At 61.2% G+C, this 258,659-nt stretch overlaps 31 protein-coding genes and 1 long non-coding RNA gene across 56 annotated transcripts in view; 10 read left to right on the top strand and 22 right to left on the bottom strand.

Annotated features, from left to right (window-relative positions):
* LOC128808887 (uncharacterized) overlaps positions 1-1,383 on the bottom strand; it is a 3,237-nt gene extending 1,854 nt beyond the window's left edge. Inside the window, exons 1-2 of one of the 2 annotated variants that reach the window (XR_008437557.1) lie at positions 1,261-1,383; positions 705-891 (exon numbers count right to left, since the gene is read on the bottom strand). This is a non-coding gene — a long non-coding RNA (uncharacterized LOC128808887). Of the gene's footprint in view, positions 1-704 lie in introns of both variants that reach the window. The other variant, XR_008437556.1, reaches the window with a different exon arrangement.
* Positions 1,384-3,343: 1,960 nt separating this feature from the next.
* GATD1 (glutamine amidotransferase class 1 domain containing 1) lies at positions 3,344-10,248 on the bottom strand. Of its 2 annotated transcripts, none has more exons than XM_053980533.1 (8): positions 10,121-10,248; positions 9,263-9,339; positions 8,753-8,858; positions 8,112-8,219; positions 7,249-7,343; positions 6,021-6,114; positions 5,154-5,265; positions 3,344-4,628 (listed from the first exon to the last, which is right to left on the bottom strand). In XM_053980533.1, exons 1-8 carry the CDS (start codon positions 10,176-10,178, stop codon positions 4,619-4,621), a joined length of 660 nt encoding a protein of 219 aa, XP_053836508.1. In that variant the 5' UTR covers positions 10,179-10,248; the 3' UTR covers positions 3,344-4,618. The 2 variants fall into 2 exon arrangements, with proteins under 2 accessions (XP_053836508.1, XP_053836509.1); XM_053980534.1 differs by having other exon boundaries at positions 3,344-4,625.
* Positions 10,249-11,985: 1,737 nt separating this feature from the next.
* CEND1 (cell cycle exit and neuronal differentiation 1) lies at positions 11,986-36,387 on the bottom strand. Of its 4 annotated transcripts, none has more exons than XM_053981236.1 (2): positions 36,316-36,387; positions 11,986-20,133 (listed from the first exon to the last, which is right to left on the bottom strand). In XM_053981236.1, exon 2 carries the CDS (start codon positions 19,964-19,966, stop codon positions 19,574-19,576), a length of 393 nt encoding a protein of 130 aa, XP_053837211.1. In that variant the 5' UTR covers positions 19,967-20,133; positions 36,316-36,387; the 3' UTR covers positions 11,986-19,573. The 4 variants fall into 4 exon arrangements, 3 of the variants coding, with proteins under 3 accessions (XP_053837211.1, XP_053837210.1, XP_053837212.1); XM_053981235.1 differs by lacking the exon at positions 36,316-36,387 and adding an exon at positions 32,114-32,153; XM_053981237.1 differs by lacking the exon at positions 36,316-36,387 and adding an exon at positions 28,965-29,046.
* On the top strand, positions 28,537-36,550 carry LOC128809339 (NACHT, LRR and PYD domains-containing protein 12-like). The gene is made up of 8 exons (XM_053981229.1): positions 28,537-28,678; positions 31,853-32,016; positions 32,722-34,411; positions 34,939-35,067; positions 35,317-35,487; positions 35,700-35,873; positions 35,997-36,167; positions 36,349-36,550. Exons 2-8 carry the CDS (start codon positions 31,971-31,973, stop codon positions 36,548-36,550), a joined length of 2,583 nt encoding a protein of 860 aa, XP_053837204.1. The 5' UTR covers positions 28,537-28,678; positions 31,853-31,970.
* A 360-nt stretch (positions 36,551-36,910) lies between these two features.
* Positions 36,911-49,656, bottom strand: LOC128809052 (antigen WC1.1-like). The gene is made up of 26 exons (XM_053980746.1): positions 49,510-49,656; positions 49,093-49,465; positions 48,684-49,004; positions 48,318-48,620; positions 47,930-48,244; positions 47,446-47,814; positions 46,603-47,370; positions 46,378-46,521; positions 46,129-46,224; positions 45,812-45,895; positions 45,437-45,577; positions 45,140-45,252; positions 44,405-44,539; positions 44,111-44,192; positions 41,876-42,196; positions 41,467-41,787; positions 41,102-41,404; positions 40,714-41,028; positions 40,231-40,599; positions 39,847-40,155; positions 39,388-39,759; positions 39,163-39,306; positions 38,914-39,009; positions 38,617-38,700; positions 37,395-37,535; positions 36,911-37,234 (listed from the first exon to the last, which is right to left on the bottom strand). The coding sequence occupies exons 1-26, from the start codon at positions 49,654-49,656 to the stop codon at positions 37,095-37,097; spliced, it is 6,306 nt and encodes a 2,101-aa protein (XP_053836721.1). The 3' UTR covers positions 36,911-37,094.
* Positions 49,657-53,246: 3,590 nt separating this feature from the next.
* LOC128809051 (deleted in malignant brain tumors 1 protein-like) lies at positions 53,247-73,020 on the bottom strand. Its single transcript, XM_053980745.1, has 33 exons — positions 72,930-73,020; positions 70,694-71,014; positions 70,285-70,605; positions 69,919-70,221; positions 69,531-69,845; positions 69,048-69,416; positions 67,980-68,972; positions 67,731-67,826; positions 67,434-67,517; positions 67,059-67,199; positions 66,770-66,874; positions 65,981-66,256; positions 63,495-63,818; positions 62,720-63,406; positions 62,332-62,646; positions 61,848-62,216; positions 61,464-61,772; positions 61,005-61,376; positions 60,780-60,944; positions 60,535-60,630; positions 60,218-60,301; positions 59,659-59,983; positions 58,520-58,677; positions 57,137-57,665; positions 56,699-56,927; positions 56,282-56,654; positions 55,873-56,193; positions 55,507-55,809; positions 55,119-55,433; positions 54,635-55,003; positions 53,792-54,559; positions 53,567-53,710; positions 53,247-53,413 (listed from the first exon to the last, which is right to left on the bottom strand). Exons 1-33 carry the CDS (start codon positions 72,997-72,999, stop codon positions 53,247-53,249), a joined length of 10,116 nt encoding a protein of 3,371 aa, XP_053836720.1. The 5' UTR covers positions 73,000-73,020.
* A 735-nt stretch (positions 73,021-73,755) lies between these two features.
* Positions 73,756-94,710, bottom strand: LOC128809050 (deleted in malignant brain tumors 1 protein-like). The gene is made up of 33 exons (XM_053980744.1): positions 94,509-94,710; positions 92,262-92,585; positions 91,853-92,173; positions 91,487-91,789; positions 91,099-91,413; positions 90,231-90,983; positions 89,547-90,143; positions 89,298-89,393; positions 89,001-89,084; positions 88,626-88,766; positions 88,359-88,441; positions 87,308-87,728; positions 85,080-85,400; positions 84,305-84,991; positions 83,917-84,231; positions 83,049-83,801; positions 82,590-82,961; positions 82,365-82,508; positions 82,120-82,215; positions 81,803-81,886; positions 81,428-81,568; positions 81,129-81,243; positions 80,119-80,276; positions 77,891-78,211; positions 77,116-77,802; positions 76,728-77,042; positions 75,860-76,612; positions 75,401-75,772; positions 75,176-75,319; positions 74,931-75,026; positions 74,614-74,697; positions 74,239-74,379; positions 73,756-74,054 (listed from the first exon to the last, which is right to left on the bottom strand). The coding sequence occupies exons 1-33, from the start codon at positions 94,693-94,695 to the stop codon at positions 73,939-73,941; spliced, it is 9,840 nt and encodes a 3,279-aa protein (XP_053836719.1). The 5' UTR covers positions 94,696-94,710; the 3' UTR covers positions 73,756-73,938.
* An 854-nt stretch (positions 94,711-95,564) lies between these two features.
* LOC128809049 (antigen WC1.1-like) lies at positions 95,565-101,759 on the bottom strand. The gene is made up of 11 exons (XM_053980743.1): positions 101,690-101,759; positions 99,450-99,770; positions 99,041-99,361; positions 98,675-98,977; positions 98,287-98,601; positions 97,420-98,172; positions 96,961-97,332; positions 96,736-96,879; positions 96,487-96,582; positions 96,190-96,273; positions 95,565-95,968 (listed from the first exon to the last, which is right to left on the bottom strand). Exons 1-11 carry the CDS (start codon positions 101,757-101,759, stop codon positions 95,565-95,567), a joined length of 3,183 nt encoding a protein of 1,060 aa, XP_053836718.1.
* A 773-nt stretch (positions 101,760-102,532) lies between these two features.
* LOC128809048 (uncharacterized) lies at positions 102,533-117,041 on the bottom strand. The gene is made up of 26 exons (XM_053980742.1): positions 116,951-117,041; positions 114,708-115,031; positions 114,299-114,619; positions 113,933-114,235; positions 113,545-113,859; positions 113,061-113,429; positions 112,677-112,985; positions 112,218-112,589; positions 111,993-112,136; positions 111,738-111,833; positions 111,441-111,524; positions 110,207-110,467; positions 109,910-110,022; positions 109,176-109,310; positions 108,890-109,121; positions 106,653-106,973; positions 105,878-106,180; positions 105,490-105,804; positions 105,006-105,374; positions 104,622-104,930; positions 104,163-104,534; positions 103,938-104,081; positions 103,689-103,784; positions 103,392-103,475; positions 103,017-103,157; positions 102,533-102,832 (listed from the first exon to the last, which is right to left on the bottom strand). Exons 1-26 carry the CDS (start codon positions 117,018-117,020, stop codon positions 102,717-102,719), a joined length of 6,018 nt encoding a protein of 2,005 aa, XP_053836717.1. The 5' UTR covers positions 117,021-117,041; the 3' UTR covers positions 102,533-102,716.
* Positions 117,042-117,796: 755 nt separating this feature from the next.
* LOC128809341 (antigen WC1.1-like) lies at positions 117,797-122,001 on the bottom strand. Its single transcript, XM_053981230.1, has 11 exons — positions 121,508-122,001; positions 121,142-121,444; positions 120,754-121,068; positions 120,270-120,638; positions 119,886-120,194; positions 119,427-119,798; positions 119,202-119,345; positions 118,953-119,048; positions 118,656-118,739; positions 118,281-118,421; positions 117,797-118,096 (listed from the first exon to the last, which is right to left on the bottom strand). Exons 1-11 carry the CDS (start codon positions 121,770-121,772, stop codon positions 117,981-117,983), a joined length of 2,514 nt encoding a protein of 837 aa, XP_053837205.1. The 5' UTR covers positions 121,773-122,001; the 3' UTR covers positions 117,797-117,980.
* Positions 122,002-123,454: 1,453 nt separating this feature from the next.
* Positions 123,455-126,051, top strand: AIP (aryl hydrocarbon receptor interacting protein). 2 transcript variants are annotated; one of them, XM_053981232.1, is made up of 6 exons: positions 123,455-123,996; positions 124,134-124,313; positions 124,500-124,688; positions 124,867-125,043; positions 125,130-125,263; positions 125,357-125,429. In XM_053981232.1, the coding sequence occupies exons 1-6, from the start codon at positions 123,634-123,636 to the stop codon at positions 125,427-125,429; spliced, it is 1,116 nt and encodes a 371-aa protein (XP_053837207.1). In that variant the 5' UTR covers positions 123,455-123,633. The 2 variants fall into 2 exon arrangements, with proteins under 2 accessions (XP_053837207.1, XP_053837206.1); XM_053981231.1 differs by having other exon boundaries at positions 123,468-123,996; positions 125,130-125,271; positions 125,357-126,051.
* Positions 126,052-126,306: 255 nt separating this feature from the next.
* On the bottom strand, positions 126,307-137,697 carry PITPNM1 (phosphatidylinositol transfer protein membrane associated 1). 5 transcript variants are annotated; one of them, XM_053981225.1, is made up of 24 exons: positions 137,436-137,697; positions 136,762-136,879; positions 135,897-136,111; positions 135,702-135,823; positions 133,206-133,430; positions 132,806-133,120; positions 132,396-132,491; positions 132,181-132,288; positions 132,011-132,072; positions 131,696-131,940; positions 131,005-131,194; positions 130,794-130,901; positions 130,558-130,700; positions 130,151-130,329; positions 129,646-129,816; positions 129,312-129,461; positions 129,064-129,224; positions 128,880-128,990; positions 128,630-128,746; positions 128,273-128,421; positions 128,023-128,172; positions 127,509-127,692; positions 127,133-127,261; positions 126,307-127,027 (listed from the first exon to the last, which is right to left on the bottom strand). In XM_053981225.1, the coding sequence occupies exons 2-24, from the start codon at positions 136,837-136,839 to the stop codon at positions 126,761-126,763; spliced, it is 3,675 nt and encodes a 1,224-aa protein (XP_053837200.1). In that variant the 5' UTR covers positions 136,840-136,879; positions 137,436-137,697; the 3' UTR covers positions 126,307-126,760. The 5 variants fall into 5 exon arrangements, with proteins under 5 accessions (XP_053837200.1, XP_053837202.1, XP_053837199.1 ...); XM_053981227.1 differs by having other exon boundaries at positions 129,064-129,212; positions 137,436-137,578; XM_053981224.1 differs by lacking the exon at positions 137,436-137,697 and having other exon boundaries at positions 136,762-137,398.
* Positions 137,698-137,788: 91 nt separating this feature from the next.
* On the bottom strand, positions 137,789-138,962 carry CDK2AP2 (cyclin dependent kinase 2 associated protein 2). Its single transcript, XM_053981239.1, has 4 exons — positions 138,593-138,962; positions 138,339-138,439; positions 138,114-138,246; positions 137,789-138,000 (listed from the first exon to the last, which is right to left on the bottom strand). The coding sequence occupies exons 1-4, from the start codon at positions 138,681-138,683 to the stop codon at positions 137,933-137,935; spliced, it is 393 nt and encodes a 130-aa protein (XP_053837214.1). The 5' UTR covers positions 138,684-138,962; the 3' UTR covers positions 137,789-137,932.
* A 360-nt stretch (positions 138,963-139,322) lies between these two features.
* On the bottom strand, positions 139,323-142,183 carry CABP2 (calcium binding protein 2). Of its 2 annotated transcripts, XM_053981234.1 has the most exons (8): positions 141,635-141,716; positions 141,292-141,403; positions 141,027-141,188; positions 140,877-140,907; positions 140,671-140,805; positions 140,490-140,599; positions 140,264-140,411; positions 139,323-140,189 (listed from the first exon to the last, which is right to left on the bottom strand). In XM_053981234.1, the coding sequence occupies exons 2-8, from the start codon at positions 141,331-141,333 to the stop codon at positions 140,164-140,166; spliced, it is 654 nt and encodes a 217-aa protein (XP_053837209.1). In that variant the 5' UTR covers positions 141,334-141,403; positions 141,635-141,716; the 3' UTR covers positions 139,323-140,163. The 2 variants fall into 2 exon arrangements, with proteins under 2 accessions (XP_053837209.1, XP_053837208.1); XM_053981233.1 differs by lacking the exon at positions 141,292-141,403 and having other exon boundaries at positions 141,635-142,183.
* A 121-nt stretch (positions 142,184-142,304) lies between these two features.
* Positions 142,305-144,823, top strand: NDUFV1 (NADH:ubiquinone oxidoreductase core subunit V1). 2 transcript variants are annotated; one of them, XM_053981530.1, is made up of 10 exons: positions 142,307-142,441; positions 142,526-142,608; positions 142,701-142,871; positions 142,951-143,134; positions 143,217-143,406; positions 143,737-143,949; positions 144,024-144,190; positions 144,266-144,347; positions 144,423-144,568; positions 144,643-144,823. In XM_053981530.1, exons 1-10 carry the CDS (start codon positions 142,388-142,390, stop codon positions 144,724-144,726), a joined length of 1,374 nt encoding a protein of 457 aa, XP_053837505.1. In that variant the 5' UTR covers positions 142,307-142,387; the 3' UTR covers positions 144,727-144,823. The 2 variants fall into 2 exon arrangements, with proteins under 2 accessions (XP_053837504.1, XP_053837505.1); XM_053981529.1 differs by having other exon boundaries at positions 142,305-142,441; positions 144,266-144,568.
* Positions 144,824-145,144: 321 nt separating this feature from the next.
* NUDT8 (nudix hydrolase 8) lies at positions 145,145-147,776 on the bottom strand. The gene is made up of 6 exons (XM_053980741.1): positions 147,744-147,776; positions 147,424-147,676; positions 146,622-146,991; positions 146,425-146,557; positions 145,580-145,657; positions 145,145-145,506 (listed from the first exon to the last, which is right to left on the bottom strand). Exons 1-6 carry the CDS (start codon positions 147,774-147,776, stop codon positions 145,276-145,278), a joined length of 1,098 nt encoding a protein of 365 aa, XP_053836716.1. The 3' UTR covers positions 145,145-145,275.
* Positions 147,693-150,931, bottom strand: MTCH2 (mitochondrial carrier 2). The gene is made up of 13 exons (XM_053981531.1): positions 150,772-150,931; positions 150,600-150,684; positions 150,406-150,512; positions 150,242-150,268; positions 149,639-149,692; positions 149,512-149,569; positions 149,342-149,393; positions 149,195-149,254; positions 148,842-148,935; positions 148,678-148,725; positions 148,350-148,417; positions 148,025-148,100; positions 147,693-147,894 (listed from the first exon to the last, which is right to left on the bottom strand). Exons 1-13 carry the CDS (start codon positions 150,856-150,858, stop codon positions 147,808-147,810), a joined length of 903 nt encoding a protein of 300 aa, XP_053837506.1. The 5' UTR covers positions 150,859-150,931; the 3' UTR covers positions 147,693-147,807.
* On the bottom strand, positions 150,924-155,899 carry AGBL2 (AGBL carboxypeptidase 2). Its single transcript, XM_053981532.1, has 13 exons — positions 154,916-155,899; positions 154,710-154,835; positions 154,402-154,554; positions 154,206-154,313; positions 153,978-154,128; positions 153,141-153,902; positions 152,901-153,063; positions 152,662-152,788; positions 152,473-152,570; positions 152,286-152,395; positions 152,145-152,211; positions 151,949-152,035; positions 150,924-151,830 (listed from the first exon to the last, which is right to left on the bottom strand). The coding sequence occupies exons 1-13, from the start codon at positions 155,043-155,045 to the stop codon at positions 151,390-151,392; spliced, it is 2,523 nt and encodes an 840-aa protein (XP_053837507.1). The 5' UTR covers positions 155,046-155,899; the 3' UTR covers positions 150,924-151,389.
* Positions 155,900-155,994: 95 nt separating this feature from the next.
* On the bottom strand, positions 155,995-166,372 carry FNBP4 (formin binding protein 4). 4 transcript variants are annotated; one of them, XM_053981528.1, is made up of 17 exons: positions 166,228-166,372; positions 165,989-166,069; positions 164,999-165,135; positions 164,655-164,856; positions 164,417-164,567; positions 164,220-164,337; positions 163,715-164,053; positions 163,416-163,626; positions 162,785-162,802; positions 161,370-161,488; positions 159,195-159,299; positions 158,778-158,911; positions 157,639-157,820; positions 157,183-157,496; positions 156,548-157,078; positions 156,299-156,456; positions 155,995-156,192 (listed from the first exon to the last, which is right to left on the bottom strand). In XM_053981528.1, the coding sequence occupies exons 1-17, from the start codon at positions 166,349-166,351 to the stop codon at positions 156,102-156,104; spliced, it is 3,015 nt and encodes a 1,004-aa protein (XP_053837503.1). In that variant the 5' UTR covers positions 166,352-166,372; the 3' UTR covers positions 155,995-156,101. The 4 variants fall into 4 exon arrangements, with proteins under 4 accessions (XP_053837503.1, XP_053837500.1, XP_053837502.1 ...); XM_053981525.1 differs by lacking the exon at positions 162,785-162,802 and having other exon boundaries at positions 156,539-157,078; positions 164,220-164,340; XM_053981527.1 differs by lacking the exon at positions 162,785-162,802 and having other exon boundaries at positions 164,220-164,340.
* A 502-nt stretch (positions 166,373-166,874) lies between these two features.
* On the bottom strand, positions 166,875-191,139 carry NUP160 (nucleoporin 160). Its single transcript, XM_053980659.1, has 35 exons — positions 190,923-191,139; positions 190,539-190,749; positions 189,390-189,612; positions 189,229-189,307; positions 187,899-188,013; positions 186,720-186,878; positions 185,771-185,848; positions 185,127-185,224; positions 184,445-184,529; positions 184,146-184,214; positions 183,438-183,521; positions 182,822-182,992; positions 182,638-182,737; positions 181,341-181,506; positions 180,690-180,805; positions 180,424-180,584; positions 179,187-179,320; positions 178,845-178,915; positions 177,208-177,367; positions 176,683-176,752; positions 173,882-173,980; positions 173,539-173,658; positions 172,783-172,878; positions 172,594-172,688; positions 171,863-171,959; positions 171,668-171,773; positions 171,390-171,550; positions 170,805-170,865; positions 169,588-169,698; positions 168,488-168,611; positions 168,179-168,280; positions 167,810-167,951; positions 167,497-167,622; positions 167,318-167,422; positions 166,875-167,236 (listed from the first exon to the last, which is right to left on the bottom strand). The coding sequence occupies exons 1-35, from the start codon at positions 191,123-191,125 to the stop codon at positions 167,150-167,152; spliced, it is 4,185 nt and encodes a 1,394-aa protein (XP_053836634.1). The 5' UTR covers positions 191,126-191,139; the 3' UTR covers positions 166,875-167,149.
* A 1,429-nt stretch (positions 191,140-192,568) lies between these two features.
* On the top strand, positions 192,569-200,682 carry PLEKHG3 (pleckstrin homology and RhoGEF domain containing G3). The gene is given in 16 exon segments (XM_053979948.1): positions 192,569-192,603; positions 195,137-195,450; positions 195,539-195,639; positions 195,738-195,807; positions 195,891-195,937; positions 196,030-196,180; positions 196,391-196,525; positions 196,640-196,822; positions 197,055-197,147; positions 197,231-197,317; positions 197,430-197,463; positions 197,549-197,656; positions 197,818-198,021; positions 198,140-198,417; positions 198,664-199,632; positions 199,634-200,682. Coding segments are annotated over 15 exon segments (3,330 nt in total). The 5' UTR covers positions 192,569-192,603; positions 195,137-195,174; the 3' UTR covers positions 200,228-200,682.
* Positions 200,683-200,992: 310 nt separating this feature from the next.
* Positions 200,993-219,311, bottom strand: SPTB (spectrin beta, erythrocytic). Its single transcript, XM_053979942.1, has 36 exons — positions 219,243-219,311; positions 215,707-215,904; positions 215,481-215,632; positions 215,131-215,304; positions 214,930-215,021; positions 214,772-214,852; positions 214,564-214,679; positions 214,257-214,369; positions 213,993-214,180; positions 213,794-213,911; positions 213,282-213,440; positions 212,898-213,200; positions 212,597-212,747; positions 211,638-212,505; positions 211,418-211,555; positions 210,578-211,337; positions 210,283-210,485; positions 210,109-210,199; positions 209,888-210,034; positions 209,109-209,372; positions 208,761-208,976; positions 208,584-208,673; positions 208,211-208,486; positions 207,744-207,874; positions 207,281-207,485; positions 206,825-207,199; positions 206,447-206,691; positions 206,228-206,366; positions 206,070-206,154; positions 205,779-205,975; positions 205,584-205,693; positions 205,228-205,309; positions 202,398-202,567; positions 202,146-202,319; positions 202,032-202,074; positions 200,993-201,552 (listed from the first exon to the last, which is right to left on the bottom strand). Exons 2-36 carry the CDS (start codon positions 215,852-215,854, stop codon positions 201,382-201,384), a joined length of 6,975 nt encoding a protein of 2,324 aa, XP_053835917.1. The 5' UTR covers positions 215,855-215,904; positions 219,243-219,311; the 3' UTR covers positions 200,993-201,381.
* LOC128808639 (translation initiation factor IF-2-like) lies at positions 216,411-219,081 on the top strand. The gene is made up of 2 exons (XM_053979981.1): positions 216,411-217,065; positions 217,262-219,081. The coding sequence occupies exon 2, from the start codon at positions 217,308-217,310 to the stop codon at positions 218,271-218,273; it is 966 nt and encodes a 321-aa protein (XP_053835956.1). The 5' UTR covers positions 216,411-217,065; positions 217,262-217,307; the 3' UTR covers positions 218,274-219,081.
* A 1,173-nt stretch (positions 219,312-220,484) lies between the features above and the next one.
* Positions 220,485-222,512, top strand: CHURC1 (churchill domain containing 1). Of its 2 annotated transcripts, none has more exons than XM_053980001.1 (4): positions 220,485-220,589; positions 220,670-220,805; positions 221,591-221,661; positions 222,070-222,512. In XM_053980001.1, the coding sequence occupies exons 1-4, from the start codon at positions 220,551-220,553 to the stop codon at positions 222,169-222,171; spliced, it is 348 nt and encodes a 115-aa protein (XP_053835976.1). In that variant the 5' UTR covers positions 220,485-220,550; the 3' UTR covers positions 222,172-222,512. The 2 variants fall into 2 exon arrangements, with proteins under 2 accessions (XP_053835976.1, XP_053835977.1); XM_053980002.1 differs by having other exon boundaries at positions 220,486-220,589; positions 222,093-222,512.
* Positions 222,513-223,078: 566 nt separating this feature from the next.
* Positions 223,079-224,753, bottom strand: GPX2 (glutathione peroxidase 2). 2 transcript variants are annotated; one of them, XM_053979982.1, is made up of 3 exons: positions 223,984-224,753; positions 223,691-223,861; positions 223,079-223,612 (listed from the first exon to the last, which is right to left on the bottom strand). In XM_053979982.1, the coding sequence occupies exons 1-3, from the start codon at positions 224,350-224,352 to the stop codon at positions 223,262-223,264; spliced, it is 891 nt and encodes a 296-aa protein (XP_053835957.1). In that variant the 5' UTR covers positions 224,353-224,753; the 3' UTR covers positions 223,079-223,261. The 2 variants fall into 2 exon arrangements, with proteins under 2 accessions (XP_053835957.1, XP_053835958.1); XM_053979983.1 differs by having other exon boundaries at positions 223,691-224,054.
* A 78-nt stretch (positions 224,754-224,831) lies between these two features.
* Positions 224,832-228,433, bottom strand: RAB15 (RAB15, member RAS oncogene family). Of its 3 annotated transcripts, none has more exons than XM_053979990.1 (7): positions 228,244-228,433; positions 226,932-226,992; positions 226,730-226,790; positions 226,562-226,639; positions 226,396-226,485; positions 225,385-225,450; positions 224,832-225,259 (listed from the first exon to the last, which is right to left on the bottom strand). In XM_053979990.1, the coding sequence occupies exons 1-7, from the start codon at positions 228,365-228,367 to the stop codon at positions 225,104-225,106; spliced, it is 636 nt and encodes a 211-aa protein (XP_053835965.1). In that variant the 5' UTR covers positions 228,368-228,433; the 3' UTR covers positions 224,832-225,103. The 3 variants fall into 3 exon arrangements, with proteins under 3 accessions (XP_053835965.1, XP_053835967.1, XP_053835966.1); XM_053979992.1 differs by lacking the exon at positions 228,244-228,433 and adding an exon at positions 227,891-228,181; XM_053979991.1 differs by lacking the exon at positions 228,244-228,433 and adding an exon at positions 227,574-227,875.
* A 1,436-nt stretch (positions 228,434-229,869) lies between these two features.
* On the top strand, positions 229,870-234,498 carry FNTB (farnesyltransferase, CAAX box, beta). The gene is made up of 12 exons (XM_053979971.1): positions 229,870-229,969; positions 230,835-230,899; positions 231,056-231,128; positions 231,350-231,441; positions 231,727-231,873; positions 231,948-232,031; positions 232,640-232,726; positions 232,802-232,931; positions 233,014-233,146; positions 233,239-233,350; positions 233,436-233,550; positions 234,039-234,498. The coding sequence occupies exons 1-12, from the start codon at positions 229,889-229,891 to the stop codon at positions 234,147-234,149; spliced, it is 1,230 nt and encodes a 409-aa protein (XP_053835946.1). The 5' UTR covers positions 229,870-229,888; the 3' UTR covers positions 234,150-234,498.
* Positions 234,485-238,083, bottom strand: MAX (MYC associated factor X). Its single transcript, XM_053979974.1, has 5 exons — positions 237,316-238,083; positions 237,111-237,137; positions 235,973-236,080; positions 235,643-235,766; positions 234,485-235,295 (listed from the first exon to the last, which is right to left on the bottom strand). The coding sequence occupies exons 1-5, from the start codon at positions 237,979-237,981 to the stop codon at positions 235,111-235,113; spliced, it is 1,110 nt and encodes a 369-aa protein (XP_053835949.1). The 5' UTR covers positions 237,982-238,083; the 3' UTR covers positions 234,485-235,110.
* Positions 238,084-238,231: 148 nt separating this feature from the next.
* Positions 238,232-241,509, bottom strand: UNC93B1 (unc-93 homolog B1, TLR signaling regulator). Of its 5 annotated transcripts, none has more exons than XM_053979964.1 (11): positions 241,012-241,509; positions 240,788-240,929; positions 240,558-240,711; positions 240,321-240,482; positions 240,125-240,254; positions 239,952-240,045; positions 239,747-239,871; positions 239,492-239,674; positions 239,149-239,422; positions 238,784-238,902; positions 238,232-238,689 (listed from the first exon to the last, which is right to left on the bottom strand). In XM_053979964.1, exons 1-11 carry the CDS (start codon positions 241,315-241,317, stop codon positions 238,423-238,425), a joined length of 1,956 nt encoding a protein of 651 aa, XP_053835939.1. In that variant the 5' UTR covers positions 241,318-241,509; the 3' UTR covers positions 238,232-238,422. The 5 variants fall into 5 exon arrangements, with proteins under 5 accessions (XP_053835939.1, XP_053835941.1, XP_053835940.1 ...); XM_053979966.1 differs by having other exon boundaries at positions 239,492-239,871; positions 241,012-241,113; positions 241,471-241,493; XM_053979965.1 differs by having other exon boundaries at positions 239,492-239,871; positions 241,012-241,113; positions 241,451-241,488.
* A 236-nt stretch (positions 241,510-241,745) lies between these two features.
* On the top strand, positions 241,746-249,604 carry LOC128808630 (aldehyde dehydrogenase family 3 member B1-like). 2 transcript variants are annotated; one of them, XM_053979968.1, is made up of 11 exons: positions 241,746-242,734; positions 243,180-243,389; positions 243,740-243,902; positions 245,981-246,091; positions 246,182-246,302; positions 246,423-246,508; positions 246,702-246,783; positions 246,943-247,329; positions 247,510-247,676; positions 247,851-247,950; positions 249,036-249,604. In XM_053979968.1, the coding sequence occupies exons 2-11, from the start codon at positions 243,196-243,198 to the stop codon at positions 249,227-249,229; spliced, it is 1,605 nt and encodes a 534-aa protein (XP_053835943.1). In that variant the 5' UTR covers positions 241,746-242,734; positions 243,180-243,195; the 3' UTR covers positions 249,230-249,604. The 2 variants fall into 2 exon arrangements, with proteins under 2 accessions (XP_053835943.1, XP_053835944.1); XM_053979969.1 differs by lacking the exon at positions 241,746-242,734 and adding an exon at positions 242,767-243,095.
* A 230-nt stretch (positions 249,605-249,834) lies between these two features.
* Positions 249,835-254,391, top strand: LOC128809046 (aldehyde dehydrogenase family 3 member B2-like; the record flags this gene model as incomplete). The annotated part of the gene is given in 12 exon segments (XM_053980739.1): positions 249,835-249,913; positions 250,064-250,157; positions 250,159-250,216; positions 250,935-251,039; positions 251,118-251,229; positions 251,360-251,445; positions 251,636-251,712; positions 251,968-252,359; positions 252,556-252,722; positions 252,901-253,000; positions 254,197-254,309; positions 254,311-254,391. Coding segments are annotated over 12 exon segments (1,464 nt in total), but the record flags the coding sequence as incomplete, so codon positions are not given.
* A 953-nt stretch (positions 254,392-255,344) lies between these two features.
* Positions 255,345-257,275, top strand: NDUFS8 (NADH:ubiquinone oxidoreductase core subunit S8). Its single transcript, XM_053979989.1, has 7 exons — positions 255,345-255,432; positions 256,143-256,190; positions 256,274-256,336; positions 256,422-256,511; positions 256,595-256,767; positions 256,848-256,976; positions 257,062-257,275. The coding sequence occupies exons 1-7, from the start codon at positions 255,375-255,377 to the stop codon at positions 257,191-257,193; spliced, it is 693 nt and encodes a 230-aa protein (XP_053835964.1). The 5' UTR covers positions 255,345-255,374; the 3' UTR covers positions 257,194-257,275.
* The last annotated feature ends 1,384 nt before the right edge of the window (positions 257,276-258,659 follow it).

Raw genomic sequence — 258,659 nt, 5'->3', positions numbered from 1 at the left:
GACAGCCAGCTACAATCAGACACAGATAGCTGGTGCTGCCCTCCCAGCCTGCCCTGGGAACAACGCCAGTCTGCCAGAGGGAGGTGAAGTCCCCAGGGGACTCATCCAGACCCTCTGTCCTACAGCTGTTGGCCAAGGGGGAAGCAGACCAGGCAGGCTGCCCAAAGGGAGATGACCTTTCTTCCTGTCAAAGTCAAGCCAGCACTAAAATCTTGAGCCTGCCCCTTCCCACAGCCATTGGACCCTCCACTGCACATCCCTTCTCAATTTAACCTATTTTGTATTTTTCACTTACCAAACTAAGAATTCCAACAGAGATTCCTAGAATGGTTTGGGTTGGAAGGGGACCTTAAAGACCATCTCATTCCACCTGCCATGAGGGGGTTGCTCTAACACCATACACTGCACCCACCAGGGCAGGGTAGAGATTCAGGCACACAGAAATTGGGGACTTGGTGCTATCAACCTGGCTGGTCAGAGGCTTGGAGCCTCTGGAATAAATGCCCCTTTTTCCCCCTGAGTGAGGAAAGAACCTTCACATGCATGGAATTTGTCCCTCACATAGCTGAAACACAATTGGGTCAGTAACACCGTGGAGCTGAAATGAAACTGAAGCATTGCAGAAGGTGCTCAAGAGAGAATGAAATACTGCAGTGAAAGGGGATAAAGAGGCAGGAAAAGGTGCCTGAGTAACAGTTACTTACTCCACTTACAGACAGGTGTCTCTCAAGAGCTGAGGGGACAAGAGGGGTCACGCGGTCAGTCACGGGATCCCTTCCTTCCTGTGGTGGCAGCTGGTGTTTCCTCCTCAGCACTGGAGTCGTTTCTCTGCAGCACAGATGTTGTGAGGTGCCTGACATCCGTGGCTAAGCCACAAAGTCCACATCCTTTCTGAAATGGTGAAAAAAAAAAAACCCCAAGCACCACATAAACCTTCAGCTTGTACAGCTCTTTAGTCAGTCACACAAAGTGTGTTCACGCCTTAACTCTTCCTCAACTTCCCCTTTGTTCAGCAGATGGAGGGATCTCTCCCAGGGCCCTGTCTGTGCCCTGCTTACAAACTTATTCTGGGATTTCCCAGATCTCCATACCTCCTCAGACTAAGAAATCAGATGTCTCTTGTCTCCTAGGAAGGTCTGTGGCTCTCACAGTCACAATGACAGGACTCAGGCATTAGGGGCAGACACAACGTGTATGTTTGGAGAAATCCCAAAGAATCAATAGATAAACTTTAAAGCATTGATTTTAAAAAGACAGCACCTTTCTCAACCTTTCCTTGTGTTGGCTGCTCTCTTAATTCCAACATCCAGCTCTGTGCAAACACACAAAGCTTGGAGGGGGGTTGGAAAAGCTTTTCCTTCCTCCTCCAGCCATGCCTTGCATCCCATCTTTTCTGGCCCTTATTTGAATGCACACAAGATGAATAAAGCAGCAGGTTCCATTAAAAAAAAATAAATTACAAGATTATATGTGGAAGCTCCAAGTAATTAAATATGTAAATACACAAATTGAATGCTGGTATGACCAACAACCACCAGCTGTAGACAGGGTCAGAGCTCAAATATCTTGTCAGGATCCTCAAGAACATGAAAACTGAGATCATACCCACAGGCAGGTCTTGGGGCTCTGCTTCCCAACTGCTGCACCAGCACCCCTCTTCCCAGCTCAGGTGTAAACCTGCCAGGAAAGGCTCCCATACCTTAGGGATGGTGAGCTGTCCTCTTTTTGGTGAAGAAATCCTTTGTGGGGTGCAGGATGGCAGTGCTCCTTTACAGCTGTGAGGCAACATCCAAGAAAACTCCTCATCCCTTTGGATTCATGGTGCTCCACGTGGTACAGGGGCCTCTGATGCTTCCAGCAGGTACCTCCATATCTGCCTGTAAAAACATCAGAGGAAAACAGAGGATGTGGTCCCAGCTATTAAACCCAGAGAAGAGGTAACACTGTGAGTCAGTAAATCAGTAAAACCCTAGAAAAGAAAACTAAACTCCCACCCAAATAAATAAAACAATAAAACCCACCAACTGGCTGTTATCAGGAATAGATTTCCAAGGAAACAAGCCTGCCTGGTAACATTCCTAGGACCAAAGCAGCAAGCACTGCACAGCACAATGCTGAAACAATAAAGGTTTGTGTGGGACGAAAAACTCCCAAATTTGAAGGTTCTCAATTCTTTGGGAAACAAAGAGACAAAAACCCCTCAGTATAAACACCACTGCTTGGATGCCTGGGATGGGATTGTTCACAGGGCTCCTCAGCTGGACAAGGCACAAGGCACAGAAGATACAAACTGAGGTACTTAAATTCTTCCCACAGGAAGTTTAAAATGCAAGAATTACACAAAAATCCTTGCTCTTTGTGTAAGCCACTTCATGATTTTAGTTGATGTAAATACCTTTTAGGTAAAAGAAAAGGAAATACCAAATAAACTACCAAGTTTTATGTTTGTAGAACAAAGTTAACATGGAAAAGGAACAGAATAAAACTTTCCTGAACATACCTGGATGACATTCAACAACTTTGTGTTTCCTACGTTCATTTGATCTTCTTTTCCCACAGTTTTTTGAACAATTTTTTTCCAATCCCTTGCTAAAATTCATCATACTGTACAAGAACTTAAGAGCTATCATCACTAATGACCTCAAGTTGTGCCAGGGGAAATTTAGGTTGGATATTAGGGAAAATTTCTTCATGGAAAGGGACATCAAGCACTGGAAAAGGCTGCCCAGAGTAGTGGTGGAGTCACCACCCCTGGAAGGGCTCAGAAGTCACATGGATGTGATACCTGAGGTTGAGTGGTGAACATGGTGGTGGTGCTGCACTGATGCTTGGACTTAACCTTAAAAGCTCCTTTCCCACCTAAATTCCATGATTCTACGACTCAGGTGGCTTCCAGTTTGTCAGCATGACTTGTGAAGGTGAAACAATCCAGCCCACCACATCCAGAGCCACCTCACACAGCTGCTGGCCCACACCTGCACACATCACCCTCCAGCCACTTGCTGCTCCACCACACCTTTCTCCCCCAGTTTTCCCAAGAGCAACTTCATGGTGTGATGGGAAAGAGTGAAAATACACACAGGAATTCATCTTTTTTCTACTCTCCTATGGGAGGAAAAAGAAAGCACCATCAAGTCCCCAGACAGTGTGCTTTGTCCAACTTCCTGACAGAGGCACAAGCAGAGCAATTCCAGCAGGTCCTGGATGCCACAAAAATAAGGAAAAATTGTACAACAGGGAACTGAACAAAGCCTGTAGTGGTCTGAATGCTGCTTGCTCACCTGGCAGCAGATGAATGAGCCTGGGCAGAACCTCATTCAAGGAATGAAAACAGGACACAGGGTAGACACCAATGTTCTATTTTTACAGGTAAGCAGTGAACAGATGTAGTGATTTTGGCAAAATTCCATGGAAATACAGTCTCCCATTTCACAAACAAGATGTAGCTTTCCAGACTGAAAGTATTCCTTGATGGTGTCAACATCAAATCCCCAAGATGACTTGACAGGAATGAAGATTTAAATTATCAAAGCAAATTGATAATTTAATATCTATCAAAGCCCAATTTTCATTTCAAATTCTGGTTTTCATTTCCATCAATGCCAAAGATCTGTAAGGTGGGCTCCAGAATGCAACAGCAGAAGACCCAGCAAAACCCACAGCAATCTGTCTTCTAAAATCACACTGAATTCTTGAGACAGAGCTAAAAAAATGCATTTCCACAGAAAAACAAAATTTCCCTACTTGATGACTTGTTATAACCAAAGTATTGTAATATCCTGGTAAGAAAACAAAAATGCATCCCAGGGCACTGGAGAAATGCTGCCCACAATTCAGAGAGGGAAGGAAAATCAATTATCTGAAAGTTAATTTATCTGCTTTCCAATAATTTTGTACATTTGAGCCTGCAACAATTAAAAATAAATCTCAGTCTGGTTATTCCTTTCCACGCACAGCTTCAAGCCACACCTGCAGCTCAGAAGGAAGGAGGAGTCCAGACTCCACTCTACAGCTGGTTCCTCAGATGGGACCCACATTAGCCACCTGCATTTTTCAATACCCTAGTCCACAAAATTCCAGCAAGAGACAGCACCAGTGTACTCCCAGAGAGGAGTATTTCCAAGAGAACAAAACCCACAACATAAGCAGCACAAAGGAGAACAAATAAACAATTGTAGGACCATGTTAAAAAAAAAAAAAAAAAAAAGCTGAGCAAACTTTTTAAACACAATTCCAGCGATGTGAACAGGAAGAAAACAAGGGCACACTGTGCACCAGCACAGTGCCAACCCAGAGCAAGGGCTTCAGCTTCAGCAATTTGTATTCACAGCACCAACTTTTGGGGGGTTTTGAGAAGACAGTTCCCCACATCTGTAAACTGAGGGCCTAGAGAAGCAGTAAGAAAGTGGAGCAGCAAAAATATAAGGGGGTGTCCCAGCTGCTTCTGACAACCTTCATCTATTCCATCCACACAGAACCTGACACTGCCACTTCACTGCCACAGTCACTTCAGGGTCCAGGACAGAGGTTCAGAGGGATGTTTTATACAGGTCACAGCCATGGAAATCCTCAGCCTGCTGGCTCTTCATCCATCCTCTTTGCAAACAGACCTTCTCCTTCATTTCCTGCTGAAGGAAACACACCCAGACACAACAGGACGTGTTAGTGCACACAGGACAGGACTGGCACCACACACTCACTTGAACAAAGTAAGGGGTTTGTGGTTATTCATATGGGCTCTTCTATCTGACAAGATGACACTCAAACAAGCCAAGCCATTTCCAAAGAAATTAAATGCATTCATTCCCAGAATACATACCAGAGCTGACTCAAAGCCAGCCTGCCAAAGCTCAAGAAACAAGAGATGTTTCCCCGAACAGAAATGTTTAGTGAAGCCTTATTCAGCATTTTACTTTGCTAGTTCCACTACAGCTGTGAATTTCCCCACAATTTTTCATCTTTTTCTTTTAAATAATCAAATGCTCTTTGCCAAAAGACACAACTGCCTGGCTGGCTGATCAAACAGAAGTGACACACACTTCAGCAGAAAGCCAAGAGGAAAAACCTCTTCTGAGAGACAGTATTCTTGAAACAAACAAAAAAAAAAGCTCACCACTCGCTGTTCCCAGTTCTTAAGCCCCATCTTGCCTCACCTGACATTGCAAAGAATCAGAAGGTTCTGGACAGCAGGGAGAGTGGAATTCTCATTCTGTCCTGTCACCAGGTGCCTGTCCAGCACCACATGGACAGCATCTGGGCTGCTGGCTGAACACAGGAGGAGAAACACAGGGATAGTGTCAGAGCACACGAGTTCAGTGCCAGGATCACACCACTGATAAACCCAACACAACACATAACTCTTCTGGGCAGACAGATTTGCTGGGTGCTGATCTATTACCCCAGCAGAGAGGGGCAGGCTCAAGCCCCTCATCCTGAAACAATTTCCCTAGGAAATCCTTTTCTGAAAGGACAGGACTGGGTCCTTGATTCAGTTAAGAGCAGGTGCATAATGTACACATATCAGGAGATATTAATAATAAAAAAACTCAAAGTATGTATTTGAAAGTTACAATTACCTCACAATACAACACAAACTCATCTTATGCCAGACATGAGCTGTGATTACCATGCTACAAAAATTAAATACTCATTTTCTGGCCAATTACAACACCCCAGTGTGCTCAGATCTACCAGCAACTGCTCAGCACCCCAAAGAGAATTTTTAAGTTTCCTCATTCCAGACAGACTCACAGACTGGTTTGGGGTGGAAGAGATCCTAAAGCTCATCCAGTCCCATCCCCCTGCCACAGGCAGGGACACCTTCCACTATCCAGTGCTGCTCCAAGCCCTGTCCAACCTGGCCTTGCAAATGCCCAGTGATGTCCTGGTAAATGAGGGAATGGGAATGCCACATGAGACATCCTGCCAGCGTCCTGCTCAGCTGGATACAAGTAGCACACAAACACTCAGTTCCCAAAGGAGACACAAAGTGTCCATCCCAGACACCAGGCATGACCCACCACTGAATGTGGCTCCAGAATCCTTCACAAAGTCCTCCACAATGATGGACAAACTGGCAAAATTCGGCTGCCTCACCAGCTCGTACACAGAGGGCTGAAATAGATCAAAAGGAAATTAGTTTGGCTGGCTTTTTTACAGAAAAAGCCAAGCAAAACCAGCACATGTTTCCCTGAAATTTGTGTTTCTGTTCCCTCTACTATTTTCCCAACCAAATGACCACAAGCAGCTTTGATGGATTTTGTGTAGGGAGCAAACTGGAAACTTTTAAGTGAGTTAAGTGAAGAGGAAATAACACCACCAAACAATTTCTGTAAGTGTGATTAACTTCAGGAAGGCACAGACCTGTCTGTCCGTGGCACACAAATATTTGGACACAGATGCTGTCCACCTGCAGAGTCCACAAACAGTAATCCATGTTGGAATGAATGTGGGAAACAGCTTACAGAGAGAAAATTTAGGAGCACTTAGAATTTTTATATGCAAAAGGAACGAATTTAATTTTATGGTTTCCACAGCAACCATGGCTAGGCCACAACACAATTTAAACTATTTCATCATGGACTATAAAAGCCATAAATAATCCTTAACTCAAACAAAAGCACATGGGAACACTAATAGCATTTGTGAGTCACGAAATCTTCATTTCTTAACTTTCCATGTAAATTTTCCACACTGGAAAGCTGTACTAGGGCAATTTGCATCACTCTGACACTATAAAATGGGCTGTGAGGCCAGAGCACACAAAATAAAGTATCAGCAGTAACTGGCTGCTTTAATTGCCAGCCAGTTCGCACAAACAGCCTTTTTTTCCTAAAACTTCTTCTAACTTTTTTTCCTAAGACTCCCTCTACCTTTTAAAAAGAAACAGTACCTTGAGAAATATAACTTATCCCCAGCATTCATCAAACAAAGAAAAAATTTTTGTAAGTCCTCAACAACAAATGCAAAGAGCTGCAGCAGGAATTTCCAGTAATTTCCATTTTTTTTTTTTGCTTCAGTTTAAAGCATTCCCCACATACCACTTAAGTGGGACAAACCCTTCATGCACTCAGTGCTGGGCCCCTTGTCAAAGACAACTCTGCACATCTTGCACAAGCCAAGGGTACCAAACTGGGAATTTATATTTATAGGAAGTTTCTGGGTAAGATCAAAACCACCAGAAATCACATAGGAAAAAAAAAAAAAAAGCCCCCAAACAGCAAAAAATCAGGTAAAAGCTTGACTTACCCCTGTCAGGCTGTATCCCTGGAAAACCCAGGATTTATCCTCATTGGTGGCACAACACAAAGCTGCCACTCCCTGTCCCACAGCACAGATAGGCTCTAGAAAAGAATTAAAGCATGTTTGTAAGCACCTCCAAATACTTAAAACACAGGTGAGTGTGGTGAGCCTCATGCTGGCCTCCTGCAGTGAAGCTATATTGCACTGATAATGCTCCTTTAGGTTATAGGGCCTTTCCTGCACACTGCAGTAGCAATTATAATCATAACAATTACTACAATTATTTTATTGTTATTACAGTAAGAGGAAGAACAAGAATTACAGCTTTTAACTCCAAGTCCAGAGACAGCTCCACAAACGCTCAAATGTGGAGCACACGCCAAGTCTTGATTAACTGCAGCCTTAATGATGATCCTTTGACACTCCACACTTGCCTCTGAGCCTTGAATGCTGCTGATTTGGACAGAACTTTTTCTGTACCACTGTAAGGCAGCAAATCCTTCTTCTGAGACAAGCTCTGAAAAGCTACTGGCATTGCTCCTTAAGATACTTTAAGATCTCTTTTTTTAAAGCTCCCTTTTTCCTATTTAAGTCACATTAGCACAGTTTGTTTTTTTTCCTTTTAGGACTCCCTTTTTCCTTTTTAAGACATTTTTGGACACTTTTTTTTTCCTTCCAAGTCTCCCTTTCCTTTTTTAAAGGCCCATTAAGACATTTGTTTCCCCGCTTGACATCTCCTTTTTCTTTCCCAGTTTGGAATGCTCTTTAGCCACGCAAACACTCTGAAGTGTCTGGAAGGCCCAAGGCTCCTGCAGAGGCAGCACAGGAGCCCTGTTTCATTCACCCAAGCCCCGAGGATGTTCACCTACTGCTCTCAGTGCTGAAGTGCTGCAGGATCTTGGCCAGGTACCCGCTGTTGGCCAGGTCAGTCACGGCCCCGGGGCAGTTTGGGATCAGCAGGGCGTGGTACCGAGCCCCTGGTTGGGAGGAAAGCAGGAACTGATTGTAGGACAGGTAAAAAACCCAAAAAGCCTGACCATAAATCCACTGCACATTTGGAAAAAAAAGGACACACCCACACAAATCAGTTAAAAACGACCTAAATAAACTAACAGAGCTACACAGAAGAGAGAAAAAGGTCCTTCTTAGGACAAGGAACATACATTTTTAATGACCCATTATGACCCAGGCAAAACTTACAACTGTTCTGTCTGCTTGTTCCTACTCCAGCAAAATATTTACTTTTAACAAGTAACAATGTAATGTGTGCTTATAGACAACGCAGACATTATTTGTATACATTGCATACATATTAAAAGAGAATTTCTATTCCAAAATAAATAACAAAATTGCAAAGCAGTTGCTTGGACTTCCTCTTAAATAAAAAGCAAACCAACACCTGCAGCTCTTGAAACACAACTTTCCTGCCTTTTCTGTGTCATCCTTCCCTAAAATCCTGGCCCTAAGCAGGCCCTGCTTCCCAGACAGTGGCCCATGGTGACACCCTTACCATCAATGGACTCCAGCTTGGCGGGGTTGGCGTAGGATTTCATGCGGAAGTCCTGGATCCAGCGTGTGTTGCCCTCATTAACATCCACAAAATCAATGGGCTTCCCCTGGGGATAAAACATGGTTCACACACTGTGGTCAGGATCACTGCACAAGCATCCATGGCACTTCCTGAAGGATGGCCACGTGGGATTTTGAGATGCTTTCAGCTCTCAAAAATCTGAAGTTTTCCATTTTTCCTACTGAATTAGTGTTAATAGCTTTCTCTCCACTCTTTGTGGAAACACAGAAGTCCAAATCCATGCTATAGAAAGGCTACAGTCACTTGGGTATTAAAAAAACAGAATTAAACAGGTCCCTTGATGTCTACAGCCAATATATTTATAGTACAGTTATATCTAAATATATTTCAAATATATTTCAAATATATTTATAGTACAATTATCTCATGCCAACTTAGATATCAATTAGTTTCAGACTGAAATCACAGTATTTGTCCATTCTCACTCACCCCAGGAGTTGCCACTTGCAGGTTAAAGGCAGAGCTGGCCAGAGTAAAGCAGTGAAGGAATGACTGGGCTGAAACACCTGGAAAACAGATTCCAACACCTTAGGGAAACAACAGTGATAGTTTAATGCAGACCACACTTTACCCAGCAAAGTACACAAGCTTGGGCGTTTGCTCATCTTGAAAGCTCTAAGATAATTGCAGAGGATTATTTTGTTATGATTTCATGATTTTAAGACATCAGAAATGTACAGCCTTCATTACAGGTGAGCTGTGTGCTGAGGAATAGAATCCTGGAATGATTTGGGTTGGGAGGGACCTTAAAGCCCACCTGGTACCAACCACCGCCATGGGCGGGGACACCTTCCACTGCCTCGGGTTGCTCCAAGCCCTGTCCAAACTGGCCACCAACACTTCCAGGGATGAGGCAGCCACAGATTTCCCGGGCAATCTGCACCAGGGCCTCAGCACCCTCACAGGTAAAGACTGTTTCCCCTAACACTCAATCAATCCTTCCCCTCAAAGCCACTAAAGCCGCACGCAGAGGAGCCAACCAGCACAGCTGCACACGGAGGCCGCACCTGCAGCGCGGATGCGCACCTACGGAAAACCAGCACAGCTGCGCAGGGAGGGCACGCGTGGGGCCGCACAGCCCGGCTGCGGTGCGACACCCACGCGGGACACGCACACGGCGAGGGCTGTGGGGCGGGCACACGCCGCGACTGCCACAGCGGGGACAGCCCCGCGCGGCACCGCCCCGCCCCGCCCCGCCCGCCGCGGCGCTGGGAAGGGACGGGGAGCGCGGGAGGCCGGAGCGCCGGCTCTCCCCGAACCGCCGGGGCTCCCCCGAGAGCGTCTCACCCGCGGTGGCGGCGCTGGCGACGATGAGGCAGGAGGGCTTGGCCAGCCGGTCCGACATGGCGGGGCCGGGCCGCGCCGCGCCGGGGCCTGAGGGCAGCGGCGGAGCCTCGTGCGGCCGCGCGTGCGCAGTGCGGGGAGCGCTGAGGGGCGGAGAAAGCGCGGGAAGCGCTGAGGGGGGCGGAAAAGCGCGGGAAGCGCTGAGGGGGCGCTGCCGCCGCCGCCGCGTGCTTTGAAAGCCCTCGGGTGTCCCGAGAATCCCCTAGTGCCACGTCCCATCGGCAGCTGTCATCGTTTCCTTATTTCCCCGCTTTTGTAAACCTCAGTGTTGTATTTCTGGATTTGCATCTGTCATCCCTGTGTGAATTTTAATAGGTTTATCCCTTGCTGGTGATGCCATTATAAAATGAAAGGTGTAAAATAAAGACAGCACAATTCTGCTGTTGGCTTTATTTGTTTATTTGAAAGGGCTTAATTTCTAGCCTGGTTTCCTAAAGGAAATGTAGCTTATGGCACCTTGTCCGTCTCTTCAATCATCTGTCTCCATTTCTCTCCAGAACTGTGTTCTGAATCTGTAGGCTGGTGAATCTGGATGTTCCTCACTGCTCCAGCTCAGATACCAGAAAATTATTTTTAAAAAGGGGAAAAAAGCATCTCATTCACTATTCAGTTTCACTGTTGTGTGGGGTACTTCGGGATTTAGTGCCACTCCAGCAGCCTCAGCCTTTATATCACAGAGCATCACATTTATGGTCCTTATTCTCTGCTTGTGACTCTGGTGCTTTTTAAACAAACACAAAGGACAGTGCTGTCCAACCCCAGCTCCATCAGCTCTTCCCATCCTCCCTACACTGCCTGCACTGCATGTGCAATTCCACACACCCTGACTGGGGCCAGTGGGAGGGTCAGGCCCCCACCCATCCCAGCCTCTCAGCTCCAGCATTCCCACTCAGAAAATAGGAACTTATTTGATCTCCTGCTCCTGTCAAGACAAACTAAAACTCGAGTCCCCAGCTGTGTTTCTGCAGCAAAACCCTCAGATGATTACACTTTTGCAGCTGAAGGATGCCCTTTTTCCTGACCCTGTGGAATTTACAGGGTTTTTCTGCCCAGTTCTTAAGAAATTAATTTCCAAAAGCCTGCAGGCTTCTGTTGGGACCCTGATTGGAGCTGGTGTAATACGACATCAACCCTGTGCAGTGACACGTGCTGCCAAAACCCTCCTCCCCTCTGAGAGCCTGGAGGGAATCTGTGCACAGGGACCCCACAGACATCACCCAGTGCTCAGGGAATGGTTTTTTTGGGAGGTGTTCCCAGGCCATCTTAGAAAAAAACCAAAAAATCAGCAGGAGAAATTTGGCAGGAGAAAGGTCACAGCACAGCTGGAGACCAGCCTGCAGGATAGGAAATCTCTTGGATCACAAATGTTTCCCCTGTGCCTCTGGGTAAATCTACAATTCAATTTAGTTCCTATCTAGGAATAACAATAATCATCCTCTGCCTGCTTTCCCTGGGCAGGCTGGAGTTTATTTGGGGCAGGAACTGCGTTTTCTCACACTTCTCAGTGGGATCACCTAGAAAACATCGAGCCTTCGGGAAACACAGACATAGAATCTGGGAATCATAGAATGGTTTGGGTTGGAAGGGGACTTAAAGCTCACCTTGTTCCACCCCCTGCCATGGGCAGGGACACCTTCCACTATCCCAGGTTGCTCCAAGCCCTGTCCACCCTGGCCTTGGACGTGACCAGGGATCCAGGGGCAGCCACAGCTTTCTCCAGACAACCTCGAGAAGGGGCACAGCAGGTTCCACTCACACCCCCAGGTACACGAAGATGCTCACGGGAGGAATTATACAATCTCTCTATGTGTGTATATATATATCTATATATAGTTTATTTCTCACAATCCTGGTAAGAGTTACAGGTGTATTTGGGAATCATTTACAGTTTCACAGCATATGGAGTGGCCATACAGCTTGTGATGTGAGTAACATACAGTGTGTAGAGAGCACACGATTCCGACCCATCCACCCACCACTCACACAATGGGTTTCCAAAGCTAATACTAGATTCAGCTACGGAGAAAGCCTGGAAAATGTCAGGGTACAGCGTTGGGTGTCATACAACACTGTCAGTCACAATGGGACAAGCTAAACTACTTTAAATTTTCAATCTAGTATTTCTAGTCTACCTGCATTATTGCATTTATACGCTTTTTTTGTTTTCAAAGTCAAAGTAAATAGAATACTATATGGGAAAGGAAAAAATTCTTGACTATTTTAGGATTTGAGCTGCAGCCCATACAAAGTGTCCATAGAAGCATAGACAAGATTATAAATTCAACAAGGTATAAATTAGCTGGATAGCTTTGTGTGTAGGTAGGTGTCCATTTCCCTCCAGGAAATGTGTCTAGCAGCATATTGTTTCTGAGAGGAAAAAAAAAAAAAAAAAACCCCAAACCTGTATGTTGAACACAGGCGTGTAATGACAAGCAGGTCTGGTTGTCCAGGGAAGAAATCAAGGTGTCACTTGGAAAATTCCTATTGTTTGGAAAACACACGCAGGAGCTGACTCAAAACCCACTAACATCGTTGGAAAGGTGCCTGAGGCTTCCAAAGGAACAGCAGGCATTTCAGTCTGACTTCTAAGGGCTTTGGATCAGTCCCTGGGGAAGTAACAGAATCCAAACAAACCAAAAACAAAATAAAAATCCCCTGTAATCTGACCTTCGAATTCCCTTCCTAAAGTTTTAGTTCCTCCACAAACTGATAGCCAACCTGCACCTACCACTGGAAGAGAGTTGGTTTCCTGGGGAGGTGAAACTGCAACTTTTAAAGGCTTCAGTTGAAACAGTCCTGGGAAAAGGCACCAGGGTTATGAAGGGCTGCTCAAAACTCAGTAAAGCCAAATTATTACCATGTTGGTTGGTTGGTTGGTTTTTAACCAAACAAAATTGTGTGGCACCCTTGTTCTTATCAGCTTGCCCCAGAAGCTTGGCTGCTTGAAGCAGCCGTGGCAGAACCAGGGATATGGTGCAGGACCTGACTGGTGGAAGGTGATTAAAGATTCCTCTTGTCCTGGTGGGAGCTTTGGTGCTGCAGCATCATCACACAGACAGAAAGAGCCTGTACATTCATGCTCAGGATGCTGCACTGAGGCTGAGAAATGGAAAAGTGACGGAACTGTTTGAGAATTGCAAGCTGGGAACAACCAGAAGAGAAATGGGAACAGCCAGTCCAAAGCCTGTTTAACTCAAGTTATGCTTTTCAGCAGAAAAACATCTATTTAATTTGAAGAGCATCAAAGAGGGCACGAGTCCCAGAGTACTGCATATCTGAGCACACACTGTCCACAGGAGTGAGCAGAGCTGTGGCACAAGGTAGATCCAAACTCATGAATTTGGAAAGCCAAAGGCTTTGATCTCTCACAGGATTTTGAGGCCTATTATGGTCAATTGAATGAAATGTGAATTTTAGAGGCCCAGACATCCCACAGTTCCCTATCACCCTGTGACACCTGATCAGCTCATTGAAATGAGACAATCCTTGCACTTCCTGTACCCTCACCCCTGACACAACAGCTGATCCTTCCAGGCCAGCAGAAGTACACGTCCACGACTTCAAAACTTCTCTTTTCCCTCAGTTTTTGGTGCTCCAGAGGGCTGAGGGAGCTCTGTCTGCAGCCCAGTGCGGTGCGTGCTCACACCATGTCAGCCCCTCTCAAGCAGCCAGAACACCTCACACCTGACTGACAGGGAAGGACAAGAAGGGACCTTCCTGGGGCTTTGTCATCCATTAGAAATCCTGTGGCAGATGAGCACTCAGCCTCTTGCAGACTTAGACCCTCAAAGGTGAGGGCAGATCAAAGCTCCACACATTCTCTGCTGTGACAACAGTCTGGGGGCCCAACACTGCCTGTATTTTTGGGGGACCCACCTAAAACCTGTCTTAGACACCCCAAAATCTGCCCCAGCCTTGGGCTGTGGAGAGGCCACATCTGCAGAGCTTCCCAGGAAGAAAGCAGGGAAAAAAAAGGGAATGCAGTGCAGTGGCCAAAGAAGGAGGGAAGAACAAGCAATGATCAGATCAGAAACCAGTAGTTTGTAGCAGCTGAAGATCTGGTGTGAACAGACATCCCAGGAATTAGGGAATTTAAAAGGAAAGCAGGTTATAGGGCTGGACTGATGGTCTCAAAAAGAAGAGGAAGAAGTCATCATAAATCCACCTTATTCTGTGGATTAAACCCCCTGAGGGTTGCTGGATGGGGGCACAGGTTACCAGGCTTTTTAGGGCTGTCAGCCAAGTGTCACTCATAAGACCCAAAATGTGCCAACAAGTCCTCAGCATCAGCAGATTTCTACCCAAAAGAGTAAAGGATCAAATACCTCCAGTGTAAATAGCAGGAAATATTCCCAATTCCAATGTCCCGTAGGGAGAATTTACTGGAATACAGAGCCATTATGCTCCAGATCAAAGCCAATTCCTCTTCATGGTGGGAAGTGCCCAACCTGTGCAGCAGAACTGCAGCCAGCTCATGAATGGGATGTGATGCTGCAAGGCCTGGGAAGGGAATCAGCATTCCTGCTCCAGCATGGAGGGTAGATCAGGAGGATGGAACTGCGAGCAGGCTGCATTTGCAGTCCTTGTCATAACGTGAAAAGAGAACACAGCCCCCCCGATGTCCTGCCAATTCTCCTGAATCATGCAAAGTTGGTTACAGAAGACTTCAGGTATTTTTCTAACCCTTTAACATTGCACAGAGCCAGCAGGAATTCATCTGGAAAAGGCAATTAGCAGAGGTTAATTTGCATGGCACCAGAGCTCATAATTTTTTGCCTTTTTCTGAGGAAAAAAAAGGGGGAAGAGGATATAAAAGTTAGTATGTCCTTACCAAAGTTATTAATATAATTAAATAGTGCTTTTTCTCTCCACTTCTCTGCTCTGTTCCTTGCACCCTCTCAGAATCTTCACCGATATGAAGCTTTCCATGGAGCTGATTGAAATTCCAAGAATTTCACCTTTCAAACATATTTTTTCATTGCCCTCCTTTTTTGGTTTATTTCTTGAAGAATCATTTTCCTCTCCAATCTTCAGCACTGTTATTTTCAACCAATTCTAAGAATAGTTAGAAGGCCACTGAATTCTATACCCCAGTAGCGTTTCCAGGAAAAGTAGGGAATATTTTAAGGCATAAATCATCTCTCACCAGCTCCAGGAGTTTTTGGTTGCACTGCTGTTGTTAATACACAAATCCTGATGCCAGCATAAGCAAGGCTGCCTCAGAGAACAGACTTCCCTTACGCTCAGCCTAAGGAACATTTGTATCAATTGAAAAATAAGTGTGTAATTGAGATCATTTCATGATGACCTGTGATCATATCCCTGGTGCCAACAAGAACTCAAAGGCCAGAGCATGGTAAAGCCAATGGAAAAATTCCCCTTGTTTTCAGTATTCTATGGCTCAACCTTCAAAGTCTAGTCCATCAGAGACACAAATGGATGTTTAGTTTATCACCCAGCCCCCTAAGAAATGCTTCAGGGCAAGTAACTGTTGAGAGCTTTAAGTAAGCCCCAGGCAAACAGGAATGCATTCTTACCCTCCCAAAAATGCTGCTACATAATCCCCTGGCTGCCAGATTTGTTTTCATCCTGCTGCAGTACTGTTAGGAATAACAGGACTTATCTACAGGGTATTAAATCAGTAGGAAGAGGAAGCAGAAGCATAATCCATTCCATCTCTCTTAAAATAGAAGCAGCAAAAGCCTTCTACTGAGTTGTCCAAGACAGCAAAATGACATCTTTATATTCAACAAAAATTTATGATTCTCTAAAAAGAGATTGAGATTGGGTGCAGTGATTCAATCGAGAGTTTTGGTGATAAGCTGAAAGGTTTGCAACCAGTTTTGCCAATATTTAATTTATCAACTTGATCAAGAGAGTAAACTAGCAATCTAGATCTCTTCAAACCCCAAGCACAGACTCTGATTAGTTTTAAGTGTTAATTCACTGTCCCCATGGAGATGACACTAGAAGGACTTCATACCACAAAAACCACACAAAGAAGGACATCAAGCAAAAAACGGCGTGTGCTCAGTACGAGAAAAGACAACTATTTATTTAGCACAGCGAGGTCACTCATTAAAGCCTTCTGCTTCGACAGATTTGGGGCTGAGAGAGGGGGATTTGCTCCCTCAGCCTGGTGCTCGCTGGACATTTTTGGCTCAGAAGGAAAGCACTGCACAGCCTGGCACAGTAAGGCAGGACAGGAGCTGTTTGCAAGTCAGGGCTGCGACGCGCTGTGGCATCTACGCTGGATCTGCCCGGCTCAACACTAGACCCACACTTGGAAAAGCACTACAGCACAGTCCAGGATAGTCTAAAAGTGCCTCATTTTAAAGCAAAGAGCCCACATGACTGGGGAGCAGGGGCTCAGGGCTCTGAGCACACCACACACTCAGCACTTCACCAGCCAGACATTCTTTGCACTGAGGAGAAACCAGGACCAGAAAGGAATTGAGGAGCTGCATGGCATAGTGGGAATGGCACAGAAAAGACATCATGGACACTTGGTGTGAATGCAGGGAAGGAAGGAAGGGGCATCTCCAGCTTGGATTCTCTCCCCGTCCCAGACTGCAGCAATGCAACACGAAGGTTTGTACACACAAACACTCAGGATGTGCTTCAAGGCACACAGACACACAGACACAGACAGGTGTTTTCCAAACCAAACTGCCAAAGAGGTGGGTTCCAGGTGCTGAACCTCGACAGCAAACTGTTAAGTGATCACAGGAAGTGGAAAATCCCTTGGGAGCAGGACAGACCATGCTCAAAAACCCCTTACAAACAGAACATGCCGAGCATTACAAACAGAGGTTTGCCGAGCAGGGAGCGCTCTAATGAGCAACAAGCCCCAGTGAGGAGCTGCAGCCCCATCACCACCCCTGTGGTGCTTCTGGATGAAATTGGTGGCCTTGCATCCGAGTGCTCTAAGGGCAGGCAGGGCTTGGAGATGGAGAAAAGGTTAAGGCCATTAGCTGAGAACTGTTTTTCCCCCTCTTCTGTTGCCAAAGGTGAAGACAAGGAAATAAGAACATTTTAGAAAGTAAAACTGGAGACTCGAGTGGAGCAGGTTCTTCACTTTCCTTGCCCAATCTATCTATGCTGGTCAGGGCAGAATAGATAGATGCTCTGCCTAATGTCACACACTGCTAAAAACAATCCTAGGCTAGAGCTGAGAGGGAAAGAGGGGGCAGGAAAGGTAGAAACAGCTCTTGAAAACCAAAGTCACTGTCTGAAAATCATTACCCTATTTGGCAAAAGATGAACCAGAGCAGGAGGGGGTGATTTCCCTTCCCTCTGAGCAATGTAAGCAAAAATCCCTGTGAAAATTCCCCTGCAAAGTTGTTCTTCTGAGGGGAAAGGAGGACCCATCTGCTTCTAACCCTTCCCCAGGCTGTAAGTGACACACTGCTGCTGGGAACACATCCACAGCTCATGCCAAGAGCGTTTTAGGCTACCAGGATCTCACCTGGAGCTGTAGCCCTGCTTCCCGAAACTCCTGTGAGCCCAACACGCCTGCTCCTGTCTCTGTGCTAGCAAAGGTGGAGGCATCAACTTCCAGCTGCATCAGGACACAGTGTCTGGTATTCCCAGAGGCCATAGACCTTTGGGAATATTTTCTGAGCTCACCATAGGAGTAGCTATGCATTCCAAGACCATGTGCATTCAGCAGGTCAGATTTGGAGGTAAATAAGGCAGACACGAGCCAAGAGAAGAATTGCCAGGTCAGGTTATACCCCCTCACCGGCCCGTCCAGGGACTGTGCCAGAGGCAAAAACTGCATAGGCAGCACCTGAGGAATGCACAGCTCCCTCTATCCCTGCAGCCCCTGAATTCATCCATCCATCCATCCATCCATCTCAGGTAAAGGTGCACAATGGGCTCTGTAACAGAACTCACCCCACTGTGTCACAGCCCCTGTGGCCGCTGCCGAGCTCCCATTGGATTTCACCTAACCTCTGACCCAACTTAAACCCAAAATGTAAGGGGTTTTTATAACTTGGCTGTTTTGCAGCAGCCAAGAGAAGCCTAATGGAAGCTTTCAGAGGCAGAACTCCTCACCTCTCGCTGTTTAGTGCTGAGCATCGGCCAAAGCACTAAACACCCTCACTCCTCCCCCTCACAAGATCTGATTTTAGAGCCAAGGTACTCACCCATGAAATCAGGCTGCTCCCGAGGGCTGGGAATTGTTTCCATTTCCAAAGTGTGGACGTTACAAATCCCTGCTACTACTGTCAAGAGGGAGGTAAGAAATCCACCCAGGACAGACTCCAGTGCCCTTGAAAGGGATTTCTCTGGTATAAAGCAGGTAGGTCAGTGTTACTCTCATGGGGTCCCAGGTCCTCTCTGCCCTAACACCAGCTCATGTCTCCCCCTTTTCCTGTCTTCCCATGTGCTGAGAGACAACAGCCTTCAGTGGGGAAAAAAATCCAATGAAAAGCCTTATCCAAATCCCAAAAAAATGAACACAAATAGTCCAGCCAACCTCGAGGGAGCTTGGACTGAGCCCACAGCACCCTGCAAAGCCCAACCTAACTTTAGGAAATACTAGATCCAAAACAAAGTCTCTCTATTCCAAGTGCTGCCCACGTGACCCTGGCGAGCCCTGGGATGATGAAGGCTGCAATGGGACTTCTCTGGGCCACAGCACAGCCCCTCTGGTCACTGCCCCGCTGGCAGCTCAGCCAGAAGAGTGACCTGATGTGACATCCCAGGCTCACACTCGGCTCAGCCACGCTGCAGCCGCCCTGGTTCCTCCGGAGCACTTCCCAGGCGGGTGTTCCAAGGTGGGATGAGGAGGGGCAGATACACAGACACCAATTAGGGATGGCTGTTGGGTCAGGGAGCTGCCTCTTCCCGCCACTGCCCCTGCGCTTCCCTTGTCCCAGGGCGAGCTGAGAAAACACCCCCAGCCCAGCGTGACAGGAGAGCCGGGCCTTAGCACTCCCCTTCCATCTTCTTTACCACAGCCCAAGTTAAAACAGAACCAAACAGAAACCAAAACACAAACTGGGACTCCAAATGGGATGTAGAACACTTTGGACTTGAAAACGGGACTGCAAGGGGCAGGGAGGGTGTCTCCCAGGGAGGACAGCAGGGGAGGGGAGGGGACACCGTCATTTACACCGATCAGGAGAAGCTGTAATCTATACACAGCGGTATAAGCCAAGATATATTACATGAAAGAACACACTGAGTGCATGGAGTTACCCACAGCGGGTCAGACTTGCACAGTTGTCTTGAACAAGACCCTGGAGTTGCAGTTGGTGTTTGTTGTTGACCTATCTAGCTCGCTCTCTATATATATAGCTATGTATAGAATTTCTCTGCATGCATTTGTCTCAAAAGGAGCTGTACAGCTGGGCTGGGTTTCTCATCCCCACCCCGTCTCGGTCTTCATTTTTTCCGGGCTAGGAATGCCACTCCCACAATCACAGCCAGCGCGGCCACCGCCACTCCTCCGACGATGATCAAGGGCTTCATGTTGTCGAAGAAGCTGCCCGGTGACTCCTCGGAGCTGTTTCCCTTGTGGTCAGAGTCAGGGGACTGGCCGCTGGCCTCCTGCGTCTCCGTGGCGGCGGGGCTGGGTTTCAGGTTGCTGTGGTTGTTGGCGATGGCGGCGTCACCGCCTGCCTTCTTGGTGGCCGTGGCAGGAGCAGGCTGCTCTTTGGGGGCCTCCTTCTTGTCTGCATTCGTGGCAGGCCCAGGGTTGGGTTTTTCCGGCTTCCCAGAGCTGGCGGCCTTGGCGTCGGGTTTGTTTCCGCTTCGGACGTTGCCTTTGGAATCCATCCTAGGGGTGCTGTGGGCAGCGACTGGATACGCGGGGCTATCCCAGCTCTTCTCCCTTGCCCGGCTGCTGCAGGAAGCAGAGGAGCCACCCGAGCTCAAGGCCTGGGAGCAGTTGTCTTGGGATGCTTGTGACACTGGCAGTGTCCTACCTGGACATGGTACAGCACCTGGAGGGGGAAGCAGAACAAGGAGAGGTGAGTGACAGGGTAGAGCAAGCCAGTGCTACTCTATCTGGAGGTGATGGAGGAGGACAGAAAGGAAGACTGGAAAACTGTTGGCTTCTTCTTTCAGAATTGTGAACTTCATTCAAAGCATTTGCTACAGGCTCTGTGCCTGTAACAATCACAGAAACAGAGAATGGCCTAGGTTGGAAGGGACCTTAAAACTCACCTTGATCATGCCACGGGCAGGGACACCTTCCTCTGGATCAGAGGGCTCCAAGCCCTGTACAGCCTGGCCTTGGACATTTCCAGGGATGGGGCAGCCACAGCTTCTCTGGTCAATGTGTGCCAGGGCCTCAGCACCCTCACAGGGAAGGATTTTTTTCCTAATATCAAACAGGAACATCAAACAAGTTGGACTGTCACCTATGACTGCCACTTTTGGGCGTCCGTAGTCCAAGTCCATCCTGGCTGTGGGTGTGAGGCCATTTGTCAGCAATGACAAAATCACATCCAACCAAATAAACCTTACTTTGCCTTTGCTCACCCTTTCAATTCCTTCTGGGTAATGAGAGAACACTTTGTTCCACGGGAAAGCAGATGGATAGATCCTCCCTGCCTGTCTCACCCTCCACCCTTCCTTTTGCAGCACTATCCCGAGATCCATTTATAATCCATATGTGATCCTGTGTGATGCTCTCCCTCCAGATGGGTACTGCAGGAAAACCAGGATTATTTCCTCACTTCTCACAGGTATCAGGGATAAAAGGATTATTTCTACCAGCATTTTGGTAGAGCAACAGCAAAACAGAGTGCCAGATCCTCAGCTGGTGCAAAACAGAGAATTGACTGCTCAGATTTACTGCAGAGCTGGATCTCTTGGTGATAAGAGATGTCTCAGTCCTGTCATCTCCTTTCAGGGTTGCTGGACTTGTCCATGGAGCCAAACAGGATGCTGGTGATCAGCTGGGGCTATCTTCCCCAGGGAACTGGTGGAAGTGGTGAACAGCACAGCTGCACCACAGGAATTCAGCAAAGGGACAAAGTGGGCTCTGAGAGGACGTAAAACTACCACAACAACCTCACCCCACAAACCTGGCAGGGCAGGGTGAGCTGAGGATGGAGCTCCTGTGGCTCCACTTCCATGTAATGGGAGGAGAGGACAATGCACTGGGCATTTTGCCAGCAGGCTCTGGCAGTTCAGCACCACATCAGCTCCGAGCTTGGGAAATAAAGAGTAACCAGGAGGCAGCATCGGATCTGAGCCGCCGGCATTGCTGGCTCCCTGCTGACCTTCAGGGCTGCCAGGAGCCTGCCGGGAGCTTTCTGCCTGCTAAGTGAAATCAGAGCTCATTGTCTGGATTGAGAGCTGAAGAGGCTCCTCAAAAACCTCAGCCAGCAAAGGTTCCTTCCACAGCAGCTCAGAGGGCAGATCACTCCTCTAATGACAGGAACAAAGTCCCAGGACTGCAGCAATGATCTGTGCTGCTGACTCTTCTGGGAAAGAGGCTGACAAACATGGGGTTTTCATCTCCATTTAGGTAGGAATGGAGGAAATCTCACAGAAATGACACATCTGGGACTAGAGCAAAGCTGAGCAACACCTTATGGCTCCTAAGTATAAGATGGAAACACCTCCCTCCCATGCTCTCCCTTGCCAGCCATTGCTTGGCTGCTTGGACACCAGCTGCTCCAGTGCCAGTCAGCTGGAGCAGACTGAGGGAACTGCAGTACCAAAATCATGGAATTCCACTACTCTCACAGAATATCCTAAGTTGGAAGGGACCCACAAGGACTTCCAGCCCAGCTCCTCATGCTGCACTTGGCTGGGTGACCATAAAATCCCGTATTTCTCATTGACTGCAGCTGGACAGTGCCTAGTTTGGGATACTAAACTCTTTTGGAAAGCCCAAACTGTGCCTCTCTCATGGCTTGCTGAGCATGTATCAGATACTTGGGCATCCTGTACCACACAAACACCACCCCGGATGCTCACCCAGCTTTGGGCCTCACTGTGGCTTGGGGCGTGGGAGGGAAACAAGGGCCTGGCCAGGTGCAAGAATATTTTCCTCTCAGTGCTCATTCTGTAATATTTCTGTAGATATCACCTGCCTTATCTTTTCCAGAGAGCATCCATACTGCTCTGTTAGCACAAGTCCTACATAAATCTAGAGCTGAGGCTGTACACAGTCACTCCCAGGACTCTGCTCCTCTGGTTTGGGACCAGTTTATCCTTTTATTTCTTTTCAGTCTGGTACAATGAGACACAAAGAAATAGTAAGTGGAGCCCACAACTGAAGTGGGCTCGGAGGTTAAAGCAGGGAGAGTCAGATTAATCATGGCATAAATATTAATTTACCTTCTTTGTCGCTTTGATATCAATTAACTGGGCCACTCACACACTCTGACATTCGTGTGGTTACAGCACATGGACCAAGCACTAAACTTGTGCTCTTTCCCTAGGAAAATCATGTGCAGCCTATGGAGATCATGAGGTAAATCAGAGAGGGCAAACTCACCTTTTGCTGAGAAATGGGGACCCTGCACAGCCCAGGCACCTCAAAGTTTATCCACCTCACTGATCCAGGTTCCTGGGGGCACAAAAGCTGGTTTTGCTTGGAGCCATGGAGCCAGGAGCTTTGTCCTGCCACCATGCCCTGCATTGCCACAAACAGAATTTCCTGATTCTAAGTGTATTTCCACTAAAAGCAACACAAACCCATCATGCAGCTTAGAAAAAGATGTAGAAACCAAACTAAGCCAAAAATCAATATTGGCAGTTCTTAAGTGCCCGCACAAAAGGGCTTTTGTCTCTGGTTTTCCATCACTGCAAGTAGCCACAGGATCACCTAGCACCTCTCCAGACCCTCTGGCCTGGCTCCTCCTCTGGCTCCTGGGTACCCTTAGCAGCACATTCTTTTCCATCCCAGTACTTAACCCACTTCTGTGTGCTCTTAGCTCCCTACCTTGGGAATCATCTCTCCTCTCCATCCTGTACTTCCAAGGCCATGACCATGGACTCATCTTTAAGCACTTCTGTCTCCCTCAGACTGAAGAAAGAGGTGCTTTCCTCACTCCAAAAAACTAAGCCTGCATATGGGGCTCCCCCCATTCCTTTGTCTCCTCCTCTTCCCTCATTCCATCACACCAGGTTTTTCTCTAATGACACATTTTCCTACTTTCTTCTTTATATCTCCTCACATCTTTTTATTCCTCCCTTTTCTCTTGTCAGCTGCTGTCTCTGCCTGTCTACCCATTCCTCCCCCTTCCAGCTCCCTCTCTGCCTCCTACACAGGCAGCAGCACTTGGGAATAAGATTTTGTGGGAGACAGGCTTCATTCCCTCCCTTTTCCCTGCTCCATGCTATTTCTGTTTAACAATCAGTGCCCTTTCTGGAAGGTTCTCATTGCCAGCAGCTAACCAGCTCTTCCCCAGGCTGGGAAGAGGGAGCTGGCATAATAAAACCAGGGATGATAAAGGAGAAAAAGGAAAAGGAAAGCCTTCCAAATTGCTGCTGCTGCTGCAAAGATTGGCACACAAACGCCACAGCTCCCCTGGGATGCTCTCAAGGTCAGTGCAGTCGGACTCACCCGGCGCAACAAGCTGCCCTCCGCCAGAGCAACAGGCCAGCAGAGGAACAGCTTCCCCTGGCTCCCTGAAGGGCACTTTTCCTGCCTCAAACCCCAGCAAATCACCAAACACATCTATTCATCTGTCTCCTGCGTGCACAGATGAAAGCTGCATCAATCCTGCACCGAGTGCAGCGGATGAGTCATTGCTAAGCTGTGCCACAGCACAGCTCCATCAGGATGGCCCCTTCCCTCTGCAGGGACCAGCCCCATCCCATCTCCAAATCCTCTCATCCTCCCCTACTGCTTCCATTTCGAAGGAAAAGTCAGTCACTTTGCAAGACCGAGGAGCTGCTCCGAGGTGTGGGTCTGGGAGCAGTGTGTGCAGTGGGAAGCTCATCCACAGGCCTTTTCCCTCTGTCATGAAAAGCAACACGTTTCCATCAGGTCCTTGACTGCCACACTGAGACTGGCAGCAAGGAAGGATTTAACAACACAGTGGGGTTATGTATCAGGATTTATCCTGCAACAAAGGTCCATCCCTACACTCCCAGTGTCCTCCAGTTGGAAACAACTGAGCAGCATTCCCAGTGCTTCAACTCTCCATTCCCAATGGGGAAAACCAGCATTTGTCCCTTTTTCTGAGCTGCTGGGGGAATAAATGCATTAAAGACAGGTAGATGCCAAGCAAGCACCCAGGAGAAGGTTGGCAGAGTAGTGACTAAGCCTTTCCCCATGCCCAAGAAGGGCAGTGAACATGGATGAGGTAATGCACCGCCTCTGATATTACCATAAATATTAAAGCAGCTTTACATAAGGAGCTTGTGTTCTTTCAGCTGCCATGAGCAGCTCCCCAAGGAGGATTTTTAGCTCCCTTCCAGGCTATTTCAGCCCCCAGCTCCTGACGCAACGCACGGCAAACATGACACAACGCAACGCAAACCCCACGCCAGCAGAGTCACTTGTCACAGACACTTCTGAATGGCCTCAGTGCTGCACAGCCAGGGACAGACTGTACAGAAACCTGCTGTGCTTCCCAGCCCTCCCAAATCCAACCCTCAGAGACAGCAGCACCAAGTCACAGCAAACACTGGTGACCCACTTCACTCTGATGAGATATTTATGAATCCTTTTCCCAATCTGTTGTTTGTTACTCCCCACATCCCTCCCCCCATCCCTGGATTAAACACTTCCCTCTCAAACAAGCCCTTTGAATCTTGTTATGGAGAGTGTCAGATGCTGGAAGTAGTTTAGCAATGGCAGCAGCCTCAAATCGCTGCCATGGGGGGAGATCTGCCAGCCAAGCCTCTGCTCCACGGCTGCAGCAATTCCTGCAGCTGCTCTGAGCCCCAGCATGCTCCTCTCTCATCCAGCTGGTGCTGGCAATGACCAAAAACCTGCCCCCACCATCCCCACAGCCCCCAGAGCATGGCCAGGACCCCCCTTCTCACTCCCAGTGCCACCAAGCCACGTCCCCTCTCTCCAGGCTGGGCAAGGCATCCACACTCAGAGACTGGGTTGTACCTGGCACCAAGGTGAGGTGTGGGAACAGGACGGGTTCCTGTAGCCCAGCAAAGGCAGCTTTGCCCTCCATTTGCAAAGGGAAGGGCTCTGGGATGCAGACCCTGGGCCACCAGCTGCACAGAGGTGTGACACCATTGCCAGTGTTCTCTCTGGAGGCTGCCCAGCCATGCTGCCCACACAGGTGACACAGCACTTCAGTCTCCCCACCAGAAAGAGCTCAGGAACGGGGCATATATGGTCTTTTTCTACACCACAACCTCTGCAGATGACAAGCTCTGAGCTGATTGTCACCTCTGCAAGCCACACACATCCTGTCCCCAAAGAGCTCCTGGGATGAACGTGGCAGACATTTTATTCTCTGAGAGATGGAGGCAGCATTGCAGACACACCACACTCCTGCCAGGGGCTCAACCTGTGTTCTTTTGGAGGGGTTTAACCCCAAACACAGCTCCAACCTACCCTGGTAAGACACTCTGTCTGTACACAGCCACGTGCACAGCAAAAACCAGGCACTGCCAAGCAGCCCTGGGAGAGAGAAGATTTTATCTCCAGCCACGTGCTCCGACTCACTCCCTAGAGGTGGGCACTGAGTCACAGCTGGCACAGCCCTGGCCTGCTGTCAGCAAGAGAAGTCACAACTGGCAAGGCCCCTCAAGTGCCACCAGCCCCCCACCCCCCATACAGCTTGCACTCCCAGACACATCTTACAGCAAAATCATTTATAGAATTCAACAGAATTTGGAAATACGTTGCTGAGGCTGGGTTGGAAATGCCCTGCTGCAAAGCCTGGCTCCTCAGGGTCCCAACAAAGTCCCAAAGCCCCTAAAACAGAGTTCAGAGCACCTCAATTTGCTGTGCTAATCTCACTTTAATCTTGGGTTTGAACCCCCCTCAGACACAAAATCAAATTCTCTTTTCCCCTGAATAGTTACTTTTTTTTTTTTTTTTTTTTTTTTTTTTTTTTTTTTTTTTTTGTAGCAGAGAAAAACTGTAGCTTTTACCCTTCAAAAACCACGAGGTGTTAGATCTTGAGCCTCTCCCTGGCAGGGCTGGGCATCCCTCACTCCAAGACAGAAATTCAGGGCACAAAGGAAAGGCTTCTCAGCCAGGATGACTTTTTCTTTCCATGGCAGCTATTTGTCAGGACACTGGATCAAAGCACTGGAGCAATAATGGGGAACACTTTTGGAGACACCGCAGCAACAGGAATCCTGGAGCCTTAACCCATGAGTGTGGCACCTCACAGGGATCTGGGTATACCCTGAATCCTACCCTGGGCAACTCCTCGTGTTTTGGCTTTTGCAAACACACTCAGTTAATGTCTTTATAATGTTTCTCCAGCCCTCCCAGAGTCAAAAATTCAATTCCAGCAACACCCTGGCTGGGGCCATGGGGCTTGTATTGGTTCTCTGCTCAGCTCTGGATCTGTTATGCCAGCTCAGGGATAATGTGGCAAGGTCAGCAAATTCCCTGCCTCTTGAAAAATGGTGAACACTCATTCCTTCCTACCACAAAGCTCTGCTCCTTACTCCAGGCCTGCCAGCACTTGGGAAAAGCCTTTGGGAAGAGGGCAGATGCTTCCAAAATAGGGTGCTGCTCCCCAAGCAACCACGAGCCAGTCCCCAGCTTCAGAAGGCTGATTGCCTTTCTGACAGATTTTGCTATTAAGGTGTCTTCCTCCCAGCCCTGTATCACAAATTCAATATCCACAAGCAAAAATAGATGAGGAATATATGTGACACACTGAAATAGCCCCAACCACTGCAGGAAGCATCAGCAAATTCAACATCCCTCCCCAGTTTATGGGCATCCTAAATCTATCCCTTCTGCCTGATGCGGCATCACTCCCTTTGTAGCTCAGCTGGGGCCAGCAGAAAGATTCTGGAAGCAATTCCACACATGCAGGGCTGGGTCTGGAACCTGGCAGCCCCTGGATCTGCAGGCATCAGCCTGAAAACTGTTGCTCTGCAGCTGAAATCTAAGAAGCCACTGCAGGCAGACAAGGGGCCAATTCCACATGAGGCAGTGCCCTTCCAGGGAGGCTCCCACACTCTCTGGGGTAAAACTCATCCCTTACCTTGTGCAGCTACACCAGGGCACTCTCCTTCCCAGCAGGAAGCTGGAAAGCATCTGGGGAAGGATGGCCAAAGCCCCTCGAGCATGGAAATCCCTGCTCAGGGAGCCTCATCCCTCCCTCCACCCTGTCTGTCAGCCCCGACACCTGATCCAGGATGGGGATGATGTGCCAGGGTGTTCTCCAGCCCCACATCCCAGCACCCTGCCAGGGGAGGGGACGGATGCAGCGGGATGAAAATGCACTTTTAGGGGAGAATTGGGATTTCTTCCCCCAACCCACCACAGTATCACAGGGTTAGATGTTGGTGTTGGGCACTGTGGCTGAGAAAGGACAGATGGAAAACACTGAAGGTCAAACCTGTGAAGGTCAGACTTTTGGAGGTCAGTCCTGAGATGAAGCAGGGAGCTTAATCCGGCATAGTCCATCCTCCCTCTCCTGACGGCATCCTGCCCAAGCCCCACCCAGGAAAACGGGGCTGCGGCGGGGAGGTTTCCTCCTCTTGTCCCAATGCCCAAGTTCTGCCAGCCTGACCTCATTTCAATATTTAAAATCCTCTTCTTTCCCCCTTTGGACCTCCCCAGAAGCCATCAGAGGGACAGAGAAGTAAACAGGAGCAAATCAACAGGTCCCTGCCAGCACACATCACATGGATGCGCAGAGAGCAGGGATATCAGACTGAAGAGCCTGAGACATTCCCAAAGCTTTACCTCCCTGGAAGCACCCACCGTGACTCAGGAGACCTGGTCTGGTATCCACCCCTCTCCCACTCCTTCGGTGCAATATTCTCCCTTAAAACAGGCACTATTGCCTCTGACATCTTTCTCCCTGCTGGGTTTCTTTGGGGGCAGATTTCCCTTTGTGAGCTCCTCTCCAGCACAAGCCCAGGGTCAAATCGAAGGGTACACCCCCTAATTGATGTCAAATTCTCCCTGTCCAACAAAACAAGCCCCTTTCCTGGGAAAAGGTGAAGGCTGAACCAAGCTGCTGGCTGTTCCTGCTTCCCTCCTGCCTCAGGACCGACAGAATTAAACAGAGTCATTAAATCCATCCAGGCAGAGCAAAAGGCAAAGAAATCCCACTGTCCACACAGATGGGAGGGGGAAAGCATCTGGAAAACCGCTCAAAACCTTCCAGGGAGGTGCAGCAGCTCTCCTGCCACGGCTGGAGGAGCTTAGCCCGGGATGCTGCTTCCCCTCCTCCCTCCCAGCAGCCCTGTTTCCGGCACATGGCCGGCTCCGCTTCCCCGTGCCCGGCGCCCTCCTGCCTCCGGAGCGCTGCTGCGGCATCCAGGTCCTCTCCTTGCCCCGGCCCGGCTCGGATCAGGCGGAAAGGCTCCGCTCGGGCTGGGCGGCACAGCCCGCAAAGGCGGCGGAGGCTGCAGGTACGTGCAGGCTGCAGGAAGCTGCGGGCAGGAAGCGGGCAGGAGGCACCCGTGCATTAGCAGAAACACCTTCTGTAGCTGCCTGACCTTCAGGGAGCAAAACATGGGAGCTGGGACGGGAAGGGAGCCTCTCGGGGCCGGCCATCCTCACCGTGCTCCTTGTCTGGGGTCAAAAAGGCACTTTTTGCCTCTGACGGGGAAAGCTGTGGAGTGCCGGCTCCAGAGGCAGCCGGCATGGCAGCCCCGGGCCTCCATCCCGGGCGGCTGCGAGGAGGTGCACACTCACCTTGGACAGGTCGTTCCGCGTCTCCATTTCTCTTTGTCACCCTGCGCAGGGCATCCACACGTCCCGGAGCCGGGAGCCCCGGCCCTTCCACCCCGCGCCCCCCATCCCAGCGGCATCCCTTACCTCTGTCCTCCGGCCGGACGAGTCACACCTTGGGAGCTGGCTCTTGCGCAGAGAAGAGGGAGGGAGGCAGGCGGGGGGGGGGGGGGGGGGGGAACTTGGGAGTTTCCCACAATGCACCTCTGCAGACTGCATAAAGATGGAGAGCAGGGAGGGGGGGAGAGGACGCTCCAATCCAGAGGGAAGGGCTGGGATCTGGAGGGGCAGGATGCCAAGGGGGGGCCGCAGGGTGGTAAAGGCAGCCCAGCTGCATCTCCACATCCTCTGTCATTTGGGGCTGAGCTGGCTCAGCAGTTCAGGGCTGTCTCTGCAGCACTGACCCCTCTGCTGCTCCATTTGTTTCTCCTCCAAATCCTGCCTGGATTTGCAGCAATTACTTGAAACACAGCAACGAAGTGGGGAGGACACACTGGGAAAAATACCTGGGAGCAGGTCAGCCTGATAAATCGGGATGCCTCTGTGTAGACCACAGGCAATAGGAGTATGAGTCTCCCCCCACCAAGATAAGGTATTTCCAACTGAGATGATCCCTGGCAGTGAGTTAAGGAATATAAAACTGACTTGCCAAGGAGAAGCTCTGCACAGTGCAGGGAGGTCACTGAAATACTGCACCTTGGGGTAGTTCTGTGCCAGCTTTGCTTCCCTTCTCCCCAGACTGCTCCTTGTTTGACACCCCTTCCCAAATCAGAGCCGGGCACGCAGCCCAGTCACACTGCAGAGTGCTGTCAGCCAGCCAGGCACTGCCAGACACAGCCACCTCCTCCTCATCCTCTTCCTCCTCCTCATCCTCACCAGCAAAGAGCCCTCACAAGCAAAGAGCCCTCTCTGTTACAGCCTCACCCCTCCAACTAGGTACAGGGCTCAAATTCCCATCCCTGTGTCACTTCCTGTTTGTATCCCAAACCTCAGCAGGTTCTGGGATTATCTGGAGCTCTTTTAGCCCTTATTTCAGAGCAAATCGGGCAGTGTGCTACTTGCCCATCTGCCTCCATCAGCTACTCAGGACCCACCGACCACCCACCAGTGCCCAGCCAGGTGCATGTCATGTCTAAAAAATACTCAGGTTGCTTAAATCCCACTGTAAAGAAAAATCTTGCCTGTGTTTGAAGAGAGCTGCAGAATGAGGGGCTGGATGCAAGAACGCAAATCACCCAGGACATGCTGTGCTTCTAGGGGCTGCAGCTACCCACACCCCATCGGGGCAGGGATGAGCAAGGTTATTCCTATTCCTTCTGTAGTCCTTGGCTCCAGGAGCCAGCTCGGCTCAGACAGGCTGGCACGGACAGGATTAGCTGTGGCTGATGCTGATGTTCCCTCTGTTCCCTGTCTGGTCCCAGCAGTGCCAGCACTCCCTGCTCTTTCAGAGACTTGTGCCAGGCACAGCCAGGACCATTCCATGGCTCCAAACAGCTGCTTCCCCTTCCTAACACCTCCCAGATCTGCTGATCTAATGACAGCAGCAGAGGGGCTGAATTCCTGCAAAGCTGGTGGAAATCCACAGTTTAATGCAGGTGACACCCCCAAACCGCCGCTTCCCTAGCAAAATCTCTTTGCTACTTCTGTATCAGGCAGGAATATCCTCAAGGTGGCAGGAGGAGGGAGGGAGCCTCCTGCAAGTGGGAACCTCAGGGTCTTGTCCCCAGAGCCTGGATGAGGGGTTCTGGCAGCGGTTTCCTTATGTTCACACACTCTGCCTCTGCCTTAGGAGATAAACAGCCCCACGTGATGCTCTCACACGCCTCGGACCGGGATTCACGTTGTATTTAAATTCTGAATGTAAACCTTTTTTATTTTTTTTTTTAACTGAGGTAGGAAAAAGGGAAGCAAAGGAAAAGCTGTAAAAACAATACACTTCCCCCATCTCCCCATGGCAGAGTCACATCCCCCCTAACACAGTGCAGGCACAGCAAGCAGCAACCCTGGCTGAGACACAGCAAGGTGAAAATGGCTTTTTCAAGGTCAGAAGGAGTGGGAAACCTTTAGAAACGGTGCTGCTGGATTTGCCCCCTCCCCCTCAGCTCACAGCACCTCCCAGGAGGAGTTAGCAGGGATAAGGACAGCCCTGGCTCCTGGGGAGCTCCCGCCTGCAAAACCCACAGGGGAATGTTGGTGGCAGCAGCATCCATGGGAAGGAATGGAATTGTTCGAGTCCTCAGAAGTTATCAGGACCAAACATTCCCCGGTACTGCCCAAGGCCATCACTATCCCATGTCCCCAAGTGCCACATCCACACTGCTTTTAAATCCCTCCAGGGATGGGGACTCCACCACTGCCCTGGGGCAGCTGTGCCAGGACTGGACAACCCTTTCAGTGAAGAAATTTTCCCCAATATTCAGTCTAAATCTCCCCTGACACACTTGAGACCATTTTCTTTAGAGAGAAACAGTTGTGCCCAGAATTATTTGACATTCTGCAAGCAGGAGGGACAGTGTGATGTCTGGCTCTGAGCAGGGAAATAAGGAGTCCATAAGGAATCCTTAAACTCCCAATGTGCCTTAAGACATCCTTTCCCCCTTTCCCAGTATCCCTCACAGGCTGCTTTACTAAACACATCATCGTGAAGCTTTTTTTTTTTTCCATCATGGAAAGAAAATCATCATTCACAGAAAATAAAGTCATCAAGAGGGTTACCCCCTCGTAATCCAGACATAGGTGCCCTGTTCATAAACTGGAGCAGGCAAACTGGGAGAGCAGGTCACAGCACAGGCTCACACCCCTTTCATCCCTGAGCATCCAAAGATCCTAAAGGAGCCTCTCTCCCTTCCTAGAGCCCCATTTACAACCCACCCACGGCTGGAGAGGGGGGAAAAGGCCACGCAGCAGCAAAACCCTGTGACTGTTTGGGCAGCACCGTTTGTCCGTACCTCAGACTCCCAGGACAGCAGGATGAAGGACGTTTCTCACAGTGGAATGACTTGCTGCAGCAGCCAAGGTGGGTTTCTCTTGCAGCAGGAAGTCCTTGCAGTGAAAATCCAAGCCCTGCTCCCCTTGGGGTATTATTAATAGCCTGGAATGCTGAGCAGCCTCACCTGGAGCCTCCCCACCAGCTGGCATGAGCCCGAGTTCAGTCCTGGGCACTCCTTGTTGAAGCTGTTCTGGGGACAGGGTCACCAGCTCTGTCCAGGCAGCTCATTCCTGCAGTGAATTACATGGGCCTGTAATTCCTCAATAAATGCATTGTTTAAAATCACAGAATGGTTTGGGTTGGAAGTGACCTTAAAGCTCACCCAGTGCTCTGGCAGCCAGCTGGGCAGATTCTTTCCTCCTGAGATGGGGATTAAGGATATCTCTGTGGAGATCTGTACTCAGGAGCCCGGGGACAGTGCCTTTGTTCCCTGGAAGCTGACAGCCCCTTTGTCCCCTGAGTCAGAGGCTGCAGGCAGCCCCAGGCAGTTACATTTGCTCCCAGGTGGATGAGCATGGTAAAACAAAGGTTGATAGATCAGGATCAGGACCTGGAAGAAGAACGCCCAACCTACCAGAGTCTCCAAATCCTCACAAATTGTGTCTCTAGTGCCCCAGCCAGACTTAGGAAAGAACTGAGCATTGAAATAAGCGGCTGCTGGTGTGCTGGGAGCACAGGTGGGCTGGTGGGGAATGTCTGGGCTGGAGACTGACCCTGCTCCTCTTGGCACAGAGCACAGGTGGGACAGCAGAGAGCACATGGGCCAGGAGTCCCGCCAGGGCAGGGAGCTGGGTGCCTGTCCCAGGGAGAGCTCGTCCTTCCACAGCCGCTTCACCACCCTGACCATCACCAGGGAGCCTCGGAGCAAGCACGGAGCCAAGGATGGAGCCATGGGAACCGGCCAGGGATGTGCCAGTGCCAGCAGCGGAGCAGCTGCTGCCACCACCACCCTGTTTGAACCCGGCAGAGACGGGCAAACCCCGCAGGTCGTGGTGCTGGTGGGAGCCCCGGGGATGGGGAAGACAACGATGGTCAGGAAGGTGATGGTGGAGTGGGGAGAAGGGACGCTCCACACGCAGTTTGACTTTGTCTTCTGCATTGACTGCAAAGCCATCGCCCTTCCCATGGAAGCCAGCGTGGCAGACCTGGTTTCACAGTGCTGTCCTGATCTGCAAGTGCCGGCTGGGAAGATCCTGGATGACCAGAAGAAGATCCTGTTCATTTTTGATGGCTTTGAGGCCCTGGGGTTTTCCTTGGTTCAGCCCGAAGCTGAGCTGAGCTCTGATCCCAAGGAGGTGAAGCCACTGGAGCTCACCCTCATGAGCTTGTTGAAGAAGACTGTGCTCCCCAAAGCCTCTTTGCTCATCACCATGAGGCCAACGGCTCTTGGAAGTCTGAGGCAATGCCTGAAGGGTGAGTATTACATGGAGATACTGGGATTTTCAGCAGCCAGGAGGGAGGAGTATTTCCACCGGTATTTTGAGAACCCCAACAAAGCAGATGTGGCCTTCAGGTTTGTCAGAGGCAACAAGATCCTCTATAGCTTGTGTGTCATCCCTATCATGAGCTGGACCATCTGCACCATCCTTGAACAAGAGCTTTGTGGGAAGAAAAACCTCCTTGAGTGCTCCAAAGCCACCACAGGGATGACTATGTTCTACCTCTCCCAATTACTGAAGCACAGGGACAGGGGCAACCCACAGGTCCTCCAGCAGTTCCTACTCCAGCTTTGCTCCTTGGCTGCCGAGGGTATCTGGAAGCACAAAGTACTCTTTGAGGAGAAGGAAATCAAGGACTATGGCTTGGACCAGCCAGGTCTTCTCCCCTACTTCCTCAATGAAAGGATCCCAAGAAAAGGAGAAGACAATGGGAGTGTCTATGCCTTCACCCACCTGCACCTCCAGGAGTTTTTTGCAGCACTGTTTTATGTTCTGGAGGATGATGGGGAAATGGTCAGCAGCTTGGGGAGGCTTGAGAAGGATGTAAATAAATTGTTAGAAAGCTACAAGTCCAGAAAGGATTTGAATGTAACAGTGCGATTCCTCTTTGGTCTGGTCAGCCAGAAATCCATAGAGTACATGGACAAAACCATCGGGTGCAGAATTTCACCACGAGCCAGGGAAGAGCTGCTGGAGTGGCTTCAGGGGAGGCACAGAGGCCTCTCCCACCCTAGCCAAGCACTGAAGATTTCAGAGATGGACACTTTCCACTTCTTGTTTGAGATGAACGAGAAGAGCTTTGCACAAAGTGCCTTGGGTCATTTCACTGACCTGGACTTGCACAACACCAAGCTGACCCTGTACGACCAGATGGCTCTTTCCTTCTGCATCCAGCACTGGGCTGGGCTGGGCTCCATCACCCTCCAGGGATGCTCCTTCCACTGGCAGGATCCTGAGGCAGAGCTGGATGCATCAGTGCCTTGGTAAGTCCTGCTCCTTCTTGCTTTAATGACCCAAAGCTGCAAAGATTTCTCTTTCTCTGCCCCATAGGATGATTCAGCTCCTCCCCCCGGAACACCAGCTCGGCCTTTCCCTGGGTGTTTGGTTCCTCAGCAGAGGATTTACTTATTCTTGGGGAGAATAAAGAACACATGGGCTCCTCCATCCACTGCCCACTGCGGGATTGATGGTGATGGAGTTCTTGGCTCGACCTGGCCAGGCCTGCCTGTGCCCAGCTGTCACTCTGGCTTCCTGTGTCACCCTTCTCCCTCACAAAGGGAGACATTCCCTGTTGCTGGAATGTTAAATGCACCCTGTGACTTACCTTACATCTCCCCCGGTGGCTCCAGCAGCAATGCTCGAGGTCCTTCCCACCTCCAAAGCCACAAAGGTCCCTCCGGAGGAGCTGGAGGCTCTGCTCGGGGTGAGGGGGTTGTGTGCTGGTGTCAGAACCGGGAGCTACCAGCACGGCTGAGGGCTGCGCGTGCCCCACGGCTCTGTTTCCCTGCAGCTCTGGAGTCTCGGGAGCCGGAGAACATCCTGGTGCCCTCGTCGTGCGGCGGTGGGAGGAGCTGCCCTGCCCCATCCACCTGTTCTGCCGGGCTCTGCGGCACCGGGACAGTGCCCTGCAGGTGCTCCGGTGAGAGACGCACGTGGAGCCCAAACCGGGGCTGGGATCCGGGCTGCGGGTGGGGGCACCCGAACCACAGAGCAGTGGGTGAGTGGGTTGGTGCTGCCCCGCTGCTCCCTGGGGACAATGGCAAGCAGCCAGGGGGAGGCCAGGCCCTCTTCACCTGAGGGTGGGTGTTGTCCCTCGGGTTTGGTGGGCACGTGAGCAGCCAGGACAGGTGAGGTGTGCCAAGCCCCTGTTCTCCGTGCACTCCCACAGGCTGCAGTGGTGCCGGCTGTCCGAGAGCTGCTGTGCGGAGCTGGCAGCGCTGCTGGCGGAGCACCCGGGCCTGGCCCATCTGGAGCTGGCTGACAGCTCGCTGGGTGACAGTGGCGTGCGTCTCCTCTGTGAGGGGCTGCGGACTCCAGGCAGCCGCTTGCGCATCCTGCGGTGAGCACCTCCAGAATCTCTCGGGCATCTCAGACCTGAGAGCTCAGGAGGCACCCCAGAGGGTCTCCCTGGGGCGGCATCGTGCCTCTGTCGCACACTTCCAGGGCAAGGAGCACCAAGGTTGTGGCACCAGGGTGGAGACTGCCAGCATGGTGGGATGGTGGTGAAGGCACTCAGGAGACTCTGAGGGTTTTCCCGGGGGTTCCCATCAGGCTGCGGTACTCCCGCATCACCAGTGCCAGTTGCGAGGACCTCGCTGCGGTGCTGGGCACCAACACCTGCCTGGAGGAGCTGGATTTGTCCTTCAGTGAGGGCCTGGGCGATACCGGCGTGGAGCTGCTGTGTGAGGGGCTCCAGCATTGTGCCTGCCCGCTACAGACACTGCGGTAAAGGGGCTGCAGAATGGGCCAGTGCTCCCTCCTACCTATCCAGACCTCTCTCTTCCCACCTGGAGCAGCTGAGCGAGCAGAGGCCAAAGCCCTCCTTCCCTGTTTCCCTCGCTCCCACAGGCTGGGCAGCTGCCGCCTGTCGGGCGCCTCCTGCCCAGCCCTGGCTGCGCGGCTGCTGCAGGGGCCCCGTCTCACCTGCCTGGACCTGAGTGACAACGAGCTGGGAGCCCACGGTGTCCTGCAGCTCTGCCAGCAGCTCCGGCATCCCGCCTGCCCGCTGCGGAGCCTCGGGTGAGTGAGGGCCCTGCCACGGCCCCTCCCATGCCCGGCATTCCCGAGCCGGGCAGCGGAGCCTGCGGGACAGGCAGGGCCGCACCGGCATCGCGGCTGCGGCTGCACCTCCCTCCCTCCCTCCCTCCCTCCCCACAAGCTCCAGCACCTTCTCCTCTTCTCCTGCCTCCTGCACGCCCAGGCTGAGCACGGACGGCTTCAGCCAGGCCCTGCTGCAGGATCTGGACGCCCTCCGGGCTCTGCAGCCCGCCCTGAAGATCGGGAACCTCCTGGAGCACGACGTGCCGCAGGCAGGGGCCATGGCCCGGCTGCCCTGCCACCGCGGGGTGCTGCAGGGGGGCAGGAAGGCGCTCCCCTCCTTCAGGAGACCTCCCCTCCTTTAGGACAAGTCCTTCCAACAACCAGAGCCATTCCCAGCCCAGCCCTCAGTGCTGAGAGTGGGGCTGAGCCTGCCCCACCCACGGGGCACAGGGAGGAGATCCTGCTGCATCTGCGGGCTGGGCTCCGCCTCCTGCCCTCTCCCTTTTCCCCTCGCTCTTGCTGGCAACAGTTCTGTGCATTTGCCACTGATAAATAAAGGCCCTGCAGACAATCCCAGCAATCCTCCTGTGCTCTTCCCCTTCAGCCCACCATGCCCAAGGATGTGTCTGTTGTTCCACTTCCTGCCCCCTTGTTCCCAAGGAATGTCTGATGGACCCGGGACAGAAGGGCAAGCCCCAGAAATGAGGTCCCAGGACTGGGAGTGAGTCTCTGACCAGTTTGGATTTTAATAGGAAAAAAGGGGAAATTCACACTGAAATCAAAGAAAATCCCTACACAGGAGCTGCTTTCCTGCAGTGCTGGACAGCGAGGGCTGACTTCCATGGGCAGGGCCCCACCACACTGCCACACACGTGTCCCCAGGGCTGTGGCATGGCCAGGACATCCTCATGGCAGTGTCCCTAGGGCGCTGCAGCCCACATCATCATAGTCCATGTGCCCAGGGGGCTGATCCGTGGGGTCCTTGGTGGCTCCTAGGGAACTTGGAGGGGACGAGATCCCACCTTGGGGACAGCACGGAAAGGTGCCTGAGGGGGCAGGCAGCTCCGTGTCCCCCCTGACAGACCCCGCCTGGGATCTGACCACAGCACCCATGGATCTGCTGCTGGGGCCCTGCCCGCCCCCAGAGCCAAACCCTGCCATGGAGTGGCTCTGCAGAGGGGACAGGACAGCTGTGAGCCCTCTTACCTGTGGGGAGGACACAGATCCACTTCTGCCGTGCCACTCCCTCAGAGATGTCCCCCGTGCTGGGAGCATGGGGCTCCTGTGGCACATCCAGGGCATCATCGTAGCCATCCGGGCTTCCTTGCTCGGGCTGGGCAGGGGGATCTGGGAAAAGCAGTGACCCGGGTCCCTTGCCGGTGTAAGAGGCCATCTGAAGCCCCCTCGTTCTCCATTCTGCCTTCCGATTGCCACGAGAAAGAATCCCTTCCCCCACTGCAGTTCTGGCTTAGAACAGGACACAGCGCAGGTGCAAGCACTGAACCATCATGCTGGCTGTTCCGAACAGGGCCTGAGAAGAACTTGGCAAGGACTTGCAAGGACATGGCAAAGACCTGACACGGACCCCGCACGGGACCGCCTGACGCACGGCCTGCTTCTAGTCTCCCTTCTTAAGCCGAATGAACTTTTGGGGTGACTCCCGTGGTCCTTCGTTGAAGACCCCTCTTGTTACCACCGTGACAAACAAAGAATGAGAACCCTCCTCCCAAGGACTGAGACTGAGACCCCTGCTATAGGCAGGAGGGGAAATTGGTGGCCTGACCACTAATGACATGACCTGTTTCCCTTCAGTAATTGCAATGGACTTATTCTTCATTGTATTCGTCTTGCTTTGGTGGTTTCTGTGGACTCACCTGTTCCCTCGTGGCGATTACAATGGACTTGCATTGTTACACTTGTTCCCCCCTCTTTCCTCTGTGGACTATAACTGGACCCCTGAGTTGACCAGAACTTTGAAGACTTCCCCGACACGACAGACGGATGCCCGTCGTCCGGACCACTGAGGATCTCGCCTGTGTTGGTAGCTATTCCCATCCCCCTGCTCTCTCTCTCTCTCTCTCTATCCTTTTATCTCCTTTCTGATCCCCCACTATCGCTTTTACTGTTTTGGCCCCTAATAAAGGTGCATTTGTTGTGATTAACTGATAGTCCCTTCTTGTTTGCCTTTTTGCACTTTTGGGATCGGTGAAAAGAACCATCACAACACCCCGCAACAAGCGGATCATGACAGCCGGGCTCTGGCTGTACCATCCCCTCCAGCCTTTCCACTGGGCACCTGCTGGAGGCCCTGTGGTCCCACAGGGAAAGGCGATGTTTCGCTGCACTAACAAGGGGGCTATTGTCCCCTCAGACCCCACCCCTGCCCGGGGTGGGCTTTCCCTGCTGGCTTCGGGCCCTGTGGCCCTACCTGGCGCTGCCTCAGAGTCACTCCCCTCCACGCTGTCCCTGGTGTAATACGGCAGCTTCTTCACCCATCCCTCCGACAGGGAACCTGCAGGGGACAAACAGGGACTTGGGGCTGGCCTCAAGTGGCACCGCAGGTGACAGAACCTCACCCTACAGAGCGGGGCTGTTGTGGCACCGAGGGACACCCACAGCCCATGGCCAGGAGCTGCAGCAGGGCCACCAGGACCTCAGGCTGCCGTAGGGCTGTCAGGCAGAGCCTTCACTCTGGACACAGCTGGGGCACAAGGGTGGCACACACCTGGGGGAGTGGGCACCTCCTGGGACTCTGGCATGGCTTTGTAATCCAGCTCCTCGTAAATAGCATCGAAGGTGGCATCTGCAGCTTTGCCAGGGCCTGGAATGAGATGCAGCACTTACCTGGGGCCCTGGGCCCTGTGGGTGGCACCGGGATCACCCCTGGCCAACTTCTGAGCTGTTCCACAGGACAGGAGCCCCTGGACCCCCAAAGCGGATCTGTCCCCACCCACCGGCACCCACCGGCACCCACCTCGGCGTCGGGCACGGGCACGGCACAGCAGCAGGGCCAGGGCACCCAGGGACAGGCACAGCAGCGTCCCCAGCACCACGCACAGCACAGTGGGCACAGGCACAGTCCCCAGGGCCACTGCTGAGGGCGTTCTGCTGGGGACACCTGTGGGGACACAGGCAGGCAGTGAGGGGAGGGGGATCCCAGCCAGCCCGCTGTGGGGGATGCAGGCACGGGCAGAGCTACCTGTGCTGGTGGCACCCTCTGGATATGGGGCGCTGTGTCCATCAGAGGTGCCGTCACTGTCCTCCTCACACTCCACTTGTGCGTACCCATCGGTGCCACAGCTCTGCAGGTGCCAGGGGGCCGAGGGGCAGCCCCAGAGCGAGCGGGCCCCGTCCTCACAGCCCACCCAGGCCAGCCACGCAAGGGATGGCTGCTGGGAGGGGACAGGCGAGAGCGAGCCCCGGTCCCCACAGCCCAGCTGGCGGCAGACGGCGGCGGCGGTGCCGCTGCTGGTGCCGCTGGCGCACACGCGGCCCCAGGTGCCGTTGTAGGACACCTCCAGGTAGCCCCGGCAGCGCCCGTGGCCTCCTGCCAGCCGCACGGAGAGCTGCTCTGCAAGGGATGCAGGGGGGTCACGGCACGGCCAGGAACCCCCCGGGGCCTCTGCTGGGCCCTGATCTGGGGGTGCCCGGCACTGACCTGAGCAGACGGCCCCTGCCCCGCCGCCGCGCCCGCACTGGCGCCGTTCCGTGCGCCTGCATTCCCAGAGAGACTCCTCGGACCCGGAGCAGTCGGGGATGTACGGCCACAGCGGCCCCGGGACGGCGCCCGAGCGCGCCGAGCTCGGCGCATCCAGTGCCCTGCCACAGCCCAGCTGCCGGCAGACAACGGCGGCGTCCTGCAGGTCCCAGCCTTCCTGGCACACGGAGCTCCAGCTGCCACCGGAATAGACCTCCACGCGCCCGGCACAGCGCCCAGAGCTCCCCACCAGCCTCACCTGCCGGCTGCCTGTGGCCACGCAAGGCATGGGCTGGGGTGGCTGCCTGGGGCACCGCCACCTCCAGCCCCTCTCACAACACCCACCTGAGCACACAGTGTAGTTCCCATGAGGGATGTCAGCTGCTGCAGTCGTGACAAACTCCCTTTCATTCCCAAAATTATCATCGCTAATTGTCCCAGTGGTTGCATTGGGGGTCGTGTCCATGATGGCTGGAATCACCCGTTCTGTCATGGGCCTCTCCGTCGTGTTGACATCCGACAGGTAGATCTGACCATGGACAGCATCAGTCCTGTCCAGTCCTCCACAGCCCAGCTCCCAGCACACTTTGCTGAAATTCCGTACGGGCGAAACCTCTCCTGGTACACGGTGCCACGCCCCGGTGCTTACGGCCATCTCCAGAAACCCATCGCACCGGCTCTCACCTTCCACCAGCCGCAGGGACTCGGCACTGCCTATGAAATGGTCGGACTCAGCCCTTCATCCCAAAGTATCCCGACACCCTCTGCTCCGGGTTTATGGAAGGGCCCAGCAGCCCTTCAGGCTCCTCACAGAGCCGCCTCGCACACCTGAGCAGTTGACGGCGGCGGCGTTTCCCGGCGCACAGGGCGGCTTCCCCAGCACGGCCACGGGGCACTCGCCCGGGTGCCGCTCGCTCCCGCTGCAGCCGAAGGCGTCCGGCCGCAGCGGCCCCTCCCCGCTGCCGAAGGAGCCTCCCGGGGGCACGCTGAAGGCGCGGCCGCAGCCCAGCTGGCGGCACAGGACGTGCGCGTCGGCCAGGTCCCACTCGCTGGCGCAGACGGATCCCCACGTGCCCCGCACCGCCACCTCCACTCGCCCGGAGCATCCCGAGCTGCTGTTGCCCAGCCGGAAGCCCGTGTAGGCTGTGGCAGGAAGGGCGTTGAGGGGGGCCATGGCGCAGGCACCCCAACAGCCCCCGGTCTCCCCAGCACTTACACGAGCAGGTGACGCTGGCAGGGCCGGTGCAGCCCTGCCTGTGGGCCGGACGCCGGGCACAGGCACTGAGGAGGGGCTCGCTGCCATTGCACTGGAAGCCCCTGTCCAAGAATGATCCTGATCCTCTCCCAAATCCAGCACGGCCAGGGATGGCGAGCGCCTCACCGCAGCCCAGCTCCCTGCACACCACCTGGGCCGCCTTCATGTCCACCTGATCCTCACAGACACCGACCCAGGCCCGGCCCTGACGCACCTCCAGACGCCCGGCACAGGCTCCATCACCTCCGACTAGCCGGGAGAACCCTGCAGGAGCAGTGTCAAGAGATGTGCAGGAAGTGCCCCTTCCCCCCCAGTGCAGCTCCTACCTTGGCAGACAACGGCAGTGTCAAACTCATGAATGCTGCTGTTATAGGGTCCCCAGCCACGGATTTTGCAGTCCAAGAGGGTGGCCTCCTTCCCACTGCAGTCCACCAGGGACAGGCTGATGAGCCCAACACCTAAACCGAAGGTGTCAAGGGCGTAGTAGGCACCGGAAGCCGAGCCACAGCCCACATGCTGGCAAACCACCTCGGCGTCCTCCATGTCCCAGTTGTCGTCTGCCACCGAGCCCCACTGTCCCTGCAGCTTCACCTCCACCCTCCCAGCACAGGGACTGCTGCCGCCCGACAGCCTCAGCTCCACGGCATCTGCACAGGGACACCGCCTCAGCTCAGACCTGCCCACGGTGCACCAGCACAAGGTGGCTGGCCCAGCACAGCCAGCGTGTCCCCTCACCTGTGCAGGTCACTCCCACGTCCCGCTCGTGGCCACAAAAGTGCCGTCCCCATCCCAAGTGTAGACACTGCTCCAGCGTATCCTCGGTTCCCAAGCAGTAGAAGGGCTGCAGCCAGATCCGCCCACTGCCCTGCCCGAACGAGGCGTACGGGGACACCCTGGCCACCCGGCCACAGCCCAGCTGCCGGCACACCACCACGGCCCAGAGCGCTGCCCCATCGTAGTCGAAGACGCACACGGAGCCCCACTCACCGCCGTGCTTCACCTCCACGCGCCCGGCACAGCGCCCGCCGCCGCCCACCAGACGCAGCTCCCCGGAGCCTGCGGCACGGAGGCTGCTGAGCCGGGCCCGCCACCGCCGCGGGCCCCGCTCCCGCCCGCCCGCCACTCACCCGCACACAGCCGCACGCACACCAGCAGCCCCAGCGCCGCCACCGGCCCCATGGCCACCGGCCCCATGGCCACCGGCCCCGACCCAGCGCAGCCGGGGCAGCTCTCGCACACCTGCGCCCGAGCCAATGCAGGCAGCAGCACCAGGGCAGCCTTTATCAGGCCCCTCATCTCCCGGCTGCGGGGCCGCGGCCTCCAATAACCTGCTCCGTGCCCAAATATGAGCCTCGCCTGCGCTTCTGGCGTCACACACCTCGCCACAGTGGGCTGCCACCCGGATGTCTCCGGGGGGAGACAGCCCCCCCACAGCACCTGCCCTGCGGGGGCCCTTCTATCCCCCTTCCATCCCCCGTGCCTCCAACGCTGCTGCTGGAGCCCGACAAGAGCCATCGTGATGGCGGTGACAGCCTGCAGCCCACATCCTTGCAAGAGCTACCTCGGGACCACATCTAGCTCGGGCACCTGCAAAGCTCAAAGCCCCCGCCCTCGGGGCGCTCCCCTCCCGGCGGCTCGGAGCCCCCGCGGGGGGTGCCAGCAGCCCCCGGCTCCGCGCGGGGCTGCCAGGTGCCAGCTCCCCGGTCCCTCGCGGCGGCGCTGGCACATGGCGCTGCCGCCGCAGCTGCGGCCCCGCGCTCGCCTCGCCGCCAGCGCAGGAAGGAGGCGGTTACCCCCCGGCGGCTCCCGGCGTCGCCGGCGACCGCACGCGCCTCCCGACACCTGCGCCGCCGCCGATAACGCCGCGGCTCCGCCGCCCCTGCCCCGCCGCTCCGTCCCCCTGCAGCTCGGCAGCCGCGCTCCGCAGCAAACTGCCCGCTCTCTCCCTCCACCGCACTCTCTGGCACCACATTCCCAACGCACGCATCCACTTGCACTGCTGACACCGACGCCCCTTCCAGCTCCGCCTCTCCTTGGACTCCCGCTGGCCCCGGAGCTTCCCGGAACACCCGCTCCGACATCCAGACCTCACCTTTCCTCACCCCTTTCAGCCCAGCTTTCCCAAGGCACAGTCGCATTTCTCTCCCCCCGGAAATCCTCGTGCTGCTACCGCAGCAATACAGAAACAACCCCAACTGGTTCCTCCCAGGACTGTCCCAGGAAATGGAAAAGGGCTTTGAGCCCCACACTTTGCAAGCACACAAAACTCCAAACTAAAGTCTCTCTTCCTCCTGATCCCCGTATCCCGCAGTCACTCTCAGCGTCCCTCACCTGGCCGGGATCACGCTTTCCCCGGCCCTTCCTTAGGCAAACGATGGCCACTTCCCGGACTCCCGTCCCGCGCTCCCCCGCACAGCAGACGCAGCAGCTGGAACTGCAGCTGCTCCCCAGCCAGCGGCACCGCAGCAATTCCCCGCGGGCAGAACGTCCCGGTCCCTCGCTGTGCGGCGGCGGGAGGAGCTGCCCTGCCCCATCCCCCCGCGCTGCCGGGCACTGCGGCACCGGGCACTGTCCGGGGCTGCTCCGCTCACACACGCACGCACCGCACGGAGCCCACAGCGGGCCAGGTCGGTGGGGGTCACAACAGGAGGGCAGCGGGTGCCTGCCTGGCTGCATGCCTGCCAGCTGCCCCGGCCACAGGGGACAGGAGCTCTCCGAGTCCACGGATACCTCTGGGGGACCTCTTTCCCGAGGCCTCTCTTTGGGCTGCGCTATTGCCGCCGCACCAGCCCCTGCTGCTGCGAGGACCTCAGCCACTGCTCCGCCCTTCCCACCTGGAGCAGCTGAGCGAGCAGAGGCCAAAGCCCTCCTTCCCTGTTTCCCTCGCTCCCACAGGCTGGGCAGCTGCCGCCTGTCGGGCGCCTCCTGCCCAGCCCTGGCTGCTCGGATGCTGCAGGGGCCCCGTCTCACCTGCCTGGGCCTGAGTGACACCCAGCTGGGAGCCCACGGCCTCCTGCAGCTCCGCCAGCAGCTCCGCCATCCCGCCTGCCCGCTGCGGAGCCTCGGGTGAGTGAGGGCCCTGCCACGGCCCCTCCCATGCCCGGCATTCCCGAGCCGGGCAGCGGAGCCTGCGGGACAGGCAGGGCCGCACCGGCATCGCGGCTGCGGCTGCACCTCCCTCCCTCCCTCCCTCCCTCCCTCCCCACAAGCTCCAGCACCTTCTCCTCTTCTCCTGCCTCCTGCACGTCCAGGCTGAGCACGGACGGCTTCAGCCAGGCCCTGCTGCAGGATCTGGACGCCCTCCGGGCTCTGCAGGTCGCCCCGAAGATCGGGAACCTCCTGGAGCACGACGTGCCGCAGGCAGGGGCCATGGCCCGGCTGCCCTGCCACCGCGGGGTGCTGCAGGGGGGCAGGAAGGCGCTCCCCTCCTTCAGGAGACCTCCCCTCCTTTAGGACAAGTCCTTCCAACAACCAGAGCCATTCCCAGCCCAGCCCTCAGTGCTGAGAGTGGGGCTGAGCCTGCCCCACCCGCGGGGCACAGGGAGGAGATCCTGCTGCATCTGCGGGCTGGGCTCCGCCTCCTGCCCTCTCCCTTTTCCCCTCGCTCTTGCTGGCAACAGTTCTGTGCATTTGCCACTGATAAATAAAGGCCCTGCAGACAATCCCAGCAATCCTCCTGTGCTCTTCCCCCTCAGCCCACCATTCTCAGGGATGTGTCTGTTGTTCCACTTCCTGCCCCCTTGTTCCCAAGGAATGTCTGATGGACCCAGGACAGAAGGGCAAGGCCCAGAAATGAGGTCCCAGGCCTGGGAGTGAGTCTCTGACCAGTTTGGATTTTAATAGGAAAAAAGGGAAATGCACACTGAAATCAAAGAAAATCCCTACACAGGAGCTGCTTTCCTGCAGTGCTGGACAGCGAGGGCTGACTTCCATGGGCAGGGCCCCACCACACTGCCACACACGTGTCCCCAGGGCTGTGGCATGGCCAGGACATCCTCATGGCAGTGTCCCTAGGGCGCTGCAGCCCACATCATCATAGTCCATGTGCCCAGGGGGCTGATCCGTGGGGTCCTTGGTGGCTCCTGGGGAACTTGGAGGGGACGAGATCCCACCTTGGGGACAGCACGGAAAGGTGCCTGAGGGGGCAGGCAGCTCCGTGTCCCCCCTGACAGACCCCGCCTGGGATCTGACCACAGCACCCATGGATCTGCTGCTGGGGCCCTGCCCGCCCCCAGAGCCAAACCCTGCCATGGAGTGGCTCTGCAGAGGGGACAGGGCAGCTGTGAGCCCTCTTACCTGTGGGGAGGACACAGATCCACTTCTGCCGTGCCACTCCCTCAGAGATGTCCCCCGTGCTGGGAGCAGGGGCCTCCTGTGGCATATCCAGGGCATCGTCGTAGCCATCCGGGCTTCCTTGCTCGGGCTGGGCAGGGGGATCTGGGAAAATCAGAGGGGGCCATGGCAGTGACCAGTGTCCCTGGCCGGGCTCTGGCTGTGCCATCTCCTCCAGCCTTTCCACTGGGCACCTGCTGGAGGCCCTGTGGTCCCACAGGGAAAGGCGATGTTTCGCTGCACTAACAAGGGGGCAATTGTCCCCTCTGCCCCCCACCCAGCCCGGGTGTGTCCCCTCTCCCCAGCTCTCCCTGCTGGCTTCGGGCCCTGTGGCCCTACCTGGCGCTGCCTCGGTGTCACTCCCCTCCACGCTGTCCCCGGTGTAATACGGCAGCTTCTTCACCCATCCCTCCGACAGGGAACCTGCAGGGGACAAACAGGGACTTGGGGCTGGCCTCAAGTGGCACCGCAGGTGACAGAACCTCACCCTACAGAGCGGGGCTGTTGTGGCACCGAGGGACACCCACAGCCCATGGCCAGGAGCTGCAGCAGGGCCACCAGGACCTCAAGCTGCCGTGGGGCTGTCAGGCAGAGCCTTCACTCTGGACACAGCTGGGGCACAAAAGGGGCACCCATCTGGGGGAGTGGGCACAAACCTGGGGGAGTGGGCACCTCCTGGGACTCTGGCATGGCTTTGTAATCCAGCTCCTCGTAAATAGCATTGGAGGTGGCATCTGCAGCTTTGCCAGGGCCTGGAATGAGATGCAGCACTTACCTGGGGCCCTGGGCCCTGTGGGTGGCACCGGGATCACCCCTGGCCAACTTCTGAGCTGTTCCACAGGACAGGAGCCCCTGGAATCCCAAAGCGGATCTGTCCCCACCCACCGGCACCCAGCGGCACCCACCTCGGCGTCGGGCACGGGCACGGCACAGCAGCAGGGCCAGGGCACCCAGAGACAGGCACAGCAGCGTCCCCAGCACCACGCACAGCACAGTGGGCACAGGCACAGTCCCCAGGGCCACTGCTGAGGGCGTTCTGCTGGGGACACCTGTGGGGACATGGGCAGGCAGTGAGGGGAGGGGGATCCCAGCCAGCCTGCTGTGGGGGATGCAGGCACGGGCAGAGCTACCTGTGCTGGTGGCACCCTCTGGATATGGGGCGCTGTGTCCATCAGAGGTGCCGTCACTGTCCTCCTCACACTCCACTTGTGCGTACCCGTCGGTGCCACAGCTCTGCAGGTGCCAGGGGGCCGAGGGGCAGCCCCAGAGCGAGCGGGCCCCGTCCTCACAGCCCACCCAGGCCAGCCACGCAAGGGGTGGCTGCTGGGAGGGGACAGGTGAGAGCGAGCCCTGGTCCCCACAGCCCAGCTGGCGGCAGACGGCGGCGGCGGTGCCGCTGCTGGTGCCGCTGGCGCACACGCGGCCCCAGGTGCCGTTGTAGGACACCTCCAGGTAGCCCCGGCAGCGCCCGTGGCCTCCTGCCAGCTGCACGAGGAGCTGCTCTGCAAGGGGTGCAGGGGGGTCACGGCACGGCCAGGAACCCCCCGGGGCCTCTGCTGGGCCCTGATCTGGGGGTGCCCGGCACTGACCTGAGCAGACGGCCCCTGCCCCGCCGCCGCGCCCGCACTGGCGCCGTTCCGTGCGCCCGCATTCCCAGAGAGACTCCTCGGACCCGGAGCAGTCGGGGATGTACGGCCACAGCGGCCCCGGGACGGCGCCCGAGCGCGCCGAGCTCGGCGCCTCCAGTGCCCTGCCACAGCCCAGCTGCCGGCAGACAACGGCGGCGTCCTGCAGGTCCCAGCCTTCCTGGCACACGGAGCTCCAGCTGCCACCGGAATAGACCTCCACGCGCCCGGCACAGCGCCCAGAGCTCCCCACCAGCCTCACCTGCCGGCTGCCTGTGGCCACGCAAGGCATGGGCTGGGGTGGCTGCCTGGGGCACCGCCACCTCCAGCCCCTCTCGCAACACCCACCTGAGCACACAGTGTAGCTCCCATGAGGGATGTCAGCTGGTGCAGTCGTGACAAACTCCCTTTCATTCCCAAAATTATCATCGCTAATTGTCCCAGTGGTCGCATTGGGGGTCGTGTCCATGATGGTTGGAATCACGCTTTCTGTCATGGGCCTCTCCGTCGTGTTGACATCCGACAGGTAGATCTGACCATGGACAGCATCAGTCCTGTCCAGTCCTCCACAGCCCAGCTCCCAGCACACTTTGCTGAAATTCCGTACGGGCGAAACCTCTCCTGGTACACGGTGCCACGCCCCGGTGCTTACGGCCATCTCCAGAAACCCATCGCACCGGGTCTCACCTTCCACCAGCCGCAGGGACTCGACACTGCCTATGAAATGGTCGGAGTCAGCCCTTCATCCCCAAATATGCCGACACCCTCTGCTCCCAGGTTTAGGGAGGGGCCCAGCAGCCCTTCAGGCTCCTCACAGAGCCGCCTCGCACACCTGAGCAGTTGACGGCGGCGGCGTTTCCCGGCGCACAGGGCGGCTTCCCCAGCACGGCCACGGGGCACTCGCCCGGGTGCCGCTCGCTCCCGCTGCAGCCGAAGGCGTCCGGCCGCAGCGGCCCCTCCCCGCTGCCGAAGGAGCCTCCCGGGGGCACGCTGAAGGCGCGGCCGCAGCCCAGCTGGCGGCACAGGACGTGCGCGTCGGCCAGGTCCCACTCGCTGGCACAGACGGATCCCCACGTGCCCCGCACCGCCACCTCCACTCGCCCGGAGCATCCCGAGCTGCTGTTGCCCAGCCGGAAGCCCGTGTAGGCTGTGGCAGGAAGGGCGTTGAGGGGGGCCATGGCGCAGGCACCCCAACAGCCCCCGGTCTCCCCAGCACTTACACGAGCAGGTGACGCTGGCAGGGCCGGTGCAGCCCTGCCTGTGGGCCGGACGCCGGGCACAGGCACTGAGGAGGGGCTCGCTGCCATTGCACTGGAAGCCCCTGTCCAAGAATGATCCTGATCCTCTCCCAAATCCAGCACGGCCAGGGATGGCGAGCGCCTCACCGCAGCCCAGCTCCCTGCACACCACCTGGGCCGCCTTCATGTCCACCTGATCCTCACAGACACCGACCCAGGCCCGGCCCTGACGCACCTCCAGACGCCCGGCACAGGCTCCATCACCTCCGACTAGCCGGGAGAACCCTGCAGGAGCAGTGTCAAGAGATGTGCAGGAAGTGCCCCGTCCCCCCCAAGCCCAGCTCCTACCTTGGCAGACAACGGCAGCGTCCCAATAATGGACGCTGCTGTTATAGAGTCCCCAGCTACGGATCTTGCAGTCCCAAAGTGTGGCCTCGTTCCCACTGCAGTCCACCTGGACCAGGCTGACGAGCCAGCCCTCTAAACCGAAGGTGTCACGGGCGTAGTAGGCACCGGAAGCCGAGCCACAGCCCAGCTGCTGGCAAACCACCTCGGCGTCCTCCATGTCCCAGTCGTTGTCGCCCACCGAGCCCCACTGTCCCTGCAGCTTCACCTCCACCCTCCCGGCACAGGCACTGCTGCCGCCCGCCAGCCTCAGCTCCACGGCATCTGCACAGGGACACCGCCTCAGCTCAGACCTGCCCACGGTGCACCAGCACAAGGTGGCTGGCCCAGCACAGCCAGCGTGTCCCCTCACCTGTGCAGGTCACTCCCACGTCCCGCTCGTGGCCGCAGAAGTGCCGTCCCCATCCGAAGTGCCGACACTCCTCCAGCGTATCCTCGGCGCCTCGGCAGAAGAAGGGCTGCAGCCAGATCCGCCCACTGCCCTGCCCGAACGGGGCGTACGGGGACGAGCTGGCCACCCGGCCACAGCCCAGCTGCCGGCACACCACCACGGCCCAGAGAGCTTCCACGTCGTAGTCGAAGACGCACACGGAGCCCCACTCACCGCCGTGCTTCACCTCCACGCGCCCGGCACAGCGCCCGCCGCCGCCGCCCACCAGACGCAGCTCCCCGGAGCCTGCGGCACGGAGGCTGCTGAGCCGGGCCCGCCACCGCCGCGGGCCCCGCTCCCGCCCGCCCGCCACTCACCCGCACACAGCCGCACGCACACCAGCAGCCCCAGCGCCGCCACCGGCCCCATGGCCACCGGCCCCATGGCCACCGGCCCCGACCCAGCGCAGCCGGGGCAGCTCTCGCACACCAGCGCCCGAGCTAATGCAGGCAGCAGCACCAGGGCAGCCTTTATCAGGCCCCTCATCTCCCGGCTGCGGGGCCGCGGCCTCCAATAACCTGCTCCGTGCCCAAATATGAGCCTCGCCTGCGCTTCTGGCGTCACACACCTCGCCACAGTGGGCTGCCACCCGGATGTCTCCGGGGGGAGACAGCCCCCCCACAGCACCTGCCCTGCGGGGGCCCTTCTATCCCCCTTCCTCTATCCCCCGTGCCTCCAACGCTGCTGCTGGAGCCCGACAAGAGCCATCCTGATGGCGATGACAGCCTGCAGCCCACATCCTTGCAAGAGCGTCCACGGGACCACATCTAGCTCGGGCACCTGCAAAGCTCAAAGCCCCCATCCTCGGGGCGCTCCCCTCCCGGCGGCTCGGAGCCCCCGCGGGGGGTGCCAGCAGCCCCCGGCTCCGCGCGGGGCTGCCAGGTGCCAGCTCCCCGGTCCCTCGCGGCGGCGCTGGCACATGGCGCTGCCGCCGCAGCTGCGGCCCCGCGCTCGCCTCGCCGCCAGCGCAGGAAGGAGGCGGTTACCCCCCGGCGGCTCCCGGCGTCGCCGGCGACCGCACGCGCCTCCCGACACCTGCGCCGCCGCCGATAACGCCGCGGCTCCGCCGCCCCTGCCCCGCCGCTCCGTCCCCCTGCAGCTCGGCAGCCGCGCTCCGCAGCAAACTGCCCGCTCTCTCCCTCCACCGCACTCTCTTGGGTTGGCACCACATTCCCAACGCACGCATCCACTTGCACTGCTGACACCGACGCCCCTTCCAGCTCCGCCTCTCCTTGGACTCCCGCTGGCCCCGGAGCTTCCCGGAACACCCGCTCCGACATCCAGACCTCACCTTTCCTCACCCCTTTCAGCCCAGCTTTCCCAAGGCACAGTCGCATTTCTCTCCCCCCGGAAATCCTCGTGCTGCTACCGCAGCAATACAGAAACAACCCCAACTGGTTCCTCCCAGGACTGTCCCAGGAAATGGAAAAGGGCTTTGAGCCCCACACATTGCACACACACAAAAATTCAAACACAAGTCTCTCTTCCCCCTGATCCCCGCATCCCGCAGTCACTCTCAGCGTCCCTCACCTGGCCGGGATCACGCTTTCCCCGGCCCTTCCTTAGGCAAACGATGGCCACTTCCCGGACTCCCGTCCCGCGCTCCCCCGCACAGCAGACGCAGCAGCTGGAACTGCAGCTGCTCCCCAGCCAGCGGCACCGCAGCAATTCCCCGCGGGCAGAACGTCCCGGTCCCTCGCTGTGCGGCGGCGGGAGGAGCTGCCCTGCCCCATCCCCCCGCGCTGCCGGGCACTGCGGCACCGGGCACTGTCCGGGGCTGCTCCGCTCACACACGCACGCACCGCACGGAGCCCACAGCGGGCCAGGTCGGTGGGGGTCACAACAGGAGGGCAGCGGGTGCCTGCCTGGCTGCATGCCTGCCAGCTGCCCCGGCCACAGGGGACAGGAGCTCTCCGAGTCCACGGATACCTCTGGGGGACCTCTTTCCCGAGGCCTCTCTTTGGGCTGCGCTATTGCCGCCGCACCAGCCCCTGCTGCTGCGAGGACCTCAGCCACTGCTCCGCCCTTCCCACCTGGAGCAGCTGAGCGAGCAGAGGCCAAAGCCCTCCTTCCCTGTTTCCCTCGCTCCCACAGGCTGGGCAGCTGCCGCCTGTCGGGCGCCTCCTGCCCAGCCCTGGCTGCGCGGCTGCTGCAGGGGCCCCGTCTCACCTGCCTGGGCCTGAGTGACACCCAGCTGGGAGCCCACGGCCTCCTGCAGCTCCGCCAGCAGCTCCGCCATCCCGCCTGCCCGCTGCGGAGCCTCGGGTGAGTGAGGGCCCTGCCACGGCCCCTCCCGTGCCCGGCATTCCCGAGCCGGGCAGCGGAGCCTGCGGGACAGGCAGGGCCGCACCGGCATCGCGGCTGCGGCTGCACCTCCCTCCCTCCCTCCCTCCCCACAAGCTCCAGCACCTTCTCCTCTTCTCTTGCCTCCTGCACGCCCAGGCTGAGCACGGACGGCTTCAGCCAGGCCCTGCTGCAGGATCTGGACGCCCTCCGGGCTCTGCAGCCCGCCCTGAAGATCGGGAACCTCCTGGAGCACGACGTGCCGCAGGCAGGGGCCATGGCCCGGCTGCCCTGCCACCGCGGGGTGCTGCAGGGGGGCAGGAAGGCGCTCCCCTCCTTCAGGAGACCTCCCCTCCTTTAGGACAAGTCCTTCCAACAACCAGAGCCATTCCCAGCCCAGCCCTCAGTGCTGAGAGTGGGGCTGAGCCTGCCCCACCCGCGGGGCACAGGGAGGAGATCCTGCTGCATCTGCGGGCTGGGCTCCGCCTCCTGCCCTCTCCCTTTTCCCCTCGCTCTTGCTGGCAACAGTTCTGTGCATTTGCCACTGATAAATAAAGGCCCTGCAGACAATCCCAGCAATCCTCCTGTGCTCTTCCCCCTCAGCCCACCATTCTCAGGGATGTGTCTGTTGTTCCACTTCCTGCCCCCTTGTTCCCAAGGAATGTCTGATGGACCCAGGACAGAAGGGCAGGCCCCAGAAATGAGGTCCCAGGACTGGGAGTGAGTCTCTGACCAGTTTGGATTTTAATAGGAAAAAAGGGGAAATTCACACTGAAATCAAAGAAAATCCCTACACAGGAGCTGCTTTCCTGCAGTGCTGGACAGCGAGGGCTGACTTCCATGGGCAGGGCCCCACCACACTGCCACACACGTGTCCCCAGGGCTGTGGCATGGCCAGGACATCCTCATGGCAGTGTTCCCAGGGCGCTGCAGCCCACATCATCATAGTCCATGTGCCCAGGGGGCTGATCCGTGGGGTTCTTGGTGGCTCCTGGGGAACTTGGAGGGGACGAGATCCCACCTTGGGGACAGCACAGAAAGGTGCCTGAGGGGGCAGGCAGCTCCGTGTCCCCCCTGACAGACCCCGCCTGGGATCTGACCACAGCACCCATGGATCTGCTGCTGGGGCCCTGCCCGCCCCCAGAGCCAAACCCTGCCATGGAGTGGCTCTGCAGAGGGGACAGGGCAGCTGTGAGCCCTCTTACCTGTGGGGAGGACACAGATCCACTTCTGCCGTGCCACTCCCTCAGAGATGTCCCCCGTGCTGGGAGCAGGGGGCTCCTGTGGCACATCCAGGGCATCGTCGTAGCCATCCGGGCTTCCTTGCTCGGGCTGGGCAGGGGGATCTGGGAAAAGCAGAGGGGGCCATGGCAGTGACCAGTGTCCCTGGCCGGGCTCTGGCTGTGCCATCTCCTCCAGCCTTTCCACTGGGCACCTGCTGGAGGCCCTGTGGTCCCACAGGGAAAGGCGATGTTTCGCTGCACTAACAAGGGGGCTATTGTCCCCTCAGACCCCACCCCTGCCCGGGGTGGGCTTTCCCTGCTGGCTTCGGGCCCTGTGGCCCTACCTGGCGCTGCCTCGGTGTCACTCCCCTCCACGCTGTCCCTGGTGTAATACGGCAGCTTCTTCACCCATCCCCCCGACAGGGAACCTGCAGGGGACAAACAGGGACTTGGGGCTGGCCTCAAGTGGCACCGCAGGTGACAGAACCTCACCCTACAGAGCGGGGCTGTTGTGGCACCGAGGGACACCCACAGCCCATGGCCAGGAGCCGCAGCAGGGCCACCAGGACCTCAAGCTGCCGTGGGGCTGTCAGGCAGAGCCTTCACTCTGGACACAGCTGGGGCACAAGGGCGGCGCCCACCTGGGGGAGTGGGCACCTCCTGGGACTCTGGCATGGCTTTGTAATCCAGCTCCTCGTAAATAGCATTGGAGGTGGCATCTGCAGCTTTGCCAGGGCCTGGAATGAGATGCAGCACTTACCTGGGGCCCTGGGCCCTGTGGGTGGCACCGGGATCACCCCTGGCCAACTTCTGAGCTGTTCCACAGGACAGGAGCCCCTGGACCCCCAAAGCGGATCTGTCCCCACCCACCGGCACCCAGCGGCACCCACCTCGGCGTCGGGCACGGGCACGGCACAGCAGCAGGGCCAGGGCACCCAGAGACAGGCACAGCAGCGTCCCCAGCACCACGCACAGCACAGTGGGCACAGGCACAGTCCCCAGGGCCACTGCTGAGGGCGTTCTGCTGGGGACACCTGTGGGGACACAGGCAGGCAGTGAGGGGAGGGGGATCCCAGCCAGCCCGCTGTGGGGGATGCAGGCACGGGCAGAGCTACCTGTGCTGGTGGCACCCTCTGGATATGGGGCGCTGTGTCCATCAGAGGTGCCATCACTGTCCTCCTCACACTCCACTTGTGCGTACCCGTCGGTGCCACAGCTCTGCAGGTGCCAGGGGGCCGAGGGGCAGCCCCAGAGCGAGCGGGCCCCGTCCTCACAGCCCACCCAGGCCAGCCACGCAAGGGGTGGCTGCTGGGAGGGGACAGGTGAGAGCGAGCCCTGGTCCCCACAGCCCAGCTGGCGGCAGACGGCAGCGGCAGTGCCGCTGCTGGTGCCGCTGGCGCACACGCGGCCCCAGGTGCCGTTGTAGGACACCTCCAGGTAGCCCCGGCAGCGCCCGTGGCCTCCTGCCAGCCGCACGGAGAGCTGCTCTGCAAGGGGTGCAGGGGGGTCACGGCACGGCCAGGAACCCCCCGGGGCCTCTGCTGGGCCCTGATCTGGGGGTGCCCGGCACTGACCTGAGCAGACGGCCCCTGCCCCGCCGCCGCGCCCGCACTGGCGCCGTTCCGTGCGCCCGCATTCCCAGAGAGACTCCTCGGACCCGGAGCAGTCGGGGATGTACGGCCACAGCGGCCCCGGGACGGCACCTGAGCGCGCCGAGCTTGGCACCTCCAGTGCCCTGCCACAGCCCAGCTGCCGGCAGACAACGGCGGCGTCCTGCAGGTCCCAGCCTTCCTGGCACACGGAGCTCCAGCTGCCACCGGAATAGACCTCCACGCGCCCGGCACAGCGCCCAGAGCTCCCCACCAGCCTCACCTGCCGGCTGCCTGTGGCCACGCAAGGCATGGGCTGGGGTGGCTGCCTGGGGCACCGCCACCTCCGGCCCCTCTCACAACACCCACCTGAGCACACAGTGTAGCTCCCATGAGGGATGTCAGCTGGTGCAGTCGTGACAAACTCCCTTTCATTCCCAAAATTATCATCGCTAATTGTCCCAGTGGTCGCATTGGGGGTCGTGTCCATGATGGTTGGAATCACCCGTTCTGTCATGGGCCTCTCCGTCGTGTTGACATCCGACAGGTAGATCTGACCATGGACAGCATCAGTCCTGTCCAGTCCTCCACAGCCCAGCTCCCAGCACACTTTGCTGAAATTCCGTACGGGCGAAACCTCTCCTGGTACACGGTGCCACGCCCCGGTGCTTACGGCCATCTCCAGAAACCCATCGCACCGGCTCTCACCTTCCACCAGCCGCAGGGACTCGGCACTGCCTATGAAATGGTCGGACTCAGCCCTTCATCCCAAAGTATCCCGACACCCTCTGCTCCCGGGTTTAGGGAGGGGCCCAGCAGCCCTTCAGGCTCCTCACAGAGCCGCCTCGCACACCTGAGCAGTTGACGGCGGCGGCGTTTCCCGGCGCACAGGGCGGCTTCCCCAGCACGGCCACGGGGCACTCGCCCGGGTGCCGCTCGCTCCCGCTGCAGCCGAAGGCGTCCGGCCGCAGCGGCCCCTCCCCGCTGCCGAAGGAGCCTCCCGGGGGCACGCTGAAGGCGCGGCCGCAGCCCAGCTGGCGGCACAGGACGTGCGCGTCGGCCAGGTCCCACTCGCTGGCGCAGACGGATCCCCACGTGCCCCGCACCGCCACCTCCACTCGCCCGGAGCATCCCGAGCTGCTGTTGCCCAGCCGGAAGCCCGTGTAGGCTGTGGCAGGAAGGGCGTTGAGGGGGGCCATGGCGCAGGCACCCCAACAGCCCCCGGTCTCCCCAGCACTTACACGAGCAGGTGACGCTGGCAGGGCCGGTGCAGCCCTGCCTGTGGGCCGGACGCCGGGCACAGGCACTGAGGAGGGGCTCGCTGCCATTGCACTGGAAGCCCCTGTCCAAGAATGATCCTGATCCTCTCCCAAATCCAGCACGGCCAGGGATGGCGAGCGCCTCACCGCAGCCCAGCTCCCTGCACACCACCTGGGCCGCCTTCATGTCCACCTGATCCTCACAGACACCGACCCAGGCCCGGCCCTGACGCACCTCCAGACGCCCAGCACAGGCTCCATCACCTCCGACTAGCCGGGAGAACCCTGCAGGAGCAGTGTCAAGGGATGTGCAGGAAGTGCCCCTTCCCCTCCAAGCCCAGCTCCTACCTTGGCAGACAACGGCAGTGTCCCAATAATGGAAGCTGCTGTTATAGTGTCCCCAGCCACGGATGGTGCAGTCCCAGAGTGTGGCCTCGTTCCCACTGCAGTCCACCAGGGCCAGGCTGACGAGCCAGCCCTCTAAACCGAAGGTGTCACGGGCGTAGTAGGCACCGGAAGCCGAGCCACAGCCCAGATGCTGGCAAACCACTTCGGCGTCCTCCATGTCCCAGCTGTCGTCTGCCACCGAGCCCCACTGTCCCTGCAGCTTCACCTCCACCCTCCCAGCACAGGCACTGCTGCCGCCCGCCAGCCTCAGCTCCACGGCATCTGCACAGGGACACCGCCTCAGCTCAGACCTGCCCACGGTGCACCAGCACAAGGTGGCTGGCCCAGCACAGCCAGCGTGTCCCCTCACCTGTGCAGGTCACTCCCACGTCCCGCTCGTGGCCGCAGAAGTGCCGTCCCCATCCGAAGTGCCGACACTCCTCCAGCGTATTCTCGGCGCCTCGGCAGAAGAAGGGCTGCAGCCAGATCCGCCCACTGCCCTGCCCGAACGGGGCGTACGGGGACGCCCTGGCCACTCGGCCACAGCCCAGCTGCCGGCACACCACCACGGCCCAGAGAGCTTCCACGTCGTAGTCGTAGACGCACACGGAGCCCCACTCACCGCCGTGCTTCACCTCCACGCGCCCGGCACAGCGCCCGCCGCCGCCGCCCACCAGACGCAGCTCCCCGGAGCCTGCGGCACGGAGGCTGCTGAGCCGGGCCCGCCACCGCCGCGGGCCCCGCTCCCGCCCGCACGCCACTCACCCGCACACAGCCGCACGCACACCAGCAGCCCCAGCGCCGCCACCGGCCCCATGGCCACCGGCCCCATGGCCACCGGCCCCGACCCAGCGCAGCCGGGGCAGCTCTCGCACACCTGCGCCCGAGCCAATGCAGGCAGCAGCACCAGGGCAGCCTTTATCAGGCCCCTCATCTCCCGGCTGCGGGGCCGCGGCCTCCAATAACCTGCTCCGTGCCCAAATATGAGCCTCGCCTGCGCTTCTGGCGTCACACACCTCGCCACAGTGGGCTGCCACCCGGATGTCTCCGGGGGGAGACAGCCCCCCCACAGCACCTGCCCTGCGGGGGCCCTTCTATCCCCCTTCCATCCCCCGGGCCTCCAACGCTGCTGCTGGAGCCCGACAAGAGCCATCGTGATGGCGGTGACAGCCTGCAGCCCACATCCTTGCAAGAGCTACCTCGGGACCACATCTAGCTCGGGCACCTGCAAAGCTCAAAGCCCCCGCCCTCGGGGCGCTCCCCTCCCGGCGGCTCGGAGCCCCCGCGGGGGGTGCCAGCAGCCCCCGGCTCCGCGCGGGGCTGCCAGGTGCCAGCTCCCCGGTCCCTCGCGGCGGCGCTGGCACATGGCGCTGCCGCCGCAGCTGCGGCCCCGCGCTCGCCTCGCCGCCAGCGCAGGAAGGAGGCGGTTACCCCCCGGCGGCTCCCGGCGTCGCCGGCGACCGCACGCGCCTCCCGACACCTGCGCCGCCGCCGATAACGCCGCGGCTCCGCCGCCCCTGCCCCGCCGCTCCGTCCCCCTGCAGCTCGGCAGCCGCGCTCCGCAGCAAACTGCCCGCTCTCTCCCTCCACCGCACTCTCTGGCACCACATTCCCAACGCACGCATCCACTTGCACTGCTGACACCGACGCCCCTTCCAGCTCCGCCTCTCCTTGGACTCCCGCTGGCCCCGGAGCTTCCCGGAACACCCGCTCCGACATCCAGACCTCACCTTTCCTCACCCCTTTCAGCCCAGCTTTCCCAAGGCACAGTCGCATTTCTCTCCCCCCGGAAATCCTCGTGCTGCTACCGCAGCAATACAGAAACAACCCCAACTGGTTCCTCCCAGGACTGTCCCAGGAAATGGAAAAGGGCTTTGAGCCCCACACTTTGCAAGCACACAAAACTCCAAACTCAAGTCTCTCTTCCCCCTGATCCCCGTATCCCGCAGTCACTCTCAGCGTCCCTCACCTGGCCGGGATCACGCTTTCCCCGGCCCTTCCTTAGGCAAACGATGGCCACTTCCCGGACTCCCGTCCCGCGCTCCCCCGCACAGCAGACGCAGCAGCTGGAACTGCAGCTGCTCCCCAGCCAGCGGCACCGCAGCAATTCCCCGCGGGCAGAACGTCCCGGTCCCTCGCTGTGCGGCGGCGGGAGGAGCTGCCCTGCCCCATCCCCCCGCGCTGCCGGGCACTGCGGCACCGGGCACTGTCCGGGGCTGCTCCGCTCACACACGCACGCACCGCACGGAGCCCACAGCGGGCCAGGTCGGTGGGGGTCACAACAGGAGGGCAGCGGGTGCCTGCCTGGCTGCATGCCTGCCAGCTGCCCCGGCCACAGGGGACAGGAGCTCTCCGAGTCCACGGATACCTCTGGGGGACCTCTTTCCCGAGGGCTCTCTTTGGGCTGCGCTATTGCCGCCGCACCAGCCCCTGCTGCTGCGAGGACCTCAGCCACTGCTCCGCCCTTCCCACCTGGAGCAGCTGAGCGAGCAGAGGCCAAAGCCCTCCTTCCCTGTTTCCCTCGCTCCCACAGGCTGGGCAGCTGCCGCCTGTCGGGCGCCTCCTGCCCAGCCCTGGCTGCGCGGCTGCTGCAGGGGCCCCGTCTCACCTGCCTGGGCCTGAGTGACACCCAGCTGGGAGCCCACGGCCTCCTGCAGCTCCGCCAGCAGCTCCGCCATCCCGCCTGCCCGCTGCGGAGCCTCGGGTGAGTGAGGGCCCTGCCACGGCCCCTCCCGTGCCCGGCATTCCCGAGCCGGGCAGCGGAGCCTGCGGGACAGGCAGGGCCGCACCGGCATCGCGGCTGCGGCTGCACCTCCCTCCCTCCCTCCCTCCCTCCCCACAAGCTCCAGCACCTTCTCCTCTTCTCTTGCCTCCTGCACGCCCAGGCTGAGCACGGACGGCTTCAGCCAGGCCCTGCTGCAGGATCTGGACGCCCTCCGGGCTCTGCAGCCCGCCCTGAAGATCGGGAACCTCCTGGAGCACGACGTGCCGCAGGCAGGGGCCATGGCCCGGCTGCCCTGCCACCGCGGGGTGCTGCAGGGGGGCAGGAAGGCGCTCCCCTCCTTCAGGAGACCTCCCCTCCTTTAGGACAAGTCCTTCCAACAACCAGAGCCATTCCCAGCCCAGCCCTCAGTGCTGAGAGTGGGGCTGAGCCTGCCCCACCCGCGGGGCACAGGGAGGAGATCCTGCTGCATCTGCGGGCTGGGCTCCGCCTCCTGCCCTCTCCCTTTTCCCCTCGCTCTTGCTGGCAACAGTTCTGTGCATTTGCCACTGATAAATAAAGGCCCTGCAGACAATCCCAGCAATCCTCCTGTGCTCTTCCCCCTCAGCCCACCATTCTCAGGGATGTGTCTGTTGTTCCACTTCCTGCCCCCTTGTTCCCAAGGAATGTCTGATGGACCCAGGACAGAAGGGCAGGCCCCAGAAATGAGGTCCCAGGACTGGGAGTGAGTCTCTGACCAGTTTGGATTTTAATAGGAAAAAAGGGGAAATTCACACTGAAATCAAAGAAAATCCCTACACAGGAGCTGCTTTCCTGCAGTGCTGGACAGCGAGGGCTGACTTCCATGGGCAGGGCCCCACCACACTGCCACACACGTGTCCCCAGGGCTGTGGCATGGCCAGGACATCCTCATGGCAGTGTTCCCAGGGCGCTGCAGCCCACATCATCATAGTCCATGTGCCCAGGGGGCTGATCCGTGGGGTTCTTGGTGGCTCCTGGGGAACTTGGAGGGGATGAGATCCCACCTTGGGGACAGCACAGAAAGGTGTCTGAGGGTGCAGGCAGCTCCGTGTCCCCCCTGACAGACCCCGCCTGGGATCTGACCACAGCACCCATGGATCTGCTGCTGGGGCCCTGCCCGCCCCCAGAGCCAAACCCTGCCATGGAGTGGCTCTGCAGAGGGGACAGGGCAGCTGTGAGCCCTCTTACCTGTGGGGAGGACACAGATCCACTTCTGCCGTGCCACTCCCTCAGAGATGTCCCCCGTGCTGGGAGCAGGGGGCTCCTGTGGCACATCCAGGGCATCGTCGTAGCCATCCGGGCTTCCTTGCTCGGGCTGGGCAGGGGGATCTGGGAAAAGCAGAGGGGGCCATGGCAGTGACCAGTGTCCCTGGCCGGGCTCTGGCTGTGCCATCTCCTCCAGCCTTTCCACTGGGCACCTGCTGGAGGCCCTGTGGTCCCACAGGGAAAGGCGATGTTTCGCTGCACTAACAAGGGGGCAATTATCCCCTCTGCCCCCCACCCAGCCCGGGTGTGTCCCCTCTCCCCAGCTCTCCCTGCTGGCTTCGGGCCCTGTGGCCCTACCTGGCGCTGCCTCGGTGTCACTCCCCTCCACGCTGTCCCCGGTGTAATACGGCAGCTTCTTCACCCATCCCTCCGACAGGGAACCTGCAGGGGACAAACAGGGACTTGGGGCTGGCCTCAAGTGGCACCGCAGGTGACAGAACCTCACCCTACAGAGCGGGGCTGTTGTGGCACCGAGGGACACCCACAGCCCATGGCCAGGAGCTGCAGCAGGGCCACCAGGACCTCAAGCTGCCGTGGGGCTGTCAGGCAGAGCCTTCACTCTGGACACAGCCGGGACACAAAAGGGGCACCCATCTGGGGGAGTGGGCACAAACCTGGGGGAGTGGGCACCTCCTGGGACTCTGGCATGGCTTTGTAATCCAGCTCCTCGTAAATAGCATCGAAGGTGGCATCTGCAGCTTTGCCAGTGCCTGGAATGAGATGCAGCACTTACCTGGGGCCCTGGGCCCTGTGGGTGGCACCGGGATCACCCCTGGCCAACTTCTGAGCTGTTCCACAGGACAGGAGCCCCTGGACCCCCAAAGCAGATCTGTCCCCACCCCCACCCACCGGCACCCACCTCGGCGTCGGGCACGGGCACGGCACAGCAGCGGGGCCAGGGCACCCAGGGACAGGCACAGCAGCATCCCCAGCACCACGCACAGCACAGTGGGCACAGGCACAGTCCCCAGGGCCACTGCTGAGGGCGTTCTGCTGGGAACACCTGTGGGGACATGGGCAGGCACTGAGGGGAGGGGGATCCCAGCCAGCCTGCTGTGGGGGATGCAGGCACGGGCAGAGCTACCTGTGCTGGTGGCACCCTCTGGATATGGGGCGCTGTGTCCATCAGAGGTGCCATCACTGTCCTCCTCACACTCCACTTGTGCGTACCCGTCGGTGCCACAGCTCTGCAGGTGCCAGGGGGCCGAGGGGCAGCCCCAGAGCGAGCGGGCCCCGTCCTCACAGCCCACCCAGGCCAGCCACGCAAGGGGTGGCTGCTGGGAGGGGACAGGCGAGAGCGAGCCCCGGTCCCCACAGCCCAGCTGGCGGCAGACGGCAGCGGCGGTGCCGCTGCTGGTGCCGCTGGCGCACACGCGGCCCCAGGTGCCGTTGTAGGACACCTCCAGGTAGCCCCGGCAGCGCCCGTGGCCTCCTGCCAGCCGCACGGAGAGCTGCTCTGCAAGGGATGCAGGGGGGTCACGGCACGGCCAGGAACCCCCCGGGGCCTCTGCTGGGCCCTGATCTGGGGGTGCCCGGCACTGACCTGAGCAGACGGCCCCTGCCCCGCCGCCGCGCCCGCACTGGCGCCGTTCCGTGCGCCCGCATTCCCAGAGAGACTCCTCGGACCCGGAGCAGTCGGGGATGTACGGCCACAGCGGCCCCGGGATGGCGCCCGAGCGCGCCGAGCTCGGCGCCTCCAGTGCCCTGCCACAGCCCAGCTGCCGGCAGACAACGGCGGCGTCCTGCAGGTCCCAGCCTTCCTGGCACACGGAGCTCCAGCTGCCACCGGAATAGACCTCCACGCGCCCGGCACAGCGCCCAGAGCTCCCCACCAGCCTCACCTGCCGGCTGCCTGTGGCCACGCAAGGCATGGGCTGGGGTGGCTGCCTGGGGCACCGCCACCTCCAGCCCCTCTCACAACACCCACCTGAGCACACAGTGTAGCTCCCATGAGGGATGTCAGCTGCTGCAGTCGTGACAAACTCCCTTTCATTCCCAAAATTATCATCACTAATTGTCCCAGTGGTCGCATTGGGGGTCGTGTCCATGATGGTTGGAATCACCCGTTCTGTCATGGGCCTCTCCGTCGTGTTGACATCCGACAGGTAGATCTGACCATGGACAGCATCAGTCCTGTCCAGTCCTCCACAGCCCAGCTCCCAGCACACTTTGCTGAAATTCCGTACGGGCGAAACCTCTCCTGGTACACGGTGCCACGCCCCGGTGCTTACGGCCATCTCCAGAAACCCATCGCACCGGCTCTCACCTTCCACCAGCCGCAGGGACTCGGCACTGCCTATGAAATGGTCGGACTCAGCCCTTCATCCCAAAGTATCCCGACACCCTCTGCTCCCGGGTTTAGGGAGGGGCCCAGCAGCCCTTCAGGCTCCTCACAGAGCCGCCTCGCACACCTGAGCAGTTGACGGCGGCGGCGTTTCCCGGCGCACAGGGCGGCTTCCCCAGCACGGCCACGGGGCACTCGCCCGGGTGCCGCTCGCTCCCGCTGCAGCCGAAGGCGTCCGGCCGCAGCGGCCCCTCCCCGCTGCCGAAGGAGCCTCCCGGGGGCACGCTGAAGGCGCGGCCGCAGCCCAGCTGGCGGCACAGGACGTGCGCGTCGGCCAGGTCCCACTCGCTGGCACAGACGGATCCCCACGTGCCCCGCACCGCCACCTCCACTCGCCCGGAGCATCCCGAGCTGCTGTTGCCCAGCCGGAAGCCCGTGTAGGCTGTGGCAGGAAGGGCGTTGAGGGGGGCCATGGCGCAGGCACCCCAACAGCCCCCGGTCTCCCCAGCACTTACACGAGCAGGTGACGCTGGCAGGGCCGGTGCAGCCCTGCCTGTGGGCCGGACGCCGGGCACAGGCACTGAGGAGGGGCTCGCTGCCATTGCACTGGAAGCCCCTGTCCAAGAATGATCCTGATCCTCTCCCAAATCCAGCACGGCCAGGGATGGCGAGCGCCTCACCGCAGCCCAGCTCTCTGCACACCACCTGAGCCGCCTTCATGTCCACCTGATCCTCACAGACACCGACCCAGACCCGGCCCTGACGCACCTCCAGACGCCCGGCACAGGCTCCATCACCTCCGACTAGCCGGGAGAACCCTGCAGGAGCAGTGTCAAGGGATGTGCAGGAAGTGCCCCGTCCCCCCCAAGCCCAGCTCCTACCTTGGCAGAAAACGGCAGTGTCAAACTCATGAATGCTGCTGTTATAGGGTCCCCAGCCACGGATTTTGCAGTCCAAGAGTGTGGCCTCGTTCCCACTGCAGTCCACCAGGGCCAGGCTGATGAGCCAGCCCTCTAAACCGAATGTGTCAAGGGCGTAGTAGGCACCGGAAGCCGAGCCACAGCCCAGCTGCTGGCAAACCACCTCGGCGTCCTCCATGTCCCAGTTGTCGTCTGCCACCGAGCCCCACTGTCCCTGCAGCTTCACCTCCACCCTCCCGGCACAGGCACTGCTGCCGCCCGCCAGCCTCAGCTCCACGGCATCTGCACAGGGACACCGCCTCAGCTCAGACCTGCCCACGGTGCACCAGCACAAGGTGGCTGGCCCAGCACAGCCAGCGTGTCCCCTCACCTGTGCAGGTCACTCCCACGTCCCACTCGTGGCCGCAGAAGTGCCGTCCCCATCCCAAGTGTAGACACTCCTCCAGCGTATCCTCGGTTCCCAAGCAGTAGAAGGGCTGCAGCCAGATCCGCCCACTGCCCTGCCCGAACGAGGCGTACGGGGACGCCCTGGCCACCCGGCCACAGCCCAGCTGCCGGCACACCACCACGGCCCAGAGAGCTTCCCTGTCGCCGTCGAAGACGCACACGGAGCCCCACTCACCGCCGTGCTTCACCTCCACGCGCCCGGCACAGCGCCCGCCGCCGCCGCCCACCAGACGCAGCTCCCCGGAGCCTGCGGCACGGAGGCTGCTGAGCCGGGCCCGCCACCGCCGCGGGCCCCGCTCCCGCCCGCCCGCCACTCACCCGCACACAGCCGCACGCACACCAGCAGCCCCAGCGCCGCCACCGGCCCCATGGCCACCGGCCCCATGGCCACCGGCCCCGACCCAGCGCAGCCGGGGCAGCTCTCGCACACCTGCGCCCGAGCTAATGCAGGCAGCAGCACCAGGGCAGCCTTTATCAGGCCCCTCATCTCCCGGCTGCGGGGCCGCGGCCTCCAATAACCTGCTCCGTGCCCAAATATGAGCCTCGCCTGTGGTTCTGGCGTCACACACCTCGCCACAGTGGGCTGCCACCCGGATGTCTCCGGGGGGAGACAGCCCCCCCCCCAACAGCACCTGCCCTGCGGGGGCCCTTCTATCCCCCTTCCTCTATCCCCCGTGCCTCCAACGCTGCTGCTGGAGCCCGACAAGAGCCATCGTGATGGCGGTGACAGCCTGCAGCCCACATCCTTGCAAGAGCTACCTCGGGACCACATCTAGCTCGGGCACCTGCAAAGCTCAAAGCCCCCGCCCTCGGGGCGCTCCCCTCCCGGCGGCTCGGAGCCCCCGCGGGGGGTGCCAGCAGCCCCCGGCTCCGCGCGGGGCTGCCAGGTGCCAGCTCCCCGGTCCCTCGCGGCGGCGCTGGCACATGGCGCTGCCGCCGCAGCTGCGGCCCCGCGCTCGCCTCGCCGCCAGCGCAGGAAGGAGGCGGTTACCCCCCGGCGGCTCCCGGCGTCGCCGGCGACCGCACGCGCCTCCCGACACCTGCGCCGCCGCCGATAACGCCGCGGCTCCGCCGCCCCTGCCCCGCCGCTCCGTCCCCCTGCAGCTCGGCAGCCGCGCTCCGCAGCAAACTGCCCGCTCTCTCCCTCCACCGCACTCTCTGGCACCACATTCCCAACGCACGCATCCACTTGCACTGCTGACACCGACGCCCCTTCCAGCTCCGCCTCTCCTTGGACTCCCGCTGGCCCCGGAGCTTCCCGGAACACCCGCTCCGACATCCAGACCTCACCTTTCCTCACCCCTTTCAGCCCAGCTTTCCCAAGGCACAGTCGCATTTCTCTCCCCCCGGAAATCCTCGTGCTGCTACCGCAGCAATACAGAAACAACCCCAACTGGTTCCTCCCAGGACTGTCCCAGGAAATGGAAAAGGGCTTTGAGCCCCACACTTTGCAAGCACACAAAAATCCAAACTCAAGTCTCTCTTCCCCCTGATCCCCGTATCCCGCAGTCACTCTCAGCGTCCCTCACCTGGCCGGGATCACGCTTTCCCCGGCCCTTCCTTAGGCAAACGATGGCCACTTCCCGGACTCCCGTCCCGCGCTCCCCCGCAGAGCAGACGCAGCAGCTGGAACTGCAGCTGCTCCCCAGCCAGCGGCACCGCAGCAATTCCCCGCGGGCAGAACGTCCCGGTCCCTCGCTGTGCGGCGGCGGGAGGAGCTGCCCTGCCCCATCCCCCCGCGCTGCCGGGCACTGCGGCACCGGGCACTGTCCGGGGCTGCTCCGCTCACACACGCACGCACCGCACGGAGCCCACAGCGGGCCAGGTCGGTGGGGGTCACAACAGGAGGGCAGCTGGTGCCTGCCTGGCTGCATGCCTGCCAGCTGCCCCGGCCACAGGGGACAGGAGCTCTCCGAGTCCACGGATACCTCTGGGGGACCTCTTTCCCGAGGCCTCTCTTTGGGCTGCGCTATTGCCGCCGCACCAGCCCCTGCTGCTGCGAGGACCTCAGCCACTGCTCCGCCCTTCCCACCTGGAGCAGCTGAGCGAGCAGAGGCCAAAGCCCTCCTTCCCTGTTTCCCTCGCTCCCACAGGCTGGGCAGCTGCCGCCTGTCGGGCGCCTCCTGCCCAGCCCTGGCTGCGCGGCTGCTGCAGGGGCCCCGTCTCACCTGCCTGGGCCTGAGTGACACCCAGCTGGGAGCCCACGGCCTCCTGCAGCTCCGCCAGCAGCTCCGGCATCCCGCCTGCCCGCTGCGGAGCCTCGGGTGAGTGAGGGCCCTGCCACGGCCCCCTCCCGTGCCCGGCATTCCCGAGCCGGGCAGCGGAGCCTGCGGGATAGGCAGGGCCGCACCGGCATCGCGGCTGCGGCTGCACCTCCCTCCCTCCCTCCCTCCCCACAAGCTCCAGCACCTTCTCCTCTTCTCCTGCCTCCTGCACGTCCAGGCTGAGCACGGACGGCTTCAGCCAGCCCCTGCTGCAGGATCTGGACGCCCTCCGGGCTCTGCAGCCCGCCCCGAAGATCGGGAACCTCCTGGAGCACGACGTGCCGCAGGCAGGGGCCATGGCCCGGCTGCCCTGCCACCGCGGGGTGCTGCAGGGGGGCAGGAAGGCGCTCCCCTCCTTCAGGAGACCTCCCCTCCTTTAGGACAAGTCCTTCCAACAACCAGAGCCATTCCCAGCCCAGCCCTCAGTGCTGAGAGTGGGGCTGAGCCTGCCCCACCCGCGGGGCACAGGGAGGAGATCCTGCTGCATCTGCGGGCTGGGCTCCGCCTCCTGCCCTCTCCCTTTTCCCCTCGCTCTTGCTGGCAACAGTTCTGTGCATTTGCCACTGATAAATAAAGGCCCTGCAGACAATCCCAGCAATCCTCCTGTGCTCTTCCCCCTCAGCCCACCATTCTCAGGGATGTGTCTGTTGTTCCACTTCCTGCCCCCTTGTTCCCAAGGAATGTCTGATGGACCCAGGACAGAAGGGCAAGGCCCAGAAATGAGGTCGCAGGCCTGGGAGTGAGTCTCTGACCAGTTTGGATTTTAATAGGAAAAAAGGGAAATTCACACTGAAATCAAAGAAAATCCCTACACAGGAGCTGCTTTCCTGCAGTGCTGGACAGCGAGGGCTGACTTCCATGGGCAGGGCCCCACCACACTGCCACACACGTGTCCCCAGGGCTGTGGCATGGCCAGGACATCCTCATGGCAGTGTTCCCAGGGCGCTGCAGCCCACATCATCATAGTCCATGTGCCCAGGGGGCTGATCCGTGGGGTCCCTGGTGGCTCCTGGGGAACTTGGAGGGGACGAGATCCCACCTTGGGGACAGCACGGAAAGGTGTCTGAGGGGGCAGGCAGCTCCGTGTCCCCCCTGACAGACCCCGCCTGGGATCTGACCACAGCACCCATGGATCTGCTGCTGGGGCCCTGCCCGCCCCCAGAGCCAAACCCTGCCATGGAGTGGCTCTGCAGAGGGGACAGGGCAGCTGTGAGCCCTCTTACCTGTGGGGAGGACACAGATCCACTTCTGCCGTGCCACTCCCTCAGAGATGTCCCCCGTGCTGGGAGCAGGGGCCTCCTGTGGCACATCCAGGGCATCGTCGTAGCCATCCGGGCTTCCTTGCTCGGGCTGGGCAGGGGGATCTGGGAAAAGCAGAGGGGGCCATGGCAGTGACCAGTGTCCCTGGCCGGGCTCTGGCTGTGCCATCTCCTCCAGCCTTTCCACTGGGCACCTGCTGGAGGCCCTGTGGTCCCACAGGGAAAGGCGATGTTTCGCTGCACTAACAAGGGGGCAATTGTCCCCTCTGCCCCCCACCCAGCCCGGGTGTGTCCCCTCTCCCCAGCTCTCCCTGCTGGCTTCGGGCCCTGTGGCCCTACCTGGCGCTGCCTCGGTGTCACTCCCCTCCACGCTGTCCCCGGTGTAATACGGCAGCTTCTTCACCCATCCCTCCGACAGGGAACCTGCAGGGGACAAACAGGGACTTGGGGCTGGCCTCAAGTGGCACCGCAGGTGACAGAACCTCACCCTACAGAGCGGGGCTGTTGTGGCACCGAGGGACACCCACAGCCCATGGCCAGGAGCCGCAGCAGGGCCACCAGGACCTCAAGCTGCCGTGGGGCTGTCAGGCAGAGCCTTCACTCTGGACACAGCTGGGGCACAAGGGCGTCACCCACCTGGGGGAGTGGGCACCTCCTGGTACTCTGGCATGGCTTTGTAATCCAGCTCCTCGTAAATAGCATTGGAGGTGGCATCTGCAGCTTTGCCAGGGCCTGGAATGAGATGCAGCACTTACCTGGGGCCCTGGGCCCTGTGGGTGGCACCGGGATCACCCCTGGCCAACTTCTGAGCTGTTCCACAGGACAGGAGCCCCTGGACCCCCAAAGCGGATCTGTCCCCACCCACCCCCACCCACCGGCACCCACCTCGGCGTCGGGCACGGGCACGGCACAGCAGCAGGGCCAGGGCACCCAGGGACAGGCACAGCAGCGTCCCCAGCACCACGCACAGCACAGTGGGCACAGGCACAGTCCCCAGGGCCACTGCTGAGGGCGTTCTGCTGGGGACACCTGTGGGGACACGGGCAGGCACTGAGGGGAGGGGGATCCCAGCCAGCCCGCTGTGGGGGATGCAGGCACGGGCAGAGCTACCTGTGCTGGTGGCACCCTCTGGATATGGGGCGCTGTGTCCATCAGAGGTGCCATCACTGTCCTCCTCACACTCCACTTGTGCGTACCCGTCGGTGCCACAGCTCTGCAGGTGCCAGGGGGCCGAGGGGCACCCCCAGAGCGAGCGGGCCCCGTCCTCACAGCCCACCCAGGCCAGCCACGCAAGGGGTGGCTGCTGGGAGGGGACAGGTGAGAGCGAGCCCCGGTCCCCACAGCCCAGCTGGCGGCAGACGGCGGCGGCGGTGCCGCTGCTGGTGCCGCTGGCGCACACGCGGCCCCAGGTGCCGTTGTAGGACACCTCCAGGTAGCCCCGGCAGCGCCCGTGGCCTCCTGCCAGCTGCACGAGGAGCTGCTCTGCAAGGGGTGCAGGGGGGTCACGGCACGGCCAGGAACCCCCCGGGGCCTCTGCTGGGCCCTGATCTGGGGGTGCCCGGCACTGACCTGAGCAGACGGCCCCTGCCCCGCCGCCGCGCCCGCACTGGCGCCGTTCCGTGCGCCCGCATTCCCAGAGAGACTCCTCGGACCCGGAGCAGTCGGGGATGTACGGCCACAGCGGCCCCGGGACGGCACCTGAGCGCGCCGAGCTCGGCGCATCCAGTGCCCTGCCACAGCCCAGCTGCCGGCAGACAACGGCGGCGTCCTGCAGGTCCCAGCCTTCCTGGCACACGGAGCTCCAGCTGCCACCGGAATAGACCTCCACGCGCCCGGCACAGCGCCCAGAGCTCCCCACCAGCCTCACCTGCCGGCTGCCTGTGGCCACGCAAGGCATGGGCTGGGGTGGCTGCCTGGGGCACCGCCACCTCCGGCCCCTCTCACAACACCCACCTGAGCACACAGTGTAGCTCCCATGAGGGATGTCAGCTGCTGTAGTCGTAACAAACTCCCTTTCATTCCCAAAATTATCATCGCTAATTGTCCCAGTGGTCACATTGGGGGTCGTGTCCATGATGGTTGGAATCACCCGTTCTGTCATGGGCCTCTCCGTCGTGTTGACATCCGACAGGTAGATCTGACCATGGACAGCATCAGTCCTGTCCAGTCCTCCACAGCCCAGCTCCCAGCACACTTTGCTGAAATTCCGTACGGGCGAAACCTCTCCTGGTACACGGTGCCACGCCCCGGTGCTTACGGCCATCTCCAGAAACCCATCGCACCGGGTCTCACCTTCCACCAGCCGCAGGGACTCGGCACTGCCTATGAAATGGTCGGACTCAGCCCTTCATCCCAAAGTATCCCGACACCCTCTGCTCCGGGTTTATGGAAGGGCCCAGCAGCCCTTCAGGCTCCTCACAGAGCCGCCTCGCACACCTGAGCAGTTGACGGCAGCGGCGTTTCCCGGCGCACAGGGCGGCTTCCCCAGCACGGCCACGGGGCACTCGCCCGGGTGCCGCTCGCTCCCGCTGCAGCCGAAGGCGTCCGGCCGCAGCGGCCCCTCCCCGCTGCCGAAGGAGCCTCCCGGGGGCACGCTGAAGGCGCGGCCGCAGCCCAGCTGGCGGCACAGGACGTGCGCGTCGGCCAGGTCCCACTCGCTGGCGCAGACGGATCCCCACGTGCCCCGCACCGCCACCTCCACTCGCCCGGAGCATCCCGAGCTGCTGTTGCCCAGCCGGAAGCCCGTGTAGGCTGTGGCAGGAAGGGCGTTGAGGGGGGCCATGGCGCAGGCACCCCAACAGCCCCCGGTCTCCCCAGCACTTACACGAGCAGGTGACGCTGGCAGGGCCGGTGCAGCCCTGCCTGTGGGCCGGACGCCGGGCACAGGCACTGAGGAGGGGCTCGCTGCCATTGCACTGGAAGCCCCTGTCCAAGAATGATCCTGATCCTCTCCCAAATCCAGCACGGCCAGGGATGGCGAGCGCCTCACCGCAGCCCAGCTCCCTGCACACCACCTGGGCCGCCTTCATGTCCACCTGATCCTCACAGACACCGACCCAGGCCCGGCCCTGACGCACCTCCAGACGCCCGGCACAGGCTCCATCACCTCCGACTAGCCGGGAGAACCCTGCAGGAGCAGTGTCAAGAGATGTGCAGGAAGTGCCCCGTCCCCCCCAAGCCCAGCTCCTACCTTGGCAGACAACGGCAGTGTCCAAGTCATGAATGCTGCTGTTATAGGGTCCCCAGCCACGGATGGTGCAGTCCAAGAGTGTGGCCTCCTTCCCACTGCAGTCCACCCGGACCAGGCTGATGAGCCCAACACCTAAACCGAAGGTGTCACGGGCGTAGTAGGCACCGGAAGCCGAGCCACAGCCCACATGCTGGCAAACCACCTCGGCGTCCTCCATGTCCCAGATGTCGTCTGCCACCGAGCCCCACTGTCCCTGCAGCTTCATTTCCACCCTCCCAGCACAGGCACTGCTGCCGCCCGCCAGCCTCAGCTCCACGGCATCTGCACAGGGACACCGCCTCAGCTCAGACCTGCCCACGGTGCACCAGCACAAGGTGGCTGGCCCAGCACAGCCAGCGTGTCCCCTCACCTGTGCAGGTCACTCCCACGTCCCGCTCGTGGCCGCAGAAGTGGCGTCCCCATCCGAAGTGCGGACACTCCTCCAGCGTATCCTCGGTCCCTCGGCAGTAGAAGGGCTGCAGCCAGATCCGCCCACTGCCCTGCCCGAACGGGGCGTACGGGGACGCCCTGGCCACCCGCCCACAGCCCAGCTGCCGGCACACCACCACGGCCCAGAGAGCTTCCACGTCGTAGTCGTAGACGCACACGGAGCCCCACTCACCGCCGTGCTTCACCTCCACGCGCCCGGCACAGCGCCCGCCGCCGCCCACCAGACGCAGCTCCCCGGAGCCTGCGGCACGGAGGCTGCTGAGCCGGGCCCGCCACCGCCGCGGGCCCCGCTCCCGCCCGCCCGCCACTCACCCGCACACAGCCGCACGCACACCAGCAGCCCCAGCGCCGCCACCGGCCCCATGGCCACCGGCCCCATGGCCACCGGCCCCGACCCAGCGCAGCCGGGGCAGCTCTCGCACACCTGCGCCCGAGCCAATGCAGGCAGCAGCACCAGGGCAGCCTTTATCAGGCCCCTCATCTCCCGGCTGCGGGGCCGCGGCCTCCAATAACCTGCTCCGTGCCCAAATATGAGCCTTGCCTGCGCTTCTGGCGTCACACACCTCGCCACAGTGGGCTGCCACCCGGATGTCCCCGGGGAGAGACAGCCCCCCCCCACAGCACCTGCCCTGCGGGGGCCCTTCTATCCCCCTTCCATCCCCCGGGCCTCCAATGCTGCTCCGGAGCCCGACAAGAGCCATCGTGATGGCGGTGACAGCCTGCAGCCCACATCCTTGCAAGAGCTACCTCGGGACCACATCTAGCTCGGGCACCTGCAAAGCTCAAAGCCCCCATCCTCGGGGCGCTCCCCTCCCGGCGGCTCGGAGCCCCCGCGGGGGGTGCCAGCAGCCCCCGGCTCCGCGCGGGGCTGCCAGGTGCCAGCTCCCCGGTCCCTCGCGGCGGCGCTGGCACATGGCGCTGCCGCCGCAGCTGCGGCCCCGCGCTCGCCTCGCCGCCAGCGCAGGAAGGAGGCGGTTACCCCCCGGCGGCTCCCGGCGTCGCCGGCGACCGCACGCGCCTCCCGACACCTGCGCCGCCGCCGATAACGCCGCGGCTCCGCCGCCCCTGCCCCGCCGCTCCGTCCCCCTGCAGCTCGGCAGCCGCGCTCCGCAGCAAACTGCCCGCTCTCTCCCTCCACCGCACTCTCTGGCACCACATTCCCAACGCACGCATCCACTTGCACTGCTGACACCGACGCCCCTTCCAGCTCCGCCTCTCCTTGGACTCCCGCTGGCCCCGGAGCTTCCCGGAACACCCGCTCCGACATCCAGACCTCACCTTTCCTCACCCCTTTCAGCCCAGCTTTCCCAAGGCACAGTCGCATTTCTCTCCCCCCGGAAATCCTCGTGCTGCTACCGCAGCAATACAGAAACAACCCCAACTGGTTCCTCCCAGGACTGTCCCAGGAAATGGAAAAGGGCTTTGAGCCCCACACTTTGCAAGCACACAAAACTCCAAACTCAAGTCTCTCTTCCCCCTGATCCCCGTATCCCGCAGTCACTCTCAGCGTCCCTCACCTGGCCGGGATCACGCTTTCCCCGGCCCTTCCTTAGGCAAACGATGGCCACTTCCCGGACTCCCGTCCCGCGCTCCCCCGCACAGCAGACGCAGCAGCTGGAACTGCAGCTGCTCCCCAGCCAGCGGCACCGCAGCAATTCCCCGCGGGCAGAACGTCCCGGTCCCTCGCTGTGCGGCGGCGGGAGGAGCTGCCCTGCCCCATCCCCCCGCGCTGCCGGGCACTGCGGCACCGGGCACTGTCCGGGGCTGCTCCGCTCACACACGCACGCACCGCACGGAGCTCACAGCGGGCCAGGTCGGTGGGGGTCACAACAGGAGGGCAGCGGGTGCCTGCCTGGCTGCATGCCTGCCAGCTGCCCCGGCCACAGGGGACAGGAGCTCTCCGAGTCCACGGATACCTCTGGGGGACCTCTTTCCCGAGGCCTCTCTTTGGGCTGCGCTATTGCCGCCGCACCAGCCCCTGCTGCTGCGAGGACCTCAGCCACTGCTCCGCCCTTCCCACCTGGAGCAGCTGAGCGAGCAGAGGCCAAAGCCCTCCTTCCCTGTTTCCCTCGCTCCCACAGGCTGGGCAGCTGCCGCCTGTCGGGCGCCTCCTGCCCAGCCCTGGCTGCGCGGCTGCTGCAGGGGCCCCGTCTCACCTGCCTGGGCCTGAGTGACACCCAGCTGGGAGCCCACGGCCTCCTGCAGCTCCGCCAGCAGCTCCGGCATCCCGCCTGCCCGCTGCGGAGCCTCGGGTGAGTGAGGGCCCTGCCACGGCCCCTCCCGTGCCCGGCATTCCCGAGCCGGGCAGCGGAGCCTGCGGGACAGGCAGGGCCGCACCGGCATCGCGGCTGCGGCTGCACCTCCCTGCCTCCCCACAAGCTCCAGCACCTTCTCCTCTTCTCCTGCCTCCTGCACCTCCAGGCTGAGCACGGACGGCTTCAGCCAGGCCCTGCTGCAGGATCTGGACGCCCTCCGGGCTCTGCAGCCCGCCCCGAAGATCGGGAACCTCCTGGAGCACGACGTGCCGCAGGCAGGGGCCATGGCCCGGCTGCCCTGCCACCGCGGGGTGCTGCAGGGGGCAGGAAGGCGCTCCCCTCCTTCAGGAGACCTCCCCTCCTTTAGGACAAGTCCTTCCAACAACCAGAGCCATTCCCAGCCCAGCCCTCAGTGCTGAGAGTGGGGCTGAGCCTGCCCCACCCGCGGGGCACAGGGAGGAGATCCTGCTGCATCTGCGGGCTGGGCTCCGCCTCCTGCCCTCTCCCTTTTCCCCTCGCTCTTGCTGGCAACAGTTCTGTGCATTTGCCACTGATAAATAAAGGCCCTGCAGACAATCCCAGCAATCCTCCTGTGCTCTTCCCCCTCAGCCCACCATGCCCAAGGATGTGTCTGTTGTTCCACTTCCTGCCTCCTTGTTCCTAAGGAATGTCTGATGGACCCAGGAGAGAAGGGCAAGCCCCAGAAATGAGGTCGCAGGCCTGGGAGTGAGTCTCTGACCAGTTTGGATTTTAATAGGAAAAAAGGGAAATTCACACTGAAATCAAAGAAAATCCCTACACAGGAGCTGCTTTCCTGCAATGCTGGACAGCAAGGGCTGACTTCCATGGGCAGGGCCCCACCACACTGCCACACACGTGTCCCCAGGGCTGTGGCATGGCCAGGACATCCTCATGGCAGTGTCCCCAGGGCGCTGCAGCCCACATCATCATAGTCCATGTGCCCAGGGGGCTGATCCGTGGGGTCCCTGGTGGCTCCTGGGGAACTTGGAGGGGACGAGATCCCACCTTGGGGACAGCACGGAAAGGTGCCTGAGGGGGCAGGCAGCTCCGTGTCCCCCCTGACAGACCCCGCCTGGGATCTGACCACAGCACCCATGGATCTGCTGCTGGGGCCCTGCCCGCCCCCAGAGCCAAACCCTGCCATGGAGTGGCTCTGCAGAGGGGACAGGGCAGCTGTGAGCCCTCTTACCTGTGGGGAGGACACAGATCCACTTCTGCCGTGCCACTCCCTCAGAGATGTCCCCCGTGCTGGGAGCAGGGGCCTCCTGTGGCACATCCAGGGCATCGTCGTAGCCATCCGGGCTTCCTTGCTCGGGCTGGGCAGGGGGATCTGGGAAAAGCAGAGGGGGCCATGGCAGTGACCAGTGTCCCTGGCCGGGCTCTGGCTGTGCCATCTCCTCCAGCCTTTCCACTGGGCACCTGCTGGAGGCCCTGTGGTCCCACAGGGAAAGGCGATGTTTCGCTGCACTAACAAGGGGGCAATTGTCCCCTCTGCCCCCCACCCAGCCCGGGTGTGTCCCCTCTCCCCAGCTCTCCCTGCTGGCTTCGGGCCCTGTGGCCCTACCTGGCGCTGCCTCGGTGTCACTCCCCTCCACGCTGTCCCCGGTGTAATACGGCAGCTTCTTCACCCATCCCTCCGACAGGGAACCTGCAGGGGACAAACAGGGACTTGGGGCTGGCCTCAAGTGGCACCGCAGGTGACAGAACCTCACCCTACAGAGCGGGGCTGTTGTGGCACCGAGGGACACCCACAGCCCATGGCCAGGAGCTGCAGCAGGGCCACCAGGACCTCAAGCTGCCGTGGGGCTGTCAGGCAGAGCCTTCACTCTGGACACAGCCGGGACACAAAAGGGGCACCCATCTGGGGGAGTGGGCACAAACCTGGGGGAGTGGGCACCTCCTGGGACTCTGGCATGGCTTTGTAATCCAGCTCCTCGTAAATAGCATCGAAGGTGGCATCTGCAGCTTTGCCAGTGCCTGGAATGAGATGCAGCACTTACCTGGGGCCCTGGGCCCTGTGGGTGGCACCGGGATCACCCCTGGCCAACTTCTGAGCTGTTCCACAGGACAGGAGCCCCTGGACCCCCAAAGCAGATCTGTCCCCACCCCCACCCAGCGGCACCCACCTCGGCGTCGGGCACGGGCACGGCACAGCAGCGGGGCCAGGGCACCCAGGGACAGGCACAGCAGCATCCCCAGCACCACGCACAGCACAGTGGGCACAGGCACAGTCCCCAGGGCCACTGCTGAGGGCGTTCTGCTGGGAACACCTGTGGGGACATGGGCAGGCAGTGAGGGGAGGGGGATCCCAGCCAGCCCGCTGTGGGGGATGCAGGCACGGGCAGAGCTACCTGTGCTGGTGGCACCCTCTGGATATGGGGCGCTGTGTCCATCAGAGGTGCCATCACTGTCCTCCTCACACTCCACTTGTGCGTACCCGTCGGTGCCACAGCTCTGCAGGTGCCAGGGGGCCGAGGGGCAGCCCCAGAGCGAGCGGGCCCCGTCCTCACAGCCCACCCAGGCCAGCCACGCAAGGGATGGCTGCTGGGAGGGGACAGGCGAGAGCGAGCCCCGGTCCCCACAGCCCAGCTGGCGGCAGACGGCAGCGGCGGTGCCGCTGCTGGTGCCGCTGGCGCACACGCGGCCCCAGGTGCCGTTGTAGGACACCTCCAGGTAGCCCCGGCAGCGCCCGTGGCCTCCTGCCAGCCGCACGGAGAGCTGCTCTGCAAGGGATGCAGGGGGGTCACGGCACGGCCAGGAACCCCCCGGGGCCTCTGCTGGGCCCTGATCTGGGGGTGCCCGGCACTGACCTGAGCAGACGGCCCCTGCCCCGCCGCCGCGCCCGCACTGGCGCCGTTCCGTGCGCCCGCATTCCCAGAGAGACTCCTCGGACCCGGAGCAGTCGGGGATGTACGGCCACAGCGGCCCCGGGATGGCGCCCGAGCGCGCCGAGCTCGGCGCCTCCAGTGCCCTGCCACAGCCCAGCTGCCGGCAGACAACGGCGGCGTCCTGCAGGTCCCAGCCTTCCTGGCACACGGAGCTCCAGCTGCCACCGGAATAGACCTCCACGCGCCCGGCACAGCGCCCAGAGCTCCCCACCAGCCTCACCTGCCGGCTGCCTGTGGCCACGCAAGGCATGGGCTGGGGTGGCTGCCTGGGGCACCGCCACCTCCGGCCCCTCTCACAACACCCACCTGAGCACACAGTGTAGCTCCCATGAGGGATGTCAGCTGGTGCAGTCGTGACAAACTCCCTTTCATTCCCAAAATTATCATCACTAATTGTCCCAGTGGTCGCATTGGGGGTCGTGTCCATGATGGTTGGAATCACCCGTTCTGTCATGGGCCTCTCCGTCGTGTTGACATCCGACAGGTAGATCTGACCATGGACAGCATCAGTCCTGTCCAGTCCTCCACAGCCCAGCTCCCAGCACACTTTGCTGAAATTCCGTACGGGCGAAACCTCTCCTGGTACACGGTGCCACGCCCCGGTGCTTACGGCCATCTCCAGAAACCCATCGCACCGGGTCTCACCTTCCACCAGCCGCAGGGACTCGGCACTGCCTATGAAATGGTCGGACTCAGCCCTTCATCCCAAAGTATCCCGACACCCTCTGCTCCCGGGTTTAGGGAGGGGCCCAGCAGCCCTTCAGGCTCCTCACAGAGCCGCCTCGCACACCTGAGCAGTTGACGGCGGCGGCGTTTCCCGGCGCACAGGGCGGCTTCCCCAGCACGGCCACGGGGCACTCGCCCGGGTGCCGCTCGCTCCCGCTGCAGCCGAAGGCGTCCGGCCGCAGCGGCCCCTCCCCGCTGCCGAAGGAGCCTCCCGGGGGCACGCTGAAGGCGCGGCCGCAGCCCAGCTGGCGGCACAGGACGTGCGCGTCGGCCAGGTCCCACTCGCTGGCGCAGACGGATCCCCACGTGCCCCGCACCGCCACCTCCACTCGCCCGGAGCATCCCGAGCTGCTGTTGCCCAGCCGGAAGCCCGTGTAGGCTGTGGCAGGAAGGGCGTTGAGGGGGGCCATGGCGCAGGCACCCCAACAGCCCCCGGTCTCCCCAGCACTTACACGAGCAGGTGACGCTGGCAGGGCCGGTGCAGCCCTGCCTGTGGGCCGGACGCCGGGCACAGGCACTGAGGAGGGGCTCGCTGCCATTGCACTGGAAGCCCCTGTCCAAGAATGATCCTGATCCTCTCCCAAATCCAGCACGGCTAGGGATGGCGAGCACCTCACCGCAGCCCAGCTCCCTGCACACCACCTGGGCCGCCTTCATGTCCACCTGATCCTCACAGACACCGACCCAGGCCCGGCCCTGACGCACCTCCAGACGCCCGGCACAGGCTCCATCACCTCCGACTAGCCGGGAGAACCCTGCAGGAGCAGTGTCAAGAGATGTGCAGGAAGTGCCCCGTCCCCCCCAAGCCCAGCTCCTACCTTGGCAGAAAACGGCAGTGTCCAAGTCATGAATGCTGCTGTTATAGGGTCCCCAGCCACGGATGGTGCAGTCCAAGAGTGTGGCCTCCTTCCCACTGCAGTCCACCCGGACCAGGCTGATGAGCCCAACACCTAAACCGAAGGTGTCACGGGCGTAGTAGGCACCGGAAGCCGAGCCACAGCCCACATGCTGGCAAACCACCTCGGCGTCCTCCATGTCCCAGATGTCGTCTGCCACCGAGCCCCACTGTCCCTGCAGCTTCATTTCCACCCTCCCAGCACAGGCACTGCTGCCGCCCGCCAGCCTCAGCTCCACGGCATCTGCACAGGGACACCGCCTCAGCTCAGACCTGCCCACGGTGCACCAGCACAAGGTGGCTGGCCCAGCACAGCCAGCGTGTCCCCTCACCTGTGCAGGTCACTCCCACGTCCCGCTCGTGGCCGCAGAAGTGGCGTCCCCATCCGAAGTGCGGACACTCCTCCAGCGTATCCTCGGTCCCTCGGCAGTAGAAGGGCTGCAGCCAGATCCGCCCACTGCCCTGCCCGAACGGGGCGTACGGGGACGCCCTGGCCACCCGCCCACAGCCCAGCTGCCGGCACACCACCACGGCCCAGAGAGCTTCCACGTCGTAGTCGTAGACGCACACGGAGCCCCACTCACCGCCGTGCTTCACCTCCACGCGCCCGGCACAGCGCCCGCCGCCGCCCACCAGACGCAGCTCCCCGGAGCCTGCGGCACGGAGGCTGCTGAGCCGGGCCCGCCACCGCCGCGGGCCCCGCTCCCGCCCGCCCGCCACTCACCCGCACACAGCCGCACGCACACCAGCAGCCCCAGCGCCGCCACCGGCCCCATGGCCACCGGCCCCATGGCCACCGGCCCCGACCCAGCGCAGCCGGGGCAGCTCTCGCACACCTGCGCCCGAGCCAATGCAGGCAGCAGCACCAGGGCAGCCTTTATCAGGCCCCTCATCTCCCGGCTGCGGGGCCGCGGCCTCCAATAACCTGCTCCGTGCCCAAATATGAGCCTTGCCTGCGCTTCTGGCGTCACACACCTCGCCACAGTGGGCTGCCACCCGGATGTCCCCGGGGAGAGACAGCCCCCCCCCACAGCACCTACCCTGCGGGGGCCCTTCCTCTATCCCCCGGGCCTCCAATGCTGCTCCGGAGCCCGACAAGAGCCATCGTGATGGCGGTGACAGCCTGCAGCCCACATCCTTGCAAGAGCTACCTCGGGACCACATCTAGCTCGGGCACCTGCAAAGCTCAAAGCCCCCATCCTCGGGGCGCTCCCCTCCCGGCGGCTCGGAGCCCCCGCGGGGGGTGCCAGCAGCCCCCGGCTCCGCGCGGGGCTGCCAGGTGCCAGCTCCCCGGTCCCTCGCGGCGGCGCTGGCACATGGCGCTGCCGCCGCAGCTGCGGCCCCGCGCTCGCCTCGCCGCCAGCGCAGGAAGGAGGCGGTTACCCCCCGGCGGCTCCCGGCGTCGCCGGCGACCGCACGCGCCTCCCGACACCTGCGCCGCCGCCGATAACGCCGCGGCTCCGCCGCCCCTGCCCCGCCGCTCCGTCCCCCTGCAGCTCGGCAGCCGCGCTCCGCAGCAAACTGCCCGCTCTCTCCCTCCACCGCACTCTCTGGCACCACATTCCCAACGCACGCATCCACTTGCACTGCTGACACCGACGCCCCTTCCAGCTCCGCCTCTCCTTGGACTCCCGCTGGCCCCGGAGCTTCCCGGAACACCCGCTCCGACATCCAGACCTCACCTTTCCTCACCCCTTTCAGCCCAGCTTTCCCAAGGCACAGTCGCATTTCTCTCCCCCCGGAAATCCTCGTGCTGCTACCGCAGCAATACAGAAACAACCCCAACTGGTTCCTCCCAGGACTGTCCCAGGAAATGGAAAAGGGCTTTGAGCCCCACACTTTGCAAGCACACAAAACTCCAAACTCAAGTCTCTCTTCCCCCTGATCCCCGTATCCCGCAGTCACTCTCAGCGTCCCTCACCTGGCCGGGATCACGCTTTCCCCGGCCCTTCCTTAGGCAAACGATGGCCACTTCCCGGACTCCCGTCCCGCGCTCCCCCGCAGAGCAGACGCAGCAGCTGGAACTGCAGCTGCTCCCCAGCCAGCGGCACCGCAGCAATTCCCCGCGGGCAGAACGTCCCGGTCCCTCGCTGTGCGGCGGCGGGAGGAGCTGCCCTGCCCCATCCCCCCGCGCTGCCGGGCACTGCGGCACCGGGCACTGTCCGGGGCTGCTCCGCTCACACACGCACGCACCGCACGGAGCTCACAGCGGGCCAGGTCGGTGGGGGTCACAACAGGAGGGCAGCGGGTGCCTGCCTGGCTGCATGCCTGCCAGCTGCCCCGGCCACAGGGGACAGGAGCTCTCCGAGTCCACGGATACCTCTGGGGGACCTCTTTCCCGAGGCCTCTCTTTGGGCTGCGCTATTGCCGCCGCACCAGCCCCTGCTGCTGCGAGGACCTCAGCCACTGCTCCGCCCTTCCCACCTGGAGCAGCTGAGCGAGCAGAGGCCAAAGCCCTCCTTCCCTGTTTCCCTCGCTCCCACAGGCTGGGCAGCTGCCGCCTGTCGGGCGCCTCCTGCCCAGCCCTGGCTGCGCGGCTGCTGCAGGGGCCCCGTCTCACCTGCCTGGGCCTGAGTGACACCCAGCTGGGAGCCCACGGCCTCCTGCAGCTCCGCCAGCAGCTCCGGCATCCCGCCTGCCCGCTGCGGAGCCTCGGGTGAGTGAGGGCCCTGCCACGGCCCCTCCCGTGCCCGGCATTCCCGAGCCGGGCAGCGGAGCCTGCGGGACAGGCAGGGCCGCACCGGCATCGCGGCTGCGGCTGCACCTCCCTGCCTCCCCACAAGCTCCAGCACCTTCTCCTCTTCTCCTGCCTCCTGCACCTCCAGGCTGAGCACGGACGGCTTCAGCCAGGCCCTGCTGCAGGATCTGGACGCCCTCCGGGCTCTGCAGCCCGCCCCGAAGATCGGGAACCTCCTGGAGCACGACGTGCCGCAGGCAGGGGCCATGGCCCGGCTGCCCTGCCACCGCGGGGTGCTGCAGGGGGCAGGAAGGCGCTCCCCTCCTTCAGGAGACCTCCCCTCCTTTAGGACAAGTCCTTCCAACAACCAGAGCCATTCCCAGCCCAGCCCTCAGTGCTGAGAGTGGGGCTGAGCCTGCCCCACCCGCGGGGCACAGGGAGGAGATCCTGCTGCATCTGCGGGCTGGGCTCCGCCTCCTGCCCTCTCCCTTTTCCCCTCGCTCTTGCTGGCAACAGTTCTGTGCATTTGCCACTGATAAATAAAGGCCCTGCAGACAATCCCAGCAATCCTCCTGTGCTCTTCCCCCTCAGCCCACCATGCCCAAGGATGTGTCTGTTGTTCCACTTCCTGCCTCCTTGTTCCTAAGGAATGTCTGATGGACCCAGGAGAGAAGGGCAAGCCCCAGAAATGAGGTCGCAGGCCTGGGAGTGAGTCTCTGACCAGTTTGGATTTTAATAGGAAAAAAGGGAAATTCACACTGAAATCAAAGAAAATCCCTACACAGGAGCTGCTTTCCTGCAATGCTGGACAGCAAGGGCTGACTTCCATGGGCAGGGCCCCACCACACTGCCACACACGTGTCCCCAGGGCTGTGGCATGGCCAGGACATCCTCATGGCAGTGTCCCCAGGGCGCTGCAGCCCACATCATCATAGTCCATGTGCCCAGGGGGCTGATCCGTGGGGTCCCTGGTGGCTCCTGGGGAACTTGGAGGGGACGAGATCCCACCTTGGGGACAGCACGGAAAGGTGCCTGAGGGGGCAGGCAGCTCCGTGTCCCCCCTGACAGACCCCGCCTGGGATCTGACCACAGCACCCATGGATCTGCTGCTGGGGCCCTGCCCGCCCCCAGAGCCAAACCCTGCCATGGAGTGGCTCTGCAGAGGGGACAGGGCAGCTGTGAGCCCTCTTACCTGTGGGGAGGACACAGATCCACTTCTGCCGTGCCACTCCCTCAGAGATGTCCCCCGTGCTGGGAGCAGGGGCCTCCTGTGGCACATCCAGGGCATCGTCGTAGCCATCCGGGCTTCCTTGCTCGGGCTGGGCAGGGGGATCTGGGAAAAGCAGAGGGGGCCATGGCAGTGACCAGTGTCCCTGGCCGGGCTCTGGCTGTGCCATCTCCTCCAGCCTTTCCACTGGGCACCTGCTGGAGGCCCTGTGGTCCCACAGGGAAAGGCGATGTTTCGCTGCACTAACAAGGGGGCAATTGTCCCCTCTGCCCCCCACCCAGCCCGGGTGTGTCCCCTCTCCCCAGCTCTCCCTGCTGGCTTCGGGCCCTGTGGCCCTACCTGGCGCTGCCTCGGTGTCACTCCCCTCCACGCTGTCCCCGGTGTAATACGGCAGCTTCTTCACCCATCCCTCCGACAGGGAACCTGCAGGGGACAAACAGGGACTTGGGGCTGGCCTCAAGTGGCACCGCAGGTGACAGAACCTCACCCTACAGAGCGGGGCTGTTGTGGCACCGAGGGACACCCACAGCCCATGGCCAGGAGCTGCAGCAGGGCCACCAGGACCTCAAGCTGCCGTGGGGCTGTCAGGCAGAGCCTTCACTCTGGACACAGCCGGGACACAAAAGGGGCACCCATCTGGGGGAGTGGGCACAAACCTGGGGGAGTGGGCACCTCCTGGGACTCTGGCATGGCTTTGTAATCCAGCTCCTCGTAAATAGCATCGAAGGTGGCATCTGCAGCTTTGCCAGTGCCTGGAATGAGATGCAGCACTTACCTGGGGCCCTGGGCCCTGTGGGTGGCACCGGGATCACCCCTGGCCAACTTCTGAGCTGTTCCACAGGACAGGAGCCCCTGGACCCCCAAAGCAGATCTGTCCCCACCCCCACCCAGCGGCACCCACCTCGGCGTCGGGCACGGGCACGGCACAGCAGCGGGGCCAGGGCACCCAGGGACAGGCACAGCAGCATCCCCAGCACCACGCACAGCACAGTGGGCACAGGCACAGTCCCCAGGGCCACTGCTGAGGGCGTTCTGCTGGGAACACCTGTGGGGACATGGGCAGGCAGTGAGGGGAGGGGGATCCCAGCCAGCCCGCTGTGGGGGATGCAGGCACGGGCAGAGCTACCTGTGCTGGTGGCACCCTCTGGATATGGGGCGCTGTGTCCATCAGAGGTGCCATCACTGTCCTCCTCACACTCCACTTGTGCGTACCCGTCGGTGCCACAGCTCTGCAGGTGCCAGGGGGCCGAGGGGCAGCCCCAGAGCGAGCGGGCCCCGTCCTCACAGCCCACCCAGGCCAGCCACGCAAGGGATGGCTGCTGGGAGGGGACAGGCGAGAGCGAGCCCCGGTCCCCACAGCCCAGCTGGCGGCAGACGGCAGCGGCGGTGCCGCTGCTGGTGCCGCTGGCGCACACGCGGCCCCAGGTGCCGTTGTAGGACACCTCCAGGTAGCCCCGGCAGCGCCCGTGGCCTCCTGCCAGCCGCACGGAGAGCTGCTCTGCAAGGGATGCAGGGGGGTCACGGCACGGCCAGGAACCCCCCGGGGCCTCTGCTGGGCCCTGATCTGGGGGTGCCCGGCACTGACCTGAGCAGACGGCCCCTGCCCCGCCGCCGCGCCCGCACTGGCGCCGTTCCGTGCGCCCGCATTCCCAGAGAGACTCCTCGGACCCGGAGCAGTCGGGGATGTACGGCCACAGCGGCCCCGGGATGGCGCCCGAGCGCGCCGAGCTCGGCGCCTCCAGTGCCCTGCCACAGCCCAGCTGCCGGCAGACAACGGCGGCGTCCTGCAGGTCCCAGCCTTCCTGGCACACGGAGCTCCAGCTGCCACCGGAATAGACCTCCACGCGCCCGGCACAGCGCCCAGAGCTCCCCACCAGCCTCACCTGCCGGCTGCCTGTGGCCACGCAAGGCATGGGCTGGGGTGGCTGCCTGGGGCACCGCCACCTCCGGCCCCTCTCACAACACCCACCTGAGCACACAGTGTAGCTCCCATGAGGGATGTCAGCTGGTGCAGTCGTGACAAACTCCCTTTCATTCCCAAAATTATCATCACTAATTGTCCCAGTGGTCGCATTGGGGGTCGTGTCCATGATGGTTGGAATCACCCGTTCTGTCATGGGCCTCTCCGTCGTGTTGACATCCGACAGGTAGATCTGACCATGGACAGCATCAGTCCTGTCCAGTCCTCCACAGCCCAGCTCCCAGCACACTTTGCTGAAATTCCGTACGGGCGAAACCTCTCCTGGTACACGGTGCCACGCCCCGGTGCTTACGGCCATCTCCAGAAACCCATCGCACCGGGTCTCACCTTCCACCAGCCGCAGGGACTCGGCACTGCCTATGAAATGGTCGGACTCAGCCCTTCATCCCAAAGTATCCCGACACCCTCTGCTCCCGGGTTTAGGGAGGGGCCCAGCAGCCCTTCAGGCTCCTCACAGAGCCGCCTCGCACACCTGAGCAGTTGACGGCGGCGGCGTTTCCCGGCGCACAGGGCGGCTTCCCCAGCACGGCCACGGGGCACTCGCCCGGGTGCCGCTCGCTCCCGCTGCAGCCGAAGGCGTCCGGCCGCAGCGGCCCCTCCCCGCTGCCGAAGGAGCCTCCCGGGGGCACGCTGAAGGCGCGGCCGCAGCCCAGCTGGCGGCACAGGACGTGCGCGTCGGCCAGGTCCCACTCGCTGGCGCAGACGGATCCCCACGTGCCCCGCACCGCCACCTCCACTCGCCCGGAGCATCCCGAGCTGCTGTTGCCCAGCCGGAAGCCCGTGTAGGCTGTGGCAGGAAGGGCGTTGAGGGGGGCCATGGCGCAGGCACCCCAACAGCCCCCGGTCTCCCCAGCACTTACACGAGCAGGTGACGCTGGCAGGGCCGGTGCAGCCCTGCCTGTGGGCCGGACGCCGGGCACAGGCACTGAGGAGGGGCTCGCTGCCATTGCACTGGAAGCCCCTGTCCAAGAATGATCCTGATCCTCTCCCAAATCCAGCACGGCTAGGGATGGCGAGCACCTCACCGCAGCCCAGCTCCCTGCACACCACCTGGGCCGCCTTCATGTCCACCTGATCCTCACAGACACCGACCCAGGCCCGGCCCTGACGCACCTCCAGACGCCCGGCACAGGCTCCATCACCTCCGACTAGCCGGGAGAACCCTGCAGGAGCAGTGTCAAGAGATGTGCAGGAAGTGCCCCGTCCCCCCCAAGCCCAGCTCCTACCTTGGCAGAAAACGGCAGTGTCCAAGTCATGAATGCTGCTGTTATAGGGTCCCCAGCCACGGATGGTGCAGTCCAAGAGTGTGGCCTCCTTCCCACTGCAGTCCACCCGGACCAGGCTGATGAGCCCAACACCTAAACCGAAGGTGTCACGGGCGTAGTAGGCACCGGAAGCCGAGCCACAGCCCACATGCTGGCAAACCACCTCGGCGTCCTCCATGTCCCAGATGTCGTCTGCCACCGAGCCCCACTGTCCCTGCAGCTTCATTTCCACCCTCCCAGCACAGGCACTGCTGCCGCCCGCCAGCCTCAGCTCCACGGCATCTGCACAGGGACACCGCCTCAGCTCAGACCTGCCCACGGTGCACCAGCACAAGGTGGCTGGCCCAGCACAGCCAGCGTGTCCCCTCACCTGTGCAGGTCACTCCCACGTCCCGCTCGTGGCCGCAGAAGTGGCGTCCCCATCCGAAGTGCGGACACTCCTCCAGCGTATCCTCGGTCCCTCGGCAGTAGAAGGGCTGCAGCCAGATCCGCCCACTGCCCTGCCCGAACGGGGCGTACGGGGACGCCCTGGCCACCCGCCCACAGCCCAGCTGCCGGCACACCACCACGGCCCAGAGAGCTTCCACGTCGTAGTCGTAGACGCACACGGAGCCCCACTCACCGCCGTGCTTCACCTCCACGCGCCCGGCACAGCGCCCGCCGCCGCCCACCAGACGCAGCTCCCCGGAGCCTGCGGCACGGAGGCTGCTGAGCCGGGCCCGCCACCGCCGCGGGCCCCGCTCCCGCCCGCCCGCCACTCACCCGCACACAGCCGCACGCACACCAGCAGCCCCAGCGCCGCCACCGGCCCCATGGCCACCGGCCCCATGGCCACCGGCCCCGACCCAGCGCAGCCGGGGCAGCTCTCGCACACCTGCGCCCGAGCCAATGCAGGCAGCAGCACCAGGGCAGCCTTTATCAGGCCCCTCATCTCCCGGCTGCGGGGCCGCGGCCTCCAATAACCTGCTCCGTGCCCAAATATGAGCCTTGCCTGCGCTTCTGGCGTCACACACCTCGCCACAGTGGGCTGCCACCCGGATGTCCCCGGGGAGAGACAGCCCCCCCCCACAGCACCTACCCTGCGGGGGCCCTTCCTCTATCCCCCGGGCCTCCAATGCTGCTCCGGAGCCCGACAAGAGCCATCGTGATGGCGGTGACAGCCTGCAGCCCACATCCTTGCAAGAGCTACCTCGGGACCACATCTAGCTCGGGCACCTGCAAAGCTCAAAGCCCCCATCCTCGGGGCGCTCCCCTCCCGGCGGCTCGGAGCCCCCGCGGGGGGTGCCAGCAGCCCCCGGCTCCGCGCGGGGCTGCCAGGTGCCAGCTCCCCGGTCCCTCGCGGCGGCGCTGGCACATGGCGCTGCCGCCGCAGCTGCGGCCCCGCGCTCGCCTCGCCGCCAGCGCAGGAAGGAGGCGGTTACCCCCCGGCGGCTCCCGGCGTCGCCGGCGACCGCACGCGCCTCCCGACACCTGCGCCGCCGCCGATAACGCCGCGGCTCCGCCGCCCCTGCCCCGCCGCTCCGTCCCCCTGCAGCTCGGCAGCCGCGCTCCGCAGCAAACTGCCCGCTCTCTCCCTCCACCGCACTCTCTGGCACCACATTCCCAACGCACGCATCCACTTGCACTGCTGACACCGACGCCCCTTCCAGCTCCGCCTCTCCTTGGACTCCCGCTGGCCCCGGAGCTTCCCGGAACACCCGCTCCGACATCCAGACCTCACCTTTCCTCACCCCTTTCAGCCCAGCTTTCCCAAGGCACAGTCGCATTTCTCTCCCCCCGGAAATCCTCGTGCTGCTACCGCAGCAATACAGAAACAACCCCAACTGGTTCCTCCCAGGACTGTCCCAGGAAATGGAAAAGGGCTTTGAGCCCCACACTTTGCAAGCACACAAAACTCCAAACTCAAGTCTCTCTTCCCCCTGATCCCCGTATCCCGCAGTCACTCTCAGCGTCCCTCACCTGGCCGGGATCACGCTTTCCCCGGCCCTTCCTTAGGCAAACGATGGCCACTTCCCGGACTCCCGTCCCGCGCTCCCCCGCACAGCAGACGCAGCAGCTGGAACTGCAGCTGCTCCCCAGCCAGCGGCACCGCAGCAATTCCCCGCGGGCAGAACGTCCCGGTCCCTCGCTGTGCGGCGGCGGGAGGAGCTGCCCTGCCCCATCCCCCCGCGCTGCCGGGCACTGCGGCACCGGGCACTGTCCGGGGCTGCTCCGCTCACACACGCACGCACCGCACGGAGCCCACAGCGGGCCAGGTCGGTGGGGGTCACAACAGGAGGGCAGCGGGTGCCTGCCTGGCTGCATGCCTGCCAGCTGCCCCGGCCACAGGGGACAGGAGCTCTCCGAGTCCACGGATACCTCTGGGGGACCTCTTTCCCGAGGCCTCTCTTTGGGCTGCGCTATTGCCGCCGCACCAGCCCCTGCTGCTGCGAGGACCTCAGCCACTGCTCCGCCCTTCCCACCTGGAGCAGCTGAGCGAGCAGAGGCCAAAGCCCTCCTTCCCTGTTTCCCTCGCTCCCACAGGCTGGGCAGCTGCCGCCTGTCGGGCGCCTCCTGCCCAGCCCTGGCTGCGCGGCTGCTGCAGGGGCCCCGTCTCACCTGCCTGGGCCTGAGTGACACCCAGCTGGGAGCCCACGGCCTCCTGCAGCTCCGCCAGCAGCTCCGGCATCCCGCCTGCCCGCTGCGGAGCCTCGGGTGAGTGAGGGCCCTGCCACGGCCCCTCCCATGCCCGGCATTCCCGAGCCGGGCAGCGGAGCCTGCGGGACAGGCAGGGCCGCACCGGCATCGCGGCTGCGGCTGCACCTCCCTCCCTCCCTCCCTCCCCACAAGCTCCAGCACCTTCTCCTCTTCTCTTGCCTCCTGCACGCCCAGGCTGAGCACGGACGGCTTCAGCCAGCCCCTGCTGCAGGATCTGGACGCCCTCCGGGCTCTGCAGCCCGCCCCGAAGTTCGGGAACCTCCTGGAGCACGACGTGCCGCAGGCAGGGGCCATGGCCCGGCTGCCCTGCCACCGCGGGGTGCTGCAGGGGGGCAGGAAGGCGCTCCCCTCCTTCAGGAGACCTCCCCTCCTTTAGGACAAGTCCTTCCAACAACCAGAGCCATTCCCAGCCCAGCCCTCAGTGCTGAGAGTGGGGCTGAGCCTGCCCCACCCGCGGGGCACAGGGAGGAGATCCTGCTGCATCTGCGGGCTGGGCTCCGCCTCCTGCCCTCTCCCTTTTCCCCTCGCTCTTGCTGGCAACAGTTCTGTGCATTTGCCACTGATAAATAAAGGCCCTGCAGACAATCCCAGCAATCCTCCTGTGCTCTTCCCCCTCAGCCCACCATTCTCAGGGATGTGTCTGTTGTTCCACTTCCTGCCCCCTTGTTCCCAAGGAATGTCTGATGGACCCAGGACAGAAGGGCAAGGCCCAGAAATGAGGTCGCAGGCCTGGGAGTGAGTCTCTGACCAGTTTGGATTTTAATAGGAAAAAAGGGAAATTCACACTGAAATCAAAGAAAATCCCTACACAGGAGCTGCTTTCCTGCAGTTCTGGACAGCGAGGGCTGACTTCCATGGGCAGGGCCCCACCACACTGCCACACACGTGTCCCCAGGGCTGTGGCATGGCCAGGACATCCTCATGGCAGTGTCCCCAGGGCGCTGCAGCCCACATCATCATAGTCCATGTGCCCAGGGGGCTGATCCGTGGGGTCCCTGGTGGCTCCTGGGTGACTTGGAGGGGACGAGATCCCACCTTGGGGACAGCACGGAAAGGTGTCTGAGGGGGCAGGCAGCTCCGTGTCCCCCCTGACAGACCCCGCCTGGGATCTGACCACAGCACCCATGGATCTGCTGCTGGGGCCCTGCCCGCCCCCAGAGCCAAACCCTGCCATGGAGTGGCTCTGCAGAGGGGACAGGGCAGCTGTGAGCCCTCTTACCTGTGGGGAGGACACAGATCCACTTCTGCCGTGCCACTCCCTCAGAGATGTCCCCCGTGCTGGGAGCAGGGGCCTCCTGTGGCACATCCAGGGCATCGTCGTAGCCATCCGGGCTTCCTTGCTCGGGCTGGGCAGGGGGATCTGGGAAAAGCAGAGGGGGCCATGGCAGTGACCAGTGTCCCTGGCCGGGCTCTGGCTGTGCCATCTCCTCCAGCCTTTCCACTGGGCACCTGCTGGAGGCCCTGTGGTCCCACAGGGAAAGGCGATGTTTCGCTGCACTAACAAGGGGGCAATTGTCCCCTCTGCCCCCCACCCAGCCCGGGTGTGTCCCCTCTCCCCAGCTCTCCCTGCTGGCTTCGGGCCCTGTGGCCCTACCTGGCGCTGCCTCGGTGTCACTCCCCTCCACGCTGTCCCCGGTGTAATACGGCAGCTTCTTCACCCATCCCTCCGACAGGGAACCTGCAGGGGACAAACAGGGACTTGGGGCTGGCCTCAAGTGGCACCGCAGGTGACAGAACCTCACCCTACAGAGCGGGGCTGTTGTGGCACCGAGGGACACCCACAGCCCATGGCCAGGAGCCGCAGCAGGGCCACCAGGACCTCAAGCTGCCGTGGGGCTGTCAGGCAGAGCCTTCACTCTGGACACAGCTGGGGCACAAGGGCGGCACCCACCTGGGGGAGTGGGCACCTCCTGGTACTCTGGCATGGCTTTGTAATCCAGCTCCTCGTAAATAGCATTGGAGGTGGCATCTGCAGCTTTGCCAGGGCCTGGAATGAGATGCAGCACTTACCTGGGGCCCTGGGCCCTGTGGGTGGCACCGGGATCACCCCTGGCCAACTTCTGAGCTGTTCCACAGGACAGGAGCCCCTGGGCCCCCAAAGCGGATCTGTCCCCACCCACCGGCACCCACCGGCACCCACCTCGGCGTCGGGCACGGGCACGGCACAGCAGCAGGGCCAGGGCACCCAGGGACAGGCACAGCAGCGTCCCCAGCACCACGCACAGCACAGTGGGCACAGGCACAGTCCCCAGGGCCACTGCTGAGGGTGTTCTGCTGGGGACACCTGTGGGGACACGGGCAGGCAGTGAGGGGAGGGGGATCCCAGCCAGCCCGCTGTGGGGGATGCAGGCACGGGCAGAGCTACCTGTGCTGGTGGCACCCTCTGGATATGGGGCGCTGTGTCCATCAGAGGTGCCGTCACTGTCCTCCTCACACTCCACTTGTGCGTACCCGTCGGTGCCACAGCTCTGCAGGTGCCAGGGGGCCGAGGGGCACCCCCAGAGCGAGCGGGCCCCGTCCTCACAGCCCACCCAGGCCAGCCACGCAAGGGGTGGCTGCTGGGAGGGGACAGGTGAGAGCGAGCCCTGGTCCCCACAGCCCAGCTGGCGGCAGACGGCGGCGGCGGTGCCGCTGCTGGTGCCGCTGGCGCACACGCGGCCCCAGGTGCCGTTGTAGGACACCTCCAGGTAGCCCCGGCAGCGCCCGTGGCCTCCTGCCAGCCGCACGGAGAGCTGCTCTGCAAGGGATGCAGGGGGGTCACGGCACGGCCAGGAACCCCCCGGGGCCTCTGCTGGGCCCTGATCTGGGGGTGCCCGGCACTGACCTGAGCAGACGGCCCCTGCCCCGCCGCCGCGCCCGCACTGGCGCCGTTCCGTGCGCCCGCATTCCCAGAGAGACTCCTCGGACCCGGAGCAGTCGGGGATGTACGGCCACAGCGGCCCCGGGACGGCGCCCGAGCGCGCCGAGCTCGGCGCCTCCAGTGCCCTGCCACAGCCCAGCTGCCGGCAGACAACGGCGGCGTCCTGCAGGTCCCAGCCTTCCTGGCACACGGAGCTCCAGCTGCCACCGGAATAGACCTCCACGCGCCCGGCACAGCGCCCAGAGCTCCCCACCAGCCTCACCTGCCGGCTGCCTGTGGCCACGCAAGGCATGGGCTGGGGTGGCTGCCTGGGGCACCGCCACCTCCAGCCCCTCTCGCAACACCCACCTGAGCACACAGTGTAGCTCCCATGAGGGATGTCAGCTGCTGCAGTCGTGACAAACTCCCTTTCATTCCCAAAATTATCATCGCTAATTGTCCCAGTGGTCGCATTGGGGGTCGTGTCCATGATGGTTGGAATCACGCTTTCTGTCATGGGCCTCTCCGTCGTGTTGACATCCGACAGGTAGATCTGACCATGGACAGCATCAGTCCTGTCCAGTCCTCCACAGCCCAGCTCCCAGCACACTTTGCTGAAATTCCGTACGGGCGAAACCTCTCCTGGTACACGGTGCCACGCCCCGGTGCTTACGGCCATCTCCAGAAACCCATCGCACCGGGTCTCACCTTCCACCAGCCGCAGGGACTCGACACTGCCTATGAAATGGTCGGAGTCAGCCCTTCATCCCCAAATATGCCGACACCCTCTGCTCCCAGGTTTAGGGAGGGGCCCAGCAGCCCTTCAGGCTCCTCACAGAGCCGCCTCGCACACCTGAGCAGTTGACGGCAGCGGCGTTTCCCGGCGCACAGGGCGGCTTCCCCAGCACGGCCACGGGGCACTCGCCCGGGTGCCGCTCGCTCCCGCTGCAGCCGAAGGCGTCCGGCCGCAGCGGCCCCTCCCCGCTGCCGAAGGAGCCTCCCGGGGGCACGCTGAAGGCGCGGCCGCAGCCCAGCTGGCGGCACAGGACGTGCGCGTCGGCCAGGTCCCACTCGCTGGCGCAGACGGATCCCCACGTGCCCCGCACCGCCACCTCCACTCGCCCGGAGCATCCCGAGCTGCTGTTGCCCAGCCGGAAGCCCGTGTAGGCTGTGGCAGGAAGGGCGTTGAGGGGGGCCATGGCGCAGGCACCCCAACAGCCCCCGGTCTCCCCAGCACTTACACGAGCAGGTGACGCTGGCAGGGCCGGTGCAGCCCTGCCTGTGGGCCGGACGCCGGGCACAGGCACTGAGGAGGGGCTCGCTGCCATTGCACTGGAAGCCCCTGTCCAAGAATGATCCTGATCCTCTCCCAAATCCAGCACGGCCAGGGATGGCGAGCGCCTCACCGCAGCCCAGCTCCCTGCACACCACCTGGGCCGCCTTCATGTCCACCTGATCCTCACAGACACCGACCCAGGCCCGGCCCTGACGCACCTCCAGACGCCCGGCACAGGCTCCATCACCTCCGACTAGCCGGGAGAACCCTGCAGGAGCAGTGTCAAGGGATGTGCAGGAAGTGCCCCGTCCCCCCCAAGCCCAGCTCCTACCTTGGCAGACAACGGCAGCGTCCCAATAATGGACGCTGCTGTTATAGAGTCCCCAGCTACGGATCTTGCAGTCCCAAAGTGTGGCCTCGTTCCCACTGCAGTCCACCTGGACCAGGCTGACGAGCCAGCCCTCTAAACCGAAGGTGTCACGGGCGTAGTAGGCACCGGAAGCCGAGCCACAGCCCAGCTGCTGGCAAACCACCTCGGCGTCCTCCATGTCCCAGTCGTTGTCGCCCACCGAGCCCCACTGTCCCTGCAGCTTCACCTCCACCCTCCCAGCACAGGCACTGCTGCCGCCCGCCAGCCTCAGCTCCACGGCATCTGCACAGGGACACCGCCTCAGCTCAGACCTGCCCACGGTGCACCAGCACAAGGTGGCTGGCCCAGCACAGCCAGCGTGTCCCCTCACCTGTGCAGGTCACTCCCACGTCCCGCTCGTGGCCGCAGAAGTGCCGTCCCCATCCGAAGTGCCGACACTCCTCCAGCGTATCCTCGGCGCCTCGGCAGTAGAAGGGCTGCAGCCAGATCCGCCCACTGCCCTGCCCGAACGGGGCGTACGGGGACGAGCTGGCCACCCGGCCACAGCCCAGCTGCCGGCACACCACCACGGCCCAGAGAGCTTCCACGTCGTAGTCGAAGACGCACACGGAGCCCCACTCACCGCCGTGCTTCACCTCCACGCGCCCGGCACAGCGCCCGCCGCCGCCGCCCACCAGACGCAGCTCCCCGGAGCCTGCGGCACGGAGGCTGCTGAGCCGGGCCCGCCACCGCCGCGGGCCCCGCTCCCGCCCGCCCGCCACTCACCCGCACACAGCCGCACGCACACCAGCAGCCCCAGCGCCGCCACCGGCCCCATGGCCACCGGCCCCATGGCCACCGGCCCCGACCCAGCGCAGCCGGGGCAGCTCTCGCACACCAGCGCCCGAGCTAATGCAGGCAGCAGCACCAGGGCAGCCTTTATCAGGCCCCTCATCTCCCGGCTGCGGGGCCGCGGCCTCCAATAACCTGCTCCGTGCCCAAATATGAGCCTCGCCTGCGCTTCTGGCGTCACACACCTCGCCACAGTGGGCTGCCACCCGGATGTCTCCGGGGGGAGACAGCCCCCCCACAGCACCTGCCCTGCGGGGGCCCTTCTATCCCCCTTCCTCTATCCCCCGTGCCTCCAACGCTGCTGCTGGAGCCCGACAAGAGCCATCCTGATGGCGATGACAGCCTGCAGCCCACATCCTTGCAAGAGCGTCCACGGGACCACATCTAGCTCGGGCACCTGCAAAGCTCAAAGCCCCCGCCCTCGGGGCGCTCCCCTCCCGGCGGCTCGGAGCCCCCGCGGGGGGTGCCAGCAGCCCCCGGCTCCGCGCGGGGCTGCCAGGTGCCAGCTCCCCGGTCCCTCGCGGCGGCGCTGGCACATGGCGCTGCCGCCGCAGCTGCGGCCCCGCGCTCGCCTCGCCGCCAGCGCAGGAAGGAGGCGGTTACCCCCCGGCGGCTCCCGGCGTCGCCGGCGACCGCACGCGCCTCCCGACACCTGCGCCGCCGCCGATAACGCCGCGGCTCCGCCGCCCCTGCCCCGCCGCTCCGTCCCCCTGCAGCTCGGCAGCCGCGCTCCGCAGCAAACTGCCCGCTCTCTCCCTCCACCGCACTCTCTTGGGTTGGCACCACATTCCCAACGCACGCATCCACTTGCACTGCTGACACCGACGCCCCTTCCAGCTCCGCCTCTCCTTGGACTCCCGCTGGCCCCGGAGCTTCCCGGAACACCCGCTCCGACATCCAGACCTCACCTTTCCTCACCCCTTTCAGCCCAGCTTTCCCAAGGCACAGTCGCATTTCTCTCCCCCCGGAAATCCTCGTGCTGCTACCGCAGCAATACAGAAACAACCCCAACTGGTTCCTCCCAGGACTGTCCCAGGAAATGGAAAAGGGCTTTGAGCCCCACACTTTGCAAGCACACAAAAATTCAAACACAAGTCTCTCTTCCCCCTGATCCCCGCATCCCGCAGTCACTCTCAGCGTCCCTCACCTGGCCGGGATCACGCTTTCCCCGGCCCTTCCTTAGGCAAACGATGGCCACTTCCCGGACTCCCGTCCCGCGCTCCCCCGCAGAGCAGACGCAGCAGCTGGAACTGCAGCTGCTCCCCAGCCAGCGGCACCGCAGCAATTCCCCGCGGGCAGAACGTCCCGGTCCCTCGCTGTGCGGCGGCGGGAGGAGCTGCCCTGCCCCATCCCCCCGCGCTGCCGGGCACTGCGGCACCGGGCACTGTCCGGGGCTGCTCCGCTCACACACGCACGCACCGCACGGAGCCCACAGCGGGCCAGGTCGGTGGGGGTCACAACAGGAGGGCAGCGGGTGCCTGCCTGGCTGCATGCCTGCCAGCTGCCCCGGCCACAGGGGACAGGAGCTCTCCGAGTCCACGGATACCTCTGGGGGACCTCTTTCCCGAGGCCTCTCTTTGGGCTGCGCTATTGCCGCCGCACCAGCCCCTGCTGCTGCGAGGACCTCAGCCACTGCTCCGCCCTTCCCACCTGGAGCAGCTGAGCGAGCAGAGGCCAAAGCCCTCCTTCCCTGTTTCCCTCGCTCCCACAGGCTGGGCAGCTGCCGCCTGTCGGGCGCCTCCTGCCCAGCCCTGGCTGCGCGGCTGCTGCAGGGGCCCCGTCTCACCTGCCTGGGCCTGAGTGACACCCAGCTGGGAGCCCACGGCCTCCTGCAGCTCCGCCAGCAGCTCCGGCATCCCGCCTGCCCGCTGCGGAGCCTCGGGTGAGTGAGGGCCCTGCCACGGCCCCTCCCGTGCCCGGCATTCCCGAGCCGGGCAGCGGAGCCTGCGGGACAGGCAGGGCCGCACCGGCATCGCGGCTGCGGCTGCACCTCCCTCCCTCCCTCCCTCCCCACAAGCTCCAGCACCTTCTCCTCTTCTCTTGCCTCCTGCACGCCCAGGCTGAGCACGGACGGCTTCAGCCAGCCCCTGCTGCAGGATCTGGACGCCCTCCGGGCTCTGCAGCCCGCCCTGAAGATCGGGAACCTCCTGGAGCACGACGTGCCGCAGGCAGGGGCCATGGCCCGGCTGCCCTGCCACCGCGGGGTGCTGCAGGGGGGCAGGAAGGCGCTCCCCTCCTTCAGGAGACCTCCCCTCCTTTAGGACAAGTCCTTCCAACAACCAGAGCCATTCCCAGCCCAGCCCTCAGTGCTGAGAGTGGGGCTGAGCCTGCCCCACCCGCGGGGCACAGGGAGGAGATCCTGCTGCATCTGCGGGCTGGGCTCCGCCTCCTGCCCTCTCCCTTTTCCCCTCGCTCTTGCTGGCAACAGTTCTGTGCATTTGCCACTGATAAATAAAGGCCCTGCAGACAATCCCAGCAATCCTCCTGTGCTCTTCCCCCTCAGCCCACCATTCTCAGGGATGTGTCTGTTGTTCCACTTCCTGCCCCCTTGTTCCCAAGGAATGTCTGATGGACCCAGGACAGAAGGGCAGGCCCCAGAAATGAGGTCCCAGGACTGGGAGTGAGTCTCTGACCAGTTTGGATTTTAATAGGAAAAAAGGGGAAATTCACACTGAAATCAAAGAAAATCCCTACACAGGAGCTGCTTTCCTGCAGTGCTGGACAGCGAGGGCTGACTTCCATGGGCAGGGCCCCACCACACTGCCACACACGTGTCCCCAGGGCTGTGGCATGGCCAGGACATCCTCATGGCAGTGTTCCCAGGGCGCTGCAGCCCACATCATCATAGTCCATGTGCCCAGGGGGCTGATCCGTGGGGTTCTTGGTGGCTCCTGGGGAACTTGGAGGGGACGAGATCCCACCTTGGGGACAGCACAGAAAGGTGCCTGAGGGGGCAGGCAGCTCCGTGTCCCCCCTGACAGACCCCGCCTGGGATCTGACCACAGCACCCATGGATCTGCTGCTGGGGCCCTGCCCGCCCCCAGAGCCAAACCCTGCCATGGAGTGGCTCTGCAGAGGGGACAGGGCAGCTGTGAGCCCTCTTACCTGTGGGGAGGACACAGATCCACTTCTGCCGTGCCACTCCCTCAGAGATGTCCCCCGTGCTGGGAGCAGGGGGCTCCTGTGGCACATCCAGGGCATCGTCGTAGCCATCCGGGCTTCCTTGCTCGGGCTGGGCAGGGGGATCTGGGAAAAGCAGAGGGGGCCATGGCAGTGACCAGTGTCCCTGGCCGGGCTCTGGCTGTGCCATCTCCTCCAGCCTTTCCACTGGGCACCTGCTGGAGGCCCTGTGGTCCCACAGGGAAAGGCGATGTTTCGCTGCACTAACAAGGGGGCTATTGTCCCCTCAGACCCCACCCCTGCCCGGGGTGGGCTTTCCCTGCTGGCTTCGGGCCCTGTGGCCCTACCTGGCGCTGCCTCGGTGTCACTCCCCTCCACGCTGTCCCCGGTGTAATACGGCAGCTTCTTCACCCATCCCTCCGACAGGGAACCTGCAGGGGACAAACAGGGACTTGGGGCTGGCCTCAAGTGGCACCGCAGGTGACAGAACCTCACCCTACAGAGCGGGGCTGTTGTGGCACCGAGGGACACCCACAGCCCATGGCCAGGAGCCGCAGCAGGGCCACCAGGACCTCAAGCTGCCGTGGGGCTGTCAGGCAGAGCCTTCACTCTGGACACAGCTGGGGCACAAGGGCGGCGCCCACCTGGGGGAGTGGGCACCTCCTGGTACTCTGGCATGGCTTTGTAATCCAGCTCCTCGTAAATAGCATTGGAGGTGGCATCTGCAGCTTTGCCAGGGCCTGGAATGAGATGCAGCACTTACCTGGGGCCCTGGGCCCTGTGGGTGGCACCGGGATCACCCCTGGCCAACTTCTGAGCTGTTCCACAGGACAGGAGCCCCTGGACCCCCAAAGCGGATCTGTCCCCACCCACCCCCACCCACCGGCACCCACCTCGGCGTCGGGCACGGGCACGGCACAGCAGCAGGGCCAGGGCACCCAGGGACAGGCACAGCAGCGTCCCCAGCACCACGCACAGCACAGTGGGCACAGGCACAGTCCCCAGGGCCACTGCTGAGGGCGTTCTGCTGGGGACACCTGTGGGGACACAGGCAGGCAGTGAGGGGAGGGGGATCCCAGCCAGCCTGCTGTGGGGGATGCAGGCACGGGCAGAGCTACCTGTGCTGGTGGCACCCTCTGGATATGGGGCGCTGTGTCCATCAGAGGTGCCATCACTGTCCTCCTCACACTCCACTTGTGCGTACCCGTCGGTGCCACAGCTCTGCAGGTGCCAGGGGGCCGAGGGGCACCCCCAGAGCGAGCGGGCCCCGTCCTCACAGCCCACCCAGGCCAGCCACGCAAGGGGTGGCTGCTGGGAGGGGACAGGTGAGAGCGAGCCCTGGTCCCCACAGCCCAGCTGGCGGCAGACGGCGGCGGCGGTGCCGCTGCTGGTGCCGCTGGCGCACACGCGGCCCCAGGTGCCGTTGTAGGACACCTCCAGGTAGCCCCGGCAGCGCCCGTGGCCTCCTGCCAGCTGCACGAGGAGCTGCTCTGCAAGGGATGCAGGGGGGTCACGGCACGGCCAGGAACCCCCCGGGGCCTCTGCTGGGCCCTGATCTGGGGGTGCCCGGCACTGACCTGAGCAGACGGCCCCTGCCCCGCCGCCGCGCCCGCACTGGCGCCGTTCCGTGCGCCCGCATTCCCAGAGAGACTCCTCGGACCCGGAGCAGTCGGGGATGTACGGCCACAGCGGCCCCGGGACGGCACCTGAGTGCGCCAAGCTCGGCGCATCCAGTGCCCTGCCACAGCCCAGCTGCCGGCAGACAACGGCGGCGTCCTGCAGGTCCCAGCCTTCCTGGCACACGGAGCTCCAGCTGCCACCGGAATAGACCTCCACGCGCCCGGCACAGCGCCCAGAGCTCCCCACCAGCCTCACCTGCCGGCTGCCTGTGGCCACGCAAGGCATGGGCTGGGGTGGCTGCCTGGGGCACTGCCACCTCCGGCCCCTCTCGCAACACCCACCTGAGCACACAGTGTAGCTCCCATGAGGGATGTCAGCTGCTGTAGTCGTAACAAACTCCCTTTCATTCCCAAATTTATCATCGCTAATTGTCCCTGTGGTCACATTGGGGGTCGTGTCCATGATGGTTGGAATCACCCGTTCTGTCATGGGCCTCTCCGTCGTGTTGACATCCGACAGGTAGATCTGACCATGGACAGCATCAGTCCTGTCCAGTCCTCCACAGCCCAGCTCCCAGCACACTTTGCTGAAATTCCGTACGGGCGAAACCTCTCCTGGTACACGGTGCCACGCCCCGGTGCTTACGGCCATCTCCAGAAACCCATCGCACCGGGTCTCACCTTCCACCAGCCGCAGGGACTCGACACTGCCTATGAAATGGTCGGACTCAGCCCTTCATCCCAAAGTATCTCGACACCCTCTGCTCCGGGTTTATGGAAGGGCCCAGCAGCCCTTCAGGCTCCTCACAGAGCCGCCTCGCACACCTGAGCAGTTGACGGCGGCGGCGTTTCCCGGCGCACAGGGCGGCTTCCCCAGCACGGCCACGGGGCACTCGCCCGGGTGCCGCTCGCTCCCGCTGCAGCCGAAGGCGTCCGGCCGCAGCGGCCCCTCCCCGCTGCCGAAGGAGCCTCCCGGGGGCACGCTGAAGGCGCGGCCGCAGCCCAGCTGGCGGCACAGGACGTGCGCGTCGGCCAGGTCCCACTCGCTGGCGCAGACGGATCCCCACGTGCCCCGCACCGCCACCTCCACTCGCCCGGAGCATCCCGAGCTGCTGTTGCCCAGCCGGAAGCCCGTGTAGGCTGTGGCAGGAAGGGCGTTGAGGGGGGCCATGGCGCAGGCACCCCAACAGCCCCCGGTCTCCCCAGCACTTACACGAGCAGGTGACGCTGGCAGGGCCGGTGCAGCCCTGCCTGTGGGCCGGACGCCGGGCACAGGCACTGAGGAGGGGCTCGCTGCCATTGCACTGGAAGCCCCTGTCCAAGAATGATCCTGATCCTCTCCCAAATCCAGCACGGCTAGGGATGGCGAGCACCTCACCGCAGCCCAGCTCCCTGCACACCACCTGGGCCGCCTTCATGTCCACCTGATCCTCACAGACACCGACCCAGGCCCGGCCCTGACGCACCTCCAGACGCCCGGCACAGGCTCCATCACCTCCGACTAGCCGGGAGAATCCTGCAGGAGCAGTGTCAAGGGATGTGCAGGAAGTGCCCCGTCCCCCCCAAGCCCAGCTCCTACCTTGGCAGACAACAGCAATGTCAAAGTCATGATTGCTGCCGTTATACGGTCCCCAGCCACGGATCTTGCAGTCCCAGAGTGTGGCCTCCTTCCCACTGCAGTCCACCTGGACCAGGCTGATGAGCCAGCCCCCTAAACCGAAGGTGTCACGGGCGTAGTAGGCACCGGAAGCCGAGCCACAGCCCAGCTGCTGACAAACCACCTCGGCGTCCTTCGTGTCACGGATTTCGTCTGCCACCGAGCCCCACTGTCCCTGCAGCTTCACCTCCACCCTCCCAGCACAGGCACTGCTGCCGCCCGCCAGCCTCAGCTCCACGGCATCTGCACAGGGACACCGCCTCACCTCAGACCTGCCCACGGTGCACCAGCACAAGGTGGCTGGCCCAGCACAGCCAGCGTGTCCCCTCACCTGTGCAGGTCACTCCCACGTCCCGCTCGTGGCCGCAGAAGTGCTGTCCCCATCCGAAGTGCAGACACTCCTCCAGCGTATCCTCGGTGCCTCGGCAGTAGAAGGGCTGCAGCCAGATCCGCCCACTGCCCTGCCCGAACGGGGCGTACGGGGACGCCCTGGCCACTCGGCCACAGCCCAGCTGCCGGCACACCACCACGGACCAGAGACCTTCCCCGTCGTAGTCGTAGACGCACACGGAGCCCCACTCACCGCCGTGCTTCACCTCCACGCGCCCGGCACAGCGCCCGCCGCCGCCCACCAGACGCAGCTCCCCGGAGCCTGCGGCACGGAGGCTGCTGAGCCGGGCCCGCCACCGCCGCGGGCCCCGCTCCCGCCCGCCCGCCACTCACCCGCACACAGCCGCACGCACACCAGCAGCCCCAGCGCCGCCACCGGCCCCATGGCCACCGGCCCCATGGCCACCGGCCCCGACCCAGCGCAGCCGGGGCAGCTCTCGCACACCTGCGCCCGAGCCAATGCAGGCAGCAGCACCAGGGCAGCCTTTATCAGGCCCCTCATCTCCCGGCTGCGGGGCCGCGGCCTCCAATAACCTGCTCCGTGCCCAAATATGAGCCTTGCCTGCGCTTCTGGCGTCACACACCTCGCCACAGTGGGCTGCCACCCGGATGTCCCCGGGGAGAGACAGCCCCCCCCCACAGCACCTGCCCTGCGGGGGCCCTTCTATCCCCCTTCCTCTATCCCCCGTGCCTCCAACGCTGCTGCTGGAGCCCGACAAGAGCCATCGTGATGGCGGTGACAGCCTGCAGCCCACATCCTTGCAAGAGCTACCTCGGGACCACATCTAGCTCGGGCACCTGCAAAGCTCAAAGCCCCCATCCTCGGGGCGCTCCCCTCCCGGCGGCTCGGAGCCCCCGCGGGGGGTGCCAGCAGCCCCCGGCTCCGCGCGGGGCTGCCAGGTGCCAGCTCCCCGGTCCCTCGCGGCGGCGCTGGCACATGGCGCTGCCGCCGCAGCTGCGGCCCCGCGCTCGCCTCGCCGCCAGCGCAGGAAGGAGGCGGTTACCCCCCGGCGGCTCCCGGCGTCGCCGGCGACCGCACGCGCCTCCCGACACCTGCGCCGCCGCCGATAACGCCGCGGCTCCGCCGCCCCTGCCCCGCCGCTCCGTCCCCCTGCAGCTCGGCAGCCGCGCTCCGCAGCAAACTGCCCGCTCTCTCCCTCCACCGCACTCTCTGGCACCACATTCCCAACGCACGCATCCACTTGCACTGCTGACACCGACGCCCCTTCCAGCTCCGCCTCTCCTTGGACTCCCGCTGGCCCCGGAGCTTCCCGGAACACCCGCTCCGACATCCAGACCTCACCTTTCCTCACCCCTTTCAGCCCAGCTTTCCCAAGGCACAGTCGCATTTCTCTCCCCCCGGAAATCCTCGTGCTGCTACCGCAGCAATACAGAAACAACCCCAACTGGTTCCTCCCAGGACTGTCCCAGGAAATGGAAAAGGGCTTTGAGCCCCACACTTTGCAAGCACACAAAACTCCAAACTCAAGTCTCTCTTCCCCCTGATCCCCGCATCCCGCAGTCACTCTCAGCGTCCCTCACCTGGCCGGGATCACGCTTTCCCCGGCCCTTCCTTAGGCAAACGATGGCCACTTCCCGGACTCCCGTCCCGCGCTCCCCCGCACAGCAGACGCAGCAGCTGGAACTGCAGCTGCTCCCCAGCCAGCGGCACCGCAGCAATTCCCCGCGGGCAGAACGTCCCGGTCCCTCGCTGTGCGGCGGCGGGAGGAGCTGCCCTGCCCCATCCCCCCGCGCTGCCGGGCACTGCGGCACCGGGCACTGTCCGGGGCTGCTCCGCTCACACACGCACGCACCGCACGGAGCCCACAGCGGGCCAGGTCGGTGGGGGTCACAACAGGAGGGCAGCGGGTGCCTGCCTGGCTGCATGCCTGCCAGCTGCCCCGGCCACAGGGGACAGGAGCTCTCCGAGTCCACGGATACCTCTGGGGGACCTCTTTCCCGAGGCCTCTCTTTGGGCTGCGCTATTGCCGCCGCACCAGCCCCTGCTGCTGCGAGGACCTCAGCCACTGCTCCGCCCTTCCCACCTGGAGCAGCTGAGCGAGCAGAGGCCAAAGCCCTCCTTCCCTGTTTCCCTCGCTCCCACAGGCTGGGCAGCTGCCGCCTGTCGGGCGCCTCCTGCCCAGCCCTGGCTGCGCGGCTGCTGCAGGGGCCCCGTCTCACCTGCCTGGGCCTGAGTGACACCCAGCTGGGAGCCCACGGCCTCCTGCAGCTCCGCCAGCAGCTCCGGCATCCCTCCTGCCCGCTGCGGAGCCTCGGGTGAGTGAGGGCCCTGCCACGGCCCCTCCCGTGCCCGGCATTCCCGAGCCGGGCAGCGGAGCCTGCGGGACAGGCAGGGCCGCACCGGCATCGCGGCTGCGGCTGCACCTCCCTCCCTCCCTCCCTCCCTCCCTCCCCACAAGCTCCAGCACCTTCTCCTCTTCTCTTGCCTCCTGCACGCCCAGGCTGAGCACGGACGGCTTCAGCCAGGCCCTGCTGCAGGATCTGGACGCCCTCCGGGCTCTGCAGCCCGCCCTGAAGATCGGGAACCTCCTGGAGCACGACGTGCCGCAGGCAGGGGCCATGGCCCGGCTGCCCTGCCACCGCGGGGTGCTGCAGGGGGGCAGGAAGGCGCTCCCCTCCTTCAGGAGACCTCCCCTCCTTTAGGACAAGTCCTTCCAACAACCAGAGCCATTCCCAGCCCAGCCCTCAGTGCTGAGAGTGGGGCTGAGCCTGCCCCACCCGCGGGGCACAGGGAGGAGATCCTGCTGCATCTGCGGGCTGGGCTCCGCCTCCTGCCCTCTCCCTTTTCCCCTCGCTCTTGCTGGCAACAGTTCTGTGCATTTGCCACTGATAAATAAAGGCCCTGCAGACAATCCCAGCAATCCTCCTGTGCTCTTCCCCCTCAGCCCACCATTCTCAGGGATGTGTCTGTTGTTCCACTTCCTGCCCCCTTGTTCCCAAGGAATGTCTGATGGACCCAGGACAGAAGGGCAGGCCCCAGAAATGAGGTCCCAGGACTGGGAGTGAGTCTCTGACCAGTTTGGATTTTAATAGGAAAAAAGGGGAAATTCACACTGAAATCAAAGAAAATCCCTACACAGGAGCTGCTTTCCTGCAGTGCTGGACAGCGAGGGCTGACTTCCATGGGCAGGGCCCCACCACACTGCCACACACGTGTCCCCAGGGCTGTGGCATGGCCAGGACATCCTCATGGCAGTGTCCCCAGGGCGCTGCAGCCCACATCATCATAGTCCATGTGCCCAGGGGGCTGATCCGTGGGGTCCCTGGTGGCTCCTGGGTGACTTGGAGGGGACGAGATCCCACCTTGGGGACAGCACGGAAAGGTGCCTGAGGGGGCAGGCAGCTCCGTGTCCCCCCTGACAGACCCCGCCTGGGATCTGACCACAGCACCCATGGATCTGCTGCTGGGGCCCTGCCCGCCCCCAGAGCCAAACCCTGCCATGGAGTGGCTCTGCAGAGGGGACAGGGCAGCTGTGAGCCCTCTTACCTGTGGGGAGGACACAGATCCACTTCTGCCGTGCCACTCCCTCAGAGATGTCCCCCGTGCTGGGAGCAGGGGCCTCCTGTGGCACATCCAGGGCATCGTCGTAGCCATCCGGGCTTCCTTGCTCGGGCTGGGCAGGGGGATCTGGGAAAAGCAGAGGGGGCCATGGCAGTGACCAGTGTCCCTGGCCGGGCTCTGGCTGTGCCATCTCCTCCAGCCTTTCCACTGGGCACCTGCTGGAGGCCCTGTGGTCCCACAGGGAAAGGCGATGTTTCGCTGCACTAACAAGGGGGCAATTGTCCCCTCTGCCCCCCACCCAGCCCGGGTGTGTCCCCTCTCCCCAGCTCTCCCTGCTGGCTTCGGGCCCTGTGGCCCTACCTGGCGCTGCCTCGGTGTCACTCCCCTCCACGCTGTCCCCGGTGTAATACGGCAGCTTCTTCACCCATCCCCCCGACAGGGAACCTGCAGGGGACAAACAGGGACTTGGGGCTGGCCTCAAGTGGCACCGCAGGTGACAGAACCTCACCCTACAGAGCGGGGCTGTTGTGGCACCGAGGGACACCCACAGCCCATGGCCAGGAGCTGCAGCAGGGCCACCAGGACCTCAAGCTGCCGTGGGGCTGTCAGGCAGAGCCTTCACTCTGGACACAGCTGGGGCACAAGGGCGGCGCCCACCTGGGGGAGTGGGCACCTCCTGGTACTCTGGCATGGCTTTGTAATCCAGCTCCTCGTAAATAGCATTGGAGGTGGCATCTGCAGCTTTGCCAGGGCCTGGAATGAGATGCAGCACTTACCTGGGGCCCTGGGCCCTGTGGGTGGCACCGGGATCACCCCTGGCCAACTTCTGAGCTGTTCCACAGGACAGGAGCCCCTGGAATCCCAAAGCGGATCTGTCCCCACCCACCGGCACCCAGCGGCACCCACCTCGGCGTCGGGCACGGGCACGGCACAGCAGCAGGGCCAGGGCACCCAGAGACAGGCACAGCAGCGTCCCCAGCACCACGCACAGCACAGTGGGCACAGGCACAGTCCCCAGGGCCACTGCTGAGGGCGTTCTGCTGGGGACACCTGTGGGGACATGGGCAGGCAGTGAGGGGAGGGGGATCCCAGCCAGCCTGCTGTGGGGGATGCAGGCACGGGCAGAGCTACCTGTGCTGGTGGCACCCTCTGGATATGGGGCGCTGTGTCCATCAGAGGTGCCGTCACTGTCCTCCTCACACTCCACTTGTGCGTACCCGTCGGTGCCACAGCTCTGCAGGTGCCAGGGGGCCGAGGGGCAGCCCCAGAGCGAGCGGGCCCCGTCCTCACAGCCCACCCAGGCCAGCCACGCAAGGGGTGGCTGCTGGGAGGGGACAGGTGAGAGCGAGCCCTGGTCCCCACAGCCCAGCTGGCGGCAGACGGCAGCGGCGGTGCCGCTGCTGGTGCCGCTGGCGCACACGCGGCCCCAGGTGCCGTTGTAGGACACCTCCAGGTAGCCCCGGCAGCGCCCGTGGCCTCCTGCCAGCCGCACGGAGAGCTGCTCTGCAAGGGATGCAGGGGGGTCACGGCACGGCCAGGAACCCCCCGGGGCCTCTGCTGGGCCCTGATCTGGGGGTGCCCAGCACTGACCTGAGCAGACGGCCCCTGCCCCGCCGCCGCGCCCGCACTGGCGCCGTTCCGTGCGCCCGCATTCCCAGAGAGACTCCTCGGACCCGGAGCAGTCGGGGATGTACGGCCACAGCGGCCCCGGGACGGCACCTGAGCGCGCCGAGCTTGGCACCTCCAGTGCCCTGCCACAGCCCAGCTGCCGGCAGACAACGGCGGCGTCCTGCAGGTCCCAGCCTTCCTGGCACACGGAGCTCCAGCTGCCACCGGAATAGACCTCCACGCGCCCGGCACAGCGCCCAGAGCTCCCCACCAGCCTCACCTGCCGGCTGCCTGTGGCCACGCAAGGCATGGGCTGGGGTGGCTGCCTGGGGCACCGCCACCTCCGGCCCCTCTCACAACACCCACCTGAGCACACAGTGTAGCTCCCATGAGGGATGTCAGCTGGTGCAGTCGTGACAAACTCCCTTTCATTCCCAAAATTATCATCGCTAATTGTCCCAGTGGTCGCATTGGGGGTCGTGTCCATGATGGTTGGAATCACCCGTTCTGTCATGGGCCTCTCCGTCGTGTTGACATCCGACAGGTAGATCTGACCATGGACAGCATCAGTCCTGTCCAGTCCTCCACAGCCCAGCTCCCAGCACACTTTGCTGAAATTCCGTACGGGCGAAACCTCTCCTGGTACACGGTGCCACGCCCCGGTGCTTACGGCCATCTCCAGAAACCCATCGCACCGGGTCTCACCTTCCACCAGCCGCAGGGACTCGGCACTGCCTATGAAATGGTCGGACTCAGCCCTTCATCCCAAAGTATCCCGACACCCTCTGCTCCCGGGTTTAGGGAGGGGCCCAGCAGCCTTTCAGGCTCCTCACAGAGCCGCCTCGCACACCTGAGCAGTTGACGGCGGCGGCGTTTCCCGGCGCACAGGGCGGCTTCCCCAGCACGGCCACGGGGCACTCGCCCGGGTGCCGCTCGCTCCCGCTGCAGCCGAAGGCGTCCGGCCGCAGCGGCCCCTCCCCGCTGCCGAAGGAGCCTCCCGGGGGCACGCTGAAGGCGCGGCCGCAGCCCAGCTGGCGGCACAGGACGTGCGCGTCGGCCAGGTCCCACTCGCTGGCGCAGACGGATCCCCACGTGCCCCGCACCGCCACCTCCACTCGCCCGGAGCATCCCGAGCTGCTGTTGCCCAGCCGGAAGCCCGTGTAGGCTGTGGCAGGAAGGGCGTTGAGGGGGGCCATGGCGCAGGCACCCCAACAGCCCCCGGTCTCCCCAGCACTTACACGAGCAGGTGACGCTGGCAGGGCCGGTGCAGCCCTGCCTGTGGGCCGGACGCGGGGCACAGGCACTGAGGAGGGGCTCGCTGCCATTGCACTGGAAGCCCCTGTCCAAGAATGATCCTGATCCTCTCCCAAATCCAGCACGGCCAGGGATGGTGAGCGCCTCACCGCAGCCCAGCTCCCTGCACACCACCTGGGCCGCCTTCATGTCCACCTGATCCTCACAGACACCGACCCAGGCCCGGCCCTGACGCACCTCCAGACGCCCGGCACAGGCTCCATCACCTCCGACTAGCCGGGAGAACCCTGCAGGAGCAGTGTCAAGAGATGTGCAGGAAGTGCCCCGTCCCCCCCAAGCCCAGCTCCTACCTTGGCAGACAACGGCAGTGTCCCAATAATGGATGCTGCTGTTATAGGGTCCCCAGCCACGGATTTTGCAGTCCAAGAGTGTGGCCTCCTTCCCACTGCAGTCCACCCGGACCAGGCTGATGAGCCCAACACCTAAACCGAAGGTGTCACGGGCGTAGTAGGCACCGGAAGCCGAGCCACAGCCCACATGCTGGCAAACCACCTCGGCGTCCTCCATGTCCCAGATGTCGTCTGCCACCGAGCCCCACTGTCCCTGCAGCTTCACCTCCACCCTCCCGGCACAGGCACTGCTGCCGCCCGCCAGCCTCAGCTCCACGGCATCTGCACAGGGACACCGCCTCACCTCAGACCTGCCCACGGTGCACCAGCACAAGGTGGCTGGCCCAGCACAGCCAGCGTGTCCCCTCACCTGTGCAGGTCACTCCCACGTCCCGCTCGTGGCCGCAGAAGTGCCGTCCCCATCCGAAGTGCGGACACGCCTCCAGCGTATCCTCGGTGCCTCGGCAGAAGAAGGGCTGCAGCCAGATCCGCCCACTGCCCTGCCCGAACGGGGCGTACGGGGACGCCCTGGCCACCCGGCCACAGCCCAGCTGCCGGCACACCACCACGGACCAGAGAGCTTCCACGTCGTAGTCGTAGACGCACACGGAGCCCCACTCACCGCCGTGCTTCACCTCCACGCGCCCGGCACAGCGCCCGCCGCCGCCCACCAGACGCAGCTCCCCGGAGCCTGCGGCACGGAGGCTGCTGAGTCGGGCCCGCCACCGCCGCGGGCCCCGCTCCCGCCCGCCCGCCACTCACCCGCACACAGCCGCACGCACACCAGCAGCCCCAGCGCCGCCACCGGCCCCATGGCCACCGGCCCCATGGCCACCGGCCCCGACCCAGCGCAGCCGGGGCAGCTCTCGCACACCTGCGCCCGAGCCAATGCAGGCAGCAGCACCAGGGCAGCCTTTATCAGGCCCCTCATCTCCCGGCTGCGGGGCCGCGGCCTCCAATAACCTGCTCCGTGCCCGAATATGAGCCTCGCCTGCGCTTCTGGCGTCACACACCTCGCCACAGTGGGCTGCCACCCGGATGTCTCCGGGGGGAGACAGCCCCCCCACAGCACCTGCCCTGCGGGGGCCCTTCTATCCCCCTTCCTCTATCCCCCGTGCCTCCAATGCTGCTCCGGAGCCCGACAAGAGCCATCGTGATGGCGGTGACAGCCTGCAGCCCACATCCTTGCAAGAGCTACCTCGGGACCACATCTAGCTCGGGCACCTGCAAAGCTCAAAGCCCCCGCCCTCGGGGCGCTCCCCTCCCGGCGGCTCGGAGCCCCCGCGGGGGGTGCCAGCAGCCCCCGGCTCCGCGCGGGGCTGCCAGGTGCCAGCTCCCCGGTCCCTCGCGGCGGCGCTGGCACATGGCGCTGCCGCCGCAGCTGCGGCCCCGCGCTCGCCTCGCCGCCAGCGCAGGAAGGAGGCGGTTACCCCCCGGCGGCTCCCGGCGTCGCCGGCGACCGCACGCGCCTCCCGACACCTGCGCCGCCGCCGATAACGCTGCAGCTCCGCCGCCCCTGCCCCGCCGCTCCGTCCCCCTGCAGCTCGGCAGCCGCGCTCCGCAGCAAACTGCCCGCTCTCTCCCTCCACCGCACTCTCTGGCACCACATTCCCAACGCACGCATCCACTTGCACTGCTGACACCGACGCCCCTTCCAGCTCCGCCTCTCCTTGGACTCCCGCTGGCCCCGGAGCTTCCCGGAACACCCGCTCCGACATCCAGACCTCACCTTTCCTCACCCCTTTCAGCCCAGCTTTCCCAAGGCACAGTCGCATTTCTCTCCCCCCGGAAATCCTCGTGCTGCTACCGCAGCAATACAGAAACAACCCCAACTGGTTCCTCCCAGGACTGTCCCAGGAAATGGAAAAGGGCTTTGAGCCCCACACTTTGCAAGCACACAAAAATCCAAACTCAAGTCTCTCTTCCCCCTGATCCCCGTATCCCGCAGTCACTCTCAGCGTCCCTCACCTGGCCGGGATCACGCTTTCCCCGGCCCTTCCTTAGGCAAACGATGGCCACTTCCCGGACTCCCGTCCCGCGCTCCCCCGCACAGCAGACGCAGCAGCTGGAACTGCAGCTGCTCCCCAGCCAGCGGCACCGCAGCAATTCCCCGCGGGCAGAACGTCCCGGTCCCTCGCTGTGCGGCGGCGGGAGGAGCTGCCCTGCCCCATCCCCCCGCGCTGCCGGGCACTGCGGCACCGGGCACTGTCCGGGGCTGCTCCGCTCACACACGCACGCACCGCACGGAGCCCACAGCGGGCCAGGTCGGTGGGGGTCACAACAGGAGGGCAGCGGGTGCCTGCCTGGCTGCATGCCTGCCAGCTGCCCCGGCCACAGGGGACAGGAGCTCTCCGAGTCCACGGATACCTCTGGGGGACCTCTTTCCCGAGGCCTCTCTTTGGGCTGCGCTATTGCCGCCGCACCAGCCCCTGCTGCTGCGAGGACCTCAGCCACTGCTCCGCCCTTCCCACCTGGAGCAGCTGAGCGAGCAGAGGCCAAAGCCCTCCTTCCCTGTTTCCCTCGCTCCCACAGGCTGGGCAGCTGCCGCCTGTCGAGCGCCTCCTGCCCAGCCCTGGCTGCGCGGCTGCTGCAGGGGCCCCGTCTCACCTGCCTGGGCCTGAGTGACACCCAGCTGGGAGCCCACGGCCTCCTGCAGCTCCGCCAGCAGCTCCGGCATCCCGCCTGCCCGCTGCGGAGCCTCGGGTGAGTGAGGGCCCTGCCACGGCCCCTCCCATGCCCGGCATTCCCGAGCCGGGCAGCGGAGCCTGCGGGACAGGCAGGGCCGCACCGGCATCGCGGCTGCGGCTGCACCTCCCTCCCTCCCTCCCTCCCCACAAGCTCCAGCACCTTCTCCTCTTCTCCTGCCTCCTGCACGTCCAGGCTGAGCACGGACGGCTTCAGCCAGCCCCTGCTGCAGGATCTGGACACCCTCCGGGCTCTGCAGCCCGCCCCGAAGATCGGGAACCTCCTGGAGCACGACGTGCCGCAGGCAGGGGCCATGGCCCGGCTGCCCTGCCACCGCGGGGTGCTGCAGGGGGGCAGGAAGGCGCTCCCCTCCTTCAGGAGACCTCCCCTCCTTTAGGACAAGTCCTTCCAACAACCAGAGCCATTCCCAGCCCAGCCCTCAGTGCTGAGAGTGGGGCTGAGCCTGCCCCACCCGCGGGGAACAGGGAGGAGATCCTGCTGCATCTGCGGGCTGGGCTCTGCCTCCTGCCCTCTCCCTTTTCCCCTCGCTCTTGCTGGCAACAGTTCTGTGCATTTGCCACTGATAAATAAAGGCCCTGCAGACAATCCCAGCAATCCTCCTGTGCTCTTCCCCCTCAGCCCACCATACCCAAGGATGTGTCTGTTGTTCCACTTCCTGCCCCTTGTTCCTAAGGAATGTCTGATGGACCCGGGACAGAAGGGCAAGCCCCAGAAATGAGGTCGCAGGCCTGGGAGTGAGTCTCTGACCAGTTTGGATTTTAATAGGAAAAAAGGGAAATTCACACTGAAATCAAAGAAAATCCCTACACAGGAGCTGCTTTCCTGCAGTGCTGGACAGCGAGGGCTGACTTCCATGGGCAGGGCCCCACCACACTGCCACACACGTGTCCCCAGGGCTGTGGCATGGCCAGGACATCCTCATGGCAGTGTCCCCAGGGCGCTGCAGCCCACATCATCATAGTCCATGTGCCCAGGGGGCTGATCCGTGGGGTCCCTGGTGGCTCCTGGGGAACTTGGAGGGGACGAGATCCCACCTTGGGGACAGCACGGAAAGGTGCCTGAGGGGGCAGGCAGCTCCGTGTCCCCCCTGACAGACCCCGCCTGGGATCTGACCACAGCACCCATGGATCTGCTGCTGGGGCCCTGCCCGCCCCCAGAGCCAAACCCTGCCATGGAGTGGCTCTGCAGAGGGGACAGGGCAGCTGTGAGCCCTCTTACCTGTGGGGAGGACACAGATCCACTTCTGCCGTGCCACTCCCTCAGAGATGTCCCCCGTGCTGGGAGCAGGGGCCTCCTGTGGCACATCCAGGGCATCGTCGTAGCCATCCGGGCTTCCTTGCTCGGGCTGGGCAGGGGGATCTGGGAAAAGCAGTGACCCGGGTCCCTTGCCGGTGTAAGAGGCCATCTGAAGCCCCCTCGTTCTCCATTCTGCCTTCCGATTGCCACGAGAAAGAATCCCTTCCCCCACTGCAGTTCTGGCTTAGAACAGGACACAGCGCAGATGCAAGCACTGAACCATCATGCTGGCTGTTCCGAACAGGGCCTGAGAAGAACTTGGCAAGGACTTGCAAGGACATGGCAAAGACCTGACACAGACCCCGCACGGGACCGCCTGACGCACGGCCTGCTTCTAATCTCCGTTGTTAAGCCGAATGAACTTTTGGGGTGACTCCCGTGGTCCTTCGTTGAAGACCCCTCTTGTTACCACCGTGACAAACAAAGAATGAGAACCCTCCTCCCAAGGACTGAGACTGAGACCCCTGCTATAAGGCAGGAGGGGAAATTGGTGGTCTGACCACTAATGACATGACCTGTTTCCCTTCAGTAATTGCAATGGACTTATTCTTCATTGTATTCGTCTTGCTTTGGTGGTTTCTGTGGACTCACCTGTTCCCTCGTGGCGATTACAATGGACTTGCATTGTTACACTTGTTCCCCCCTCTTTCCTCTGTGGACTATAACTGGACCCCTGAGTTGACCAGAACTTTGAAGACTTCCCCGACACGACAGACGGATGCCCGTCGTCCGGACCACTGAGGATCTCGCCTGTGTTGGTAGCTATTCCCATCCCCCTGCTCTCTCTCTCTCTCTCTATCCTTTTATCTCCTTTCTGATCCCCCACTATCGCATTTACTGTTTTGGCCCCTAATAAAGGTGCATTTGTTGTGATTAACTGATAGTCCCTTGTTGTTTGCCTTTTTGCACTTTTGGGATCGGTGAAAAGAACCATCACAACACCCCGCAACAAACGGATCATGACAGCCGGGCTCTGGCTGTACCATCCCCTCCAGCCTTTCCACTGGGCACCTGCTGGAGGCCCTGTGGTCCCACAGGGAAAGGCGATGTTTCGCTGCACTAACAAGGGGGCAATTGTCCCCTCTGCCCCCCACCCAGCCCGGGTGTGTCCCCTCTCCCCAGCTCTCCCTGCTGGCTTTGGGCCCTGTGGCCCTACCTGGCGCTGCCTCGGAGTCACTCCCCTCCACGCTGTCCCCGGTGTAATACGGCAGCTTCTTCACCCATCCCTCCGACAGGGAACCTGCAGGGGACAAACAGGGACTTGGGGCTGGCCTCAAGTGGCACCGCAGGTGACAGAACCTCACCCTACAGAGCGGGGCTGTTGTGGCACCGAGGGACACCCACAGCCCATGGCCAGGAGCCGCAGCAGGGCCACCAGGACCTCAAGCTGCCGTGGGGCTGTCAGGCAGAGCCTTCACTCTGGACACAGCTGGGGCACAAGGGTGGCACACACCTGGGGGAGTGGGCACCTCCTGGGACTCTGGCATGGCTTTGTAATCCAGCTCCTCGTAAATAGCATTGGAGGTGGCATCTGCAGCTTTGCCAGGGCCTGGAATGAGATGCAGCACTTACCTGGGGCCCTGGGCCCTGTGGGTGGCACCGGGATCACCCCTGGCCAACTTCTGAGCTGTTCCACAGGACAGGAGCCCCTGGAATCCCAAAGCGGATCTGTCCCCACCCCCACCCACCGGCACCCAGCGGCACCCACCTCGGCGTCGGGCACGGGCACGGCACAGCAGCAGGGCCAGGGCACCCAGGGACAGGCACAGCAGCGTCCCCAGCACCACGCACAGCACAGTGGGCACAGGCACAGTCCCCAGGGCCACTGCTGAGGGCGTTCTGCTGGGGACACCTGTGGGGACACGGGCAGGCAGTGAGGGGAGGGGGATCCCAGCCAGCCCGCTGTGGGGGATGCAGGCACGGGCAGAGCTACCTGTGCTGGTGGCACCCTCTGGATATGGGGCGCTGTGTCCATCAGAGGTGCCGTCACTGTCCTCCTCACACTCCACTTGTGCGTACCCGTCGGTGCCACAGCTCTGCAGGTGCCAGGGGGCCGAGGGGCAGCCCCAGAGCGAGCGGGCCCCGTCCTCACAGCCCACCCAGGCCAGCCACGCAAGAGGTGGCTGCTGGGAGGGGACAGGCGAGAGCGAGCCCTGGTCCCCACAGCCCAGCTGGCGGCAGACGGCGGCGGCGGTGCCGCTGCTGGTGCCGCTGGCGCACACGCGGCCCCAGGTGCCGTTGTAGGACACCTCCAGGTAGCCCCGGCAGCGCCCGTGGCCTCCTGCCAGCCGCACGGAGAGCTGCTCTGCAAGGGATGCAGGGGGGTCACGGCACGGCCAGGAACCCCCCGGGGCCTCTGCTGGGCCCTGATCTGGGGGTGCCCGGCACTGACCTGAGCAGACGGCACCTGCCCCGCCGCCGCGCCCGCACTGGCGCCGTTCCGTGCGCCCGCATTCCCAGAGAGACTCCTCGGACCCGGAGCAGTCGGGGATGTACGGCCACAGCGGCCCCGGGACGGCACCCGAGCGCGCCGAGCTCGGCGCATCCAGTGCCCTGCCACAGCCCAGCTGCCGGCAGACAACGGCGGCGTCCTGCAGGTCCCAGCCTTCCTGGCACACGGAGCTCCAGCTGCCACCGGAATAGACCTCCACGCGCCCGGCACAGCGCCCAGAGCTCCCCACCAGCCTCACCTGCCGGCTGCCTGTGGCCACGCAAGGCATGGGCTGGGGTGGCTGCCTGGGGCACCGCCACCTCCGGCCCCTCTCACAACACCCACCTGAGCACACAGTGTAGCTCCCATGAGGGATGTCAGCTGGTGCAGTTGTGACAAACTCCCTTTCATTCCCAAAATTATCATCGCTAATTGTCCCAGTGGTTGCATTGGGGGTCGTGTCTATGATGGTTGGAATCACCCGTTCTGTCATGGGCCTCTCCGTCGTGTTGACATCCGACAGGTAGATCTGACCATGGACAGCATCAGTCCTGTCCAGTCCTCCACAGCCAAGCTCCCAGCACACTTTGCTGAAATTCCGTACGGGCGAAACCTCTCCTGGTACACGGTGCCACGCCCCGGTGCTTACGGCCATCTCCAGAAACCCATCGCACCGGGTCTCACCTTCCACCAGCCGCAGGGACTCGGCACTGCCTATGAAATGGTCGGACTCAGCCCTTCATCCCAAAGTATCCCGACACCCTCTGCTCCCGGGTTTAGGGAGGGGCCCAGCAGCCCTTCAGGCTCCTCACAGAGCCGCCTCGCACACCTGAGCAGTTGACGGCGGCGGCGTTTCCCGGCGCACAGGGCGGCTTCCCCAGCACGGCCACGGGGCACTCGCCCGGGTGCCGCTCGCTCCCGCTGCAGCCGAAGGCGTCCGGCCGCAGCGGCCCCTCCCCGCTGCCGAAGGAGCCTCCCGGGGGCACGCTGAAGGCGCGGCCGCAGCCCAGCTGGCGGCACAGGACGTGCGCGTCGGCCAGGTCCCACTCGCTGGCGCAGACGGATCCCCACGTGCCCCGCACCGCCACCTCCACTCGCCCGGAGCATCCCGAGCTGCTGTTGCCCAGCCGGAAGCCCGTGTAGGCTGTGGCAGGAAGGGCGTTGAGGGGGGCCATGGCGCAGGCACCCCAACAGCCCCCGGTCTCCCCAGCACTTACACGAGCAGGTGACGCTGGCAGGGCCGGTGCAGCCCTGCCTGTGGGCCGGACGCCGGGCACAGGCACTGAGGAGGGGCTCGCTGCCATTGCACTGGAAGCCCCTGTCCAAGAATGATCCTGATCCTCTCCCAAATCCAGCACGGCCAGGGATGGCGAGCACGTCACCGCAGCCCAGCTCCCTGCACACCACCTGGGCCGCCTTCATGTCCACCTGATCCTCACAGACACCGACCCAGGCCCGGCCCTGACGCACCTCCAGACGCCCGGCACAGGCTCCATCACCTCCGACTAGCCGGGAGAACCCTGCAGGAGCAGTGTCAAGGGATGTGCAGGAAGTGCCCCGTCCCCCCCAAGCCCAGCTCCTACCTTGGCAGAAAACGGCAGTGTCCAAGTCATGAATGCTGCTGTTATAGGGTCCCCAGCCACGGATTTTGCAGTCCAAGAGTGTGGCCTCGTTCCCACTGCAGTCCACCAGGGCCAGGCTGATGAGCCAGCCCTCTAAACCGAATGTGTCAAGGGCGTAGTAGGCACCGGAAGCCGAGCCACAGCCCAGCTGCTGGCAAACCACCTCGGCGTCCTCCATGTCCCAGTTGTCGTCTGCCACCGAGCCCCACTGTCCCTGCAGCTTCACCTCCACCCTCCCGGCACAGGGACTACTGCCGCCCGCCAGCCTCAGCTCCACGGCATCTGCACAGGGACACCGCCTCAGCTCAGACCTGCCCACGGTGCACCAGCACAAGGTGGCTGGCCCAGCACAGCCAGCGTGTCCCCTCACCTGTGCAGGTCACTCCCACGTCCCACTCGTGGCCGCAGAAGTGCCGTCCCCATCCCAAGTGTAGACACTCCTCCAGCGTATCCTCGGTTCCCAAGCAGTAGAAGGGCTGCAGCCAGATCCGCCCACTGCCCTGCCCGAACGAGGCGTACGGGGACGCCCTGGCCACCCGGCCACAGCCCAGCTGCCGGCACACCACCACGGCCCAGAGAGCTTCCCTGTCGCCGTCGAAGACGCACACGGAGCCCCACTCACCGCCGTGCTTCACCTCCACGCGCCCGGCACAGCGCCCGCCGCCGCCGCCCACCAGACGCAGCTCCCCGGAGCCTGCGGCACGGAGGCTGCTGAGCCGGGCCCGCCACCGCCGCGGGCCCCGCTCCCGCCCGCCCGCCACTCACCCGCACACAGCCGCACGCACACCAGCAGCCCCAGCGCCGCCACCGGCCCCATGGCCACCGGCCCCATGGCCACCGGCCCCGACCCAGCGCAGCCGGGGCAGCTCTCGCACACCTGCGCCCGAGCCAATGCAGGCAGCAGCACCAGGGCAGCCTTTATCAGGCCCCTCATCTCCCGGCTGCGGGGCCGCGGCCTCCAATAACCTGCTCCGTGCCCAAATATGAGCCTCTCCTGTGGTTCTGGCGTCACACACCTCGCCACAGTGGGCTGCCACCCGGATGTCTCCGGGGGGAGACAGCCCCCCCCCACAGCACCTGCCCTGCGGGGGCCCTTCTATCCCCCTTCCTCTATCCCCCGTGCCTCCAACGCTGCTGCTGGAGCCCGACAAGAGCCATCCTGATGGCGATGACAGCCTGCAGCCCACATCCTTGCAAGAGCTACCTCGGGACCACATCTAGCTCGGGCACCTGCAAAGCTCAAAGCCCCCGCCCTCGGGGCGCTCCCCTCCCGGCGGCTCGGAGCCCCCGCGGGGGGTGCCAGCAGCCCCCGGCTCCGCGCGGGGCTGCCAGGTGCCAGCTCCCCGGTCCCTCGCGGCGGCGCTGGCACATGGCGCTGCCGCCGCAGCTGCGGCCCCGCGCTCGCCTCGCCGCCAGCGCAGGAAGGAGGCGGTTACCCCCCGGCGGCTCCCGGCGTCGCCGGCGACCGCACGCGCCTCCCGACACCTGCGCCGCCGCCGATAACGCTGCAGCTCCGCCGCCCCTGCCCCGCCGCTCCGTCCCCCTGCAGCTCGGCAGCCGCGCTCCGCAGCAAACTGCCCGCTCTCTCCCTCCACCGCACTCTCTGGCACCACATTCCCAACGCACGCATCCACTTGCACTGCTGACACCGACGCCCCTTCCAGCTCCGCCTCTCCTTGGACTCCCGCTGGCCCCGGAGCTTCCCGGAACACCCGCTCCGACATCCAGACCTCACCTTTCCTCACCCCTTTCAGCCCAGCTTTCCCAAGGCACAGTCGCATTTCTCTCCCCCCGGAAATCCTCGTGCTGCTACCGCAGCAATACAGAAACAACCCCAACTGGTTCCTCCCAGGACTGTCCCAGGAAATGGAAAAGGGCTTTGAGCCCCACACATTGCACACACACAAAAATCCAAACTCAAGTCTCTCTTCCCCCTGATCCCCGCATCCCGCAGTCACTCTCAGCGTCCCTCACCTGGCCGGGATCACGCTTTCCCCGGCCCTTCCTTAGGCAAACGATGGCCACTTCCCGGACTCCCGTCCCGCGCTCCCCCGCAGAGCAGACGCAGCAGCTGGAACTGCAGCTGCTCCCCAGCCAGCGGCACCGCAGCAATTCCCCGCGGGCAGAACGTCCCGGTCCCTCGCTGTGCGGCGGCGGGAGGAGCTGCCCTGCCCCATCCCCCCGCGCTGCCGGGCACTGCGGCACCGGGCACTGTCCGGGGCTGCTCCGCTCACACACGCACGCACCGCACGGAGCCCACAGCGGGCCAGGTCGGTGGGGGTCACAACAGGAGGGCAGCGGGTGCCTGCCTGGCTGCATGCCTGCCAGCTGCCCCGGCCACAGGGGACAGGAGCTCTCCGAGTCCACGGATACCTCTGGGGGACCTCTTTCCCGAGGGCTCTCTTTGGGCTGCGCTATTGCCGCCGCACCAGCCCCTGCTGCTGCGAGGACCTCAGCCACTGCTCCGCCCTTCCCACCTGGAGCAGCTGAGCGAGCAGAGGCCAAAGCCCTCCTTCCCTGTTTCCCTCGCTCCCACAGGCTGGGCAGCTGCCGCCTGTCGGGCGCCTCCTGCCCAGCCCTGGCTGCGCGGCTGCTGCAGGGGCCCCGTCTCACCTGCCTGGGCCTGAGTGACACCCAGCTGGGAGCCCACGGCCTCCTGCAGCTCCGCCAGCAGCTCCGGCATCCCGCCTGCCCGCTGCGGAGCCTCGGGTGAGTGAGGGCCCTGCCACGGCCCCTCCCGTGCCCGGCATTCCCGAGCCGGGCAGCGGAGCCTGCGGGACAGGCAGGGCCGCACCGGCATCGCGGCTGCGGCTGCACCTCCCTCCCTCCCTCCCTCCCTCCCTCCCTCCCCACAAGCTCCAGCACCTTCTCCTCTTCTCTTGCCTCCTGCACGCCCAGGCTGAGCACGGACGGCTTCAGCCAGGCCCTGCTGCAGGATCTGGACGCCCTCCGGGCTCTGCAGCCCGCCCTGAAGATCGGGAACCTCCTGGAGCACGACGTGCCGCAGGCAGGGGCCATGGCCCGGCTGCCCTGCCACCGCGGGGTGCTGCAGGGGGGCAGGAAGGCGCTCCCCTCCTTCAGGAGACCTCCCCTCCTTTAGGACAAGTCCTTCCAACAACCAGAGCCATTCCCAGCCCAGCCCTCAGTGCTGAGAGTGGGGCTGAGCCTGCCCCACCCGCGGGGCACAGGGAGGAGATCCTGCTGCATCTGCGGGCTGGGCTCCGCCTCCTGCCCTCTCCCTTTTCCCCTCGCTCTTGCTGGCAACAGTTCTGTGCATTTGCCACTGATAAATAAAGGCCCTGCAGACAATCCCAGCAATCCTCCTGTGCTCTTCCCCCTCAGCCCACCATTCTCAGGGATGTGTCTGTTGTTCCACTTCCTGCCCCCTTGTTCCCAAGGAATGTCTGATGGACCCAGGAGAGAAGGGCAAGCCCCAGAAATGAGGTCGCAGGCCTGGGAGTGAGTCTCTGACCAGTTTGGATTTTAATAGGAAAAAAGGGAAATTCACACTGAAATCAAAGAAAATCCCTACACAGGAGCTGCTTTCCTGCAGTGCTGGACAGCGAGGGCTGACTTCCATGGGCAGGGCCCCACCACACTGCCACACACGTGTCCCCAGGGCTGTGGCATGGCCAGGACATCCTCATGGCAGTGTCCCCAGGGCGCCGCAGCCCACATCATCATAGTCCATGTGCCCAGGGGGCTGATCCGTGGGGTCCCTGGTGGCTCCTGGGTGACTTGGAGGGGACGAGATCCCACCTTGGGGACAGCACAGAAAGGTGTCTGAGGGGGCAGGCAGCTCCGTGTCCCCCCTGACAGACCCCGCCTGGGATCTGACCACAGCACCCATGGATCTGCTGCTGGGGCCCTGCCCGCCCCCAGAGCCAAACCCTGCCATGGAGTGGCTCTGCAGAGGGGACAGGGCAGCTGTGAGCCCTCTTACCTGTGGGGAGGACACAGATCCACTTCTGCCGTGCCACTCCCTCAGAGATGTCCCCCGTGCTGGGAGCAGGGGGCTCCTGTGGCACATCCAGGGCATCGTCGTAGCCATCCGGGCTTCCTTGCTCGGGCTGGGCAGGGGGATCTGGGAAAAGCAGAGGGGGCCATGGCAGTGACCAGTGTCCCTGGCCGGGCTCTGGCTGTGCCATCTCCTCCAGCCTTTCCACTGGGCACCTGCTGGAGGCCCTGTGGTCCCACAGGGAAAGGCGATGTTTCGCTGCACTAACAAGGGGGCAATTGTCCCCTCTGCCCCCCACCCAGCCCGGGTGTGTCCCCTCTCCCCAGCTCTCCCTGCTGGCTTTGGGCCCTGTGGCCCTACCTGGCGCTGCCTCGGAGTCACTCCCCTCCACGCTGTCCCCGGTGTAATACGGCAGCTTCTTCACCCATCCCTCCGACAGGGAACCTGCAGGGGACAAACAGGGACTTGGGGCTGGCCTCAAGTGGCACCGCAGGTGACAGAACCTCACCCTACAGAGCGGGGCTGTTGTGGCACCGAGGGACACCCACAGCCCATGGCCAGGAGCCGCAGCAGGGCCACCAGGACCTCAAGCTGCCGTGGGGCTGTCAGGCAGAGCCTTCACTCTGGACACAGCTGGGGCACAAGGGCGGCGCCCACCTGGGGGAGTGGGCACCTCCTGGTACTCTGGCATGGCTTTGTAATCCAGCTCCTCGTAAATAGCATTGGAGGTGGCATCTGCAGCTTTGCCAGGGCCTGGAATGAGATGCAGCACTTACCTGGGGCCCTGGGCCCTGTGGGTGGCACCGGGATCACCCCTGGCCAACTTCTGAGCTGTTCCACAGGACAGGAGCCCCTGGACCCCCAAAGCGGATCTGTCCCCACCCACCCCCACCCACCGGCACCCACCTCGGCGTCGGGCACGGGCACGGCACAGCAGCAGGGCCAGGGCACCCAGAGACAGGCACAGCAGCGTCCCCAGCACCACGCACAGCACAGTGGGCACAGGCACAGTCCCCAGGGCCACTGCTGAGGGCGTTCTGCTGGGGACACCTGTGGGGACACAGGCAGGCAGTGAGGGGAGGGGGATCCCAGCCAGCCTGCTGTGGGGGATGCAGGCACGGGCAGAGCTACCTGTGCTGGTGGCACCCTCTGGATATGGGGCGCTGTGTCCATCAGAGGTGCCGTCACTGTCCTCCTCACACTCCACTTGTGCGTACCCGTCGGTGCCACAGCTCTGCAGGTGCCAGGGGGCCGAGGGGCAGCCCCAGAGCGAGCGGGCCCCGTCCTCACAGCCCACCCAGGCCAGCCACGCAAGGGGTAGCTGCTGGGAGGGGACAGGCGAGAGCGAGCCCTGGTCCCCACAGCCCAGCTGGCGGCAGACGGCAGCGGCGGTGCCGCTGCTGGTGCCACTGGCGCACACGCGGCCCCAGGTGCCGTTGTAGGACACCTCCAGGTAGCCCCGGCAGCGCCCGTGGCCTCCTGCCAGCTGCACGAGGAGCTGCTCTGCAAGGGATGCAGGGGGGTCACGGCACGGCCAGGAACCCCCCGGGGCCTCTGCTGGGCCCTGATCTGGGGGTGCCCGGCACTGACCTGAGCAGACGGCCCCTGCCCCGCCGCCGCGCCCGCACTGGCGCCGTTCCGTGCGCCCGCATTCCCAGAGAGACTCCTCGGACCCGGAGCAGTCGGGGATGTACGGCCACAGCGGCCCCGGGACGGCACCTGAGCGCGCCGAGCTCGGCGCATCCAGTGCCCTGCCACAGCCCAGCTGCCGGCAGACAACGGCGGCGTCCTGCAGGTCCCAGCCTTCCTGGCACACGGAGCTCCAGCTGCCACCGGAATAGACCTCCACGCGCCCGGCACAGCGCCCAGAGCTCCCCACCAGCCTCACCTGCCGGCTGCCTGTGGCCACGCAAGGCATGGGCTGGGGTGGCTGCCTGGGGCACCGCCACCTCCAGCCCCTCTCACAACACCCACCTGAGCACACAGTGTAGCTCCCATGAGGGATGTCAGCTGCTGTAGTCGTAACAAACTCCCTTTCATTCCCAAAATTATCATCGCTAATTGTCCCTGTGGTCACATTGGGGGTCGTATCCATGATGGTTGGAATCACCCGTTCTGTCATGGGCCTCTCCGTCGTGTTGACATCCGACAGGTAGATCTGACCATGGACAGCATCAGTCCTGTCCAGTCCTCCACAGCCCAGCTCCCAGCACACTTTGCTGAAATTCCGTACGGGCGAAACCTCTCCTGGTACACGGTGCCACGCCCCGGTGCTTACGGCCATCTCCAGAAACCCATCGCACCGGGTCTCACCTTCCACCAGCCGCAGGGACTCGGCACTGCCTATGAAATGGTCGGACTCAGCCCTTCATCCCAAAGTATCCCGACACCCTCTGCTCCCGGGTTTAGGGAGGGGCCCAGCAGCCCTTCAGGCTCCTCACAGAGCCGCCTCGCACACCTGAGCAGTTGACGGCGGCGGCGTTTCCCGGCGCACAGGGCGGCTTCCCCAGCACGGCCACGGGGCACTCGCCCGGGTGCCGCTCGCTCCCGCTGCAGCCGAAGGCGTCCGGCCGCAGCGGCCCCTCCCCGCTGCCGAAGGAGCCTCCCGGGGGCACGCTGAAGGCGCGGCCGCAGCCCAGCTGGCGGCACAGGACGTGCGCGTCGGCCAGGTCCCACTCGCTGGCGCAGACGGATCCCCACGTGCCCCGCACCGCCACCTCCACTCGCCCGGAGCATCCCGAGCTGCTGTTGCCCAGCCGGAAGCCCGTGTAGGCTGTGGCAGGAAGGGCGTTGAGGGGGGCCATGGCGCAGGCACCCCAACAGCCCCCGGTCTCCCCAGCACTTACACGAGCAGGTGACGCTGGCAGGGCCGGTGCAGCCCTGCCTGTGGGCCGGACGCCGGGCACAGGCACTGAGGAGGGGCTCGCTGCCATTGCACTGGAAGCCCCTGTCCAAGAATGATCCTGATCCTCTCCCAAATCCAGCATGGCCAGGGATGGCGAGCACGTCACCGCAGCCCAGCTCTCTGCACACCACCTGAGCCGCCTTCATGTCCACCTGATCCTCACAGACACCGACCCAGGCCCGGCCCTGACGCACCTCCAGACGCCCGGCACAGGCTCCATCACCTCCGACTAGCCGGGAGAACCCTGCAGGAGCAGTGTCAAGGGATGTGTAGGAAGTGCCCCGTCCCCCCCAAGCCCAGCTCCTACCTTGGCAGAAAACGGCAATGTCCAAGTCATGAATGCTGCTGTTATAGGGTCCCCAGCCACGGATTTTGCAGTCCAAGAGTGTAGCCTCGTTCCCACTGCAGTCCACCAGGGCCAGGCTGATGAGCCCAACACCTAAACCGAAGGTGTCAAGGGCGTAGTAGGCACCGGAAGCCGAGCCACAGCCCACATGCTGGCAAACCACCTCGGCGTCCTTCAGGTCCCAGGTGTCATCTGTCACCGAGCCCCACTGTCCCTGCAGCTTCATTTCCACCCTCCCGGCACAGGGACTGCTGCCGCCCGCCAGCCTCAGCTCCACGGCATCTGCACAGGGACACCGCCTCACCTCAGACCTGCCCACGGTGCACCAGCACAAGGTGGCTGGCCCAGCACAGCCAGCGTGTCCCCTCACCTGTGCAGGTCACTCCCACGTCCCGCTCGTGGCCGCAGAAGTGGCGTCCCCATCCGAAGTGCGGACACTCCTCCAGCGTATCCTCGGTCCCTCGGCAGAAGTAGGGCTGCAGCCAGATCCGCCCACTGCCCTGCCCGAAGGGGGCGTACGGGGACGCCCTGGCCACCCGGCCACAGCCCAGCTGCCGGCACACCACCACGGCCCAGAGAGCTTCCCTGTCGCCGTCGAAGACGCACACGGAGCCCCACTCACCGCCGTGCTTCACCTCCACGCGCCCGGCACAGCGCCCGCCGCCGCCGCCCACCAGACGCAGCTCCCCGGAGCCTGCGGCACGGAGGCTGCTGAGCCGGGCCCGCCACCGCCGCGGGCCCCGCTCCCGCCCGCCCGCCACTCACCCGCACACAGCCGCACGCACACCAGCAGCCCCAGCGCCGCCACCGGCCCCATGGCCACCGGCCCCATGGCCACCGGCCCCGACCCAGCGCAGCCGGGGCGGCTCTCGCACACCAGCGCCCGAGCCAATGCAGGCAGCAGCACCAGGGCAGCCTTTATCAGGCCCCTCATCTCCCGGCTGCGGGGCCGCGGCCTCCAATAACCTGCTCCGTGCCCAAATATGAGCCTCGCCTGCGCTTCTGGCGTCACACACCTCGCCACAGTGGGCTGCCACCCGGATGTCTCCGGGGGGAGACAGCCCCCCCACAGCACCTGCCCTGCGGGGGCCCTTCTATCCCCCTTCCATCCCCCGGGCCTCCAACGCTGCTGCTGGAGCCCGACAAGAGCCATCGTGATGGCGGTGACAGCCTGCAGCCCACATCCTTGCAAGAGCTACCTCGGGACCACATCTAGCTCGGGCACCTGCAAAGCTCAAAGCCCCCATCCTCGGGGCGCTCCCCTCCCGGCGGCTCGGAGCCCCCGCGGGGGGTGCCAGCAGCCCCCGGCTCCGCGCGGGGCTGCCAGGTGCCAGCTCCCCGGTCCCTCGCGGCGGCGCTGGCACATGGCGCTGCCGCCGCAGCTGCGGCCCCGCGCTCGCCTCGCCGCCAGCGCAGGAAGGAGGCGGTTACCCCCCGGCGGCTCCCGGCGTCGCCGGCGACCGCACGCGCCTCCCGACACCTGCGCCGCCGCCGATAACGCTGCAGCTCCGCCGCCCCTGCGCCACCGTGAAGCCACAATCGCGGAGTGGCACAGAGCCCTCTTGATTTTTTGGGGCCCCACCTGTGTAAGCTGGGATCAAACGAAAAAGAAGGGGTACAAGAGGGGGGAGCAGAAGCCCTCTTGTCTTCTCCGCTGAGTGTGAGGGTGACGATGGGCCTGACCCACCTCCAGCAGTGCTGAGCAGGGACAGTGCCGGCAGAACAGTATGCCCCCTATGGGGTCAGTCCTGCAGCAGCGCAGTCACCTCCATGAGCCACCAGGCTTTCTGTGGTACTGGGCACCTGCCACTTGCCAGTGTCCTGGATGGCTAGTGGGCTGGGCTGAACCCTGGTAAGCTCTGAGGTGTCTCCACCAACGGTGTCGCACGGCCTTGCCGCGGCTGCCTGTCCTTCCTGACCGCACTGGGACCCGACAAGGGCTGGCGGGAGGTGACGACCCGGCTACGCACTCTCCGCGGCGGGTGGGAGCCCTCACAGTGGGTCTCGGCGACATTATCCTCCTCCCATTCCACACCGCGGCCTTTCCATGTAGGTGGCAAAGCGTCACAGGAGGTTTTCATTCCGGAATGCCTCCCGTGTCTCCTGGAATGGCGCCCGAGGAGCGTGGGGGGGAGACGGGAAACCGGGGGAACGACGTGGGAACCGGGCGCGGGTGCCGCCGCTGGCCACGCCCCCTTCCCACGACCACGCCCCATTCCCGGAGCCCCCGCCCCGCAGCGCCACCTCCGGGCCGGCAGGGGGAGCCCCGCGCAGCCGCGACTATCCGGAAAGAACCGAGCGGCAGCGGAGGCGGCCGAGGCAGGGCTGGCGGCGCGGGCGGAGCGGGCGCGATGGCGCAGCAAGTCGAGCAGCTGCGGGCGGACGGCGTGGACAAGGAGGTGCTGCGGGAGGGCACCGGTCCGCTGCCAGACTTCCGCGACGGCACCAAGGTCAGGTCTGCGGGGGGATGGGCGGGGTGGGGGGATGTGGGAAGCGGAACGCGGCGGGGGAGGCGCGCATGCGCGCCCTTCCCCCCCCCCCGCCTGCGTCGCCATGGTGACACCGCGGGCTCCTCCTGCTCCTTCAGGCCACTTTCCACTACCGAACGCTGCGGTGCGGCGATGAGGAGACGCCGGTGGACGACAGCAGGGCGCGGGGAAAGCCCATGGAGCTCATCGCCGGGAAAAAGTTCAAGCTGCCGGTCTGGGAAGCGGCGCTGCGAACCATGCGGCCCGGCGAGCGCGCGCGCTTCCGCTGCGACGCCAAGGTGGGCGGGACCGGGACCTCGAGGGGGCGTGGTTTGTGACTCGGGGGCGTGGTCTGCGCGGGTGGGCGGTGACTTTATGGCGTGGGCGGGGGTTGCGGGCGCCCCGGTGCGCTCCAGCCGTGAGCTGGAGCATCCTTATACTTTTCCCCCTGCCCTCCTCAATTCCGGCTCCTTTCCCTCCCGCAGCACGTGGTGCTTTACCCGCTAGTGTCCAAGAGCCTGCGGAACATCGCAGCAGGGAAGGACCCGCTGGAGGGGCAGCGGCACTGCTGCAGCATTGCCCAGATGCACGAGCACTACTCCCTGGGGTACCCTGACCTCGATGAGCTCCAGAAGAACCCCCAGCCCCTCATCTTTGACATCGAGGTGCTGAAGGTGAGGTGCCGGCATGGGGAGCTCAGGGTGGAAGTGTCCAGAAAACACACAGATGTGGCATGTGGGATGTGGTTTAGTAGTTGCCCTGGCAGTGCAGGACTCAATGATTCTAGAGGTCTTCTCCAACCTAAACAATTCCATGATCCTGTTCTCTGATTCCATGATGGGGTGCTGGCAGGTGGAGCCACCTGGCTCCTACCAGCAGGACCCATGGGCCATGACAGATGAGGAGAAGCTCCAGGCTGTGCCCCAGATCCACAAGGAAGGCAACGAGCTGTACCGGCAGGGCAAGGTGCCTGAGGCGGCTGCCAAATACTACGATGCCATCGCCTGTCTCAAGAACCTGCAAATGAAGGTGGGTTTCCCCACATACACACAGGCATCCTCGGGAATGCAGGGCTTGAGAGCTGCCCCTCACTCCCCCTGCTCTGTCTGCCACAGGAGCAGCCAGGCTCTCCAGACTGGATCGAGCTCGACCAGAAGATCACACCCCTGCTCTTAAACTACTGCCAGTGCAAGCTGCAGTGTGAGGAGTACTACGAGGTGCTGGACCACTGCTCCTCCATCCTCAACAAGTACGAGGGTAAGGAGCCACGAGCCAACCCAGGTGGCTGTGGCGGGCACCAGGACACCCCCATGCTCTGCTGACCCTGGCTCTCTCCCCACAGACAATGTCAAGGCCTACTTCAAGCGGGGCAAGGCCCATGCGGCCGTGTGGAATGTGGCCGAGGCGCAGGCTGACTTCGCCAAAGTCCTGGCGCTCGACCCCTCGCTGCGCCCTGTGGTGTCCAAGGAGCTGCGGAGCCTGGAAGCACGGCTGCGGGAGAAGGATGCCGAAGACAAGATCCGCTTCAAGGGCATCTTCTCCCAGTAGAGTCTGTGGCTGCAAGGGAGAGCCCAGTGCTCTCAGGACAGGTTCTTTTAGATATTCCACATGTGGAATGGTCATGGATGTTTATTAATGTTTAATACAGATTTTACTTATTTGAAGTCAGTGGAAATGGCCCCGGAGCTCACCACGGCCTGGGGACACAGCTGGGGCTCATCGTCACGCCAGGCATGTGTGGGTGACAAAAGCCTGCTGCTTCCTGCCAACTTTTATCACTTATTTGATGTTTTTATACTTTATGGTGGCCGTGGAGGGGCGGCACTGAGCCTCGGCCCCACCTCCAACCCGTTCATGCCTGTTCTCCATGCCACCGCATTGTCACTTCTCCAGGCTGCTGCTATCATCCCAAACCAGTGTCTTCTCTTGTCATGTCAGTGTCGGGAATATTTTATATAGAGTAACAGCTTGTTCCTGCTATCTCTATAAATCTCTGGTCATGCTATGCCAAGATAAACTCAAGTAAAACCAGTCACACCCCCTGGTCACACAAAAATTTGCTGCTAGACGTAAAACAAGGGGAAACCAAGTTGGAGAGGGGGAGGGTGTCAGCATCCACACAGCCCACACACCCCAGGCTCTTTTCCCTGTCCTAAATTGCTTATGATGCAAATGCTGTGCCCCACAGCCACCTCTCTGTGGGACACAGTGTCCCTGGAGGCTCCCCAGGGCTTTCCCAGTGGGTGGGAACCCTGCAGCCACAGGCACAGAGCAGACTCGTGGGTGCTGGCACCTTGTCATAACATCTCTTTATTCAACACCAAAACGAAAGGGGGGGAACAGAGGAACCACTCTGGAACCCCAACCCAGCCCTGCGCCATGACACCAGACGGAAATAAATAGGTGGAGAGGTGCCACTTGCTCTGGGGCACAGCCACAGCCCCCAGTTCTGCACAGGGATAATGACCCTGGGGTGCAGACCCCACTGGGCACTGCCCAATGGCCCCAAAGGACCAGAGGAGACAGGGCTGGTGGCAGCAGGGAGGACCCAGGGTGGTCAGCCCTGAGGGGATCACTCTGGTCCTCTGGGGGACTCTGAGTCTTCTCCCAGCACCCCCTGGTCTCAGGGGACCCAGCACCCTCATCTCCTTGCGATGGCCTCATGGCCCAGCACCAGCTCTGTCCCCAGGTGCTCCTTGCTGGGAAATCAGGGATGTGGCAGAGGGGGGACATGGCCATGCCACCCTCACTCCTCACCCTCCAGCTTGAGGCTGATGCTACGGGGCTTGGTCCGGGAAAAGCCAGGGGGTGCTGAGGGGGGCCCCCCATCCCGCTCTGCCTGGCTGGAGCCCCGGGAGCGCAGGAGCTGGCTCTGCTTCCGCAGGAAGTCAACAGGCGTCGGGCAGCCATAGGTGCCTTTGCCCAGCACAGGTCGTGGGGGGCCCTTGGGGGAGTGAGCCAGGGCTGCGGCTTCCAACTGGGCCAGGTGGGCAACATAACCCTCAGAGAGGAACTGCAGGACACAGAGACAGCCTGAGCCAGTGGCCACGGCCGGCTGGTGGGGTCAGCCATCATCCCCTGCATCCCCAGACTGTCCCCAGCCCCGCCACCAGCATACCTGGCATTGGTTGTGGAACTTCTTGACGGCCCGTCCCACAATGTAGATGTGTGCTGGCGCGAGTCCCAGTGAGCTGTAGACGGAGACATCCTTGGTGGAGCCGTAGCCAGCGACTATGGAGATCTCTGCCTGCCCAGGGACAAGAGCATTAGGGCAAGGAACAACCCTTCCCACAAGGACAGCTACCCCCAAGGGCTGGGACACCCTCATGTTAAGAGGGATGGCTGGGAGCTACCCTGAGAAGCTTCCAGCTCTGCCATGGCAATACAGTCCAGCTCCCAGCATCTCCACCGGGATGCAGAGGGTGCACAGGATTCAGCACAGCCCACACCACCCCATCACCAGCCCTGTGTCCCAGCAGCATCCCCATGCCCACCTCGCTGCGCAGGCTCTGCAGGAAGGCGGCTTTCTGGCGCAGCGGGTCGTGGGTGAGCCCATCGCAGAAGGAGACGGCGCCGTGGGGGAAGTTGTGCTGGGACAGCCAGGCCACCACACGGTGCTTCTGCATGTCGGGGCGCCCCGTCACGTAGATGATCATGTACCCCGAGTCCTGCCAGTGCCTAGGAGGGGACATGGGTGGCTGCCAGGAGCCTGTGTGGAGACAGTCCTGCTATGGCAAGCTGGGATCTCCCAATATAGCATGTGTGGGTACTACCTCCAAAACCTCCCTGCTCCCAGGGATTTTATCAAGGAGAAGGCAGAGCAGTGGGGACCACATCCAAACGTGGAGAGGATTATTTTCCACAATAGGGCACCAGCACAGAGATGATGTGCTGGAGGCAAGGGAGTGGTGGAATACCCTCCCCCTTGTCCTTGCTCTGACACCCCCCAACTGAGTTGTTACACCATGAAAGATGGGGAGACTGACTCCCTGGCTGAAGGGCACCCACCTTACAACGTCCACAGCCCCCGCCCGCACTTTGGGGTCACTGCCCATGATGGAGACGCTGGCAGTGAAGGAGCCGTCGATGCTGAACACAACGGACTCGGTACCACGGGCCACCACGGTCAGGTACGCATCGGCATAGCTGTGGTCCCCTCTGCAATGGCAGAGGTGGTGGCTCAGCACCGCTCTGCTGCCAGAGCAGCAGGTGTAGCTCTGCCAAAAGGGCTGGAGGAGAAACTGAGGCAACACCTCACCTGACCACCATGCGCACAGGGTAGATCCCGATGGCCAGAGCCTTGTCTGGAGGGATGGTGAAGGTCACGCGCCCGCTGCCACTCGTCACTTCGGTGCCGTAGTACAGCCACTTCCCTGACAGTGGCTGTGTCATGATGTAGATGTCCACCTGAGAGAGGGGAATGGGCTGGTCACAGGCTGGACCCCTACATCCTGCTGTGTCCCCATGCAAGTCCTTACAACCTTCTCCTGCCATCCCACACAGAGTCCTGTTAACCACATCCTTCCCCTACTGTGAGTTACACCAGCCCCATGCCTGGTCCTGGACACCCCACCCTGTTTGAGGGGTCCTGGTGGCCCCCTGAGCCCAGCAATACCTTCTCCCCAGTCAGTGTCACCACATCCAGGGGTCCGTACATGAAGCGCCCGCTGAGGACCTGTGCTTTGCCCTCACACACAATGACATCGCAGGCACGGTGGTTGGCCGTCACGTTCTGCAGGCACATGGGTGTTCAGCAGCTCCTGAGGGAGCTCCTGAGGTGCCACTGGGACACCACTGGGCTGTGGGATTGTCCCAGAACCCACACAGCCCAGGATGCCCCAGGTGGCCTCCCACTGGCCACATACCCGGATCTTCACTTGGGTGCGCTTGCGCTGCCACTTCTCCCGAGGGATGGCAGGGCTGTAGATGGAGCTCTCCTCGCTCTCCGCAGGCTGTGGCCCCTCTTTCTCCATCACCTGCCAACAGCACGGGACCAGCTTAGCCTTGGCCAGCCCCAGCTTGCCACCCACCCCACCGTGCCCACCATACCTGGCGCAGAATGAAGGCCACTACATCAGAGGATTCCCAGTAGCTGGCATGGAAGAGGTGGGGCAGGGTGATGGTGGGGAAAGCAGTCAGGGCATCGGGGCAGTACAGAGAGTAGTCAATGCGCTTCGAGCCCCACCAGCGCTCCAGGACTACAGGGAGAGCTGGAATGAAGCCTTTTCCAGACCTCATCCCCTGTTGTGCAGCCTGAGGTGCCCACATGGGATGGGGTGGGTGGGGATGACACTTACTCTTGACAACCTCACTGGTGCTGGCAGGAGTGGGGGGCTCTGTCGGCTCGTTGCCCTTCCAGAAGCCCCCAAAGCTGCCAGTGGGGGTAGGGGGAGCAGCCACATCCACTTTGGGCAGGAAGAGGGCAGAGTGTGTCTGCAGGGCCTCCGCTGAAGAGAGAGCTGGGTGAGCACATCCAGAGGCCCCAGGGACACCCACCGCACCAGTAGAGCCTCAGAGCAGTGGGAAGGGCTTGCACATCCCTCTACCCGCACCCAGCCAGGATGTGGGTGCTCTGGGTAGCCTGACGTGGCCCCAGGGTGCCTGGTACCAGCCTGGTGGGAACCTGCTCACCCAACAGGGACGAGGTGCCATCACCCAAGGGGTACTTCTGGTATCGGGGCACGCTGAGCGGGGGCACAGCATGGAAGGCCTTGGCCAGGAGGGGCTCCAGGCGGGAGGCGCAGGGATCGGCAGCATGGAAGAGGTTGTAGATCTGCTCACAGGCCGGACGCAGCTGGGCCACTGCAGCACAGAGCGGGGTCAGGGGTGCCCACAAGGGCTGGGGGGCACCAGGAGCAAAACACACAGGAGGGGTAAAGCAGGACACAGCAAGAGAAAAGGCTGGAGAGGGAAATTTGGGGCAGCAGGGATAGGCTGAGGCTGGCATAGAGCAGGAACACTCAGCCACCCACCAACACCCACACAACCAGGGCTGGGCATGCAAGGGGCGCCAACCCAAGCAGGGCTCTCTGGGGTGGTCCTGGGGAGCTCAGGCTTGTCAGATGAGCATGACTCAGGGACTTGAGCCCTGCAGGGAGGCTCAGGGGCTGGCACCGTGGCAGGCAGGGATCCTCACCATCCAGAGTAGGCATGACGGTCTTGCGCAGCGCGAGCACCAGCCCCAGTGGGGAACCGAAGAGGAAGAAGCCGGATACCTTAAATTCGAGGCGGGTGCTGGCACCCTCTGCCCCATCCAGCGCCACGGCAGTGCTCCGGGGTGCCTCCGCCTCCAGTGGGGCCTCACTGCTCTGCAGGCTGGGACAGCAGAGACAGTGGGCATGGGGAGGGATGTCAACGTTCCACTACCACTATTCTGAAGGCAAAGCTGTGCCTGGTGTGGTCCTGCTATACCAGAGGAGCTCCAGCAAGATCCCCCCCGGGGCAGGTAGCCTCCATGAAATGCTCCTTCCCAGCCTGGAGCAGATGGGAATTTCACCCTTTCCATAAAACACAATATAGCCAACCATCCCCCCTTGTGCTCACCTGCACATGGAGCTGTGCTGCTGGCTGTCCCCCTGTGTCCCTGGGGGCTCAGGGCTGGCCTGGCCCAATACTGGTGCTCCCTCTGTCCCATCAGACAGTGGGTCCAGGCCGCCACACTGCTCTGGGGAGATGGGCTCTGTGCTCTGCAGGGAGAGGCAGCAAACACCCAGATCCCATATAGCCCCCAGTGCACCCCCAAACCCTCCCCGTGTGGTGTTGGAATGCAAGGCACTCACCAGGCTGCCACGGCGGCTGCTGCTCCGGCTGCCCCCTGAGCCTGCCCGGCTCTGGCACAGGGCATCGAATCCCAGGATGCCACCCACACAGTCCCCCAGCAGCACCACCTGTGGAGACCACAGATCCACAGGGAGAGTGAAACCCCTAAACCCTCCATGCAGGGTCACAGCTGGACCCCACAGCCAAGCTTCCCCCCAGATTCCACCTCACCTGGCCGCAGAAGCCAGTGCCCTCTCCAGAGTGCAGGAAGGCTGCGTAGGCCTGGTTGGCACGGGTGATGACAGTGCCCACGGCCTGCTGGTAGATGCCAGAGGAGGTGGCCAGCAGTGGGAGCGCTGCCAGCGGGATGTGGTCCTGGCTGCTGGACAGGCTGTCCCTGTCATGGCTGTAGGGGCTGAGCCTGAGGGGGACATGGTGAGGGATGAACGTGATTGTTCTGATATCCCATCCCATTGCATGGTACTGGTTCACCCCGGGATGCCACACCAGGAGTAATCCCTATCCCATTCCCTCCCACCACAAGACACTTGCTCACCCGGGATGCTGTATCCAGAGTTACCCCATCCCATCCAATTCCATGCCATTCCATGCTACCTTGATGTCCCCATCCCTCTGCACAATGCCTGGTCAACCCAGGATGCTGCATGAGGAGTTATTGCCATCCTATCCCATCCCGCCTCACTGTCCTCATCCCACACAAAAACACCAGCGTGCCCTGGGATACCACACCAGGAATTATAAGTATCCCATCCCATCTCACCACATAACGCTTGCTCCAAGATGCTGCACCAGGAGTTAACCCCCACCCCCTCCCCAGTCCTTAACGTCCCACCAGATCTGAAGTCCCCTTTCCAAGAATACCAGCTCCCTGGTCCCCTGCTTTCCCAGTGGGAATCCATACTTGGAGACAAGGGCGTAGGCTGCAGCACAGATGGGTGGGCAGGGCACCAGGCGCAGGGCTACATGTCCCAGTGCCTCGGGAAAGTGGACTCGGGTGACAGCATCAAAGGTGGCCGCCAGTGTCTGCACATCCGCCTGCTTGGAGCCTGGCTCGCCCGCTCCCTGATCCAGGATGTTCCCACTGTGGAGGATGAGGAAGAGCGCGTGGATCCGGCACATCTGCTCCGTGCTCTCTGCTGTGCCACCCTGCAGGAAGGAGAGCAGTCAAGTCGGGGGGCACGGCAGGAGGGCACGGCCCGAGGGAGGGGACACACACCTCAGGGAAGCTGGATGTTCCCAATCCTTCACCATCCCCCTTGGCGGTGCTGGCTCCGTCCCCTGCGAGCACACAGCCCTGGTGAGGCAGCTGAGGTCTCCAGGTGGGAATCGGGCCCCTACCAGGACATCCACCCCAGGATTTGGGGCCAGAGCACCCCCAGCGCTCACCCAGTGCCTCGTCCAGCTCTGCTGGCCGCTCAAGCGTGTCCAAGAAGTCATTGGAGCTCCACTTGGTCATCTCCTTGGCAAAGACCTCATCGCTGTCAGACAGATCCTCTGCAGAGGCAGGAGGGAAGCGTGGGTGGGAGGACACCCCTGTGCCTGCACACCCATCCTCAGGTGCCCCTGCCCCCACCCAGCCTGTTCCAAGATGGTGCCAGTACCGTGAGCATCGAAAAATTCCTCTTCTGAGCTGTTCTCCGAGTCCCGGGCAATGTTCTGCATCCGCCACTCTGACAGACTCTGAGGAGACACGCCCCCTACCACCCATGGGGGGTCAGCACTCACAACCCCCTGCAGAGAGACCCCCTCTCCTGCCCCACAGCTCCCCCTTGGTCCTGGACCCAGATGCCCAGGGAGATCTGGGGCCATCCCTGTGTCACCCAGAGTCCCTCCTTGGGAGACCTGTGACCATCCCGGGATCATCCAGGGCCCCTTCAAGAAACCTGGGACCAGACCTCGAACACCCAGAGCCCCAGCCAAGGAGACCCAAGCCAGGCAAAAGGGTCCCCTGACACATCTCCTATGGAGAACCGCAGCATCCAGGGCAATACCACACCGGACCTGGTCTCACCTCCATGCTGGGAAGAGTAGGAAGACCGGGAAGAGGTGGACCATTGCTTGGCAAAGGTATCATCCGAGGGGCTATCGGTCCCCGCCTGCAGCTCAGCCTCCTCCTGACCGCCAGGACCATCTGGCTCCGGCTGCCCCCCGGGGCTGACCCCAGCCGCAGGTGGCTCCTCGCCCTCGGCACACTTGGCCATCTTCTGTGCCAGCATTCGCGCCGTCTCCTCCTCCAGCTGCCGGATATCCTCCATCGTCAGGTCCGTCCACTCATCCTGCCAGCACCAGGCTTGGCGGTGGGCGCGCAGCATCACCTTCCTCAAACCTGGGGGGAGAAAGGGGGAAGCGAGTCCAGTGTGATCTCACTGCTGCCCAAATGACTCTCCAGCAGCCCACAGGTCTGAACTCACCCACGTCATGGATAAACTGCTCGATCTTGGACTGCATCCCCCAGTATCGGAACTCCACCTTGCAGAGCTTGTAGGCGCACATGAGGGGCCCGCTGGTTGCTGCTGCCTCCAGCCAGTCATCCCCCAGCGGCCCCCGGCCTGTCTTGGATGAGTGGTAGAGTTTGGGATCCTCCTCGGGCTTGTATTCCCCAGGGGAGATGGGATCACGCACAATGTCAATGGTGTCTGTGGGGGGGAACAGCGTTTGTCACGGGGGCACATATAGGAAAACAAGGAAAAATGGACAAAAATAAGGTCAAATTATTCCCACGAGCCATGCACCCAACACAGCTGGCAGCAAATACTCTCTGTCCTAAAATTCTATAATCTTGGAGTTCTGGAATCGTAGAATCCTGGAATGGTTTCGGTTGGAAGGGACCTTATGGATCATCTCATTCCACCCCCTGCCATGGGCAGGGACACATTCCTCTATCCCAGGTGGCTCCAAGCCCCGGGTCTTGGACACTTCCAGGGATGGAGCATCCGCAGTTTCTCTGGGCAGCCTGTGTCAGGGCCTCACCACCCTCACAGGGAAGAATTTCCTAATAGAACATATAAAATCCCATGGCTGGAACATCACAGATACCCTTGGTGCAGCCAAAGACATCTTCATCCCCATGTGGGATCCCAATCCGGCACCCCAGGGAACAGCACAGGGAGGGAGGGTCTGGGAGCATGGGGAGAGCCGGGACTGACACACATACATGCATTAGCTGGCAGATCTGACAGCTGCAGAGTGATCCCAGCCACCCTGAAAAGCCTGAGAGTCCCCAAAAACAGGGGACAGCAAAACCACCATGTGACACAGGAGCCTCCAGAGAGCCAGGGGCAGGGGAGGGCAATGAGCTCCATCCCCAAACAAAGGTGACCTTTCCCAAAATGAGGGTGAGCTCCCCCCAGATGAGGATGACCTCCCAAGACCAGAGAAGGGCTCCTGAACAACACCCAGGAAAACACAATCCAACAGCCATCTGGGCTCAATCCAGCACAAAATCTGCTAGAATTTGGTTTTTCCAGCCCTGTCTCCAGGTCATGGTCTGGAGGATCCCTGGGCACCCCACTGGCTCCCAGTACCATCCTGCAGCACTGTCCCCATTTCCAGGCTATGTCAAACCCTTTTATTTGCACCCCTTGATGTCCCCAAGGTGCTGTCAGCCTCTCTTCCTCCAGCTCAGGCTGAAAAAAGGGGGAAAAGAAAACTAGAGATGCCCTGAATCCACAAAATTGATGCAATGCACAGCATGATGCCAAGCATCTTGGATAACAGCAGCAAAGAGCTGGGATAGGACCTGCTGTCCCCAAGCAGCTCCTGGCAGTGTCGTTCTCATCACAATCCAACTCCCTTTGCTTTTGCCACTGGGAGAAAGCTGCCAAGGAAGCTGTTATCCCTGCGGCTCACCCAGACCATGTTTTTCCATTGCCCTTTGAAATGTGAGAGGGGTTTAAATCTGTCAGTGCTACAAGACACCAGGGCAAAGAAAATCCCAGTGGGATCCACACTGGGGCTGGTCCCACTTCAACCCTTCTCCCTGTGGAAGGCAGCAGCCACTGGAGATGCTGAGTGCCCTGTGGAATGCCCATCGGACAGACACGAGAGTGGAAAACCAGGCAGTGGGCACGGAGCCATGCCCTGATGCCATCTGCTTGGCCCTGGTGGCTTCCCAGGGGCAGTAGGGGCAGAATTCCTGCCCCCAGGTCCCAGCCATCGGTATCCCGGCCGGACATCCCCAGTGCTGCAAGAGCCAGGGAGAGAAATAGGTCAGATGAATCATTTCCTCCGAGTGCCTATTTTGGGCCTCCATTTTAAGAGGCAGGGCGTCACACTCCACACTGTGGCGCCTGAACTGACCATGTCCACGCCACTGAGAATGGGAACTCGATGGAGAGGGAAGAATCCCACCCCGAGCTCCCCGTTCTGCCCACCATTCCCAGTGGAAAGGAGCCAGACAGCGATCTGGAGCAAAGCCCTGGGGAGAGGGGAAGCAGGCCAGGGAGTAGGAAAATGGGGACATGCTTCTCCAGGCTCTCCCTGCTCCAGCTGATCCAAAATACCCCACAGGACCCAGGTGTGGGGTCTCATGTACGCCAGGAGAGACTGAGAAGGCAAATCCATGCCAGAATAAGGCTGGGACACAGAAGGAGAGGGGAGCAGGCTGGCACTAGAAAGGAGAAGCTGCAAACAGAAATAGAGGCAAGGGAAGAGGCAGAGGACAAAACTCTCCCTGAAAATATCTTTAATGTGGAACTTAATTCAGCAGTGCTGAGAGGGAGCAGGCAGGGAGCTCAGGATCCAGGGAGCTCTTCCCTTCCAGCATCCCTGAAACATGAGGACTGGCAAGTAGAGTGAAGTTGAGCCCCTAAGACCCCGTCACAGCCACACACCCATCCCAGAAGCACTATGTGGGAATCCCAGCAGCCACAGTGCCCTGCCCAGCTCCCCAAGCCAGCCATACCCACCCAAAATCCTCTGCCTCTTCTCCGCTGCACTCAGGTTGAAGATGTTGGTCTGCTGCCCCGCATCCGGGCGGTAGTACGTTTCGATCTCAATGGAAAACTTCTCCACGAAAGGACACGTGTACCTGGAGGGGCACGGGAGTGAGCTCAGGGGCACGGCCAGTCCTGCAGCCCACCCTGCCGCCTCCCAGCTCCCACCTGGTGCGTGTGTAGGGATAAGCATTCCAGGACTCCTCCTCCACCTGGAGCGCGGCTTTGGGGAGCAGCGCCCGGAACCAGCTGGGGATGTGGGAGCCAACGTGGTAGATCTTGTGGGTGTACTGGCCGCTGCCCCCGGGGCCATCGCTGTAGGGTCGGTTGGCCAGGATCTCCACGCCACTGCCCTCGCCACTCGACTCCTCCCGGCTCTTCTTCTGCACAGAGACAATGGCTCAGTGCAGCCCATCCAAGCCCCGAGACTCCCACAGGTGCCTAGAGTCCCTGTACGCTCCTGTCTCCATGTGCCTGCATCCACCGGCCCCACACCTGCTCACAGGACCCCCTGCTTGGCTCGGTGGTCCCAAACCCACCCAAAGCCTCAGTGACATCCCTGCAACCTACCAATCCCTTGGGATCAGCCTCAGCCCCACCCCGTGCCCCTCCAGGCTCCATGCTCAGCCTTACACCTCCCCAGTTCCCCACACTCAGCCCCACAGCCCCCTTACACCCTCCAGGACCCCATGCTCAGCCTCATAGTCCCCTGTGCACCCCCAGGCTCAGCCCCTGCACCCTTCATTCCTCCCCACTACACCCGTCAGGCTACAATCTCCAGCCTCTCTCAGCCCCCCACACTCCCTCAGTCACAGATCCCTGCACCCCTCCAGCTCCTCATGCCCAGCCCCACAGCGCTGTGCACCCCCTCAGTCTCGGCCCTTGGACCCCACACCCCACAGCCCTCAGGCTCAGCCCCACAAACCACAGAGCCGTGCAGCCCCCGGGCTCATCCCCCAGACCCCTGCAACCCCAGCCCCTCGCTCAGCACCGCAGCTCCCCCAAGCCCTCATGCTCAGCCCCACATTCCCACCTGGATCATGTACAGCTGGGCCACCTGGTACTCCTCCAGGCTCATGGGCAGCAGGATGTGGTACTCCTTGATCAGCATGGCGGCGGCGGGGCACAGCGGGGCACAGCGGGAGCAGCTCCTGAGGGGGTTTCCGTTACACCGGACCGGGCCGGCTTCGGGACAGCTCGGGCCGGTTCGGCACCCCTTCAGAACCGCTCGGGGCACACTCAGCTCAGCCCGGTACGGGTTCGGCCCGTCTCAGACCCGCTCCGTCCCTGGGTTCGGCTGAGTCCGGTATCGCTCGGCTCCGGGTTCGGCTGAGTCCGATACCGCTCGGCTCTGCTCGGTCCCGGGTTCGACCCGGCTCGGCACCACGCTCGGCTGAGTCCGGTACCGCCCGGCACCGCTCGACCCCAGGTTCGGCCCGGCTCGGAAAAGCTCGGCTCCGGGTTCGGCGGAGTCTGGTACCGCTCGGCTCCCGGTTCGGTTCAGTCTGGTACCGCTCGGCCACCCTCGTCCCCGCGTTCGGCCCGGCTCGGTCCCACGTTCGGCTCAGTCCGGTACCGCTCGGCCCCTCTGGGCCCCGGGTTCGGCCCGGCTCGGCCGCACTCGGCTCGGCTCCGTTGCCATGGCAACGCGGCCCCCTCCACTCCCCCCCGCCCGCCCGGTCCCCGCCGCCCCCGGGCCCACCAAACCTGCGCCGCTCCGCACCGGCCCCTCGGATCGTGACATCACAGCCCGTTCCCACGGCGACAGCCGTGACGTAGGGAGGTGAGGGGGGGGCCGTGACGTCAGAGAGCGGAAGGCAGCGAGCGCCACTCACGGGCGCTCCGCGTGTACCGGCACCGCCGCCCCGGAAAAACCCGGTGTTTTATTTTAAAAGCCACTCTTTAAAGTGATCAGCCAGTGGCTTTATCACTCCTGCACCTCTCAGCTCCGGGACACCCACCCAGCGCGGCTCCAAACCCTCCCCGGACTCCCCCACCTCTACCCCACGTCCCACCATCGCCATCGTGACCCACCCCCGCGGCGACACACCGAGGCCAAGTCCCAACATTGTCCTTTATTTATAAAAACACGCATTTATAAAGAGCGGAGAGCGCGGGGAGGGGGGGCTCGGGCAGCACGGCGGCCCCCCCGCCCCCGCCGCCACCACCGGGAGGTCCCGGGGGGTCCCGGGTGGCAGCTGCCGTTACGTGCGGGCGTTTCGCTCTGTCTCTGCCAGGCACTCCCTGACCAGCGCCCGGGCGTGGATGATCCCTGCGGGGAGAAGAACAGGGACACCTCGAATCACCCTCCAGTCGCTCCCCGCGGGGCTGAGGAGCCTCGGGGGCGCAGCCCCGCGGCCGCCCGGTTCCCCACCCTGCCCCTACCCCGCTTCAGCCGCTCCATGGCGCTCTTGCTGCCGGCGTAGGTGGGCCGGATCTCCTTCCCCATCTCCTCGATGACCGAGAGCAGGTCGGTGTAGGTGCTCTGCGAGCCCTGCGCCCCGGGGGGCTTCATGGCCTGCGGGAACAGGGGGACAAGCAGGGACGGAGGGGCTGGGGGCCGCCCCCGCCGCCGCGCCCGGCCCCACGGGCCCCGGCCCCGCGCCTCACCTGCACGTAGCCCATGGACGGCGGCCCGAAGTCATTGAAGAGCGGCCGGAAAGGGGCGGCGGCGCCAGGGACGGAACCGGAGGGCGACGGGACACTCGTGGCTGCGAGAAACTGAGGGTCACGGCCGCACTCCCTCCTCCTCGGTACCTCCCTCATCCGGTACCATCCCTTCCCGGGATACCCCCCCCCATCCCTCCGGTCCCTCTCCGCTCCCGGTGCCCCCGTCCCCCGCGGTTCCCGCGGCGTTCTCTCACCGGCGGACGGTGCCCCGGGCCCCGGCGGGGCGGGGCTGGCGCTGGCGGCTCCGGGGGTAGCGGGGGCGGGAGCGATAGGCTTGTAGGACATCCCCGACGGCCGCCCGCCGCTCCCGGATCCCTGGAGCCCCGCGGCGGGGGTCGGCGTGCGGCCCCCGCGCTCGCCCCGCCGGTTGTATCGCCGGTGCCCGCCTCTCTTCAGCTCAGCTCGGCCCCGCTCGGCCCGGCGGGAAGCCGGGAACCGGAGCGGAGCGCGGCGGCCCCGGTTCCCGGTAGCGCTGCGCGGCCCCGGCCTGACCCGGGTCTCTCCCCCCTCAGCCGCCGCCGGCGCTCGCGGTGATGACGCAGGCGCGTCACGAGCGCGACGTCATCACGCCGCCGCGCGCCCGCCGGCCGGTCACCGTGGAGACACGCGGCGTCGGCCCCGCCCCCCTCGGTGCCTCTCCGAGCACGTGACTGCTGCATAGGCCACGCCCCCTCGCTCGGCGGGGGCCCCCTCGGGGTCACGTGACCGACCGGTGCCACCGCCACGGGGCGGGGGGGGGCACCGGGAGCGGCACCGCCGCGCTCCCCCCGCCGCCAAGGGACCCCGAGTCACCGCACAGCCCCGAGCCGGCGCCGGTCAGGGCGTCCCCACTCTCTACGGGGGTGGACTCCGCCCCGGGCTTTGGGGAACCAGCCCCACCCGCCGGCCGTGCCTTCCCCGGAGCCCTGTGCCCGCGGTCCCGGCTCACTGCGGGGTTCCCGTGACACACAGTGGGAGTCCAGGGTTTTGGGGGATACCAGTGGATGGCACGATCACGAATAAACTCTTTGGAAACAACATAAAACAAGAACCAAAAGTCTGTAGAGAGAGTTTTATCGTTTCAAAAGGGCAAAATTGGCCCCAAAACTGCAGCCAGGGCAGGGAGGGTACCTACAGCAGCCCTGCCTGCAGCTGGCTGAGGCCCTTCCACCCAGTAATGCTTTATTTGTCTCCTGGAGGATCTCCTGGCCGGGCTGCCAGGAGTCTCCCCTGTGCTGGGGGCTGCCAGAACATCCACGAGGGTCTGTGCCAGCCCCGAAAGGGGAGGGACGCCTCACCCTAGGCGGGCCTGGGGTGGGTCTGAGCTCAAACCATGGTGACGGGGCGGGTTATGCTGCGCAGTCCGCATTAAAGCTGGTGTGGGGGGAGCCCGAGGGGCTCAGTGCGGCACACAGAGTGAGAATGGAGGCTGGAGGGATGAGCAGCAGGGATGGGGAACAGCTGAAGGACAGGGGACCACAATGGCGTGACTTTTAGGGTGAGATCCGGGTGGGAAGGGGGATGATGCAGGGAGAGAGCAGAGATGAGGGCGAGAGTAGTCAAAGCTCGGCTGAACCTGTGCAGAAAAGGGTCCCGACGTCGGCCCCGGTGCCTCCCACCACGGTCAGACCTCAGCATCGGAGCAGCTCCGGCACCCAGCCTCACCCCCAGGCATGGGCGCCGCTGTGCCAGCACTGCCCCAGCCCCTGGAGCTGGGGGTCCCTCTGTGGCCCCCTGGTCTTTGTAAGGCACGGGGGCTTGGGTCCCGCGTTGGCACACACCGCCCTCAGCGCGACATCATCCGCACAAACTCTGCCGGGGGAAACACGCACCTGGAACATCCCAGATGTCCCTGGGGGTGCTCCTGGCCCCTCCCCTGCTCCTACCTTCGAAGTCCACCAGGCCATCGCCATTGAGATCCACGTCCTTGAGGATCTCATCCACCTCCCGGTAGTTGAGCTGCTGCCCCAGGAGCTTGCGCATGGCCTCCCGCAGCTCCGCCATGCTGATCTGTCCGTCCCCATTGGTGTCAAACTGCGGACAAGGTCCCGTTGCCGCCGGCCACCCCTGGCACGCTGACAGCCTACCTGTCTGTCCCCACCGCCCCCGTACCTCACGGAAGGCGTCACGCAGCTCCTTGATCCCAATCATATCCGCCGTCTCCGCCAGCATCTTGGGGCCCATCAGCTCCACGAAATCATCAAAATCCACCTTGCCCCCGGCTGCGGCAGGAGAGGGGCGTCAGCGGGGCGTGGGGCAGGGATTGACGGGCACCCGCTGCCCCACCACGTACTGATCTGCTGGGACAGCTCGATGAGCTCCATCTCTGTGGGCATGTAGCCCATGGTCCGCATGCACTCGCCCAGGTCCTTGTAGCTGATGTAGCCATCGTGGTCCTTGTCGAACTCCCGGAACGCCTGCTTCAGCTCTGAGAACACCACAGTGTCACCGCCGGCACCGCCACCCACCCGAGCGGGAGCCCCCTCCCCAGCGCCTCACCTTCGATCTCCTCGGGCCGCAGCTCCCGGTCCTGGGGAAGAGAAAACGGGAAGAGAGGAAGGAGGGGTCCTATTCCCAGGGATCCCACAGGGATTCTGCCCTAAACCCCCCTGGAGCACAGGCAGCACACGGGAGGGGACGGTCGCGTACCCGTTGGGTGATGGCGATGCTCTGCCGCAGGAAGATGCAGGCCGGCCCCACCAGCCCCTGCAGCACCGAGTATCCCTGCATCGGGGGCGTCTGCGCCGCGTCCAGCACGTCCTCAGAGTCCCCTGTGCCGGAGCCTGGAGCGCCCGAGCGTGGCTTCCCATCCTGCGGGTGGAGCAGGCGTCAGCGGCGGGGGGGGGGGGCCAAGCAGGGACCCCCTCCTCCTCCTCCTCCTCCTGCCCCAAGGGGTGTCACAGCCCTGCCGTACCTTGGGGAGCCGCCGCTCAGGGGTCTTGGTGCAGTTGCCCATGGCTGGGGGCTGCCCCCACGCCGCAGGACATGCCTGGCCCCGGGGGGGCTGGCTGGCGCAGACCGTGGGGCTGCCACCGGGGATTTGAGGTTTTTATGGAATATCTGGGGATATGCAGGGCAGGCGCGGGGGGGTGGGTGCCGCGCCCGCGTGCATAATCCTCCGGATTATTCCCGCTCGGCCGCCCTGCTCCAGATGTGGGCAGCCGCCCAGCTGTTCCCCAGTCCCGCAGCCTCCCTGCGAGGACACGCAGGATCCCCGGCACGCACCGTGCCCCGGCCCCGTCCCCGCCGCCGGTTACCTGCCCAAAAGCGGGGGGCGGCCGAGGCCCCGGCTCCTCGGTAGCCCGCTGAAGCTCCATGGGGGCCGCACCACTACGGCTTAATCTCCCCTGGCTCCCCGCAGTGCCGGCGGTGCCGGGACCCCTGAGCCGAGGGGCCGGGCGGGAGCCGCGGGCACCCCTCCGGCCGGGGCCGTGCCGTCGGGGGGCACCCGGGTAGGTGGGGGGCGCGGGGCTGCCGGTGCCGCGCCGCTGCGGCCCGCGGAAGAGGAAGAACATTCCGCCCGCTCCTGCTCCTTCTCCCCACGACCGGGGGGCCAAGCAGGAGGAAACCAGATCGCCCCGAACCTGCGCTCGACCCTCGCGGGGACGAGGCCACCGCTGTCCCCGGGACCCGCCGCGTAGCGCAGGAGATCGGGTGGAGCGCAGCGACCCCCCGGGGCGCCGGAGCGGGGGGGAGCGGGGCGCCCCGGGGGGCTCCGGGGGAGGCGGACGGGGGGCTCCGGTTTCAGCGCCGAAACCCGACCCGGGCCCGGGCGCGGGGCACGTGCCGGCGCGCCGCCAGCGAGGCCACGCCCCCTCGGGGCCCACGAGCCCGCCTTGTGAACGCGCCCCCCGCTCCGGCCCCGCCCCCTACACGCGGTCCCGCCCACAAACAGGCCCTGGTCCGGCCTCTCTCGTGACGTCACTGTCGCGCCGCCGGCGCTCCCCTGACGTCACCGCGGGGGCGGCTGAAGGTGACGGTGGTCGGTCCCGGTGCCGGTGCCCCCCGCCATGGCCGGCAGACAGCTGCTGGCGCTGCGGCGCCTGCCCGCCGCCTCCTTCTCGGTGAGCGGGGACGGGGCGGGGAGCGCCGGGACCATGCGGTACCGGTCCCGGCGTTCCCGGTGCTGAATCCGTGTGTCCCCGCAGACGGCGCCCAAGAAAACGCAGTTCGGGTCGCTGCGGGATGAGGACCGGATCTTCACCAACCTCTACGGGCGGCACGACTGGCGGTGAGTAGCGGGAGCAGCGTGGGGAGTGCCGGCGCCCCGTGCTCAGTGCCCGGTGCCACAGCGCCCGGTGCCACCGTGCCCGGTGCCCGCAGGCTGCAGGGCGCGCTGCGCCGCGGCGACTGGTACAAGACGAAGGAGATCCTGCTCAAGGGCGTGGACTGGATCCTCGGAGAGATCAAGACCTCGGGGCTGCGGGGCCGCGGCGGTGCCGGGTTCCCCACCGGGCTCAAGTGGAGCTTCATGAACAAACCCCCGGACGGGAGGTGAGACCGGGACCGCCCACAGCCCCGGCACCGCGGCCCCGCCCTGCGGGGAGCCCCCCCTGACGTGAGCTGCCCGCAGACCCAAGTACCTGGTGGTGAATGCGGACGAGGGCGAGCCGGGCACCTGCAAGGACCGGGAGATCATGCGGCACGACCCGCACAAGCTGCTGGAGGGCTGCCTGGTGGCGGGGCGGGCCATGGGCGCCCGCGCCGCCTACATCTACATCCGCGGGGAGTTCTACAACGAGGCCTCCAACCTGCAGGTGGGGGGAGCCCCCCACAGCCACCCCACACCCCCCCGCGCGGCTCGGGGCGCTCCCGGGCTCACGCCCTGCCCCGCTGCAGGTGGCCATCCGTGAGGCCTACGAGGCCGGGCTGCTGGGCGGCGACGCCTGCGGGTCGGGGTACGCCTTTGACGTGTTCGTGGTGCGCGGCGCCGGCGCCTACATCTGCGGGGAGGAGACGGCGCTCATCGAGTCCATCGAGGGCAAGCAGGGGAAGCCCCGCCTCAAGCCCCCCTTCCCTGCTGACGTGGGTACGGCCCCTGTCCTGAGTTGCCAGCTGGCACCCCAAAACCATTGTCCCCAGGACACCGTCCTGCTGCAGGGACAACACGACAGCCAACACCCTGTCCATTAAGAGCTCCCACTGACTCATAGAATGGTATGGGTTGGAAGGGAGCTGCAAAGACTCTCATTCCACCCAGCTTCCATGGGCTGCATATCACAATCCCAGGTTGCTCCAAGCCCTGTTGAACCTGGCCTTGGACACTTCCAGGGATGCGGCAGCCACAGCGGCTTCGGGCCGCTTGTGCCAGGGCATCACCACCCTCACAGGGAGGAATTTTTTCCTAATGTTTCCCCAGGTGTGTTCGGCTGCCCCACCACGGTGGCCAACGTGGAGACGGTGTCGGTGGCCCCCACGATCTGCCGGCGGGGCGGTGCCTGGTTCGCCAGCTTCGGCCGGGAGCGGAATTCCGGCACCAAGCTCTTCAACATCTCGGGGCACGTCAACACGCCCTGCACAGTGGAGGAGGAGATGTCGGTGCCGCTGAAGGAGCTCATCGAGAAACACGCCGGTGAGTGTCGCAGCCGAGCCGCACCGGAGTGGGGCTGGAGCTGCCTGACTCTGTCCTGACCCTCCTCTTTGCAGGAGGTGTCCGCGGGGGCTGGGACAACCTGCTGGCCGTCATCCCAGGCGGCTCCTCCACGCCGCTGCTGCCCAAGTCTGTGTGTGAGACGGTGCTGATGGACTTCGATTCCCTGGTGCAGGCGCAGAGCGGGCTGGGTACGGCCGCCGTCATCGTCATGGATAAATCGGTAAGGGATGGGCCCCCCCCGACTCCCCCAGCCGCGGTGGGACCCCCACCTTCCTCACCCTCCCTCTCTTCCCAGACCGACATCGTCAAAGCCATCGCGCGCCTCATCGAGTTCTACAAGCACGAGAGCTGTGGGCAGTGCACCCCGTGCCGGGAAGGTGAGCGGGGGGCCGTGGGTGAGGGGCTGCGTGGCGGGGCGCTGCAGGGACCCATCCCCATCCCAATTCCTGCAGGCGTGGACTGGATGAACAAGGTGATGGCGCGGTTCGTGCGGGGCGACGCGCAGGCCGCCGAGATCGACGCGCTCTGGGAGATCAGCAAGCAGATCGAGGGACACACCATCTGCGCCCTGGGCGACGGCGCGGCCTGGCCCGTGCAGGTGAGGGGCCCGGAGGGCTTGGGGGGCCAGCGGCCTTCCCCCACCCCATTAACCAACTCCCCCGCTCCATGCAGGGCCTCATCCGCCACTTCCGCCCCGAGCTGGAGGAGAGGATGCGGCGCTACAGCGAGGCCAAAGCCCGAGCGGCGTCGGCATAAGGATTCACCACCACACCTCCTTTCTCCTGCTTGGAAGGGGTTCCGGGGGTGCTGGCAGCACCAAGGGGGTTCTCAATAAATGCTGCTGTGCTCCCAGGCTCTGCTGTGGACATTAAATGGGTGTCAGAAGGGACTGACGGGGCAGAGGGCCTCTGGGTCCTGCTGCCCCTGGAGCAGGAGTTCCCCAGGGATGGTGGGGTCACACAGCTGGGGCCTGGATACCCCAGAGTGGAGATCATGGATTTCCATGAAGCTGGGGGTGCAGCAGAGGCAATGGCTGTAGGGTACTAACAGACACAGTCCTCCCCTTGGGGATCCCACACTCCCTGTCCTCGCCACAGTGGCACCAGGACTCCTCCTCCTGTGCTTGTGCCAAGGGACAGCTGTCCTGGCCCCACTCCACAACTCAGAGCCCGGGGCAGTTCCAAACATGGCTTTTACTGAATCACAGTGTGCGACATCACTGCTGAGCTCTGAGCCGTTTCCCCCGTGCACCGGTGGAGAACTGAGGCACAGGGACCCCACAGCCACCCCCTGCCCTCTCCCCACTCAGGCCGGGGCTTTCCGGGGAGGCACGTGAGTCTTCTTGCGGTAGCGGCCAGGCACCAGCAGCTCCAGGGTCAGCTCGGTGACGATGGCCGTGAGCCCCCACACCTTGTGGGGGCCGTTGAGGAACACGGGCAAGGTGTATCCGTAGCCGCTGGCCGTGCGGAAGTGGGTGTAGCCCTGGTTCTCCTCACGGAGCAGGTGAGCCAGGGGCAGGGTGAACACCTCCTCCACCTGTCAGCACAGACCGCAGTGACCGGAGCAGCTGCCGCGGGAAGGGGAGCGGACCTGGGGACGAGTCACTCACCTCATCAGGGTTGGGGTTCAGTGTCAAGGCCTCCAGCGGCCCCAGGTTGGCCACGACGGGTGCCACGGTCATTCCATGCTGGAAGGTGTGTCAGCAAGGGACAGGGTGACACCCCCTCCCCAAAGTGCCCGTGCTTTGATCCCCCTGCACCCAGTGCAGGCACCCACCATGTGTGTCACCCCCTCACCAGTGCCACTGCCTTGTGTCCTGTCACCTGTGTCCCTGCTGATCTGTCCCTGTCACCTGTAACCCATCAGCTGCGTCCCTGTCACACCAAATCCACCATCCTTGTCCCTGCTGCCCTGTCCCCATCACCTCTTAACACCCATCACCTGTATCCCTGTCCCCCTGAATCTGCCACATATGACCCTGTTGCTTTGTCCCTGTCACCCGTGACCCTGCTGCCTTTTCCCTGTCATTCCAATCCTCTGCTATGTGCAACCCCCCTCACCTGTGTTCCTGTCCCCCTGGACTCCAGGCTCCTGCACCCTGTCACCCATCTCCTTGCCTTGTCCCTGTCACCCAGAACCCTTGCTCTGTCACTTGTGTCCCTACTGCTTTGTCAACCGAACCACTTCCTTCTCTGTGTTCCTGCGGCCTTGTTCCTGTCACCAAAATCCCTGCCACCTGTGCCCCTGTCACCCCAAACCCATCACGCCAGAGCCCTCATCCCTGTCACCTCGAACCCATAACCCATGACCCTGCTGCCTTGCCCCTGTCACCCGTGACCCTGCCGCCTTCCCTGTCACCTTGAACCCATCCCTGTGTCCCTGCCGCCTGCCCTTTTGTTCTTGTCCCCGCACGCCCTTGTCCCCACGCCTCCAAGCCCCGCCGGTCCCCGGTACCCGGTCGGGCAGCGTCCGAAGCTGTCCCCAGACGCTGGTGGCTGCCACCGCCACCCCCAGCTCCTCCCGAGTCTCCCGCAGAGCCGTGGCCACCGCGTCCCCGTCCGCCGGGTCCCGCCGCCCACCGGGGAAGCTGCGGGAGGGATCGGGGGAGTCAGGGCCGGCCCGGCCCCGGTGCCCGCTCCCCCCGCCGGTACCTGACGTCGCCGCTGTGGGGGCCGGCGAGGCGGCGGGAGCGGAGCGTGAAGAGCAGCGCGGGGCGGCCGCGCACCGAGCACAGCGGCACCAGCACCGCGGCCGCCGCCGCCGCGCCCCCCGCGCCTCCCGCCGCCAGCCGCGCCCGGCACCGCCGCTCGCTGCCGCCGCTCAGCGCATCCCCGGCGTCCCCCGCACCGTCGGCACCGCCCGGGCCCGCCATGGCGCCGGCACGGGGCGGGGAGGAGCAGCGAGGGAGGAGGGACCGGCACCGCCCCCCGCACCGAGCCCGCCCCCGCCGCGGCCCTTCTGCCCCGAGGGTGGCGCAGCCCTGCCCGGAGTGCGACAGCCTCCTCCAGTGCGGAACGGCCCCTGCCGGGTACGAAACCACCCTAAGGAAACCACCGCCAGTTTGGCCATGCCCCCGGCGTGCAGCCCTTTGGCTGTGTGTGCGACAGCCGCCCCAGGTGCGTGACCCACGTTCCACCTTCGCAGTGTCCCTGCCAGGTGTGCAAGTCCTGCTCCAGCCTCCACCAGGTGTGCAACAGCTCCTGCCAGGTGTGCCACCTACCTTCCAGCTTTGCAACAACCTTCCGGCTCTGCCGGCTGTGCAAGTCCTGCTCCAGCTGTGCTATAACCCTCATGACATGTGCAGCAGCCCCTGCCAGGTGTGCAGTAACCCCTCTGGGGTGTGTCCCTCTTGCTGGTGTGTGACAGCCCCTGTCAGCTGTGTGACCCCACCTCCCAGCTTCACACACCCCCGCAGGTGTGCAAACCTCACCTCTGACCCCCCACAGGACTTACAAGGACCCTTCCAGGTGTCCAACAACCCCTTCCAGGCATCCAACAACCCCTTCCAGGCATACACTCCCCCCACTTCTGACAGACTCCACGCGCCACTGGTCCTCCGTGTCACCAGGTGCCTGGGCTTGTCAGGGAACTTCCGCTGTGGAAACAGCCTCAACAGTGTTCGAGGCTGGGAAAAGGCTCCTGGATAAATCAGGGAATGTTGGTGACCGGCCAGCCCCTCTTCCCAGGAAACCCCCACAGACAGAGACTCTCACACCTGCATCTTCAGCTCTCAGCAGGAAATTATTTTTAAAAAACTGTATAGAAATCATCACTCTCCATGATTCTTTGCTTCCAGAGCCCGCCATTGGCTCTACAATCCCATTCCCATCTCTGGAATCAGCGGAACCTCTGCTCCTCCCACACATATCGTTTCCCTGCTGGAACTTTGCGGAAGAATAGGCTGTTCCCTCGGCTCATGTTGCCCTAGAAAGAGAAAACGACCATGGAGAGGCCACAAAAGGTCCAGGGTGGCCTCTCCAAACCCCATGGGCCTCCCACCTGGTTCCTCTCTGTGTCCCGGTGTATGCCAGTGCATCCCAGCTTCAGCACTTACCTCCCTGTGCAGCTGGCTCCAGCAATCCAGCCAGGAGGAGTAGGTGGGTGCATAGGGAAGGAGACCCCCGGCCAACCTGGGGAAGGGAGGAAAGACCCAGCGGGAATTATTTCCACAGGGAATTATTCCCACCCAGAAATGACCCATTCCCTCTGTAGCTCCACACTGGGTTGAACCCCAAAAGAACCCTCTCCCACTTTAAGCAAGGAAGGATCAACCCTGTGGAGCGCTGGAAGCACCTTTCCACCTGGAAATTTCGGTAAAGTGGTTCCAGGAGCTGATCCGGGGCAGAGGGACGCGGGTGCCAGTGGGACTAGGGACTCACCCGCAGTTGTTCACGGCCATCAGGTTGGAGACCAGGACGAAGGGGTAGGTCAGCATGCTGGCAAAGAACTGCAGGAAAAGCGGGGATTGGTGGGATGTTCCCTCTTCCCTCCACATCGGGAGAACCCTTTGGAGTTTCACCCCGGGGAGGGAGCCCACTCCTGCCACCTCCACAGGGTCACACGTGTCCTCCACGGAGCATCCCTTGGCCTGTGGGCTAATCCAGCTGATCCCAGCCTGGCTCCATCCCCACCCTGGCAGCCGCAGAATTCCGGGAACACACCGCTCCCTAGGGAAAGGATCCACCTCCTGCCCGTGCCTGTACTCACCCCAGTGACCGCCTGGGAGTAGCTCTTCATCTCAGTCATGGTGGAGACCTGAGGGAGGAGCAACAGCACCTGAATCCCCCCAAAATGGGATTGTGGCTCCCAGAATACCCCTGGAGCTGCCCCCCGTCAGCTCCTGGCACTCTGGATCGCGGAGCGGAGCCTACCCCGTTCTCCAGCGCGTACGTGTTGATGAGGTAGGCCAGCATGTTGCACAGCCACAGGGACAGGATGTCCCCGAGGAGCCGCGGGATGAGGCCGCTGCAAGGGAAGAAACAGTGGGAATGTTGGCTGAGGGTTGGGATCCGACTGTGCCCAGAGCTGGGAACAGCTGGCTTGGGACAGGGGGTGGCTGTTCCCACAGCAGCCGGGTGATGGGGGAACAGCCATCCCTGGGAGCGGGGATGCTCGGGTGGGTTCTGGAGCTGCTGGAGGGATCCAAGATACTCCCAAGAAGATTTTGGGACCTTCCCACTGATGTCACCCCCGCCGTGCCGCTCCCTGCCTTCCCGGCACTCACGCGAAGAATCCCAGGATTCCCTCTTCCCGGTAGATTGTGGTGAAGGCGCTTAGTGTCCCACTGGGATAGCGAGGAAGAGGAGGGATAACGTCAGGGCGATCCCAGGGCCCCAAGCCTCCCGGAGCACCCAGAGCCCCCGGGCCATACCTGTACTTGGTCTCACGGCCGATGAACTGCACCATGCAGCGCAGGGTGATCACTGCGGGGACACGGGAGCGACACGGGAGTGACACGGGAGCGACACGGGAGTGACACGGGAGCGACAGGAGGCACCTGGCACTGCGCCCCCCGGTCCCTTGGGATGGGGATTCACCTACCGTGGAAGGGGTGGGTGATGACGGTGGCGGCAGAGCGGGCGACCATCTCCCGGGATGTCTGGGAACAAAGGGAGCGTCACCAGGAGGGGACAGGGATGTGACATCCCACTGCCTTCCTCCTCCTCACCTCCTTGAGCACCTGCTCCAGTGAGGACACTGGCTCCTTCTTGCTGGCTCCAGGCTGGAGGGGGAAGGAGGAGTCAGGTGGGAACGCTGTTCCCAGGGTGGGGGTGGAAGCTCCTGGCCCACTGGAGCGCTCCAGATGCAGGGCTGGGGCCTGGAGCCTCCAAATCCAGGGGTCGTGGGGAGGAAGGAGAGAGGGAAGAGAAAGGAGGGAAGGAGGGGAGGAGGAGGAAAGAACGGAGGGAAACAAAGGGGTAAAAAGGAGGGAAAGCATGGAGACGGAAAAACGGACAGAAGAACAGAATGAAGGAAAGAGGGAAGGAGAAAGAGAGAAGAGGAGAAGGGAAAAACAAGGAGAAAAAGAAGAAAGGAATGAGGGAAAGAAGAAGAGAAAGAAAGAAGGGAGGAATAGAAGAACAGAGAAATAGAGGGAGAAAGGAGGAGAGGGAAGGGAAGGGAAGGGAAGGGAAGGGAAGGGAAGGGAAGGGAAGGGAAGGGAAGGGAAGGGAAGGGAAGGGAAGGGAAGGGAAGGGAAGGGAAGGGAAGGGAAGGGAAGGGAAGGGAAGGGAAGGGAAGGGTTCCCCGTGGGAAGCATCTCTGCACCCACCTCAGCCTGCTCGACCTCCTGGTACCGCTGTGGAGCAAAGGGCAGGGTCAGCGCAGGGTCAGCACTGTGCGGGGAGCCAGGGGGCCCCGGTGTGCCCCTGTCCCGGCAGCAGAACCCCCGGTCCCCGCAGCGCCCCGGGCCCGGCGCCCCGCCCGTGCCGGTACCTGCAGCACTTTGCTGTGCACCACGGTGCCGATGGCGCTGGAGCAGAGGCGGGGGGCGAGGCCTTTAAAGAGTCCTGCTCTCCCGTCCACCTTTACGATGTGCTTGGCTGGGGACAGCGGGGACCGTCAGCCCCGGGGGGACCCCACGGCGGCACCGGGACGGCGCCGGGGCGGCCCCACCAAGGCGGACTCACCGTAAGAGAAGAGGCCGGGCAGCTGGTATACCTGGCGGCCGAAGATGTTCCTCCCCAGGGTGGGCGGCAGCGGCTCGTAGCCCACCTGCAGCGGGAACGGGCAGGCTGTACCCCCCACGCGGCCGATACCGGGCCCGGTACCCCCTCTCAACCCCGCTACTCCCGCCCTTACCTGTACCAGCACCTTCACGTACATGAGCGGCTGCGAGAGCACGGTGAGCCCCGAGCCCAGCAGCACCTGCGAAGCCGCGTCTGCCATGGTGCCGCCCCGGCGTCACGGCACAGAAGGACACGGCCACGGCCGCCGCCGCTTCCGCTTCCGCCTCCCCGGTACTTCCGGCGCCGCCATGACGCGATTCCGGCCGCTGGGGGGCGCCCTGGGAGCGCAGCGGCTGCCGTGGAAACGGCCGGCGGCGCCGCGGGGGTGTTGCCATGGCAACGGGGCCTGCGGGACTGGGGGCACCCCCGGGGCCTGTGGGGACACCGTGCTACAGGGGGGACAGCGTGGTGACAGGGCTGAGGAGTCACCTGGGTGGCAGAGCTAGCGACACCACATCCCCTAGAGCCCAAGGCGACACCATGGTGGTAGGGCTGAGGTGACACCAGGCAACAGAGGTGACACCATGGTGGCAGGGCCCAAGGTAGCACCACAGGCATAGGCTGACATCATGGCGGCTCGAGGTTGGGTGCCAGCGAGACTCTGGCCAGGCTCGGGGACAAGAGGACCCCTGAGGGGACATCACAATGCGAACAGGCAGCACCAGGCACAGACATGGAGGTGGCAGCATCTTTACTGCCGAGCGCAGGCGCAGCAGCGTGAGGCCACTGCATGGACAGTGAGGGGACGTGCCCTGGCCCTGTCCCTGGGCCTGTGCCCACCCCGCTGCCAGGATGGCCCCAGGATCACTCCCATGGCTGGATCCTGTGAAGAGTCACTGGTGGCACCACGGTGGCAGGGGCTCAGTGGTGGCTTGCGGTGTGTCACAGCGCTTGTGCCACTGTCCAGCTGATGCCTTCTCCTAGTGGCACAGTGGCCATTCCCTGCTTCAGGTACCTTGGGAAGGGCCACTCCAGAGTCAGCTCCAGGCACCCTTCCTGCAACAGCACGGGGGCCATTCCCTGTTCCAGCTGCCCTGGGAAAGGTGACACTGGAGCTGGCTCTGGGCTTCTCTCCAGCACTAACACCTCCACTCTGGACACCAGGAAGAACTGGATGCCTGCGGGTCCCGGCCTGGGGGGCACAGGAGAGGCATCAGACCCTCTTGAGGGGTAGGACAGCACTGGGGACAAGTGTCCCTGCAGGACTGTCCCCTTGGGGCCTGGATGGACTGTGGTGGCTCCAGGCTCACCGGGATGCTTGTGTGGCTCCGGTTTGTTCGGCGCAGGACATTCCTTGCTCTCCGTCTCTGCAGCTGCTTCTTCCTGCGTGGCTCCATCTGTGCCAAGTGGTAAAGAGTCACTGGCACATCTGCACCCTCTGTCACCATGTTCCAGCCTGGCTCTGCATCCCTGCCAGCTCAAAATCAGTGGCACATGGAGACTCACTGGTTGGTCAGGGCTGTGGAAGTCATCTGGGATCCCGTCAGACACGGAGCTGTCGGAGCCACTGGTGCTGCAGGGGGAAAGAACCTTCTGCAGGTCCCCGTGGCACCACGGGGTGACTTGAGGTGACAGGGGATGACATACCTGGACTCAAGCTCTGAGGGGGACACATCGCTCCAGCTGCCTCCAGAGCCTGGCTCACGACCCATCTGCCGCTGCAGCAGCGCATCCGCCTCCACCAGGCACTGCTGGAGCTGTGGGACAGTGCCAGTGTCAGGGTGTCATCGTGGTCCCACAGCACCAGGGCGCCCTGAGCCAAGTCCAAGCCCACCTTGGCGGGCGCAGGGTCGCAGAAGTCAAGCAGGGTGTCACAGAGGAGGCGGCCCAGTGACTCAAGGTCCTCCACGCTAAAGTGGGAGCTCCTCCCACCTGGAAGGGACAGGGAAAAGGAAACAAAGGCAGGTCCCCAACACAGGACCACCCCGCTGGCACCGTCCCCATGGCTGTGGCAGCCCCTCACCCAGCGTGGAGCCACTGAAGGCCACCTCTAGGGTGTAGCTGTGGGAGACGCCCAGGCGCCACATGGAGACCCGGCCTGTCCCCTCTTTGCTCTTCTGCACCTGGTACTTGCAGCTGGAGAAGGAGAACTGGGGGCCCACAGGGTCAGAGGGGTCCCAACCTCACAGGGACAGCTCGGGAAGCGGCACAGTGCCTGCATTCCCGCAGTCAACACGTGGCTCTGAGGCACCCATGTCCTACCTTGTCGGGGGCGTTTTTGCTCAGCATCAGGGGAAACACGCGCTGGCACAGCCGTGTCCCGGTGCCATCCCCGCCGGCATCGCAGCCGTACATGAAAACGTTGTTCTTCCGGCTGTGCCCGTGGAAGTCGCAGTACAGCACCACCTCCCGCTCCGCCAGCACCCTGCACACATCAGGATATGGCCACCAGCACCACCGCAGGAGTGGCCCTGTCCCACCGGCTCCCCACGCCTACCTCACCTCTGGACCATGGCCCGCAGGTGCCACACGCCGGGGAAGGAGCCGGGAAGCGCCTTCCCATAGGCCCTGTTGGGATCCCGTCCCGCCAGGGAGCAGCGGGAGTTGCCCACCACCACCCCGTCAGGGTTGAGCATCGGCACCACCTTGAAGACGAAGAGGCGGCGCAGGAGCTGCGCGTCCTCGTGGGTGCTCAGCAGGAAATCGAGGAATCCCCTCATGGCCCAGGAGCCGCCGCTCTCGCCGGGGTGCACGCGGGCGCTCGCCACCACCGCCCGCTTGCCGGCCGCGCCGCCCGGGCTGGTGATGGTCAGCAGGTAGACGGTGTTGCCGGCCAGGCTGCGGCACAGCGCCCGCACCGTGCAGTACCGTGAGCGCGCCGGGTCGGCTGCCAGCGCGCGCAGGTAGCGCTGCAGGTCCGAATAGGTGTAGGGGTAGCAGGAGGCAAAGAAGCACGTGTCGGCGTCGTGCGGGAAGCGCACGGTCCAGCTGAGCCGGAACATTGGCGGCTCCCCTGCACTGCGGGAGTAGCAGACGTCGGTCCCAACCCGGCGCCAGCCTATGCCATGGCTCTGGGCATCCCGCTGGGAGTAGAGCAGTGGCTGCAGGCCCTGGCCGTAGAGGCTCTTGGGCTTGGCCATGTTGGCGATGGTGAAGCGGTAGAGTGGCTCCTGCCGTGTGTTTTGGACACGGAAGTAGAACCACTGTGTGTGTTTGGCCGTGTACAGGTCTGGCCGCAGCATCAGCACGTACTCGTAGGGACCCCTGTGCGGAGGGAAGGGCGGTGCTCCGGATCCAGGCTGACACGAGAGGCCCCACGCCCCCCCGCCTCTCTCTTACACTTTGACGGCCTTCTGGAGATTCCCACTCTCAAAGCGGGACTCGAAGAGCAGCGTGGTGTCCTGGGGACCCTCCAAGGGGGCTGCTGGTGAGGAGAGTGGCCCCGGGGCTCCCCCGACCCGCGCACAGCTAAAGCAGGATCCTTGGAGCACTGTGGGGGGAGCAGGGACAGCGATGGGGGTCTGGGGAGAGTGGATGCACTCAGGGGTGCTGCCCGCGCTCCATTACCTGGGCTGGAGTGGTAGACGACAGTGCCTTGCTCCTCACCGAGGGTGTACAGGGCCTGCTCTGGGCCCATGGGTGGGCAGAAGGGCTCTGGTTTGGGTGGGACCCACTCTGGGAGAGGGGAGGACACAAACACCATATGCACAACAGGGGACTGGCACAGGGGCGAGGTGGGGGGACAGTTGGAGCATCCCCTCACCAATGTGCTCTATCGTCTCCTGGATGACTTCACACTCCACAGGCCAGCGGGGAGCAGGGAGGGAGAATGGAGCCTGTGGTTCTCCTGGAGACCTCCAGGGCTGCGTAAAGGGGGCTAGTCTGCCCTGGTGGAGCGTCCGCACCACCCTGGGGGCTGCAAGAGCACCGGGAAGGGCTGGGGGGTCTCCAGTGTGGTTGGGGTAGGGGCAGCCCCCAAAACCAAGGCAGGGACAGGCCCTCCCACCACACTTGCTGTGCTGGGAGGACACTGTGCTGGGGGGCTGTGAGGGGGTGCAGGGTCTCACTCACGGTTTGGCTCATGCCCAGGACCTCGTTGCCCGGTGGGGCCGGTGTTGCCCATGGTGGATGCCTTGGGATGCTGCCCAGAGGGTTTCCCCGGGGACATGGCAGTCTCTTCCCTGCCCGTCTTCTCGTCTTGGGGAGAACAGCTCTGCAGCCTGGGGGCAGGAGGGGACACAGCCCAGGGACAGGAGGGCACCGCGGCCAGGACTCACCTCGGAAGTAGCCATAGAAGCGCAGGTGGGTGCGGATGAAGCTGTCATAGGGCTTCAGGACCCGTCCCCCACCAAACCCTGCCGAAGCCCCCTCCCCTCCCTGGGCAGCACGGCGCCCTGTGGGCTCCATGGCTGTGAGAGCCCTGGGAGACCCGGAACAGCAGTGGCGGTGTCAGGGCTGGGCTGGCACTTGGTTGCTGAGCTACAGGGAGGAATGGGGCGGTCCTGGAGCAGAGCTGGGAAAGGATCCAGAGGGATTTTACAGTCATTACGGTTGGAAAAGACCTCCAGGATCATTGAGCCGAACCTGTGATCAATCCCCACCTTGTCACCCAGACCAGAGCACTGGGTGCCATGTCCAGTCATTCTTTGGACAGCTCTAGGGCTGGGGACTCGACCACCTTTCTGAGCAGCCCCTTCTGATACCTGACACCACTTTCTATGAAGAAATTCCTCCCCTTGTCCAATCTCAACTTCCCCTGGCAGAGCTTGAGGCTGTTTTCTCTTTTCCTGTCATTTGTTCCCTGGCAGCAGAGCCTGGCACACCCCCTGGCTGCACCCTTCTTGTCAGGGAGTTGTGGGGAGCCAGAGGGTCCCTCCAAGCCTCCTTCACTCTAGGCTGAGCCCCTGCAGCTCCTCCTGGTGCTCCAGACCCTTCTTCTGGCTCCATTCCCTTCTTTGGACAGCCCCTCTTGCAATGAGGGCTACAGATTTGTCCCCAGGGCTGGAGGTGGCCCAGCAGCATCAGAACAGGGGACAGCCCAGCTGCCATCAGCCTTTTGTCCACCTGGGCTCACGTTCAGCTGCTCTCACCAGCACCCCCAGGGCCTTTCCCACCTTTCCAGCCTCTCTTCCCCCAGCCTGGAGCATTCAACAGGGTTTATGTGACCCAAGTGTAGGACTTGGCACTTGGTCTTTACCCTCAGCCCTTCAATCCAGCCTGCCCAGTTTTCTCTGCAGAGCTTTCCTGCCTCCACAATCCACATGCCCACCCAACTCATAATCGTGGATCACAGGGATCTGTTGTGATCCCCATCCCCATCTACCACCTGCCCTCAGCAGAATCAATGAGATGGCACTTCCCAAATTGCTACGATTTATTGGACAATGGTCAAAGGAACTGTACATCTGTAAAAAACAAAACAAAACAAAAAAACCCCAAGAGGTGGGCACGGCACTGCATGCCTCATGTGCTCGAGGCTGTTTTCCTCCGTTTCAGCCGTGATCGCCAGTCCTCTGGCAGTGCCTCAAAGTTGGCGTTCCTCTCAGCCATGCCACTGCAGGGATAAAGCAGGATGTCAGCACCCAGCTGGCCCTCTCATGGATCCCCCACCCTTACAAGGCACCAGGAAATGTCCTGGTGCCAGCCCTCGGGGTCTGTACCTCATCAGCTGCTGCTGCTTCCATTCCTCGATGCGCCGCTGGGCTGTGGTTTCCCGGTCCTCCTCACTGGAGCTGGAATTCTCCTCCTCATCCAGCTCCCGCTGGATACTTTGCCACTTCTTCACCAGCGATGGCATCTTTGTCTTGCCCTTCTTGCCCTGTGCCACAAAAATAACAGCGGTGAGCGCGTCTGGAAAGGGAGGAGGGAAGGAATGGTGCCGGTGTGAGGCCACCACCCACCCAGCCTACCTTGTCCTTGCGCCCCTTCCTTGGCTTCTCCTTCTCTGGAGGCGGCGGCGCCTTGGGGGTGGGCGGCGGGGGAGTCTGTGGGGGTGGCGGGGGCGGCGGCTGCTCAGCTGCAGTGCCCGTGGCTGGCAGGGCTGCCCGTGCCGGTGCTGGCTGCGCGGTGGCCGTGGCGGCCAGGCTGACGGGCACAGCGCACTCCGAGTATCCCATCATGGAAGGTGCAGCAGGTCCTGTCACACCCAGGTAGCTGGACTGCAGCCCCAGCGCCGTGGGCTGAGGGCCGGCGTGGCCTGGAGCCATGCGGAGGTTGGGCCGTGCCTGGATCTCGCTCTGGAGACGCTGGCGTGGCCTTAGGGAGGCCAAGGGCACGGCTGATGGCTGGTACTTGCCCGTGGCCATCAGGGGCTGGCTGTAGATGACGGGGCAGCTGCCAATGGTGGCCGTCCGCTGCATCAGCCCTGGGCTCATCTCCACTGCTTTCCTCTTCTGTGGCTTGGCCGAGAGCAGCGGGGATGGGCTCGGATCAACAGTAGCCTAGAAGAGAGTGCTGAGGTGAGTGTTGAGCCAGGAGCACCATTACACATCCATTTCCCAGTCTCACACTCTGGAATCAGTGGAGCCCTGGCTCCACTGCTTACCTGGCTGTTGCTGGCAGCAGGGCGCACCAGGGACTTCAGGGGAGCATCTTCTTCTGTTCCTGGGGCAGGCGGCTCCTCACCTCCCTCATCTTCCATCTCCACTTCCTGGATCTCCCCATCTTCTCCGGGGGGTGGGGGTGGCGGTGGAGGTGGCGGGGGCGAGTCTGGGGGGGGTGGAGGTGGCGGAGGCATTTCCAAAGGCAAGGGAGGTTGGAGGACTGGGACGGAGGACTGAAGCAGAGTCCAAAACGGAGTGAGCGGCATGAGAGACGTAGCAGGAACTTGGCCTGAGAAGGATTCTTTACAAAGGGAGCCTGAAGAACACACATTGACACAGGCTTGAATGCCCAGCCTACGGTCTGTACCACCTGCTCCTGCCCGTGGTCCCACCTGTGGACTGCCCTGCCCCGCATCCCCTGCTCTGGGGCCAGGACCCCCAGTGCCAGCGAGGCGTACCTGCGGGGCGCTCGGCGGGCCCCTCGGCGTGCTCTCCTTTGTCTTTGGGAGGTGGCTTTGGAGGACTGTCGGGTTTTCTGTCGGCGGCGCCTCGCTGTCCCTCCTCTTCGTCCTCCCCGTCGGGGAACTCCCATTGCGACTCTCCCGAGCGCTCGTTAACATAGAAATAGCGTCTATGCTCCCTAGATCACAAGAAAGAGAAGGAGGCTTCAGCTTCCCTTCTCCGCCCCCGACACTCCGAGGCGGGCCTGCCCACGACAGCGCTGCGCTCTCGCAGGGGAGACCCTCGTGCAGCAGGGCTGCCGCTCTCCCACACACAACAAACAACTTTGAGGACAGAGGCAGGAGAGGCCCGAGCCGACTCGCTCAAAGCTATTTGCTATCGCTGGCTGCGGGAACTTCGCCCTGAGGCCCCCCCACTCCGAGGGAGAGGAGGGCCAGGAACGCTGGCAACGTCTCGCTAACATTGGGACTTTCAGCACGGCCTTGGCTGAAAGTCGCCCTCCGAGAAGAGGCACAGGGGAACAGCCCAATGGAGGGAAGCGGCTGCCCCCCTACCCCATGGTGCGCAGTTTTTTATGATATTCTTGGTGTCAAACACACAGTGAATGCTAGAGAGAGGGAGCGGATCTGGGAGCTGAAAAACAAAAGAGCAAAGATTTCAAACAAAGGAAAATTAATCAAGAAAGCCAAATAGACAAAGAAATGTTTGGGTCTGACCTGCTGGCAGGAGACAGAAATCTTGTTCTTCGTTCCGTCGGTGAGTTGAAGTTTGTCCTTTGGAAGAGCTGTTGGTCAGAAGAGTTGATCCAGAGATCCTGCAAAGTTCACAGAGCTCTCGCATGCGCGACCCCCCAGGCCCGCCCCTCACAGTGCTGGACACTCGCGAGAGGGACAACCAGCTCTGTCCATCAGGGAATCAGCTCCGTCGCAAAGCACTGGGCACTCCGTCTGGATCCTCCAGTTTGGTGGCTGGCCCAAACTCTGCGAGTGCCGGACGTTTCTCTGCCTGCCCAGCACTAACAGAAGCCGCTCTCAGTCTGCCAGAGGGACGGCGCCAGCGTCGTCAGGTGGTTGATGGTCACAAATCATGTCTGAGATGTCAGAGATGAAAGGTGAGAAAGGAGGAGAGCGCGTACCTGTCCCAGTGGCAGGACCAGCCTTTAGGGGTGGCGTTTATTTCGTATTGTTTAAGCTGTTCGGCTGCGTCTTGGAGTTTGCGTTTGAGGTAGTTTCCATTGAGAGCACCTTCTCGCCAGTCTGCAATGCGGGTCTAGAGGGCAAGAACCGGGGGAAGCCGGTGAGGTGGGCTGCCAGTGGCCCTGGGGGGGACGGGACTCGAGGATCGGGAGGCTCCCTTCCAGCACGGGACGCGGGGGGCCAGGAGGAGGACACCCCCGCCTCCGCGCCAAGCCATGCTCTCCCCCCGCCGAGGAAGGGAGGGCCCTGCGCGGCGAGGCGCCACGAGGCTCACGCAGCACCGGCGCTCGGACGGCGGATTGCATCCGATCCGCTCCGGAACACGAGGCCGGAGCGAGGGGCGAAGGCTCGGTTACCTCTGTCTGCAACAGCAACATGTGGAAGTTGGAGATAGATTGTCTGTTGATGCCCAGGAACTCCAATTTACTAGTCAGAGTATTTGCCAGCTCTCCAATCTGAAACTGCCAGGAGAAAGGGCAGAGTCAAGAGCTGCCCTCTGGGAGCAGCATCGGGCGGCTACGGCCCAGCGGCTCTCAGGAAACACCGCTCGGGACCACCCACGGGCCCTCAGCCTGGAGGGACCGGGACATGCCACCCTGGCCCTGTGTGCCTGTCACCCCTCTGTTAAATCCCACTACATCCTGCGCCCCAGGGACAGGGCAGTGTGGGTGGCTGGGTGACAGCTCCTCCACAGACTGCGCGTGACTCTGTGTGGAAGGACAGCACAGGCTCAGGTAGCTCCGGTACTTTGAAGTTACAGCAGAACCATTGCCACGGCAGATATCTAAGAATGTTTCCCAAATAAATGGGCCAGGATGTTATTCTAGGTTCTGTAAATAATTGCTTTCCAGAGGAACTAGCTGGAAAGCACCAGCAAGGGATAATAGCTCTGGATTTACTCCAGAGCAGAGGCAGCAGCTACATCAAAACCCAGGTCAGCTCATGGCAGCCATGGCTACTCAACCCCAGCGTCCCATGGGAGTGAAACCTCCAATGAGGGGACATGGGGATCCCTGCATCCACCTCCCTGACTGGAGGCGCTGCATGGAAGCAGCCACAAGCCAGAAAGGAATCCAGAACAGGAATATCTACAAGTGGCATCACCACTGCTTTAAGGAGGGCTCTAAAAATGTCTATTTTTAACTTCATTCCTCGAAGACGCTTTGGAATGTCCACCAAAGCCACCAAGGAAGTATCCGTCTCTAGAGAGGGGATGGGCCAGAAAAGCAAGCATATGAATTTCCATGTTAATGTGTCTCTGGAGAAGACAGGGAACATCCCGGAGCAGAGGGTGACTTGGGAGAGGTGGCCCCGGCGCAGCTCCTGTAACCAGGGAGATCCCAACCTGATGAGCAAATGGTACTGGTTACCCAGGGAGCCGGCATTCCTCCAACAGCTCTAAGGGAATCCTGCATGGAAAAGCACCACATGGTCTGTCACAGAGCCCACTGGGACCAGAAGGAGGGTGGGGACTGCAGAGGGGACCAGCAAGTCCAGCCCTGCTACAGGCTTTTATTCTTCTTATCTAAATAAATGAATTTAAAAATCAGGTCTCAAATGGATGCTGCACTGAGGAAGGCTCAGTTTTGGTCTGGGAATGTTACATTTCAAAATCCTTTAAGCAGTCATTTTATGAGGGAGATATGAGATTTTTCACAAAGACAAAAGGACCTTCCCTTTCACACCAGAAAAATTATTTAAGTGGTGGGAAATGAGGACAGGGATGGGCAACTCTCACTGCAGGTTCCACCCAGGCTCCACCAAAAGCCGGTGATTCCCCATCTGCCACAGGGAGATGACAACATTTCCCAGCGTCACAGAGTAACTCCAGAGCCAAATTTTATGCTGCAGGAGATCTCAGAGTAACAAGTGACATGGGGACTGAAGGACAAATGGGAAATATCTCCCCTACTGCTCTGTCATACTGCCCTAGAGCCTGGAGCTTTGCTATGGATCAGGGAATTGATCCAGTGCAGCCAAAGGAGCAAACCAAGGCTCAGAGAAGAGCAATGAGCAGGATGCTGCAGAAATCCCCAGGGCTTCCCCAGCTTGTATCTAAAAGTAATGCCGGGCGAAGGGCAGAGCGGTACCGTCAGCCTCAAGAAACGGAGAGATTACGGACGAGGAGTCTTCAGCCTGGAAACGGGACGACTGACCGGGCCAGAGACTGGAATATTGTTATTGGTGAAAACAAAGTCAAGATCAAACTGGTTGTCCTCTGCCACAACAACACCCAGGGCTCAGTCTCTGCCTCCCCACACCCTCCTTTCATCCAAGCTTTTGCTGCTGAATCCTACTGGAGACAGGATATTGTCCCGGCCCTGCAGAGCCCTTCCTTCACAAGCTGTTCCCACAGCCACACCAGGATCTGAGCTTTAAAAGCTTCAGGTGGTCCAAATCCAGACCCCAAAGCTCTGGTGTCCCCAGGGAAGAGGTGGCTGGGGGAGCCAGCATGTCCCTTGTTCCTGCTGGCAGCTGGAGCACCCATCACATCCCTCATCTCACGGACATGCACATCTACCTCTCCATACCTTTAGATCCTGCTCCTCCTCTTCCACTTTTGGAGCCCCTTGTGATTTGGCTTTTTCCTGGGGCTCTTCAGATTCTGCCTCTTTGTCTGAGCTTGCATCAGTTGCTTCTGTGCTTGGGGCTGCAGGAGAAGGAATGACAGGTCAGTCCTTGTTCCACCACCACCCTGGCAGTGCCAGCAGCTGGCTGGACACTGTGCCTGGAACCAAAGCCAGTGTGGGCAACAGTGGAGAAAGAGCTAGGATCCACCAGAGACAGTGACAAGAGCCTGAAATTTAAAAGGAGAGATGGTCACTGCTCTGTGTTTTGGTGGAGGGGATCCTTCCAGAAGGATAACATGGGAAGGGGAGTATTGGAGCTGCTATAGTGCAAAGCAGCAATGAGGCAAAGGCATGGAAAATTGGGCATCAGGAAACCAGGAAGAGACTAACTCCCAAAATCTGTCAATAACAGGTACTAGGTATTAAATAAGTTAATGATGAAAGACTGAAGAGGTCCCCAAAAGCTGCCGATACCAGAAGGTTTTGCTTTCAGATGACTAATTCACTGTCAAAGCCATCAATTCCAAAGAAGGAAGTTTGTGACAGAGTCCCACAAGCCTCTGGGAAGAAACCCCAATTCTCAGCATATCTTGGTGCTGTAAGGCAGGACACTTCTCTAAACCACCCTCCAGCAGCAGGGCGCGCAACTTAAACAGGTTATTTTGGAGTGACAGCTTGTTGTTCCCTAGGTTAAGGTGGAATCTGATGCTACTGGGAAGAGCTGGTTTCAGGGTTATTTGGAAAGCCCTCTGGCAAAACCATTAATTTTCCTATGCAAAAATTACTGATTACATCACTGATTTAATGCCAGAGCTGTCACCCAGTTCATGCCCCTGCCTGAAGCAGAGGTGCCTCAGGGCCACAAGAACCCTGGGATAGGGCATGCACCAACTCCCACTCCAGCAGGACACAGCCTGCTCTAGGCACTTTTCTATCAGTTTTTCCTTGGAAAAGCAGTTTCATTCAGCTTTCTGTGCTGCAGGCACACAAATCTTGTGCTGGGAAGGGACTGGCACATCCAAAGAAAAGGAAACACAGGGGGGACTTTCTTGCTCCCCAAAATGCCCTGAGAGGAGGGTGGAGTCAGGCTCTGCTCCCAGCAAACAAGAGACAAGATAAGAAGAAACAGCCTTAAGTTGTGTCAACGGAGGTTTAAGTAGGATATTGGGGGAAATTTCTTAATGGAAAGAGCTGTCCAGCCCTTGCACAGGCTGCCCAGGGAGGTGGTAGAGTCCCTATCCCTGGAGGGATTAAAAAAACATGTGGATGTGGCATCTGGGGACAAGAGTTAGTGCTGGCCTTGACAGTGCTGAGGGAACAGCTGGACTCCATGACCTCAGAGGGCATTTCCAACTTGAACAACTCCATAATTCTACAATCTGGGAGTCCCAGAGCTGTTGGGCACAGAGTGTTCCTTAAAATGCTATAGCTGGTGCATTTTGGGAAGCACAACTCTGGTGGATCCAACTGGAACATGAGGGGTAGTTGTGTATGACTGATATATCCACACACACCCTTAGGTGAACCAGCGCCACAGAAACAGGGGCTGCCTTGCCACACGGGCTGGAGTTACATTCCCTACACATTGAGTGTGGGGTCCTGGAGTGGCTCCAGGGACACTGCAGCTGTCTGGAATTTAGTACCAGGCAGCTCAAAAACTGAACTTTAGAAGTGGAGGGTGAGAGCACCCAGTGTGCCACAGGCTGGATTTGTGATATTGGGAGGAACAGGAAGGCAACAGGCTGTGAGGCAGCTATTATCTACGTCCTGTCTCCCAAGGAACCACTGAATACAGCACTCTTCTCCTTATGTGGGTAATTAGGATAGGGAGACTGGGGCAGAGGAGCAGCTTATCCCAGTGAGGCTGGGCTGTGACAGAGCCACCCCTCAGCTTGTCCCCACCTGGCACACGTACCTCAGGGCCCTTCCCGGCACTGCTCTGTGCATCTTCTCTGTGGGGAAAGGAGAGCCCCTGCTCCTCCCGCCAAAGGAAGCCATTGCAATTACCTGCTTCTCCTGCTTCTGGGCTCTCCCGGCCCGTTTTGCTGGAGCCTCGACTGGCGGACTCAGGGCTGGCGGCTCCCACAAAGAGTTTCCATTTGCCTCGCTTGGAGGCCAGCCTGCGGGACGCATCCTGCGAGGCCGACTGGCTCCCATCGGAGAGCGGGCTGGAGCCCGAAACGCTGCCATCGCCTTCCTCCAAGGCACGCAGCTCTGCCTGCCGAGACACGACATCCCAATTTATTCCCAGCAATACCATGGCTGCCACGTGTGGCCCTGTTTCCAGGACAAACATCTCCCCTTACCTTTTTCCTCTCCAGCACCATCTCCAGCTCAAGTGTGTCCTGCTCCTCCTCCTCCTCCGCGCTCTCCCCTGACTGCACCACACTGCACAGATCCTCCTGCCCTGTGTCTTCCAGGGGATCCCTGCTGGGCTCTGGCTCTTCTGGGACAGCCGGCGCCTCTTCCGCTTTTGCCTCCTCTTCCAGAGGCGGCTCAACCTCCTCTTTGCAGATCACTTTCCTCCTCCAGCGCTCCTCTTCCTCCTTCACCACGTCGGGCACAAGTGGGGCCAGGAGGGCCGCAGCCACTCCCTTCCTCTCTTCCTCACTGTTGGAGAGAGCCTGCACTCCTTCATTCACTTCCTGTGGGATGAGTTCCATGTGAGCCTTCTGGCAGCTTCCTGGGAAAGAGCCCATACTGCCAGGCCCCTCCTAGGGCTGTGGATGGAGCAGAGCATCCCAGCTGCTTCCAAGGAAACCCAAGGAGGTGCCTGCAAGCCCCATGGCAGCCAGAACCCACATGACTGACCTTCTTCACCTCCCGCTTGCTGAGGCTGGTCCCACGGCCAGCACTGCCTGGGGTCCCCTTCTCCTGAGGGAATGGCTCCGTGGCTGCCACGAAGCTGCCATTGGTGCCTGCCACGGTGCTGCTGAGGAAGAGGAGAGGGAATGAAGGGCGGGACTGGGACAACACCCCACAGGCAACATCCTGGAGGTCTTGCCCACCTGTGCTGGTAATGCTGCAGGCCCTGGACCTGCGTCGCCAAGTACTGCGGCAGCTCCCAGGTCACCTCGTTGCTCTGGGTGTTCCAATAGTAGTAGCAGCCGGTGTTCTCATCCCACACTTCCTGCCAGTCGCCCATCTCCAGCTCTCCCACTGCCGGCGGGACAAGGACAGCCTGTCACTCCCCTCTCCCCAGTGACAACTGTCAGCACCCCCTTTGGAGAGAGGAATGGCACTCACCTCCGGCCAGCGAGCACTGGGTGTCATACTGCCACTCCGGGGCCGGCGCCGAGCCCGTGCCATTGGCTGTGCCCGACGATGCGCCTGTGCCCGAATCCTTCGGCTCCGGGCGGGGAGGCGTGGGAGGTGGCACGGAGGAGGAGGAAGAGGAGGCAGCAGTGGGCTCAGCGGGCTGCGCTGGGGCCGTGATGGCATCGATCTCCTGAAAAACAGCATCCCACCATGAGCTTCAAACCCCAAGCCAAATCAAAGCACATACTGACGAGGACAATGCCTTGGACTATGAAATTCCCCTCCTCCTGCCATCCCTCCCCTCCCTTTGTCCTTGCCCGAGTGGCACTCACAGCCAGGAAGTTTGCCAGGGTGCTGTCGATGTCAGCAGAACTGCTGCCGTTGGCATCCATGGAACGGGCCGGCTTCTCCAGGGTCTCACCCTCCTCATCATCGCTGTCGGCGTAGGCACCCAGCAGGCACAAACCTCCTGGAAAAGGGAGAGTGAATCCTCAGGGGAATCCTCCTGCTGCCACAGGGCATTGGATCCCACCCCCAGCTGTTTTCCAGGTGCCACTGTCATCCATCCCAGGGGGAACAGCCCCTGTACAAGTGCCAGGGACAGCCTGGGGGGAATGAAGAGCCAGTAATGAAATGCATTTAAGAATGAGCAACCGCCTCTTGGGAAATAACAGCACGATTAAAATAATCAACACGGAAACAACTCCAGCTCCAAAGTGAATCATTTAGGAAAGGGTTAACTCTCTTCCCTTAAAAATAATAGTTAAACGTGGTTAATTACCCTGCGTTAAAAATACTGGGTTATGGAGAGGGAAACAAACACAGTCCACAAAAAACCCCTACATTTAGCACAAAACCCACCACACTTAGTTTTTGGAGGTGCTGCGTGTGGGTTTTCTGGTTCTTTTTGGAACCTCACAGCCCCACACTTTTAGGACCAAAACCCCATACATACTACCACAAAAAAAAAAAAAAAAAAAAAAAAAAAAAAAAAAAAAAAATCACACAAAGGACCAAGCTCCTACACTTAGGACACCCAAGCCTCCACATCTAGTATGAAAAAGGCCTAAACTTAGGACAAAACACCGCTTTTAGGACCAAACTCCCCACATTTTGAAGTTTTGGACACAAAAAAGTTTTATCTGAGAATCAACCACCCCCAAAATAAAAGACAAAAAGCCCCATTTATAACCACAACGCCAACATCTTTTTTATCCTTATTGTACATCAGGGGCCGCAAGCACCCCTAAATCCTGAAATTCTCCCCCTAGTTTTTTTAGGGGGGACGTAATCCCGCGTCTCATCCCAGAGCGCTCCCTTACCTGTGGCCTTGACCGCGGCGGGAGCGGGAGGCGGCGGATTCGGCGGGTTGCGGGGCGGCTCCGCCACCGTCTCGGGCTCATCTGCGGGACAGAAGCGCCAATTACGCGGTGGCTCAGGCTGGGGGGATCGCGGGGGAGAGCGGATCGGGACCACCCGGTGCCGCCAGGCCGCGCTAGGCCGCACTAGGCCGCGCCCCGCTAACAAAGCGACCCGCTTCCACCCGCTTTCTTCGCCTTACCCGGTTCGGAACCCGAGTCGCCCCCCTCGCCCGCGGGTCCTGCCGCCTCGTCGCGGCGCGGCGCGGGCGGGGAGAGCTGCAGGATGGGCCGGCGCCCGGGCGCGGTCCGCGCCTTCTTCCCCATGGCGGCGGCGGCGGCGGCTGCGCCTCGGGGCTGTGGCCGCGCGCGCCGCGCGCAGGGGGGCGGGGTGCTTACGTCACCAAGGGGCGGAGCCTGCGTGAGACGCACCCCCAGGGGCGGGACTGCGGGCGCGCGCCCCCTACGGATGGGGACGAGCCAGAGGTTACGGCTCCATCCGGACCTGCGGCTCCGTCCTGCCCTGTAGCATAGTCCTGCCCCTTGTTCCTAAAGCCCCCGTCCTACCCCAGAGCCCCGTCCTGCCCTCCAGGGTTGTGGTTCCATACTATCCTACGGCACAACCCTATAGTTCTTCTTGGGGGGCTACAGCCCCTTATTATCCTATACCCCCTTCCCTTGAACCTCCCTTGAGCTGTATCCACTGGGGATATAGCTCCACCCTTCCCCGGGGCCCTACAGCTCCATCCTGCCCTATATCTCAGCCCTCGGGCAAGGGTGGTATAGGGATGATCCCTGGAGAGGAGCACCACAGTCCCCCCACTTTTCCCACCGCATCCTTATGCACACCTCAAATAACACTTCCATTTTATTAAAGTTGATCCAAAAACATACCAATAAATAAAAGAAATTCCCAACAGTTCCATGTCTGGAGGAGGCAGAGAGCAAGGGGGTGTCATGGCCACACACCCCAGCTCTGTTGCTCACCCACTGCCCACAAAAGGGACAGTGAGGGGACATGCCCTTTGGTACTCCACCTCCCCGAACTGGATCCTTATGGAAAAACAACAGGTAAAACCAGCACCGCGGGCTGGGATGGTGACGCTCCTGGGGATGTCACCTGGACTAGGGCCGGCAGTACAGGCGCTCCATGGTGGCCACGCTGACCTTCTGCTGGTAGTCCTCCATCCTGTCGTTCAGCTTGTCATAGAGCTGGGAGACACAGGAGTCACGAGGGATCCCACCCTGTCCCACCACCCCTCCCATCCCGGTGTCCGGGAGCCCGGTACCCACCACGACGCTGTTCTCGCTGGCGCTGCTCTCCCGCAGCGCCTGCAGCAGCTGGTCAATGGCAGTGTAGGGAAGCCACATCGTGGGGGACGCTGGGGACAGAGGGACCTGGAACGGACAGGAGCCTTCACATCATGTCCCCAAGGAACATCCCGCCACATCCCAACAGCGGGTGAGCTCACCTCGATCCCAAAATACTGGTGACCTTTGCCCAGCACAGCATCCACGTACTCCAGGACCAAATCCACGGCCTCCTCCAGCAGATCGTAGTTCAGGTACAGGCGCAGCAGCTCGGCAGCGTCCACTTCCTGCCAGAAAGAGGGAAACTCAGCCAGGGAATGTGACCAGGACTGGGACCACGCTGAGAACCTGCTCTGAGCCTTGGTACTGGGCACAGAGCACCTGGCAGGTGTCCATTGGAGTGAGGGTGATGAGGCAGCTCTGGGGCACCTGGAATTTTGGGGTTTTTGGGGACAGCTGTCTCCCTGTTCTCACCTTGTATCTGTTAATGAGCCAGTTGGGCAGAGGTATCCCGTGTGCCAGGAGCTTGTTGATGACACAGCGATGGTACAGGCTGTTCTGGGATGGGTAACGCTCCAGGTAGGATGACAGCAGCCTCCAGGCTTCATCTGTGGCACTGCAAGGAAACAATTCCCCGTGGAACACGTGCCAGCAGCTCCTGCCCCATCTGTGAGGCCACGGTGTGCTCCAAGTGATGTCGGGACAGGGTGGAAGCACAGCTCTCCCCACATCCCGTGCCCAGAGTTCTGGCCTTAGGAGTTTTAAGGACCCGTGACCCTCTGGATTTGCACAGAGCTCCTGTCTTCAGACCCTCCTCCTCCCAAACTGTGGAGATAAACCTACCTGGACTCCTTGGTGGTGACCAGGGCTGAGAGTTGGTTGGCTGCCAGCCAGTCCCAGGCCTTTGCCTGTGCTGCTTCACCTCCCAGCTGGAGCTTGATGCACCTGCACGATCAAAAGCCATGGGAAGGTGGGTCCCTCCAGAGCCCAGCCCCTTCCCTCTAGCATCAAAGCCACCCCTCGCAGGACTACTCCCAAGGAACAACCCAGCTGGCCTGGCAGGGAAAGAAGGCTCTTGGGCAAGGTCCATGCCCAAGCCCCTGCATCCCTCCAGCCCTGTGTTCCCCGAGGTGGGAGGGCACCAAGACATACTTGAAGGTCAGGCCCTCAAAGATGGGTGTCAAGGGCAGCTTGAAGGTTTGGCACAGGGTGATGGCTGAGTCGAAGAGCCCGGCCCGGACCAGCAGAGACACCGTTTCCTCAGGCGTGGAGTTGCCTGAAGAGGAGGAAGAGCAGGTAAAGCCTCTCCAGTAACACCCCAGCGCTCACCAGGGCCTCGCTCGGTGTTACTCATTGAGAGATGCAGCAGCAGGGCGCCAACAGCCTCCAACACCCCCGCAGCAGTACTCCTCGATCCATGGCTGGAGGCTTTCCTGGCCTCCAGAGCATCCCATGAGCCCAGTAGCTATCCCTGAAGGGACTGGACAGAGCAGCTGTGACCCACAGAGCTGCTCCTGATGGAGCTGGAGAGGGACATGGGTAGCAATACATGATAGGCAAATGCTGCTGCTGTTGAGAATCACTGAATTGTTAAGGTTGGAGAAAGATCCCCAAGATCATTGAGGTTAGGGAAGGGACAGCCTCATCACAGGCTTGCATCCAAGCATACACATTCTGCCAGCACAGGAACTGTGGCACTCGGCTCCCTGCGTCACCACTCTGCCCTCAAAGCAGCTGTTCCATCCTTTCCCTGCAATCCCGTGCTGGGAAGTCACCTCCTCCTGACATTTAGAGGGGAAAGATGTGGACATGTTGTGTAACTTGTACCAGAGATACTAAAATACTCCAGGTGGGAGAGCTACACCTTCCTGCTTCCCAGAAAGGAACAACTGTCACAACTTTTTAACACTGTTCCATGAAGCAGGATTGTCCAGGAAAATAAATTATTAATCAATTAAAAAGGCTGGACTTTATGATCTTGGAGGTCTTTTCCAACCTTAATAATTCTATGCTTCCATTACTTCCAAAATGCTTTTTTTCTCCCAACTCAGAAGTTCATCCCATCCCCACTGCAGACCACCAGAGCTTGGAAAAGCCAAAAAAAAATATGGAAAACTTGGTTTCCCTGATGTGCATCTCAGACCCTGCTGAAGTCAGTGGCTGGATTTCATGGTAGAGATGGGAATTTGATGGTCCCTGGCAGCTTCTGGGTCTGCCTCTGGGACAGGACAGAGTGGCTGAACCCCCCTCACCTGCCACAGCTGCTGCCGACACGTCGTGTTCCACCAGGGTGAGCCGGATCCGTGCCAGCAGACATTCCCTCTCCAAATCCTCCAGCTCCAGGATCTCGATCTGGCGAGTGGCTGGAACAGATGGATACCGAGCTCTCAGTACTTCAAAAAGGGCTCTTTGGGCACTGTGCAGAACGTCATGGAATCACAGGATGGTTTGGGCTGGAAGGGACCTTAAAATTCATCCACTTCTGTGGGCAGGGACATCATCCACTAGACCAGGTTGCTCCAAGCCCTGTCCAACCTGACCTTGGACACTGCCAGGGATGGGCAGCCACAGCTTCTCTGGGTGACCTGTGCCAGGGCCACCTGCACAGGGAAGGATTTCTTCCCAACATTCCATCTAGTCCCACCCTCTGTCAGTGTGAAGCCATCTCCCCCTGTCCTGGCACTCCATCCCTTGTCCAAAGCCCCCCTCCAGCTCTCTTGGAGCCCTTTAGGTACTCAAGAGGCTCTGAGGACTCCCTGGAGCTTGTGTAAAAGCATCTCCACACCCCTCTGCCATGCTAAGAGAATTTGTACCCCAAAAAGCACCAAAGGAATGATCAGGATTTTGCTGACTCTTCCCTGCTCCCTTGACTGTGCTTATGTCCTTGATACCATCGTCCAGCTCCTCCTCCTCCAGATGTTAGATAATATTTGGGAACAGCTGCTGCTTTGCCTGCCAGGTACATGCCACAAAAAAAAAAAAAATCTTCAGAAAGAGCAGGTTTAAAAATACCTGACCTTAAATTTTCCTACTGGAACACTGAGGATAACCTGATCCCACATCCTGGGCTATGGCAGACACAGGCAGAGCTTATTCCCGACAGGATTTCCAAAGGCACAAACAGCCTTGAAAAACTAGAAATTGCCTCAAAAAGCTGGTTTTGTTTTAAATTACAAGTTACTTCCACTGGAAAAAAAAAGTGCTGTCAAGGCATCAAGCTGTTAGGAGCAGGCACAGGAGCTCCTTGGGGAATAGCTGCTTCCTTGGGAAAATTGCTGTATTCCTTGGGGAACAGTGGCAGCGTGCTGCAACTGGGAGACACTGAGAGAATTAATTACCTTAAAATCCCACAAATTATTGATCTGGTGGAGGCAGGAGCTGCCCTGAGCCATGTACCAGCTCCCATGGGAGCTGCAGAGGGGCTGTGGAAATTCCAAAGGCATGGGAAGGACTAGGACTGGGCACTTACTGGGAACAGCCATGCATTCCCCATCGTGGCTCCTCTTCGGGGATGCTCCCGGGCGCTCGTACTTGCAGGAAAAAGCAGAAAGAGGATTTATACCCACCTGGTTTCTGAAGGATAAATCACTGATAGGATAAATCCCAACAAGAGCTCTCCATTTCAAGCTTTGCTTTGGACCTGTGCAGGCCCTTGGGAATTCAGGTTACTTTATCCCCAGCTATCAGGAACATCAGAATCAGGTGACCAGGCTGCAGCCACCACCTCCCTGAGTCCTGACTGGGATTTGAAACACAACCCCTGTTACACACTTACTCTCCTCTGGACTGGTGTGCCAGCTGTTCACACTCCCCAAAACATTTGCTGTCTTTAACACAAGGTGATGTACTCCCACATCTATCCACCAGCCCATTCCCAAAAGTTATCCTGCTTCCCCCCTGCCCTAAAAAGGGGGGAATGGCACAAGGGTAACGGATAGGGTCAATGAGCAGAGCAAGACAGTTGGTCACAAGCAGCAGATGAAGAAGTCCAATGTCTCTGTTCCCATCAGAAAGGATTCTGGAAGCTCCTTTTCAGGAAGCTCAGCATTCTTACCACAGCTCCAGAGGCTGGCTGCACTATCCAGGCATATTCCGGGCGGATCAGCCGCAGGCAGTTAATGGCAGCCAGGAAACAATTTCCCTGTTTCTGGAGCCCTCGGAGCGTCCGCACCTCCCTGCCCAGCCGCATGCCGTACTCAAACATCACTGTTCCAGCTGAAAACAGGGAAAAGTGCATCAGCCAACAGCCTGGAGAGGCCACACACCTGGCAGGGGCAGGGAAAGAGTGTCCCAGGTGGGTGGGCAGGTACAAGGTGCCATCCCAAGCTTTACCTTTCCGGTAGTTGTGCCGGTACACGTGGAAGGCGTAGAGCAGCTCGTAGTAGTTGTGAGTCATCAGATCCACGGCCCGAGCGTGGGACTCGATGATCCCAACGACCTGCAGCACACAGAGGCTCCAGTGAGTCCATAATCCCTTTAAAGGGAGGGTTGTGCCCCCCCCAAGCCGTGATTCCAGCGCAGGATTACCTCATTGTGCAGGTTCACGTAAGGAAATTCCACCAGGTCCTGGAGCTGGGATCGCTCGCAGAGAACCACCACTAGCTGGCGTAGGCAGTCCAGCTGCCTGCAGAGGGAAGCACAACCCTTTGGAGGAACAGGAATAAACCCAGAAGCAGGAACAAACCCGGGATTTAAGCCACAACAACCACTTTGTGACAAGCTCCTGCTTCCGGATTAGCTCTGCAGGTTTTCTCCTGGCTTAGAACCAACTTAAACCTTCAGGTTTCTCCTGTACTGGAAACAGAGATCCTCTGGAAAGGCCTCTCAGGAGGGCAGTCTCCCTCCTTCAATTAGTTAAAAAGCATTCCTATTCCTCCCCTGTTATTCTAACATTTTTCTCTGCTAGGATAAAGCTTTCCCTACCCAGTTCACTTTCCAAACTGAAAACTCATCACTAAATCTTTTTATTAAACAAAATCAACTAGGCTCCTACAGCTTTTAAACATAGACGACTACACACATGATCCTTCAGTCTCTTCCCTGTTTTTCTTCCTCCCATTTTCCTCTTTTGAGAGGGTGCCAATCCCAGGTGTCCTTCAGATGAACATCCAACAATGAACTCTACATTTTTAAACCCACCTCTACACATCAACTTAACATAGTAGTCATGCCCTCCCCTAAAGTGTCATTTCCCTTTCAGTTTCATGGAAAAATGGGACCATGGACCTCCACAACAAAGGCATAAGCCTGTCACCTACCTGCCTGGATCTGGGTTTTGTGTTAAGGCTACATATGCTTCACTGTTGTGCCCCAAATCCAAATGATGTTTGAAGATGCAGGTCCTCAAAGTAGCCTGAAAACAGCACAAATCAGTTATAAACCCAGCAAGAAATTCCTGTGGAAGAGGTTCCTGAAGAAACAGCTTGCTGAGAAAGAAGTGGCTGTACCTGGCTTCTCCAGTCATCTGCTGATTCCATGATGGCCAGGGTGGCCAGCTCGATGACCAGCTCTGGCAAACCCAGCATCTCCAACAAGCGAAGGACCTGGAAGGCAGAAAGGCGTTTGTAGTGTTTTATTTTAGGAGCTCTTCCTGCCCCTAAAGATATTTAACGAATTAGACATTAAAGGGGAATATTTGGGTAAATTGCAGGGATCTGGATGAAATCCCAGCACAACAGGACCAGGTCATAGCTTCTCTGGAGGATTCACCTCTGTACAGGGGGGATTTTTGAAGCATTTCAGCATTAATAATTAGTTTCTGGATCTTAAAGCCAGGGAATCCCTCTCCAAAAGCCCAGCTCCAGGCTTGAAGCCTGCCTGAACCACAGCATTATGCAGAAGAAAGAGCCTATCTCAATTTAAACATATTCATTTTAATTTGCCTCAGAGCTTAGTAACCTTTGCCTTAGGCGGCATCTTACATCAAGCCTGGACATGTCTGGCTTCTGCTTCCAGCATCTGGATCTCATCCTGCCTTTTTCTGCTGGATAACAAAGTCCTTGGCTATTAGGAAACCAATAGGTGGAAAGTACCTAAATTTCACATACTCAGCTTGTCATTACCCCCAAACAAAGAAAAGAAAGTACATGTTTCACATTCCAAAAGCTAAGTTTCCTGAGGCTCAAATCACTTCCCACAAAGCCAAGGATCAAGCAGGAATTCCCTCTCCAGTGTGGTGTCAGTTTACCTGCTCAGGACCTTACCTTGTTGTAGTACTGCAGGCGTGGCGTGGAGACCACCTCACCCTCCTCAGGCTGGATCAGCCTGTCCAGGAACTCCTCTCTTCCCACCTCAGAGGCAGCTTGGCAGAAGCAATCCAAAGCCTGGAAGCAGACCTGGAATCAGCTCACTATCCCCTCAGGTGACTGATCCACCTGCTATACAGGTGAGGGGACAATACCACCTGTCCCAAGAGGAGCCCCATGCTGCTCCAATCCCATCCTTTTCCCAAAGGAGGCAGAGCTTGGGAAGGATGTTTCCTGTGCACCTCCCCCTCCCAAGGGAAAAGGTCCCAGACCCCGGGAAGGAGATGAGGGAAGGCCTCACCTTGTGCCCTTCACCCATGACAAGGTAGCATCTGCCCATCATGAAGCAGCAGGAGCCCATGTTCACATGGCACCATGGCTGCAGCAGTCGGATATATTCCTACAGGAGAGAAGGAATGGGAGTTTGGATTCAGGTCAGCGCTCGCTCGTGATCTGCAGGCAGCCAAGACCAGCAAGTTTTTGGTGGCTCCTTTAGCTACTGTGTTCAAATCCTGCTTCTCCAGCCCCAGGGTTGGTCTTTCCAGCCCCAAAGTCCCTTGGATGCACTGATCATGAAATCCTGGAATGATTTGGGTTGGAAGGGACCCCTTATGCCCATCCAGACCCATGTCCCTGTGAAAGGCAGGGACACTTCCCACTAGACCAGGTTGCTCCAAGCCCTGTCCAGCCTGGCCTTGGACTCTTCCAGAGATGAAGCAGCCACAGCTTCTTTGGGCAGCCTGTGCTACGGCCTCAGCTCCCCTACAAGGAAGATTTTTTTCCAATACCCCATCTAGCCCTGCTCTCTCTCAGTATGAAGCCATTCTCCCCTGTCAGTCTTGGTCCTTGTCCAAAGCCCCTCCCCAGCCCCTCCTCTTTAGGCACTGGAAGAGGCTCCCAGGAGACCTTGGAGCCTTTATTTTCTCCAGGCTGAATATTCCCAGCTCTCTCAGCTCTCCAGAGCAGAGCTGCTCCAGACCTGTAAGGGGCAGATATCCCCCACATGCTCCTGGGAAAAGAAATGCTCTGAGCAGCTCCAGTGTCTGTATGAAGCACTTCAGAAGCAGCTCCCAACAGAGCTCCAAAAATCAGACAGGATTCTTCCTACATCCTATTGCAGGGAACTGCAGGGGAAATGTGGACAGAACATGGAGAGCAGAGCAAAGACTGCAGTACAATGGGCAAGGCAGGTGCTAGAAGGGGAATACCTGTGCAGGAGAGGGCCAGAAGCCAAGGAAGCACATGGATTATAGCATATGGGAGGGAGTGCTGATGGCACTGAGGGCACAGACAAAGAGAGATGACCCAGCCTGGGCCTGTGCCAGCACAGCATCCTCATCATCCTTGGAGAAGCAGCCATGTCCTGCTAGCAGGGCCATGGCACTCAGCAGGAATTGGGAGGAGAAACCAGGACTTGGAAGTCAAGTCACTTCTACAGGTGGACAAACCACCAGCACCTCCTGCCTCACCTTTCCTGGCCGTGAGCCCTCTCAAAACCACGTGGTAACGTATCCAGGGCCCAGATTCACTCCCTGGATTAGCAGCTACAAGGGATAAATCCTGCTCCAGCTTGTCACACACAGTGAGCAACACAGAGAGGTTTGGCCCATGTCCCAGGCCACTGCTCTGACACCAGAGTGCCCCTGTGCCTGTCTCCTCCTTGCAAGGAGCCTCCTGTACCCCCACAGTTTGGGTCACCATGCTCACAGCAAAGCTACTGTTATCTCCCTGGGGTCAAGGCACTTAATCCACACTTCCGTGACCACCTGGGATCAGGGAGAGGAGCAGAAGGCAGTGGGGAGGAGGAGGAGCTGGGCTCTGCAAAGATAAAAGCCTGGAGGAGACACCAGTGAGGCGAAAGAAATGCGAGGAGATTCAAAGCCTGCACATATGCCAGGAGGGAGAAGATGCTGCTCCAATCTTGGCATTTCCTGGCTCAAAAGCTCTGAAGAATTGAAATTCTTCTCTCAATTCTTCTCAGCAGCAACACAAAAGGAAGCAATTCAGCCCCCAGGTATGAGGGGCTGGGAGGATAAAAGGTTCTGCTGAAAAACAGGTCGTCACTAACAGCCTGCCTGGCCCTGGTGCCTCCAGGAATGCCCAGACAGGGATAAAGCTGCAGATCACATGGAGCTGCAGACAAGGAATTGTGCAGGTCAGAACTCGAGCACAAGCAACTCCAGCTGCCAGGAGCACAGGGAGAAAGGTGGAGGAACAGTGATCTGAAATACAGCAGTCTAAAACCCCTGGAAAAGCAGGAGTTCACCATCTCTGCAACTGGGATGCCAAGAGCAGCCAGAGATGGAATCATGACAAGTGTTTCTCATGCTTTATTTTACTAATAAGGACATTTAAGAAATAGATGAGCCCTTCCTGGGCTGAAGAAATCCTTCTGAACCCAGGTCCCAGGGACAATCATGGGCAGAGGTGGTACAGGAAAGGCTGTGGGCACAGCAGCAGCCAACAAGCTCTAGGATTGCTGGGATATTTAAATAGGCTCTGCAAAGATGTTTCAGGAGTGTGGCATCACACAGTCAGAAAAGCCCTGGGAGAATAAACTCCTCCATGGAAAGGGAATAGCATAAACCTGAGTATCTGGATGCTCTTGAAAACAGATGAAAGAGAAAATGCAGAAGATTATTCCCCCATGGCAGGGGAGTGGAATGAGATGAGCTTTAAGGTTCTTTCCAACCCAAACTGTTCTGGGATTCCACAATCTTAAATCACTCCCCATCAAACACTCTGTGGCATTGTCTCAGCTTAGAGAACAGTGATTAGGGGTAGTGGTTTTAAGATAAAACAGGGGAGATTCTTCCCTGTGAGGGTGAGGACACCCTGGCACAGGTTGCCCAGAGAAGCTGTGGCTACCCCATCACTGGAAATGTTCAAGGCCAGTTTGGACAGGGCTTGGAGCAACCTGGGATAGTGGACAGTATCCCTGTCCATAGCAGGGGATGGGCACTGAATGAGCTCTGAAGTCCCTTCCAACCCAAACCATTCCAGGATTTCATGACTAGGGGAAAGCAGAACTCCAGCACTTGGAAAGATGATATTTTAGGGAGTTTTCCAGCACCTGTGAGAGGGCTGGTGTGATGCACTCACCTGGAGCTGGGTGTACTGACAGCTCCCCATCAGGCACTCTGGGAAGAGGAAGCTGGGATTGCTGGGCCATCTGAGCAGAGGTTAAGGAACACAGGAGAATCCAATCTGGAGAGCTTGGAGAACTAGTCTGGAAGCCAACATGCCTCTCCCGCTCCATTTGTAGGGGGAAAGGAGAGAAGATTAAGCTGCTGTTTATACAAACCATTATTCTGTAATAAGATTTATCCATATTAGAACGAAATCACCAGTACATCTAATCCCCAGCTCCTGTTACCCTTCCAAATCCCCCAGCATCCCACCCCACCAAGTCAAGTAGTGAGAGCTCAGGAGCTTAAAGTCAAAAACTCAAATCCTTTATCATGCACCTAAACAGGATGAAATCTGTGAAATCTTAAAATACCCACAAATCCCATTAATGCCAACAACCTCACTCCTTTGGGAGATTTGGCTTGGAAATTTAGGCATGGAAAACTGATTTTGGAATGGCAGGAGGCTCAGTGGCAATGGATTCATAGCCAAGGATACAGGAGAGGCAGAAAATCAGCCACTATTGAGGTGATAAGGTGGGGCCAGTTCAAACTTGTCTCAGCCAAAGAGGTGTTTGGTTGCAGGAAGAGTCGGGATATGATGTGTTTTCTGGCCACTTCCTGAAAGAAGAGCTCCACGATTGTCTGAGGGCTGGATACTAAAAGTACAAATTAAAGGAACAGTGAGTAGAGAGCCTTCAGAAGAGAACCCAGGTTTTCCACCCTGTCCTTTGCTCATCAGCCCAAACAGCACAGATTAAGTCAGGGCAAACCAAAAGTACGTTCCACACTCTAACTTGTTGGTTTTGGATTTCTCCTGCTGTCTGGTTCAGTCAGAGGGAGCAGCAGGAGATCAAAGTGCCCCATCCTGCAGTGTTTATTAACCACAGTTCAATTAAAACACACAAAAAAAGGGCTCTGCTCCCTCTCCACTTGTTATTCCCAGCCCAGCTGCAGCTTTCCAGCATGACAGGGCTGAGGGAGTGCTGAGCTGGCTGTTCTATTCCCTCCCTCCTCATTCCAGCACCCCAAAAATCCCCCCTTACTGACTGTTCCCAACGCCTCTCCCCAAGCTGCCACCTCCTTCCCTGTGTTTCACATATTTCTCCCCAAAGAACAGTGGCCAAACAGGACTTTCCTCACGAGCCAGCCAAGAAATAACCCACGACACCAGCACACACAAAGGATGTTTTCAACTTCCCTGACATTTCAGGCTGCACCCAGACTCTCCATCAGGGAGAGCTCGGGCTCTGAGGATCACCGATGTCAGAAAATGGAGGAAGCTCTTTCCCAGCTCACACATGGCACTGCTGCCTGTTTGTCCCAGATTTCCCCAGCTCCCTCTGAAGTAGCTCAGCCTCCAAGTGCTGACTAGTCACAGCAGGCTCTTACCTGCATGTTTCCTTCCCATCCCTGTTCACCTCCTCCCTCTGGAACCACTTCAAGGCCCACATTTCCCTAATTAAGCAGCCTTATATTCTCCCAATAAAAAACTAACCCAAAAGTTACATCTTTGCAGCAAAACTTAAAAAATATGAACCAAATATCAGCTGCAATGTTTTGGGGAGTTATTTCCATATTTTCAAACAGGTTTTGAGCAAGTACTTCTACATTTTCTTGCTTCCCTGAGCTGCTGCCCTTCGTTGCTGCAGGGTAAAGGCTGGAGAGTAGGACAGGTTGGATGGAGCAGGTTACTCTGAACAACTCCAGCTAGTGCAAGATGTCTCTGCCATGACAGGGGGTGGAAGAGGATGAGCTTTAAGGCTCTTCCAACCCAAGCCATTCCAGGATTCTGTGACAGATTTGGTCTGAGCTACTACAGCCACTATAAAGGACACAAGGGGTAAGTTTGGCTGATGCTGCCAGGGGTAGAATGGCAACTTTTTGTCTCTGTGAGGTACACCCATCCTTCTCAGGCTGAGAGTAAAGCACTCTCAGCACTCCAAGATCCTTTGTTGTTGGTTTGTTTGGGTGTTTTTTTTTTTTTTTTGTGGACAGCCTGACAAACATCCCCACTTAAATCAGGGTCATTCAACCACACAGTCCATTAGCTGCCTGCATAAAGCACTTCCCTCAGGTGGCAGAGACAGGCTTAAATAACAGAAAGGGAGAGTTGATGATCCATGGACACCTTACCCAGTTTGTGTGGTGTCAGGGCCGTGGTGTCTGCTAACTCCAACACAGAGAGATGCTGCAGATTAGATTCCCTGGGGAAGAAAGGAGCCATCAGTGAAGAGACAACAAAACGCCTCCCGCTTTAACTGTGCTCATTGTTCAACTCCTACAGAGCGCAGAACAGCGAGGCCTCACAGGGCAGATTTAGCACAAGGCAGAGTCAGCTCAGAACATGGAAGGGAAAAAAACCCTCCCCAGTGCTCCTGGAGTGATACTCCCACAGCAACCACCTGCTTTCCACATCAGGAAGGGCATTTCAGGTGGATTAAGGAGGACTCTAAGCCAGGTCAGGTAGAGACTTACAGCGTGTCCACAGGGACGTCGGAGGTCAGGCACTGGCTCGCCCACCGGATCAGGAAGTAGGACAGCAGCAGGGGAGAGGTGCGGTGCAGCAAGTCCTGCTGGGACTGGAAGAGCTGTCCCCCTCCCAAAACCATCTGCAAGGAAAGCCCAGAGCTTGGCACACTTGGAGCAACAGCAGGACAAGGGCAACCAGAGAGGTTTGTGTCAGGCCCAGCTTGTCCCTTCCGCAAACAGCAAGGTGCTTAACAGCCTGGCAGGAACTCAGCCCTCCCAGGGAACCAGCAGGACTCTTGTCCCACGTCTGGAACTGTTCAAGGCCAGATTGGAAAGTGCTTGGAGAAACCTGGCCGAGTGGCAAATGCCCCGGCCCCTGTCAGGGGCTTGGAATTAAACAGTCTTTAAGGTCCCTTCCAACCCAAAGCATTCCAGGATGGACTGAAATCATGGCTTTGCTGCAGAGATCACCTCAGGGTCTCCATAAGCTCCAGCAAAGAGCACGAGTCACAGGAGATGAAACAATCTGAGCTTTTGAAGGACACAGGTACATCAAGGTGGGAAAGCAGCAGGTCACATGCCTCATGCTCGGGGAGAGCCCAGCTCCAGAGGGCACCTTGCAATGCACCTTAAATGCTACCAGGATAACCTTATCCAGGAAAGAGGGATTTTTTTTCAACCAGGAAACTCCTGACTATTTCTAAGCAAATAATATTGGTTTAAACAAGGCTGTCCTTGTGTGGGGACTCATTCCACATCACTGTGTTCACCCAAAGCAGCAGCACCATGCCTCACGTGGCCTCAGGCCTGATGGGACAGACCCAGACCAGTCCATCCCACACTCCAAACACAGCTACCATCGTGGGGGCTGTTTGCTCTGGCTGGAGAACTTCCAAGGGGCTGAAACTGCAGCCTTGGAGTGCACTGCCAGAGAATGGCACTGCCATCGCTGCTGGGAGAGGGACAGGGGAGAGCTGGAAGAGCTGCATGTGTGCTGATTCACACAGGAGGCTGGAATCCATGCCCTCCTCCCACAAATACAGCTTCACTTCCTGCTTCCTGGATGTTCATCGAGGAATAAAGGGAATTAGGCTGCTTTGCTTAGGAAGACAAAAGCAGCTGGAGAAGAGCAAGACCTGCCCAAGCCTCGGGCTATTCCAACAGCCTTGTGGGAAGAGACAGCTCCACCCTGCACCACCAGCAGAACCCCACAGGATTCCCAAGTCCCAGGAGCTGTACTCACAGGATCTCCGAGGCGCAGCAGGAGCTGCTGGAGGATGAGCAGGTCCCGGCAGAGGAGGAAGCGGACGGTGCAGATCTTGGCCACCCCCCCGCACACCACGTGCGCCGCGGTGCTGCTGCCAAACAGCTGGGACAGGCTCATGCGCAGCGCCAGGTGAGGAGCTGCGGGGAAAACCACCAGGTGAGGCAGGAGCCACACAGGCAGGAACAGTTCCCAGGATAAAGACACTTCCTAGCGTTTCCCAGGAGCCAGCAATGAGCTTTCACCTCTTTCCATGTCAGCATCTGTCTCGTAGTCCATCTCTCGGATGAGCAATCCAATGGCATGGATGGGGTTCCTGATCTCCTGCAGTTTGCTGTGGATATCCTCCATCACATTTTCCCTGCAAAATCAAAAAGATCCTCATCATCACGAACGGCAACCTGAGGTTCCAACTGAAGAGGGCTCCCTTCCAGTGAGGATCAGTAGCTGATCAGCCTGGACATTCCTAACTGGAATCCTTGGCTAGCTTGTGAGTTTTATTACAGCGCCTGCAGGGACCGGTCTATTTATTCCACTCCCTCAGGCTACCAGGAAATAACAGCCAGATAGTTGGCATTCCACAAGGAAGCCATTTCGGTTAGCACAGGAACCACACAGGACCACAGGGTTTGATCAAGGCTCTGACCTTTCCCTACTGTCTCCAGGCACTTCTTTTCACACCTTACAGGAATTTGTGCCTCTTCTGCTCTCTAGGTTGTGGATGGAAGACCCTGCTAACAGCACCAAACCACGGTCTCCCATCCCTGGAAAAGTCTCCTGCAGCACAGGCCAAGGAGCCCACACATCTCAAACACACTTGGATGTCAAGCAGGGACAGCTCTGGACAATCCCAGCTCAGCCACTCTGAGAAGCTTCTGGAAAACACATCTCCTTACGTGTCATTAGCTATCAAGTCCTCCAGGATCTGCTCTGCAGCCTTTTCTGGAGGCTGGAGGCGGGAGCAAGCCATTTCCATGATGAATGCCATTTCCATAGAAATTGATTCTCCAATCAGGCGAAGGCACTGGACAAGACAGACAACATCACGAGACATCTCCAAATCTGCAATGAAAGAATCTAACTGTGTATTTTCCAAGAGATTTCCAAGGGAAGGTGGGAAGACCATGCAAAAGCCAGTTAGTTCAGCTCCTATCACCAGTAACAGCAGACTGGTCCCAGTTCCCTGTGCCAAACCTTCCCCAATAACAGTGAGGCTGAATTATAGCTCAGGAGTTAACAAAGGAAAGATTTGGGCTTTATTATTCAGAAAATAAAAAATGATGCAACAATAAAAAAATGAAATTCCCTCCAAGGGATCTTTTCCAGCCACAGGTTGAAAGAAAATAAGTAGTGGAAAAAAAAATATATCCTGAAGAAAATGGTTCAGTTCAGCTCTGCAATCCTTTATGGGTCAGATTTTAAATGAAATCCCATATTTTGAGACCATGACTGTTTAAAACAGTCAGGGAAGGAACTGCTGGGGCTCCCAAATCCAGCCCAGGCCTCCACCTTTCATCCCTCTGCTCCACAAAAAGCTCAACCAAACAGATGACGATCCCGCTTTATAAAAATATATAAAAATCACTCAAGCATGAAAGTGGAGCTTAGGTAACATTTTCCATTGCCTTTTTCTTAGTGAAACGGCATTCCAGGGCCAGCAAAGCACAGAGGGCACTGTGGTGACAATATTAATGACATGTTTTCCATACTCTGGCATTCACTTCCTGGAGACAAGGAACAGCACAGCCCTCTCCACAGCTGATGTGAAAACATCTCATAAATCCTGGAATGGTTTGGGTTGCAATGGACCTTAAAGCCCATGCAGTGCCACACCCCGCCATGGGCAGGGACACCTTCCACTACCCCAGACTGCTCCAAACCCTGTCCAACCTGGCACTGGACACTTCCAAGGATGGGGCAGCCACAGCTTCTCTGGGCACCTGTGCCAGGGCATCCCCACCCTCAAAGGGAAGAATTTCACCCAACCCAAATAATTCCATGATTCTGTTGGCAGCCTTGACACTATTTTCTAATTGCTGGTGTGAGCATGATGGCAATTTTCACAAAATAAGTACCCCTGCAAAGCCAAAATAAAACCATCTCCATGCAGCTATGGATCAGGAGCTCTTCAAGGGATGTCTATGGAAGCTCCCACATCTCCGACAGGAGGGAAGAAACTCCATGTATTCTCACCTTCAAAGATGGCAGCATCGTCCTCAGTCAGGAGGTGCTCATTGGAGAGGAGATAGAGATGATCAACCAAGGAGCAGGGCACAAGGAAGGACATGGAGCCCTGAAAGGTGAGGAGAAAGTCCTTGAGCTTCCCAAATCCTCTGGAGAAACTTGTTCAGGGAATCTCACCACCACCCAGCCTCACCTTCTTTAGCAGGCACACCATGCTGGTGTAGGGGTTCAGGTGCAAGGCCAGGGGCCGGGAAAGAGCTTCCTGGTATTGCAGGCAGCAGGCATAGAACTTGGACCAGAATTCCACCTGCAGCTGCCAAAACTCCTCTGGGGAGCACTCATATTCTGTCACACTGGCCTGGAACTGGTGAGGGCAAAACAAGGGAATCAGGAACAGCCAAGTGAAATAAAAACAGCATAAAACAAGTGAAATTCAGACCCAAAAATAACATAGGGATCTCTCAGGTAGGTCTCCTAATAATTGTTATTTGGATTATTTGGAAGATAATCCCTCTGTTTTGGATTCGCTTCCAAAATGACGAGCAACCGCTCTGCATGGTGGTGGTCTGGGCACCGTGTGATGGGTGACCAAAGTGCACACAGGGAGCAGAGAGAGAACAGCCAGGATTCCAAGATCCCAACAGGGAAAGGAAACCCCAGGCAGGAAGGATGAATACTTGTACTTTTTAAAAAGTTACATCATTCCCTTTGGAGAAATAAAGGATAAACCAAGGCACAGGGTCATCTGGCACCTAAAATATCATGACACCACATACCACACAATATCCTGGAAGGAAAATCCATCTCACCTCGTTTTCCACAGCTAAGGTGACTTCTTTCCTTAACTCATCCCATGTCAGATCCATGTGCCTCTCAGTTCCTTGAGAAAAGATCTGCAAAGCGGCACAAGAAACTTGGATTTTAAGGCAAAATAAAAGTCTCACCGAAGGTTCAAGCAGCACTCAGGTAAAGCAGGACAAGAGCGTCAGCCAGCACTTTGTGGGATGGAAGTGTTAAAAGAAATGCTAAATTTGGGATACACAGATGTGTGGCAGTGGGCAACCACTATACCTCAAGGGATTTAAAATCCATGAGATGTGGCACTTGGGGACATGGGTTAGTGGTGGTCTTGGCAGTGCTGGAGGGAACCATCAGATTCCACCATCTCAGAGAGCTTTTCTGACCTTAGTAATTCCATGATTCCATGACATATCCTGACAAACAGCACCACAGGGAGCTGAGTCCCCATTCTCCTGGCTACATCAGCAGGAATGAAAAACAAGCACAGCAACTTGCTGTGCTATCCAAGGGGGAAAAAAACCAATTATCTGGATTCCAGGTTCTGTCTCCAGCTGTGGGCATGCAGCAGCTGTAGCACAGCCCAGCAGCCATCAGCTCGCTCCAGGGACTCCCCATAAAAACATGCTTGGCAAGAGCTCCAAGGAATCCTGCTGCCTCACATCTAAAGGGCCAGGAAGAGGATGAACAGAGAGCATCCCAAATTCTCCCTCACTTACCTGCAAAGCCTTATGGATAGCTGCATTAGTGAACCGACCCGGCATGAAGAGATATTCCAAGTAGATTTCCTGCAAAAAGATCATAACTTAAGGAAGCTCAAGGATGAGGAGAACATTTAAGGTGCTGTTTCTGGTCTTTCCTCCCATTATCAACGTCATCCCCTGGATCTGTGTTTCTGTCCACACCCTGCTCCAACTTGGCATCAAAAATGGCTTCCTGCACACTCCTGACTTTGTTTATTCCAATTTTCTCTCCTGAGCGACCTCACTATTTTTTGGATCTGTTCTACGGTGCTCACCCTGGGGTCCTGATCCTGCCGGACCGTCACCTCCTCTTCAGGGAGTGGCTGCACAAACACCTGGTTCCACTGGCCTGCAACATTCCTGGAAGGAAACAAACCTTGAATCAACTAGGCATCCACCTGAACCAAACCTGTGGCTTTCATCAGCAAAAACAGCCCTCTGGATGTGGAAAAGGAGGTTTGTGCAGTGACAAGGGACAGATTTTGGCAGGAGAGGTTACCAACTGTGGCATTCCTAGCCATAAACTGATGGAACAAGTTGAAATTCTTCATTTAAATCAACATTGTTCCCCGTCCCACAAGCTCACTTGCAACTCCCAGACTGACCAGTAGCAGCTTCTCCTAAAATTTGGACACTCGCAGCATTTTTCCTCCACTGTTCAACTCCCTGGCTCTGCAACAAGCCACCTTCTCAGCTTTATATTCAGGGATTGTCCTTTCCCATCACCATCTCCCCACAACATGTTTTTTTCCTGGAAGGGACCACCTGGTTGTTTTGAAGGAGCTGTGGGGAAGCACAACGCTCCCTCTGCCACACTCAAACTCCACTTGCAGCAATCCTGCTGCCTGGAGATTTACATTTTCCATGTTCCAGCAGCCTGAGTGTAAATCTCTTAAGTTGAGGAGCTCTGTCAAGGTTTTCCTGCAGTTATCCCAGTGATCCATGCCCAAAACTCACTGCTCAAAGTTGATGTATTTCACAACAGTTTGGTTCTCCTCGTTGTGCCACAGTGCCCAGATCTCAGCTGAGGTTAAGGCAAAGTCAACCAGAGTCTCCTAGGAAAGAGGAAAAGAGCCAATTTCCTTTCTTATCCTCCAAATTAGAGTACAGCAGAGAAAGGTGGGAACTTAACAACAGCAAAACATTCCCCTGTGGAATTTAACAGGCTTTGGGAATTGTTCAACCCAGAAAAGAGAAGGCTTTGGGGTGAACTAATTGCCCCTTCCAGTAACTGAAGGAAACCTACAAGAAAGACGAACAGGGACTTTGGACAAGGGCTTGGAGTGACAGGACAACGGAGAACAGCTCCAAACTGAGAAAGAGGAGATTCAGATGGGATGTTGGGAAGCAGTTGTTCCCTGTGAGGGTGCCGAGGCTGCCCAGAGAAGCTGTGTCTACCCCATCCCTGAAAGTGTCCAAGGCCAGGGTGGACAGGGCTTGGAGCACCCTGGTCTAGTGGAAGGTGTCTCTGCCCATGGCAGGAGGTTAGAACAACAAGATGAGCTTCAAGGTGCTCCTTCCAACCCAACCATTCTGTGACTCTGTGATTTAAATCCCAGAGTCCAGGCCTCTCCCTCCTGGGGCCAGGCCCCAGCTCTCACCTGTGAGGAGAACAGGGATGAGATGTGGTCAAGGCTGTAGCGGTTGCTCTCAGTGCTCACCAGCTGGAAGACACAAAACTACAAACACACCTCATAAATCATTTCCTGAAGGACTAAATCAACACATCTCATGGAATATCAGCATTCCAGTCCATCTCCCTGCCTGGTGCTAGGGGTAACAGAACCCAGAGGACAAGAGGGGTGAGCTGAGCACACCACTGGACCCTCTGCACAGATATCCTGGCTTCACCCTTTTCCCTAAGGACACTCATCCCTGCCTGGACCCAAAGGACTCTCAAGTCTTTCCAAACACTAAACTTGAAAAACTGTAAGACCACCACACCCAGCGACCACAAGATGTGGGAAAAGAAGGGGACTAAGGTGGGAAAGCCCCATTTCCTCAGCTGCAGGCCCAGCTCTGCATGTTCTTCCCAGAGCAGAGCACTCGTGGGACAGCAGGACTCAAGTTACACACTCTTGTTCTGTGTGGAAATTCCCTGGAGAAAGGGATAAGCTCTCCAACAGATGAGCCTGGTTTGTGCCGTCCTTCCCCTCCTGCTAAATTTATCGTTCTCCACGAAAAGTTCACCCCAAGTTACAGAAGCATCCACACGCTCCCAGGAGCCTGATGTAAACACACCACCAGCATTTCCATGCTTTAAGCTCCTTTTGGACCTTTCCTTTTCCCACAGCACATCCACGCTTTCGGAGCAGAAGGTAAACAAGTGAACCAGCCCTCACGGATCAGCTTAGTTACACAGGGAATTCCACTCCCAGAGCTTGGGCACACATATCCCCCAGTGCTGTGAGGGGAAAAATGTTTATTTAGAAACCACTGATCGCTCCACAGGGTCACACATGAAACTTTTCCCTATTTCTTGCCTTCCAAACCCAAGTCCTAGGGGAAGGACTCCTCTTCCCACAGCCTGAAGAGCCCGTGGCTCCATACCTGCCCTCGCTTGGGAGCGTGCATGTAGACTCCCAGGTACAGGCCCAAGGACTGGGAGAAGGCCAGGCGCAGGCGGTGCCCGGTGCCGGCCGCCAGCCGCAGGTCCCTGCTGACCGGCATGAATTCCAGCAGATCCGCCACCATCAGGCACATCTGATCCTGCAAACAACAAAAGTATCAGCAGAGCAGCTTAGGAAACATTCTGGATGGAGAAACTGCTCCTGTCCTTCCCCTTCCAGACAACATCTGCCACAACAGATGTTAATTAAAGCTCCAAACATTTACTGAACCACTCCTTGGCTTCTCCCAGCTCACCTGGACCCCCTTCCCACAGGCTGCCGGAGCCCAGGCATGTAGGATAAAGCTTCCCCTCCCTCCCACAGCACATTCCAGTGCCACTGAGCCGTGAAAGCACCGTGCTGCTCCATTAGCTCTGGCACTCGATATCTGGAGCAAGAGCCTTTTATTAACTTCCTATTGACAAAGACACTTTCATTACTACTGAAAGCAGGAGAAAATCCATTTGGGATGGCTCCTGGGGCCTCAAAGCACTCCTGCCTGCCTTCCCAAATGCTCCAGTAGGTCTGGAAACAACCCTTATCCCAGGAATGTGTATGTTGCAGTTGAGACGGCCACACATACGTTGCATGATGAGACACAGAATAACATCATGCAACATCAGAAGGTTTCAGCCCATGCAGAGTGTCACCACACCTCATCAGAAGGCTTCAGGTGTCTGCCCACACAGAGCAACATCACCTCAGAAGGCTGCAAGCATCTGCTCATCGTGTCCTTCAGCCCAAACTTTTTTACCCCTCATGTTCATGCACTGCACCTGTGTGCCCTCTGTTCCCTTTGGTGGTTGCTCAGTGCCCCTGGGCACTCCATGGCTCATTGCTGTCAGTGCTGCTCACCTGCTGCTCACAGCTGGACCCATTGGGGATGAGGCTCGGCCCCAGCCCCATTCCTAATTCCCACAAACTGTGTGCCTACAGGAATGAGGCTGGGCAGGAAACCCCTCGCTTCACAGACAGACACCACGACTGCTCTCACACGTTGTCCCAAATCCCAGTGTGGAGAAGCCACAGACACAATTTAATGGGAGACAGAGCCATGCCAAGCACACACCTGTAATTCCTTGGGCTTCATTTTACTCCCCCAAACCCAGGTTCTGCTCACCTTGTAGGACCACATCCGGAGCTTATGGTCCTGGCAGAGGGCGAAGAGGAAGGCATCATGATCCAGGCAGTGCACAGAGAGGCTGACAGGCACATCCGAGGGGCCGCCATCACCTCTGGAAAACCAGAGGTTACATCAACACCTTCAAAGAAAATTCTCCATCCCTGGAAGTGTCCAAACCAAGCCTGAACACTGGTCTAGTGGAAGGTGTCCCTGCCCTAGGCAGGGGGTGGGACTGAATGAGCTTTAAGGCCCCTTCCAACGCAAACCGTTCCAGGATTTCACAATTCTAAAATCATGGCAGGTGCACAGATCCAAGCCAGTGGGGTTCCACCACTGTGCTTAAGTCCAAATAAACCGGTAGGTGAGATCAGGAGAAGGGAATGTTTCAGCACCCACACAGCAGAGGATCCCACCACAGCAGTGACACCCAGTTCTTCACTTGCTTTGGTGGAACTGAAGCACATTCCCACTTCCCCATCCCCAGCCTGGTACTTGCAAAACACAGGTGAAGGATCCAGAGGGAAAAAAGGATCCAAGCAGCCCCTGGCATGGATCCTGACAAGGATCCAAGAAGCCATGAGCAAGGATCCTGACATCTCAAATGGTGCCTTAGCTTTCTTATTTTTCAGATTCTGTACTGCATTAGTATATAACTCTGAACTTCATATGAAATACTAGCAAGTTCTCTTCACAGTTTAGTTAGACAAAACAATATTTTTCCAGCCCAAGAACCAAGGACACCATTGGAGCTTCAGGTCCAAAAAGTAAACAATAAAGAGTAAAAAAGTAAACCTTAAACAGCAGCAAATTGAGGAGAGCAATCTGGCAGGACGGATCCTGCCAGGATCCTGCTAGCCCCTGGGCAACACTCCCACAATGGTCAAAGTCACTCAGGGCATCAAGGGACTCACTCCCACTTCCAAGAAAAAGGCTCTAGGATTCAGCTGTGCACTCTAAACCACCCTAACAATCCCAACCCACCACGGAGCATCCATGTGATCCCCACGTAACCTCTGTTCATCAGGAACATGCCTGGCTCCTCAGCACCAGGGCAGAGTAATCCCTAATCCATGCTGGCTGCGAGCCACATCCTGGGCAAATCCTTGGAGGCCAATTACTAGAGAACATATTCACAGACACATGGAACAGCAGGACCCTGCTAATCCAGCATTCCACTCCCAACTTCCGTACACTGATAGCTCCTGTGACCCCGTTAACTTTTTTGGGTGGAGTATTTATAGGGGCCTGTGTGACTCAAGCTAAAAATTCCAGGTGAGGGGATCCAAAAGCCAAAATTAGCTCTGTTTATCTCTCTCCAGGCACTCACCTGATGGCAGTTGGCATCCAGCCTGTGAGGAAACGCTGCACCACCGAGCTCTGCTTCAACTCCACGACAGAAACACTCCCTTCAAAAAGAAAAGGACAATCAAAAGCGAAGATCAAATGAAATTCCAAGATGGGAGAGGGGTTGTAGTGCCCAATCCTTACCAGGAGCATCGGGAGGAGGCAACTTAAGGACAAAGATCCCTCCTGAGGCAGAGGGAAGGGCGAAGAGAGCCTCTCCCTCGCTGCTCAGCCAGGCCGCGGAGGCCACGGAGTTGGGAGCCAGCCCCGGCACGCTGGGAATCACGTAGTAATTGGAGGGATCCCTGATGTGGATTTTGCTGATATCTGTAAACACGGACTGCACTTGGCTCTCCGTTATCAGCTCCTGTGGGGAAACAGGAGAAAACAGCCTCAAGTTGTGCCAGGGGAGGTTCAGGTTGGATATCAGGGAAAATTCCTTCACGGAAGGGGTTATCAGGCACTGGAACAGGCTCCAGTGGTGGAGTTCCCATCCTGTGGGGATGTGCTGCTTGGGGACGTGGGTGGCCTTGGCAGTGCTGGCCTCCATGATCCTAGAGGATTCCATAAAACATCAAATCCTGAGCACATATATCTAAGGAAATAAAAAACCACCAGACATCGATGGAATGGCAACTGTCTCCTTGATCAAAAGGATTTTTCCAGTAAAAAATCTCTGGCATAGCTCAGAGAAAACCACTGGTCACAAATCCCAGGAAGAGCAGCTCTGCCACAGCACAGGGTCATCCCTTGGGAAAGCTCTCCGGAGCCTTCTTGGAGAGAGAAGCTCTCCAAGAGAGGAGAGCTGGTAAGAAGCAGGCACAAAAGGAAAAGTCAGAGCAAATTCAGAGAATCACAGAATCCTGCAATGGTTTCAGTCAGAAGAAACCTTAAAAACCATCCAGTTCTAACTCACATCCATGGAAAGATGGTAAATGTGATATAAACCCTGCGTAGGATCCACGTGCCACATGAAATACAGATTCCAACCTAGGCAAAACCAGCCTGCAGCTTTCTCAGCTGAGGAAAAAAAAAAAAAGACAATCCAGCCAGGAAGGGCTCTGGAAAAGCTGAGGCTCATTCCCAGCAGCAGCTCAACTCCAGTGTCACCACAGTCCACACGACACAGGCTAAACACCCAGCCAGTTCCTGAGCAAAACACGGCTAAATTCCCCAAACCTCCACTTTTCCTCTTGTTCCCGATGTATTTTGGGTCAGCTACCCCCCTCCCCAGCCCTCCCTGTGCTGACGGGGTCGCCTGCCCCGGTCCCCGGCGGCATTCCCGGCACTCACGCTGCGGTAGAGGCGGGCGGGGTGCGGGAGCAGCAGCCGGTGCACCGTCTGCGCCGTGAGCAGCAGCACCACCAGGTGACTCTGCACCTCGCACAGGTGGATCCCGCCCGGCAGGAACGGGCAGCCCTGGATCCGCAGCCGCACAGCGTTGTTCAGCAGGTTCACGTCCAGGGACTCCTCCACCAGCTCCACCGTGTCCCCCGACGTGCTCCTGCGGGAACAGAGGGGCAGAGCTGAGGATGAGGAGGGTCTGAGAGGGGAGAGAAGGGCAGAGATGAGGATGAGGATGATCTGAGGGACAGGAGGGTCTCAGAAGGGTGAGACGGGAGAGGTGTGGATGAGGAGGGTCTAAGCGAGGCAAAGCTGACGGGGGCGTGCACTCACCATCGCACCCAGCGATTCCTGGTGGCGGCCCCGAGCTGCGCGCTCTCTTGGTAGCAGAAGCCGCCGGCGCTGTCGCCGTAGCGCCCGGCGGGGAGCGGGGCGATGCCGGGGGGCTCGAAGAGCAGCTCCTGCGGGGGTCGCGGCGGGGCCCGGCCGGCCGCGCTCAGCTCCAGGCAGCTCCGCGCCGCCAGAGCCGCCGCCATCTTGGGCCGCCGCGTTCCCGCCTCGGCCGCGCGGGGCACGACGGGAAGGGGAGGGAGCGGACGCCCCCTGGCGGGCGGGAGGACGGGGGCAAGAGGGAGAGGAAGGGAGGAGCGGGCAGGGGTCGGGGCGGGACGGTGCGGAGAGGGCCTGGGGAGAGGGATCTGGCATGGACATGTGGGAAGGGGACTGTGGGGAGAAGGTAAAGGGGGATTTGGGGAAGGGGTTTGAGGAGGATCTATGAAATCTGGGGCAGGACACTGGGGAACAGGACAGGAGGTCTGGTTTAGTGGGGGCGTGTGTCCTCAGCAGCACCCACCCTGCCAGCTCCCGACACCCACCTGTGCCCGTACCTCATCCCGGCCAAGCAGCCACAGCCGCCTTCCCGGACACGTCCAGCACACCGGACCCAGCCACTGGCAGAGCCCATATTCCCACGCTGGTGAGGGCAGTGGGGACCCCACCATCCCATGGATGCCACACATCCCCCCACAATACCACACAGTGGCAGTGCCAGCGCTGGGCCTGGCCAGGCTCCCGCTCTGCTCGGAACAATCCGGCCTTTGAGCGGATCCAGTGCCGGCGCACGAGGCGCTGCCCGTAGAATGGGCCCATTCTGGTGGCAGGTGCCGTGAGGGGCCGGGGGCTCCAGCTGGCCCCCAGCTTTACTGGGGGGGTTGAAGCCCCCCGTGTTGGTGTGGGGAGCTGGCACACAGCTGGATTTGGGGGCTCAAGTGTCACGGCAGAGCCAGGGCCGTGCACCAGTCATGGACGGGCTGAGGTGGGATGGAGGAGCACTGGGACCAGGCCCCACCCACGGGCATCCATCCTGCCTTGGCACCGAGGGGTGCCCTGCACCACCCCGTGGCTGGTGGCAATGGGTGTCTATGTCTCTGTCTATGTCCCCTCGGGCAGGAATGGGGGGTGCCCATGGCTGGGGCTGGGTCTCCTTCGGGTGTTCCTGTCCCCTGAGAAGGGACCTCATGGGTGACCCGGTGGCTGCGGGCTCCCGTCCACCATGCTGGGTGCATGCCAGGACAGGATCAGGACCGTCCCAGGGACCGTATCGGGACTGTGCCTGGACAGTACCGGGACTACGCCAGAAGCACGCCTAATTCTGTACCGGAACAGTACCGGGATCGTGCCAGGACCGTGCCGGGACAGTACCTGAACCATCTCTGGACCGTACCAGGACAGTACCTGGACTGTGCCGGGATCGTGTCAGGACTGTACCAAGACTGTACCAGAACCATGCCTGGACCGGACCGGGACCGGGACAGTACCGGACCGTGCCCCGCGGTCACGCCCGGGCTCGCGGCGATACTGTCCCGCTCCCATTCCCGGGAGTCCCCGTTCCCGTTCCCGGGGCCGGGCGGGGCGGCCGCTGTCCCCGCCCCGGGGCGCTCCCGCCGCTTCCTGCGGGCACGGCCGGGACGGGGCGGGACGGGACGGGTCGGGGCGGCGGCGGTAGCGGAGCGCGGTGAGTCCGGTCCGGGCGGGAGCGGGGCACGGCCGTGGGGTCCCCGGGAGGGGAGCCAGGGGTCCTCCCCGGGAGGGGGCGGTCCCGAGGGTCCCCGCCAGAGGGGGTCTCCCGGTGGGGCAGGATCCGGGGGTCCCGGTGCTGTAGGAGCCGTTGCATCCCGGTGAAACGGGAGCCCGGTGGAATGGGAGTCGTTTCATCCCAGTGGAGTGGGATTCCTGAGTTCCGGTGGGGCGGGAGCCGTTGCATTCCCGCGCGGCAGGATTTGTGGGTCCCGGTGGAGCAGGATCCGTGGGTCCTGGTGGGGCAGGAGCCGTTGCATCCCGGTGGAGCAGGATCCACGGGCCCTGGTTAGGCAGGATTCGTGAGTGCAGGGATGCCCGGAGTAAGGCAGGAGCTGGGGGTCCCCACGAAGTAGGAGCTGGGGATACTGGGGTCCCCGAGGGGCGGGGGACAGCAGGACCTTGGGTGCTGGCAGACCCCCGGGACGGGCACCTAGAGAAATTGGGGATGTCCTCAGGCCTAGCCGGGGGTGCAGGACAGGCTGTGGCATGTGGGGTGACCCTGGGCAGGGGTCCCAGTGGGAGGTGGGGGTGTCCTGCGCCCCTCCTTCGGGATTAGGCGGCGCGACGCCATGGGCGCCGGGCACTAAGAAGCTTTGTCAGCCCCGCGGGTCGGTGCCGCCTTGTCCCGGGAATGCCGTGACACGGGGATCCCCGTGGTGCCGAGCCCCCCGAATCCCCGCGGGTGGGAACGCCGGCGCCCAGCCCGTGCCCGCCGGGCAGCGGCGGTGCCAGCCGGGGCCGGGAGCGACGACCGCGGCAGCTGCGCCGGAGCCGGCGGCGACCTCCCCGCTCCCAAGGCCGCTGGGATTCTGGAAAATGCCTGGAAATGGTGAACCGCCTGCCCTTATATGGCTCCGGCGGGCTGGCGCGCCGCGGCCCCTCTCCCGGCGCGCCGTGCCGTGCCGGGCCGGGATCCTGGGAAAACGCCGTGGGCTGTGCCTCGCGCCCCAACTCCCGCGCTGGAATGTGTAACGGGGCCGGCGATCCCACGGTGGGGAGAAAATCCCACCGACCCGGCAGCACAAAGTCGGCGCCTGCCTCAGTTTCCCCCACCGGGGAGTTTTGGGGGCCCACTAGAGCCCCGTGTTCGGCACTCCAGGGGGATCGCCCGTCCTCTGTGGCGGGGTTGGGGAGGGTCGGGGGCGTGAAGGTCACAGCTAATCCCGCCCGGAGCAGGCGGGAGCGGGAGGGCTCTGGGCGGCCGCGTGCCCACCGAGGTGATACTGGGGGAGGGTGGGGGTAAGAGGATCAACCCCCCCTCGATCACCGGGGCGGGATGACGGTGGCCGACGGGCCCAGGAGAGTGGCCGCGGTCCCGGTGACGTGGGACCGGAGCCGTAATCCCGGTGTTGTGAGCGGATTAGGATGGCCGGGGCTGGCCTTCGGGGACGTGCTGCGGTAGCCACAAATCCCCGCCCGGGTGTTAAGTGGGGGAGCCCCTGTCTGGTCCCCCCGTGCCACCTGGGGGTCTTCTTCTGTCCCCCCGGCAGGGTGGGATAGGGGTCGGACACTGCCGGGAGGGATGCTCGGGGTCTACTGTCTCTGGTGTCACCGGCTGGGTGACCCCCCTGGGGTCGAGGTGACCCTAGGACCGGGTGCCCCATGCCTGTAGGAGTGAGGAATCTGGGGGCTAGGGGAGCTGCTCCCTAAATCGCCCAGATCTGGGGTGCCCAGGAGGTGCCCCATGGCACGGTTGGATGTGCCAGCACCCGGGGTCCCGGGCTGTGGCACCACTGGGGGCATGAGCCCGAACCCCACTTAGGAGGCACCGCGGTGGCGTTTTGGGGGGCTCCTGGCGTGCTCGGGGAAGCCCCGCGGAGGGCGGTGGCTGGATGGCGGCCACGCGGCACGGTGGGTGTGGGGAAGCGGCGGCGGGAACCGGCCTGACCGGTTGTGTGCCGGCACCGGGGGTGCCGGGGGGCTCGGGCGGCCACGCCGCCGGCGCAGCACGTGGCCCAGCTCAAGGTCACTGTCCCCAGGGCCACCCGCCGCGGTGACCGGGCTCAGTGGCCTCGACACTCCCACACGCTTTGCCACTGGCCGCTGTTTTCTCGCTGTCCCAATCGTGTTTGCGGCACTGAGCGGTTTCGGTGGCACGGGAGGATCCCGATGGCACCGGTGGTCCGGAAGGGCGAGCCGGCGCTGAGCTCACCTGGAAGGTGTCCCGCGGGCGCGGCGGTGACGCACAGCCCCCGGTGGGTGGGGGCAGAGGCACTCGTCCCTCCCGGTCCCAGCGCGGTCCCCGGGTCTGGGATGAGGAGGGGCTGGACTCCCAGATCTCAGCATTGGTGGCCTGTGCAGAGACTCCGTTGTGCTGTACCCAGGGATTTTTGGGGTTGGGGGAAGCTAGCACCCCTTGGCATAGAGGGTTTGGCTATCAGGACTCTTCACCAGGAACTCCCTTGGTGCCACATGCCAGCCATATCTGGGGGCTCTCCACACCCCCTAACCCACCATTCTCCCCCCAGAGCCGCCCTGTGCCCCACTGGTGCCAGGGGATGCCGGGATGCCGGTGCCCGCGTGCCCGCAGCGCCCTGCCCTGAGCCCGGAGCCCGGCTGTGCCATGGAGGATCCGCCTGGCACCAGGACCGAGGCGTGGGCCGAGGGGCTCCACAACGCCAACAACAACGCGTCCCCGGGGGGGTGGCCGGGTGCCCGCGGTGGGCACCCCCTGGCAGCTTTCGGGGGTCCCGGGTCCAAGCCCAGCTACCTGGACCGCGTGGTGCAGGAGATCGTGGAGTCAGAGCGCACCTACGCCCGTGACCTGCGCAGCATCGTGGAGGTGGGTGCCAGGGGGCACACGGGGGCACACCCCTTAGACGTAGTGTGGGGTCTAGGGGTGCAATGGTGCCACCGTGGGTACCTGGCAGGGTTACCTGGGCAAGATCATCGACGCGGAGGAGCCGGTGCTGCGACCAGAGCAGGTCAGCGCGCTCTTCGGGAACATCGAGGACATCTACGAGCTCAGCAGGTGGGGGAGCAGGTGCCACTGGGAGGTGACAGGGGTGTGACCCTGTCCTGTGGGTGTGTGGGGGGCTGTGGTCACCCTGTCCTCTCTGTGCTCCCCAGCACCCTCCTGCAAAACCTGGAGAGCTGCGCCAATGACCCCGTGGCTGTAGCCGTGTGCTTCGTCACCCGGGTAAGGGCACAGGGAGCCTTGTGGGGACACCGAGGGGGACACGTGGTCATGCCAAGCTCTCACTGTGTTCTCCTTACCTCCAGAGCCAGGAATTTGCCATCTACACCCAGTACTGCAACAACTACCCCAGGTGGGTAGGGGGCACAGCTGAGCTGGGTGAGCAGAGAGGTGGGCAGGGGGCGCACAGGTGGGCAGGGATCTGAGCCCCCTCCCTGCCCGCAGCTCGGTGGCAGCACTGACCGAGTGCATGAGGAGCAAGGTCCAGGCACGGTTCCTGCGGGAATGCCAGGAGCAGCTGCGCCATGCGCTGCCCCTCGGGGCCTACCTGCTTAAGCCTGTCCAGAGGATCCTCAAGTACCACCTGCTGCTCCAGGTGAGTGCCTGGCACCCGGAACGACACGGTGTGGGCACCTGCTGTGGCGTGGGCGCCTGGCACAGCCTGGGGTGACACAGGGAGGGGCTGCGGGCATCTGGCCTAGCCCAGCTACCAGGGGTGGCACAGGGACATGGCTTGGGTGCCTGGAGCAGTCCAGGCACCTGGCACGGCACGTTCCCATGTCCTGATGCCACGTGCTGTGCCCAGGAGATCGCCAGGCACTTTGAGCACAAGGCAGGGGATGACTACGAACTGGTGCTGGAGGCCATCGACACCATGACCTGCGTGGCCTGGTACATCAATGACATGAAGCGCAAGCACGAGCACGCCATCCGCCAGCAGGTGGGCACTGGGGGGACACCAGGGAGACACCACAGGGCCGGTGGGTGGCATCAGGTGACATGAGATGGGGACCGTGGCAGGGGTGCTGACGCCCCTGTCTCTATGTCCGTGCAGGAGATCCAGTCGCTGCTGCTGGGCTGGAAGGGGCCGGACCTGACAAGCTACGGGGAGCTGGTGCTGGAGGGCACATTTCGGGCACAGCGGGTGCGCCACGACCGTGCCCTCTTCCTCTTCGACAAGGCCCTGCTCATCACCAAGCGCCGTGGTGACCATTATGTCTACAAGAGCCACATCCCGGTGCGGGATAAGGACAGGAGACTGAGGGTGACAGGGGTGGGGAGCCCACTGGGTACCAGAGACTCCTGTGAATGCCTGGGATGGAGGGACAGGGTGGGTGCCAGGAAGCCCAGTGAGTGCTGGGGTTGGGGGAACTGGGGAATGCTGGGAACAGCGGAGCCCAGTGAGTGCCAGGGACCCCGGTGGGTGCTGGGGTGGGAAGTTCCAGGGATGTTGATGCCTCTCCTGGCAGTGCTCCTCGCTGATGCTGATTGAGAGCACGCGGGACTCATTGTGCTTCAGCCTGGCACACTACAAACACGGGAAGCAGCAGCACAGCCTGCAGGTAGGGGAGCATGGGGTGGGGGTCACCCTGGGGACACTCTGGAACCCCCTGCCTGACCCCACCGCCCTCCCTGTGCCCCTCAGGCCAAGAGTGTGGAGGAGAAGCGTGTGTGGACTCACCATATCAAGCGGCTCATCCTGGAGAACCACCACGCCACCATCCCCCAAAAGGTGAGGTTGGTGGGGTGGGCACCTCAGTGACACCAGGGACCCCCCAGCACAGCGAAGGGGGGCAGCTGTACCCCACCTTTGCCCGATTTGTCTCCATCCTCCCTCCACCTAGGCTAAGGAAGCCATCCTGGAGATGGATCTGTTCTGTAAGTGTCACCAGTGCCCTATCATTCCCTCTCTGCCCTACTCCATCCCCCCCATTTTCCCTGGTGTCATTCCCTGTCCCCACAGATCCCCCAGGCCTGCCCCGCTGCAGCCCTGAGCGCCTGAAGAAGAGCTGGTCCTGCCAGCCCCTGGGTGACACTGCCACCGAGCCACTCCAGGGACGCCGTCAGTCTGGTGAGAGCCACATGTCAGCAGTGTTCCTGCTGTCCTGTGTGTTCCCACCACACTACCCCACCGTCACCCCTTCACCAGGGCCAAGCTGTGGCTGGGTGACACCAAAGCCCATAGGGAGGGTGGCACTGGGTGCTGATGGTGCCTCGTCCCTGTTCCCACAGAGCCCTTCCAGCACCAGGGGCACACGGAGACGCTGCTGGAGCGGCTGCAGGGACACGGGGGGCGCAGGCAGTCGGGTGTGGACCACGGACGGGATCAGGGGGCTCGGGGTGCTGATGAGTTGGGGGACACGGGGATGATGCCACTGTCACCTCCCCTCCCCCCAGAGCCCACCAAGCACAACCTGTGGCACCTGGGCGAGCAAGGTGAGCTGGCACGACCACTGCACTGGTGTGGCAGGCAGAGGGGGTGTCTGGGGGCCATGGGGGGGAATTATGGGTGCTCTCTCCACTAATCTCTGCTTTTCTCTGTCCCGGCTGGCAGGGCTGAAGGTAAGGCCGGGTGTGGTGGGTTGGGGTGCCCAGTCCCTCCAGCCCTGGCACGGGGCGCTGAGCCCGGCGCTCACCCCCACACAGAACACCGGCAGCGACGGGGCGCTCCTGGAAGTGGGGGAGCCACGCCAGCACCCCAGAGCCTGGGCGGCGGTTGAAGGCATGGTGGCAGAGGAAGAGGAGGAGGAGGAAGAGGAGACTTTGGGCAAGGACTGCCAGGAGGAGCTGCCAGGGTCTGGAGATCTGCTGTTGGAGCCCCAGGAGGAGCAGGTACCCACACCAGCCCTTCAAACCCCAGGGAGGGCATGCAGAGCACCCCAGATCACTTCTGGAGCACTTCCACATCACTCCTGGGCTACCCCCGTCTCACTACCAGGACATCCCACACCACTCCAGGGCACCCCATATTGCTCCCAGTGCCCCCTCCCAAGACCCTATGGCTTGGCTGGGATTTATCCTGCTCAGAGCACCTGGGTGACCCCCCATCTCATGACTCCCCACATTTGTCTTGCCCAGGCTGGGGAACACCCATGGGTGCTGGAGGGACCCAAGCGGCCGAGCAGCTGGGGGCCAGGGAGCTGTGAGAAGGTCAGTGCGACCCCCCGGCCCCCACCCAGGAGTGCCCAGGGACCCAGCAGCCACACCCCTAACAGCAGTGCTGGGGAGCACCCCAAGGTCCCCAAATCCCCATCCCTGGTGGGGACCCTGGCGCTGCCCAGTGGGGACAGGGAACCGGAGCACGCTGCAGAGGATTTGCAGGTGCTGAGCAGCGAGGAGGAGGAGGAGGAGGAGGAGAGGGAAGGAGCCGCCAGCATCCTGCCACCCTCAGTGCTGGACCAGGCCAGCGTCATCGCTGAGCGGTTCGGCGGCGGCAGCAGCTTGTCCCGAAGGAGCAGCCTGGCGTTGGAGGGGACCCTGGGACGCACCCCCAGCCATGGTGGCAGCACCCTCAGTCTGGATGGAGGCCCCCAGCTCGAATCCGCGGAGCCCGGGGAGTCCCGCAGTGCCATCCCCTCGCCCGAGCCCTTCATCAGAGCCCGCCGGGAATCGCTGCTCTCCAACCGGGACCGCCTGCTCCTCGACAAGATCAAGAGCTACTATGGCCATGCCGAGCACCGTGATGCCGGTTTTGGGGTGCGCCGCCGCGAGAGCCTCTCCTTCATCCCTAAGGGGCTGGTGCGGAGCTCCGTGTGCCGTCTCAATGGGCTCCCACGGCCCCCCGAGAGCCCTGAGCCCCCCACCCAGCCCGAGGCACCAGAGCTGTGCCAGGAGAACGGGGCACAGCCCCCTGAGCCGCTGCTCATCCTGGAGGACGATGACGTGGGCACCGCGGTGTCACCCCCAGGGCCACCCCCGCAGCTGCTACTGACACCCCCTCATCTGGGCACCAAGGTGTACCAGCTGGCACGGCAGTACAGCCTCCGCATCAAGAGCCGCCGGGCCGGCACCCGCCGCCCCCCGCTGCCGCCGCAGGAGGACGGGGACCCCCCCCCCCAGCACCCCTTCGCTGGCTGTGCCGCAGGACGAGGCACTGGTGGCGTCCCCGTCCCCACGTGCCCCCCGCAGCCCCTCGAGCCCCGTGGGCACCGAACCCTTTGCCTGGCCCGATGTGCGGGAGCTCCGTGCCCGTTTCGGTGCCCCGCGGCCGCCGCTGGTGAGCCGCAGCCGCTCGGCGCCCGAGGGTCCCGGCCGTGGTGGGCGCCCAGCCGGGAAGGAGCGGGGCAGCGGCCGGAGCCGCAGTGCTGAGGCCAACGGGGGCTCCAACACCCCGAGCCCGGCGCCAGCGCGGTACAGCAGTGACGGGGCGCTGTGGGTGGCGGCCGAAGCCCCCCTGGGTCCGGGGCAGCGGGTGCTGGTGCTGGAGCGGCTGCCAGAGCCCCCGGCCTATGTGCAGATCCGCTCGCCCACCACGCGGGAGAAGATCTGCCTGAAGGCGGTGGTGGAGCGCTGCAAAGCCTACCAGGCTTCCGAGGAGTACCGGCGGCGCTGCCCCGAGACCCCCGGCAGCCCCGAGCCACTGCGCCACGGCCTCGTCAGGGACCTGCGGCAGAAGTTTCAGACCCTCGACGCTGCCAGCTAGGGGCAGGAATGGGTAGAACGGGTGTCCTATGGACTCCAAGGGAAGGAGCACCCCGTGGACCCCCAACCTTCCTGGGAGAAGGGGCACCACATGGATCTCAAGTCTAGTTGGAAGAAGGGTCACCCCATGGATCCTCAACCTGCCTGGGAGAAAGGGAACCAAATGGACCTCCAACTTACCTGGAAGAAGGAGCACCCCATGGACACCCAGCTTGTCCAAGAGAAGGGGCACCCCATGGACCCATGATGTACCTGGAAGAAGGGGCACCCCATGGACTCTTCCAACCCACCTGGCAGAAGGAGCACTCTGGGGACTCCCAGCCTGCTCTGGACAAGGGACACCCCCTTTTCTCTCTGCCCACAGGACCAGGGGCACCCCAAGAACCTCCCGCTACAAGTACCAGAGGCCTCCCCATGTTCCGCAGGCACCCAGCACTGCACCTGACTTGCTTTCACATCTTTATTAGAAAAAAAATCCCAAACTGAACCCAAAGTTCCTCTGTGGTCGCCCGCCCCCCCCCAGGGTGTCTCGGCCCAGCTGCAGGGTGCAGGGGGCCCCCCCACCCCGGCTGGGGGGGGCACGGGTTGGGGGGTGCCAGAGAGGGGCCCCCATGGGCTGACGCTCTTTGGTTGGTGCCCGCGGGGGCCAGGGGGTCCCCCCTCTGCACCCACGCGCTGCGGGGGGGGGTTATGGCTTTGGGGGGCACCCACGCACCCCCCGTGCAGGTGCTGGGGGGGTCCATGCACACCTGTGGGGTGCACACCTGTGCCGTGCGTGCGGAGGGGGGCCGGGGGTGCACCTGCATGCGGGGACACACGTGTGCAGACGTGTGCGTGCAGGGACACGTATGGGCACGGGGGGGGCACACGCCTGGGGGGCACCTGCGGCCGCCTCCACACAGGGGTGTGCCTGAAGCGTGTAAATGTATGTATATATATAAATACAAATATATATATATATATATACACGGTGCACACGGACATGTGTGCTCATGACGGGGGGGGCTGGGGGGCTCCTGCCCATGCGTGACCCCCGCGTGCCCCTCTAGACCTGGTGGCACCTGTACAGGCACCGCACACGTGTCTCCTTACGCACGCGTGGCCCCTCTGGCGTGACATGGGGTGTCATCCCCCCCTCCACCACCGTCCAGGGGGTTATTTCTTTTTTGGGAAAAAGCTGAAGCGTTTCTCCTTGTCCTTGCGGGGCAGGGGGGCTTCAGGGGGGGCCGGGGGTATGGGCAGGGGGAGGCTCTGCACCTTCCCGCGGCTGCCCCGACACTCCGTGATGGCCGCACTCAGCCCCTGCAGCCAGGCCTGCAGCTCCTCCTGTGGGCACGGGGGGTGGTCAGGGGGGGCCTCCCTAGCCCGCCAACAGAGTCCCAGCCAACCCCAGGGCCCCCCAGCTGATGCCAGTTGCTCCAAGTCTTCCGCAGGTACCCATGTCCCCTTGGGCACTGCCAGCCCCTCACTGTGTCCTCATGGCACCCCTGGCCATCCCCTGCCCCTTTGAGCATTGCTGGCCACTGCTGACTATATCCCCCGGCCATCTCTATGTACCCTGGTCACTGCTGGCCACCACCACGTCCCCTGGACAACTACAGCCACTCCATAAACCGCTGGGCACCACAGGTGTCCCCCTGGGAACAACCAGCTACCCTGTCTCCCTCTGGACCTGTCTGACCACACATGTCCCCTGAGCACCACTGGCCACCCCTTGGGCACTGCTAACCACTACTACTCCCCCAGCCACCCTGTGCCCCCTGGGCTCCACTAGCCACCCCGTGTCCCCTCAGGCCACCCCTCACCTCATCCTTGCCATGGAAAAGCCACTCGCTGCCATTGCTGAGCCTAGGGACAGAGCACAGACACCAGTGCCAGGCATGCCCACTGTGCCACCCCGCAAGGTGCCGCACCCTCACCTGAGCTTGAAGACGTGTTTCTTCTTCTTGTAGCCCGCGGGCACCTCGCAGCGGGCGTCCCACAGCCCCAGGGGCTCCTCGCCCTGGCACGGCAGCCCCAGCGCGCGGCTCTTGGCGTCCTTGAAGAAGGCGAGCTGGCCGCCCCGCAGGACGCAGTACCGCGTGCTCCATGACCTGCACCAGCGCCATGTCACCCTGGGGACACCGTCCCGCTGGGGACACCGCGCTTGCCGCCACCGCTGCCGTGCCTACCGGTTGGATGCGCGCTTGGTGGCCGCCTCCAGGTCGTGCTTGCGGCCGAGGTAGCCCTCCAGTTGGACGCTGCTGACACGGGCGGGCAGCGTGGCCGGCTCCTCCGGCTCCTCCCGTGGTGGCCGTGGGGTTGGTGACACCGGCTCCTCATCACCTGTCCTCGGTGCCAGCTGTTGCAAGGCAACAGCATGGTTATGCTGCAGTGTCACCCACCCACTGCTACTCATGGACCCGCGACAAGGTGTTGTCCCCTCCTGTAGTGGCATTGGCACACGGGTTGGTGTCACCAGTGGGTCATGGGCCTCAGTCTGGTGGCCTGGGGGTGGGTCACCCCCAGGTCTCCATACCAGTGATGTCACCAGCTCTGTAATGTGGGAACTGGTGTCACTGGGAGGACCCCAGTGAGTGGCTGGATGCCAATGACCCCACCAGTTCCGATAGGTGGCAACTGGTGACTGCTGGGAGGATCACTCAGCATCCCCATGCCAGATGTGATCCCCCACTGAGTGTCTGGGATCCTGCAGTGAGTCCAGCCCTGGGACTCTTCGCGCAATGCCGGTGACCCACCAGATCCATTGTGTGGGAACTGATGGCTATTGGGAAGACTCCAGTGAACATCTGGGACATGCTCCAGCCTTGGGACTCAGTGTTGTGTCAATGTGTGTATGTGTCCACATGTTCAGTTCCAGTGTGCAGGAATTGGTGACTACTGGGAGGACCCCAGTAAGTAACTGGGACATGATCCAGCCCTAGCCCAGATCTCGGTGCCAGTGACCCCACCAGTTCAAGTATGTGGGAACTGGTGGGTACTGGGAGGACCCCAGCAATCAGCTGGGACCCTCAGCATAGTGCCAGTGAAGCTACCAGCTCCAGTACACAAAAACTGGTGGCTACTGGGAGGACCGCAGTGAGAGGCTGGGACATGGGCCAGCCCTGGCAGCCCCCAGTCTTGGTGCCAGTGTCTCCTCAGATTTGGGGTGATGAGGTTGAACCAAGCTAGAGGAGCAGTCCTGGGAACCACCTCAGTGTTGTCGCCAGCCTAGGGGACATGGGGACAGTGGGAGGTCTGGTTGGGGACCGTGGCATCAGTGCCATCATCTCAAGGCATCAGTGGTGCCTGATGAAGGGGACACCCATCCAGCTGGGTGCCACAGGAGAGGCTTGGCCAGGGCCCCTGTCCCCAAGGAGTCAGGAGATGCCCATGTCCCCTGGCAGGCAGTGATCTTGTCCCCAGATGTGTAGTCAGGGTCTTGTCCCCAAGCCGGCAGATGTGATCTTGTTCCCAGGGCAGTAGGAGATGTCCCAGGTAGAGGGGGCTCCTGTGCCCAAGCAGGGAAAAGTGTCTGTGTTCCTGAGCAAGCAAAGACCACCCTGTCCCCAAGGAGCCAGAAGATTCCCATGTCTCCCAGAAGGGAGAGCAGGACCCTATCTCCAAGGAGATGCCCAGGTCCCTGAGCCAGCAGAAATGTTCTTGTCCCCAAGCAGGTTTCCAAGGATCCTGTCCCCACGCAGGGAAAGTGATCTGGTCCCCAGGGATCCAGAAGATGGCCATGTTCTCGAGCAGGCTGGCAGTAAGCAGAGAGCACTCATGTCCCCAAGCAGTTGAAAGTGGTCATGTCCCCAAGCAGGCAGAGAGGATCCTGTTCCTGAGTAGCCAGAAGATGTGCATGTCCCTGTGCTGGCAGAAATTATCTTGCCCTACGAAGCCAGGAGATGCCCAAGTCCCCAAGCAGGCAGAAGAGGCAGAAGGAGTTCCTGTCCCCAAGGAGCCAGAGGATGCCCATGTCCCTGAGTAGGCTGGCAGTAAGCAGAGAGGGCTACTGTCCCCAAGCTGATGAAAATGGCCATGTCCCCAAGCAGGCAGAGGGCTACACTCTCCCTGAGCAGCCAGAAGATCCCCACATCCCTGATCAGGCACAAATGAGCTTGTTCCCATGTAGGCACTCAAGGATCCTGTCCCCAGGCAGGGGAGGGTGATCTGGTCCCTGAGGAGCCAGGAGATGCCCATGTCCCCAGGCAGGCAGAAGAGGCAGAAGGGGTTCCTGTCCCCAGGCAGGCAGAGCCACAGAGAGCCATCATGTCCCTGCACAGGCAGAGCACGTGGGAGGAGCAGAGAGCTGGCAGCGAGCACAGGGGCTGGCACACGGTGACAATGCCCTGTGGGCGACGATGATGCCTGCCTCTGAGGGTGACAATGCTGCAGGGTGTAATGATGCCCCACAGGGTGCTGATGCCGTGTAGAGTGACAACATCCCACAGGGTGATGATGCCCCACAGTGCCCCATGAGGTGACAATGCTCCATATGGTGACTGTGTCTCTCGGGGTGACGATGCTCCACAGGGTGATAATGACACACAGGGTGAAAATTCCCCACAGGGTGCTGATGTCCTGCACGGTTCCAATGATGTCCCAGAGGGTGATGATGCCCCGTGGGGTGACGATGCCCCACGGGGTGCTGGTGTCCCGTACAGCATTGATGTACCTTGGGGTGACACGGTGGCCCCAGGGCAGACACTCCAGCTCTGGCTGCTGCATGGATCCCAGACACATGTGTGCACCATGGATGACACCCCCCATGTCACCCCAGGAGTTGGGGCAAAGGGGACCTGCAGTACCCGTCTGCCCACCCGGCCTTTTTGGGGTCATTCAACATTTATTCAACACAAGGCAAGGACAAGGTGAGGGTTGGGAATGTGAGGATCTGTCAACACAGTGAGGTCATGGTCACAGAGGGTGCCAGGAACTGTGGGACATGCAGGGACACCTTTTTGCATGCAGGGATACCTTTTTGGTCGTCGGGGAAGGTAAAAGCTAAACTCAAGAACTGACCGGCTCTGGTCCATCCGTGGTAGGCAGCGAAGTGTCCTGTGTGCTCACATCCTTCTTCTCCTCTTCCTCCTCCTCCTCCGACCTGCACAGGGAAACAGCCAGTCAGCATCCCCATCCTAGGCATGATCCCAGAGGGATGGGGCTGGCTGCTACTCTCCTATCCCCCCTGAGGGATGAAAGCCCTGTCAAGGTGAGGTTTGACCTTCATCTCTCCTCTTCATCAGCATCAATTTATTGCTTGGAAAAGGGAAATTGCTAAAAAGCCCCTTAATGCTACAAAACATCCTTAATGGTTTGAGAAGAGGGATGTGGAAACAGTGTCCTTGGTCACATGGAATGATAGTGGCATCCCTTACCCGGCCTCCAGCTCCCCGTCCAGATCCAGGCAGTAGTCAGGAGCTTCGGAGCGTGTCGTCCCATCCCGCACCAACCCCTCACGTAGAGACCGCCCGCCAAGGAGCTCCAGCTGCCAGGCAAGGAGTGAAGGTGGTAAGGGATGGGCGTGAGACTGCGCCAGGGCAGGCAGAGGCCTCATCCCGAGCCTTTCTCACCGTTGTGAGCTTCCTGAGGGCAGCAATGCGCTCCTCCCAAGTGGCAGAGGACTTCTCAAAAGCCTCATGCCGCTTCAGCAGCTTCTCCACCGCATCCACCGTCTGCCCGTAGTCGCTGCTGGCCAGGTAGGGCTCCTGAGCCATGAGCCATGACTCAGCCACCGAGGCATCGCGGGAGAACTGGCACACCTCCAGCACTGTGGGAGGGATGGGCAGTGCTCAGCCCCTGGACCACCCACCCCGCCGTGCCCGACACTGCCACACTCCTCCCGGCACCCCCAGCACACTCACGCAGCCGCAGCCGCTCCCAGCGCTGCTCCCACGTCTCCATCATGGCTTTCCTCTTGTCCACCAGCTCCACCAGCTTCGCCTTGATCTGTGAGGGGATGCTGTTAGGGAGTGGCCCAGATGGCATCACCCCCACCACCCCCCATCCCTGATTCCCTCACCTCTGGTGAGTCCTGGTGCTTGCGCTGCAGCAGCTTCTTGCCCAGCTCGATGCAGTTGGTAAAGTTCTTGCCCCGAGCATCCACCTCAGCCTTAATTCCCTGGTGGTATTTCATCAGCAGCTCCACCGAGGAGACATCCCTGAGGACACAGAGGCGCCAGGGTCAGTGGTGCCATCTGATCCATGTCCCATCCTCGGTGCCCACTGGGTGCATCCATACCTGGGTTTCTCCTGTGTCTCAATCTGCCGGACAGTGCTCTCCATCCAGGAGAGCAGATCCCGTGCCATGCTGAAGAAGCGGTGTTTGTCAGCCGTGTCCGTCAGCCGTGCCCGGCGCCCGCTGCACGCTTCCAGCAGCTCCTGCAGCGCTCGGGACACCTCCTGCTCCTTCTCCTGGATTCCAGCCGCCTTCTCCCCGGCATAGGCAGTCTGCAGGCGTGCTGCTGTCTCCCGAAACTGCTGCACCTGCACGAACCACAGAACAGCTTGGGTTGGAAGGGACCTCAAGGACCATTGAGCCCAGCCTCCCACCATGGGTAGGGACACAAGACCACAGAGAATGCTGAGTGCTGGCACCCATGTCAGGTTGGAGCCTCACCTGTGCCTCCAGCAGCTGAAGGTCCCTCTCAAAGGCATTGTGCATGCGGTGGAAAGCCTCCACTGTGCCAGCATCCTCGCCCAGATCCTGGGGAAGTTCCTGGCGCCGGGTGGCGATGAGGGCCAGCAGCTCAGCACCGTCGTAGAAGTATTTATGGAGGTCATGGGAGGCAGCGAGGAGCTGCATGCGGGTGTCAATCAGCTCCAGGAGGTCGGCCCAGCTCTCGTTCAGCCCATCCTTCCACTCAGCTATGGTGGCTGCCTCTATGTGCCCCGCATCAATGAGGTCCTCAATGGTCAGGTTCACCCTGTCCACACGCTCCTGACCCACGCTCCCTGTCTCCCGCGCGAACTCACGAAACTTCTCCCGCAGGAGCTGCATGGAGGGAAGAGAAGAGTCAAGTCGCCTCCCTCAAGCCACCCGCCAGTACCGCCACATCCACACCATCACTCTCACCATGACATGGTCCAGGTCCTGCCCCATCTCCGGGGAGGAAGCAACTACATCGCGCTCAGCAATCCACTGCTCCAGCTCTTCCACCTCCCGCTTCAGCTGGAAGAGGTGGGACATGTTCTCCAGGCGCCGGCAGCGCTCCTCGGCCGCCTCCTTCAGCCCCGCGTAGTGCTTGTCCACCTGGCCCTGCAGCCGGATGATCTGCTCCCTGCGTGGCCCCGGCACACAGACACCCAGTTCTCACCCATGAAAAAATGTCCCTGACCCACCCATGTTGACCCACCCCCCATCCGCGGGGGTTGAGGGTGAAGGACCCGCTTTGTGCTCCCCATATCCCTCTCCAACCACCTCCCTGCCCAACTGGAGCAGCTGACGCTGCCAGAGCTCCAGCCAAACCCCCTACCCACACGGTGCTGAGGGCACGGGATTGCCCCGAAGGACAGGGGACACGTGGCGTAGCACCTACCCCTCAGGGTGGCCAGCAGAGAGCAGCTGCTGCGCCCTCCCTGCCAACTCCTTGATGGTTTGTCCGTAGTCCTCGATGGAGCGCAGCTGCCGGACATGTCTCTTCAGCATCATCAAGCAGCTCTCCTCATCCTATGGCACGGAAAACATCAGTGCCATCAGCACCTGGCATGGTTGGGGGACAGGGACTAGGGTCTAGACTCAGTGCCTGCCCCACGGGAATGTCCTGTCTCTGTCTGATGCCACAGGGAGCAATGGTGAGCTCAGTGGGGCATGGCATAGAATGGGATGGATGCTGTGTAATGGCAAGGGAACGACACATAAGAGCAGGACACACCATGGTGTGTCACATGTGGATGATGTTCGACAGAACAGCGTGGCACTGCCTGGGTCAACATCCCAGCAGGGCACGGCCCAGTGCAGCACAGACCCCCCAAACACGGAGAACCGCACGGAATCACTCCTCACCTTTGGTTTCTCCTCGGGACCCATGAAGAGCTCCTGCTCGCTGACCCAGGCCTCAGCCTCATCAGCATCCAGGTAATACTGCTGGGCCTCTTCAGCCTCCCGCAGGCGCCGGTGCCGGGCGGCTGCCTCCTCCTGCAGCGTCTCCCACAGTGCCCGCAGCTCCTGTGCCTGTGCCGCCAGCTCCGGGCCTGGCTCCTCACCGCTCCCCGCTGCCTCTCCCCGGCTCAGCACCTCACCCAGGCGGGGGGCATGGCCCGCCAGCTCCTTCTGCAGTGTCTGCCAGCAGGAGGGGAGTCACAGTGAGAGTCACCCATGGGATGGATCCCGAGGAACCACCTTGGATGGTGGTTGTTGCTGAAGTACCCAGGCTTACCTCATTCCTCTTGGTCAGGCGCTGCACGCTTGGGAGGTCGGTGCCATGATCCGTGGACCTTGCCAGGGAAAGCCGCTCCTGCACCCACAGCTGCGGGAAGGAGCACCCACTGAGCCCCCTGCAGCATCCATGGGTACCCCCAGCCCGCCCAGCCCCTGCCACAGCAAGGATACTCACCGTCTCATCCTCCAGATCCCGCCCCAGCTGGTACATGGCCTTGGCAGTCTCCAGCTCCTTCCTCTTCCTCTCCAGTGGCTCCAGCAGCTCAAGGACTCGCTGTCGGAGCATCTGCTCCTGCCTGGTGGTATCTGGCACATCCCCAGTACCAGGGGTGCCTTGCCACCCCAGTTCCTCCAGCTCCTTCATCCATGTTCTCACTTGCTCTTCCAGTCTCTGGCAGGGCAAATCCATGTGAGTTAGGGATCTGAGCCGAGATGGAGAACCCCAGTCCCATTTGGGAACAAACTTCATCACTTTGGACTTCCCGCCCCTTCCCAAAGGACCCTGTGAGGTGCCAGTACCCACCGTCAACCTCTTCAGCAGCAGGTTGGTGGCGGTGAGGTCCTTGACCTTCTCAGCATGGCGCAGCTCCTCCTGTGCCCGCCCCAGCCAGCTCTCCAGCTCCCCGTAGCTCCGGGCGTACAGCGCCGAGCGCTCGGCCTCGAACAGCTGCCGGCCCTTGTCCTCGGCAGCGCTGCGCAGCTCGGCCCAGCGCCGGCGCAGCTCCTCCAGCCGCTGCGTCACCAGTGCGCCGTACTGCGGCTTGCGCGTGGCCAGCTCCGTCCCCTCCTGCGGCAACAGCAGAGAGGTGGGTGGTCACTGCGGCATGGGGACATCTCACCCATGCAGCAGGCTGGGAGCATTCCAGAGTCATGGAACCCCTCAGGACAACGAGTCCAACCGTTCCCCCAGAACTGCCAAGGCCACCACTAACCCATGTCCCCAAATGCCACATCCACACAGCTTTTAAATCCCTCCAGGATCGGGATTCTTCCACCACCATAGGCAGTCCGTGCCAGGGCTGCATAATCCTTTCCCTGAAGAAATTTTCCCTGATATCCAATCAAAACCTCCCCTGGTGCACCTTGAGGCTGTTTCCTCTCGTCCTTTCCCTTGTTTCCTGGGAGCAGAGGCCAACCCCCAGCTGGCTGCACCCTTCCATCAGGGAGTTGTTGAGAGCAAGAAGGTCCCCCCTGAGCCTCCTTTTCTCCAGGCCAAGCCTCCCAGCTCCCTCAGCAATTCCTCATGCTCCCGACTCTTCCCCAACTGCATTCCAGCTCTCCAATCACAGTGTTGGCACCCACCGCCTCAATCTTCTCCAGCCAGCTCTGGTTGGGTGCCAGCTCAGCCATGAATGCCTGGTGCTTCTGCCACTTGCTGTGGAGACCACGGGCTTCTCCATAGGAGACATCCTGAGCCATCAACATCTTCTCATCCACCCAGGCATCAAACTGCAGGGAAAGGGTGTCAGTGCGCAGCCAGTGGGGACCCCCCAGGGATGCCACCAGCCATGCTGCATTCCTACCTCGCGGCAGCTCTGCAGGAAGGTCTGTAGGTCGTGGTTGTCCTGCATCAAACCCGCTGCCTCCTCCACCTTGTCCATGACAGCTCCATGCCTGGCAGGGAACCACAGATGTGCAGCATTAGCCCCGCTGCCCACACTCTGCCCACCCATCCGCCAGCCCTGTGCTGGACTCACCGCTCCTGGAGAGTTCGGCACTTCTCAGAGATCTTCTCGGCAAAGATGTTCTCCTCAGCCACCAGCTTGGTGCCACCAACCACCACCTCTGGGACCTTCTTGGCATTGCTCTCCACACCAGCACGGAAGTTCTGGAAGCGGTGCAGGGCAGCAGCCGAGCCCTCCAGCGTGGAGGGCAGCTCCAGGTGGGACAGTGTGTACTCCTGAGGAGCACAGCAAGGGATCAGCGCATGATCAGTCATTTTTGGGGTGTCCATGAACCAAGAGACCCAAAGGACATCGCTTGAGCACCCACCTGCTTGGTGAGGAGGATCTCCGCCTGCTTGGTATCACGAAGGAACTCCTGGAAGTTGCGGCACTGGGTAAGGAAGCGTTTCCGAGCCTCTGCCATCTTGCCCAGGGCAGCCCAGCCGTCCTTCACGCCGCCCAGGCGCTGCCGCAGCCCCTCGTATTCGGGGTCCGTCTGTCCCCCCAGCACTCGCTCCCCCGCCTCCGCCAAGGCGGCGAAGGCTCCCGCATGCTCCTCAGCGTCGCGCCGGGCAGCTTCGTGCCGCTGCAGCATCTCCTCTGCCTCCCCCAGCGACGCCGGCACCTCATCGACGGCCGCCACGGCTTTCTGAGCGCTGAAGAGCCACGCCTGGAAGTCATCCAGGTCCTGCAGGAAACTCCGGAGCTGCCCGGCTTCCCCCAGGGACGCTGCGCGCTCTGCCAGGGCTGCCTGCAGCTCGTCCCAGGCAGAGGTGGCCATCGCCAGCTTCTGGGCCACCTCCGTGGCCGCCTCGGGCCGCTCCTCGGCCAGGCGCTCGGCTTGGGAGCGCAGGGCGGCCAGGCGGTCCTGGGCCACTGCCAGCTCCCGCTCGATGCCGTAGAGCTTGCGCTGGGTGGCCAGGACGCCGGCCAGGTCACGGCCCAGCTCGGCCGTGGCCTCCACTGCCCGGGCTTTGCTCCGCAGCCATTTCTGGGTCTCCTCGGACTCCAGGTTGTAGTTGAGGAGGCGCAGTGCCGAGCCCACCGCCCGCCGGCGCTCCGACACCAGTTCCCGGAACCGGCCCCACCTGCGGGACAGAGGCAGGGGATGGCGGGGAATGCACCGGCACCGCGTCACCCGCCTGCCCGAGCATCACCGCCACCGTACCTCTCGTTGAGCTGCTCCCGGCACTGCCGGACCTGGGGGCTCCGGGGGTGCCCGCTAGCCAGGAGCCCGTCGGCTGCCTGGTTGACTGCGGCGATCTGGGAAGCCACGGTGGCCATGTCTTGCTCCAGCCCGTCCAACCTGTGGGAACATCCAGGCTTAGAACGAGCAGCAGCACAGGACAGGGCACGGCAGCACCGCCACGGCAGGGGCTCCTTCCTACCTGCGCTGCGTCACGTCCAGGTCCTCCAGCGCCTGCGGCACCTCCAGCTCTCCCAGCCAGGTCTCCTTGGAGCCCATCCAGAGATGGCAGGCGTCACTCTCCCCGAAAACAGTGTAGAGGTCCAGGGCATCCTGCAGCTGGCGGCCGCGGCGCTCGGCCAGCGCGGCCGCCTCGGCGTGCAGCTCCCGCAGGGCCGCCAGCCGGCTCTGCGCCTCGGGGCCTGCACGCAGCTCCGGCGGGAAGCCCTCGGCCTGCTGAGCCAGCCTGTCCAGCTGCTCCCGGGCGGCCGCCAGCTCGTCCAGCAGCTCCTGGTGCTGCCGCAGCAGGACAAGGGTGCGGGATTCATCCTGGCCCAGCTCCTCGGCGGCCGCCCGCCGGCGGGCATCCTGCAGCCCCTCCGCCAACTCCTCCACCTCCGCCTGGAACTGGAAGAAGCCCTCGGCTTCCCGCAAGCCGCGCCGTCGGAATGCCGCCAGCTCCTCCAGCTGCGCCCACAGCGCCCGCACGGCCGCCCCCCGCTCCCGCAGCTGCTCGGCCGCCCGGCCCGCGGCCGCCAGCCCCTCGCCAACTGCCAGCGTCTGCTCCAGCCGCCCGCCCCGGCTCCGCAGCTCGGCCTCGAAGGCAGCGTGCCGGCGCTGGAGCAGCAGCACGCCCGGCAGGTCCTTCCCGAAGTCCAGGGAGGAGTAGAGCTGCTCCTGCTCCTTGATCCAGCTTTCTGCCTCGTCTAGCTCCCACAGGCAGGTCCAGAGGGAGCGGGATTGCTCCAACAAGGCTCTTCTCCGTGCCGCCAGTACCTGCAGCTCTCGCCGGCACATCTCCAGGTGGCTCACGCGGTCCCGGATGACTTTGGGGTCACAGGGACGATAGCCTGGGCAAGGAGCAGGGTGGGTGCTCGTCAGGACAGTGTCCCGCTTTCCCTTGGCCATGCCATGGATGCAGGGGTGTCCTGGCACACCTACCCTCAGCGTCAGCAAAGCGGAGGGCGGCAGCGCTGATGGCCCGGGTCTTCTCTGCCTGTATGGCCATGTCGGCCTCCAGCAGACGGTGGGTCTGCAGCAGCTCCTCTGCTTCCAGAAGGTGCTTCCCAGATTCAGGAGATGCCAGCTTCACCTGCAGGAGACCCTCAGCCATTTTGCACTGACACCCAAAACTCAGCACCAGCGCCCCAACATCTCATCTCCCTCCCCAGTGAACTCCCAACACCTGGTGGGTGGGACAAAGACACCTCACCCATGGTGACACTCAATGTCCACAGCTCACCTTGACCTCATCCATCCAGTCGATGCAATGGAGCATCTCCTGGAAGAGGTGCTGCAGGGTGAGGTTCATCTCCAGGCGCTGGCGCCGGGCAGCCAGCAGCTCGAGGAGCTGCTCCCAGAGCCGCAGAATGTTGTTCTTCCGCCCGTTGATGCGCTGGATGTCGTGGTAGCCCTCCAGCTCCAGCTCCTTGGCCACCGCCTCAATGGCCTGCACCCTCTCCCTGTAGGCAGCCGTGTCTGTCTCGATGGCCTCGTGCTTCTTCTTGGCCGCCTCCACCGCCGCCAGGTCCTGCCCGAAGTTGTCCTGCCCGGCACAGAGCCTGCGGTGAGGCTCTGGTGAGCTCCCCAGGGTGGGGGTCCCAAGGGTGCGTGGTCCCCTCCTCACCTGGGCCACCAGGCGCTGGTTCTCGCTCAGCCAGGCCTCCCGCATGGCTGCTTTGCGGTCAAAGCGCCGTGCCAGCTGCTCCAGCTTCTCCTGACGGATCAGCTCGTTGCGCAGCGCCAGCTCCCGCTCATGCTCCGCTTTCTCCAGCTGCTCCCAGGCCTGGGGAAAGGTGGCATTGGACAGGTGGCACCCGTATCCCACATCCCCCAACCCACCCATGTCTTGTTCTGCTGGTGAACCCCAGCATGACCCCCAGGTGGAGGAACACAACCTGCCACGGGATGGATCAGTCCTGTCCCAGTATGGATTCAGCATGTCCTGGGATGGACCTGAACTGCCTCAGGAGATAGACTCAACCTGCTCCAGGACCCATCCCAGCCTGCTCAAGGACCTGAACTGCTCGGGGATGGACCCAATCTGCCCCAAGAGAGCAATTCAATTTCCCCCAGGAGATGGACCTGACTGGACCACAGGAGACAGCCCCCAACTACCACAGCAGACGGAGCCCATACCCGGTTGATGTCAGAGACCAGGCGCCCCTCGTGTGGGGTGTAGACGCGCTGGTTGTTGGCCCTCATCCGCGACTGGATGGTGAAGAGCAGCACCTCCAGGTTGCCCTTCTCCTGAAACCTGCCCCAGAGAGAGCTCAGCGTTGGGCACCCTTGGGTGCCCCACACCACCGGGCGGGCATGGGGAGCAGGGGGCTCTTACTTGGGGGGCTTCTCCACAGTGCGGTAGGTGCTGAAGGCTTGCAGCTGGTGCTGCACCCCAGCCAGCGAGTTGGCGAAGCTGCGGCTGTTGAGGGAAGCGATGGTCTGCTCAATCCAGGTGAGCAGGTCGGACGCCAGCCCCCCATAGCCCTCGATCATCCGCTCCGTCTCCTTGGCGTGCTCGATGACCTGCAGTGGGACCAGGGATGAGTGTGAGGGGCCGGCACCCCAAAAGAACACCCCCGACCGCCTCAATGTTGCCTACCTTGCCCAGGCGTCTTCCTTCCACCTCCAGCACTTTCATCTTGGAGAAGTAGTGATAGAAGGCCACCACGTAGGTGATGATGGACTTCTCATCAGGGTTCTCCGTGAACACATCTGCCCGGTGTGAGTGAGAGGTGTCACTCCTGACCCAACCTCAACCCACTTCACAGGCCATCACAGCCTCATGAGGTCCCTCCTGTGCCCACCCAGGACCTCCTTCCTTGTATTGGGAACCTCTCTGTGCTCCATGGAGCCTAGAAATGTCCCAGGGGAAACTGAGGCAGGAGGACTGGCAGCAATTGCCTCACCTTCGGGGTCGAGGAGAGGGGTGATGCCCAGGTGCCGCTCTGCCACGCTGAACGCATGCTCCAGGTTGTGCCGGGCATTGGATTTGGTAAGGTTTTGGAAGTCAACCAGCTCAGGCCTGGGGACAGAGGGCACAAGACAGCGGTGACACACTTGTGGGACATCTCTTGGTGCCACTGCCACCCCAGTGCCTGCTGCTATGCCACCTACCTGTGCCTGTGGATGAGGGCATTGAAGGCCAGCCCGTCCTTCCAGCTTGAGGTAAAGTTGGTGACATTCACATGGGGGTACCTACAATGGGGACAGGGTGTCACTGTCACTCTCCAGACACTCATAGAACCTGGTCACGTGGGGGTCCCACCACCTACCCTGCTGTCTTCATCTGGCACCAGAGCAGCAGTGCATCCCTGGCAGAGCGTGTCTCCCGGCCCTCCTGCGTCTCCACAATGATGTCCTGGATCTGGGAGCAAAGGGACATTCTGAGGTTGGAACAGCAGTTCCATGGAGGATGGCTCCCACCTGGGAATGAGGTGCGGAGCAGAGGGATGTCCCAAACCACCTGTCCTCACCTGGAAGCGGAGGATGATGGTCCAGATGAGGCCAAGGACGAGGCGGTGGTTGCCGTCCACGATATCGTGGGAGCCCATGTTCTCCAGGTGCACCCGCTGCTCCTTCAGGAACTGCAGCGCTTTGTCCACATTCTCCAGGCAGTGGATCCGCATCCGGCCCTTGGTGGGCTTGGGCTGGGGCATGACAGTGCTCAGCACCCTCCCTCCCACACCAGGTACCCCAAGCCCTGCCCAGGGACACCCCCAGGCCCATGCTGCCACCCCAACCTTTGGCCAACGCCAAGAGAAATGGTGTAGCGTGCCATGGCAGGCCACAGGTCCCAGGGTCTCCAGCTGGATGGGATTCCTACCAGAAGCTCTCCTGACAGCACTTCCAGCAGCTTGATGAGCACCCGCCCGTCCCGGAGGTCCATGTAGAGGTCTGAGATGCGGCAGGTGACACGAGCCAGGTGTGAGTTCACCCACTTGGTGAAGGTTTTCTTCTGCACGGCCTCCCGCTCATCTGGAGGGACAGCAGGAATGGGGTCACCGACAGTGGGAACAAGCCAGGTGGGACCAAGGGGACCTGCCACCCACCTGCCAGGGCTTTGATGCGGGAGCGCTCGAAGAGCCGTGCGGAGCTGTTGTCGTTGTCCAGCTCATCGTCGGACGCGTCCCAGCGGACATTGATGCGGCTGTACTGCTGCTGCAGCTCCAGCTGCTCGTAGTCATTGGCCGAGGTCATGGTCCCAGTGTGCCCCGGCCCGGTGGCCGTCGGCTACCGGTGAGAGGCCCCTGGGGGACAGCGGGACCGTGAGCATCAGTGCAGCCGCTGCGGCTCGCTGGCCCTGCGGCACGTGGGGATTTGCAGCTCAGAGCCTCGGGATAAGCTGCTCAGAGGGATTTAGCCTCGCCCCACCCAGGTGTTGGGGGGGCACCTGGCAGCTGCCCGCTCCAGGACCACCGTGCTGAGCTCTGCCGAGCTGTGCTAATGGCTATTTACGGTGCTACGTCCCCACCCAGGTCCCTCTGCCCTGCTGAAACCTCAGCCTATGTCCCAAGAGGTGTCCCCCAATCCTTGGATGCCCCCAGGGAAGGGGCTGCTGCTCACCCCCACCCCGACCCCTGCGCTGCACAGGGGCTTCGCCAGCACTGGTGGCAGAAAGTGTGTGACAGCTGCCGGCAGGGGGGGGCACCCACCCCCGGGGACATTTGAGACACAGATAGGACATGGCTGGTATCTAAAAATGCCTCTGAGCAGCTGTCGGTGGCTGCTGGGGCCCCTGAGGGGTGCGAGGAGATGGCCTGGGGCTCCCCACAGCCAGCAGCATGTCCAGGACTTCTCCTGCAACCCAGAGCTGCACAGTGCTCTCAATAGTGGGTGCCAAGGGGGAACACCGTGTGCCCCAAATCCCTGCTGTCCCTCTGAGCTGTGACAACCCGTGGGCCCCCAGGTCCCCCTCGGATGTCCCGGGTATCCCCCATGTCCCCCCTGTCAGGGTTATCGGGGCGGCCCAGGCTGTGCCACACCCCAACTCCGCACCCTAATCGGGGCTGCGCAGGCAGGGCCTTGGCTTGGACCTGGAGGCACCGGGAGCGTGCAAGGACGTGGAGGAGTGTGCAGGAGTGTGAGCAGCACAGCAAGGACACTCGGGAGCACACCAGGGTGTGCAAGTGTGAGGAAGGGCATGGAGAAGGGTGGCAGAGTGTGTACCTGTGAGCCAGGACATGCAGGGACTTGTCACAGCATCCACATGCGAACGAGGACATACAGAAGTGTGACAGAGTGCGCCTGTGAGCAAGGACACACAGGGACACGCCAGAGCGTGCACAGGTGAACAAGGACAAGTAGAAACGTGCCAGAGTTTGTATGCCTGAGCAAGGACATGCAGGAACACACCAGAGTGTGCATGGGACACACACGACAGGCACTCGCGTGGGTGCAGGGCCATGCAGGTGTGTACCAGAGCAGGCAGGAGGGTGCTGGAGCTGGACCTGCAGCCCCTCATGCTGTGACTCCATGTCTCTGCCAGAGCACCCAGCTCGCCTTGGCAGGAAAGCCCTCTGGGACACCAAATTTGGTGGTTTTGCCCCCAAAACTTCAGTGACTGCCAGCAGTTTGGGTGTGCTAAGTTGTGTCGGGTCTCTGCAGGATACCTCAGTTCTGACTGTGACCCCAAAAACACAGCAACGGGGCCATGCCTGCGAGCATCCAAGGAGGAGAAAGAGGAGGAGGAGGAGGAAGAAGAAGAGGAGGAGGAGGAGGAGATGACGCCGAAGGGAGCCACAGCAGGCCCATGGGAGCATTCCGAGCGCGGGCGCTCACCCACCCTTTAAATCTCCCTCCGCCACTCCGGCACCTTCTGAGCATCCCTCCCTGCCACAGCCACGCCACCACCAGCACCCGCCACCTGGGAATTGTCATTCCTGCCGCTCAGCGTGCGGAAAGCTGGGAACGCCAGCATGCCGGCCTCGCCGCCAGCATCCTGCGGCCGTGGCCCGGGCAGCGTTGCCTTCCCCGGCCAGCGGCTCGCCTCGGTGAATCAGCACTTCCCGGTGAGGGGCTGGCACCGTGCCACCACCTCAGTCCCCCCGCCAGGCATAGGGAATGTCCCCCCACACCCCAAGAGTGGCCGGGGCAGTGGTTGGCACATAGCACCTACGGCACCCTCAAACCCGTTCCCTGGCTCATCCCTCACAGCCACAGCATGCTGCCAGCAAGCCCATTTCCAGTGCACAGAAACTCATCAGAATCCCCCAAAACACCCCAAAATTCTGCCCCATCACTGCCACCCAGAGCCTGGCGTGTCCCCATTGCTCCACTTTACCAGAACACTTGGATTTGGCATCTCCCCCACATCCACAAGCAGCCATGCTCTGCTTGGGAAGGGGCAGGAGCCGGGGGGCATCCCCCAGCCCCCCAACAGTCTCCTGCTTGCCAGGCGCAGGGCCAGGGCCGGGAGCAGATGGTTCCTCTCGGCACGGCCGCGCGGCACAGCACGGGGCAGTTGGGCATGGAAAGGCACGGCACAGCTCCTCCGGCAGCGATGCCCTGCCCCGGCCAGGGCTCCCCAGCCACACTCCCACCCGCCAGGAGAATTTGGGCTTCCCCAGGGCCACATGCCGGCCGTGCCCGGACTGTCCCATGTCACCCAAGCCGGTGACACGCACACGTGCTGACACTCCACAGACATTTTTGGCTATAAATAGGCCTCCCCTGCGCACGGCTCTAGCTGAACCCCACTCCCTTCTAAAAAGCTGCCCCCCCATACCCCAAAATCACCAGACAGTGCCCCAAAACCACATGATAGCTATAAAATACTCCATGGGGGGCCGTGCTGGCACCCAGCAGGGTTTTCTGAGTCTCCTGTGCTTGCCACCGTCTTCCAGGGCACCCCAATCCCCTGGTTTGGGAGCTGGAGATTTATAAAGGGAAAAGCTGGGAAATCAGGCCTGGGGGACCCCTAGGTTATTGGGGTGAGGGTAAGAATTCCCCCAGCCCGACACCCACCCATGAGAATCCTCTTGGCACCGGGACAAGGGGGACCAAGGGCACGGCGCCCCAAAAACCCTTCCCAGTAACCCTCCAGTTTGCCCAGTTGCTAAAAACTGGGGGACAAATTGGGTTGGGTGATGTGTCCCTCCAAGACTCTCAGGATTCGGCTTTTCCACCGCGTCCCAACAGTGCTGGGAACACCAAGGACTAGTGTGGGGATCCCTCCAGGGGTTGGCACCCCAGGAAAGTGTCCCCAGGGTGTCCCCACACTGTCCCCGGGCTGTCCACAGGGTGTCCCTAGAAAGTCACCGCCACTCGCCCGCCCCGTCCTTCCCGACAGCAGCCCCGAGGGACACGGGGTGACAGCAGACCCCCCGCCGCCGGCGAAAAGGGGGTTCAGGCTCCCCGGAGGGCTCTTCACCCTCGCCACCAAACTTTCCTCCGTGCCCACCGTCCCCCCACGGTACCGCGCCCGGTGTTCGGTGCCGCACCCCCCAGCCGGTATACCCGGGGCGGGCAGCGCCTGCCGGTGCAACCCCCCCCCCCCGGCGTGTCCCCGGGGACCGGCGCCTCCCACCGTCCCCCGGTGCCTCCCGTGCTCCCCGGAGCGGCGCATCCCGGTGCCGCGGGGTCTCACCTGCGCGGGGCGGCGGGCGGGCGAGCGGCGGCGGCGGCGGCGGGGCCGGTGCGGGAGCGGGGCGGGGGGAGCGGAGCCGCCCTGCACCGCGATATAAATAACATTATCTGGGCGCGCAGGGACATTCCTACCCGGAGCCGGCGGCGCTGCCCGGCCCCGATAGCCCCGCTCCCCCCGGGAGGGCCGGGCCGAGCCGACCGGGCGGGCGGGGACGGGGATGGGCGCAGGGATGGGGACGGGGACGGGCCGCCCGCCCCGCAATGCAGCACAGCGGCGCCCCCCGGCCGCCAGCGCCACCGGCACCGGCAGCAGCACCAGCAGCACCGACGCCGGCAGCACCGGCATGGGCAGCACCGTTGGCGGCAGCATCGCTGGCAGCAGCACCGGCGGCGCCGGCGCCCTGCAGGCTGCGGAGAGGCGCAGCGCCCCGCCGACACCGGCGGGGGTCCCCGGCCATCCCCTCCGGCCAGCCCACGTGCCCCCCGCTAGCCCTGGATGCCCCTCAGCTAGTCCCAGGCATCCCTCAGCTAGCCCTAGGTGTCCTCCACTAGCCCTGTGAGCTCCCCAACTCGTCCCAGGCACCCCCTAGTTAGACTTCAGTGTACTCCAGCTCGCCCCAGGCACCCCCTAATTTGTCCTGGGTGACCCCCACTAGCCCTGGATATCCCCCAGCTAGTCCGTGGTGTCCTCCATCTAACCCAGGCAGTCCCCAGCTAGCCCTGGATGCCCCCCCAGCTAGCCCAAGCCGCCCTACAATCAGCCCTGGGTGTCCCCCACTATCCCTGGATGTCCCCCAGCTAGTCACAGGCACACTGCACCTGGCCCTGTGTGTTTCCCACTAATCCAGAGGGTTTCCCAGCCAACTTCCAGCACCCCACAGTTGTCCCTGAATGTCCCCCAGCTAGTTCTGGGTGTTTCCCACTAGCCCTGGATGCCCCCCAGGTACTTTCCGGGGTCTTCCACTAGCCCTGGATATCTCACAGATAATCCCAGCTAGCCCCGGGCGCCCTTTGCTAGCCCCGGATGCTTTCCAGGTCACTCTGGGTGTCCTCCACTAGCCTTGGGTGCACCCAGGTAGCTCCAGGTGTCCCCCACTAGCCCTGGGCGCCCGACTAGCCCAGACCCCCCCCAATTATTCCTGTTCGCCTCAAGCAGCCCCACGGCCCCGTAGGCCACGCCCGTTTCCTTAAGCCACGCCCATTGTGCTTCAGGCCACGCCCACACCCAGCGCCTCGGGCCCCGGTCCCGTCACTGAGCCCCGCCCCTCGGCGCAGGTCTCGCGACATTTGCGGGGGAGGGCGGTGCGAGATGTGCGGCGGCTGTGTGGGCACCGAGTACCCGGAGCGGGTGAGGGCGGGCGAGGCGGGCACCGGCACCGCCACCAGTCCCGGTCCCAGTCCCAGTCCTAGCCTGTGCTCCTTCTCTAGGGCACCACCTGCTTGGAGGGCGGATCTTTCCTCCTGAACTTCGTGGGGTGCGCGCAGTGCGGCCGCCGGGATTTCGTGCTGGTCAGCAACCGAGCCGAGGGCCTGCACGGCGGGGAGGAGATCGTCACCTATGACCGTGCGATGGGGGGCACCGGGGGGGTGAGGGCCCAGGGAGGCTTAAGGGGATGGGGGAGCCTTTGGGGTCTGGGGCTTGGGGTTCTTGACGGTCGGGGGGCCTGAGGGTAACTTTGGGGTTTGGGGCTTTTGAGGGCGACATTTGGGGGATCCCTGAGCCATCCCTGGGGCTCAGGGATCGCTGAAGGTTGGGGGTCTTGAAGGCTGGGAGGGGTCGGGGGCCCGGGTTCCTGAGGGATGCTGAAGGCTCGGGGGGACCTTGGGAGTCTGGGGCTTGTGCGATCTTGAGGGTTAGAGAGGGCTGGAGGGAACCTTTGGGATCTGGGGGTCTTGAAAACTGGAGAACACAGGTGGAGGCTTTGAAGGTTGAGGCCTGGGGGTAGCATTTGGATTCTGGGGGGCTGGGAGGGACTCCTGGGGTGTGGGGGCTCTCGGCTGGGGCGTGATGGGGTGGGGGGCTCAGAGGTCAAAGGAGGATTAGCTTGAGTAGGGAAAATTTAGGACCCCAATATTTGGGGGGTTCCTGAGGGTGGGAAGGGTGGATGCCCGGCGGGGGGGGGTCTTAGGTCTTAGAGGGAGTATCAGGGAGCTGCCGATGGGCATTAAGGGGGGTGAGTTGCTGGGAGGAGAATTTTGGGGGCTTGATGCTTTGGGGACTGGGATATCTATGCCCTGGGCGTGAGGGCAGGCACGGAGGACTGGGGCTTGTCCCAAGAGATTGGGAGTGGGGGGATGCCCCAGGGACAGTGTCCATGTCCTCTCACCCCACTGTCCCTTGCCCCACAGACCTGTGCAAGAACTGCCACCACCTGATCGCACGCCACGAGTACACCTTCAGCGTGGTGGACGACTACCAGGTTTGTCTCTTGTCCCCCAGAAGCCCTTCCTGACTCTGTCTCTGGAATTCCAGACCCACCCTTCCGCGGGCTGATTCCCACCTTCCCTGGGACAGAGCCTCGAAGGATTCAGAGCCCCATCCCTGTGTTCAGGGCTACCTGGAGTCCCCCCAGCATTAGTCTGTGCCTTGTGGGGGAAGCCCAGGTCACCTGGCATGGGAATGTGGGTGATGGGAGGGGGCTGTGACCCCCCATTCCTCATTCCTGGCACATCTCCTATGCAGCAGAGGGCTGGAAAAAGGGCTCAGGGGAGCCGGTAGGGCTGGAAATGAGATCCCCAGGCTCTGATTGCAATCAGGGATCGGGTACCAGATCTGGCTCAAGTTTCCCTATGGGGGAGCAGGGCTGTGACAGCCCCCCTTTTTCCAGCCCCCCCCTTTTCCTTCCCCCAGGAATATACCATGCTGTGCCTGCTCTGCGGCCGTGCTGAGGATTCCGTCAGCATCCTGCCTGACGACCCTCGCCAGATGACCCCGCTGTTCTGATCTCCATGTGTGTCCCGGGATGAGCTTCCAGGAGCTCTGGGAGATCCCTGGATCCCTGGCACTGTAATTTCTGGGGACCACACAGTCCCTGACATGATTTGCTCCTCCAAACTTCCAGCCTGGATGCAGCGAACACCCAACACCGGATGCTCCCATGTTTCTGGAGCCTTTTGGCTCTGACCCTGACTGCAAGGATGGGATGCAGTGCCACGGCCCAAGCCCCCCATGTGCTGAAGACATAAAGGGGTCCCCAAAACAGGATCCAAAAGGATTCCCATCCCACCTCAGGAGCCCTCGTATGTGGGGTAATAAATGTGATGTGTGACAGCTCGGTGGCACAGGCAGGAGTATTTTGGGAGTGGGCTTCACCCCCTGGAGTTGGTGAAGGGTGTTTGGGGCTGATGCAGGAGACTTTCTCCATCCCAGGAGCCTGTGGAATTCTTCCTTGGCCCTTCCCAGCACTGGAGAGTCCACTACACTCTCCCAGTCCTCTCCTAAACCCTGCAGAGAAAGGACATGGATAATTTTCCCTTCCCACTGGGTTGGTTTGGGGTCACTTTCCCCTGCCCTGGGGTTTGGAACCTGGCCCTGCCCTGCTGCGAGTTCCATATTCTGGAGGCAGGAAGGAGCTGGGTGTGGGAAATCACTGCCCTGGGGTGGGTGAAGTGTTGCTCTTGGCACCTGGCCCCAGCAACACCCATGGGGAACTGGGTGCAGCCAGCCTGGTACCCACCTATCCCCGAGCCTCTGTTTCCTGGATCTGGCACTTCAGGGCTGTGTCCTCCTTCCTGTTCCCCCCAAGAGCCCCCAAAAACCACATGGGTATGGGTATGTTTCCAAAAACCTCAAGGATCCATTTACACTCCCAAAAACCACGTGGATCCAGGCACGCTCCCTGCGACTCATTTATTGCCACCAGCCCACGCCGCCCCGGCGGCTCCAACCCTCTGCCCCCATCAAGCCCCCTCCCCATGGAGGTTTCAGAGGGGGCTGTCACTCTGCGGAGAGCTGGGGCCATCGTGGGGTGACGCCGGAGCCAGGATCACATCAGAGCCAGGATCACGCTGGAGCTAGGATTACTTGGCCAGCTTGAGGAGACGCTGGATGTCGGGCTCCAGCTGGGCCGTGGGCACACGGGGGCTGTAGCGCCGGAACGGTTCCCCCTCAGGCCCCACCAGGAACTTCTCAAAATTCCAGGAGATATCGGAGCGCCGCACAGGGCTCCAGACGACAAAGCGGGGCTCGGCCATCAGGTGTGCAGGCTCGTCAGCCGGTGCGGGCAGGTGAGCCTTGAGGTAGGCGAACACGGGATGGGTGTCACTCCCGTTCACCTGGCACTTCTGGAACAGGGTGAAGTTGGGCTCGAAGCCACCCCCGGGCCGCACATGCTTCAGGGTGTTGAGGATCTCCTCGTTGGTGCCGTTCTCCTGTGGCGGGGAAGGAGAAATCCAGAGCCCTGTGTTTCCCAGCTCCTCACCCCCTGCCTCGTAGGCCATAGGACTTACCTGGTATCCAAACTGGTTGCAGGGGAAGCCCAGCACGACCAGCCGCCGGGGGTAGCGGGCTTGGAGTTGGTTGAGCTGGGTGTAATCCCGCACTGTGGTGCCTCAGAGTGAAGCCACGTTCTCGATCAGGACCACGCGGCCCCGGAAAACACCAAAATCCACCTTTTCCCCCTGCAAGGAGGTGGCGCTCAGGTCATAGAAAGACTTGGCGATGGGGACGGTCATGGCTGCAGGAGCGCGGCGGCTTGTGCCCCGTGCCCTGCGCTGCCTCTTAAGGGCTTCCCGGTGCTCACGTCATGGTCCAAAGGTCTCCAGGCCCCGCCGCGGCTCATGAGAAACCTGAGCCGCCCGTCCCACCCGTGGAAGGAGGAAGGTGGCATGGGGCCAAGGCGATGCTCTACCTGCCTCAATAATTCATGGCACGGCGCGCTGCAGCTGCTCGTCCTAGTGCCTGCGGGATGTGGGATGCTCCCAGTCTGGCACGGCATGTTCCCGAAGGTTGGGAATAACGGTGAGAGTTGGGGAATAACAGGAGTCAGGGAATAACAGGAATCTGGGAGCTGGGGCTCTGTGGGGCAGAGGAGGAGGGGACAAGTGTCCCAGTACTCTTCTTTGCTTGGTGCTGCCATGGCATCACCTCTGGGGCCTCCTGTGCTGCCCATCCCAGTGCCCACCAGTCTTGGGGCCCACTGGTCCCAGTACCAGCTCCACCCTTGGGCCTATCTGCTGTGGTGCTCACCGTTGTCATGTGATGCCCATCCCAGTGCCTGGCAGCATCCTGGTGTCCACCTAGATGCCAGTAAGTTCTACTATCTTAGTGCCCACCATCATCCCAATAACCACCCATCCCAGCCTGCCACCATCCTGCTGCTGGCTCATCCCAGTGCCGCCACCAAGTTTTCCAACCCTGTTCCCACAGCTGTGGCTGAGCTGGTAGCCTGGCAGGCTGTGGTGGTGGCCGTGGCACTCCATGGGCACCATGCCCCATGTCCCTGTGCCCAGCCTGGAAAGGGGACACCATGCCAGCAACCCCAGATCACCCTCAATTATTGATCACCGCTCGGGTGTCCATGCCCAGGCTGTGCCTGCCGCCATGGCATCATGCCCACAGCCCCCCTGGAGCACACGGACCACCAGCCCCTCCAGCATCACCTTTATTCTGCAAACCACTGTGTAAAACCGGGGGTCCCACGGGCACGGGGTGGCACAGGGTGGGCACACAGTGCCTGTACACCCCCCACCCTACCCGCAAGCCAAGGAGGGCACAGGTGCCAGAATGGGGGGCCCCCCTTGCCACTTCCCTGTCCCGGGGGGTGTCCAGTGTTGCCCCCCACTCTATGGGGGCTGCCTCAATCCTGCCCCTACCAGGCCCCCGACACAGCCTGGGGAGGAGGGGTCAGGGGGTCCCAGCCTTCAACACCAGCAGGTTTTGGGGGTGTCCTCGCTCCCCAGGGGCTGCTGCTCATCCTCCTCCAGCCGGGCCAGGGTGGGGGCGCAGGGCAGCCCCCGCAGCTCGTCCAGCTCCTTGCGGTGTGCCTGCAGCACCAGCTCCGTCAGGCGTGTGAAGGACTGTGGGAGAGAGGTGGGGTGAACCTGGGGGACCCCTCCAGTACCCCCTGACCTCTCCAGGCCCCCCAGGCCAGCCCCTCATACCCTCAGAATCCCACCACCCCCCCACCCCAGTCCCCTCATACCTCCTTGATGTTGAGGTTGCTGCAGGCACTGGTCTCGTAGAAATCCATCCCGTATTCCCTGGCCAGCTGCAGCACCAGGGGTTTGGCAGGGAGGGGGTAGCGTGATTTGGGGGGAGGGGGGATTCAATACCCCTGCCCCCCCTCTCTGGAACTTGAACAGCCGGGCACGGACAGACAGGAGAGCTGCGGGGGGGCTGGCATAGGGGCACACCTGGAGTTGGGTGTACCCAGGGGCCCTGGGAGGGGTGCTGGATGCTTTGAGGTCCAGAGGTCACTGGGAGGGATACTGGGGGGTACTGGGTGCTTTAGGGGTGCAGAGGAGCGTGATGGAGGTGTAGGGAGGGGTTGGGGGTTGTTGGACGCCCTGGGGTAGCACTGGGCAGTAAAGGGGGTTCCTGGATGCTCTAGAGCTGCAGGGGGAGGTCAGTGGTCCCTGGGTTCAGACTGCAGGAGCATGAGGGGTTGGGATGTTTGGGGGTCCCTGGATATGGGTAGGGCTGCAGGAAGGCTATTGGGGTCCATGTGGAATGCAGGGGGGGCTTGTGGAGGGTCTGGCCATGCTGGGATTGTAGGGAGATGCACTGGGTGCTTTGGGAGTCAAGAGGTCCCAAGGGGGACACCAAGGAGGTCACTGTGTGCTTCAGGGGTGCAGGAGATGGTGCTGGAGGTGCAGGGAGAGGTTAGGGGTCTCTGAACATTTTGCAAGTGGGGAGGAGGAAGCCTTGGGGGTGCAAAACCACTGCAGGGATGGAGGGGGAAGAGGGTTCCTGGACAGTGGGGGAGCTGGTTTTGGGGTGCCTGGGTACAGACTGCAGAAGGTGGGGGGTCCCTGGTCATGCTGGGAGGGGCTGGGGAGGCTTGGGGGTCCCGGATAGAGGTAGGGCTGCAGGAGTGCTGTCGGGGTCCTGAGTGCAGAGGGGGCTCAGGGAGAGGCTGGCCATGCTGGGGGTGCAGGAGGGGTCCTGCCCCCCTGGGGGGGGGGGGGGGGGGCACACAGCAGCCCCCGCTCACCTGCAGCCCTTGCTCTTTGGGCACTTGCCTCTTGTGCTCCTCGTCCGCCTTGTTCCCAATGAGGATTTTCTGGACGCCATCGGGTGCGTACTGGGCGGAGGAACAGTGTAAGGACCCCCCCACACACGGCTGGGGAACCTCCAGACCACCCCTCATGAACCCCCACCTCATCCACGTCGCTGGCCCACTTCACGATGTGCTGGTAGGAGCGCTCGCTGCTGATGTCGTACACCAGGAAAATGCCCTGCAGGGGGTGGGGGGGTTGCTGTTGACATCCCCAAAACTGTGCCTCAGTTTCCCCTCTCCTGTGTACCAGGACAGGGAGCCCCCATACCTGTGCCCGCCGGTAGTACTGCTTGGTGATGGTCTGGTACCGCTCCTGGCCGGCTGTGTCCCTGCCCAGTGACAGCAGGTCAGTGCCACCACCCATGGCATGCGTTTGGCAGGGCTCAGCCCTTACCTTGGGTGGGGGGAGCAGGACTCAGACCCCCTAAAATTTCTTCCCTCTTCCCCCTGGGATCCAGTGCTGCACTCACCAGATCTGTATCCGCACCTTGATCCCATCCACCTCGATGGTCTTCATTTTGAAGTCGACACCTGGGATTGGAATGGGAGAGGTTGTGGGGTATCCTGGTGTTTGCAGGAACTGCTGTCACTGGGAGCCCTCCGGTCCCCTCACCCCTCCTGACCCACCCCATGCCCCACCATGGCCTGGAGCTGGTCCCCACACCCAGTGCCTGGCCTTGCAGGAGGCCCCGGTGCCAGGTGGTGATCCTGGTGCTCCCCTTTCCCTGGTGCTGCAGCTGTCCAGTTCTCCCAGTTCCCCAGCGCTACGGCTTCTCGGTGCTGGGGCTGCCCAATGCTGTCAGTTCCCAGCTGCATGCTGCTCCCGGTTCCCCAGAGGTGCCTGGTCCTCCTGGTTCTCCCATGCCCATGATTTCCTGGCTCCCTGATGCTCCTGGTTCCCTGGAGCCGCAGCTCTCCAGAGCTCCCGGTTTCCCAGTTTCCCTATGCTGCCGCTTCCCGGTGGTCCCGGCTTGTGGATGCCCACAGTTTTCCCGTTTCCCAATGCCCACGGCTTCCCGGTTCCCCAGTGCTGTGACTCCCGATGCTCCTGGTTCCCCGGTGCCCACAGTTTTCCCTCTCCCCAGCGCCCGGTTTTCCCGCTCTCTGGTTACCTGTTTCCCCATGTTCCTAGTGTTGCAGCTCTCCAATCTCCACGGTTAACCCTTTCCTGGTGCCCTCGGTTTTCCCGTGCCCACCACCAATTCCTCAGTTCCCACGACTCCCAAGTGCCCTGGTTTCCCGTTTCCCCGATCTTGTGGCTTCCCTGTTCCTCGGCAGTCCCGGTTCTCTGATGCCCACGGTTTTCCCCATCCCCTGGGTTCCCGTTTCTCGGTTGCTGCGTCTCCCGGTTCTCCAGTTCCCATGGTTTTCCCGCTCCCCTGTTACCCATTTTCCCGTTTCCCCGGTGCTGCGGCTTCCCAGTACTCACGGTTTCCTGGTGCCCACGGCTCCCCAGCTCCCCGGCTTCCCTTCTCCCCGGTAATGCGGCTCCCAGTGCTCCCGGTTACCCGGTGCCGCGCCTCCCCATTGCTCCCGATTCCTTGATGCTCCCGGTTTTACGTTTCCCCGGTGCCGCGGCTCCCCGTTTCCCCGGTGTTCCCGGTTCTCTGGCTTCCCGTTTCCACGGTGCTGCGGCTCCCAGTCTTCCCGGCTGCCCGGTTTCCCGATGCTCCCGTTTCCCCGGTGCTGCGCCTCCCCACTGCTCCCGCTTCCCCGATGCTCCCGGTTCCCCGTTTCCCCGCTCCCGCCGCCGCGGCCGCCGTGCGCTGCCGGTGCCGGTACCGATGGTGGAGATGTGGGCGGGGTGGAACTGGTTGTCGGTGAACCGGCAGAGCAGGCAGGTCTTGCCCACGCCCGAGTCCCCGAGCAGCAGCAACCGGAACAGCACGTCGTACTGCTTGGCCATGGCGGGCCCGGGCCGCCGCCGCCGCCGCCACACCGGGGCCGCTCCGGGGCCGCGAGCTGCGCCGCCGCCGCGCCGGGCCGGGCTGGCACCGGGGGATGCACCGGGGCGGGGCGGGGCGGGGGCACCGGGAGGGGAAACGAGGGTGGCGACACCGGGGATGGACCGGGGGATGCTGTGGGGAGTGGGGAGGGGACACCGGGGATACACCAGGGATACACCGGGAGATGCTGTGGGGAATTGGGCGGCGACACGGGGGATGGACTGATAGGAGAGCTGGGGAGAACGGGGGGACGGAGCCAGGAATGCACCGTAGGATATGTTTGGGATGCTCTGGAAAACCGGAGGTGGGAGAGAGGGGATGTACCAGGGGGACCAGCGGGGACTCCGAGGGCTCTGGGAGCACCAGGGATGTACCCGGGATTGCTCTGGGGGCATTGGGAATGGGACAAAGGGGTGCAGCAGGGGACACTGGGGTGACATAGAGCTGCACCAGAGGAGCTGGTGACACTTAGGAAGGAAGGAAGGATGGGATGGCACCCAGCAGGACCTGGGCAAGGGTGGGTTGTCCAGGTTGTCCAGGGACAAGGTTCCCTTAGGAACTTTGTGGGGGTAAACAAGGCCAAGGACAGGGTTGGCGCATGGATTAGGACAATTCCCAAGATAAGTCCAGGATGGGGGTGGTGGGATGGAGAGCAGCCCAGATGAGAGGAATTTGAGGGGGATGAGAAGCTGGATATGACCTGGTGACATGTGCTGGCAGCCCTGGAAAAGCCACCATGTCCTGGGCTGTGTCACTGGCAGCATGGGCAACAGCTGAGTGGGTATTGTCCTCCTCTGCCCCACTCAAGTGAAACCCCACATGGAGCACTGTGTCCAGCCCTGGGGTCCTTGTCATGGGAAAGACAAGGAGTTGCTGGAGCAAATCCAGAGGAGACCACAGAAATCCTCCAAAGGCTAAGAACAGGCTGGGAGAGCTGGGATAGCTCAGCCTGGAGAAGAGAAGGGGCTCCAAGAGAGATGGAGAGGGACTTGGGATGAGGCCATGTAGTGACAGGACAAGGGAGAATGTCGCCAAAGTGGAAAAGGAGAGGTGTAGATTGGATATTGGGAAGAAATTCTTTACAGTGAGGGTGGTGAGGCACTGGAGTGGATTTCCGAGAGAAGCTGTGGATGCCCCATCCCTGCAAGTGTCCAAGGCCAGGCTGGAGCAACCTGGTCTAGTGGAAGGTCTCCCTGCCCACGGCACAGGGTGGAACTGGATGGGTTTTTAAGTTCTTATCAACCCAACCCGTGGATTCTATCATGATGCAATGAATGACGTCACATCACGATGACGCAGCGGCCCCGGGGGAGGGGGGGGGGGAAGCTCCTCCGCGCACGCGCGCCGGGGCTGGGCGTGCCCAAGAGGGAAGGGGCGTGGTCAACAGGGGAGAGGCGTGACCGGGTGTGGTGGGCGTGGCCAGGAGCGCGGCCGCGCGTCCCCTCCCGGCCGCCGTCGCCCGCTGCCCCCGCGGCCGCAGCATGGCGGGAGCGGCCCCCGGCTCCGGCGGGCGGCGGCGGCTGCGGGACGATGGGCTGCGCACCTGCACCTCCGCCGAGCAGGTACCGGGCGGTGCCGGGGGGCTGCACTGTGGGGCGTGGGGTGCCGGGGCTCAGGGGTGTGAGGTGCCGGGCTACCATGCGGCTGGGGTTTGGGGTGCCGTGGAGGTGGGGTGTGGGGCTGGGCTTTGGGCTGCTCTGGGACGGGGCTCAGGGGTGCCATGGGATTGGATGATCCCTATCCCAGTATCCCCACGCAACTACTGTCCCCACACCCCCTGTGACAACAGCCCAGCGGTGACCAGTATTTTGGGGGGCCCGGCGGTGCTGCCGCCCGCCAGCCACGGCAGCTTCCACGTCCCCCAGAACCAGCTGGGGGAGGGTGAGGGGTCCTGGGGCAGCCAGACTCTCCCCTCCGTCCCTCTATCCTGAGCCAGCCCCTGGCAGCTCCCCTGGGTGCTGGGATGGGGTAAAAAGTGACTCCGGGTTTCCCAATCTGTGGGGTTCTTGCTCAATTGTGCCCTGGCAGGACACAGTGCCATGAATGCAGGTCCCCGTGCGGCCCCTCCTCACCCCCGAGGCTGATCCGGGGGTATTTCCTTGAGGATTACCGTGGCTTAGAGTGTCCAAGTCCCCAGTTATCCCAGCGTGAGCGGGAGGAGAGTGTTTTCTATGACAGTCTTGTGATGAACCAAATTCAAGCTGGATTTGTAAAGCAGCACGGGATGGTGCTGGATTCTGGCATAATTTGGGGCACAAAGCTCCTGGGAATTCCTACTTTAGTTTTACTGGGTGAGACGGGGCTGTGAATCAGATAAACCCCTGGGATGGGACAGAAGCTGTGGGGCTCAGTGGGGATCATGTTAGGGATGTGTGGAGCCTCTTCCCAGAGCTCACCATAGTCTTTATTCCCATTTTTCCTTACAAGTCCAAGGTGGAGGACATCGTGCAGGAGGTCTATGATGCCTACAAGACAAACCATCACTCCTCACAGTGAGTATCAAAACTCCCAATAACCATAAATAACTCCCATCCCAAAAGACCCATTGACCCCAGTGGGTGCTGCAGTAGGATTCTGCCCCTCCTGCCACTGCCCTCCTGCTTTTTCAGGCCACCCTGCCTGCTCCTCCTATCCTGTCTGTATTCCAGGTACGTCCTGCAGCGGGAGAAGCACTTCCATTACCTGAAGAGAGGTCTTCGGCAGCTCACTGAAGCCTATGAGGTACCGGGAATGCCGGATGTGCCACCTGGAGCCACTGCCTGCGGGGAACCCCTCGCCCTGGGGCTGTCACCAGGGTTGTTTGTTGCCGGGGGTGTGCCAGCCCCAGAGTGGACACAGCTCATCCCAGCGATGCTCTGGGGTTTCTCCTGGCTGTCTCCTCACTCCTGCCTGCTCCTGCCGTGTCCAGTGCCATTCTCTGACTGTCCCCTCTGTCCCTGCAGTGTCTGGATGCCAGCCGCCCCTGGCTCTGCTACTGGATCCTGCACAGCCTGGAGCTGCTGGATGAGCCCATTCCCGATTCGGTGGGCTCTGAGTAAGTGGGGAGAGCTGGGGGGACCCCACCATGGCCACTGTGGCTGCTGGCCACCCGCGTGACTCCGGAGGTGCCACCTCCCGCCGTCCCCAGAGCAAAGGAGCGCTTTGTCTCCCTGCCACCGTCAATGCCGCCCATTCTTCCGGTGGCTCCCTCGTGACGAAGGAGATGGGAGGGTGACACCCCCGGCTTCGACCTTGGGGGGATTCACGAGGCTGGGAGGGGATGCATCACCCCAGCGGGGTGACACAGGTGACGCTGAGCCCCTTCCCCACCTCCCCGCAGTGTCTGCCAATTCCTGAGGCGGTGCCAGAGCCCCCAGGGTGGATTTGGGGGGGGTCCCGGCCAACACCCCCACCTCGCCCCCACCTACGCCGCCGTCAACGCGCTCTGCATCATCGGCACCGAGGAGGCCTTCGGCGTCATCGACAGGTCCGGGGGGCCGGGAGAAGCTGGGTGGGAGGTGGGGTGCATGTCCCCCCTCTCACAGCCACTGGCTCCTGCAGGAAGAAGCTCTTGGAATACCTGCACTCGCTGAAGCAGCCGGATGGCTCCTTCCTCATGCATGTGGGTGGAGAGGTGGATGTCAGGTGGGTGAGGGCTGCATGGGCAGGCTGTTTTGGAGGGCCTGGGCATTTTGGGGAGCCAGTGCTGGAAGCAGATGCTATGGTGGGGAGCTGGTGCCATTCTGGGTATTCGGTGCTGGGTAGCTGGTGATGTTTTTGGGAGCCAGTATCATTTTGGAGAGCTGGTGCTATGGTGGGGAGCCACTGCTAATTTGGGGTACAGTTTTGAACAGTCAGTGCTGTTTTTGGGAAGCAAGTGCTGGGAGCTGGTGCCAGGAGTCAGTGCCATGGCAAGGTGCAGTTTTGAGGAGCTAGTGGTGTTTTGGGGAGTGGCTGGTGCCACACTGGAGTGGCACACTGCCAGTGTGTTTGGGGGAGCTGGTACTGTGGTGGGGAGCCAGTGCCATGGGGAGGAGTAGTTTTGGGGAACCAATGCTGTTTTGGGGTGCTGGTGCCTTGGTAGGGGACCAGTGACACGAGCTACTGCCATGGCAGGGTGCTAGTGCTGGAACAGGGACCTGGTGTGTTTTGGGGAGCCAGTGTAATTTTAGGGAGCTGGTACCACTTTGGGGTGCCAGTGCCACATCCCTGAGCACCTATCTCCTGAATCCCTGGGCACCCTTTTCCCGCAGGAGCGCCTACTGCGCCGCCTCAGTGGCCTCGCTAACCAACATCCTGACGCCCGCGCTCTTTGCTGGCACGGCCGAGTGGATTGCCAGGTGAGATCTGGGGACAGGTGGGGGACAGGGGATGACATTCCCGGTGTCCCTGCCGCCCTGACCCCGCTCCCACAGGTGCCAGAACTGGGAGGGTGGGATCGGCGGCGTGCCGGGCATGGAGGCGCACGGTGGCTACACTTTCTGTGGCGTGGCCGCGCTGGTCATCCTCAAGCAGGAGCATCTGCTGAACCTCCGGAGCCTGCTGGTGGGTGACCCCTCTCCGGGATACTGGGGGTCTCATCCTGCCGGGGATCTTTGGTCCCACACTGGTTCCCATCACCCCGCAGCACTGGGTGACCGGGCGGCAGATGCGCTTCGAGGGCGGATTCCAGGGCCGCTGCAACAAGCTGGTGGATGGGTGCTACTCCTTTTGGCAAGCCGGGCTCCTGCCCCTGCTCCATCGGGCACTCCATGCCAGGGGTGAGTTGCCACAGGCTTCCTCTGTCCCCAGAAAGGCAGCTGGAGGGATTTGACACCTTCTCTGGTGTTTCTCCTCTGGGTTTCCCTTCCAGGTGATCCAGCGCTGAGCATGGCACACTGGATGTTCGACCAGCTGGCACTGCAGGAATATATTCTCCTGTGCTGCCAGTGCCCAGCTGGCGGGCTGCTGGATAAGCCAGGAAAGTGAGTGCAGGGGGAAACACAGGGCTGCCTGGCATCAGGGATGCCCAGATGCCCCCTCAGCATCCCAGTATCTCCTTGCGTGCAGATCCCGGGATTTCTACCACACCTGCTACTGCCTGAGTGGGTTGGCCATTGCACAGCACTTTGGAAGCGGAGACCTCCACAATGAGGTGGTCCTGGGTATCCCTGAGAATTGCCTGGTAAGTGCTAGGCATTGCTGGGGTGGGCAGGGATGAGCTTCCAGCACTCCACAGCACTGAGAAAGGCAGATCCAATGGCAGTGAAAAGAATTGGGGTTCAGCCTGGAGAAGAGGCGGCTTCAGGGAGAGCTTAGAGCTGCTTCAAGGGCCTAAAGAGCTTCAAGGGAGCTGGAGTCGGGCTTTGGACAAGGGCTTGGAGTGACAGTACAAGGGGGAATGGCTCCAAACTGGAAAAGGGGAATTTTAGATGGGATATGGGAAAGAAATTCTTTCCTGTGAGGGTGCTGAGGCCAGATTGCTGAGAGAAGCTGTGGCTTCTTCATCTCTGGAAGCATCCAAAGCCAGGATAGACCAGGCTTGGATCAACCTGGGATGGCAGAGATCCCCTCTGCACAGTGGGTTGGACTAGGCGATCCTTAACACACCTTCCCACCCAAACCATTCCAGGACTCTGTGACTAACATCCACCATCCCTCTCTCTCCCACAGCAGGCCACACACCCTGTCTACAACATTGCCCCGGAGAAGGTGGCGAGGGCAGTGATGCACTTCCTGCAGTATCCCGTGCCCAGCCTGGATCCAGCACCTGCTGCCGAGTAGGGGGGTCCTGCTGCTGGCTCGGGGTGCCGAGCCCCGGGAGCGAGCGGCACAGCCCATCCCCGCGGCGGCCTGGCCAGGCAGAGCACGGTGCTCAGGGTGCTAGCAATACCAAAATCCAGCCTGCTCCAGGCCTGGTGTCCTGCTGCCATCCTGGCCAGAGCCGAGGTGGGACACGGGTTCTGGCAGAGCTTTTTGGCATCAATAAACCAGAAGTCACACCCGCCGTGTGCTGGTGGCCCCGGGGATGTGGGGCAGGAGGTGATGCCATGTCTGGATCCGGTGGCACCAACTTCCCCCATTCCAAGAACACACGGTAACCACAGGGAAGGATAAAATAAGTGGAATTTTGGCTTTTTTTGTTTATTATTTATAGTCTTATAGTAAAGGGAAGCCTTAACTTGCAAGACAACTCTGGGCAGTATGTACAACATACCTTAGATCCATGGAATGGCATCAAAATGGGGGGAAAAGGGGGCACCTACGGGGCAGGGACAGGCCACTGGAGTTCGGAAAATGCCACGGAGGTTGGGAAGGGTCAAGGGAGGGATGGAGGAGGAGTGGGGAAGGAGCCCCCAAGCCTGGCTCTGTGCTCCGCCGACTCAGGCAGGTGGAGTTGCACACGGAGAAAATAAATAGGGAGATCCCCCCTCAGTGCTTGCTCCTTTTTTGGGGGGGGGCTGCCTGGCTCCTCCCTGTTCTGGACTGCACTGGTCCCCGGGTATAAATAGAAATGCTCCTATAAAACCAGGAGGGAAGGGGAGGGGGGTCACTAGCGGAGGGAAGTTGGCGGGGGAGTCTCCCTGACCCCCCCAAGTCTTTCTGCTCGGCCTGGCCGGCTCCCCCCGGGGCCGGCGCGGTGGGAGCAGGGAAGGGGCCGGGGAGGGCTGGGAAGCTGCAGTCCAAGAGCTTCTAGGAGCGGAGGGAGCGAGTCCTGCCGCGGGCCGGGGGGCGGCGGAGGGGCCTAACTGGCCTCCATGCGCAGCTTCTTCCTGTTCTGCGGCTCGTCAGGCTCCGAATCGGAGCTGGAGTTGGAGCCACCGTCGAAGGCGGAGATGGCACTGCCCTTGGGGTTGGTGTAGAGGCTGTTGTCTGCGGGATAGCTGGCCTGGAGCTGGGCGCTGGCTCGGGCCTTCTCCAGCGCACGCACTGCGAGGGACAGCGCTGTGTCACCCCTGGGCCTGGCCCTGCCTGCAGCCCAGCTCCCGACAGGCCCCAACTCCCACTGGATCCTGGATCCCAAAATTCCAGATCCTGCCAGACCCCAGCTCCCACTGAATTCCAGAGCCTGCCAAACTCTGGTCCTGCCGGACCTCAGCTCCCACCAGAGCCTGGATTCTGATGGATCAAATCTCCTGCCAGCCCCCAGCTCCCACTGGATCTTGGATCCCAAACCCTACCGGACACAAGATCCTGGCTCCCAAAGCCTGCCAGGCCCCAGCTCCTGGATCTCAGACCCTGCCAGACCCCATCTCCAGCCGGATCTCAGCTACCACCTTGCTGCTCCAGCAGTGCATTCTGCCGCTTGAGGTCGTCGATGTCCTGCTGGTGTGTGTGGTTTTTCCGGCGCATGTACTGGATGTACTCTGTGGCTTTGTCCAGGATTTGGGCCCGGGATGCCTGTTGCAATAGTGGGAAAAGCCAGAGGCAAGATAAAGACCTAGTCCAGGAAGGAAAACTGGAGTTTTACCTGCCTCATCCCACCCTGGCTCTGGTCTTCACTGGGGACTCTCGTGGCGCAAGAGAGCCTCGGGAATGTCCCAAATCGAGGAGCCTGGACCAGGGGTGGGTGCTGTCCGTGTCCCCAGCACGCTCCATAAACTCACCTTCTCTCCTTGGAGCGAGGGCACGGAATCCCGCAGGCTGTGGAAGCTATCCTTGATGTGGTCCCTGCGCTTGCGCTCCAGCGCGTTGTGATGAGCCCGTTTGTCGGCCTGGGAGGGGGGAGACAGGGGTGGCACTGGGAGGAGGCCACCACCTGCACCCCCAAAATTCCCTCTGGGAATCGCTGTGGGAGCTCAGCTGAGCCCCCAGGGCGCCTCCGTGGCCGGGACACCTCCGGCTGGGCCTCGAGGGCGTGGGAAGGAGGCGGCTCCCGGTGCTTTCGGTTTCCTCAGCTTCCTGCTGCCAGGGCAGCTCCGGGCCCCGGGAGGGGTACAGCACTTTCCCCCTGGAACACGGTCACCTCCTGCCCTGCTCCCCAACCAACCAGGCACAAGCTCCCCCCATGCCCTCTGTCAACCCCTTGTGTTGTTCCCCCTGTGCCCCCCAAACGTAGCCCCACCCCCTCAAATGACTCGGCCCCACATGCAACGCCCCCCCAACACCCCCGCTTTACCCCAGAAGGCCTCCCACTCCCCCTCCCCTAACGAGCCCCGGATTCTCTTCCACACGACCCCAAGCCCCACTGGTGTCCCCCCCATAAGACCCCCGGCCCCACAGGACACCCCCAAACCCAGCTACCCCCCCCCAGAAGACATGACTCCATGGATCCCCTTCTGTGTCACAGCCTCCAATCCAAATAAGACCTCCAAGGCCAGAGGTGTCCCCTCCCCAAGCCCAACCCTCCTTCCCAAAAGACCCTCAGCCCTACTGGTGTCCCCCCTTCCAAGAATTCCATCCCCACAGGACAACCCCCAAGCCCAGATTTCTCCCCCAAGACCCTCATTCCCACAGATCCCTCTCCATGTCACAGCCCCTCCAGAAGACCCCAGCCCCAAAGTGTGTGCCCCACAAAAAGACCCCCCAGCCTCACTGGTGTCCCCATCAGCACCCCCAGCCCCACTGGTGTCCCCCCAACACCCCGATCCCCACAGGACACGCCCAACACCCCCATCTCCCCCAAGATCCCCATTCCCCCAGTGCCCTTCCATGTCACCCCCTCCCCAAATCCCGCCCCCCTCACACCCCCGCCCACGTGCTCCCGATCCCCGGGGCGCTGCGGGGCGGCCCCCAGCGACCTACCGCGGACTGAAACCTCGGCTGCTCCTCCTGAGGAGCCCCGACCCGGGCGAGGAGGAAGAGGAAGAAGATGGTGGGGGGGGGCGCCGCCATATGAAGGAAGAACACACACAAACCAAACATTACCCCATTCCCGGAGCTCCTAATGTGGGGAAGAGCCACGGGGGGTTATCCCAGGGATTGTCCCGGGGTTGGGGGTCTAACTCACGTCGCTCTCCACCTCGATGTCATCGTTGTCGCTCATCGCTCCCGCCCGGGTGAAGCCGCGGGCCGGGCCGCGCCGCCACAACAACAGCCCGCACCGCGCATGCGCGGAAGTCGAGGGGGGGACAGTGATGGCGCCGGGCGACGCGAACGGTTGTGGGAGTTGTGGTTTGAGTGGGGAGATGGCGGCATCTTCCACGTGGCGGGGACTACAACTCCCGGCGTACACAGCGGCGTGGCACGCCGGGAGCCGTAGTCTCCGCTGCGGGAAGGGGACGCTGAGGGTGCGTAGCCGGAGGATGGAGGAGGTTGAGGGCCAAGGGCGCGGATGGAGGGGGTTTATTGAAGTAAAATGGGGATGGGAGAGGTCGGGAAGTCTGTGGGGCCGGCCTGGGGGGCTGCAGGCTGAAATAACAGGGCTCCGGGACAACCCAGAGGGGGCTGCAGGGTCTGCCTGGGGCGCGTGTGGGTCTGGTCTGAAGGGCTGTGGGCCAGTCTGGGAGGGTGTCGATCTGCCTGGGGGCTCCAGGGTAGCCCTGCGGGGTCTGGGGATCTGGATGCGGGCTAATACAGGAGGGCTGGGGGTCTCCCTGGGGTCTGCAGGACATTGTGGCGGGCTGCAAGCCTTGCTAGGGGGTATGTGCATCTGCTCAGGATCTGTGGGCCTCATTTGGGGGGGCTTTGGTCAATTTTGGGGGGGCTGTGGATCTTCCTGGGGGGCGTGAATCTTGTATGAGGGGTTGTGGATTTGAGTGTGGGGGCTCTGGGGCTGACTTGAGGGTCTGCAGCTTTGACCTGAGCAACTACATCATAATTTGGGGAGCTATGGGCCTGCCTGGGGGTTGTACCAAAATTTGGGGGTCTTCGTACCACAATCTGGGGGGATGTAGATCAATTTGGAGGCTGCGGAACTGACCTAGGGGGTCCATGGGCCAGTCTGGAGGTCTGTCAGCCAATGTGGGGGGATCTGAGCTGGCTGGGGGCTTTAGGCTTAGGTCGGGGGGCTGCAAGCCTGACCTGAGGGGGTTTGCAGAATTTTGGGCCCATCCAGGGAGAGCTGTGGAACCCCCTCAGGTACCAAGAGCAGGATGGGGCCCAGGACAGGCTGTCCCTATCCCAGCTGCTCCCCGTCCTCTTTTGGCAGCTCGTCCTCCCTGGTGGCCTCAGTTGGGTGCCTGTCATCGTCCTCCTTGTCCCCGTCACCGTCAGAGCCGGTCTCATCCGAGTTGTCCTCCAGGTAGCGGTATCCACGTGTTTTGTGGCGTGGGCGCGGGATGCGGGGCAGCCGGACTTCCACGTTCCACGCCACCTTCTGCTCCATCCACAGGTATGTCCCCACCGCCACCACCAGCGTCAGCAGCATGATGGACAGCTTGGCCTGCGGCACACGGAATTTTGGGATTGGCGTGGGGGCGAGTCCCCAAAAAGCCTGGAATGTCTCAGAGTGGCCTGGGGGCATATCTGCAACTTACCTTCATGGGCAGCCCCGACCACAGGTAGACGGTGAAGATGGCCAGGGCCTGCCACCAGTGGTAGATGGTGAAGATGAAGTCTTGGCGCTCCTTTTTCTTGTACAACATTCCCAGGAGGACTGTGGCAGAGACTGGAATCAGTGTCCCCTTCCTGTGCTGTGTCCCCTTGGCGTGGGGGACAATCACAGTGAATCTGTGGCAGGGTGGCCTGTCCCATGGATCCGACTGACACCACAAACTTGTGGTTCCGGGGGACATGAGGAGAGGATGTGTGGAAAAACTTGGGACAACCCAGGCTATTTTGGGGATCACCAAGGCGTTTTGGGGACAACAGAGGCTCTTTTCAGGACCTTCCCACTACTCACTGCTGATTCCGGTCTTGTTGAGGGCACTGCCTGTGCCCCAGAGCGCGGCAATGCTGTAGAGCAGCGGCGCCTGCGCCAGGTACCGGGGCTCGGGCGCCCAGCAGAAGAGTGTCACCAGGAGTACAGCGTGGATGAAGGCTCCGGCCAGGAGCGGGATGTGCCGGCGCAGGCGCAGCATGCACAGGGCCAGGCTGGAGCATGCCGAGGCGGAGAAGCCGTAGGCCATGAGGAGATACGCCAACCTCTCCAGCCCGAGGGCGCACACGCCGTAGTTCTGCAGCGAGCATGGGCTCAGCATCACCTGTCCCCGCTCTGTCACCTCCCACCCCATCACAGATCCTACCAGGGAAAATCCAGTGCAGACAAAGAGCACCTCGAAGCCGCTGTAGATGAACAATGGGAAGAGGTGCCGCAGGCGATAGTCCCGCATGTGCTTGAAGGGCAGCTGGAAAATGTTGCCCCAGCCGATGCTGCGCATGTCGATCTCCTCCATGGGCCGGTACGCCGCGCCACACAGCACCAGCACCTGCGGAGCAGCGGTGGGTGAGGTCCTGCCATCGTCCAGCCCATCCCTGTCCCTTCCCGCCCCGGCGCTCACCACCAGCATGGCGAGGAAGGCGGTGGCCATCAACGTGCTCTCCACGATGATGAGGTTGACGCTGCGGGGAAGGCTCTGCAGCACCGTCTTGTTGAAACCAGGCAGCGTGCCGTGGCTCAGGGTTCCTGCCAGCGGGGCACAGGCCATGGTTAATCCCAACTGGGGGGCTCCCAGTGCCGCACCACGCCCCACCCCGCAGCCTCACCGCAGTGCTTCACTGCAAAGAGCGTGTGGTTGAGTTGGTAGAGGTAGTTGTTGAGGAAGAAGACCATGGGCATCTGAGCGCAGACGAAGCTCAACTACAGGATGTAGAGGGGTGCACGCTCAGTGCTGCTGGCGTGGTCCCCCGCCCATCCCAGCCACCCCACCGGGGCTCACGTGGAAGCAGGAGTAGAAGACGGTCTGGAAGACAATGATGTAGGCGTTGCAGGCGTCCCGCGGCGCCCGCTGCCTCTCCTTCTCCTGCTCCTCCTTGTAGTTAACGTACTCGTAGTACTTCTGGGCCATCCTGCATGGAACAGTGGGTCAGCTGGCACCCTGTGCACCCCCCACTCACGCCCCCCCCGATGCCTACCGCATGATGTAGGTGCCCATGGAGGCCCAGAGGGGCACGATGACCATGCCAATGGCCACTGCGGAGGGCACCAGCGTGTAGTAGCGCTCCCAGTAGTTGCTGGAGACGAAGAGGGCGTAGATGCCGACTGCCAGGAACATGGCCCACTTGGTGCCAAAGAACCTGCCGGGGCAAGGAGCGTAAGTGTGGGTGGCCATGCCAGTGAGCCATGACAGCTGGAGCGTGGCGAGGCCGTACCTGATGAGGATGGGTGTGTAGAGCAGCGCCGCCACGGGTGTGACATTGATGCCCATCAGCACCTTGCGGTCAATGTCCTCCAACTGGATATTGCTGTACTTCACCTCCCGGTAGGTCTCGTCATAGTGAAGGATCAGCTGCATCTGCAGCAGACCTGGGGGGTCCAGGGGTGGTCACCCCATGCCCTGAACACCCCAAGTTGTTCTGGGGGTCCCTGGGAGGTCCCATACCCAGGTAGACGCTGTAGGTGAGGGTGCCAGCCAGGCTGGCAGCCACCACGTTCTTGATGACACCGAGGCGTTTGCGGCGAAAGTATTTCTGCTCCTCCTCCTCCTCATTGTAGTCAGGGTGAGCACCCACAAAATCATCCAGCTGCGGGTGATTCCAGCTGTCACCCCTTGGGGATGGCCACCACGGGCCTGCTTCTCCCCCACGGGTGTCCCCCTGGTCTCACCTGTGCCTCTGTCCCCTCGGTGCCCAGCCTGGCGCTTGGCACTGTCTTGGCCCCATCCTGGTAGCTGTCGATGTCCTTCTCCATTGGTGCTTCTGGAGGGCCCTGCATGGTGTCAGGGTAGGAGGGACCCTGTTGGCACCCCAAGTCTTGCACCCATATGTTTTGCATCCCTGTGACCTGCACACACAGACCCTGCACCCTCATGCCCAGCACCCCTAGCCCTTGCACCCCTACATCCAGCACCGTGTACCCATGTACATGGTACCCCCAAGCCCTGAACCTCTGTGCTCTGCACCCCCAGATCATGCACTCGTGGTTTGCACCCCTGTGTTCTACACCCCTACACCTTCACATCCTGCACCCCTGAATCCCGTGCTCCCTACCCAGCTTTGCACTTCCCAGAACTGCACCTCTGGGCTCAGTGCCCCAGCCTGCTCACCCCCGCCCGGTCACACCGACCCCAGCCCCGCTCGTCCGTGCCGGAGCCTTTCACGAGGCGGGCGGGGCGGGCGCTTCTTCCTCTTTCGGTTAGCACGGGCGGGACGGAGGTGGTTAAAGGGGCCGTTCCCGGACTCCCCCCGCTCCCGGACCCCCGGTCCCTGCCCGCACTCCTCAGTGCCCCCCACCCGCGCCCCTTCTCAGCACCCCGGCCTCTGCAGCACTCATCATACCCCAACCCGCACAGCACCCTGACCCCCCCCCCCCGCACAGCACCCATTGCCCCCCCATCGCACAGCACCCCAGCCCTACCCCCCTCTCCGCTTCCCTGTGACCCCTCAGCCCCCCCAGCGCTCCCACCAGGCCTCGGGGTGGGTGCTGCCTCCTCGGGGTGCCCCGTGGCACTGGGTGCTGCGCCCTGCTGCTTTCGCTTCCCCTTCCCGGTCCGGCGGGATGTGCCAGAGTGCCCGGGTGGGGGGACACGCCAATCGGGGGTGTAAGGCACGTGCCTGCCATGGTGTCACCCCAAAGCTGGGGCCGGGAAGGTGCCCGGGTGCGTGGCACGGGAGGGTGCCCCGGGGCAGGGCGAGGGGACTGCTGGGCAGGGCTGACGGGGTGACATCTCCGGGGCAGGATCTGGCCCAGCCGGTAGCGGGGGATTCTTGAGATGGGACTCTTGGGAGGGTGCTGGTTTCTGCAGGATAGGGGGATATGTATGGAACAGTCCCAGAAGGGTCATGGCAGGGGAAACACCTATCCTGAGGGTCCCTCACACCCCAGGCAATGAGAGCTGCCCTGGAGTGTCGGGGCAAAGGGCCCTTCCTGTGAGCAGGATGAGTGGAGTCTATTGATCACGGAACCCTTGGAAAACAGGATGAGGAGTGTTGTTGGGATCCCTATGGGTCAGGGTAGTCATGGTAGCAGCATGGTGGGTGTCTATGGACCATGGAACCCTTGGGAAGCACGATGAGGGATGTCTGTGGGAACCCCATGGGTCAGGGTGGTCACGGGAGCAGGATGAAGGGTGTCTGTGGGGTCCAAATGGGTCAAGGTTCATGGTGGTGGTGTGGTGGCCATGGGAGTTCCACCATCCCAAGAGGGAGGTCCCATTCCATCCTATCCCATCCCAGACCTTGTCCGCACTGCCAGCCCCACGGAGGCGGGGCCCAATCCTTCCCGCCCCTGGCCATGGGGCCCAGCCCCACAGCATTTAGGGACCCCCACCCCGAGCCTCAGCAGTGCCTGCCTGGCCTCACGCTCCTCCAGCTTCCACACAAGCTCCCAGGTAAGCACTGCGGGGTCCCCAAAACTGGCACTCCCTGCATGGCACCCCTCTGACACCCCCCATGCTGTTGGGGGCTGTGGGGCATAGGGGGTGTTCCCTCGAGAAAGGGTGGGTGTCTGGGCATGGAGAGGGAAGAACGACAGATGGAGGGCTGCAGCTCTGCCCCTCAGGTTTGGGGGTGTCTTCTCCCTGAGGTCCCCATAGGTGACCCTAAATCAGCAGGGCAGCCTGGGCAGGTCAGTGTCCAGAGGATGGCGATTATCCCGGGAATCCCAGGCATCTCCCAGGGCCTCCGGCAGCTGCCCTGGGCTGAGTCACCCCACAACCAGGACGGCCCCGAGCACCAAGCCGCCCTTCAAAGGTGCCGCGGGTGACTCCTCTTAGGATTGAGCCGGCATCTCCAGCACTTCCATCCTGGCATAACCCACGCAGTGTCTCTCCCCAGGGCCACCACGCTCTCCATGGAGACTGGCAGCTCCTTCCAACAGCTTGGCATGCAGCAGCACCTCGAGCCCCCCAGGCAGCAGCTCCCGGGCTACGGCAAATGCGGCACCACGGGCAGTGATCCTGGCAAAGATCCTGGGAAAGCTGCTGAGTGCAGTGGAGGCAGCGGGATCGGGAAGAGGCCAGTGCCAATGGTCTGCAGCACTCCATGGTGAGAGTGGGGGGCTGGGGGAAGGAGGGAGACAGGGAGGTGGGCAGGGGAAGCTCTGGCAGTGCCAGGGCAATGGGACCCCAGGTTGGTACTGGGGGAAAAGTCTGAGGTCTGTGAGCCACCACGTCGCAGCATGGCCCAAGGGAGAAGACAGGCTCTGCAGGGAATGGTGCTGTGTTGGGCTGCTCCCAGCAGCAAGGGAGACAGGTGTGTGTTGACTCCCTGTCCTCTCGCCAGGGAATCTGGGCTCCAGTTTGATGCTAGAATGGGATAACATAGATCTGGGATGACATGAAGCTCTGGGGAGGTAGAATGGAGCTGGGTCCTCTCTAACACCCTTGTCCCTGCAGTGGGAATCCCTACGCGGGGCTGGTGAGCCACCTGCGGGCATCCTGGCTCTCGGGGAAGACACGGCCCATGGAATACCGTGTGGCACAGCTGGAGGCTCTGGGACGCTTCCTGGATGACAAGAAGCAGGAGATCCTGGAAGCCACTGAATTGGACATGGGCAAGGTAAGAGGGGCTGGGAATTGGGGGGCACTGGCATCACATCTTTGAAGTCCTTCATACTCTGTTGTCTGGGCATCCTTGTGGGGGTCTGGGCACAGGCGTGTCCCTTCCTTGGGGTCCTGATTCCCCCTTGATGTGCTCCCAGGCTGGTGCATCTGTAAGTGCTGGATCCCTGCAGATCCAGGGATAGTGGAGGGACCGTGCTGTTGATTCCATCCCTGGTGCCCTGAAACCAGGCAAAGGCCCCGTTGGCCTATCGGTGACCAGCTGAGGTGGAAGTGTTTCATACTCTGGTCTGCATCCTGGGGGTCCATGTGACCTCCACAAAGGTGACATCCTGGGGTGCTCCTGGCCAACCCAGCACGCCCAGGATTACTGGCATTGTGCAACATGCTGGCACTGCACATTCCTCCCAGAGCCTCCAAGGGACTGGTTTCACTGGCACAGTGGCATGGGCAGGGCTCTGGATATAGCTCAGGGTATTGTGGCATGCCAGGAGCTCCTGGATGATCTGCTGGTGAAGTGGATAATTGGATAAAATGGATAATTTTAGTGGTCTCAGCTCATCATCTCTGGAAGTGTTCAAGGCCAGGTTGGAGGGGATTTGGAGCAACCTGGGCTAATGGAAGGTGTCCCTGCCCATGATGGGGCAGAATTGGATGAGCTTCAAGGTCCCTTCCAACCCAAACCATTCCAGGATTCCAGGACATAATCCTCACCTCTTTGTTCGGCATCAGTGAAGTGGCCGGCGCCCTCAGCGATGTCTTTCCACGTCCTGCCATCTCCCAAGACTCCTAATTGCCTTGTTTGTTGGAGGCGAGGCCTTCTCCTTCAGCCAGGCCTTGATAGGCATCAGTGCTCTGAGTGTGTCCATCATCTTTCCTAATTACGCCTAATTAGATCCGGTTGTCCAGTAATGAGCTTGTTATGTAGCCGGGCCCTCATAGCTAGATGGACACTTCAACTGCTCTTACGTAGCTGAGGTGGTGTCTCACTTCCAGCGGTGCCAGTTCCTCTCTGGTGCTGATGATTGGTGGCACTTGGATGACCTCACACTTAATGTCCTATCTCACAACCTTTGTATCCCATCCAAATTCTTAATGAACCATCATCTTCCTTCCATCGTCCTGGTAATGCCATAGTCATCCTAGGTTGAGAACAGCCCCGTTGCTTCACTCCATTATCTCATGTGCCTGCTGAGCCCTCACATCCAAGAGGGTCCTCGCACCTCCTGGCAGCTGCATGTCGGGGACCTGAAGGTCTCTTGGTGGTGGAAGATCCTGGGAATCAGCAACTAGCCTTCCCAACCCCAAAGTGGTGTGGGGATGGGAGGAAGACTCCAATCCAGGCATGTTTTTGGGTTGGAAGAGTGTAAAATATGATGTCACAGCACAGGAGCTTTGCTCCCCCTGCTCTCCATGGTCATGAAGGGGCTCCATGAGCCTGCTGGACTATCCCTGATGTCTTCACACTTCTCCTGCAAGGATGGTATGATCCCAATCTGTGCTCCGCAGCTATGGAGAGGACCCACTGCTCCATCACAAGGGGTTTAATTAAGGTGTGGTTCTTAATACTTCCCTTTAGTCAAGGTCCTAAGACTTTGACTAAACTTAAGACTAAAAGTTGCAGCTTTTGTCCACGGGCAATGGAAGGGAGATTGGGGCTTTGCTTCCAGCTTGAATATCCAAGTGGTAAGGATGCCTTCCACCAGGACCCGCTCTTCAGAAGCTCTGGTCACATTGCTTGGGTGTTCCCTTGGCTTGGGGCTCTGTTGCCAGCTCACAGTGTTGAGATCAGGAAATTGTTAAATAACATGAAAATGTTAAATTTTGGGGGTTTTTTTCCTTCTGGCCAAATAACTATTTTCATAAAATTTCTGGGTCACTGATATTCCCTGGGAGTTACAGGAGGTGATGGAAACTTCTGCTGAAGAGATCCTCCTGCTATTCATGTTTGGAAGAGGGGAAAGATGCCTCCTGGGGTGGTGGGGTTAACATTGGGGTGATGGGGTCTTTGTTAGGATGAAAGGGTCAATGATGGGGTCAGTGTTGGGGTGGCACTTCCATGATGTCTCTCCCCAGCCATCCTTCGAGGCTTTCTTCAGTGAGATCCTCCTCTGCAAGAATGAACTCAATGTCACCCTCAACAACCTGTCCCACTGGATGAAGGATGAGTACGTGGACAAGAACCTGGTAAGAAGGAAGCTCTGGGGAAAGGGAAGTGAGGGAGAGGGATTGCTGGTGGGGAAGGCAGTGCTGAGTTCATGTTCTTCTTCCTCAAAGGTGATGCAGCTGGACTCTGCCTTCATCCGCAAGGACCCCTATGGGGTGGTGCTCATCATAGCACCCTGGAACTACCCCATCCACCTCTTCCTGGTGCCCCTCATTGGGGCCATTGCTGCTGGTAAACCCAAACTCCCAGTCTCCTGGCCTGGAAGTGCCAGGGTCTCCCCAGGGGTCTCACCCCCAGAAAGGGTGGCTGTCACCATGTCACTGTGCTGATGTCCTGTTCATCTTCCCCCAGGGAACTGCGCCATCATCAAGCCCTCAGAGATCTCCAAGAACACAGAGAGACTCATTGCTGAAACACTGAGCTGTTACCTGGACAGTGTGAGAAGCCCTTCTTGTCCGTGTCTGTTGTTCCTAGACCATGGTGTTCCTAACCCTGCCTCATACTCACCATCCCCACACATCATCTATGTGCAGAACCTCCTCCTACCATGCTCAGCCAATGTCCCAGCTTCCTGGGATGCTGTTGGTGGGGACACATGGTGACAAGAGGGGATTTTTTGTTTCCTTGCAGGACTGCTTTGCTGTGGTGACCGGCGGTGTGCCAGAGACCACCAGCCTGCTGGAGAACAAGTTTGACTACATCTTCTTCACTGGTACGTCCCATGGGACAGAGCAGAGCCCTGCCTGGATGTGGTGCCAGGATCTGTTGGAGGGATGTGTATCTGAGGTCTGGCGGGACCCAGTGCCACATCCCAGAGCCGTGCGATGGCTGGTGGGATTCCCACCTCAATCCGTGTTTTCCCTGCTCACAGGCAGCCCCCCGGTGGGGCGGATCGTGATGACAGCTGCTGCCAAGCACCTGACACCGGTGACGCTGGAGCTGGGGGGCAAGAACCCCTGCTATGTGTCCGACACCTGTGATGTGACCAACGTGGCGCGGCGCGTGGCCTGGGGCCGCTTCTTCAACGCGGGGCAGACCTGCATCGCGCCCGACTACCTGCTCTGCACCATAGAGATGCAGGAGAAGCTCATGCCCGCCTTGCGCGAGGCCATCACCGAGTTTTTTGGCCCCAACCCCCGAGAATCCCCAGATTTTGGCCGCATTGTGAATGACAAACAGTTCCGGCGCCTTCGGGCATTGCTGTGCAGTGGGCGTGTGGCCATCGGGGGACAGACGGATGAGGCAGAGCGCTACATTGGTGAGGCTTTGGGGTCACTCACATTTTGGTGAGCACACTGGGGGTTTTCAGGGGTTCTGCATACAGAGGGGAGGCTCTAGAGAGAAAAGAGTTTTAGGAGTGCTTAGAAATGGGTCCTGAGGGGAGGTTTCATCTCCGTCCTCTGTGCCTGGCTGATGGTGTCGGGTTTCCTCTCTGCAGCTCCCACGGTGCTGGCAGATGTGCTGCCCTCGGACCCTGCCATGCAGGAGGAGATCTTTGGGCCCATCCTGCCCATCGTTGTCGTTGCCAACATGGATGAAGCCATTGACTTCATCAACACGCGGCCGCGGCCATTGGCTCTCTACGCCTTCTCCTGTGACAGCAAGGTGTGTCTGTGGAGCAAAAGAAGTGGGGAGGGGATTCAGACACCACCTCCAAGAGCCCCAGGATGTACTCTGCAGGGTCTTTAGAGCCCAAACACTCTGGGGACATCTGATGGGTAAACTGGGTAATGTTTGCCAAGTGCAAACCCCTCATCTACCTTCTCTGCTCCCTCCCAGATAGTGAACCAGGTCCTGGAGCGGACGAGCAGCGGAGGCTTCTGTGGCAATGACACCTTGATGCATGTGACACTGTCCTCACTGCCCTTTGGAGGCTTTGGTAGGTCCAAAATCCCCAGTCCTGGCCAATGGGAACTGGGTGTGATCCGTGGTCTGAGCCATGGTGAGGATGTGAGTTTCTTCCTGCAGCCAGTGTGGTTCTGGGCTGGATCCCTTAATGTCTCTCAGGAGCCAGGTTGTACGTTCATTCCAACTTTTAGGACAAAGTAGTAGGAAGAAAATGGTTATGAAAACCTGGAGAACCTCTTCATAGGATCTTGGAGAGCCTCCTTGGAGAAGAAGAAATCTTTAGTTTCCAGGGACACCAATTTTTGCTTTCTCAGGTGAAAAGTGAGGCTACTTAGCCCTGGGCTGTGGGTGCAGCAAGGTCCAGGGATACATGAATACAGGAATGCTGTTTCCCAGAATACTTCCCCATGACTTGATCTCTTCCCAAAATATTTCTGGGATAAGTCCCTTCATTTGGTGCTGCCCTTGCTCAGCATCTCTGTCGGGGCTGGCAGCTGAGTCAGGCATAATGAAACACCCAAACAATTAATTCCTCACCTGCCTGTGGCTCAGGGAACAATTTTTTGTACTTCCCATTCCATAACTTATCTTAATTGGGAATGATTCAGACCAACCACCTTCAATTATTAGGTAAAGCCACTTTTGAGCAGATGAAGGGGCTGAAGTCATTGGGGTGAGATGGCACCAAAGCTTCCATGAGAAGTCACTTAACCTCCAGTTAAACCAGCCACAGGAACTAGGAGAACTGGCATTGCCAATGTGGCTCCAGGTTTTTAGAGTTCCGGGAAGAAGGTCGAACAGCTCCAACCGTGGGGAGATTTGGTGGAGCATCATGGAGTGAAATCAAGACTTGCAGAAAAAAGCTTGTGTAGATAAATGGAGATGGGTAAAAAGGAGATGCCGGGGCCTCCAAACTGCTGAGCTGCAGCAGGATTTGCTGGACTGAGCATCCATATACCTGGAGGAGGCACTGGAAAAATGGAATTCCTCCACCATGTCTGTGCTGCTCAGAAAATCCTGCAGGTGTCTTTTTCCCTCATTTTGATGCTTGGAGAAGGAAGGCATCATCAGGAGCAGAGTCCCATCCTGAGCATGGACCTGTCCTGTGTGTTCCAGGGAACAGTGGCCTAGGAAAATACCATGGGAAGTTCACCTTCGACACCTTCTCCCACCACCGTGGCTGCCTGCACCGGACCATGGGGCTGGAGACGCTCAACACCCCACGCTACCCGCCCTACACCCAGCAGAAGTTGGGGCTCCTCACGACCACCTTCGAGGTGAAGCGCAGGGGCACCTGCACCCTGCTCTGAGGCTGCTGCCATGCCCTGCTCTGAAGATGCCATGGAGTCAGTGGGAAGGACTGGGACTGTCCTGCTCTCCCTCTTCATCACGCTGCCCACTTCCTCACCGTGTCCTTTGCCTCGCTGGAGCATGTCGGACAGCCGGGATGGACATCCCCTCCTGCACCCTTGTGGCCTCTGCTCCAAACCATTTTCCAGGACACAACTGAAATGACCAAAATCTTTTTCTTACTCCAAACTTCTCTTTCTGGTGGAGAAGCACTCCCATCAGTCCCATCTCCCCTTACATGGACTTTTCCTTTGGAATGAACCTCTCTCCCTCTTCGCTGTTGCTCTTTGCTCCGTGTAACTCTGCCTGTAGTAAAGACTTTGCATCAAACTCTCTCCCAGCCTCTCTTTGTGCCTCCCTCCTCTGGTTTGGGGAGTGCTGGGAGGGTTGGGGGGGCATTTCCCATCCCAAGCGGTTTTAGAGGGAATGGAGGTGTGGCGGGGCAGGCAGCCAAGGGGCAGGGCAGGAAGCTGGCAGCCACGCTGTTAGCTGGGAAGAGGGAAGCTGTGGTTGATAACCCCGGTGCAAGCATCCTGCGCCTCAGCTGTGGGAGCGTGGAGACTGAACTGTCTTCCCACAGCTCCTGGAGGCCAAGAGAGCTGCTGAGGGTGATGGTGGGAACGGGAGTGTGGATGGTGATGCCATGAGGTGAGAGTGTGGAGGGACAGAGGGGTGGCAGGAGGGGTCCCGGTGCTCCATCCTCTCCCTGGAGTCGCAGTTGTATGCTGGGCTGGGGCAATGTGGAGCTCTGAGGAGCTGGAATGGGGCTGGCATCCCTCTAACACCCCTGTCCCCACAGCAGAACCCCTTTGCAGGGCTGTTGAGCCACCTGTGGGCATCCTGGCTCTCTGTGAAGGCTTGGCCCATGGAATACATGGCCCAGCTGGAGGTTCTTGGATAACAAGAAGCAGCAGATCCTGGAGGCCACTACCTTTGACTTGGGCAAGGTGAGAGGGGACAGGAACAGGAGGACTTGGTGGCTGGAGGAGCTGAGGAGCTCCCAGAGCCCAGCTGGGGGTGCTTTGTCCTCCTCTCATTGGGTTCTCCAGCCCTGCCTGGGCTCTGCCTCAGGCTTGCAGCCTCTGGATTTGGGAGACTGAGATGAAACATGTCCCAGTCACCATCCTCCAGAGTCCATCTCTGCTCTGCCATAGACAGAGGGGGCTATGGGGAGCCCCTTGACATGGATAGCCATTCCCACACCCACCAGCCTCAGTTTCCCTCTTCCCTTGGCAAATTAATCCCTGGTTTCTGTCCCTGCTCCCTGCCCTGAACTTTCTACCTGATGTCATCCTCTTTCCTCCCATGGGGCTCACCCAGGCTGTGACTCCCCGAGCCCAGATCCCCTGGCTCTGCAGCCAGAGCCTTAATACCTTAAGGGCTCACTGTTTTCTCTTCTCCACCCTAGTCCCTTTGGACACCCTCCCTATTCTTCCTGTTGTCTGCATGAATGAGATCTGCATAATTTTCCCTATTTTTAAGCAACCACTGCTTAAAAACATTATGTTGCAGACACAGGGGGGTGCTCAATGCCCTTAGGGATTCAAATCCAGCAAGGGATATAGAGGGCTCCAGTCCCCAGATCCTGGGCAAAATACTGTGGAGTGTTGGGATAAGAGCTGCAGAATATGCCAAGGTCACATGCTGCATCCTTGGTGTCTGCAGGCACCCTTTGAAGCCAAATTATCTGAGATCCTCCTGTGCAAGAATGAGCTCCATGAGACCCTGAACAACCTGTCCCACTGGATGAAGGACAAGGACAGGACTCTGGTGAGAGGGAAGAGGAGAGAGAGGATGGGAGGCAGAGCTGGGTGGGGTGGTGGTGCAGGGTGTCCCACAGGCGATGAGCTGGACTCTGCCTTCATCCACAAGGACCCCTATGGGGTGGTGCTCATCATAGCGCCCTGGAATTGCCCCATCCAACTCTTCCTGGTACCTGTCATCGGGGCCATCGCTGCTGGTGAGCCCAAGTTTCCAATCCCCTGGCCTGGAGGATCCCAGCAGTGCCAAGCAGAGGTGAGGGCACTTTGTCCATAGAAGGGCTGGCTGTCACCATGTCATAGCTCCAAGATCCTGTCTGTCTTCCCCAGAGGACTGTGTCATTGTCAAAGCCTCTGAGGTGTCCAAGAAGACAGAAAGACTCGTGGCAGAAGTGCTGCCCAGCTACCTGGACAAGGTGGGACACTGTCCCATCCCTGTGGCGTGGCTGGGGCAGAGCTGTGCTCTGTGCCTGCCTCACACACCATCTCCAGTTCCATGTACAGCCCAGCTTCCTTCCTCCATGCCCAGCCAGTGTCCCAGCCTCCTAGGATGCTATGGGTGGGGACAGATAGTGACAAAAGGGGGCCTTTCTCATTTCCTTGCAGGACTGCCTTGCTGTGGCGACTGGTGGTGTGCCAGAGACCACCAGGCTGCTGGAGAACCAGTCTGACTACATCTTATTCACTACATCTTATTCACGACATCTTATTCATGGGTATGTCCCATGGGACAGAGCAGAGCCCTGCCTGGATTTTGTGTGAAGAGGTAGATGGGCTCCCTCCAGACATCCCTGCTAAGAAGGCAGGGATTGGGTTGGAGATGTGAGCCAGGATGTGTTGGAGGGATGTGTATCTGAGGTCTGGTGGGACCCAGTGCGACATCCCAGAGCCGTGTGATGGCTGGTGGGATTCCCACCTCAATCCGTGTTTTCCCTGCCCACAGGCAGCCCCCCGGTGGGGCGGATCGTGATGACAGCTGCTGCCAAGCACCTGACACCGGTGACGCTGGAGCTGGGGGGCAAGAACCCCTGCTATGTGTCCGACACCTGTGATGTGACCAACGTGGCGCGGCGCGTGGCCTGGGGCCGCTTCTTCAACGCGGGGCAGACCTGCATCGCGCCCGACTACCTGCTCTGCACCATAGAGATGCAGGAGAAGCTGCTCCCGGCCCTGCCTAAGGCCATCAATGATTTCTGTGGCCCCAACCCCCGAGAATCCCCGGATTTTGGCCGCATTGTGGGGGACAGGCAGTTCCAGCGGGTGCAGAGACTGTTGGGAAGTGGGCGTGTGGCCATCGGGGGACAGACGGATGAGGCAGAGCGCTACATCGGTGAGGCTTGGGGGTCACTCACATCTTCATCCTTGCACGGAGCACGTTTCGGGTTTGGAGAAGATTATGATGGGAACTGGGTGCTTGGCCAGGCGGCCTTTTGTACAGGAGGTGTGTCCTGGGGGGATGAGGGATGACCAAGGTGCCAGCTCCAACCTCTCTGCCTGGCTGATGCTGTCGGGTTTCCTCTCTGCAGCTCTCACTGTGCTGGCAGATGTGCTGCCCTCAGATCCCATCACACAGGAGGACATCTTTGGGCCCATCCTGCCCATCATCATCATTGCCAACATGGATGAAGCCATTGACTTCATCAACAGCCGGGAGCAGCCCTTGGCTGTCTATGCCTTCTCCTCGGATGACAAGGTAGAGCCAAGCCAGGACTACACCTGCCCTGTGCTCCTTGGCAGCTGTATCCAGCCATGTTTGTGCTCCAAGTGTTTCCCTTACAGCACACAGCCCTAGTTAGGGGGTATGGATTGTGTTTGGAACTAGAGGAATGGGGTGGGAGACCCATGTCCCATCTTCTTTGTGTCACTCCCAGGTGGTGAACCAGGTCCTGGAACGGACGAGCAGTGGTGGCTTCTGTGGCGACGACACCCTGATGCATGTGACACTGCCCTCACTGCCCTTTGGAGGCTTTGGTAGGTCCGAAATCCCCAATCCTGGCCATTGGGAGCCAGGTGTGATCCCACCCATGGTGAGGAAGGGTCTCAGGAGGAACTCTCAGCTCCAGAGGGCTCAGTAGTCCATAGGGAAATTCTCCTCCAGAAGCCCTTTGCTTCACCTTGGGCTCTTGGGCTTTGCTGGACATCTATGGAGCACCCTCAGGTACTTTCTCTCCAAATTCCCCATCCCAAGCTCTGTGTTCCCTGGATCCATGGAAATGTCTTGCTTAAAGCACAGGGAATCAGGCTTGAAGCAATCTGGTCTAGTGGAAGTTGTCATGGCAGGGGGGTGAAACTGGATAATCTTTAAGGTCCTTTCCAACCCAAACTATTCTGGCATTCCACGATGGAGACACCTGCTTTTTATGGGATGATGTCCACTACCAGCTCCTGTTTTCCACTTCTGTTTTTCACCTTTTTTCCTCTCTTCTCTCTCAGCTGGCCAGGAGGCATCAGTGACCTCCCTTTATCCTGGGGCTGCTGATGTGCGAGGAACTGAACCCAACGCATCACCCCAACCACGATTAGCATTTTATCAGGAAGACTGACTGGCTCAAGCTGACTCACATGGAATTTTATCCCATCTGTTATCAAATGATGTGTGGATTTTGTTATTTTTTGCCAGCCTGCCTGCCGTTCCTGTGCTTGTTCCTGGCCAGCCAGCTTCCACCTCCCAACATTCATCCTTGGTGCTGGGTCCCACCTCGCCAAAGGCACCTTGGTCATTGTGCCTCTCCACCCCTGCAGTCTTGCCCCCTTGCAGCAGGGCTGGATCCAGCATGGATGGGATGTCTTTTGGAGGGTATTCCTGTGGGAGGGAAGCTCATCTGGTGAGAGCATCTTGCTGCTGCCATCACCTCATCAGTGACACCCTTCCAGTTCCTAATTATTTTAATTGAAATGGTAAAATCCACTGACAAGAGAGTTTTTGGGAATTTCTCCATCTTCCAGCCTAATTTTCCCCACTCCAAACATCCACTTGGGTGTGCACTAGGTCACCTCCGTGGTCCTCTTTGGGTCACATTCCTGGGAAGCTTTTCCATGGCTTGGAAAGCAGCTGGATGAAGGCATGGTGCTGCTTTTATGGAGCTGGGAGCTTAATTTTGAGTTCTTTGACCCAAAGGATGGCCAGATCCAGCTACCCACCAGGATCCTGTGCTGTGTAATCCCAGGGAACAGCGGCTGGGGAATGCACCACAGGAAGTCCAGCTCTGACACCTTCTCCTACCACCGTGGGTGCCTGAAGCGTGGGATGGGCTGGGAGTCCCTCAACACCCTGTGCCACCCCCCCATACAGCCAGCAGAAATCTGGGGTCATCCGGGCCACTTCCAAGGTGACACGTAAGAATTACTGTACCCTGCTCTGAGGGTCTCCACATCCCACTTGGAGTCTGCCACTCAGGACATCTCTTGCTGCTGGTCCCCCACATTTCCCTCCATCCCAGTCCCATATCCCTCTTTTCTGGCTGTTTGGAGCTTTATTACCACTGGTACCACCAGAGCAGAGGGGTCTCCTGTGCCCCTCATTGTGTGAGAAGGTCCACAACTCCCTGATCCCAAGTCCTTGAGCTGGGATGATTTTGGTTTCTCCTGCTCTATGATCCCAGTTTCCTTTGCCCCATGATCTCAGTGTCCTTTGCCCTGTGTTCCCAGTTTCTCCTGCTCCATGATCCCACGTTTCCTTTGGCCCATGATCTCAGTGTCCTTTGCCCCGTGATCCCAGTTTCCTTCGCCCCGTGCTGCTCCATTCAGGGGGGCTGGTTGTGCCGGTGAAGGGATACCCATTCCTGCTGGGCTGTGGGTTGTCCTGGCTCTGAATCCCACGGGGATCCCCCTGGGTGGGCGGATGGAGAGAACTGGACGAGGGAGCTGAGATAAAGACAGTTTAATAGGGAAGGGGAAACATCGCCGGTGCCCGCCTCCACGGACTGTGCCGGGGCTGAGGGGTCGGTGCCAACGCTGAGCCCGTCAGCGGCGGAGCCGGGCTTTGTAATGAATCCAAGTGTCTGGGCCGCTTCACCTTCGAGACATCCCGGAATCTGTGACCCGAGCTGCTCCAGAAACCGGACGGAAAGCTCCGGAATCTCGGGAAACCTTGGAAGAGCGGGAGGCTCCGCGCCGGCACCGTAACCACGCGTCTCCGCCGTGGACACGCGCTTCCGCTTCCGCCCGCCCTTCGGACACGCCCCACCTCCCGTCCCACCAATCGCCACGCAGCACGGCCACGCTCCGCCCAATCAGCGACGCTTCCCCTCTTTCTTCCCGCCCCTCCCGCCCTTCGCGGGACTCCCACCAATGAGAAGGGCGTCCGCCGCCGCTCGCCCCGCCCGCGACGCGCCGCCGCACGCGCATGCGCAGTGCCCGCGGGGGCGACCAGGGGTCAGGACGCCGGAGGGCCCTTGGGGCAGGTGAGGTGGGAAGGGGGGCCCGGGGGAGCTTGGGGGGCCCAGGGGCGGCCCGGCGCTGTGGCCCTCCCGGTGGCGTGTAGTGGCCGCCCAAAACCCCGCTTGGGCCAGAGGGGGGGACCCGGACACTGCGCTACGCGCAGAGGATGGGGGCGGAGGGACACACGCAGGCTGAGCGGGATTTTGGCGGTGACAGGAAGGATCGGTCCCGCTGCGGGGCTCACGTGGGTGCGGGGCAGCGGGGAGGGGCATGGGGACGGGGATGGGAGAACACGCGGGTCCCTTGGAGGGGGCAGCACATCAGGGCCCCTGGATCCTTAGGGGTGGGAGGGGACGGGACACCTGGGCGCCCCTGGGAGGTGGGGCGTGGGGGAGCAGGATGCCCGGGGCGGGGAACAACTGGGTCCCTTTTAGCGGGTGGACAAGATACCCGAATCTCTTGGGGGATACGCTTGGGTCTCTTAAGAGGGGGCTGCAAGGAGGGATGCTTGGATGGCTTGAGAGGGGTTGGCAGAGGAAACGGGATGCTTGGGTCCCTAGGGGGAAGCACTTGTGGTCCCTTATGGGATGTTGGGACAGGAGTGCCTGGGGGTCCAGGTCTCTTAGGGCGGAGGGGTGGGAATCAGGGTGCCATTGTCCCCTGTGGGAAGTGGAGGGGCCTTGGCTGCCCCAGTCCCTTACTGGTAGTTGCTGAGGTTCTCTCTGCACCCCAGGACCGGCCATGGCAGCGCTGCGACTGCTGTACCAGGCTGCCCGTGCAGGTGAGGCCGCCCGGGAATCCCCAAACCTCCTGAACCCCCCCAAACCCCACTGTGACCCTGCTGACCCTCCTGTCCCTCCCCAGGCCCCCTGGCCCCACTGGGCTCCCTGCGCCCGCTCAGCACCAGCACCCCCAGGGACTGTTACAGTGAGTACAGCCGTGCCACCCCCGTGGGGGCTCAGCTCCCATCCCAGGGCTCTGCAGGGTGGGCACAGCTCCCCTCTTCCCGCAGAGTACGTCAACGTCCAGGAGCCGGCCATGGACATACGATCCATCACTGACCGCGCCGCCCAGACCCTGCTCTGGACCGAGCTCGTCCGAGGTGAGACCCCACTCACTCTCCTCGTTTGTGGGGTGACCTCCCCCCTCCCCAAATATGTCATAACCCCTGTTTCTCCCTCGCAGGCCTGGCCATGACCCTGAGCTACCTTTTCCGTGAGCCGGCCACCATCAATTACCCGTTTGAGAAGGGCCCGCTGAGCCCGCGGTTCCGCGGGGAGCACGCGCTGCGCCGGTACCCGTCCGGGGAGGAGCGCTGCATCGCCTGCAAGCTCTGCGAGGCCGTGTGCCCGGCACAGGTGAGACTTCCTCCTCCTCCTCCTCCCCCTCCTCCTCCTCCTCACCCGGGGCTCCGGCCGTGACGGTGTCCCCGCACCAGGCCATCACCATCGAGGCCGAGCCCCGCGCCGACGGCAGCCGCCGCACCACCCGCTACGACATCGACATGACCAAGTGCATCTACTGCGGGTTCTGCCAGGAGGCCTGTCCTGTGGATGCCATCGTGGAGGTGAGTGGGGCCTGCAGGGGGGACTGCAGGGACTCCCTTTTCCCACCACGGTGACCCCGAGGGTGACCCCGTCCCACCCTGGCAGGGCCCCAACTTCGAGTTCTCAACGGAGACGCACGAGGAGCTGCTCTACAACAAGGAGAAGCTGCTCAACAACGGCGACAAGTGGGAGGCCGAGATCGCGGCCAACATCCAGGCTGATTACCTGTACCGGTGATGGCCCCCACCCGCCCCCCAAATAAAGTGTTTGGGGGTTCACCCCCTCTGTTGGCACTGTGGGTGCCAGCCCCTTCCCATAACTCCGTGTCTTTTCCTTTCCAGCGCTGGGGTCAGACCCCCCCAACCCTTGGGGGGATCCCACCCCTGGGTGTGTGGTTGTGTTTTGGGGAGTCCTTCAGGTCCTGGGGGGTGGTGGCACCAATGTTGGGGTAGGGGGTGGGTTGAAGGGAAAGGTGTGGGAGGTGGAGGGAGGGCAGACAAGGATGGAGGAGCAGTGCTGGGGGGATTTAGGAATTTGGGAGGGTCATTTCCAGCTTCTGAGGGCAGCCAGGGTAGGGGGGTCCTGGTGATCCTGGCAAGGGGGGTTCACAGTGGTACTGGTGTGAGGGTCCCAGTGATGCCTGTGATTCGGGTGATCCCAGCAGAGGGTCCTGATGGTACCAGTGGGGGAGCCTCTAGTGGTATTGGTATGGGTGTCCCAGTGATGCTGGTGTGTGGGTACCAGCGTGGGGTGCCTGGCAAATCTGTGGTCTCAGTGGTACCAGTGTGGGGGTCCCAGTGATCCCAGCAGGGAGAGCCCAGCGCTACCAGTTGTTAGGAGGTGTCCCTCGAAGGCGAGAGTAACGCAGGGGCGGATTAGAGTGAAAGGACTCTTAATGATTGGTGTTTGTAAGTATGTATGTGTAGGGTTTATTTTAGAGCAATTGGGTGGCAGTTGAAAGCAGGTGTGTAGGTGTTTTGGTCATTATTATCTACAGTAATACAGCTACACGAAAGCATTAGAAAATGCTACTTTAAAGAAACGTCTAAGGGAAAAGAGAAAAAAAGAACGAAAAGATAAGGGTAAAAACAAATCACCCCGGCAGATCTTGTGACTTGATTGTTGCAATTTATTTGTCCCTTGGTCAAAGTGATGGTCTGGATCTGTCGGCAGTGGGGGAAGAAGCCCACAAAACACAACGTCCGATGGATTAAAATGTGATCAGGCTCCGGGGGAATGCCTGGAGTCTGGGAGCACTTCGGGGGTCTTTGATGCTCAGTGATCCCTTTTCAGCTGCCTCTCACGGCGGCGCAGTTCAGCCTTCCTTCTTCCGGAGGCGAAGCATTAGAACTGAGCTAGTTGTGCAAGGGAGGGCCACGAGCATGACGAGAACGACGACTGCGCCTTGCAGGATGCAGGCAGTGATAGTTCACCCCCTTTGTTTTATGCAGATTGGGCAGTAGCACCCCAAACCTCTTGTCTCCAGGGATGGCAGTCTGGCGCCAGCAAAGCAGCCTGGCTCCTGCACAAATGCGGGGTGTTGGCAGTAATTACTCACTCACTGTCCGGTCTCACACCGGTGCGGGGGTCCTGCTGATACTGGCGGGCGGTTTCCCGGCTCCGCCCGGCTCCGCGAAATGTTTCCCATTTCCATCCTCCTCGGGGGATGTTGCGGGGCTCCTGTCTCCGAGGGGCCGCTCCCC

The sequence above is a fragment of the Vidua macroura genome, chromosome 6 (genome assembly GCF_024509145.1).
Source record: "Vidua macroura isolate BioBank_ID:100142 chromosome 6, ASM2450914v1, whole genome shotgun sequence".
Lineage (NCBI taxonomy): Eukaryota > Metazoa > Chordata > Aves > Passeriformes > Viduidae > Vidua > Vidua macroura.
Note: the sequence above shows the minus strand (reverse complement) of the source record. Positions and strands in the feature narration are given on the sequence as shown.

What these genes read in the sequence shown, in the direction of transcription:
- GATD1 (XM_053980533.1), bottom strand. Translation starts at nt 10,178, where the DNA reads ATGTCGGACCGGCTGGCCAAGCCCTCCTGCCTCATCGTCGCCAGCGCC. An exon ending in GCACTTCAGCACTGAGAGCA is followed by an intron (nt 7,344 to 8,111) that starts GTAGGTGAACAT and finishes ATTCTTTTCTAG; the next exon opens with AGCCTATCTGTGCTGTGGGA. An exon ending in TTCTGGAGCCACATTCAGTG is followed by an intron (nt 5,266 to 6,020) that starts GTGGGTCATGCC and finishes TCCTGTGTTCAG; the next exon opens with CCAGCAGCCCAGATGCTGTC.
- LOC128809339 (XM_053981229.1), top strand. Translation starts at nt 31,971, where the DNA reads ATGAAGGACGTTTCTCACAGTGGAATGACTTGCTGCAGCAGCCAAG. An exon ending in GACTTGCTGCAGCAGCCAAG is followed by an intron (nt 32,017 to 32,721) that starts GTGGGTTTCTCT and finishes CTCTTGGCACAG; the next exon opens with AGCACAGGTGGGACAGCAGA. An exon ending in TGCCCGCTACAGACACTGCG is followed by an intron (nt 35,874 to 35,996) that starts GTAAAGGGGCTG and finishes TCGCTCCCACAG; the next exon opens with GCTGGGCAGCTGCCGCCTGT.
- CEND1 (XM_053981235.1), bottom strand. Translation starts at nt 32,138, where the DNA reads ATGCCAGCTGGTGGGGAGGCTCCAG. An exon ending in AGCTGGTGGGGAGGCTCCAG is followed by an intron (nt 20,134 to 32,113) that starts GTGAGGCTGCTC and finishes TTCCCCCTCCAG; the next exon opens with GTGCTGTACCATGTCCAGGT.
- LOC128809052 (XM_053980746.1), bottom strand. Translation starts at nt 49,656, where the DNA reads ATGAGGGGCCTGATAAAGGCTGCCCTGGTGCTGCTGCCTGCATTAGCT. An exon ending in AGCAGGGCCTGGCTGAAGCC is followed by an intron (nt 44,193 to 44,404) that starts GTCCGTGCTCAG and finishes GAGGCTCCGCAG; the next exon opens with CGGGCAGGCGGGATGGCGGA. An exon ending in TGCCCGTGCCCGACGCCGAG is followed by an intron (nt 39,010 to 39,162) that starts GTGGGTGCCGGT and finishes ATCTCATTCCAG; the next exon opens with GCCCTGGCAAAGCTGCAGAT.
- LOC128809051 (XM_053980745.1), bottom strand. Translation starts at nt 72,999, where the DNA reads ATGCCGGAGCTGCTGGCGGAGCTGCAGGAGGCCGTGGGCTCCCAGCTG. An exon ending in GGGGGCTTTGAGCTTTGCAG is followed by an intron (nt 56,928 to 57,136) that starts GTGCCCGAGCTA and finishes CACTGTGGCGAG; the next exon opens with GTGTGTGACGCCAGAAGCGC. An exon ending in TGGCGGCGCTGGGGCTGCTG is followed by an intron (nt 56,655 to 56,698) that starts GTGTGCGTGCGG and finishes TGCGGGCGGGAG; the next exon opens with CGGGGCCCGCGGCGGTGGCG.
- LOC128809050 (XM_053980744.1), bottom strand. Translation starts at nt 94,695, where the DNA reads ATGCCGGTGCGGCCCTGCCTGTCCCGCAGGCTCCGCTGCCCGGCTCGG. An exon ending in CGCTGCCGTTGTCTGCCAAG is followed by an intron (nt 91,790 to 91,852) that starts GTAGGAGCTGGG and finishes CTGCTCCTGCAG; the next exon opens with GGTTCTCCCGGCTAGTCGGA. An exon ending in GGAGGTGCCCACTCCCCCAG is followed by an intron (nt 74,698 to 74,930) that starts GTTTGTGCCCAC and finishes TGTCCCCTGCAG; the next exon opens with GTTCCCTGTCGGAGGGATGG.
- LOC128809049 (XM_053980743.1), bottom strand. Translation starts at nt 101,759, where the DNA reads ATGCCGGAGCTGCTGGCGGAGCTGCAGGAGGCCGTGGGCTCCCAGCTG. An exon ending in CGCCGCCGTCAACTGCTCAG is followed by an intron (nt 98,173 to 98,286) that starts GTGTGCGAGGCG and finishes ACCATTTCATAG; the next exon opens with GCAGTGTCGAGTCCCTGCGG. An exon ending in TGCCCGTGCCCGACGCCGAG is followed by an intron (nt 96,583 to 96,735) that starts GTGGGTGCCGGT and finishes ATCTCATTCCAG; the next exon opens with GCCCTGGCAAAGCTGCAGAT.
- LOC128809048 (XM_053980742.1), bottom strand. Translation starts at nt 117,020, where the DNA reads ATGCCGGAGCTGCTGGCGGAGCTGCAGGAGGCCGTGGGCTCCCAGCTG. An exon ending in TGTCACTCAGGCCCAGGCAG is followed by an intron (nt 115,032 to 116,950) that starts GTGAGACGGGGC and finishes TCCGTGCCGCAG; the next exon opens with GCTCCGGGGAGCTGCGTCTG. An exon ending in GAGCTACACTGTGTGCTCAG is followed by an intron (nt 104,931 to 105,005) that starts GTGGGTGTTGTG and finishes GCGTGGCCACAG; the next exon opens with GCAGCCGGCAGGTGAGGCTG.
- LOC128809341 (XM_053981230.1), bottom strand. Translation starts at nt 121,772, where the DNA reads ATGAAGCTGCAGGGACAGTGGGGCTCGGTGACAGATGACACCTGGGAC. An exon ending in AGAGGGTGCCACCAGCACAG is followed by an intron (nt 119,346 to 119,426) that starts GTAGCTCTGCCC and finishes GTGTCCCCACAG; the next exon opens with GTGTCCCCAGCAGAACGCCC. An exon ending in GATCTGTGTCCTCCCCACAG is followed by an intron (nt 118,097 to 118,280) that starts GTAAGAGGGCTC and finishes GCTGTCCCCAAG; the next exon opens with GTGGGATCTCGTCCCCTCCA.
- AIP (XM_053981231.1), top strand. Translation starts at nt 123,634, where the DNA reads ATGCCTCCCGTGTCTCCTGGAATGGCGCCCGAGGAGCGTGGGGGGGAG. An exon ending in ACTTCCGCGACGGCACCAAG is followed by an intron (nt 123,997 to 124,133) that starts GTCAGGTCTGCG and finishes CTGCTCCTTCAG; the next exon opens with GCCACTTTCCACTACCGAAC. An exon ending in TCAAGAACCTGCAAATGAAG is followed by an intron (nt 125,044 to 125,129) that starts GTGGGTTTCCCC and finishes TGTCTGCCACAG; the next exon opens with GAGCAGCCAGGCTCTCCAGA.
- PITPNM1 (XM_053981225.1), bottom strand. Translation starts at nt 136,839, where the DNA reads ATGCTGATCAAGGAGTACCACATCCTGCTGCCCATGAGCCTGGAGGAG. An exon ending in GGAATTTTTCGATGCTCACG is followed by an intron (nt 132,289 to 132,395) that starts GTACTGGCACCA and finishes CTGCCTCTGCAG; the next exon opens with AGGATCTGTCTGACAGCGAT. An exon ending in TGACACTGACTGGGGAGAAG is followed by an intron (nt 128,422 to 128,629) that starts GTATTGCTGGGC and finishes CCCCTCTCTCAG; the next exon opens with GTGGACATCTACATCATGAC.
- CDK2AP2 (XM_053981239.1), bottom strand. Translation starts at nt 138,683, where the DNA reads ATGTCCTACAAGCCTATCGCTCCCGCCCCCGCTACCCCCGGAGCCGCC. An exon ending in GCCCGGGGCACCGTCCGCCG is followed by an intron (nt 138,440 to 138,592) that starts GTGAGAGAACGC and finishes AGTTTCTCGCAG; the next exon opens with CCACGAGTGTCCCGTCGCCC. An exon ending in CATGGAGCGGCTGAAGCGGG is followed by an intron (nt 138,001 to 138,113) that starts GTAGGGGCAGGG and finishes TTCTCCCCGCAG; the next exon opens with GGATCATCCACGCCCGGGCG.
- CABP2 (XM_053981233.1), bottom strand. Translation starts at nt 141,892, where the DNA reads ATGTTCTTCCTCTTCCGCGGGCCGCAGCGGCGCGGCACCGGCAGCCCC. An exon ending in CGCCCCCCGCTTTTGGGCAG is followed by an intron (nt 141,189 to 141,634) that starts GTAACCGGCGGC and finishes CTCCACCCGCAG; the next exon opens with GATGGGAAGCCACGCTCGGG. An exon ending in GCGGCCCGAGGAGATCGAAG is followed by an intron (nt 140,806 to 140,876) that starts GTGAGGCGCTGG and finishes TGGTGTTCTCAG; the next exon opens with AGCTGAAGCAGGCGTTCCGG.
- NDUFV1 (XM_053981529.1), top strand. Translation starts at nt 142,388, where the DNA reads ATGGCCGGCAGACAGCTGCTGGCGCTGCGGCGCCTGCCCGCCGCCTCC. An exon ending in CCCCTTCCCTGCTGACGTGG is followed by an intron (nt 143,407 to 143,736) that starts GTACGGCCCCTG and finishes ATGTTTCCCCAG; the next exon opens with GTGTGTTCGGCTGCCCCACC. An exon ending in GCGCGGCCTGGCCCGTGCAG is followed by an intron (nt 144,569 to 144,642) that starts GTGAGGGGCCCG and finishes CGCTCCATGCAG; the next exon opens with GGCCTCATCCGCCACTTCCG.
- NUDT8 (XM_053980741.1), bottom strand. Translation starts at nt 147,776, where the DNA reads ATGGCGGGCTCTGGAAGCAAAGAATCATGGAGA. An exon ending in GGACACCTGGAAGGGTCCTT is followed by an intron (nt 146,992 to 147,423) that starts GTAAGTCCTGTG and finishes CGTACCCGGCAG; the next exon opens with GGGCCGTTCCGCACTGGAGG. An exon ending in TGAACCCCAACCCTGATGAG is followed by an intron (nt 145,507 to 145,579) that starts GTGAGTGACTCG and finishes CTGTGCTGACAG; the next exon opens with GTGGAGGAGGTGTTCACCCT.
- MTCH2 (XM_053981531.1), bottom strand. Translation starts at nt 150,858, where the DNA reads ATGGCAGACGCGGCTTCGCAGGTGCTGCTGGGCTCGGGGCTCACCGTG. An exon ending in AGGAGGTCGAGCAGGCTGAG is followed by an intron (nt 149,693 to 150,241) that starts GTGGGTGCAGAG and finishes TTCCCCCTCCAG; the next exon opens with CCTGGAGCCAGCAAGAAGGA. An exon ending in GGAATCCTGGGATTCTTCGC is followed by an intron (nt 148,936 to 149,194) that starts GTGAGTGCCGGG and finishes CTTCCCTTGCAG; the next exon opens with CGGCCTCATCCCGCGGCTCC.
- AGBL2 (XM_053981532.1), bottom strand. Translation starts at nt 155,045, where the DNA reads ATGGAGCCCACAGGGCGCCGTGCTGCCCAGGGAGGGGAGGGGGCTTCG. An exon ending in CGTCTACCACTCCAGCCCAG is followed by an intron (nt 154,129 to 154,205) that starts GTAATGGAGCGC and finishes CTCCCCCCACAG; the next exon opens with TGCTCCAAGGATCCTGCTTT. An exon ending in GCAAAAACGCCCCCGACAAG is followed by an intron (nt 152,789 to 152,900) that starts GTAGGACATGGG and finishes GTGGGCCCCCAG; the next exon opens with TTCTCCTTCTCCAGCTGCAA.
- FNBP4 (XM_053981528.1), bottom strand. Translation starts at nt 166,351, where the DNA reads ATGGGGAAGAAGGCGCGGACCGCGCCCGGGCGCCGGCCCATCCTGCAG. An exon ending in CGACTCGGGTTCCGAACCGG is followed by an intron (nt 166,070 to 166,227) that starts GTAAGGCGAAGA and finishes TCTGTCCCGCAG; the next exon opens with ATGAGCCCGAGACGGTGGCG. An exon ending in CTGCTGCCAGCAACAGCCAG is followed by an intron (nt 157,079 to 157,182) that starts GTAAGCAGTGGA and finishes ACTCTCTTCTAG; the next exon opens with GCTACTGTTGATCCGAGCCC.
- NUP160 (XM_053980659.1), bottom strand. Translation starts at nt 191,125, where the DNA reads ATGGCGGCGGCTCTGGCGGCGCGGAGCTGCCTGGAGCTGAGCGCGGCC. An exon ending in CATCCCTGTTCTCCTCACAG is followed by an intron (nt 185,225 to 185,770) that starts GTGAGAGCTGGG and finishes CCTCTTTCCTAG; the next exon opens with GAGACTCTGGTTGACTTTGC. An exon ending in GTCACCACCAAGGAGTCCAG is followed by an intron (nt 167,952 to 168,178) that starts GTAGGTTTATCT and finishes GTTTCCTTGCAG; the next exon opens with TGCCACAGATGAAGCCTGGA.
- SPTB (XM_053979942.1), bottom strand. Translation starts at nt 215,854, where the DNA reads ATGACCTCGGCCAATGACTACGAGCAGCTGGAGCTGCAGCAGCAGTAC. An exon ending in CCGCATCAAAGCCCTGGCAG is followed by an intron (nt 215,633 to 215,706) that starts GTGGGTGGCAGG and finishes CTGTCCCTCCAG; the next exon opens with ATGAGCGGGAGGCCGTGCAG. An exon ending in TCCTGCAGAGCTGCCGCGAG is followed by an intron (nt 210,035 to 210,108) that starts GTAGGAATGCAG and finishes CTTTCCCTGCAG; the next exon opens with TTTGATGCCTGGGTGGATGA.
- LOC128808639 (XM_053979981.1), top strand. Translation starts at nt 217,308, where the DNA reads ATGCCTGCGAGCATCCAAGGAGGAGAAAGAGGAGGAGGAGGAGGAAGA.
- CHURC1 (XM_053980001.1), top strand. Translation starts at nt 220,551, where the DNA reads ATGTGCGGCGGCTGTGTGGGCACCGAGTACCCGGAGCGG. An exon ending in GCACCGAGTACCCGGAGCGG is followed by an intron (nt 220,590 to 220,669) that starts GTGAGGGCGGGC and finishes CTCCTTCTCTAG; the next exon opens with GGCACCACCTGCTTGGAGGG. An exon ending in GCGTGGTGGACGACTACCAG is followed by an intron (nt 221,662 to 222,069) that starts GTTTGTCTCTTG and finishes CCCTTTTTCCAG; the next exon opens with CCCCCCCCTTTTCCTTCCCC.
- RAB15 (XM_053979990.1), bottom strand. Translation starts at nt 228,367, where the DNA reads ATGGCCAAGCAGTACGACGTGCTGTTCCGGTTGCTGCTGCTCGGGGAC. An exon ending in CGCCCACATCTCCACCATCG is followed by an intron (nt 226,993 to 228,243) that starts GTACCGGCACCG and finishes TTCCAATCCCAG; the next exon opens with GTGTCGACTTCAAAATGAAG. An exon ending in GGGCCAGCGACGTGGATGAG is followed by an intron (nt 226,486 to 226,561) that starts GTGGGGGTTCAT and finishes TCCTCCGCCCAG; the next exon opens with TACGCACCCGATGGCGTCCA.
- FNTB (XM_053979971.1), top strand. Translation starts at nt 229,889, where the DNA reads ATGGCGGGAGCGGCCCCCGGCTCCGGCGGGCGGCGGCGGCTGCGGGAC. An exon ending in AGCTCACTGAAGCCTATGAG is followed by an intron (nt 231,129 to 231,349) that starts GTACCGGGAATG and finishes CTGTCCCTGCAG; the next exon opens with TGTCTGGATGCCAGCCGCCC. An exon ending in ACGGCCGAGTGGATTGCCAG is followed by an intron (nt 232,727 to 232,801) that starts GTGAGATCTGGG and finishes CCGCTCCCACAG; the next exon opens with GTGCCAGAACTGGGAGGGTG.
- MAX (XM_053979974.1), bottom strand. Translation starts at nt 237,981, where the DNA reads ATGAGGCCCACAGATCCTGAGCAGATGCACATACCCCCTAGCAAGGCT. An exon ending in AGCCGAGGTTTCAGTCCGCG is followed by an intron (nt 236,081 to 237,110) that starts GTAGGTCGCTGG and finishes CCCCCCTCCCAG; the next exon opens with GCCGACAAACGGGCTCATCA. An exon ending in TGCACTGCTGGAGCAGCAAG is followed by an intron (nt 235,296 to 235,642) that starts GTGGTAGCTGAG and finishes TGTCCCTCGCAG; the next exon opens with TGCGTGCGCTGGAGAAGGCC.
- UNC93B1 (XM_053979962.1), bottom strand. Translation starts at nt 241,317, where the DNA reads ATGATCTGGGGGTGCAGAGCACAGAGGTTCAGGGCTTGGGGGTACCAT. An exon ending in TACACACCCATCCTCATCAG is followed by an intron (nt 240,483 to 240,557) that starts GTACGGCCTCGC and finishes TTGCCCCGGCAG; the next exon opens with GTTCTTTGGCACCAAGTGGG. An exon ending in ATGGGCACCTACATCATGCG is followed by an intron (nt 240,255 to 240,320) that starts GTAGGCATCGGG and finishes TGTTCCATGCAG; the next exon opens with GATGGCCCAGAAGTACTACG.
- LOC128808630 (XM_053979969.1), top strand. Translation starts at nt 242,857, where the DNA reads ATGGAGAGGGAAGAACGACAGATGGAGGGCTGCAGCTCTGCCCCTCAG. An exon ending in AGTACGTGGACAAGAACCTG is followed by an intron (nt 246,092 to 246,181) that starts GTAAGAAGGAAG and finishes TCTTCCTCAAAG; the next exon opens with GTGATGCAGCTGGACTCTGC. An exon ending in ACTGCCCTTTGGAGGCTTTG is followed by an intron (nt 247,951 to 249,035) that starts GTAGGTCCAAAA and finishes TGTGTGTTCCAG; the next exon opens with GGAACAGTGGCCTAGGAAAA.
- NDUFS8 (XM_053979989.1), top strand. Translation starts at nt 255,375, where the DNA reads ATGCGCAGTGCCCGCGGGGGCGACCAGGGGTCAGGACGCCGGAGGGCC. An exon ending in GTACCAGGCTGCCCGTGCAG is followed by an intron (nt 256,191 to 256,273) that starts GTGAGGCCGCCC and finishes GTCCCTCCCCAG; the next exon opens with GCCCCCTGGCCCCACTGGGC. An exon ending in CTGTGGATGCCATCGTGGAG is followed by an intron (nt 256,977 to 257,061) that starts GTGAGTGGGGCC and finishes CCACCCTGGCAG; the next exon opens with GGCCCCAACTTCGAGTTCTC.